The 276045-nt window shown below is 40.3% G+C and overlaps 6 protein-coding genes and 1 long non-coding RNA gene across 10 annotated transcripts; 5 read left to right on the top strand and 2 right to left on the bottom strand.

Annotated features, from left to right (window-relative positions):
- The first annotated feature begins 14118 nt into the window (after positions 1 to 14118).
- sgsm1b (small G protein signaling modulator 1b) lies at positions 14119 to 43003 on the top strand. Its single transcript, XM_063013679.1, has 24 exons — positions 14119 to 14184; positions 16655 to 16730; positions 21689 to 21851; positions 23201 to 23359; positions 23606 to 23673; positions 23761 to 23903; positions 24002 to 24133; positions 24240 to 24361; positions 29355 to 29422; positions 29514 to 29677; positions 29786 to 29912; positions 31402 to 31528; positions 31615 to 31679; positions 31770 to 31915; positions 32003 to 32131; positions 32208 to 32372; positions 35688 to 35762; positions 35852 to 37549; positions 37665 to 37789; positions 40315 to 40397; positions 40519 to 40628; positions 40716 to 40812; positions 41106 to 41273; positions 42734 to 43003. Exons 1-24 carry the CDS (start codon positions 14119 to 14121, stop codon positions 42820 to 42822), a joined length of 4365 nt encoding a protein of 1454 aa, XP_062869749.1. The 3' UTR covers positions 42823 to 43003.
- Positions 43004 to 53354: 10351 nt separating this feature from the next.
- On the top strand, positions 53355 to 58955 carry triap1 (TP53 regulated inhibitor of apoptosis 1). Its single transcript, XM_063014409.1, has 2 exons — positions 53355 to 53584; positions 58722 to 58955. The coding sequence occupies exons 1-2, from the start codon at positions 53438 to 53440 to the stop codon at positions 58797 to 58799; spliced, it is 225 nt and encodes a 74-aa protein (XP_062870479.1). The 5' UTR covers positions 53355 to 53437; the 3' UTR covers positions 58800 to 58955.
- Positions 58956 to 67075: 8120 nt separating this feature from the next.
- srsf9 (serine and arginine rich splicing factor 9) lies at positions 67076 to 72766 on the bottom strand. Its single transcript, XM_063014158.1, has 5 exons — positions 72681 to 72766; positions 70578 to 70939; positions 70293 to 70453; positions 70008 to 70180; positions 67076 to 67464 (listed from the first exon to the last, which is right to left on the bottom strand). The coding sequence occupies exons 2-5, from the start codon at positions 70733 to 70735 to the stop codon at positions 67243 to 67245; spliced, it is 714 nt and encodes a 237-aa protein (XP_062870228.1). The 5' UTR covers positions 70736 to 70939; positions 72681 to 72766; the 3' UTR covers positions 67076 to 67242.
- A 7673-nt stretch (positions 72767 to 80439) lies between these two features.
- Positions 80440 to 100825, top strand: gal3st1b (galactose-3-O-sulfotransferase 1b). The gene is made up of 3 exons (XM_063014439.1): positions 80440 to 80457; positions 98343 to 98495; positions 99670 to 100825. The coding sequence occupies exons 2-3, from the start codon at positions 98377 to 98379 to the stop codon at positions 100811 to 100813; spliced, it is 1263 nt and encodes a 420-aa protein (XP_062870509.1). The 5' UTR covers positions 80440 to 80457; positions 98343 to 98376; the 3' UTR covers positions 100814 to 100825.
- A 4866-nt stretch (positions 100826 to 105691) lies between these two features.
- Positions 105692 to 114000, top strand: LOC134332323 (uncharacterized). Its single transcript, XR_010015239.1, has 4 exons — positions 105692 to 105953; positions 107761 to 107811; positions 109233 to 109281; positions 109378 to 114000. It is a non-coding gene; the product is annotated as an uncharacterized LOC134332323 (long non-coding RNA).
- Positions 114001 to 127295: 13295 nt separating this feature from the next.
- Positions 127296 to 201732, bottom strand: epb41l4a (erythrocyte membrane protein band 4.1 like 4A). The gene is made up of 23 exons (XM_063013990.1): positions 201260 to 201732; positions 170923 to 171027; positions 162725 to 162776; positions 161881 to 161959; positions 161567 to 161664; positions 160206 to 160326; positions 151154 to 151241; positions 150963 to 151051; positions 149936 to 149999; positions 145325 to 145416; positions 140855 to 140932; positions 138470 to 138585; positions 136763 to 136853; positions 136584 to 136667; positions 136183 to 136293; positions 132095 to 132139; positions 130117 to 130194; positions 129887 to 130006; positions 129742 to 129789; positions 129581 to 129649; positions 128864 to 128974; positions 128692 to 128770; positions 127296 to 127539 (listed from the first exon to the last, which is right to left on the bottom strand). Exons 1-23 carry the CDS (start codon positions 201356 to 201358, stop codon positions 127429 to 127431), a joined length of 2028 nt encoding a protein of 675 aa, XP_062870060.1. The 5' UTR covers positions 201359 to 201732; the 3' UTR covers positions 127296 to 127428.
- Positions 201733 to 206740: 5008 nt separating this feature from the next.
- On the top strand, positions 206741 to 263170 carry apc (APC regulator of WNT signaling pathway). Of its 4 annotated transcripts, none has more exons than XM_063014837.1 (16): positions 206741 to 206822; positions 223049 to 223201; positions 237399 to 237483; positions 242688 to 242865; positions 243116 to 243224; positions 244207 to 244320; positions 245875 to 245958; positions 249693 to 249773; positions 251464 to 251565; positions 251656 to 252034; positions 254338 to 254433; positions 254974 to 255113; positions 255206 to 255283; positions 255372 to 255488; positions 255576 to 255790; positions 255881 to 263170. In XM_063014837.1, exons 2-16 carry the CDS (start codon positions 223067 to 223069, stop codon positions 262221 to 262223), a joined length of 8256 nt encoding a protein of 2751 aa, XP_062870907.1. In that variant the 5' UTR covers positions 206741 to 206822; positions 223049 to 223066; the 3' UTR covers positions 262224 to 263170. The 4 variants fall into 4 exon arrangements, with proteins under 4 accessions (XP_062870907.1, XP_062870908.1, XP_062870906.1 ...); XM_063014838.1 differs by lacking the exon at positions 206741 to 206822 and adding an exon at positions 215327 to 215619 and having other exon boundaries at positions 251467 to 251565; XM_063014836.1 differs by lacking the exon at positions 206741 to 206822 and adding an exon at positions 215327 to 215619.
- Positions 263171 to 276045: the final 12875 nt, after the last annotated feature.

Genomic DNA, 276045 nt, shown 5'->3' with positions numbered 1-276045 from the left:
TATCCTGTTCAGGGTCACGGTGGGTTTGGCTTCTCTAAAATCACTGGGTGCTATGTAGTAACCCACCCTGGACAGGACATCATTCCATCAAGGGTCCTTGACATCCCTTCCTCAGACACAGCCAGTCATGTTTGACTGGACTATAGCATCTCTGGGGATCGAAAACTGAAAAATATATAAAAATGCATATTTAATATTTAAATAAATATATTCATAAAATAAATCTATGGGTGTCTATGGAAATATAAGTGATTAAAGGTTGCTTTGTGATTAATTGGAGCCCTATCCATGTTGAACAACCATCTTATTCCCTTAGTTTTCAGGTGACACCAGTCCCACCGCGACCCTAACCAGAATTAAGTGTTTAACTGATTGATATAAATTCACAAAGCAAGGTTAAATTAGGCTCTGTCTGGCTCCCAGTCATGGATCACTATGGAAGTATTAGGACTCCGTTGTGCCACTTTGAAGAAGACTCACGGAGGTCTTTTATGTATTATTGATATTTTAGTAAAAGTTCAAATAAAACTAACATGATATATGATTTTTGTATATTTTCATGTGTAAAAAGAATGTAAAAAATTAAATATTAAAATTACTTGTCCACATGCATATTTTATATTTAACTAAATATTTTCATAAAATAAATGTATGGGTGTCTATGGAAATATTTATTTATTGTACAACATGGATAGGGCTCCAACTCATTACATAGCAACTTTTAATCACTTGTTTACATCTAGGAGCACAGGGTTTAAGTTGCTCCTAGATGTAAACAAGTGATTAAAAGTTGCTATGTAATGAATTGGAGCCCCATCCATGTTGAACACCCGTCTTATTCCCTTAGTTTTCAGGTGACACCAGTCCCACTGTGTGCTTATATCTATATCTCACTCACTCAGTCACTTTATTTACCGCTTATCCAATCAGGGTCGCGGGGGGCTGCTGGAGCCTATCCCAGCTTTTTAATGGGCGCAAGGCACACAGTAACACCCTGGACGTGGTGCCAGTCCATCGCAGGGCAGACAAACATACACACATATACACACACCCATTCACCTACAGGTGAATTCAGAGACAGGTGTCTCCAATTAACCTGACTGCATGTTTTTGAACTGTGGGAGGAAATGCACGCAGACACGGGGAGAACATGCAAACTCCGCACAGAAAGGACCTGGAGCGTCCCGCCTGGGGATCGAACCCATGACCTTCTTGCCGTTGCTACCCACCTATCTACCGCCCTGTATCTATATCTGTGCCGCCCTGTATCTATATCTATATCTATTTGTCACGTTTAAATGTTTTAAGTCTTCTAAATAATTATAAGACAAATATAACACCAGTAAACACAAAATGCAGATTCTAAATAATTACTCAATTTATTGAACATAAACATTACTAAAAACTCATATCACCCATAAAAAAGTATTTGCCTGTACATAATAACTGGTTGTGCAGTTATCTATGATGAGTCTTTTACATCAGTGTGGAGGAAATTGCAACATTGTTTTAATTCGGCCACTTTGGAGGGTTTTCATTGGGTTAACTCAGACCTGGGCATTGTACGGCCCGCGGGCCACATCCGGCCCGCGAGACATCCCCAACCGGCCCGCATGAGGTTCGTGGCAATTAAAAATGAGATGTAAATAAATGTACATCAAACATGCAATATAACAGGATTGATTTTGACGGGAGCTCTGTGTCTTTAAAAATCCGCAAGTTTCGATTTGCGTATGCGCGCGTGTGCGCGAGTGTATCAGCTTCACTGTAATGCGAACAGAACTGAGTGTGATTGACGGTGGAGTTTTTAACAAGACACGAACTTCTGAATTGTTTATTTACTAAAGTCAGATGTAACGCTGGTTAAGGATCAGAATTTAGGCTCTAAATCGCTGTTACGGTACTAAACAGAAATACAAGCATATGAACGATGTGGAGCGTCACACCTGAAGCTTCTCTAACTAAACTGCAAAAGCAATAAAGACTGTTTTATAAAGTTTAACACGTCCAGAACTGAAGCAGTCAGGACCAGCTCTGTGATAATATAATATTATTATATTATATATATTATAAAAATAATATTAAACAATAACAAAGGACTGAAAAACAAATGAGGTAATTAGACTGAAAACAAAATAGTGTAAAGTTTAAAAACCTGCACATTTTGTTCACATTTGTTTTTGCGTTTGTTTAAATAGTAAAATAATGTTGATGTTTTTACTCTGCATACTTCTAATTTTCTAAATGTAACATCAAAACATTAACAGCTTATTAGAACTGTACAATTCACTGCTTTTCATAAAGAGTGGACAGTTGTAGCCTAGTGGTTAAGGTACTGGACTAGTAATCAGAAGGCTGCTGGTTCAAGCCCCAACACTGCCAGGTTGCTGCTGTTGGGCCCTTGAGCAAGTCCCATAACCCTTAATTGCTCAGACTGTATACTGTAACTGTATTGTAAATCGCTTTGGATAAAAGCGTCTGATAAATGCTGAAAATGTAATGTAAATGTAAATAAAAAGATAAAATGAATATTGAGCAGAATTAAGTTCACCTTATTGGTCCGGCCCTCCACAACAGTCCGAGTTTCTTAAGTGGCCCCTTGGAAAATTTAATTGCCCACCCCTGGGTTAACTGAATGATTTAAAGGTGGCATTTTGTACTTTTTTTGTAAGCTTCTTTCTTAAGGCAGATGATCTGCCCTATTAGTTTGCTGTGGCTGTAAGTAGCATTGTGTGTCATGCGGTAATCCCTCAGTAACAGCACCCCTAGTCACTCATGGGTAAAATAGAAAGTGATTTATATTAATTTGTATAAACATTTAAATTTTAGCAGTTTTATAAAGATAATTTAATTTATTTAAATATTTGTGGCATAGTGGGAGTCAGACAGGGAATGAAAACTGAACAGACAGTTGGGCAACAATTCCTCTTTTAGATCGTTAATTCCTTGTTTTGTTGACATTACGTGTTCTTCTTTTTGTAAAGTTCAAAACCTTAAGTTCAAAACCTTCAGTCAAAAGTAAACACATGGGCATGTACAGTATGCCATGCCAGTTTTTAACCTTGTTAATTAAAATACATTATTATTATTATTATTATTATTATTATTATTATTATTATTATTATTATTATTATTATTATTATTATTATTATTATTATTATTATTATTATTATTATTATTATTATTATTATTATTATTATTATTATTATTATTATTATTATTATTATTATTATCCCTATGGAGTGGCAACCTGCCCAGGGCTTTTCCAAACCTTTTGCCCAGTGAATTGCACACACCGCAACCCTGATCATGATCAAGCGGTAGTAAAACAGACAATTAATTATTATTATGATTATTATTATTATGTGCTGGGTCAAAAAAAAAAAATATGCCTAATGAATACTCACAATTTGATTATTATATGAAGATTATATGAAAATTTGCAATTATGTCTACTTTATGTCCAATTATGTCTACGGAGAGCCAAACCCTGACACGTGTGCAGGAGTCGACTGCATCTTTTCACCTGCATGAGGTGAGTTCATATGCGGATCAGCCAAACCCTGATCCTCATTATCCCTCGACTTTGTGCAGCCAGCAGAGGTCGTAAATGCCTCAGTTATGAGGAGTCTCTATCCGGCTTCAATCATTGTTCATGTAGGCGCCCAGCCCTGCCTGATGGCAGAGCTGAGTTTCAAACAGACGAGTTTGAAATGTCAGCTCTGGTGTGCTAGCGTGTTTTACCGCTACACCACCAGAGTGCCTCCGTCTTTTTTAATAGTCTTTTCCAATTGCATATTACAATTCCTCTGCCTTTTGAACTACCCCCACAGGCTTAGGAAGGCTGCACACTAGCACCAGCCCCCTCAGACACCAGCTGCATCTTTACACCAGCCAGCAATACATTTCTACAGAGATCTGTACCTGGTATGCTTGATCACACTGTGCCCAATGTCTACCTCCACTGCAGAAACCACACCCATCACTCAATCACTTAGACATAAACAAATGTGCCTCTTGAGTGCCTTTCCAGGTCAGTAGCCCCTCTGACACACCAACATGGTAGCTTGAACTCTCTGGGGTGGTGGATTAGCCCATTACACTGCAGCACCAAAGTGTAAATATTCTTGATAGGGTTTAGGTCAGGCAATTCTAAAATAAAGCAATAAGCCACGAGAGGCCGTGCATTTACTGTGATTTTAGCATGGGGATGGCGTTTTTGGCACGACGCGAAGCGGAGTGCCTAAAACTTTGTTCCCCGTGCTAAAATCATAACAGTAATGCACGGTCTCGAGTGGCTTATTGCTTTTATAAAACGGCGGTCAACATAAAATACAATAAATACAACAATGTTTAATTCATAAATGTATTTATTGTGGATGAACTTACAATAAAGCATTCTTCCGCGATGGCAGGTAGTTCCGCGGCTCAGCCAATCAGATTTTAGGACCGGAACTATCCGTTTTATAAGCTTAATTATAAAACGGATAGTTCCGGTCCTAAAATCTGATTGGCTGAGCCGCGTTCGAAGCCGTTGTAAAATCCCCGATAAACGCACACCTATGACCACTTCACATCATTCCATATTAATACGCCACTGAAAAGAAAAAGTGAATGTTATGTTCGCCCTCATGTTGCCTAGCAACACTGTTAACGAACTACCTGGGGTCGCGGAAGAATGCTTTTTGTAAGTGGTTTTTTTTGTAAATAAAAACATTTATAAATTGAACATTGTTGTATTTTATTACATTTTATGTTGACCGCCGTTTTATAAAAGCATTTCAAACACCATTGTGTTTTCCAGCATAACCCAAAACCCAGATCTAAACTGGTTTAAAATAGCTAAATCAGGCTAAAGTAAAGCAATAAGCCACTCGAGTGCGTTACTGCTATGATTTTAAACCAGTTTAGATCTGGGTTTTGGGTTATGCTGGAAAACACAATGGTGTTTGAAATGCATTCCTTTCACCTTCTGCAATGCTAAAAAGGTACACAGTTGTTGGGTTTGAATGCTTTATTTTTGCCTGCACACATACAAAAAACTGTTTCATCCAACCATTAAACTCTTCTCCAAAAAGGAGAAGTCCATAATAGCAACACACAAGTGTTAAGTTGCCAATTCTTTCTTCAATAGCAGTCTCTAATTTCAATGTGATATATAGAGTGATAGTGTGATATACAGTGCCTTGCAAAAGTATTCAGCCCCCTTGAACTTTTCAACCTTTTGCCACATTTCAGGCTTCAAACATAAAGATATGAAATTGTAATTTTTTGTGAAGAATCAACAACAAGTTCGCGCGACACAATCGTGAAGTGGAACGAAATTTATTGGATATTTTAAACTTTTTTTAGAAATAAAAAACTGAAAAGTGGGGCGTGCAATATTATTCAGCCCCCTTGCGTTAATACTTTGTAGCGCCACCTTTTGCTGCGATTACAGCTGCAAGTCGCTTGGGGTATGTCTCTATTAGTTTTGCACATCGAGAGACAGACATTTTTGCCCATTCTTCCTTGCAAAACAGTTCGAGCTCAGTGAGGTTGGATGGAGAGCGTTTGTGAACAGCAGTTTTCAGCTCTTTCCACAGATTCTCGATGGGATTCAGGTCTGGACTTTGACTTGGCCATTTTAACACCTGGATACGTTTATTTGTGAACCATTCCATTGTAGATTTTGCTTTATGTTTTGGATCATTGTCTTGTTGGAAGATAAATCTCCATCCCAGTCTCAGGTCTTTTGCAGACTGCAACAGGTTTTCTTCCAGAATGGTCCTGTATTTGGCTCCATCCATCTTCCCATCAATTTTAACCATCTTCCCTGTCCCTGCTGAAGAAAAGCAGGCCCAAACCATGATGCTGCCACCACCATGTTTGACAGTGGGGATGGTGTGTTCAGGGTGATGAGCTGTGTTGCTTTTATGCCAAACATAACGTTTTGCGTTGTGGCCAAAAAGTTCGATTTTGGTTTCATCTGACCAGAGCACCTTCTTCCACATGTTTGGTGTGTCTCCCAGGTGACTTTTTATAGATATCTTTGAGAAATGGCTTTCTTCTTGCCACTCTTCCATAAAGGCCAGATTTGTGCAGTGTATGACTGATTGTTGTCCTATGGACAGATTCTCCCACCTCAGCTGTAGATCTCTGCAGTTCATTCAGAGTGATCATGGGCCTCTTGGCTGCATCTCTGATCAGTCTTCTCCTTGTTTGAGCTGAAAGTTTAGAGGGACGGCCGGGTCTTGGTAGATTTGCAGTGGTCTGATACTCCTTCCATTTCAATATGATCGCTTGCACAGTGCTCCTTGAGATGTTTAAAGCTTGGGAAATCTTTTTGTATCCAAATTCAGCTTTAAACTTCTCCACAACAGTATCTCGGACCTGCCTGGTGTGTTTCTTGGTCTTCATGATGCTCTCTGCGCTTTAAACAGAACTCTGAGACTATCACAGAGCAGGTGCATTTATACGGAGACTTGATTACACACAGGTGGATTCTATTTATCACCATCAGTCATTTAGGTCAACATTGGATCATTTAGAGATCCTCACTGAACTTCTGGAGTGAGTTTGCTGCACTGAAAGTAAAGGGGCTGAATAATATTGCACGCCCCACTTTTCAGGTTTTTATTTCTAAAAAAAGTTTAAAATATCCAATAAATTTCGTTCCACTTCACAATTGTGTCGCACTTGTTATTGATTCTTCTCAAAAAAATTACAATTTCATATCTTTATGTTTAAAGCCTGAAATGTGGCAAAAGGTTGAAAAGTTCAAGGGGGCTGAATACTTTTGCAAGGCACTGTATAAAGCCATCTTGACTGTGGACAGTGACATCTGTTTTCTAGCAGCTTTCAAATCATGGCAGACCTGTTTTTGGGGGTTTGTGATTGGTTTGTGACTGTCACTGTTATGATTGGGGAAGGAAGGACCCAAGGATGCAGAGGAAGTTGGATAAAGGGTTTTATTTACTAAATAATAAACACAATATACAAGAAAATAAACAGAATAACACAAATAACAAAAAGGGGAAGCGCGAGGCACGAACCCTGGTCGCTCACCTCTTGGCTGGGAGCTAACGCAGCCTGCCACAGCAGCGCTGAAAGCAAAACCGCTCCCAGCACTAAAGAGGTGAAGCGCCCGGGTTCGCGAGGTGGAAAACCTCGCGCTGTTGGCCGGAGAAGGGGGAAAAAACACGGGCTTTTTACAAGCCCGGGTGTTACGGTCGGCAGCAAGGATTGCTGGAACGCAACCGCGTCATTACGCTACAGAACACAGCGGCGCTGTCACCAGCCAAGTTGGCTGGGAAGTGGCCGCTGTAATAGCGCTCCAGACAGCGGAACGCGACGCTGTCACCAGCGGTTTACGCTGGGAGGGGATCGCGTTCCTCTGGGCGCGATAACAGGATCTCATGGTGGTGGCGGCACGGCGGCTCGACGGCTCGGCGGCAGCGGCCCGACGGCGACCTGAAGGCAGCGACCAGGCGGCGGCGGCGGCACGACAGCGGCGCCTCAAATGGCGGCAGCTTGGCGGCGGCGGCGGCCTGGTGGCGCCCCAATACCGGTGGCCCGGCGGCAAGCGGCACAGCGGCGGCGGCACAGTGCGGCGGCACAATCTAGAGATAAAACAAATAAAGAAACATAAAAGGGCACCGCAGTGCCAAACAAACTGAAAGAAAGAAAAAGGCCAACAAACGCAGAAGATGCGACGGCTGCAGCTCTGCGCCTATCCCTTAAATAGGGGAAGGCACAGGACACAGCTGCAGCGCATTCGCCCTAACGAGCTGGCCAGGTATTTCAGCCAGCTCGTTCACTGCTCTGTAAGGCCTGTGGCGTCAGGGAGAGCTGGCACATTCCCCTGACGCCACAGAACCTAACAGTACCCCCTTCTTAAAGAGACCTCTCCTGAGGTCTCTAGCCGGCGGTCCCGTCCCCTCCAGAGGCTGAGAGCCACTGGGGGAGTGCCCCCCCAAAAAAAATTTTGGGAGAGAACGGGGTCCTCTGCTGGGTCCAGGAATGGTCGCATCTTACTGTTATGATTGGGGAAGGAAGGACCCAAGGATGCAGAGGAAGTTGGATAAAGGGTTTTATTTACTAAATAATAAACACAATATACAAGAAAATAAACAGAATAACACAAATAACAAAAAGGGGAAGCGCGAGGCGCGAACCCTGGTCGCTCACCTCCTGGCTGGGAGCTAACGCAGCCTGCCACAGCAGCGCTGAAAGCAAAACCGCCACCTGGCCAGCTCGTTAGGGCGAAGTGGCTACACCTGTGCCTTCCCTTATTTAAGGGATAGGTGCAGAGCTGTAGCCGTCGCACCTTCTGCTCATGTTGGCTGTTTCTTTTTTTCTTTCTTTGAGTTTGTTTGACACTGCGGTGTCCTTTTATGTTTATTGTTTTTTTTATCTTTAGGTTGTGCCGCCGCACTGTGCCGCCGCCGCCGTGCCGCTGCCGCCGGGCCACCCCTCCGCATCCCTGGGTCCTTCCTCCCCACATCATAACAGCAAGGTGCGACCATTACTGGACCCAGCGGAGGACCCCGTCCTCTCCCAAAGATTTTTTTGGGGGGGCACTCCCCCAGTGGCTTTTAGCCACTGGTGGGGACGGGACCGCCGGCTGGAGACCTCAGGAGAGGTCTCCTTAAGAAGGGGGTACTGTTAGGCTCTGTGGCATCAGGGGAATGTACCATCTCTCCCTGATGCCACAGGCCTTACAGAGCAGAAACGAGCTGTGCCTTTTATTACCTGGCCAGCTCGTTAGGGCGAAGTGGCTACACCTGTGCCTTCCCTTATTTAAGGGATAGGTGCAGAGCTGTAGCCGTCGCACCTTCTGCTCATGTTGGCTGTTTCTTTTTTTCTTTCTTTGAGTTTGTTTGACACTGCGGTGTCCTTTTATGTTTATTGTTTTTTTTATCTTTAGGTTGTGCCGCCGCACTGTGCCGCCGCCGCCGTGCCGCTGCCGCCGGGCCACCGCTAGTGGGCGCCACCACGCCGCCGCCGCCGCCAAGCTGCCGCCATAGTGCCGCAGCTGTCGTGCCGCCGCCGCCGCCTGGTTGCCGCTCTCAGGTCGCCGTCGGGCCGCTGCCGCCGAGCCGTCGAGCCGCCGTGCCGCCGCCACCTAGAGACCCCACGACTGCGCCCAGAGGAACGTGACCCCCTCCCAGCTACCGCTGGTGACAGCGTCACGTTCCGCCCTCTGGAGCGCAGGTGCAAATGGCCACTTCCCAGCCACCCTGGCTGGTGACAGCGCCTTTGCCATTAACTTTTGAAACCCGCAAATCGATCACACCCGGTAGCTGGCATGGCTCTAGCCAGCATTGGTTGCTGGAAAGCGCCATGCCACGCAGCTATTGTCGGTGTTACCCCCCCTTCTTCGGCCAACAGCGCGAGGTGGTCCATCTCGCGAACCCACTCTTTGCGCCGCTGTGGCAGGCTGTTAAAGCTCCCGGTCGGAAGGCAAGAGTCCTGGGTTCGCGCCTCGCGCTTCCCCTTTTCTTTTGTATGCTTTTTTTTGTTCCTTTTCAGCCCCCGACGTCCGGCTGCCTTCGGGATTCCCCGAAGTGTTTTTTGTTATTGTTATTCCTTTTATTTTATGTATATTATGTTTATGATTTTGTAAATAAAACTCTTTTTTAGTTAAACCTCCGCATCCCTGGGTCCTTCCTCCCCACATCATAACAGTCACGACACATTTCTTCTGAGAATGAGGTGTTGTTTTAGGTTTTCTTTCCAACCCTGGCAAAGGCCTTAAAATTTCATAATAAAATTGCATCTACTTTATTTTCTGTCTAATTGAAAACACATAATCTGTAGTTTAAGTGTAAAATTTTACAATTACTTTAAATAGTTAATCAAATTTATTTGAAGGGCTACTGATAAAATAAATAATTAATGTTATTCCATAGACCTGTATTCAAAATTACAAATCCAAATTTCTTCTATTTTTGCTTGCTTGTCACATTTAATAAATGTTTTAAATAATTATAGAACAAAGACAAAACCAGTAAACACAGAATGCAGCTTCTGAATAATTATTTCATTTATTAAACATAAACATTATTTAAATCCTATATCACCCATAAAAAAGTAATTGCCTTTACTTAATAACTGCAACTGCAGTTACTTGTGATGAGTCTTTACATCAGTGTGGAGGAATTGCAGCATTGTTTTAATTCAGTCACTTTGAAGGGTTTTCATGCAATAACTGCTGGGTGTGGCTGGTGAAATTGAACCTAAATGTTAAATTAATTGGGTTAACTGATTGATTTAGTACCTAAGGTACTTTGTACTATTTTTACTACATTTTTACCACAACCATAAATCAAAAAAAGTTGGGACAGTGTGGAAAATGCAAATAAAAATGCAGCAAATAAAAAATGCAGCAAATAAAAAGTGCAGCAAATAAAAAAATGCAGCGTTATTTTGATTTATTTCATTGTAGGCAGTATGAACTCCAATCCCTCTGACAGCCGTGCATCAAGAACCGTTATTCATCAGTATCTGGTATAACTACATTAGCAAGGGATTACTTTGGCAAACTTTTGTCAAACACTACAATAGGGAGTTACATTTACAAATGCCACTTAAAACTTTACTGTGCAAAAAAAGGCAGCATGGAGTTTTTTAAGCTGGGAGGCATCTGGGATGGACAATCACAAACTGGAAACGTGTATTGTGGTCAGATGAATCAATAATACACATCTTTTTGAAAGAAATGGACACTGTGTGCTTTGGACCAAAGACAAAAAGGACCATCCAGACTGGGATTAGCAACAAGTACAAAAGCCAGGGTCTGTCATGGTATGGGGCTGTGTCAGTGCCCTTGGCAAAGTTCATTTACACTTCTGTGATGGCAGCATTAATGCAGAAAAGTACGATGAGACTTTAGAGCAACATATGCTGCCTTCAAGATGAAATTGTTCCAGGTATGTCCATGAAATGTCATGTCCAGGGATGACAATGCAAAACCACTTGCTGCACACATAACAAAGGCATGGCTGCGGTAGAGGAGGGTACAGGTACTGGACTGGCCTGCTTGTCTCCCCCAGTAGAAAATGTATGGGGAATTTTAAACCGGAAAACTGACAACCTTGTGTTGCGAGATGGAATGGTAACATTACAGTGGTAAATGCTTTACCATCCCTAGTTTTTTGGATGTATATTAACTAAGTGAAATGAAGTTTACCATACAAAACATTAAATATCTAGGGTTCATGCTGTCTATACAGTAAAACACTGCAGGTTTATTTCATTTGCATACTGTCCCAACTTTTTATGATTTGGGGTTGTATTTTTTCTGGTGAAGAAATGCCTAAGGGCACTAATTTTTGTTAAATGTTTGTTGCTTATTACGCTAGCCCACCACTGCTGAGATCCAGGTTTGAATCTCAGCAATGCTATCAGTCAGCCAGGCATCTACACAAACATGATTGTTTTGGTTTGGGGTGGTGGGGGTGGCTGAGGCCCCACAATGGATTGGCATCGTGTCTGTAGCACATTAGTGCGGTGCCCCCAGTGATTGTGGGAAAGCTGGACCCATTTGACCCTGACCAGGATAAAGCAGTGATTCAACTGAAAGTAGGATTTAGGATAATGACACAGAGCATACTGCTAGGAAATTCACTGAACTTTGCCGGACTTTGCATACAGTGCCAGACATCTGGTAGCTGTCCATGGTGCTGTACACAAATGCTACTCAGGTAAAATCTCACACCTGCAAACCTTGTGCTTTACGGTGTAAATAATAATCTGGCTGTAAAGACCTATGTGATACAAACACAAAGAATATCAAAAGATTTGTGGACCCCAAAACCATAGGCATTAATAAGAAGCCTTCAATAAATTTTGGAACATAACTGCAAGGAATTAATTCTCTAATTAAATCCATAATGGATAAGGCATCTGACTGTGGATCAGATGATTGCAGGTTCGAATACTGCAGGGGTCATGGCTTCAGGGGACATTGGTAGCCTAATGCGTAGGGCTTTGAGCAATCAACTAAAAGGCTGAGAGTTCAAATCCCAGCTCTGCCATACAGCCACTGTTGGGCTCTTGAGCAAGGCCCTTAACAATCTCTGCTTCAGGGGAGCTGTACAATGGCTGAGGATATGCGATATATGACAAATAAAGGCATTGTATATTCTCTATTCTATTCTATAATTCTGAGAACAGTGGTGAAATTGGGCATATTAAGGTCATATTAAGAGGGCAGTTGTAGCCTAGCGGTTAACACACTGGACTGGAAAGCATAAGGTTGCTGGTTCAAACCCCACCACTTCCAGGTTGCCGCTGTTGGACCCTTGAGCAAGGCCCTTAACTCTTGCTTAGACTGTACACTGTAAGTCACTTTGGATAAAACCGTCTGCTAAATGCCGAAAATGTAATGTCTGGTTTACAATCACTTATTGACCCCAATATGTTGTATAGGGTGGTGGTAAGGGCTCTAATGGGTCTAATTAACTAATTAACTAAGCAAAGCGTTTTTGGAGTTAATTTTGTGCATTATTTTATACTTCTGTCCTGATGAAACCCAAACTTGGAAGTGCTAGCTTGTAAAGTGGGATTTTGACTGCTCCAGAGTCTGATGGTTGTGCTTTACACCAATTTTGTAAATGTTTGGCATAGTGCGTGGAGATTTAGGGGCGGCACGGTGGCTTAGTGGGTAGCACTGATGCCTCACAGCAAGAAGGTCCTGGGTTCGAGCCCCAGGTGGGGCGGTCCGGGTCATTTCTGTGGGGAGTTTGCATGCTCTCCCCGTGTCCGCGTGGGTTTCCGGGTGCTCCGGTTTCCTCCCACAGTCCAAAAAACATGCCACCAGGCTAATTGGAAACACTGAATTGTCCTATAGATACCTAACCGCTAGATGCACAAACCAGTGCATTGTCGTGCCGGCCCCAAGCCCGGATGAATAGTGAGGGTTGTGTCAGGAAGGGCATCCGGCGTAAAAACTGTGCCAAATCCCGCCGGCGACCCCTGATGAGAAGAAGCCGGAAATACCGACCCCATAACCGAAAAACGGAACAAAGGCTGAGGAACAAGAAGAAGATTGTGCGTGGAGGTTTAGGATTGTGTTGCAGCCCAGTCTTCCAAATCTTGTGCTGATGTTCCTTCCTGAAGTGTTTGAATGCTTCAGTGCTTGATGGTTCCATTCTGTCAGCTTGTGGACAGTGGTAGCCTAGTGGGTAGAGCTTTGGACTATCAATTAAAAGGTTAAGAGTTAGAATCCCAGCTCTGACATGCAGCCACTGTTGGGCCCTTGAGCAAGGCCCTTAACCCTCTAAGCTCCAGGGGTGCCGTGCAATGGCTGACCCTGCGCTTTGACCCCAGCATTCCAAACAAGCTTGGATATGCGAAGAAAACATTTTGTTGTACTGTACACCTGTATATGTATATATGACAAATAAAGGCATTCTATATTCTATTCTGTGTGAGATTTGAGCTGTACTTGCTCTGAGTGGCTTGGATGCCGGTCAGGCTGGTTTTAGCTGATCAGGCTATTTGAACAAATTGGGCTGGTGTGGCTTGAGGAGTTTAGGCAGGTTTAGATGCTTGTCAGACAAACATCAGGCGTCCACATACTTTTGTTAATGTACTGTACCGTGATGTTCTCGGAAAAGGGCGGGACCAAAACGTGCGTCTGTCCCCACGGTTGGCTTTCAGGCAGCCAATAGGAAGGGTGTGCGTCTGTGTGCGTGTGCTGGACGCGAGCGCTATGCAGAGCTGCTGTAAACGTGATTCACCCGCAGTTTTGACACCGAGCTGCACTTTATCAGCATTTATCTATATTAATCAGAATGTGTTTAATGCAAAACCATCGCATTAAAGGATTCTTCAGGGCATCAGTGCCACACCCCGGGCACTGACTCACTCATTCACGCTGCTCGATTCACCCTGACTGAGTCACCCGATTCACCCTTTCCGAGCGGATCGTACGCACATCTCCGTCTATTTCCATTCGCTCTCTGAGCATCAAGTCTGCATCTGAAATCATTTTATTTCCATCATATAGACACCGAAAACAAAAATGGGAGGTAAGGAACGGCATGTAAGGACTGGTGCATGTTTTATGTGATGTGTCCGTTAATATGATACCGTGATGGGTGGTAAAAGGGCTTGTTTTTGTATCTAAATATGGGTTTTGTTTACCTTGCAGAGGCTGAGACGCGTCAGCGATTGCTGCGCAGCGTCAAGAAAGAGGTGAGTGTCCGACCTCCTGCTATACCATATACACCTTTCATTAATGCATTCTTTGTAGTGTATTGCATTTTACATCCTGTACAGGTGTATATATAAATTTTAATAAAAGACATACAGTACAGTACAGTCACCCGTTCCACCTATTTAAAAACATACAGACACACAACATATCATGTTACATAGGCCTATGCAACAGCAATGATGATAAACCATAATGTGTAAATATCTCATATGAAGTGATGACAGGTATTAGGGGACATCATGTACCATGTGTCTTTTACAGGCCCTGGATAATAAACCCATCCATTAATCAAATTCACCTTTAAATAACATTATTACCCAGTAATTAATTAAATGTACTCATTCCTCAATCCTTCCCCCTACATGAATCATTGTGCCTATATTGTATTTTGAGAACTTTATGTTTAAAATCAATCTCCACTTAAACAAAATCTCATTCATTTATTCATTTTCAGTAATTGACTCTATCTAATCAGACTTGCACATGAGACAAACTTACCATATCTAGTGTTTTGGCATATAGGATTTAGTTTTATGTCTGGTGTTTCTATTGACAAATTAATGCAGCAGTGCTGTTTGCAGAAAAACAGCCCTGTTTAATGATATGTCTATACTTTACTGTAGACATGATGTTCTGTAGATTGTGCATCCTTGTCCAAACATACAACCTGATTTTTTTTGCAGAAGAGTTCTATAGTTATATGGTTTGACCATTGACTTAATGCTTGTGTGCAGATGTTGAGCTTTTTTGTAGCATGGGAGTTTTGCATGGTCTGGAGAAACAGATTCGATGACTATGGTTCATTATTCACTGTTCAACTGTTGTTCCTGCTGCTTTTAAATCACCCTGGTAGGTACATAAATGGGCAAAGAATAGCTGCCAGTGGGCAGGAGTTATACCATGCATTTCGACCATGTACTTCCTTCTTTGTCTTGGAGATTAAAAAATTGTCTCTGCTATTTTAATCCAATATTTATGATTCCTTTCCATGCCAACTCTAATACTGGAACACATTTTTCCAGAGTTAAACTTTATCAGTCCACTGTAACTGAATGGCACTTCATGTTTAAATATAGCTCAGTGGTGGTGAAAATAATTCTTGAGAGATGGAACGTGGGTGAGCCTCACACTTCAAAAGGTGTGATGGCTTGACACTTTCAGACAGCAATAAAACCAAAAACAGTATCATGTAGCATGATCTTGACCTGCGTCTAAGAATAGAGTGGTAGAAAATGGTCAGTATTAGTAAGAAATGTATCGATTATGATAATGGTTGTGGGTGCTTAGCTGTGAAATGGTAAATTACGCCAATTCACTACGGCTGGGATTCAGGGCTCGAATCCCCAGCATCTACATAAAAACATGGTTGGCTATGTCTGAGGGGGGATGCCTGAGGACCTGTGATGGATTGGCATTCTGTCCAGGGTGTGTTACTGCAATGCACCCAGTGATTCTGGGGAAACTGGACCCATGAAAACATTGCCAGGATAAAGCGGTGTTAAAACATGAAAATGAAATGAAAAATTAAATAGTGGTTGTAAGTGGCAGCAGCAAGGATGTTGGCAGGTCCTGTTAATGATTTGAATTTCATCATTCTGGTTAGCTACTGTAGGTTCAATCCTTGCCTTTGGTTACTGTATGTGCTTTGATAATATCTATGTTAGTTTCCTCTGGGGGCGGCACGGTGGCTCGGTGGGTAGCACTGCCGCCTTACAGCAAGAAGGTCCTGGGTTCGATCCCCAGGCAAGGCAGTATGGGTCCTTTCTGTGCGGAGTTTGCATGTTCTCCCCGTATCTGCGTGGGTTTCCTCAGGGAGCTCTTGTTTTCTCCCACAGTCCAAAAACTCTGCAGTCAGGTTAATTGGAGACACTGAATTGCCCTATAGGTGAATGGGTGTGTGTATGTGTGCCTGCCCTGCGATGGACTAGCGCCCCGTCCAGGGTGTTACTGTGTGCCTTGCACCCATTGAAAAGCTGGGATAGGCTCCAGCACCCCCCTTCGACTCTAATTGGATAAGCGATTAAGTGAGTGCGTAAGTGAGTTTCCTCTGGGCACTCAGGTTTCCCCCCACCTGTCAAAACATGCCAGTAGTTGAGGTAGTCATAGAAAAAGAACAGTTGCTGATTTGTTAATTTCATTCATGTTTGAGATTATTCTGGTAAAGATATGAAAGCTAATGTTTACTTACTACTGTGAGGGCAAGATATTAAATACCATCCGCCAGGTCTTCATCGCATATGATTCACTGCCATCAACCGTGCTATAGTGCAAATCATGATGCACACACACGCCTACCTGTCCACCGTGTGCAGCTTCCTGCTTATTCTTCATGCTTGCAAGTGAGAACTTGTGATTAGAGCATCCTAAGCAATCCTTTCTCTTGTTGACTGGGAAACAAATCTTTAGTTGGTGAAATATTTGCTTTTTTTTAATCATGTGGCCTTGCAGGTGAAGCAGATTATGGAGGAGGCAGTCACTCGAAAGTTTGTACATGAGGACAGCAGCCACATTATTTCATTCTGTGGTAAAACAATCATTTCTTGACTTTTCATTGTGCATTTAATGAAGTGTTTTATAGTTTTCATCAACTGTTTAGACATTTTTGTGGAAAATGTGGTCTGGATCAGCTTTTTGCTTTGAAAAAACATCACAATAAGGAGCTATCACTTGCACAATTATTAACTATATGGTCAAAAGGATGTAGAAACTATACCAATTATTGAGTATTGCTGACAGGTGTTTAAATCAGTTCTATAAAATTCATTATATGGCTCTAACAATGTGGTAACAGATATGAGAAAGACCCTTCCCTGTACCGGTATGACTGTACCCTGGTGCACAAAGCAAGGTCTATAAAAACAAGGTCTGATATGTTTGGTTTAATTCCAGTGGCCTGCACAGAGCTCTGATATCCACCCTATTGAACATCTTTGGAATGGATTGGAATGTTAATTGTGAACCAGGCCTTCTTGTCCAAACAAAGTATACAGTGGTGTAAAAAGTAATTGCCCCCTTTTCCAGTCATATTTGTCATACTGAATAATTTAGGATAATTAAATGAATTATCCAAGTTAGAGTTTGGGATAAATTGGAATGCCATTTGTGAGCTAGGCATTGCATGCCAGACCTTCTTGTCCAGCACCAGTGTGGACATTATGTATTCTATAGAATACATTATGTGCTTCCAACATTGTGGTAACAGTTTAAGAAAGGCCTTTCCTGTACCGGCATGACTGTACCTTATTACACAAAAGAAACCTGAGTAATTAAGACATTTATAATACATTTATTTAAGAAATACAGTTTTTAAAACCTGATATTATCCTCTTTGTAACAATAAAAATGTTAAGCCAAAATAAGCCCCACCATCAAAATCAAGCAGTCACCTTAAAACATCTAGTACGTCATGCCACAACTAAAGGAAATTCCAGACGATGTGAAAAAAATTGAGATGTATCAGTCTAAAAAGGTTGGAATGCCATTTCTCAGGTTCCAGGACAGCACTAAGCCTTAACAAATGGGCACATATTTCCACAGACAGTAGAGCTTTAACATCAGAGCCTGTTATAGCTGCAAATCAGGGTCCAACTCAGTGCTAATGCTCTTTGTTTTAAAATTGGATGTGCTTATGGTCAGGTGTCCACTTACACCTGACCATAATGGTCAGGTGTCCACTTACTTTTGGCCATATTTTGGTTCATTACTTTATTATATTTGTCTTGAAGCTCTGATGATAAGAAATGAAAGCTGTAATCTTAATTGCTAGGCGTCCTTCCCTATTTCCAGATTATGTGATGAGGTGCAGTGGCAGCTTTACTTTGCTACTTGGTGTTTGGTAGCTAGCTGGCACAAATATTACTTGGTGCCATTTAATGGTGCCATGCTACTATTAAAATGCTTATTAAAACCCTGTGGTTTAAAGTGTGTATGTAAAAGGTGTTGAAGCAGGAATTCCATTAATGATGCTGGAAACTCTTTGAGATATGCCCAAATCACGTCCCTTTAAAAAACTATCATGCTATGGCACCACTGAGTGGCACTATTTACCTCATTGCCAGATTTTAGACTTCTGCCAGACACCAGGTGGTAAAGTAAAGATGTCAGCAAACACACCTCACTATAAATGTAGTTTTGTGATGTTAAATTGTAAGATCCTTCCTTACTGCATGAAACATGAGAGGCAAGCCATTTGCTCGCAATCTTATGACATCACTGTGTTCATTGTGTTCAATAATAGCCAAGCTAAACACTAGGGCACAGCCACCTCTGTTTCAGGTCAGCTTGAATCTACAAAAGTTTTTTTTTTTATTAAAAGAAGTCACTGGAACTGGCCACTGTTTTATGGCTCACATGGACCTGCTCACCTTAGACATTTACTAGAGGTTTTCATTGCCAAGTGAACCATACTGTCCCCAAGTACGCAAGTTTAGAAGACATTCGCATGTACCCTTGTGCAATTGGGACAGCACAGATAGTTCTGAATTTGGATCCGTACTGTAGGGTAGTGTGCAATCAAAAAGAAGCTTTAGTGTCAGGCCAGTTTTAATCCGAAAGTTTTACATTAAAAGCAGGTTCTATGGGAGCCCAGGTGGCGTAGCGGTAAAGCACGCTAGCACACCAGAGCTGACATCTTGAACTCAGTTAAATCTCAGCTCTGCTACCGGCAGGCTGAGCGCCTACACGAACAACGATAACTGATGCAATTATGACCTCTGCTGGCTGATTGATGGTGCAAACCTGATCCACGTATGAACCCGCCGTGTCGTGCGGGTGAAAAGATGTAGTCGGCTACTGCACACGTGTCGGAGGGGGTGTGTGTTAGTCACAGCTCTCCTCAGTCAGAGTGGAGGTCAACATCAGTAGAAGGGAAGCATTATGCAATCGGGTAATTGGATACGACTAAATTGGGAGGAAAATTGAGGGGAAACATGCAAAAAACAAAAGCAGGTCCTGTAAGTGGACTGTTTTTCGTCTCATGATGTCACTACATCATGTGTTAGGTTACTGAGAGAGAAAGTCTAGCAGTATTAGCATGAACTGAAGTGTCTCCAAAAACGGTAATCCTCAGACTGTAAAGTTGGCTGAATTGAGGTAAATACAGGGTGATTAGTGGGTGGGGAATACATCTCTGCGGGATTCTAATGGTGCGTAATGACCGTTGACATTCACTGTCTGATGGAAAAGATCATATCCGTGTGTGTCAACAATCTGAAATGTCAAGCTTTGCCACCTACACCTACCGATCTGCTCAACAGAGTATCAGGAAGAAAAGTCCATTCAGTGTCATCTGGTAAATAAAATCAACTATTACAGATACACAATATGGCCAAAAGTATGTGGACATCTGAACATGAGATACTTGGACATCCCATTTCATAACTATGTAGCTGTAACAGCCTTTACAATTCTGGGAGGACTTTCCACAATAGTTAGAATTTCTTTCTGTGGGAATTTGTGCCCATTCAGTCAAAAGAGATTTGTGAGGTCAGTCACTGCCGTTGGACTTGATGAATGGGCTAGCAATCATTGTTATAAGTCAACCCAATGGTGTTTGGTGGAATTAAGGTCAGAGCCATGTCCTGGCCACTGGAGTTCCTCCATACCTCCGTACAGTCATGCTTGAACAGGAAAGGGTCTTCCTCAAATTGCTGCTACAAAGTTTAAAACATGTAATTGATGTAACTGAATAGATTTTTATACACATTCCAGCAATTGGTGGGTCTGAAACATCCAAAATCAGTCATTAGGAGTGGTGTATATGTACTTTTGGCCAGATACTGAATAATTTAAGATCATTATGCAATATACAGTATATATACACCGATTAGCCATAACATTAAAACCACCTCCTTGTTTCTACACACACTGTCCATTTTATTGGCTCCACTTACCACCACAGAGCAGGTATTATTTGGGTGGTGGGTCATTCTCAGCACTGCAGTGACACTGACATGGTGGTGGTGTGTTAGTGTGTGTTGTGCTGGTATGAGTGGATAAGACACAGCATCGCTGATGGAGTTTTTAAACACCTCACTGTCACTGCTGGACTGAGAATAATCCACCAACCAAAAATATCCAGTCAACAGCACCCTGTGGGCAGCGTCCTGTGACCACGGATGAAGGTCTAGAAGATGACCAACTCAAACAGCAGAAATAGATGAACGATCGTCTCTGACTTTACATCTACAAGGTGAATCAACTTGGTAGGAGTGTCTAATAGTGAATAGTGAGTCACACACCACAACACACACTAAACCACCACCATGTCATTGTCACTGCAGTGCTGATAATGACCCACCACCTAAATAATACCTGCTCTTTGGTAGTCCTGTGGGGGTCCTGACCATTGAAGAACAGGGTGAAAGCAGGCTAAAAAATATGTAGAGAAACAGATGGACTACAATCAGTAATTGTAGAACTACAAAGTGCTTCTATATGGTAAGTGAAGCCGATAAAATGGACAGTGAGTATAGAAACAAGGAAGTGGTTTTAAAGTTATGGCTGATCAGTGTATATCTACTGTTTTGGGATATATGGAATATTTTAGTATCTGAGGCTCCAGGACGTCACCAAACCATAGTGAGAGCACTAATCTTCAAATGGAGAAACTCTGGAACACTGGTGATTCTAAACAGAACTGACCGGCCTGGTAATTATTTATTAATGACAGAACAGATCATAACTGGTTACACAAGATTCATCAGTTCAAGTATTTAATGTCCAATTCACATCACTTGCACGTCTTTGGACTGTGGGAGGAAACCGGAGCTTCCGTAGGAAACCCAAACAGTCACGGGCAGAACATGCAAACTCCACACAGAAAAGACCCGGACCACTCCACCTGGTAATCGAACCCAGGACCTTCTTGCTGTGAGGCGATCTTGCTGCCCGACCAGCCTGTTGAAATGACAACAAGTGCTTAGCGACAACTCATTCAGGAGATTACTCAAGACCCCAGAAAAGCATATAATGGACTGCAGATGTCTCTAATCACAGAGAAGGTCAATGCCTATGCCTAATACAAAAAAAAAAATAGAATTGATGAGAGATTTGCAAGATGGAAACCAAACATTTGAAAAAAAAACCAAAACTCCTGTACATTCCCTTATCGTTGATGTTCTGAGGCCAGAGAAATCAACTAATAGTTCTGAAGGCCAATCAATGTGTCTGGTTTAAAATATTACCAACAATAGGAGTGGGCTTAATTCTTTCACAGCACTTGGAACAAGCATTATGTCATTTAGACAAAATATTTAGTTGCAGTCATGATGATAAAGGGGGAGCAACCAGTTATTTAAAAAGCAATAGTTTATACAAGGATGATGTCGATGGTAGATTAATTTGTTCCTTAAATAAATGAAATGTAAGATATAAGATTAAAATGATATATGAAACTAATTTGTGCTCATGTCACACTGTGGGTTGATTTCATTTTGTTCCTGGCGTGCACTCTACCATCTATTGTATCTGATACTTTCCCAGGTGTGGTGGAAGCCTGTGTGTTGCACGGATTGAAGAGGCGTGCTGCAGGATTCCTGCGCAGTAACAAGCTGGCAGCACTTTTCCTGAAGGTGGGGAAGGTCTTCACACCTGCTGAGGATCTGTGCAAGAAGGTGCAGGAGCTGGAACAGATTATTGAGAACAAGTAAGGCCTGTACAGCAGCCATAACAGCCACAATGACATCTTTTCAACCTGTGCTTTTTTATTAATATCACCTATTCTGAGTGATCTGCATATATGACTGAATTACAGCCATTAAATAAAGTCACATGATCTTTGACTTTGGTGTTAAATTAAACCATTCAGTAGATTTTAGCTGCATACATTATTTATCCCCCCTTTTCTGCTTATTACTAATAATAACAAAATGAAGTTGTCAGAAAAAAACATTTTGTTCTTGCATTGTGGTTGTATGTAATATATAATAATAATAATAACAATAATAATAATAACAGGGACATTGAAGCGTAGTGGTTAAGGTACTGGACTAGTAATCAAGTCTCTGGTTCAAGCGTCACCACTGCCAGGTTGCTGCTGTTGGGCCCTTAAGCTAGGCCCTTAACCCTCAATTGCTCAGACTGTATACTGTCAGATGATAAAACCATCTCCTAAATGCTGAAAATATAAATATAACATAAATATAATAAATAAATAAAAATAATAATATTAATAATTGTTGCTGTATTTATAACAACAATTGTCATAAAATAACCTTTGCATTATTATTATTTTTGTTGTTGTATTTAATAATAATAATAATAATAACAATAATAATAATATTAAAAATAATTTTGGTGGTGTGTTTCATTATTTATTATTATTATTTATTACTATTATTATTTATTTATATAATGTATTTTTGCTATTATTATTTTATTGTCATAAAGTTTGAGTTTGGGATAAATTGGAATGCCATTTGCAAGTTAGGCATCGCATGCCAGACCTTTTTTTTCCTTTTTTCCCCAATTTTCCTCCCAATCTAGTCGTATCCAATTACCCGATTGCTTCCTCTCTACCGATGCTGATCCCCACTGCTGACTGAGGTGAGCGAGATTGTCACACGCCCCTCCGACACGTGTGCAGTACCCGACTGCATCTTTTTACTTGCATGAGTGAGTTCATATGTGGATCGGCTTTGTGTATGAAGAGCCACACCCTGTCCACATTATCCCTCGACTGTGCAGTTATAAGGTCCCTATCTGGCTTCCTGCCCTGTATGCACAACCAGCCACTCGTTGTTCATGTAGTCGCCCAGCCCAGCCGGATGGCAGAGCTGACTATTGAACCAATGAGTTCGAAATGTAAGCTCTGGTGTGCTAGCGTGTTTTACCACTGCGCCACCTGAGCGGCATGCCAGACCTTCTTGTCCAGTACCAGTGTCTGGCCTCACAAATGCTCTTTTAAATAAATGGGCACAAAGTAGAGGGGAGGTACAGTGTGTCTATATATGCTCTACTTCTATAATGCCTGACATTTGGTTTTCATGTGTCAAGTTCCAGACAGAGTCAGTCTCAGGCAAGCCAGGACAGTATTCGAAAGCAACCTCAGAGTGCCAACCTCTCCCCTCAAGCCATTAAACATCTGTGGATCCGGACAGCGCTTACAGAGAAAGTTCTGGACAAGATTGTTCTGTACTTGGTGGAGAACAGCAGGTGGAGTATATTTGGATAAATACAGTGAGGGCCAACATTTTGCTTTTTTCAACTGCAGTATGATCAGCCAAACAGTTTGAGTAAAAGTCATAGTATCACGTTTATACAAATAGATGCATGTTCACTGGTGGTCTCAGATGTTGTCCCCCACTCTAAATACATAAATACATATAAATACAACACCAAATGACCAATATTGGATTACTATGAAAAATGTATGACTTATGTGTTTTTGTCTGGTTGCAGTAAATTCTATGAGCGGGATGCTTTACTGAGGGACCCTGTCGATGGTCCCATCCTTGCATCTTTACTGGGTAATCAGCATTTGTTATTTTAAAAGCTTAGTATAATCCATAATGTAATTAGACTGTAATCAGAGGAACAAAATCCCTGTCCCGTAGTTGGTCCCTGTGCTCTGGAGTACACTAAGGCGAAGACAGCTAATCACTTCTGGACAGATCCTTCTGCTGATGAGCTGGTGCAGAGACACCGTATTCACAGTGGCCACTGCCGCCAAGACTCTCCTACCAAGCGTCCAGCTCTCGTTAGTACTGCAACATCCCAGCTTTACCAAGTGACCATTACATGCAGATTGTAAACTGCTCATGACTGCATTACCAAAAGTGTGTTGTGTTAATGTAGATTCAGAAAAGGCAGTCGAGTGGCAGCATGGATGACAGGCCGTCCCTGTGGGCTCGGGACTATGTTGAGTCTCTCCATCAGAACTCCAGGGCCACATTACTGTTTGGCAAGAACAATGTACTAGTCCAGCCGGTATGTAATCTTTTTACCGGTACTGCATAATTAATGACATTGGGTAATTGACCTTACCAAACTGGCAACAATTAACTGCTATGGTGGTACTTGTCTGTTTTTGTAGACAGATGACATGGAAGCAATCCCAGGATACCTCTCTCTGCATCAAACTGCAGAGCTCATGACATTAAAGTGGACACCAAACCAGCTGATGAATGGCAATGTGGAGTTTGATTATGAGAAAAGGTAGAAAAAAGGACACTACATGGCACAAAGTATGTGGACACAGTGGGTTTAGCTATTTACATTTAAATTTTCAGCATTTAGCAGACCCTCTTATCATGGCTGGATTACTGACTGGGCCAGTGGGGCCAGTGCCCAGGGGCCCTTGAGGTTAGGGGGCCCCGGGGGGGGGCCCTGGCCCAAAACATTTTGCGATGCCTATCAACATTTATGATATAATATATTTTTATTTCCGAGGGCCCTCCATTTTAAGGATCCTCTGACTATTAGGGACTTTGACCCCAGGGCCTCTTGGGGGCCCTAGCCATGCTTTTGGGCCCTAGCCATGCTTTTGGGGCCCCTAGCCATGCTTTTGGGGCCCCTTGCCATGCTTTTGGGCCCTAGCCATGCTTTTGGGGGCCCTAGCCATGCTTTTGGGCCCTAGCCATGCTTTTGGGCCCCTTATGAAAATGGATGAGGCGTTGTGGCACTGCTCTGACTTCGACTTCTGGCTATTAGGGGTCCTAGGAAAGAGGGGGGCATATTTTTAGAGGGCCCTGGTTATGAGAGCCCCTACCAGGGGGCCCTAGAGAAGAGCAGGGCATACCATTAGAGGGCCCTTGATCACGAGGGCCCCTGCTATGGGGCCCTTGACTTCCATAGAAGTCGTTTACCATGGCTCCTTAACTTTCTAGGGACCTACAAATTGCAAGGCAAGCTACCATATTTCATAACAGACGTTTTGTTGCAAATATGCGATTCAGGCCCTTACTTAATGTTTCTGAATTTGTATTGTTTCAAAATTATTATGTTCAATTTCTCTTAAGCGCAGAGACACAAATTAATTTAGCAATTTTGCAATGATTTAAATTTAAGACAAGCAATTTGTCTGATGAATGCTATCTTTGACACCGATTAAATTGAGTGAATTTGGCCAAGGGTGTGATTTAACTTATGTGAAAACAACAAGCCATTTGACTAGTTTCATGTTTCCCCTTTAATAAACAACAGTAAAGAGACCAGTGGTCATTCTAGCTCTAAACTCACTCGCTGCAGCATATCCTTCAGATCTGAACATGAGCCTGGCAGATGAATTGATACAATACAAATCATTCATAACAGAAAAAGAAAAATGTCCTAGTAAAATGCTCAAAACCATGATAAATTTGAATTTACAGTCAACCTTTCCAAATGTCTACATAGCACTTAGACTTTTTTTGACTGTGCCTATCACAAATTGTGAAGGGGAGCGTTCATTCTCCAAACTGGCTCGTATTAAGAATGAACTCAGGATTAGGATGCGCCAAAACCGCCTGAACTCACTGTCACTTCTGGCCATTGAATCAGATTTGGTCAGACAGCTTAATTTTGATGAATTAGTGGATGACTTTGCAAGAAAGAAGTGTAGAAAGAAACTTATATAAAATAGATTCTTGTGTTAGGGTTAGTTATTGACAGGTTGTTTAATGTATTAATTTATTTATGTTTTTGGGAAGGGGGGGGGGGGTTTGCCCAGGGGCCCAGACTATCCTTAATCCGTCCTTGGCTCTTATCTAGAAGAGTGACTTACAGAAGTGCTTCCATAGTAAACATTACCTTACTCTAGTTTAAGCAGACAACTGAAACCCTGTTAGAACCAAAGGGTTTTTTAATGAAATAAATAAATAAAAGAGCATGAACTGAAGTGTTTAGTTATGCTTAGAGATGGGTTTTCAATCGGCTTTTGAAGACAGCTAGAGACTCCGATGTTTGGACAGACAAGGGAAGCTCGTTCCACCACTTAGGTGCCAGTACAGAGAAGAGCCTTGATGCTTGTCTTCCTTGAGTTCTGGGCGGAGGATCAAATCGAGCGAGACTAGTGGCTCTGAGGTTGTGTGGTACAGAGCAGGGTTTTATTAGACCTCGAAGGTAACATGGGGCTGAGCCATTTTTGGCTTTGTAGCCAAGCATCAGTGTTTTAAACTTAATGCGGGTAGCTACAGGAAGCCAGTGAAGAGAATGCAGGAGAGGGGTGATGTGGCAGTGTTTACGTTGGATTAAAACCAAGCGAGCAGCTGCATTTTGGATGAGTTGCAGGGGCTTAATAGTGGACATAGGAGCACCTACCAAGAGGGAGTTGCAGTAGTCCAACTCATACACCTATTACTAACAGGAGAATAAAATTTAGCATCTAGACATTGTGGGCTACAACATTAAAACCACCTTTCTGTTTCTACACTCACTGTCCATTTTATCAGCTCCACTTACCATATAGAAGCACTTTGTAGTTATACAATTACTGACTGTAGTCCACCTGTTTCTTTACATATTTTTTTAGCCTGCTGTCACCCTGTTTATCAATGGTCAGAATCCCCACAGGACCACCACAGAGCAGATATTATTTAGGTGGTGGATCATTCTCAGCACCGCAGTGACAATGACATGGTGGTGGTGTGTTAGTGTGTGTTGTGCTGGTATGAGTGAATCAGACACAGCAGCGCTGCTGGAGTTTTTAAATACCATGTCCACTCACTGTCCACACTATTAGACACTCCTACCTAGTTGGTCCACCTTGTAGATGTAAAGTCAGAGACGATCTCTCATCTATTGCTGCTGTTTGAGTTGGTCATCTTCTAGACCTTCATCAGTGGTCACAGGACGCTGCCCACAGGGCGCTGTTGGCTGGATATTTTTGGTTGGTGGTATTTTTGGCTGCTCTGTAGTGGTCTTGGAAGAGTCCTGACCATTGAAGAACAGCATGAAAGGGGGCTAACAAAGCATGCAGAGAAACAGATGGACTACAGTCAGTAATTGTAGAACTACAAAGTGCTTCTATATGGTAAGTGGAGCTGATAAAATGGACAGTGAGTGTAGCAACAAGGAGGTGGTTTTAATATAATTGCTGATCAGTGTATGCTGTACTGAAAAACTGGTTGATTCAATAAGTTGCTTATGAGTCACATGTAGCTAGAGCTGTTCGAGACAAATCTCAGTGCTGTTATAGGTGTAGTAGGCCATTTTAGATAGGCCTCCAAATTTAAATTGCATTGTGTCCACCAGATTCATGGGTCGGGCCTCCTTGGCCAAGCAACAGATGGCGAGTTCTCAGTAATCAGTCATGATTTACCACCCAGTCTGTGTGATTAATCTGGGTTTGGCAGATGTCAGGAGAATGCTAGCTGAACCAGAGACTTGAAGTTGAGGTGGTGTTCTGTTGTTCTGGCAATGTAAATGTGTGACTGGTCAGTTTGTGACATGTAGTCATGAAATGAGCTGATTCACCTGAGATGACATGTGATGTTGCACTTAAATTGAAGGTATGTCACTTCCTTCTAAGCCTTTAGCTCTGCAGGTGGCCCAAAACAAGCAGAGCTTATCTTGAAGTTTACATACTCTCTACGACACGTGGCCCTTGCTAAGCCAGCGCAACATGTTGTGGTACAGCGCACACATTTCCCCTAGTAGAGCTCTGAAAAGGACGTTGCAAACTAGAACTTTCCCAAATTGAGTGTACAAGCCTTATTACGGTATCCATGGTGTCTTTCATTTTTCCAGTGGTTGCGACACAATACTGACTTATGAATGGTGCAATGGAATAGTGTTACCCAATCATGCCACTTCATTTAACACCCATTTGCCAGTCATGCGCCCAAGTATTTGCTGCAAACAAAGTAGCTCCTCCTAAATTTACATGAAATTTCCACACTTTAGCTCAGACAGCGAATTTCACTTCACTTGAAGAAAGACACTGATTGCATTTTCCTGTGCAGATGATCTGTTTAAAGTTAATATCTGCACACAAGTCTGCACATTTTACAATTAAACCATGGCTTTTTGAAAAGTGCCCTTGTAGCAGTAAACTATACCTCTCTTTTTAAGTTTTGGTAATTTTCACCCTGGCTGCCTATTGGTGAACTTTGCCATATTGGGTATCCAATTACCCAATTGAATTATGCTTCCTCTCTACTGATGTTGATCTCCACCCTGGTTGAGGAGAGCCAAGACTGACACACGCCCCCTCCTCGACTTAATATGCGGATCAGCTTTGTGTACGGAGAGTCACACCCTGATCAACGCATTATCCCTCGACTCTGTGCAGCCACCATCAATCAGCCAGCAGAGGTCGTAATTGCCTCAGTTATGAGGTCCCGTCCGGCTCCCACCCTGAGACTTTGGTGGGCTAAGATATTAGATTGCAGCACCACCCGAATTTCCTAATAAGTGATAAACTATCTTTAATCTGTTAGCTTCATATAGCTTTGATGCTATGCAGATACTACATCTGATACATTTATATTGCCACCAAAAATTACCATGTCAGAACCAGGTCAGTGTCAAAGATGTAGTCTGGTTTAGGAGAGCCAAGACTGACACACGTCCCCTCCGCGAGTTCATATGCGGATCAGCTTTGTGTACGGAGAGTCACAGCCTGATCAACGCATTATCCTTCGACTCTGTGCAGGCACCATCAATCAGCCAGCAGAGTTCGTAATTGCCTTAGTTATGAGGTCTCGTCCGGCTCCCACCCTTTATGAACAACAGCCAATCGTTTTTCATGTAGGTGCCCAGCCTGCCGGATAGCAGAGCAGAGATTCGAAACACGCCATATCTGCGAATCAGCCTTGTGTATGAAGAGACCGACCCTGATCCTCACTCTTTCCCCGCCATCAATCAGCCAGCAGAGGTCGTAGTGCATCAGTTACAAGGAGTCCCTATTCTTCTTAATACCCCACCCCTGTATGAACAACAGGTTAATCATGTGGCCGCTCAGCCTAGCCGGATGGCAGAGCTGAGATTCGATACGATGTATTCGAAATCCCAGCTCTGTGTTTTTACCACTGCACCACCTGAGCGGCCTAACAAAACTAAATCTTAACGCCCGAGGTTTTTGAATGACTTGTTTACCACGCAAATTTGAATGTGATGTTTAAATTCTCACAAACCTTTGGTCATATATTGTGTCTCGACTGCTTTTTAGTGATATTCACATGTTGTGGGGTTGTCTGTGTTAATGGAACTTGTCTATTTTCTGTAACAGTGTATACTGGGATTATGCCATGACCATTCGTTTAGAGGAAATTGTCTACCTGCATTGTCACCAACAAGGTAAAACCTCTACACCCTTGTTATATAAATGGCAATCTTAAATTTACATATGCATATCCACAACATGAATATATTTTATTACTCATTGCAGTGGACAGTGGTGGCACTGTGGTCTTGGTAAGCCAGGATGGCATCCAGAGACCACCATTTCGTTTCCCAAAAGGTGGCCATCTGCTTCAGTTCCTGACATGTCTGGAGACAGGACTTCTTCCACATGGCCAGCTTGACCCTCCTCTGTGGTCCCAAAGAGGAAAGGTGTGCATGATGAAAATGAACGAGTCATTTATCTAGGACTAGGACTGCATGGTTGTTGTTGGTGTAAGATGTATTTGCTTGTTAAATTAGGGTTGTTCTTTTTAACAGGGCAAGGTTTTCCCGAAACTACGGAAAAGAAGTCCACATGGGTCCTGTGAGTCCTTTTCTGACAAGGACGATGATGAGGCAACAGATTATGTGTTTCGGATAATATATCCAGGAAGTCAGGAGTTTGGTATGTGTCTCTAACTACTGTCCTGTAGAATTGTGGGTTAACACGGTTGAACATGGTTACTTGGTTTATGCACGCACATTAGTTCCTATTGTAAGCAATATCAATGTTATCATACTCACACAGCAAAATAAAACAATAAAGAACAATACAACTCCATCTTAACCTCCATGTTTGCTGAATTGCTATATTTTTGAGGCATGCTGAACTGTCATTGTCTTTTCTTTTTGTCATAGGCCATGTTTTTGTTTATGCGCTGTGGTGAAAAGGCAACCCAGAAACTACCGTCCTTACTTATTGTTATTATAGAAGCACTTTTTTGCATGTTTTCTTCAAATTTCCCCCCAATATAGTCGTATCCAGTTACCCAATTGCATTACACTTCCCCTCTACTAATGCTGACCTCCACTCTGACTAAGGAGAACCGTGACTAACACACGCCCCCTCCGACACGTGTGCAGTACATCTTTTCATCTGCACGAGGCTAGTTCATATGTGGATCAGCTTTACACAGCTTTACGGAGAGTCACAACCTGATCCCATTATTCACCAACTCTGTGCAGGCACCATCAATCAGCCAGCAGAGGTCGTAATTGCATCAATTTTGAGGAATCCCCTCCGGCACCCCCTGCAAACCAGCCAATCATTGTTCGTGTAGGCACCCAGCCTGCCGGTAGCAGAGCTGAGATTCGAACCAACAAGTTCTGGTGTGCTAGCATGTTTTACCGCTGCGCCACCTGAGCCCTTTATATAAGAGCACTTTTTATTTACACAATTACTGACTAGCTCATCTGTTGCTATGCACAATTTTCAGCCACCTTCTACCAGTCTGTCAGTAGAAACAGACCACATAATTTATTTAAAATCTAACTTATTAACATTTCTCTGGCCAGTAATTAGTGCATTTTGGTTACATTTCCCCCTTTTATTTTAATTTAGTAATTTACAATTCCCCATTACAATTTCTGCCACTTTCAGCACCCCTACACTGGTGAATCACAGACTAAACCCGTCTTCTCCAACACTATATGGTGACGCTCACACCATATAGATTACACCAGCCAGTGATGAATTTTCATAGAAAGTGGTGTCTTGTACTGAGGGTCATCTATGCCCTCTGTGTTTCTCTACCATGCCAGTGCCTTGACCAGACAGCAGAAATCCTTGTTTCCTCATAAGTGATAAACTATCTTTGATGCTATGCAGCTGCTACATATGATACATTTATATTGGCACCACAAACTACCATGTGAGTACCAGGCCAGTGTCAAAGCTGTAATAAGAATAGTCAACAATCCAATTAATATCTGGTCAGTGGTGGTCACATGGTTATCCCTTCCCATTTTTTAATGGACAGAAGTTGTCTAGCAACTTGTGTGTTGCAAAAATGAGTGGGCTATGAGCTACAATTAGCGGTAAACAAGTTCATTAAATTTGTTGTATCATTGGCTAATGGTTCTATTGACATTTTTAATGCTTTTATATGACGCAGTAGCGCCTGAGCTGATAGACCCGGCCATGAGCATGTGGCAGCCTGCTCCAAGGAAGTCTTCCTGTTCGTCTTGCTCTCAGAACGGCTCTACCGATGGTGGGCTTCTCAATGGGTGCAACCATGACAGGTCAGTGCTTCTTTAATCACCTACAGATACACAAATATAATAGAAACATTCTAATGTTGTACCTCTGTCTTCATGATATCACACAGGGCGCCATTGAAGTTACTTTGTGAGACCATGAAGTACCAGATAATTTCCCGTGCTTTTTATGGCTGTATGTAACACCTATAAAATGATCTTAATACGTTTAGAACTACAAATGTATATAAAGGTATGGAGTTCTTATTAAGTTTGTGTCCTTTAGGGTTGGCCTATTGCCGTCACTTGTCTACAGTTCGAACACACTTGTCAGCTCTGGTCAATTCCACCATCATTGAGCCTGACATTCCATACGATGCCAGAGAAGGGCTCTCTGAAAAAGTGTGGAAGACATTTCTACAGGATAGTTCTGTGAGCAGATGTCTTTGTCTTTGACTTTAATGCTTTATGTCCTAAATGGCAGCATGGTATCACACATTCTCTCTTTCTCTCTAACAGACTTATGAAGAGGCAGAGCTTCTCCGGCTTGTGTACTATGGTGGTGTAAATCCCAACCTACGTAAAGAGGTGTGGCCTTTCTTGCTAGGTCACTACCAATTTACAATGACACTCAGTAAGAGGAAGGAGGTATGGTAAAGGACTGACAGATTAAGACACGTTTTGGGGGTTATACAGCTATAGTAAGTATGTTTTGTTCCTGTAGGTTGATGAGCAGGTTCGGGCCAGTTATGAACAGACCATGAGTGAGTGGCTGGGCTGTGAGGCTATTGTAAGGCAGCGTGAAAAGGAGCAGCATGCTGCTGCACTTGCCAAGTGTGCTTCTGGAGCCAGTGTAGATCTACGGCAAGACTCTACTATCAGCACTGATGTAAGACTTGGATTTTCATAGAGAAAAAGTACAAAAAATGGGAGTGGGGAGGATAAATAAACAATCAAAATCCCCAAATTCTGAGAAAATTGTGAGGCAAAAAGCCAATTGAATGATTCAGAGAGGAAACCCAAAAGCTTTACTGTCATCCCTGTTCATTAACATAACCCCATGGATTATCTAAGATTATCTAGATTAAAATGTGGTAATATTGTTAGTTGAGTTTTCAAGGGTGTCACGATGTTAATGTTGGTTTTATCAACCAAGGTTGTTTTAAATGCTAAATAGGTAATGACTGTTCAAAGAGCACTATACACATGTTGCATCAATCAAATGTACACTAAGGTAAGGCACCCAGGTGGCGCAGTGGGATATTCCGCTAGCACACCAGTGCCGAGATTCTGAACTCCTGGGTTTGAAACTTGGCATTGCCACCGGTCAGCTGGGTGCCATCTAGCAAGCACAATTGGCGACATAGGGGTCTTCAAACGCTGTGTAAGGACCCTGATTGGCAGATAGAGAGGCACCTGTGCAGAGTGCATAGGTGAACAAGGCTTCCGCAAAGGGCTGCGCGTGGGTCGGAGGAGGCGTGAGCAGCAATATACCCACTTCAACTGCAAACAGGGATCCTTCAGCAGCGGAAGACAAAACTGACTATGCTAAATTGGGAGAAAATGCATAAATAAAATATATAGAAACAAATATATACTAAGGTTGGTCTTAATTGTGTGCACAAAATGAAAATGAAAATTAAAAAAAGACTTTTAAGCAAGGTGAAAATTATATGTATCAGCAAACAAAAACAACATCTGACAGTTAAGGATCCCCATATTTAACGTATTAATTTATATATACAGTGGGGAAAATAAGTATTTGATACACTGCCGATTTTGCAAGTTTTCCCACCTACAAAGAATGGAGAGGCCTGTAATTTTTATCGTAGGGCCACTTTGACTGTGAGAGACAGAATCTAAAAAAAAATCCAGATAATCACATTGTATGATTTTTAAATAATTAATTTGCATTTTATTGCATGAAATAAGTATTTGATCACCTACCAACCAGCAAGAATTCTGGCTCTCACAGACCTGTTAGTTTTTCTTTAAGAAGCCCTCCTATTCTGCACTCATTACCTGTATTAATTGCACCTGTTTGAACTCGTTACCTGTATAAAAGACACCTGTCCACACACTCAATCAATCACACTCCAACCTCGCCACCATGGCCAAGACCAAAGAGCTGTCTAAGGACACCAGGGACAAAATTGTAGACCTGCACAAGGCTGGGATGGGCTACAGGACAATAGGCAAGCAGCTTGGTGAGAAGGCAACTGTTGGCGCAATTATTAGAAAATGGAAGAAACACGAGATGACTGTCAATCTTCCTCGGTCTGGGGCTCCATGCAAGATCTCACCTCGTTGGGTAAGGATGATCCTGAGAAAGGTCAGGAATCAGCCCAGAACCACATGGGAGGACCTGGTCAATGACCTGAAGAGAGCTGGGACCACAGTCTCAAAGATTATCGTTAGTAACACACTACGCCACCATGGATTAAAATCCTGCAGGGCACGCAAGGTCCCCCTGCTCATGCCAGCACATGTCCAGGCCCGTTTGAAGTTCGCCAATGACCATCTGGATGATCCAGAGGAGGCATGGGAGAAGGTCATGTGGTCAGATGAGACCAAAATAGAGCTTTTTGGTATCAACTCCACTCGCCGTGTTTGGAGGAAGAAGAAGGATGAGTACAACCCCAAGAACACCGTCCCAACCGTGAAGCATGGGGGTGGAAACATCATACTTTGGGGGGTGCTTTTCTGCCAAGGGGACAGGACGACTGCACCGTATTGAAGGGAGGATGGATGGGGTCATGTATCGCGAGATTTTGGCCAACAACCTCCTTCCCTCAGTAAGAGCATTGAAGATGGGTTGTGGCTGGGTCTTCCAGCATGACAATGACCCAAAACACACAGCCAGGGCAACTAAAGAGTGGCTCCGTAAGAAACATTTCAAGGTCCTGGAGTGGCCTAGCCAGTCTCCAGACCTGAACCCAATAGAAAATCTTTGGAGGGAGATGAAACTCAATGTTGCCCAGCGACAGCCCTGAAAGATTTGGAGAAGATCTGTATGGAGGAGTGGGCCAAAATCTCTGCTGCAGTGTGTGCAAACTTGGTCAAGAACTACAGGAAACGTCTGACCTCTGTAATTGCAAATAAAGGTTTCTGTACCAAATATTAAGTTCTGATTTTCTATTGTATCAAATACTTATTTCATGCAATAAAATGCAAATTAATTATTTAAAAATCATACAATGTGATTTTCTGGATTTTTTTTTAGATTCTGTCTCTCAAATTCGAAGTGTCCCTACGATAAAAATTACAGGCCTCTCCATTCTTTGTAGGTGGGAAAACTTGCAAAATTGGCAGTGTATCAAATACTTATTTTCCCCACTGTATATTTTTTTAACATACCCCATTTTCAGAAAAAAATGACATTTTCTAAAAATGCATAAAAAAATAAAAACTGTCATTTGTGAAATTACTTGAAATTTAACTGATATTTTCAGTGTTTTCACTAACAAACCCACTCTATTTTATAAATTTAATATCCATAAAATGTGACAAATGCAACAAACTTAAAAAGAGTCAAAATGAGACTAAGGTTATCCAAGTTACTTCACAATTACCAGTTTAACTGGTGACAGCTGAAGTCAACAAGACTGAATATAAAAGGAGCATCCACCAAAGGCTTAGTCTCTGCAAGCAAGCATGGATCTTGGTTCACCAATTTGTGCCAAACATTGTGAGAGAATTGTCAGTCAGTTCAAAGAGTAATATTCAAGTACAAGATTGCAAAAAAAATTAGGTCTTTCACCATCTACAGTTCATAATATCATTAAGAGAAGCAGCTCAAGTATTTTACACAGCAATAAAACTGCAACAATTAGTATCTTTTAATTCCCAGACAATTAAAAAGTATAATTAAAAGAAATGTGGATGTGACCCGGTGGTAAACATGCCTCCAAGTTCGTTGTATTTTTTTTTTTCCATTTTTTTCTCCCAATCTAGTCGTATCCAATTACCTGATTGCATTATTATAATTGCTGTTAAATTTACACTTCATTAATTATGATCATTTTCTTATTTTATAATTAAGCATAAGCCTTGATAGTGCAACTGAACCTATGTGTTTTATGCTAGTAAGGGATGGGAAAACACAACAAAGATAGACCTAGGTATAAGTGTTGTTTAAAAATTAGGATAGCACATCTATTTAAAGTGACGGCTTACTTATTGATACATCCTTGTACTTTTTCAGTCATCCCAAAGCTGCAGCAGCTCAGAGAAACAGAGCAATGCCTGTTCCCAGAGTGACTCAAACTGTAGCACTCAGGTGTGCTTTCAATAGACTCACTTTAAGGTTTTCTACAACAAGATTCTTTAAACATTGGTCTCATAGCTGGTTGTCATGACTTTCTGCAGGTTTTTGGATCTGTTGATGAGGTTGACCCTATTGAATCTGAACCCAAACCAAAAGAGGAGAAGCCACAGCCAAAAATTCCAAATGGTGCCCTTCCAAACTGCACTAGTTCTCCAGACTCTGGACATCCGTCCTCTCGCAACTTTTCTGTAACATCAGGACTCTCAGATTGCTCACCAAGCACAGAGGAGGCTTCAACACAGGAGTCTGGAACCAAAAACACACCACCTGAGCCATTGGCAGTGACTTCTGATGAGCATCCAAAAATCTGTACCCTTGAAAACAATCTTAAAGAAGAACAAGCAGAACAGACCTTGCCAGCGCTAAATGCAGACAATCAGTTCACTAGTAAGGAAGATTTGGAACTAGGAAAGAAGGATCAGGATATTGCAAACAGGAATCAGGTGACTGTGAAGGGGGATACGGACACAGCAAAGAAAGATGTTGACTTGCAGAAGGACAATCTTTGCACAGCAAAGGAAGATAATGACAAAAGCAAGGAAGATCCAGAATCAGGCAACAAGGAGCTGGATACAGCAAAGGAGGATTCTGTCCCTGCAAAAGGACATGTTGGGAAGGAAGATGTAGACTCTAGCAAAAACTGTATACACAAATTACATACAGGAGATCTACCTGCAGAGGACGAGATAATCAAACCTCAGGAAAATCACAAGTACTCTGAGAACTCTGATTCCAAAGAAGTTAGCAGGACTGACATGGTCAAGTCCATAGACTCCTCAGAAAAGACACTCAATTCTAATGAAACATTTGTGCAGAATGTTATAGTAGCAAACACGCCCCTTAAAATACAGCAGTGCGAACAACCTGAAACAGAGGAAAAACAACCTATAAACAGCAAAGAAAAAAGTGCGGGTGAAAATGATTCATTAGAAGAAGGAATCAAAGACTTACTAATGTTGACTGAGACTCAGCAAAACATTCAGTCTGGTGTAGATAAAGTTGAGCTGGTCTCAAAGCAAGCTGCACATTTGGAAATGCAGCTAAATACAGAACCTACTGGCAAGGATGACCCTCCTAGAGCATTGACTAATGAAGAATGTATGGAAAAGGATAAAAACTCAGACACTTTAAAACCTGAAGATGAAAGAGAACTCTCTAAGTCAGAGATTACCAGTGAACCTCATATGGACCCTTCTAAAACAGAATCAAAGCTTGCTCAACCTTCTGTATTGCAAGGTTTGGAGTTAATCAACCCATCTGATGCTGACAAGTCATCTGTGCAATCCTTAATAAACTGGCCCTCTGATCCCAACAGAACCAATCCGTTTATCAAACAAATGACCGAACCAGTGTCTGAAAGCTGTATTTCAATGATGTGTTACTCGAAGCAATCTCCAGACACATCGGATGATTCACCATCTGCTCTAGAAATGGAGGAAATACCAGCTGCTTTGGTTTACATGCCCACCGAAAATATTTTAGCCAAGCCACCCATTACACTAGATCCCCCTCCTTTGGCTTTGTCAATCCCACCAGAGAGGGCTGCAATAGTTATGCCTGCTCCAGAACTGTCTGTGGAAGCAGGTCTAAATACCAGTCCTGAGGTTACTGAATCAGTCCTGTCTGAGGAAGAACCAGAGATGGATAGTCTGTTTCCTAAACCAGAGTCTCTAGCTGTTGGAGGAGAACATAAAAATGATGTAACATCTCCAGTTTCTTCAATTGGTACTACTTACTCTGTAAGTTGACTCATAGGCATTATCAACAGCAATTAAAATATTCTCTTATAATTTGTTAAAAAGTGAAAAATGAATTTTGTGGATGTTCTTTTATCTTTGTGGTTTGGCTTCATAGCAAGAACTGCTGGACTTGTACACTCTTAATCTACACCGTATTGACAAAGATGTCCAACGATGTGATAGAAACTACTGGTATTTTACCACTGCCAACTTGGAGAAATTGCGCAACATCATGTGCAGGTAAGTCTAAGTCAAGTCAAGTCAACTTTATTTATATAGTGCTTTTTACAATAGACATTGTCTCAAAGCAACTTTACAGAATCCAGGACCAACAGACCAAATCCTCTGTTGAGCAAGCCGAGGGTGACAGTGGCAAAGAAAAACTCCCTTAAAATTACAGGAAGAAACCTTGAGAGGAACCAGACTCAGCAGGGACCCTCATACTTCTTGGGTGGCCTGGAGAATAATTTGAATAATAAGGATTTACACAACATCATACACACATAATTGGAGTTATTATTCAGTCCAGTCTGTGATAAAGTCTGTAGTGAGTTCTTGACATTCTTGGTACAAACACGCCAGGTACCCGTCACATCTGGCAGTAGCAGCATTGTTGGCACGGCAGTCTCGACTTCATTCCTTAACCTCGGGTGGGTAAACAGGTTTCCATCAGAACCACCTCAGGGTAAAACAACAGAAAATGTAGTTAAAAATGTAAAATGTGAATTGAGTAAGATGTCAGTTTTGCAGAGAGTAGCTTTAGACTCCGGCAACCCCAATTATTACAGCATAACTAAAAGGGAGAGTGAGCTAAGTGTTAGCCTTATTGGTGGGTGGGTTAAAATGTCCAACAAATGCAATAATGTCCATGGGTGGTAGTCCATGAAACATTGTAGTTGTTCTGTGGATGGGATATATGACATTTCTTTGTTTTCTATTGATCAAAACAACACAAGACAATCTCTGGCATCTGCATAAATAATGCATAAATACAGCCCAAATCAGAAAAGGTTGGGACAGCATGGAAAATGCAAATAATAAAAAACACAGAGTTTCTTACATTTACTTTGACTTTTATTTGATTGCAGACAGGATGAACCTGAGATATTTCATGTTTTATCTGCTCAACTTCATTTCATTTATTAATAAACATCCATTCCTGCATTTCAGGCCTGCAACACATTCTAAAAAATGTTGGGACAGTAAAGCATTTACCACTTTGTAATGTTGCCATTCCTTTTCACCACACTTAAAAGACGTTTTAGCACAGAGGATACCAAGTGATTTAGTGTTTCAGCTTTTATTTTATCCCATTCTTCCTGCAAACACATCTTAAAATGTGCAACAGTACGGGGTTGTCGTCGCATTTTCTGTTTCAAAATTCTCCACACATTCTGTATTGGGGACAGGTCAGGACTGCAGGCAGGCCATGACAGACCCTGGCTTTTGGACTTGTTGCTGATAACAGTCTGGATGGTCCTTTTCGTCTTTGGCCCAGAGCACACGGTGTCCATTTTTTTTAAAAAAGACCTGGAATGCTGATTTGTCTGACCACAATACACTGTGTGATGGTCCATCCTAGATGCCTCAGAGCCCAGAGAAGTCGATGCCGCTTCTGGACATGGTTAACATAAGGCTTCTTTTTTGCACAGTAAAGTTTTAAGTGGCATTTGTACATGTAACTCTGTATTGTAGTGCTTGACAGGTTTGCCAAATTAATCCTTGCCCATGTGGTTATATCAGCTATTGTTGAGTGCCGGTTCTTGATACAGTGCCGTCTGAGGGATCGAAGATCATGGGCGTTCAGCTTAAGCTTGCGCCCTTGGCCTTTACACACTGAAATTCCTCCTGATTACTTGAATCGTTTAATGATATTATGCACTGTAGAGGGAGAAATATGCAAATCTTTCTCTGAGGTACATCATTTTTAAACATTTCAATCATTTTCTCACACATTTGTTGACAAATTGGAGATCCTTTAATCATCTTTGCCTTTGATCATCAAAGCCTTTACTGGATGCTGCTTTTGTACCAAACCATGATTACAATCACTTTTTGACATCACCTGTGTGGAATCACATCATTATTTAGTTTTTTCACCTCAATACTACCTCTAAATTGCCCCCGTCCCAACTTTTTTTGGAATGTGTTGCAGGCCTGAAATGCAGGAATGGATGTTTATTAATAAATGAAATGAAATTGAGCAGACGAAACATGAAATATCTCAGGTTCATCCTGTCTGCAAACAAATCAAAGTCAAAGTAAATGTAAGGAAAACTGCATTTTTATTTTATTTGCATTTTCCATACTGTCCCAACTTTTTCTGATTTGGGGTTGTAATTCAATCATCCTCCAGAATGGGGCTAATGGTAAATCAATTACCATATCTTTGAGAAATTGAAAGTTTGAACCTTAACAATGACATATTTTGCCAATAGAACATTATTAAGTGTCAAAGACACTAAATGGTCCTGAGTGACATTCCTCTCCCAATTATTGGTTAAAGCAACATAAGCCAAACCCAGTCTTGGGTGTCTAGCAGGGCTTGTTTAATGCGCAAGGCTTATCCCAAATAGAGGCAATGGCTGGCTGAAAGCTGTTGTGTAACTCAAGCGAAGACTCAGCTAGTTGATGGAAAATAGTGATGACAATAAAAAAAATTAGGTTAAAATAAAAAAATAATTCTATTATATCCTTTAGAATGCATTCACAATCCAATTAAATATATTTTTTAAAAGGGTTTTGGATTCTATTTGTGTTCTCAGCTATGTTTGGCAGCATCTGGATATCGGCTATGTGCAAGGAATGTGTGACTTGCTTGCACCTCTACTTGTTATTCTTGATGATGGTAAGTTCATAGCAAGCACCATATTGCCTATAAATAAAAATACTTGTTCATCCAACAATATTCTTGGGCTATTTAATCTGACTCACAGTTTTGATAAGCAGTCCCATTCTCTCTCCCTTAGAGGCCCTGGCTTTTAGCTGCTTTACAGAACTTATGAAAAGAATGAATCAGAACTTCCCTCACGGAGGAGCAATGGACACCCACTTTGCCAATATGCGCTCACTTATTCAAGTATGACTACCTAAAATCAATTCCAACAGCTTTCAGTGAGTTTATTATATTTGGCTATATTAGAGCATTTTTATGTTTTTTGTTTAGATTCTCGACTCTGAGCTTTATGAGCTGATGCAACAGAATGGAGACTACACCCACTTCTACTTCTGCTACCGATGGTTCCTCTTAGACTTTAAAAGAGGTAAGATTTTTTGTAAGAATAGATCTGTCAAAAAAGGTTAAACCCAACAATTAAAATGGACGTCCACTTTATTGTTGTGTACTTTTGTAAATTATGGCTACGCGGTTAAGGTACTGGATTAATAATTGGATGGCTGCTGGTTCAGGCCCCACCAGCACCAGGTTGCTCCTTGAGCAAGGTCCTTAACCTTGTTTGTATGGTGTTTGGTCACAATTGTATCTGAATAAAAAAATAAATTATAGTATAACATTATGTCAAAGCTACAGTGATGTTATTTTTGTACCTGTCCTTAGAAATGGTGTACGATGATGTGTTTTCTTTATGGGAGACCATCTGGGCTGCCCGTACAATCTCTTCTGGCCACTTTGTGCTCTTCATTGCGTTGGCATTAGTAGAGTTATACAGGGACATCATCCTGGAGAACAACATGGACTTCACTGACATTATTAAGTTCTTCAATGGTAAGTATTAGAAGTGGGTTGAAAAAAATACCCATTATACCCCATTTCCAGAAAAGTTGGTACATTCTGAAAAGCACAGTAGAGAATCTGTGATTTGTTAATTCTCTTGAATCTTTATTTTACTGATTAAAGCAGAAAGTTCTATTTTGTAATTATAAACACATTTAGAATTTGATGACAGCAACACATTCTAAATGAGTTGGGACAGAGGCATGTTTACCTCTGTGTTCCATGACCTTCCCTATCAATAAGACTTTTTAATGGTTTTGTTTTGCAAAAAACAAGTGAATTTTTGTCCATCCTTGCTTAATAAGAAACTTCAGCCGCTCAACAGTCTGTGGTTGCTGTCGTCTGATTCTCCTGTACATGGTTTTCAATAGAAAAGAGATCTGGACTGCAGGCAAGTCAATCAAGCACACACATTCTGTGTCTATGATTGTAGTGCATACAGGATGAGGCCTGGCATTGTCTTCCTATACAAAGACAACACTCTGATGGCAGCATGTGTCTCCCTAAAATCCCAATATACATTTTTGCAGATGTAACAGAGTTTCAGGTCGCATTAAAACCACCTCCTTGTTTCTACACTCACTGTCTATTTTATCAGCTCCACCTACCATATAGAAGCACTTTGAAGTTCTACAATTACTGACCGTAGTCCATCTATTTCTATACATACCTTTTTTGCCTGCTTTCACCCTGTTCTTCAATGGTCAGGACTCTCCCAGGACCACTACAGAGTAGGTATTATTTAGGTGGTCAGTCATTCTCAGCACTGCAGTGACACTGACATGGTGCTGGTGTGTGTTGTGCTGGTATGAGTGGATCAGACACAGCTGCGCTGCTGGAGTTTTTAAATACTGTGTCCACTCACTGTCCACTCTATTAGACACTCCTACCTAGTTGGTCCACCTTGAAGATGTAAAGTCCGAGACGATCGCTCATCTATTGCTGCTGTTTGAGTTGGTCATCTTCTAGACCTTCATCAGTGGTCACAGGACGCTGCCCATGGGGCGCTGTTGGCTGGATATTTTTGGTTGGTGGACTATTCTCAGTAGATGGAGAAAGTCTAAATTATTTGCAATCTTGCATTTGAGGTTGAACTGACTGGCAATTCTCTCCTGAAGTCTGGCACAATCCATCCTTTGGTGAATCCTCCTATTATACCCAATCATTGCCTCAACTGTTACAAATTTTCCTTATTGTGGAACAATGTAACTTGAATATTCTATAAACTTTTCACTCTTTTTTGCCTCTGTCCCAAAGTTTTTGGAGTGTGGTGCAGGCATCAAATTCTAAATGTGTTGCTGTTTACATGATACAGTGTTGTTGATCAGGGAAAGTAAAGATTAAGTTTAAGTAAAGATTCAAGAGAATTAATACATCGCAGATTCAAATGGGGTTTGTACTCCAAATTACACTGTCACATTACATTAAAGCATGACTTTGTCTTGTTTCAGAAATGGCTGAGAGGCATGATGTCCCAAAACTTCTGGTGATGGCTCGAGACTTGGTCCACAAGGTCCAGATCCTTATAGAGAATAAGTGATGTTATTCCCTTGCTTCCTATTGTCTAATGGAAAAAACTACTTGTGTTTAATTACTTGCATAATACACTCTGTGTTTTGCCCCAGATGTTAAATGGTACCTTCCTCCTAAGATCAAAGGGGCAGAAGTGATCGAAAATCTTTGTACAGTAGATTAACTTGCTTAAAAGCAATAACTCCCAATGACCAATTTACATTCTGAAAAGTAGGTTGTAAATGTTACTTACATTTCTTTAAGAAAGAAAACTTAGTTTTGTACTATATTATTAAATACCCTTGACTATAGTGTCTATTTTCAGGGATATTGCAGAAGTAAAGGTTCTGTACCAGTAAGAGAAAATAAATTCCAGGGCTACCAGATGGCCACAGTTGGGCACTTAAGCAGGAAGCACAACTGCTCTGGCATATGCATTAGGGATGGGCATATTACTAAGGTTTCATTAGTAATTAAACTCTAAAAATGACTAATCATTGTTTTATATTCTCACAATTTCAATATTTAATTCCCCATTGCAGTAAAATGCTTGACAGCCACGTTGGTCACAAGCTAGCATTTGTCAGCTAAGTGCTGCTTCTATTTTACTGGACAATCTCTGGAAATTAGCAAATTCAAATTGACAAAGGGACTAAAAATATTACTTTTGTTGCAAACTATAATATCATTTCTAGCAGCTCAGGTGTTGCAGTGGTAAAAAAACGCTAGCACACCAGAGCTGGGATTTCGAATACATCATATCAAATCTCAGCTCTGCCATCTGGCTGGGCTGGGTGGCTACATGAACAACGATTGGCTGTTGTTCACAGGGTTGGATAAGCCGGATATCCTGGTGCAATTACGACCTCTGCTGGCTGATTGATGGCGCCTGTGCAGGGTTGAGGAATAATGCTGATCAGGGTGTGGCTGTCCGTACACGAGGCTGATCCACATATGCACTCGCCTCGTGCAGGTGAAAAGATGTCTTGGAGGGGGCGTGTGTCAGTTGCGAAGCTCCTCGGTCAGCAGTGGAGGGTTGTGTCAGTAGAGGTGAAGTGTAACGCATTCAGGGTAATTGGATACGACTAGATTAGGGGAGAAAATTGGGGGGAAAATGGAGAAAAAGAAAAAGGTATCATTTTTAAATATTAATAAAATTAAATATTAATACAGCTGTTTTATCTGGACTCAAGACCAAGCTTGAATAAAAATTGCCTTAACACAGATGACCAAAGTTGACTTCAGCTTCACATAATTCAATTCGACCAATGTACTAGTCATTTTATGCCCATCCCTGATATATATGGACGTACCTGTGAAGCCCCAAGCATTCGGACTGGCTCTCACAATCTCACAATGAACTCAGTCAGAATCAAGCCTTGTCCATTTATTACAAAAAAAAAACACTCTTTGAACTAAATATATTTAATTTTGTTGCTTTTATTTATTTGCTTTGATGCTGTGATGATAAATGAAAGCTGGAGTCCAAATGCTGAGGCATCTTTGTTACTAAATAACCTGATAAGGTGCATTGACAGCTTTGGCTTGCTGGTTTGACACAGCTGGTACATGTTTGGGGAAATATGTATGTAAAGAGGGTTAAAGAATATATTTAATTCCTTATTCTGGTACAGATATGTATTACTTACATGCGTTTTATGACACCACTGAGTGGCACGAATTTACATTTCTTGCCAGCTACCTTGCCAGACACCAAATGGTTTTGAATGCACCTATCAAAAGTTGCAATGTGTGGTTGTGAACGCAAGCTCTTATGTGTAAAACTAATACAGTATAATAGTTCTACAGAGCTATAAAATTAAATTCTGCTGTTTTATTACTTTATTTTGGGGAATGATCATTTGTGTGAGGCAGGTAGTAGTACTACGAAGGTAGTAAGGCATGGCAGCATTGTCCTCTACCAACAGATTTCTATTTCAAAGCACAACAAATAATTATAGTTACGTTTGTTTTTGCAACTTAGAGACACATCTATCAGGAGGGGTGTTTGCTGGTAACAGTAACAACATTTTCCAGGTTTGTTGAGTATTGCTTGTTCCTCATGACCACGCCATGTTTGCACGGTCTGTATCAGCACACCCTTCTATTTTCAGGTATTATTAAATTTGTATTATAGACAAAAAAATAGTAATTTTTGTAATTATCAGTTTAGCGTCGTCACTTTGTGACATGTTGAGCTGCTAAATGATTCTGTACCTCATTCAGTGAACGGACGTTACTCGAAAACAATCTAAGATATGCTATAATTTCAGAGATGTATTAATTTTTAATCAGTCTTTTTGCCTTAAGTTCCTTCTTTTAGGGACATGTGCAGTGAGTTTCTGCTCAGTGATTAAATAGAGAAAAAGTCTATCATTACATCTATACATTAGAATGTGTTTAATTTGTTGGCATACTTAACATTTACCTGTGTGAGTGTATGTGTGTGTGTGTTCTGAACTACCAGCAACCAAACTTACATCACATACTTTTAGCAATGGATTCAGGGCTAGATGTACTATGCGATTCAATGTACACCGTTATGTCACCTTAATCCGGGCTCACGATCAATCTTCTGGTGTTAACAATCAATCTGGCATTAACATTGGGGCAGTTGTAGTACAAAGTACTGGACTAGTAATCAAGTAATTGATTCATGTTCCACCACTGCCAGTTTGTCACTGTTGGGCCCTTGAGCAAGGCCCTTAACCTTTAATTGCTTAGACAGTATACTGTCAGAGTACTGTAAGTCACTTTGGATAAAAGCGTCTGCTAAATGCCAAAAATGAAATGAACATTCAATTTACTAAAGCTGTAGATCATCATGCAAATTGCTTCTTAGACCAGGCAACATTTTTCCAATATTAAATGGTCCAGGTGAGTCTTATTGAGCCTGTGGCCCCTGCAGTTTTAGGTTCCTGTTATGTGGTCTTCTGCTGTTGTAGCTCTTTTGCCTCAAGGTTCTAAAATGCTTTACTGCGCACAGTGGTTGTAAAGAATGGTTATTTGCTACAATTCTGACCTCTGCTGGCTGTTGATGGCACCTGCACAGAGACGGGGGATAATGGAGATCGGTGCGTGACTCTCCATGCACGATACGGACCTCCATATGTGCTTGTCTCGTTCAGTTAAAAAAAGCGGCCAGCTACTGCACACATGTTGGAGGGAGTCAGTCAGGAGTGGAGGTCAGCAGCAGTAGAGGAGCGAGAAGCAAAATGCAATTGGGTAATTGGATATGGAAAAATTGGTGGGGAGGGGGGTATTTTTGGGGTTTTGTGCAGCCCCCCTATTTGTGCTCAATCCTCCATCTACATACACTGATCAGCCATAACATTAAAACCACCTCCTTGTTTTTACACTCACTGTCCATTTTATCAGCTCCACTTACCATATAGAAGCACTTTGTAGTTCTACAATTACTGACTGTAGTCCATCTGTTTCTTTGCATGCATTTTTAGCCTGCTTTTACCCTGTTCTTCAATGGTCAGGACCCCCACAGGACCACTACAGAGTAGGTATTACTTAGGTGGTGGATGATTCTCAGCACTGCAGTGACACTGACATGGTGGTGGTGTGTTGGTGTGTGTTGTGCTGGTATGAGTGGATCAGGCACAGCGGCGCTGCTGGAGTTTTTAAATATCGTGCCCACTCACTGTCCACTCTATTAGACACTCCTACCTAGTTGGTCCACCTTGTAGACCTTGTAAAGTCAGAGACGATCGCTCATTTATTGCTGCTGTTTGAGTTGGTCATCTTCTAGACCTTCATCAGTGGTCACAGGATGCTGTTGGCTGGATGTTTTTGGTTGGTCGACTATTCTCAGTCCAGAAGCGGTGCTGCGTCTTATTCACTCATACCAGCACAACACACATTAACACACCACCATAATGTCAGTGTCACTGCAGTGCTGAGAATGATCCACCATCTAAATAATACCTGCTCTGTGGTGGTCCTCTGGGGGTCCTGACCATTGAAGAACAGCATGAAAAGGGGGCTTACAAAGCATGCAGAGAAACAGATGGACTACAGTCAGTAATTGTAGAACTACAAAGTGCTTCTATATGGTAAGTGGAGCTGATAAAATCAACAGTGAGTGTAGAAACAAGGAGGTGGTTTTAATGTTATGGCTGATCAGTGTATTTAAAGAAGGTCACAATTTGTGTCTTGCCACTGACATAGCATGTATCTGTGCATATAGGTCTGTACACCAGCTTCATATGTAACACACAGTTACACAAATTTTGTCCAAATTTAAATTTTGTCCAAAATTGGTGCAAAAAGCTTAGTACATTTAGCTCTCAGCATAGCTGCAAGACTTTGCTTTCAGACAAGTTGTTTCAAGTGCCAGTGTTATCAACACTAACCTTCAACCACATACCATTTCCACCAATACATGTGTATTACCATGTCTTGATTGCTCTGTGTTAATAGGACTTCATAAACTGATAGATTACAGTATAAAAATACTCTATGAAAAACTGAACCGTCAATTGTATAAAAGTGCTGTATTTAACTCTTGAAAGTGATCATTTATTTGAGAGAAGAGAAAAAGAACTCCATGTTATAAAGACTATACTCAATATATTTTTATTGTAATCTGTGTGACTACATCGTATATTGTCCCAATGTTGTGGTGCTGTATTGTAAAATTGAATAAATGTGGTTTGTGGTGAGTGCTCATGCTTTGCTTATTTGCTTTCACTGCAGCTGTGTTGACAATCATGACTCGGGCCCTACCTAATTCACAGCCATTAAAACAGCATCAACATTTAAGGTTTGTGTTTAGCGATTTCAAAATTTTCATTCGCATAGCGTATGAAATATGAGGCGCAATATGCAATGTGAGGTGGTCCTAGCATTATACGCCATCATAATTACATTAGTGTAACAGACTTTTCTTTGGTGTAGAGTGCTGACAAAATTTGTTTACATATTGAGTGCATTTTGGGATTCCATAATCAATGAAAAAGTGTGCTTCTCTACACATGTGATCATCTCTCTGTGGCCTGTCCTCAAAAAACAAGGCAGCAAAGTATTATGCTCCGGATAGTTTGTCTATGTACAGTTTAATTCTTTATTTATAAACTCAGCAAACTCTAAAGACAAAACTAAGTTTGGAAAACTCCCAACCATTTATGTAGCTCCAGAGGGGGTGTGTCAAAACATATACAAGTTTCTGTATCCGTTAAGGTAGGCTTCCATTGATTCTGTCATTCAATTTATGAGTGTTATTTAATGACTGTGGTGATATGGCTTTCCTGGCTCAGACTGGGGGTTCTGTAATGGCAAGTTCCAGGTCGCTGTACAGTTCACACTACACAACTGGATCTCTTGTAATCGGGAGTCTTTCAAGTCGGTGTGTATTTCACACTACACGACTTATCGGCGATAGGGGGTTCACACTACACCATCTATCACCAACTGGAATCACAGGCGAGCGTCTCTGGTCTCCCAAACCAAGTTCTGTCACGAAAACAAACGCGAGAAGTGACGAGGGGTTTAGTGATACCACATCCAAAAACTCAGATTCAGATATTTAAAATCTCTCTTCAGTCTTCTCTTTAGTCTTCAGAGCACTTGGCGAGCGGCTCAGATCGAGTTGTTGAGTAGTTCACACATAGCGATTGATAGCCGAGTTTAAATCGCAGAGCGAACACCGAAATCTAGCACCGACCAGTCAGCAAGCAAACTAAGCTAACTGTGAACACTAACTGTGAACTAAGCATAAGCCGCAGCCTTGCTCAAGGGCCCAACAGTGGCCCAGTGACCAGTAGCCTTCTAATTATGAAGCTACTAACCGATAAATCGAGTTTTGGGTGACAAATGATCAACTAGCCAAGTTCTCAAGTCTAACAAAATTTATTTAGAAAAGGGTTTGGTTCTCCTCAGGCCTCACCAGCTGGTATCTGTACTTCTGCTTTCAGAGAATAATCAATGCAAGTCAGAGAGATACAGACCCCGAGCGCAGGGTTCAACGTGCTTTTATAATTTTGCCCACACCTTCTGAGTTCTTTGTTCTCATGGTCTGTTCAAACCAGTCCTAATTAATTCTTTCAGATGTTGCTTTCTCAGCGCCATTGACCTTGTCCGAGGCACCGAACCGACCTTATCGGTATAAGGTATTTAGGGAGTTCTTCTATGGAGCTGTGTACTACCAATTATCTGTTCACTCCCTACCTGTAGCTATTCACACCGACCTTGCACCAACTTAATTGGAACTCACTGTTTTACTTTGCTACATCCTTCACTTTGCTAATTGGTGGGGTGTCCAATTTTAATTATTCTAACACTACCAATACCACAATACAAATAACTCAGTTTTGCTTTATAAATGAGAAAAATTATTTCATTATATTTTAGTGGAGATGTATTTATTATTATACTCATGAAAAGGAAAGTGGCAGCGGAATGAGGAGTAAGGAGTTGTGTTGAGGTCATGAACATTTTGAGGTTAGTATAGCCCAGTATGAGCGTAAGCAAATTATAGTGGCTGGACAGAGGTTTTGATTTTCATTTTGGTTAGAAGTCTGCATGTTACTATGGTAAACAGTGACAAGTTGTATTACATTTCATACTTTCATTCTTCCACTGTAGTGACTACTTTTTAATTTGGCAATAATTCATCTCCATACACTAGTTCTAGTGTAGAATAAACATAAATAAACGGTCTTTTATTAAACATTTGTTGATTGGCCTTGAACAAATTGGGGAAATGTCTCACTAAAGTACAAAGCATTATTGCAAACTTTACTGCTTCCTCTGTTAGACTATCTGGTGTATGCAGGCGGTGAATTTGCATGTGATTTGGTTTAAACTTTCTACGATATTTTCAAAGCCTAGACGTTTATTTCTTATCAAATGTGATGTTCAGTATTTGAAATGCATATATTAGTAAATGTATTGTTTATTAACATCATTTGTCATTTAGGGTAGAAATGGTTACAAAAAAAATCCCTCTAAAGTAGAAAGTCTGAAATGTATCAGTTGTTTTATTGTTTTGTGTAGACAAAAGAAATTAAAAATAGTTAAAATTTTATTTTATAAAAATAATTCAAATGTTAAAGATAGTAGGTAAATATGTGTAAATATGTTTTGCTGTCCTGATGCTTTTTATTACTAAATCAGTTTCTTTTTTTCTTTCTTTTTAATGTAAAGCATGTAAACCTCATGGATGGCCTTCAAATGACAACCTAAACACTTATGTTTAGATGGAAGTTCCTTTACAGTGTTAGCACAAGTTTAGTGTACTTTTTTTTTACTTTTAAAATTTGATGTGCGGCACCCTGGTGGCGCAGTGGGATATTCCGCTAGCACACCAGCACCGAGATTCTAAACTCCTCGATTCTGAACTCCTCGATTCTGAACTCCTCGATTTGAAACTCGGCATTGCCACCGGTCAGCTGGGCACAATTGGCAGTGCCTGCAGCAGACAGAGTTCTGCTAGGGCGGGATGGCCGGACTATGTGGGTGGGGTCTTTAAAACGCTGACTGGTTGACCCTGATTGGCAGATAGAGAGGCACCTGTGCAGAGTGCATAGGTGAAAATTGGTTCCGCAAATGGCTGCGCGTGAGTCAAACCCACCTCTACAGCAATCAGGGATCCCCCAGCAGTGGAAGACAAATTGACTATGCTATAAAATGGGAGAAAATGCATAAATAAAATAGAAAAAAAAAGGAATTGGGAGAAATATCAGTGCGCAAAGGCCAAGGGCGCAAGCTTAAGCTGAACACCTGTGATCTTCGATCCCTCAGACGGCACTGTATCAAGAACCGCCACTCAACAATAGCTGATATAACCACATGGGCAAGGGATTAGTTTGGCAAACCTTTGTCAAGCACTACAGTACGGAGTTACATGCACAAATGCCACTTAAAACTTTACTGTGCAAAAAAGAAGCCTTATGTTAACCATGTCCAGAAGCGGCGTCAACTTCTCTGGGTTCAGAGGCATATAGGATGGACCATCACACAATGGAAACGTGTATTGTGATCAGATAAATTAGCATTCCAGGTCAATAAATTAGCATTTTTTTTTTTTTAATGGACGCTGTGCGCTCCGGACCAAAGATGAAAAGGACCATCCAGACTGTTCAAAGTCCAAAAGCCAGGGTCTGTCATGGTATGGGCTGTGTTAGTGCCCTTGGCAAAGGTCATTTACACTTCTGTGATTGTAGCATTGATGCAGAAAATTACATTGTGATCTTAGAGCAACATGTGCTGCCTTCAAGACGTCATCTTTTCCAGGGACGTCCATGCATTTTTTTTTTTAATGTGTTGCAGGCCTGAAATGCAGGAATGGATGTTTATTAATAAATTAAATGAAGTTGACCAGACAAAATATGAAGTATCTCAGGTTCATCCTGTATGCAATGAAATAAAAGTCAAAGTAAATGTAAGAAACTCAGCATGCATTTTCCATGCTGTCCCAGTGTTTCTTAGATTTATTTTGACTTTTATTTCATTGCAGACAGTATGAACCCAGAATATTTTATGTTTTGTATGGTCAATTTGATTTAATTTGTTATTATTATGCAGACATCCCAAGTTGCAAAAACTCATTTCAGGGAGGTACCCTCGGACCTCGACCCCAACCCCCCCAAGCCTAAAAAAGAAAAAGAAAAAAAAAAGCTAAAAAACCTCTCGCACACACAAACACATTAATGTGTACTACATAGTGCACTAGATAGTGTGAAAAATAATAGATTTATGTTCCCTACATAGTGCACTAGATTGTATATTAGAAAAGAATTTATGTTCCTTACTTAGTGCACTAGATAGTGTACTAGATAATAGACTTCTGTTTCTTACGTAATGCTTTAGGTATAGTACTAGTTAACAGATTTAGGTTCCCTACATATTGCACTAAATTGTATATCAGATAACTGATTTATGTTCCCTACATAGTGCACTAGGTAATATTTTAAATATGAATTTATGTTCCCTACGTAGTGCACTAGATAGTGAATTAGACAATTGGTTTATGTTTCCTACACAGTGCACTAGATTGTACATCAGATCACGGATTTATGTTCCCTACATAGTGCACTAGATAGTGTATTAGATAACGCATGCATGTTCACTACATAGTGCACTAGATAGTATTTAAGATATGAATTTATGTTCCCTACGTAGTGCACTAGATAGTGAATTAGACAATTGGTTTATGTTCCCTACACAGTGCACTAGATAGTGAATTAGACAATTGATTTATGTTCCCTACACAGTGCGCTAAATTGTATATCAGATAACGGATTTAATACGCATGCGCGTGTGTGTGAGACTTAGGGTTGCCAACTTTCAGAACTGGAAATAAGGAACACCCTGGGCTGGCGGGTTGGTGGAAGGCATAGGGTGGGGGGGTTATATGGCGGGTGTTTACCTGAGTGGGAGCGGGGGTAGGCGATTAGGGTTGCACCTATAAAAACATAACAGGTCTTACACCGTCATAGGAACATTATCAAAATGTTTTATTTAGGCTGTTTAACATTTATTATTTTCATTCTTTATAATAATAAATCAGAACCATATTTTAGGCAAAACAACATAAAGAACATCATGTAAAAAATTTTCTCAATAGCACAAACAACATTTTTACATAATCCATCTTCACACTGACATGCAGCCCCGGTTCTGGACTGCGTTGCTTAGGAGGGCAGTGAGAAAATCTGGGGCAGCAAAGCCCACCCCAGCGCCCCCATAGCACCGGCCCTTCTTGTGTTACTTTAGTTTCGCCCTAAGCTGGGTTTGAACCTAGGGCGGAAAAATATGCGTGCTGTGCTCTGCCCACTGCACTACTCAAACGGCAGAGTAGTAAACAGGTTGTTATGCTGATATGCACGCACGGCGTTACTAAGACTCCTTCTGCTTCATACATATCAGTTTGGGCAGTGACAGCTCAGTGGTTAAGGTACTGGTCTAGTAAACAAAAGGTTGCCGGTTCAAGCCCCGCCACCACCAAGTTGCCACTGTTGGGTCCCTGAGCAAAGCCCTTAACCCTCAATTGCTCATTGTGTAAGTCGTCTGCTAAAATGTAAAATGTAAATATCGGCCTGTGTCAGTCTAATCTGCAGCATTTCTCTCCCATTGATAAAAATACGGAACAAAACGCGTCCTGTATCAGTTCAATACGGAACACGACGTTTAGTTTCCAAATAAGGAACAATTCCGTATTTTACGGGACGGTTGGCAACCCTATGGGATGTCTGATTATGTGCTGTCAAGTTGATTTTAAATAGCAAATGACTTTACAAAGCAAAGTAGCCTACTGTATGTACTGCCTATTGTAAAAAATCATGTTTCGTTTTTTAAAATTTAAAATTTTACTGTTGTTGAAATAAAATATTGGGGACCCCCTTACAACACGTTAAGAACCCCTGGACTAGAGGTCCCCGGACTCTTTAAAAATCACTTTTTAGTTTAGGACGCGTCCACAAAAGCTGCAGTAGTAAACGCGCCCTCTGTAGGGAGCATCGCTTCGGAATGGACGGCAGCCTCCGCCTTCCTTTGATGTTACGTCATAAAGAGGCGCAGGGTTGTTAAGCACGTGGTACAAAGTCATCGGAAGAGACAGATCGGAGCTGGTGCTTATGTGATAGTTCCACTACATTTACACGTTAACGCAGTCGGAACTGGTGTAGCTGAAGATGAACAGTGTGGGTGAAGGCTGTACGGACTTAAAGCGGGATTATGATCAGTGTTTTAACCGCTGGTTCGCCGAGAAATTCCTTAAAGGGGACCGGAGTGAAGATCCATGTACTGAACTCTTCAAGAAATACCAGTTCTGTGTTCAGGTACATTTCTACACAAACACCATCGAGCCAGTGTTTACGTGCACGAATATGAGATCACAGCATCCCATAATAACCGTGTTAGATTATATTTATCCCAGGAACATCTGGTTCAGAATCATGTTGGTTGAAAGCCGGTTCTGCTTAACTGGTTCTTCCACACATCCCAAGTCTCCCGCATATACATAGCGGCTCCCTGATGTCCGCAAATCAGATAAAATCTCCCGGAATCTAGAACGAGCGGCCAAGAGCGCACACACACACACACGCAGGTGACACAGACGACACAGACTTTATTCCCCGATCGCGTATTAAATCCGTTATCTGATATACAATCCAGTGCACTGTGCAGGGAACATAAATCAATTGTCTAATACACTATCTAGTGCCCTATGTAAAGAACATAAATCCGTTATCTGATATATAATTTAGTGCACTATGTAGGGAACCTATATCCGTTATCTGATATACAATCCAGTGCACTGTGTAGGGAACATAAATCAATTGTCTAATATACTGTCTAGTGCACTATGTAGGGAACCTAAATCCGTTATCTGATATACAATCCAGTGCACTGTGTAGGGAACATAAATCAATTGTCTAATATACTGTCTAGTGCACTATGTAGGGAACATAAATCCGTTATCTGATATACAATTTAGGGCACTATGTAGGGAACCTAAATCCGTTATCTGATATACAATTTAGTGCACTATGTAGGGAACCTAAATCCGTTATCTGATATACAATTTAGTGCACTATGTAGGGAACCTAAATCCGTTATCTGATATACAATTTAGTGCACTATGTAGGGAACCTAAATCCATTATCTGATATACAATCCAGTGCACTGTGTAGGGAACATAAATCAATTGTCTAATATACTTTCTAGTGCACTATGTAGGGAACCTAAATCCGTTATCTGATATACAATTTAGTGCGCTGTGTAGGGAACATAAATCAATATTCTAATACACTATCTAGTGCCCTATGTAAAGAACATAAATCCGTTATCTGATATACAATTTAGTGCACTATGTAGGGAACCTAAATCCGTTATCTGATATACAATCCAGTGCACTGTGTAGGGAACATAAATCAATTGTCTAATATACTTTCTAGTGCACTATGTAGGGAACCTAAATCCGTTATCTGATATACAATTTAGTGCACTATGTAGGGAACCTAAATCCGTTCTGATATACAATTTAGTGCACTATGTAGGGAACCTATATCCGTTATCTGATATACAATCCAGTGCACTGTGTAGGGAACATAAATCAGTTGTCTAATACACTATCTAGTGCCCTATGTAAAGAACATAAATCCGTTATCTGATATACAATTTAGTGCACTATGTAGGGAACCTAAATCCGTTATCTGATATACAATCCAGTGCACTGTGTAGGGAACATAAATCAATTGTCTAATATACTTTCTAGTGCACTATGTAGGGAACCTAAATCCGTTATCTGATATACAATTTAGTGCACTATGTAGGGAACCTAAATCCGTTCTGATATACAATTTAGTGCACTATGTAGGGAACCTATATCCATTATCTGATATACAATCCAGTGCACTGTGTAGGGAACATAAATCAGTTGTCTAATACACTATCTAGTGCCCTATGTAAAGAACATAAATCCGTTATCTGATATACAATTTAGTGCACTATGTAGGGAACCTAAATCCGTTATCTGATATACAATCCAGTGCACTGTGTAGGGAACATAAATCAATTGTCTAATATACTGTCTAGTGCACTATGTAGGAAACATAAATCCGTTATCTGATATACAATTTAGTGCACTATGTAGGGAACCTAAATCCGTTATCTGATATACAATTAAGTGCACTATGTAGGGAACCTAAATCCGTTATCTGATATACAATTTAGTGCACTATGTAGGGAACATAAATCTGTTATCTGATATACAATTTAGTGCACTATGTAGGGAACATAAATCCGTTATCTGATATACAATTTAGTGCACTATGTAGGGAACATAAATCCGTTAACTAATACGCTACCTAAAGCATTATGTAAGAAACAGAAGTCTATTATCTAGTACACTATCTAGTGCACTAAGGAACATAAATTATTTTCTAATATACAATCTAGTGCACTATGTAGGGAACATTAATCTATTATCTTTCACACTACCTAGTGCACTATGTAGTACACATTAATGTGTTTGTGACGCGAACAGTTAGCTTAGTAGCTCAGTTAGCAGCTCTTAAAAGTTCTGTTATCACCCATATCCTTTGGTGTGTGCGAGGAGGGGGGGGGGCTTGGGGGGTTGGGGTCGAGGTACGGGTCCGGGGGTACCTCCCTGAAATGAGTTTTTGCAACTTGGGATGTCTGTTCTTCTATCTAGCTGCACTGCACACCTGAAAACATCCCACCTTAAACACATCAGATCCAGTTCACCAACCCAAAATGAGCCGATTTATTTATTAGAATTATAGCGTCATGTTTTACACTTTGGTTACATTCATGACAGGAACGGTAGTTACTCATTACACAAGATTCATCAGTTCACAAGTTCAATGTCAAACACAGTCATGGACAATTAAGTATCTGCAATTCACCTCACTTGTATGTCTTTGGACTGTGGGAGGAAACCGGAGCTCCTGGAGCAAACCCACACAGACACTGGAGAACATGCAAACTCCACACAGGAGGGACCTGGACCGCTCCACCTGGGAATCGAACCCAGGACCTTCTTGCTGTGAGGCGACAGTGCTACCCACTGAGCCACCGTGCCGCCCAAAATGAGCAGATGAACTGGGGAACTGCTGGACATTTAAATGTTTGAAATGGCATTTCAGTATTTTAGCTACTGCAGCAGTGCATTTCATACAGTCACAATGTTCCGTGCATTTTTTTTCTGATTTTGCACGTTTGACTGATCTTTCATCTAGCTGAAGGCATTTAACCTCTTTTGTGATTTCGTATTTTTCTTTATGCATTTTCTCCCTTTTTTTAGCGTGTCCAATTGCCCCGATTGCGTCATGCTTCCTCTCCACCGATGCCGATCCCCGCTCTGATTGAGGAGAACGAAGCTAACCCACACCCCCTCAGACACGTGGGCAGCATGCCTTATGCATTTTATCACCTGCACTTTGACGAGTGCAGTGCAGCTCAGCGTTGTGTACAGAGAGAGACATCCTGAGAGCGCTCTTTTCTCATCTCTGTGCAGGCGCAGCAGAGGTCGTAATTGCACCAGTCATTGGAGAGAGACCCCATCCGGCTTAGTCCCTCCCATATCTGAACAACAGGCCAATCGTTGTTCATGTGGCTGCTCAGTCTTAGCCGGTAGGCAGAGCTGAGATTCGATACGATTTATTCGAGATCCCAGCTCTGGTTCCAGTGTGTGTTTTTACCGCTGCGCCACCTGAGTGGCCTCTTTTGTGATTTTAATATACTTTTAGTGCATAACAACTTCACATTATGACTTGATGCTTATGTTTTTGCAGAAGTGTCTTATAAGATTTAGTTTTTTTTTGCAGCATTGTAGTTCAGTTTTCACTCATTTTTCTCAGCAGCTTATTCTAAATTGTTGATTTTCTAGCATATTAAAACTAATCTATGGATTGCATGCATTTCAGTTGCTGCGATTGTTTATTTAAAAAAAACAAAAAAACAAAACGTTTTTTAGCTTTTTGTGCTGGTGCATTGCTTATTCAGGTTTCCTTTAATGACATGCAATGCTTTTTACTGTTTGCATAGAGGCAGCCCCATATAATGATGCTCCTACCTCTATACTTAACTGATAGAATAGAATACAAAGACTTAATTTGTCATACATACATATACAGATGTACAGTACAACAAAATTCTTTTTCCATGTATCCCAGCTTGTTTGGGTCAGAGTGCAGGGTCAGCCATCAGACAGCATCCCTGGAGCAGAGAAGGTTAAGAGCCTTGCTCAAGGGCCCAACAGTGGCTGCATAGCAGAGCTGGGATTCAGGATCTTTCAGTTGATAGCCAAAGCTCTACCCACTAGGCTACCACTAGTAGTATGGTATATTATAGTATGGTGATTTTAAAGCCAAACACCCAACTGTTTTTATTTCAAACATAAAGGGCTAAATTACTGCTGAAGAATTTTATCTTTGTTTATTTTGACCATTTTGATTTATATTTGTATAAATTTGTACAAAAAAGTTGCAGTTTACTGCTTACTGTTCACTGCATAACTTGTTCCTACTAAAATGAATCGAAGTAAAATGCTGCAAAGTAACATGCATACTCAGATTAGCCGTAACATTAAAACCACCTCCTTGTTTCTACACTCACTGTCCATTTTATCAGCTCCACTTACCATATAGAAGCACTTTATAGTTCTACAATTACTGACTGTAGTCCATCTGTTTCTCTATATACCTTTTTAGCCTGCTTTCACCCTGATTTTCAATGGTCGAACCACCACAGGGTAGGTATTATTTGGGTGGTGGATCATTCTCAGCACTGCAGTGACACTGACATGGTGGTGGTGTGTTAGTGTGTGTTGTGCTGGTATGAGTGGTTAAATACCGTGTCCACTCACTGTCCATTCTATTAAGACACTCCTACCTAGTTGGTCCACCTTGTAGATGTAAAGTCAGAGACGATCGCTCATCTATTGCTGCTGTTTGAGTTGGTCATCTTTTAGACCTTCATCAGTGGTCACAGGACGCAGTTGGCTGAATATATTTTTGGTTGTGGGACTATTCTTAGTCCAGCAGTGACTGAGGTGTTTAAAACCTCCATCAGTGCTGCTGTGTCTGATCCACTCATACCAGCACAACACACACTAACACACCACCACCATGTCAGTGTCACTGCAGTGCTGAGAATGATCCACCACTCAAATAATACCTACTCTCTAGTGGTCCTGGGAGAGTCCTGACCATCGAAGAACAGCATGAAAGGGGACTAACAAATCATGCAGAGAAACAGATGGACTACAGTCAGTAGTTGTAGAACTACCCCCCCCCATGCTTCACTTATTTACTTGCTTGAAATGTTTGACTAACCAAAAGTTATCGGTTAAATGGTACTTATCATACTTTTCATCTTGTTATATGGCTTTTAAATGCCAAATTCCTTTAAAGTTAAGTCAATTTTGTCTGAAGTTATTTTGTTTTGCAGAAAGCTATTAAAGAAAAGGACATCCCTGTCGATGGTGTGGAATTTATGGGGCCGAACAAAGAGAAGCCTGGCAGTTGATGTGATCTGCGCTGTCGCTGTTCTGAATGTCATTGACTGCCTGATTGTGTCAGGAAAAAAAAACATTCCGGATTGCACTGGTGATGTCAGAATCTTGATGGCATGACATGACATGACATCATGATGTGATGTTGGACTTACTTATGAGAATGTTTTGGGGGGTGTGGGTGGGAAGGGGGGGTGCTGAAACAAACAGCTGGATAATGTGTACTGTTGTAGCGATTCAGATTGATGTTTTAAGCTTAGTCATGTCTGAATGAAGAAAACCAATGTGGTGCTCAAGTAGTCTTTTATTGTTGCTTATTGGTATGAATCCATAACTGAAGGATAATAATCCGCACTCCTGTAATAAAGCTATGCTCGACAATACACAGATGCTATTAACGTCCCTCTAAAATAAGTCTAATATGTGACGTTTCACATCAGTGATTCATTTCTCGCACATACAGTGGTGTTCAAAAAAAATAGCAGTGATTTTAAAAAAGCAAATAAAGCACAAAATCATTATAATAACTTTTATTTCCATAAATGCAAATGCACTGAAAATACTACACTTTTAATTCTAAATCAAAACATTAATACAATTTTGCCAGTTTGTGTTCATCCTTTACAGAAAATAAAAAAAAATGAATTTTAGGCTGTTCAAAAAAATAGCAGTGCCAGCATTTTTCTTTAAAAACTCAAAAAATGTATCTATGAACTGAAAATGTTTGAGGTTTCACTTTACTTTAAATTACTGAACTAATATTTAGTGGCATAACAATTGTTTCCGAGATCTGTGTTGTATGGCGTCGACCAACTTCTGGCACCTCTGAACAGGTATTCCAGTCCAGGATGATTAGACGACATTCCACATTTCTTCTGCAATTTTTGGGTTTTGCCTCAAAAAAGCAAGTTTCAGCTATCAGCCCACAAGTTCTCTCTGGGACTGAAGTCAGGGGATTGGGCTGGCCACTCTATTACCTCAATCTTGTTTGTCTGTAACCAAGATGTTTTGGGTCATTGTCATGTTGAAACACCCATTTTAAAGACATTTCTTCTTCAAAATAGGGCAACATGATCTCCTCAAGTATTCTGATATATTTAAACTGATCCATGATCCCTCGTATGTGATTAATAGGCGTAACACGATGGTATGAAAAACATCCCAATATTATCATTTTGTACCACCGTGCTTTACTGTCTTCACAGTGTACTGTGGCTTGAATTCAGTGCTCGAGGGTCGTCTGACATACTGTCTACGGCCACTAGACCCAAAAAGAACAATTTGCTTTCACCAGTCCACAAAATGTTGAGCTATTTCTCTTTGGACCAGTCAATGTGTTCCTCGGCAAATTTGAACCCATTCAGGACATGTCTGTTTCTTAACAACGGGACTTTGCAAGGAGTTCTTGCTGGTAAATTGGCTTCACTTAATCATCTTCTGTACTCACTGGTAACTTCAGATGTTCCTTGATCTTTCTGGTGGTGATCATTGGCTGAGCCTTTGCTATTTTGGCTATTCTTCAATCCATTTGAACAGTAGTTCCACACTTCCTTCCGCGTCTTTCAGGTTTTGGTTGTCACTTTAAGGCATTTGAGATCATTTTAGCTGAGCAGCCAATAATTTGCTGCACTTCTCTGTATGTTTTTTCCCTCTACAATCAACTTTTTAATCAAAGTATGCTGTTCATCAGAACAATGTGTGGAACAACCCATTTTACCCAGTATTTCAGAAGGAAATGCGCTATGACCAACCTGTGCAACATTTGCCACCCTACTACATTAAATAAGGGCCAAAATTGACACCCGTTCTTCTGCAGAATGAATGACTTCACCAATTGAACTCCTCACTGCTATTATTTTGAACAACTATTACTATTGAACAATTATTTTGAGCAGCATGCATGTCCTAATTGTTGGGTTTGTTTTGTTTTCATTACTCTACTACACTTTCAAGTGAATTTTTTGCAATGTAGAAATATATTTTCTACTAAAAACTGATTTATCAGGTTAATGGTGTTGGACTGCTATTTTTTTTGAACACCACTGTACACACAAAGTATTTAAAGATTATGGTCATAGGGTTATTTCAAAACCATGGACACTCAATAATTAGAAGTGGCGACCACGTTTTTGACCATATAGTGTATATATATAGAATTCGTCTAAAGAGTACTGACCATTTGGTCATGCACATGACATATTCAAGACAACATATCTACTTCGCAATCTGCACCTTGTCATACAACCCCAAATCAGAAAAAGTTGGGACAGCATGGAAAACACAAAGCTTCTTACATTTACTTTTATTTCATTGCAGACAGGATGAACCTGAGATATTTCATGTTTTGTCTGCTCAACTTCATTTAATTAAATAATAAACATCCATTCCTGCATTTCAGGCCTGTAACACATTTCAAAAAAGTTGAGAACGTAAAGCATTTACCACTTTGTAATGTTGCCATTCCTTTTCACTACACTTAAAAGACGTTTTGGCACAGAGAATACCAAGTAATTTAGTGTTTCAGCTTTTATTTTGTTCCATTCTTCCTGCAAACACGTCTTAAGATGTGCAACAGTACGGGGTCGTCGTTGTCGCATTTTTCCTTTCAAAATTCTCCACACATTCTCTGTTGGGGACAGATCAGGACTGCAGGCAGGCCAGTCCAGTACCCGTACCCTCTTCTTCCACAGCCATGCCTTTGTAATGTGTGCAGCATGTGGTTTTGCATTGTCTTGTTGTAAAATGCATGGACATCCCTGGAAAATTTAGCTCTAAGATCACAATGTACTTTTCTGCATTAATGCACAGAAATGTAAATGACCTTTGCCAAGGGCACTGGCACAGCCCCATACCATGAAAGACCCTGGATTTTGGACTTGTTGCGATGTCCATTTTGTCCAAAAAAAGACCTGGAATGCTGATTCATCTGAACACAATACACATTTTCACTGTGTGATGGTCCATCCTAGATGCCTCAGAGCCCAGAGAAGTTGACGCCACTGGGACATGGTTAACATAAGGCTTCTTTTTTGCACAGTAAAGTTTTAAGTGGCATTTGTGCATGTAACTCTGTATTGTAGTGCTTGACAAAGGTTTGCCAAAGTAATCCCTCACCCATGTGGTTATATCAGCTATTGTTGAGTGGAGGTTCTTGATGCAGTGCCGTCTGAGGGATCGAAGATCACAGGCGTTCAGCTTAAGCTTGCACCCCTGGCCTTAATGCACTGAAATTCCTCCCGATTCTTTGAATCGTTTAATGATATTATGCACTGTAGAGGGAGAACTATGCAAATCCCCTCCAATCTTTCTTTGAGGTTCATTGTTTTTAAACATTTTCTCACACATTTGTTGATAAACTGGAGATCCTCTGGTCGTCTTTGCTCATCAAAGACTCAGCCTTTCCTGGATGCTGCTTTTGTACCAAACCATGATTACAATCACCTGTTGACATCACCTGTTTGGAATCACGTCATTATTTAGTTTTTTCACCTTATTACTAGCCCTAAATTGCCCCCGTCCCAACTTTTTTTGGAATGTGTTGCAGGCCTGAAATGCAGGAATGAAATGAAATGAAGTTGAGCAGAAAAAACATGAAATATCTCAGGTTCAAACTGTCTGCAATCAAATAAAAGTCAAAGTAAATTTTTATTTTATTTGTGTTTTCCATACTGTGCCAGCTTGTTCTGATTTGGGGTTATATAAAATTTGTCCCACAGAAGGTGAAAAGGCCATGTTTATTATTGCTTAGTGGTCCAGGTTTGCTTCTTTTATGTGACCTTGTGAATTGGCAAATACAAATGGTTGGATTTATGACCATGTAGTAAATTCCAGCAATGTAAAACTAATGTTGTACAGCTCTATAGTGCTGAGTCTTAGAAATGCTTATGTAATTAATAACTTATTTAATATAACACACACATGTTCAGGTATAATGCTTATTAGACAGTTTTGTCACATTATTTCATTTATTGTGATGAATCCTGTATGATTCTCTCTGCAGATCAGCACATTCAATTAGCCACACAGCCTTGTTTTATCTGCATTTTAGTAACTACTGGAACTGGCTTCTCTGACTGAACAATAGATTTAACATTGGTGAAGATGAATGCATGAATAAAGGGTAACAACTTTGAGAACATTTTGTCGGTTCTAGGGTGGTTTTTTTTTTAACCCGTGACATAAAGGTTTAAATAGGTTGAGGAAATACCAAATTAAAGCTGTACAGTAGACCTTTGGGTTATGAACGGTTTACCATATGAACATTTTGGGTTACGAACGATCTTTTTCAACTTAACGTATGAACACATTTCGGATTGTGAACCAAAATTCGCAAACACGTGACGTCACGAACAAGTTGAGTCCGACCCCCTCTCTCTCTCTCTCTCTCTCTCTCTCTCTCTCTCTCTCTCTCTCTCTCTCTCTCTCTCTCTCTCTCTCTATATATATATATATACACAGTCGTGTTCAAAATAATAGCAGTGTTTAAAAAAGTAAATAAAGCTCAGAATTCTTATAATAGCTTTTATTTTCATACACACAAATGCATTGACAACACTGCACATTCTTTTCCAAATCAAAACATGAATTAAAATTGATCAAATTTGTTATTACTTTACAGAAAGTGAAGAAAAGGGAATATTAGGCTGTTCAAAAAAATAGCAGTGTCTGCATTTTTCTTTACAAACTCAAACATTTACTGTTTAAACTGAAAAAATGCTTCAATATTTAGCTTTCCTGTAAACCACTAAACTAATATTTAGTTGTATAAGCACTGTTTCTGAGAATTGCTTAACATATGTGTTTTATGGAGTCAACCAACTTCTGGCACCTGTGAACAGGTATTCCAGCCCAGGACGATTGGACCACATTCCACAATTCCTCTGCATTTCTTGGTTTTGCCTCAGAAACAGCATTTTTGTTGTCACCCCACAAGTTTTCTACTGGTTTAAGGTCTGGAGATTGGGCTGGCCAGTCCATAACATTAATCTTGTTGGTCTGGAACCAAGATGTTGCACGCTTACTGGTGTGTTTGGGGTCATTGTCTTGTTGCAACATCCATTTCAAGGGCATTTCCTCTTTGGCATGAGGCAACATGACCTCTTCAAGGATTTTGATGTATTCAAACTGATCCATGATCCCTGGTATGCGATAAATAGGCCCAACACCATAGTATGAGAAACATCCCCATCATGATGCTTGCGCCACCATGCTTCACTGTCTTCACAGTGTACTGTGGCTTGAATTCAGTGCTCGGGGGTCGTCTGACAAACTGGGGATCGTCTGCGGGCCCTAGACCCAAAACGAACAATCTTGCTTTCATCAGTCCACAAAATGTTGTGCCATTTCTCTTTAGGCCAGTCAATGTGTTTTTTGGCAAATTGTAACCTCTTCAGCACATGTCGTTTTTGCAACAATGGGACTTTGCGGGGGCTTCTTGCCGATAGCTTGGCTTCACACAGGCGTCTTCTAACTGTCACAGTACTCACAGGTAACTTTAGACCTTCTTTGATCAGCCTGGAGCTGATCATTGGCTGAGTTTTTGCCATTTTGGCTATTCTTTGATCCATTCGAATGGTAGTTTTACGTTTTCTTCCACATCTTTCTGGTTTTGGTTGCCATTTTAAAGCATTTGAAATCGTTTTAGCTGAGCAGCCTATAATTTTCTGCACTTCTTTATATGTTTTTATACTTTAATAAGGGCCACCTGTTTGACACCCATTTTTTCACATAATGAATGACCTCACTAATTGAACTTCACACTGCTATTATTTTGAACACGCCCCTTTTAGTTAATTATCCAATTACACAGAATCAGCAGCATGCATGTCATGATTGTTGGGTCTGTTGGTTTTTTATTACTCTACTACACCTAACAGTAATTTTTTTGCCATGTATAAATATAATTTCTACCAAAAACAGTGATTGATCTGGTTAGTGATGTTGGACTGCTATTATTTTGATCACAACTGTATATATATATATATATATATATATATATATATATATATATATATATATATATATATATTAGGGCTGTCACACGATTAAAATTTTTAATCGAGATTAATCACGATTAAAGAACAAAATGAATCGCGATTAATCTCGATTAAAATTTTTTATCGTGTGACAGCCCTAATATATATGTATTCATCTCAATTAATCGCAAACTAATAATTAAGCAAAATTTGAACAGTTATGCACATTGTTATTGCAAGAATGTATTTACCAATAAAACATTCATAAAATATGATAAAATTATTAAATCTAAATTCATTGTAGAAAGCACATTATCTGACAAAAGTGAGGATCTTTTCCTGTTCATGACCCTGACACTGAAAACATGTGCACCAACCATAATGTTTTGATCTAATATAAGGCATCAATAAAGCATCAAAACACAGATATGATTATTTCATAGATCTATTAAGAAAACCCTTTAATACTGTGTTTGTGCAGAAAGAATACTGGGAAATACTGTTCTAAATTACCATTTAAACACCTATAAATACCTGAAACAATCAAGTTAGCAGACATTATCTATAAGTAATTGACTGTAGCTATATAAAAAAAGTGTTAATTAAAACAGTCCATGTAAACGCTTAGTCCATATAAATATCAGATACGAATGTGTTTTTAGAAAACTACAAACATCACAAATATAAATCATGTTTATAACCATGTGATAGAATAACCTGAATAAACTGTAGAGATGAAACATCACACAGAGTTTCACTTTTTACCGGAGGGGGAGGAGGCGGAGCTACGCGGTTTTGATGGACAGCTCTAGCAGCCAATGGAAATACTCGTTACAAAGCTTGCGTGGTTTCATTCATCTTTTCGTAAAAAAAGTAAAACCGCTAAAAGTAGTTTTTCATCGGACAGTTCATGCGCTTTACATCCTAATTCATCTGAAATACAGTTAATTACCACAGAGACACACATGTATGTGGTACAAAGAGCCAAATAAAAATAGTTAGATTAAAAATGTTAATCTTGATTAATTTTTTTTATCGCGATTAAAATTTTAACGCGTTAATCGACAGCCCTAATATATATATATATATATATATATATATATATATACAGTGAGCGACAGTGGACGGTGTTTTTATATTTTGTAAAATTCAATATTAAAATGGCCATAAAGAAGGTGCAGAATATGCGTAGTGCTAAGAAAATTAATCTATTACATTTGTTGTTGTATAATCACTCCTGCCAGTAGCTGTCACTGTGTATCAGACAGAGTGGACAGCGAGTGAGTGAGAGAGAAGAAGGAAATCGCTGAGTAAAGTATTCTTTCTTTCGTGCAATTACACCTACAAAATACAACACTATTGAAATAAAGAAGGAAATAATAGAGAAATATTTGAGTTATTGTTGTTCCTGGTATAAACGTTTTATATAAAAAGAAGGAAATGTATTATGGTGTATGGTACAGCACACGCACTGTACTGAAATGTGATGTGTGTTTATGTACAGTACTACTGTGTATTGTTGTTCATTATTGTTTATTATAGGAATGTATATTCTATCATTTAAAATTTAAGGGAGAATATACTTGTATTTGTAACAAAAAAGACAATTTAAGACATTAGAAAGGTTAGGTAAGGAGGAGGTTTGGGGGGTCTGGCACGGATTAATTCTATTTACATGATTTCTTATGGGAAAAATAGGTTTAACTAACGAACATTTTGACTTAAGAACAGCCCTTCGGAACCAATTAAATTCGTAAGTCAAGGGTCTTCTGCACTTTCCTTCATTTCTAATCAAAGAATTATTCCATTTTTTATTCCGATGGAGCTTTTCTACATTCGCAATTATTCGCAATTCTGCTGCCATGACACTTAAGACCATTAAACTTTTTTTCCTCCCAGTGTCTGTTACTGATGTATCTGCAAATTGGTCACCTCTTATTCAGGCCCTATTGGAACGCTTGTGCTTCTTTTCCATGGCATATGAAAGTCACATTAAGCACAATCGATAGTCAGATCAGCAAAAATCCATTTCATTTTTACAGATGTGCAAGAATGATATCTCTATTTTTCAGGAAAACATGATTCAATGTTTTAATAGAAAAAGAAAACAAAAATCACACATTGCACACACTGATGTTAAGGGCACCCTTAAAAATGGCTTAGGTTGAGCTGTTTTAAAGAAGAAGTTTAGAAGATGGAACAGATTAGCATAATTCAGCATCTAACATCCAAAATAAAACAATACATTCAAAATATGTCCAAAATGACAAAAGATGAACGCACTTCATCAGTTATCTAGTTACTGTACACCAGAAGAGAATCAGTTATTTATTTTAAAATCATTCTTTAACTCAAGTAACTAACCCTTTCAGGGAAATGCAACTGTTGGAATGTTAATTACAAAATGTAAAAAAAAAAAAAAACATAAAAAATTAAAGATGTAGGAGGTGGGAAGGTCAAAATAACATCGCTTTTTGCTCGTTTATCGATAGTGGCGTGGTGGCGGGCTGTGGTGCTGAAGCGGTGCTCTTCGTAGGGGAGGGCTAAAGCGACCCAGGTGTCGTGGAGGGGAGCGGAAGCGAGGAGGAGGTGAGCCTCGGCTCTGATATGGGGGCGAGTATCTCCCACGTGACCTGGACCGGGAACGGGATCGACCCCAGCTTGTGCCTCGCTCTTCTATTACTCTGATGTAGGATGTCTCACCCTGTGCAAGGAAACACAGTTAACTCGTGTTCTGTTCATTTTTTTACAACATCTTTCATGTATACGCTGATCAAACATAACATTAAAACCACCTCCTTGTTTCTACACTCACTGTCCATTTTATCAGCTCCACTTACCATATAGGAGCACTTTGTAGTTCTACAATTACTGACTGTAGTCCATCTGTTTCTCTACATACTTTTTAGCCTGCTTTTATCCCGTTCTTTAATTATCAGGACCACTACAGAGTAGGTATTATTTAGGTGGTGGATCATTCTCAGCACTGCAGTGACACTGACATGGTGGTGGTGTGTTAGTGTGTGTTGTGCTGGTATAAGTGGATCAGACACAGCAGCACTGATAGAGTTTTTAAACACCTCACTGTCACTGCTGGACTGAGAATAGTCCACCAACCAAAAATATATCCAGCCAACAGCACCCTGTGGGCAGCGTCCTGTGACCACTGATGAAGGTCTAGAAGATGATCAACTCAAACAGCAGCAATAGATGAGCGATCGTCTCTGACTTAACATCTACAAGGTGGACCAACTAGGTAGGAGTGTCTAATAGAGTGGACAGTGAGTGGACACAACACACACTAACACACCACCACCATGTCAGTGTTACTGCAGTGCTGAGAATGATCCACCACCTAAATAATACCTGCTCTGTAGTGGTCCTGTGAGAGTCATGACCATTAAAGAACAGCATGAAAAGGGACTAACAAAGCATGCAGAGAAACATATGGACTACAGTCAGTAATTGTAGAACTACAAAGTGCTTCTATATGGTAAGTGGAGCTGATAAAATGGACAGTGAGTGTAGAAACAAGGAGGTGGTTTTAATGTTATGGCTGATCAGAGTACATTAGAAAAAAAAATTTCAGTTCATTTTTATCAACTGCTTTATCCTGGTCAGGGTCGGGGGGTATGGTTTAACTGAAAACACTGTGCACATGTACGTACTACCCTGAAAAAAGCTCCAAACAATCGCAAATGTATAATTACAGTGGATTCGAAAAGTATTCAAACCCACTGAGTTTTTGAGAACTTTTATAAGTACAAACCCCATTTCCAAAAACGGGACATTGTGAAAAAATAGTTTGTTTAATTCTTAACACCATGTCAGCTACTATGGCTATTATCGTGGCTGGATAGTAGATTCAGTCTTTAAACATCAAAGTAGAGGGTCGATTTGCTTTTTTCTGTGTATAGTGGTTAGAGTGTTCATGTGTCTATTAAGGTGTAGAATTTAATGAAAAAAATAGTAAAACCAATAATAGAAAGAACAGATTTCCAGTGTATTCACTAATTAACTTCATTGTATTTTGTAAATAGAAACAGATTTTGAATTTGATGCCTTCAACATACTCCAAAAAAGTTGGGGCAAAGCCAAAATAAGAGTGAAAGCTTTATAAAATATTTGAGGTTTTTAGAATCCACCACAATAAGCAGGTGAAAGGGTAACAGATGAGGGAATCATTATGGGGATAAAAGGAGGAGCCACTAAATAGTCTTTACAAGCAATGATGGGTCTTGTCTCAGCACTTTACCAAACTTTAGGAGAGAATTGCACATTGGTTCAAAAAGAACATTTATTAAAATTGCAAATAATTTAGTCTTTCACCATCTACTGTTCATGACATTGTGATTCAGGGAATCTGGAGACATCTCAGTCCATGTACAGCAAAGCCAGAAACCACTGTTAAATGTGTGTAACCTTTGAGTTCTTAGATGGCACTGCATGAAAAAACGTTAAGCTACTGTAATAAATATAGCCACATGGGCACCGGAGTACTTCAGAAAACCGTTGCCACTAAATACAGTCTACCTCCATTTAAAATGGTTATAAGGCTGGAAAGCAGTAGAAACACAATTCATCTTGTAATGATCTAGGAAGAATTTTAGCTTATCAACCACTTCTGGCTAGATTTACCATAATAGCTCTCGCCGTGTTTGGTGGCATCCTAAAACCTTAGACACAGCTTAGTAACTTTTTGTAGTTCAACTACTATTGGACCTGAATGTGGCATGGTATTCCAGCATAAACTTTAAAGTCACCACCAAACTGAGATGGTAAGGTGCAAGATTGTTTTGTTTGTTAGTTTGGATTTTAACACCATGTTTAACACATTTGTGTCATTTTACGGTATTATGTTTGAGTCTGCTTATTGTATCTTGTCTTAATATTGTGGGTCCATTTTATATTTTCATTTTTATGGCTACGAAGTAGGTTAAAACTGTTCTTGTATTGTGTTGTGTAAGAATTTCTTTTGTGGTTTTAGGCAAGTGTACTTGTTGTCTTTCCTTGGTGTATTTGGGGCATTCTATCAGGATGTGTTTTATTGTAACAGGTGTAAGGAGCAAGATAAGTTAATTCTACAGAGCTTTGTGAAATCAAACCTGGCTTGTGTTTAATTAGCTTAAATTTAAATTTAACTTTGGGAATGGGACAGTAAGGTTCCCAACAAGTCCTTACATTTTTCACAAAAAATGATATGCGTGTTGAATAACCCTGCTAATTCAGGGACAATTTTATGTTTACCTGGTGGGATCTGAACTCTGTGCCATCGAGCCTGCGCAGAGCATACTCCATATCTTCCCTTCTAAGAAATTCCACCACTCCCTCACCATCACGCTGCACATCAGCAAAGCACACGTCACCTGCTTCCCTCATGTGGTCTTTAAGGTCCTGCCAACTGCCAGTAGGAGGAAGACCTGCAGGTACAATAACAGGTCAGTGAAACAAATTCAAACAACAGTGACACATGAAATTACTTGCAGAAGCATTCAAAATCCTTTTCGAAGAACCTAAGACATTTTGACCTACCAGTGACAATGACTCGAAACTCAGATCTGCGTGACGGAGGTCCAAACCTTCCCCTCGGTCCACCAGCTGACCCGCTATATTTGGATCGAGGGTATTCCACACGCAGTTTAGTGTCTCCAATTTCATATCCGTTCCTTCCATAGACAGCATCCTCTGCATCCCTATGGGAAAAGAGTAAAGTGCTCCTAACTTTCTTTCTACTCAGAGACTTTTGAGAAATGGCTCCTCCATGTTCCCTGTCCTCAGTCAGTGAAGGTGATAATGACAATCAGCCCTGGAACTCACCGTGGGTCCTCAAAACGAACAAACGCAAACGGGATGGTCCCGCGGTTGTTTATCAGCTCGATATCTCGAATTTTTCCATATTTGAAGAAGAGATCCTCAACGTCCCTTTCCTGCACGTCCATGGGAAGGTTCCCCACATAGATCCTCCCGTCCGACATGCTTTATACAGGCCTTAATGCAAACTCAATGGACCTGCGGCCTTCAGGACGATGCAGGGTTCCACAAAAAGGTGATAATTGACAAGTCCGATTTTAGTCCATTCAACTAAACGTAAAACTTGAACACCTTGGCAGAGCAGCTGTAGTACATGTTGAGTGCAAGTAAAACACCATAGGATCTCTTCAAGACTTCAGTCTGAAATCCTAAAAACACAGGATATTAAGTGAGTGGTTATTTCTAGTCAAGAAAAGAAAATACACTGCATTTATATGGAAAGAACTTTTTTTTTTGCTAATTCTAGTACAAGACTTGTCTACTTATTTGTGTAAGGCCTCGGGTAAAACTATTTACATAACGTCCATGGAAATTTGCATCAATTTCGTGTACACTGATTTTCACTCAGTGTATTAGTTTTAACGTTCTTAATAGGGCAAATGGGACGCATGCTCCCTTATCCACTCTTTCACAGTTTGTGACCGTTGAATCTTGGCATTGGCATCTTGAAATTTGCACATGAAGAAAAAAAAATCCTTTGATGGCATAACTTGTTCTGCTGACTTCATTTTATCGGCAATCATAGAACCGCCTCCCAATACTTTTACAGCTGGCACGATGCACATGCACTTCCCTTCTTACTCTGGTATGCCCATCGCTCTGGAATAGGGTAAATCTGGACTCATCAGACCACATGACCTTTTTCTACTGCTCTAAAGTCCAATCTTTGTGCCGCCCCCTTGCAAATTTTCTAAATACCTTCACAAACAAGTGGTTACTTAAAGCCACCAAGCTGATCTGTCCCAATCATTTGAGTTCTTTTTTTAACTATTAAACAAGGCCGTAAGTTCTACAATATTTTTTTTTTTACTTTTCAAATTCACCAAGCGTTAAAGTTAACTCCAATTACAGTAATTCAGGATTTTCTTCTGACCACATCTCCACAGATTCGATAGGTTACCGCAATCCTTTAAGGTTTTAATAATGCACTGGGTAAGTTCCTAACCCAATTCCAGTACTCTCAACAATTTTCACTTATCTTTGCTTGATGCCAGCCAGAAATTTGACTTTTCTGAAAGAGTAACATCTTTCAACAACCACAGGATATGTCACCCAACATGGTTGTTTAGGAAATGAGAAGTTACTCACTGCATGAGTTAAAGGTAATAGAATTGTTGCCAGGTAAAACTTATTATTAGTCACTGCAGTGCTGTTTACTTCTGCTATGTAAGTAAATACTGAAGAATCAACATAAATACAGTAGGATTAAGGTTAACTATAAACTGGATTCCTGCTAACACGTCCAGTTTTTCAGGTGATGCATGTTGACAGTGATTGAGACAACTCGTCCAACTGCTGCACGCCTCACTCAACACAATGACATATCGTTAAAACTCACTGTTAGTGACATGTCATTCATTCTGAATTGCGATTGTAAATACTAGTGGTGTTATACCACAACTGAATAGAACTAACCAGTCACACGTATCAGTGTTATTAATATGGTAAATAAACAATCACCCATTTATTACATTTAGATGCTGTTTAACTGTAGCTAATTCTGTACCTTTACTGATAGTAGGAATGTACTGTAGTTGTCAGCTAGCGTCAGTTAGCATTGTCGATAAAAAGTAATATAGTTAAAACATTTTAATAATATCGTTTAAAAACTACATTTATTCATTTGAACGTGACGCTAGAGACTAAATGGCCTTTTAAGTAGATGTAAACCTACAGTCAGTCTTCGTCTGTCATTAACTACTATACCTACACAGCTAATCCACCGTCTTTCTTTGTTGGGACAATGCTGCTAACATGCTAACACCAAGTCCACTCAGTTATTCCAACAAACATAAGAATATGAGGAGATACAAACATGGAGACGATGCACTTCTGCACCCACAGGTATGAAAAGTGTTAAACTTGTAATAAAATAAACGTTTAACATACCTGCTGTAAACAGAAGCTTGAAATGACGAACAACCCAGCTGACGTTTCCTCTGGAGTAGGAAGCGTCTGAGGTAGCGATGTGTCGGTCATGAACGACTCGGTTCATTGAATCGGCTCGCTCTTTAACGTAAGTTTTGGGAGCCGATTTGCTATGAAGAGTCGTCTTAGACTGGTAAACTGCACTGAAGTTTTAGTTTCTCTTATCCAACCACTTTATAAAGCAAGCGAATTTCAAAAACTAATTAATACATGGCTAAATAAATGAATGTGGTGTATATATAAATTCATAATACATGTATACATTAAATTATTTTTAACGCATGTTGGTACAGATAAAATGTTGGCTATTATTGATTATACTGTAACTGCTATGGCGTCTTTTAATACACATTGTACATTGGTCGTTTTTATAAGAAACAATTATATTTTATTGATGCTCTTTTGTTAATTAGGAATTAAAATAATACGTTGTTAAAAATTTTATTTATACACAAAACTTATTATTGGTCATAAAAAAAATATTTTAAAAATTATTTTAAACGAATAATCGTTTGGACACGAAAAGAATCGACTCTCCTTCCTACTGAGTCAATTGATAATGACTCACCGTGGAACGCCAGAATGTCAGTCACTACTACTGTACACCGATAAGGCATAACATTATGACCACCTCTTTGTTTCTACACTCACTGTCCATTTTATCAGCTCCACTTACCATATAGAAGCACTTTGTAGTTCTACAATTACTGACTGTAGTCCATCTGTTTCTCTACATACTTTTTAGCCTGCTTTCACCCTGTTCTTCAATGGTCAGGACCCCCACAGGACCACTACAGAGTAGGTATTATTTGGGTGGTGGATCATTCTCAGCACTGCAGTGACACTGACATGGTGATTGTGTGTTAGTGTGTGTTGTGCTGGTATAAGTGGATCAGACACAGCAATGCTGAGTTTTTAAACACCTCACTGTCACTGCTGGACTGAGAATAGTCCACTAACCTAAAAAAATATTTCGCCAACAGATCTAGAAGATGACTAAGTCAAACAGCAGCAATAGATGAGCAATCGTCTCTGACTTTACATCTACAAGGTGGACCCACTAGGTAGGAGTGTCTAATAGAGTGGACAGTGAGTGGACACGGTATTTTAAATTCCTGATCAAGCCTCTTTCAGACCGTTGAAGAGTCAGCTCGGTATCCCGATAAAGCTGCAGATGCTGAGCCAGTTCATTGCCGGACTTCTTCCGGTCTCTCAAAGAAGAAACTCCTTTTATCATCACTTCTTGGCCTTTTAGTCTTTTTTTGTCCTTGACCTCTTCTGATTCCTCAAATTTCTTTATAACAGTTTGAATACCACGTCTTGGGTGGCCAGTTTGTTTGCTGATTTCTCTTTGCGAGAGGCCTTGCTCATGCAAAAATGTGGTTGGTATGTATAAGACCAACTTTCAACCACATAATTTCATTAACAAGCTTCCAATGAATTGTTTGTTGTTGTTTATTAGGATTTTAACATCATGTTTTACACTGTGGTTACATTCATGAAGGAACGGTAGTTACTCGTTACACACAAGGTTTATCAGTTCACAAGGTTATATTGAACACAGTCATAGACAATTTAGTGTCTCCAATTCACTTCACTTGCATGTCTTTGAACTGTGGGAGGAAACCAGAGCACCAGGAGTAGACCGTAGACACGGGGAGAACATCAAACTCCACACAGAAAGGACCCACCTGGGGATCTTGCTGTGAGGCGACAGTGCTACCCACTTAGCCACTGTGCCACCCCTTCCAATAAATTAAACTCATACAACATGTGTATGTAATTCTCAAACCTGTAAAAGACCCTTTTTCACAGCGGTCACTTTAAAATTAAATAATATGTTTAGCAATAACATTCATTAGGATTTCATTTTTATTTAGCTTTAAAAGATCCAGGATTATAATAGCCATACTTGACCTAATACCTGTCAATTTAGTCTGTATAAGTTTTTTAGTACGGCAGACAAATTTTCTGGTTGTATTCTAACCAAGAGACATAAAAATAGTTATTTAAACTCATTATACCATTGCTAAAACAACAAATCTAATGTTTGCTAGATGTTAATATAAGAAAGAATTAAGGAAGAATTGTATGCACCTACTCTACGGGTTGGATCACACGCCGCCATTGTTTGGTATGTTTTTTTCATTTTCAAAGGTTCCTCTTTTGTACTGAAATCCCTTAATAATTACATAATATAATTATATATATATATTTATATATACAGTATGTATATATATATATACAGTGCCTTGCAAAAGTATTCGGCCCCCTTGAACTTTTCAACCTTTTGCCACATTTCAGGCTTCAAACATAACGATATGAAATTGTAATTTTTTGTGAAGAATCAACAACAAGTGCGACACAATCGTGAAGTGGAACGAAATTTATTGGATATTTTAAACTTTTTTTAGAAATAAAAAACTGAAAAGTGGGGCGTGCAATATTATTCGGCCCCCTTGCGTTAATACTTTGTAGCGCCACCTTTTGCTGCGATTACAGCTGCAAGTCGCTTGGGGTATGTCTCTATCAGTTTTGCACATCGAGAGACAGAAATTTTTGCCCATTCTTCCTTGCAAAACAGCTCGAGCTTAGTGAGGTTGGATGGAGAGCGTTTGTGAACAGCAGTTTTCAGCTCTTTCCACAGATTCTCGATGGGATTCAGGTCTGGACTTTGACTTGGCCATTCTAACACCTGGATACGTTTATTTGTGAACCATTCCATTGTAGATTTAGCTTTATGTTTTGGTTCATTGTCTTGTTGGAAGATAAATCTCCGTCCCAGTCTCAGGTCTTTTGCAGACTGCAACAGGTTTTCTTCCAGAATGGTCCTGTATTTGGCTCCATCCATCTTCCCATCAATTTTAACCATCTTCCCTGTCCCTGCTGAAGAAAAGCAGGCCCAAACCATGATGCTGCCACCACCATGTTTGACAGTGGGGATGGTGTGTTCAGGGTGATGAGCTGTGTTGCTTTTACGCCAAACATAACGTTTTGCATTGTGGCCAAAAAGTTCGATTTTGGTTTCATCTGACCAGAGCACCTTCTTCCACATGTTTGGTGTGTCTCCCAGGTGACTTTTTATGGATATCTTTGAGAAATGACTTTCTTCTTGCCACTCTTCCATAAAGGCCAGATTTGTGCAGTGTACGACTGATTGTGTCCTATGGACAGATTCTCCCACCTCAGCTGTAGATCTCTGCAGTTCATTCAGAGTGATCACCTGAATGAACAGCCTCTTCGCTGCATCTCTGATCAGTCTTCTCCTTGTTTGAGCTGAAAGTTTAGAGGGACGGCCAGGTCTTGGTAGATTTGCAGTGGTCTGATACTCCTTCCAATTCAATATGATCGCTTGCACAGTGCTCCTTGAGATGTTTAAAGCTTGGGAAATCTTTTTGTATCCAAATCCGGCTTTAAACTTCTCCACAACAGTATCTCGGACCTGCCTGGTGTGTTCCTTGGTCTTCATGATGCTCTCTGCGCTTTAAACAGAACTCTGAGACTATCACAGAGCAGGTGCATTTATACGGAGACTTGATTACACACAGGTGGATTCTATTTATCACCATCAGTCATTTAGGTCAACATTGGATCATTCAGAGATCCTCACTGAACTTCTGGAGTGAGTTTGCTGCACTGAAAGTAAAGGGGCCGAATAATATTGCACGCCCCACTTTTTAGTTTTTTATTTCTAAAAAAAGTTTAAAATATCCAATAAATTTCGTTCCACTTCACGATTGTGTCCCACTTGTTGTTGATTCTTCACAAAAAATTACAATTTCATATCGTTATGTTTGAAGCCTGAAATGTGGCAAAAGGTTGAAAAGTTCAAGGGGGCCGAATACTTTTGCAAGGCACTGTATATATATATATGTGTGTGTGTGTGTGTGTGTGTGTGTGTGTGTGTATATATATACACTGGTGCTGGTCATAAAATTAGAATATCATGAAAAAGTTGATTTATTTCAGTAATTCCATTCAAAAAGTGAAACTTGTATATTATATTCATTCATTACACACAGACTGATATATTTCAAATGTTTATTTCTTTTAATGTTGATGATTGTAACTGACAACTAATGAAAACCCCAAATTCAGTATCTCAGAAAATTAAAATATTACTTAAGACCAATACAAAAAAAGGATTTTTAGAAATGTTGGTCAACTGAAAAGTATGAACATGAAAAGTATGAGCATGTACAGCACTCAATACTTAGTTGGGGCTCCTTTTGCCTGGATTACTGCAGCAATGCGGCGTGGCATGGAGTCCATCAGTCTGTGGCACTGCTCAGGTGTTATGAGAGCCCAGGTTGCTCTGATAGTGGCCTTCAGCTCTTCTGAATTGTTGGGTCTGGCGTATCGCATCTTCCTCTTCACAATACCCCATAGATTTTCTATGGGGTTAAGGTCAGGTGAGTTTGCTGGCCAATTAAGAACAGGGATACCATGGTCCTTAAACCAGGTACTGGTAGCTTTGGTGTGCAGGTGCCAAGTCCTGTTGGAAAATGAAATCTGCATCTCCATAAAGGTGGTCAGCAGCAGGAAGCATGAAGTGCTCTAAAACTTCCTGGTAGACGGCTGCGTTCACCTTGGACCTCAGAAAACACAGTGGACCAACACCAGCAGATGACATGGCACTCCAAACCATCACTGACTGTGGAAACTTTACACTGGACCTCAAGCAACATGGATTCTGGGCCTCTCCTCTCTTCCTCCAGACTCCGGGACCTTGATACAGAGAACATAACTTTGGACCACTCAGCAGTCCTTTTTGTCTTTAGCCCAGGCGAGACGCTTCTGACGCTGTCTCTTGTTCAAGAGTGGCTTGACACAAGGAATGCGACAGCTGAAACCCATGTCTTGCATACGTCTGTGCGTGGTGGTTCTTGAAGCACTGACTCCAGCTGCAGTCCACTCTTTGTGAATCTCCCCCACATCTCCAGGGTGCGGTTATCCCTATTGCTTGTACACTTTTTTCTACCACATCTTTTCCTTCCCTTCGCCTCTCTATTAATGTGCTTGGACACAGAGCTCTGTGAACAGCCAGCCTCTTTAGCAATGACCTTTTGTGTCTTGCCCTCCTTGTGCAAGGTGTCAATGGTCGTCTTTTGGACATCTGTCAAGTCATCAGTCTTCCCCATGATTGTGTAGCCTACAGAACTAGACTGAGAGACCATTTAAAGGCCTTTGCAGGTGTTTTGAGTTAATTAGCTGATTAGAGTGTGGCACCAGGTGTCTTCAATATTGTACCTTGTCACAATATTCAAATTTTCTGAGATACTGAATTTGGGGTTTTCATTAGTTGTCAGTTATAATCATCAACATTAAAAGAAATAAACATTTGAAATATATCAGTCTGTGTGTAATGAATGAATATAATATACAAGTTTCACTTTTTGAATGGAATTACTGAAATAAATCAACTTTTTCATGATATTCTAATTTTATGACCAGCACCAGTATATACAGTATATATGTATATATATTAGGGATGTCCCGATCACGTTTTTTTGATCCCGATCCGATACCGATTCTCAAACCGATACTTGTATTTTCTAGATATTGTCTAGATAAGAACTAGATAATACTGTTCACACAGTGCACACTTCAAGTACATTACAGTTATTCACATTAATCCAGTGTATATGTTTAACAACTAAATAGCTCTGCAGTGCTGAAGGGAAAATTGCTGCATCCAAACTATTGCTTAATGTTTTTGTATTTTTACAAAATCAATCAAATGAGTGAGAAAATTAGTTTTACTTTAAACTTTACATTCAAAGAAAAAAAATGTTTAATGCAGTGATACACTAAAAATGAACAGAAATCTGTGTAGCAGCTTAACTTGAATATAAGAAAAAAAGTTACTTAAAAGCATTACAGTAAAACCTGAATACCAAAATAAAATGGAAAGGCTCTTTTGTTATGAAGGAAAGCCAGTTCTTAAAGTGCTTGTATTGTGACAATGGTTTGATGGACGTTTGTACACGAAGTGAGTGTGTTTTGACCCTTTAGGCCTTCCATAGAACATGAAATAGCGTGCTTGACTCAACTGTCGGCTATTCGGTACCGTAACAGAAGAAGTTAATAAAGTGTTCTGCTCCCGACAATATGTGAATATACCGTGCATTTATTTCTTTATTAAACGAGTGCATCACTACGTTGTTTTGTAAACCGGTGTGATCCTTAACTCACACACACTCTCACACATGAACGCAGCTCTGCAACTACCGCCTCGTGAAACGCTCACACTGCAGACGTTACACTTCACTGTTGGACTTGTTTTACTTTTCAATTTAAACTATTTCCACACAGCGGACATGCTGACGTAACACAAAAGATCGGGATTAAGATCGGGTTTAGTAAAGCCGATTCCGATCAGTTAAAAAATGCCTTGATCGGCCCCGATCCCGATCTTTAAGATCGGATCGGGACATCCCTAATATATATATATATATATATATATATATATATACTGTATATATACAGTATATATATATATATATACTGTATATAACAGTATATATACTGTATATATACACACACACACACACACTGATCAGCCATAACATTAAAACCACCTACTTGTTTCTACACTCACTGTCCATTTTATCAGCTCCACTTACCATACAGAAGTACTTTGTAGTTCAACAATTACTGACTGTAGTCCATCTCTTTCTCTGCATGCTTTGTTAGCCCCCTTTCATGCTGTTCTTCAATGGTCAGGACCACCACAGAGTAGGTATTATTTGGGTGGTGGATCATTCTCAGCACTGCAGTGACACTGACAAGGTGGTGGTGTGTTAGTGTGTGTTGTGCTGGTATGAGTGGATCAGACACAGCAGCGCTGCTGGAGTTTTTAAACACCTCACTGTCACTGCTGGACTGAGAATAGTCCACGAACTAAAAATATCCAGCCAACAGCACCCCGTGGGCAGCGTCCTGTGACCACTGATGAAGGTCTAGAGAATGACCAACTCAAACAGCAGCAATAGATCATCTCTAACCAACTAGGTAGGAGTGTCTAATAGAGTGGACAGTGAGTGGACCCGGTATATAAAAACTCCATCAGCACTGCTGTGTCTTATCCACTCATACCAGCACAACACACACTAACACACCACCACCATGTCATTGTCACTGCAGTGCAGAGAATGATCCACCACCTAAGAGTTAACATACTTTGGCCATATACTGCATATACTGTTACCTTAACTGTATATTGTTTGGAGTTTAAGTTATTTTGTCCACATGCTGAATGTTTGATAGTTTTGTATTTAATATTGTAGCATTAGTTGGGGCTCACATAGACATTTATTAGATGTATCCTAAAAAAACCTGAATAGTACAATATAATCCATATTGACAATATGCTTGTTTCTGTGTTTGTAGTCATAAGCCTACTTGTAAGTGCTGTGATTTTAGTGGATTCTCAGGCACAGGCTCAGCCCATATTGGAGTAAAAACAAATGTAAGTTTAGACACACACTCACACTCATAGAGGCAGAACAATGGAAATTCAGACTCAGTAGAGCAGGTTTCCGTGGTGGCTCAGAGATTAAAAGCTACACTGGAAAACGCAGTCGCTCCAGCAGAATGTAAATGCATCATAGGTGGTCTCAAACCTAACCAGCATCCATGAAGATTTTGAAATGTTTCAGGTTCTTCAAGTTTTCTCAAAACACTGTCATTCCTGATTGAAGCAGGGATCATAACTAATCTGGAGAAATCACTTCAGGTAGGAGGCCTTGGAACACTTAATTTTTTATCTATTTAGTATCTGGTTGCTTGTAATAAATGGAAGATGTGCATGCTTAAGGTATATTAAATAAAAGTTGCTTTTGATGTCATCACAGGTATAGAGCAGTGTCAGACCAAGCAGACATGCCATCATTCAAAATATGTGGGATATGTTTATGACCATAAGTAATATTTTCAAAGCAGCAGGCTTTCATGTTCAGTTGCTTACGGATATGGCTTAGTCAGTGTCATATGAAGATGAATACAACCAAATATTGAAATTGTAAACCTGGAGGTAGGTGGGTGACAAACCCATAATCCTGACTACATAATCACAGAATACATAATTTTATATCATGGTAATGGTATATATCAAAATATATGAATGCTATGACAAAAGGGTGTATTAGGAACAGTCTGCTACCTTTTCACCAGTCTGTTCATGTTTAAAGTCATGTTTTAGCTTGTTGTAGGATTTCTATTGGACAAACCATATTGACACAACAGCTTTGGTATGCCTTAATACAATCCCCTTATTGTGTTCAGTTAAAGTCCTGTATGAATGAAATCTCTCCTTTAACCATGCTTACTCATCTCTTTAAAATCTGCCCAGCCTATCTGCTCCAACCAGAACTACGTTAGGTTAGTTTTCAGCACAACTCTAATTATTTATCTATACTGTGATACAAACAGCAGACACATTTGTATCACCAGACAGTAAATATGATCATAATGCCGAGACATCAATATGCTTGGACATTTTTACCATACAAACAGAATTAAGTTTAAGTGAAAGCCAGTGGAAACACCTCTGGAAGCTTTGCATGCACTGTAGTGTCAGATTTCTCATGAAACTTTCTGCTTTTACTATTGAGTTAAAGGTACACACTGGATATTCAAGCTTCTCTGCAGTAATCACAGAATCAGTGCTGTGAATATACTCGTCTTCTCAATTTTTTCATCCAATAGTCTTTTTTGTTAAGCACCAAATAGCTCACTCTACAGCTCTCTAACAACATACTGCAAACAACATGCAAACTTGCTTTACATGGGAAAATAAAAAGTTTATTATCAATTTTGTTAGCTGGGCTTTATGTCAGTGGAGTCAATTTTCATTCCTTAAATTCAGTTTTTACAAAGAAATTCCAGCAGGGGTGGCTCGTTGCGATCGGCCGGGGCACCACCACAGGGCGAAAGGGAAAAAACATTTATATCACAGCTGTGACAGTTCTGGACAGTCTGTCTTGCCTCTGAATATCATAGACCAATCAGCGTCGAGTTGTGTTCCGCACAGTACCGCCTCATATTAAGGCACTTTTTTTCGAACAGTGGGCACTGCAATACAATCTGAATGGGTTTCGGGAGGGCTCGCACCTACGTGCTTGCGTCACACGTAACCTGGTGTCGCGATCTCGTCACCATGACTACCATTACCTCAGTTCGGAGCAACTCTATCGTGTTATTAAGGAAAATGCCATTCAGTCGTCGTAGTAATCAGGATAAATGAGCAATTAAAGAATTAGGGCCACCCAGACCTAATTTAAACATCAAGTATCTACAAAGGGGGGGGGGATCATATAAGTTACAAGTAAATTACAAGTAGGTAATGTAATTTTTAAATAGTGAATTGTGATTGCACTTGTGATTGTACAGTATCTCCCCAATTGTTTAATTGTACTTCTTTATTCATTACACATCAGCCCTGTTGCCAATCTTTATTCTGGATCTGCTGCACCTAAAATAAAATAATATCTGATGAAGACTAAATTAAATTGTAAGTGTGAAGGAATTTTTCCATCCAATAGTCTTTTTTGTTAAGCAGCATTTAGCACCAAAAAGCTCACTCTACAGCTCTCATTCAACATACTGTATTTTGCATTTATCACGCATGCGTCAGGAAGAATGTGTCTTTGGTGTCAAATTGATGTGTTTCCCCACAGATATTTGGTGGGTCCCAAGTTTGTAATATTTTTATGATCTATTACACTAGCCTAACACCACTGAGATTCAGGTTAGAATCTTAGCAGTGTTATCTGTCAGGTCCTGGGTTAGAACCCCAGGTGGGGCGGTCCGGCGGTCTTTCTGTGTGCAGTTTGCATGTTCTCCCCGTGTCCATGTGGGTTTCTTCCCACAGTCCAAAGACATGCAAGTAAGGTCAATTGGAGACACTAAATCATCCATGACTGTGTTCGATATAACCTTGTAGGAACTGATGAATCTTGTGTAACGAGTAACTACCGTTTCCTGTCATGAATGTAACCAAAGTGTAAAACATGACGTTAAAATCCTAATAAACAAACAAACATCTGTCAGCTGCTCATCTACACAGACATGACTGGCTTTGTTTAGAGAGAAATGGTCTGCAAAAATCCCTGCAATCAATTGGTGCCATGTCTACAATACTCCTGCTTTGTGTTTCCATGTAGAACCAGACCCACCATGACCTTTAGCACGATGAAGAGGTTGATGAAAACTCCATTCACAAGTGTATGCAAACTTCTGATTTTTTTGAGTTCAGTGGTTTGCAGTGTCATTCAAAATACAGCCAGTGTTTTCTGAACACTTCATGACTTGAACACAAACGTAGGGGCTATTTCTGGAAAAACATGTTTTCCAAGCAAATAAAAGATGCAAACTTGCTTGGTTAGGAATATGGGGGGAAAGTGTTTTTGACCATGTTATTCATTCATTCATTCATTCATTCATTGTCTTTATTCCTTAAATTCAGCTTTTACAAAGAAATCCCAGACAAAGCATAAATGAAATCTGAGGGAAAACATAACAAGTAGCTAGAAAAGAGATTTATGGACATCAAGTATCATGTGTAGGGGCTGCTGCAGGGTTTTGAATAACATTTGAATTAGGATGAGGGCAGAGCAAGGTTAAAATGGGTCCAAATGCTGAAAAAGCTTTAAGAAATGTAATAATAAATAATGAGCTAAAAATTATTAGATAAAACGTAATTTGTAGACGGATTGCTCTAGGAGACTTTACTAAGAGAGAATGGCTGATGCCCAGCCCTCTATTTTCTAACTACAGTTTTATGCAAAACTTGCCCAACGGCCAAATTACACTTTACATTTGTAATTACAATTTAGTTGTTCTTTGAAGGTAACAGAAGGAAAACAACCAACAAACTAAATACAGATTACATGTGTCTGCAAGAAGTTTCACAGGTTTTCCTCCTGCCTGGATTTTCCCTGTTTACTCCAGTAAAAGGTGGAATAGCTGCTCTAATTCGTCCCTATGTATGTGAGAGAGAGTAAATGTGTATGTGTGGTAGTCTGCTAAGAGGAAATTGGCACATAATTACATTTAGCTGAGGCTTTTACTCAAAGCAATTGTGACAGTTTACACTACAAGCAATTGAAGGGTTAAGGGCCGTGCTCAAGGGACCAACAGTAGCAACCTGGCAGATGTACTGGGTCTAAACCAGCAATCCTCCAAATAATAGTCAGTACCCACAACAGACTTTGTGAAAATCATTTTTAGAAGAGTACAGGCTGTTATAGTTAAGAAGGTGGGGCAACTCTATGTTAATGCACATGATTTGGCAATAGGGTGTCCAGAAAGCTCCTGCTCAGGTGTTAAAACCACCTCCTTGTCTACACTGTCCATTTTATCAGCTCCACTTACCATATAGAAGTTCCACAATTACTGACTGTTATCCATCTGTTTTTCTACATACCTTATTAACCTGCTTTCACCCTGTTCTCCAGTGGTCAGGACCCCCAAAGGGCCACCACAGTGCAAGTATTATTTAGGTGGTGGATGATCTTAGCACTGCAGTGACAATGACATGGTGGTGGTGTGTTAGTGTGTGTTGAGTAAGAATGACCCACCACCCAAATAATACCGACTCTGTAGTGGTCCTGGAAGAGTCCTGACCATTGAAGAACAGCATGCAAGGGGACTAACAAAGCATGCAGAGAAACAGATGGACTACAGTCAGTAATTGTAGAACTACAGAGTGCTCCTATAAGGTAAGTGGAGCTGATAAAATGGACAGTGAGTGTAGAAACAAGGAGGTGGTTTCAATGTTATGGCTGATCAGTGTATATGTGTATAAATTATGATATTTAAATTAATTGTAGCAATGTTCTTAGGCCATAATAACAATAACAACAACACTACTACTACTATTACTACCACTACTACTACTAATAATAATAATTAAATATACCTCATGTTTTACCACATTTTTTTATGGTTTAATATGAACTGTACAGAAGTTCTTTGGTCTTCCAATGCCTCTCCCTGAGTCACAGACTGTGGGTGTAACAATGACTTTGATGACATAAAACATGCCTTATTACTCAGCATGTTTGTTTTGCAAACATGTTGCCCTCTCCCACATAATTATCCATGTGAAACCTGCTTTTTGGTTTCTTCTGACTGGTTTATATTCAAACGTCTTTATTTTATCAGACCATGTATGCAGTTTATGTACACATGTACAGTGGACCCTTGACTTACGAATTAATCCGTGCAAGACCTCCCAAACCACCCCCTTACCTAACCCTTCTAATGTCTTAAATTGTATTTTCCCTTAATCTTAAATTAAAGAATAGACATTCCTGTACATAAAAAAACACACATCACATTTCAGTACAATACGTATGCTGTACCGTACACCACAATAAATTTCCTTCTCTTTTTTTAAAAAGGTATCTACCAGAAACACCAATAACTCTCATATTTCTCTATTATTTCCTTCTTTATTTCAATAGTGTTGTATTTTGTAGGTGTAATTACACGAAAGAATGAATACTTTACCCAGCGACTTCCTTCTTCTCTCTCACTCAAAAACACCGAAAAAAACATTGTCCGCTGTCCAAATGTTCGCTCACTGTATATATATATACAGTATATATATATATATATATATATATAGAGAGAGAGAGAGAGAGAGAGAGACGGTCATAGTCAACTTGTTCGTGACGTCACATGTTTCGCGAATTTCGGTTCGTAATCCGAAATTTGTTCGTATGTTAAGTTAAAAAAGATCATTCCTAAACCAAAATGATCGTATGGTAAACCGTTCGTAACTCAAGGGTCTACTGTACATGTTACTAAGTATTTAGAACCATGGGAGTTTGTTTGCAAACTGTTCCTATGCTGAAAGGAAATTTGTACAGATAGTCATGTGTTTCAAAAACCACCAATTAATAAAAAAGCTGCTAGATCTGGTTAAAACTGACCATAGGCAAGCATAGATCTAATGGCTGACTAAGAAATAAGACCCTGTTTAAAAATCTATATTTGACTTTTAGGTAACACTTTACAATACGGGTACATAACTAAGCATATACTAACACTTAACTACCAGTTTATTAACAATGAGTTAATACATCAACTAATAATTAGTGCATCATTAATTAATGATGAATTAATGATATGTATACATTAACAAATTAATGAGTGACATATGAATAGCCATTAATAAAGCCATCTGTTAACTATTAACATATTATTAAGTAATGCTGTTAACTAATTAATTACTTACTGTATTAATTAACATTCTTTCAGTAATGCACAATAAATTGTATATGCAGAGACTATTTAAATTAGACACTGTTTATATATCATCTTTATATATACATGTATATAGGTCAAATTATATACCTGTAGTTATCAGGTCTTGAACAACAGTTGTAGTTGGTGTTTTTGAGAAGGTAAATGGAATCCGTATTCCATAGTTTTCTTGTCCTATATGTTTCACACACAACACTGAATAAAGCTGGGAAATGCATGGGAAAAAAATTGACATTTCTATTATACATAACCCATCACTGACCAACTATTTTTTGGATGGTAGACCATTCTGAACACACCTGTGGCCTATCCTGGTAGTGACATGTTAATGTATGTTGCAACGACATGAATGTTTCTGGCAAAACAGCATTGCTGAGATGTTGTAGTGTACACTTACCTGCCATTTTATTAGCCATATCTACCTTGCAGCTGCACCTTGCTGTTGTGCTATAGTTAGAGACTATAGCCCATCCATTGTTGACTGGATATTTTGGTTTGGTGCACTGTTTCATGATTCAAATTTCAATTTTTAAATTAACTATCCACTTATTAATTAATTACATATTTACACATCATTAGTTAATGTATCTATGCATCACGAAATTTGTCTACATTCAGCATGAATTCATGATGATGTGCCCCACTAAGTAAAGTCATGACATACATATACATTTACTAGTCATATGTATATATTAATAAATCATTAATTAAGTATGAGTAACTTAAAAATTTGTGAAATGCCTGCTAATAAGTTGCATATCTTTTTAAGTCCATCTACTAAAATGCACAACTTCCAAATGTTTCTTGCTACATAAAATATGAGATCATAAGAAACAAACTAAGCAAATCAGCATGACAGACTATGTTTTACTTTATTGTCTTTAGCATATACTTATACTTATAACATATACAATTATACAAAAACATCTTTACACTGTAAAATGTGATAAGTTGATCTTACTTAAAGAAATCCAGGAAACCGGTTGCACTGAAAAAGTTAAATAAATAAACACTTATTTTCAAGTCATGGTTACTTAATGTCTACCATTAAAGTCTACTTAAGACAGTCTTATTTACTCAATTTAATTCAGTAGTTCCTACTTTAAACAGAATATACATGTAACATGTAAATAACATTAAAGAGTTATTATTAATTACACAAATAAAACATCCACATTTAAGACAATCAAAATATTACTTAATTTGGCACAGTTTAACAAGCACAAATGTTCGATCATGTTTAATGTATCTGTCCACAAGTCAAGCAAATAGCTTGAGTGTGACTTGCAATGCCATCCATAATGATATTACATTCCAGTATGATACCAGTGCTGGATGGCTCAAGGTGCAGGGTATTTGGACCTGGTTGCTGGCTGTCTTCAGGTATAACAGTTATTATCCCAACAGGAGTCTGCAAGAAATCTGTAACAGCATCTGAATCCTGCAGACAAAAATACTGTAAAGGATCTGGATAATCTAGGGCAGATGGAATGATTTAGTCATTTATACATATGCATGTTTACAGTACAGTGAAATTATTTATTCGCATTATTGTGTCTCTGATGTTTGTAGACTTGTTGCAGTATGTGCATAGAGTAAAATTTGAAGTATATTTAGCTGACTTAAAATGTTGCCGACCTGGCAACCAGTAAATATAACCATAATCACAAAGCACAGCCAGCCGTTCTCTTATTGTGTATAGCGAGTCTGTCAGACTAAAGCAACACATAAATAAAATCAGAATTGTAGCAGTGCAGAGATTAGTGATTAGTAATGAATCACATTTCATGAACTAATTCATACTATCGTCTGACTAGGGAAACAGTAACTACACTAACTACATTTTAAATAAACACATCAAATTATCACCTCAAATCAATAAAAATGAGCCAGGTCAACAATTTTGTCAAAAATGTCTTGTTCTGTTGAGGCTGTGTGACATGTCAGCTAGCAAGCTAGCTGCGCTAATTGTTTAATGTTCGAATTTTAATTACTGGCAGTTATTGCTTTAGACAAAATAAATTGGCATATGAAACGCAGTTGCGAAACAACTAAGAAATGTTACTAAGTTAAATTACTTACCTACTCAGAAAAAGTTACGCTTCTAATGAGTGAGTCCTCCGTCTGGAAAGTTCTGCTGCTTTGCTTCTTTGCACATGCGCACTGAAACGCGTGTACTTTACTTAAACATTTCTAGTTTTAAAAGTTTTTCATACAAAATTATTACATTACTTAAATTACATGTGTATGTGTGTATATATATATATATATATATATATATATATATATACATTAACATGTCACTACCAGGATAGGCCACAGGTGTGTTCAGAATGGTCTACCATCCAAAAAATAGTTGGTCAGTGATGGGTTATGTATAATAGAAATGTCAATTTTTTTTCCATGCATTTCCCAGCTTTATTCAGTGTTGTGTGTGAAACATATAGGACAAGAAAACTGTGGAATACGGATTCCATTTACCTTCTCAAAAACACCAACTACAACGGTTCAAGACCTGATAACTACAGGTATATAATTTGACCTATATACATGTATATATAAAGATGATATATAAACAGTGTCTAATTTAAATAGTCTCTGCATATACAATTTATTGTGCATTACTGAAAGAATGTTAATTAATACAGTAAGTAATTAATTAGTTAACAGCATTACTTAATAATATGTTAATAGTTAACAGATGGCTTTATTAATGGCTATTCATATGTCACTCATTAATTTGTTAATGTATACATATCATTAATTCATCATTAATTAATGATGCACTAATTATTAGTTGATGTATCAACTCATTGTTAATAAACTGGTAGTTAAGTGTTAGTATATGCTTAGTTATGTACCCGTATTGTAAAGTGTTACCCTTTCAACATACCTGGACTGCAGGTTGCTTTGTATACACACTCTCTGTATACAAAGTCACATTTCCACTGTCTTTTCACATGAGCTCAGGCCCACAGACCTCAGACTTTTTTGCATAGAACTGATGGCTTTCTCTTTGTGTAAAATAGTTTTAGGTTGCACTTTTTCATGACTTTGTGTAAAGTGACTATGGTTTTCTGAAGTACTTCTGAAACCATGTGTCTATGTTACAGTAGCATGATGGTTTCTCATGCAATGCTGTCTGAAAGCTCAAGGGTCACGCACATTCAACAGTGTATTTAAGCTTCGCCTTTCATGGATTGAGGTGGTGAAAGACTAAATTATTTGCAATCTTGCATTGAACTGATCAGCATTTTTTTTTTTTTTATAGAACACATTTGAAATTCAGTATTTGCTGATCTTAAACCTCCAAGATTTCGACATTTATTCTGAAAAACAATGTACTAACAAAAATCTGTACACTTATTAATTCATCTGTAAATTTAATAAGATTGACACTTTTTTGTTTTGAAGTAATCTCAAGAAGCTCCATGTGCCTTTCGTGAACAAATAGTAACATAACAAAGTTGCCCTTCTGGTAGCATTTGGTGCATAGGCCATTACTAAAAAAATGAACCAAAGTTACTGATTGATAGTGGGTTTTCACATGATCTAGCAAAAAGGATAAGTGTCCATATATCAGGTGGACCACTATCTTTTGATGCTGAGAGGAGGCACAAATACTACTCCTCCCACTTAAAAGATTCCAGTAAGTGGAGTCACCTGCTGCTGAGAGGATACAAAGTGATTTGCCAACCTATCTGAAGTAACACTCTTGAGATTTTATGGTTTTTGAGCTCACACTGTTGGATGTATTGTGTTTTATTGTTGAAGTGATGCCTTGTGAAAACTCTTCAGTCCTATGTCCCAGAGAACCCGCGATCTCCTTTTTCATAGTCATTCGAACATTCTTCCTCCCTTCCCCCAGTTCACTTGTTCACTGAACAAATCTCACTAGAGCATCACAGTTGTACACTGGTAGACATTGCTTCTTTATTGTGCATACATGCATTCTTTGCCTGCAGGGTCATGGCATATTAAGTTTGCAGTGATTTCCAGGCGTCCCAAGCAGTTAAAGTGTATGAAGCTTCTGCACAAGGAATTACAAGTTTCATGACCTTTACAGAGACAGGATATGGATGGGTGGACAACCCAGAAAGGACAGCTCACTTGATGGATTTTCAAGAAGCAATTTGCAATGACGAATTTGTACTTTTTCATTTAGAAACCCTTTCTGCAATTTTGCTTTTTCACTTGTGATGGTTCTTATGACATCACCTCTTAAAAAGAATTCCTGTACCTGCTTTTGAAACTTGCTTTGTGTTGATTGATATTCTTCTCTTTGAAAACACAGTTAATTTTGTGTCCTCTTGCCAAACCGCTTTTTTCTTTTTCTTTTTTTTTTATTATCTATTTTTTCTCACCTTTTCCCCCCAACTTTTATCCTCATTCTAATCGTGTCCAATTACCCTGAATGCGTCCTCTATACTGATTCGACCCCTTTTTGCTGCTGACTGAGGACGCCACTCAACTGACTTGCGCCCCCTCCGGCACGCAATCAGTACAGCCTGCATTTTTCACCTGCACGAGCCGAGTTCATACACCGAGAGACACTGTGCACGGAGGGTCACACCCCCCTCAATGTTATTCCTCAGCCCTGTGCAGGCACCGTCAGTCAACCAGTAGGGGCCGCAGTTGTACCAGTTATGAGGACCTATGCTCCGACTCTACCCCTAAGCCCATGAACAACAGCCAAACGTTGTTCATACTGCCGCCCAACCCAGTCGGAAAGGTAGAGCTGAGTTTCGATATGATGCATCTAGAAACCCAACTCTGGTGAGCTAGCGTACTTTACAGCTGCGCCACCTGAGCGGCTATGCCAAACCGCTTTCTTGAAAAACCAATTGAGGACTGTTTTTTTCTGTAGTTTGTAATTTTCAATCCTTCCTGATGCACTTCTGGGTTCTGGGCTTAATTCCCGGTCCGCATGTTCTCCCTGTGTCTGCGTGGGTTCCCTCCGGGAGCTTCGGTTTTCTCCCACAGTCCAAAGACATGCAGTCAGGTTAACTGGAGATACTAAGTCCCTCTAGGTATGAATGTGTGTATCTTTGTTTGCCCAGTGATAGACTGGCTACCTGTCAGGGGTGTTTTCTGCCTTTCGCCTAGCTAACTGTATCCACTGTGACCCTGAAAAGGATAAACTGGTGGTAAAACAAACAATAAATGAATGAATTCCTGACACAATTCCTGATATCATCTGACGCACTCTCTCTTTGTTAGTGTCATAGTACTTTTGTCTGATTTCTTAGCAGCACATTATGAAAAAAGAGAGTTCTTGGAACCTATATAGAGACTTTATGTCTTCTTTTTCAGCAATATCTTCATTTTTTTAATTTCTTTGTATGAATTGTTGTTCTCCCTTTTTATTTTTTAGTCCTAACGTTTGTCTGCAAGAAAAAAAAAACTGTTCCCTATTTTAATTTAAATATTTTTCAACTATTTGAAATATAGACGGTTAACTTAGAGGCACACTTATTCTTAACATGATTTATTTTTCAAAAAACGTATTAGTAGGTGCTCCATGCAAAAAGTAATTTAACATCTTGTTGCATACTATTATGTTGACAAATTTGGAAAAAGAGCTACCTTGTTTTTAATGTACCAATGACTTGGTTAAGGTTACTTTACTTTAAAATAATAATAATTCATGGACTTACGCACTCATCTAACCTAGATATTTGTGGTTCAGTGTCTGGTGCCTTTTTGCTTTGCACCTCTGCTTTTACCTTTGCTCTTTTTCACCCAGAGCAGACCTGCATTTCTTCTTTTGTGCCACCTATATGTCTTTTTACAAACTTTCTGCCCTCTTTATAGAGCTGGCATCTCGCCATATCCTGCATTGCTGTTCTGCATCTACCAATCTACCAAAAAACTAAAATGTTTCCTTAACCTGGAACGATATACCACAAATATTATTAATACACCAAAATAGTGAATCAATAATAAATGTAAAACAATGCAAAATTCTTAAATGTAATCGGGAACATTTTAAGCTGATACACATCATTAACTCTGTTATTACTGAATTGTTAAAACCAATAACAGAGTTGACTGTAACAGAGTTGACATTTCCCACCATTTTGGGTGGCACGGCAGCTCAGTGCCTCACAGCAAGAAGGTCCTGGGTTCGATTCCCAGGTGTGGAGTTTGCGTGTTCTCCCCGTGTCTGCCTGGGGTTACTTCGGGAGCTCTGGTTTTCTCCCACAGTCCAAAGACATGCAAGTGAGGTTAATTGGAGATATGAAATTGTCCATGACTGTGTTTGACATTAAAAAATTGAACTTGTGTAACGAGTCACAGGTCACATGATTTTTAGTCGAACAACTTCAGTAGTTGACCAGAACATTGAGACAGGCACGTCATGTATAGAATGGAAATCATTTACTTAATAATTTACGTATAGACTGTGTCTAAAATATACAACAAACATTAGTATTAGTAAAGGTTTAATATAATTAATATTATTATTCAAACTGATTCAATATTTTTGGGTGGAAAACAACAAAAGGTTTATCTGAGAGATGGGTAATGCACTACCAATTCTAGATTCTCACACAGTCACAGCCCCAGCCACACACACACACATTAGGATTACAGTGCTAGGATAGGGCGCATTCCAGACAGACATATACAAAGCAAGGCTCTCAATGTGACAGCATTATGTGATTATATTTACATTTATCCAAAGTGAGTTAGGGTGAGGTAAAATCCAGAGCAGCCATGAAGCTAGTTAGCACACATTCTAGAAGTGTTTGTGTTTAAGGGCAAAAATATGTCCTATTTTAAGGAATGACTACCATACAGGGGTCATTACACTGTGATACTTGTAAACTTTAATAAAGAAAAGTTTATTTAACTGTTTAACAATGTTGGCAGTTGGGTTGTGATGATTGTGGGGATTAAGAACTCTTGTGTTAGCATAGAGTTAATACTACTGCTGATTGCGGGCACATGATAAATAGTCAAAACACATGCAGGATAGTTTTAGAAAAAGCTGAGAATGCCACAACCACACACACAAACACACACACACACACTCACTCTCTCACACACACACACACCACATACAAACTTATTAAACTTATCTCATTTGTCTTACTAATTTTGGTTATTTTTATAAAACCTGTGGATTAAAAACCCACCTCATTTTGTAGTCTGTCAGGTACACACTGCACAAAGCAAATCAAAATTACAGATATACCTTGTAACTCAACGTCCCCTAAACTCAAAATCTTTGAAACTCAGTGCCCTTCACTGAGAAATGTGTACCCTTAAACTCAACATTTCCCTTAATCTCAATGTGTTCACCTTTTTCAATGCATTTTCTTCCCCTTTAGCACGTCCAATTGCCCGATTGCATCACGCTTCCTCCCCGCCTATGCCGATCCCTGCTCTGATCGAGGAGATCGAAGCTAACCCACGCCCCCTCCGACACGTGGGCAGCAAGCTGTATGCATCTTATCACCCACACATTGACAAGTGTTGTGACACCTAGCGTTGTGTATGGAGAGACACACTCTAAGAGCACTCTTTCCTCATCTCTGTGTAGGCGCCTCTAATCAACCAGCAGAGGTCGTAATTGCACCAGTCTGACAGAGAGAGACCCATATCTGGCTTAGTCCCGCCCATCTGAACTACAGGCCAATCATTGTTCATGTGGGTGCTCAGTCTCAATGTATTCGAGATCCCAGCTCTGGTTGCAGTGTGTGTTTTTACCGCTGCGCCACCTGAGCAGCTCCAATGTGTTCACCTTTTTAAAAAACTTATTTATTTAATTTCAGATTAGCAGTGAACAGCCGTTTTGTTCAGCGCTTCACTTGAGCGGTGCAGTAAGACGTCATCAAAGTGTGAATATAAGACGAATCTGCATTCAAGTGAAATAACTGTCAAATCCACTCTGAAAGCTCCATATGTATCTGTGTTTATCTGGATTTTTTTCTGTTTCACTGTAAAACTTGTGTTATAGCTCGGGGTTCTTAGTAATTGTAAGAATCAGCTTATTTGGAGAGAGTCTAAAATGCTTATCGTTAAAAAAAAATCTGGGCGCCCAGGTGGCACAGCTGAATATTCTGCTGATGCACCAGCACCGAGTTTTTGAACTCCCGGGTTCAAGGCTCGGTGTTGCCACCGGTTGGCTGGGCGCCATCTGGCGGGCATAATTGCCAGTGCCTGCAGCAGATACTAATTGGCCACCGTATCTGCAGGGTGAGGACCGGGACTATATGTGTGGCTGGGTCTTCATGCGCTGCATTTACACGTGTAAAGGAGCCGTGGGCAGCGGCGTGCTCTCCTTGGATTCAAATCTGGAGTCTGTCAGCAGTGGAAGATAAATTGGATGCGCTAAATTTAGAGGAAAAATGGGGAGAAAATGCATAAAAATAATTTTTAAAAAATCTTAATGTGACTTAATGTATTAAAATTATGACAAAGAAACACTAAACCTCTCTTAACTATTACTTCTTATAAGCTCTCTCCACAAATGAAATTCCTTGCCTGTTTTAGTACAGTAAATCATGTTAAGCTTTGTGCAACAGTTATTTATTTTTAACTGTTTTCAGTGTTTTTATATTATATTTGTGTTATTTTCAGTGTATAAGTGTCAAAAACAATCCCATTATTTTACATTAGCCTAAAATATATGCAGTTCCACAGCACCATGGAATGAATTAGCAGGTTTCCCATACATCCTTATGGAAGAAAATACCTTAAAACTCGTTGAGTTGAGTTTTAAGGTACCACTGTAATTCAAAGAACCCAATGATATAGAACCACAAATCTGGAGGAGAATACAAGACAGTCACAATGACACAAAACAAACCTTATAGTGAGAAAATGTGAAACTACAGCCACACAGTGGCAGCTCATGGCCATTTCAGCTAACCAGTTATTTTAGAGGAGCCAGCCATGTTAGACTCTTGTTTTTCAAGTGTTAACCTGTTTTACTCACTGTTTTGTTAGCATTAGGAGGCAAGAAGTGTTTAAAAAAAGTGTAATTTAACAAAATAATCAGTACAACATTATTGTCAAGGCTTTAAGATAACATTCCATAATGGCTCATTAAAAATACCACTCATAATGATTAAAATGATTACATTTTAAGTTCCTAAAGCCCATACAAATTAAATGAGATGAAGTCCTTAAAGGAAATGAGGCTTTTAGCTTTCAACAAAATAAGCAACTAGAACTTACAACAGAAAAAGGTCATTAAGCTTGAATGACCAGTACTACCCTAAAAATGTTTTCTAAGTAAAAATGTCTCCTCATTACTGATCTGTTACAAGTAATAGCAACAACAGAGTTTACATTGTGTTTTAATTTCAAGGACTCAGTTCGTAAAGGCAGTAGGAGCCATTGTTGGTCCGTTGATAAAAAAGTTTCTTTTGTTTTAGTCATTTCATTTACTTTGATTTTTATTTCATTGCAGACAGGATGAACCTGATATATTTGTTTTGTCTCCTCAACTTTTTATTTCATTTTATTTATTAATAAACATCCATTCCTGCATTTCAGGCCTGCAACACATTCCAAAAAAAGTTGGGACAGTAAAGCATTTACCACCTTGTAATATTGCCATTCCTTTTCACCACACTTAAAAGACTGGAATGCTGATTCATCTGACCACAATACACGTTTCACCTGTGAGATGGTCCAACCTAGATGCTCCAGAGCCCAGAGAAGTCGACGCCGCTCCTGGACATGGTTACCATAAGGCTTCTTTTTTGCACAGTAAAGTTTTAAGTGGCATTTGTGCATGTAACTCTGTATTGTAGTGCTTGACAAAGGTTTATCAAAGTAATCCCTCACCCATGTGGTTATATCAGCTATTGTTAAATGGCGGTTCTAGATGCAGTGCCGTCTGAGGGATCGAAGATCACGGGTGTTCAGCTTAAGCTTGCGCCCTTGGCCTTTACTCACTGAAATTCCTCCCAATTCCTTGAATGGTTTAATGATATTATGCTTTGTAGAGGGAGAAATATGCAAATCCCTTCCAATCTTTCTTTGAGGTACATTGTTTTTAAACATTTTAATAATTTTCACACACATTTGTTGACTGGAGATCCTCTGATCATATTTGCTCATCAAAGACTCAGCCTTTCCTGGATGCTGCTTTTGTACCAAACTATAATTACAATCACCTGTTGACATCACCTGTTTGGAATCACATCATTATTTAGTTGTTTTTTTACCTCATTACTAACCCTAAACAGCCCCATCTCAACTTTTTTGGAATGTGTTGCAGGCCTGAAATGCAGGAATGGAGGTATATTAACAAATGAAATGAAGCTGAGCAGAAAAAACATGAAATATTTTGGGTTCAAACTGTCTGCAATCAAATAAAAGTCAAAGTAAATGTAAGGAACATGCTGTCCCAACTTTTTCTGATCTGGGGTTGTAAGTAGCTTTAGATAGAAGTGTCCACTGTATGGCCAAAATTAAAAAGAAAATGAACTTTTATTAACTTTTTAACAAACTTTTCTCTTAACTGTTACATTGTACACCAAGTATGGCTTATGTAGTCGGTAGCACTGTTTATAAGTTACACAAGCGAATATAGTTATGTGCAAAAGTTTGGGTACCCTTTGGTCAGATTATGTATTTTATTTTAAAAATTAAAGAAATAAACACAAAAATGAAAAGGTCAACTACAGTGGGGCCAAAAAGTATTTAGTCAGCCACTGATTGTGCAAGTTCTCCTACTTAGAAAGATGAGAGAGGTCTGTAATTTTCATCATAGGTACACTTCAACTATGAGAGACAAAATGAGAAAAAAAAAATACAGGAAATCACATTGTAGGATTTTTAAAGAATTTATTTGTAAATTATGGTGGAAAATAAGTATTTGGTCAATAACAAAAGTTCAACTCAATACTTTGTAACATAACCTTTGTTGGCAATGACAGAGGTCAAACGTTTCCTGTAAGTCTTCACCAGGTTTGCACACACTGTAGCTGGTATTTTGGCCCATTCCTCCATGCAGATCTCCTCTAGAGCAGTGATGTTTTGGGGCTGTCGCTGGGCAACACGGACTTTCAACTCCCTCCACAAATTTTCTATGGGGTTGAGGTCTGGAGACTGGCTAGGCCACTCCAGGACCTTGAAATGCTCTTTGCGGAGCCACTCCTTCGTTGCCCGAGCGGTGTGTTTGGGATCATTGTCATGCTGGAAGACCCAGCCACGTTTCATCTTCAATGCTCTCACTGATGGAAGGAGGTTTTGGCTTAAAATCTCACGATACATGGCCCCGTTCATTCTTCCCTTAACACGGATTAGTCGTCCTGTCCCCTTTGCGGAAAAACAGCCCCAAAGCATGATGTTTCCACTCCCATGCTTCACAGTAGGTATGGTGTTCTTGGGATGCAACTCAGCATTCTTCTTCCTCCAAACACGACGAGTTGAGTTTTTACCAAAATGTTCCATTTTGGTTTCATCTGACCACATGATATTCTCCCAATCCTCTTCTGGATCATCCATATGCTCTCTGGCAAACATCAGACGGGCCTGGACATGTACTGGCTTAAGCAGGGGGACACGCCTGGCACTGCAGGATTTAAGTTCTTCTCGGCGTAGTGTGTTACTGATGGTAGCCTTTGTTACTTTGGTCCCAGCTCTCTGCAGGTCATTCATCAGGTCCCTCCGTGTAGTTCTGGGATTTTTGCTCACCGTTCTCATGATCATTTTGACCCCACGGGATGAGATCTTGCGTGGGGCCCCAGATCGAGGGAGATTATCAATGGTCTTGTATGTCTTCCATTTTCTTACAATTGCTCCCACAGTTTATTTATTCACACCAACCTGCTTGCCTATTGTAGATTCACTCTTCCCAGCCTGGTGCAGGTTTCTTCCTGGTGTCCTTCGACAGCTCTTTGGTCTTGGCCATGGTTGAGTTTTGAGTCTGACTGTTTGAGGCTGTGGACAGGTGTCTTTTATACAGATAACGAGGTCAAACAGGTGCCATTAATACAGGTAACGAGTGGAGAACAGAAGAGCTTCTTAAAGAAGTTGTTACAGGTCTGTGAGAGCCAGAAATCTTGCTTGTTTGTGTTTGACCAAATACTTATTTTCCACCATAATTTACAAATAAATTCTTTAAAAATCCTACAATGTGATTTCCTGAATTTTTTTTTCTCATTTTGTCTCTCATAGTTGAAGTGTACCTATGATGAAAATTACAGACCTCTCTCATCTTTCTAAGTAGGAGAACTTGCACAATCAGTGGCTGACTAAATACTTTTTGGGCCCACTGTTTGTGAAATCATAATTTTCTACAAATGTTTATGAAGCTAATATATTTTTTCATTCCGTGTTCCTGGACTAACTTATTATTTATATTTTATTTTTCATTAACAGGCTTTCAGAAATCAGACCAGAGACTGTACAAAACATGTCTCATCACCGGTCCAGACTGGGTGCACAAAAGCTCATAGTGGGGATGCTTTTGACCTGTATCACTATGATGTTTTATGGCTTTTCCACACCCACACTCCAAGACAACACACAGAGGTTAGTACTTCATGCATGTTAAGAAAGTTGCCTGAAATCAAATGACAACTAATACTTGAATGGTATGAAAACTTAAATATAGGGTTATTAATGGCACAGATGTATCATGTTTGCCCTGTTGCTTGTACAACAGGAGTTTGATATCTGAAAATGCCATATGCATCCATGGCTGTCAGACTAAAAGAGCATAATTGGCCCGCAGTGGCACTCAATTATTAATTTGTTTATTTAATCAGCTAACCACTCAGTTAACACTGCAGTGATAAACACATTCTTTATATATCTGAATGCCATTATTAGTTCAGATTTCTTAATCCCAGATAGGTTAGGACACAATGTGAAATGCAAATAAATTGTTAAACCCATTTTATCTACATTAAATTCAATAGTACTATACAAACATATTTTATGTTTACATTTTTTATTTTACCAGTGGTTTCTCCTGGTCAGAGTCACAGTGGGATCACATTACAGACTTCTTCTAAGGATACTTTTTTTCTAAAATACTTAAAAAAGCATTGTGTTTTTATACTTTTCACATTTAGCATTTTATGTACTATGTATTTTATGTCCCAACTTTTTTGGAATTCAGTTTTGTATTTTTATCACAAATATTATTCATTTACAGCATTAAGCAGAGCGTTTTATCTAAAGTGAATTATAATTACAAGCAATTGAGGGTTAAGGGCCTTATTTATGGGCCCCTTAAATTAGCAACCTTTAGGTCACTAGTTCAGAATTTCATACCAACTGGGCACAATCCATGCCTGTTTAAACTCGTTTAATCAGTTGGTCTTTAAACAAGTAATAAGTTGTATCAGGTGTAGCTCCTGCCTGTTTGTTATAAAGCCCTGCTGGCACTTTGTAAATATGATGGATTAATATATGATATCATGACTAATAAAGCGTCTCAGAACAAGAAAGCAATGAACAAAAGGATTGCAAGAATAACCAGGGCATTAAGCAGAGTTATTTTCAGATGTCGGGGCACTTCATCATGTGTTATCTTGATCACACTATTATTAAAACTGTGGCCGCTGGTTAGCACCTGCAAGCTTATCGCAACTGAGTCTTTTCTATGGCTGTGTAATAAGTCATAAGCTGTTTAATATACTATATAAACATAACCAGTAATCCTAAAATCCTGTGATTTTTTTCTCTTATGTGTCATCAGACTTCTCATGCCAGATCCATGTACAAACCAAACCCTTACAGTGCAAGAGAAGGAAGCCTCTTTGAGCACAGGTTTAACAAAGCATTGTATCCCAAAAGTAAACCTCATGTTCTTGAAGACACACAAGGCAGCAAGCAGCACTATCCTAAATATTCTCCTGCGTTTCGGGGAGAAGAACGGCCTGAAATTTGCCCTCCCCCACGGTCGCAATGATTTCTCTTACCCATCTCCATTTCTTCGCACGCATGTGAAGGACTACAGGCCTGGTGCATGCTACAACATCATTTGCAACCACATGAGGTTCAATGCACATGAGGTTGAAGCGCTTCTTCCAGAGGATGCCTTCTTCTTCACTATCCTTAGAGACCCTGCTATGGTTTTCCAGTCTTCATTCCATTACTATAATAGGGTTGTGCCCTTGACATGGGGAATCCATGGTGAGGATAAACTGACAGCCTTTTTAAATTCTCCCAAGCGCTACTTCACCCCAAATGGATTTAACTCCTTTTATTTAAAGAACTTACAGTTTTTTGACCTAGGCTATGATAACACATTGGAGCCAGAAGAACCTGAGGTGGAAAGTGCCATCTCGGACATATCAAAACGCTTTCATCTCATTCTGATCACTGAACATTTTGAGGAATCCCTAATCCTGCTTAAGGAGGCTCTCTGCTGGAAAATGGATGACCTGCTATTCTTCAATATGAATGCCCGGAGACCTGCCAGCATATCCCAGCTCACGCCTGACCTCAGGGCCAAGGCACGCATGTGGAACGGAGCCGACTGGAAGCTGTACCGCCACTTCAATGCCACACTGTGGGCCAAGGTGGATGCCTACGGCCGGAAGCGGATGGAGAGGGACGTGAAAGAGCTGCACAGATGGAACAGAAAGATGGCAGCTATCTGCATCAGTGGTGGGATGGCCGTGGAGGAGGGGGACATAAGGGATGAAAGCATGAAGCCATGGCAGCCTGTAGGGGAGAGCTCTATTTTAGGATACAATCTGAAGAGCAACATTGAGGAGATATACAGGGAACTCTGCCAAAAGATGCTCACGCCTGAGATTCAGTATCTGTCCGACCTTGGAGCCAATCTGTGGCTCACCAGAATTTGGGGAAGACTCAAAGCAGTTTTAGCATTATAACAAAAATACGGTGTCCAACTTTTTTAATAAAAAAACTTTGAAATTTGGCCTGATGTTTTTTTTGTTGTTGTTGTTTTTATTCAATAGAATAATTTGTAACAAATTTCATGACAAGACTGTGACAAAAATATTGCTTTCTGATTTTTTGAATTCAAAATACTCAGAAATATATAATATATAAAAAATATTCAGAATGCACGACAACGCACAAGTTTTACTGTGTGACTGTGTTTGTATGTGTGACTGTGTGTGTGTAGGAGGAAATATTACTCATTGTTATTTTTGCCAGAGTTTGCCAGATCTTTCGCAATAGTGTGTATAGTTAGTGACCATGTCATTGGCATGTTAGTATAATTCCAGAGCTTATTCAGTTAATAAATAGGGTACAGGGAGTGACAGTGTACAGAACAACAGATGGGCTACAGTCAGTGACTGTATACCCACATAGTTAATCTGTATGGTAGGCGTAGCTTATAAACTAATCAATGAATGTACATACCAGATACACCGATCAAACATAACATTAAAACCACCTCCTTGTTTCTACACTCCATTTTATCAGTTCCACTTACCATATAGAAGCACTTTATAGTTCTACTGTACAATTACTGACTGTAGTCCATCTGTTTCTCTACATACTTTCACCCTGTTCTTCAATGGTCAAGACTACCACAGGACCACCAGAGAGCAGGTATTATTTGGGTGTTGGATCATTCTCAGCACTGCAGTGACACTGACATGGTGGTGGTGTGTTAGTGTGTGTTGTGCTGGTATGAGTGGATCAGACACAGTAGCGCTGCTGGAGTTTTTAAATACCATGTTCACTCACTGTCCACTCTATTAGACACTCCTACCTAGTTGGTCCACCTTGTAGATGTGAAGTCAGAGACGATCGCTCATCTATTGCTGCTGTTTGAGTTGGTCATCTTTGAGATCTTCATCAGTGGTCACAGAGCGCTGTTGGCTGGATATATTGTAGTTGGTGGACTATTCTCAGTCAAGCAGTGACAGTGAGGTGTTTAAAAACTCCAGCAGCGCTGCTGTGTCTTATCCACTCATACCAGCACAACACACACTAACACACCACCACCATGTCAGTGTCACTGCAGTGCTGAGAATGACCCACCACCCAAATAATACCTGCTCTGTGGTGGTCCTGTAGGGGTTCTGACCATTGAAGAACATGCAGGCTAAAAAAAAAAGTATGCAGAGAAACCGATGGATTACAGTCAGTAATTGTAGAAGAACAAAGTGCTTCTATATGGTACGTATATATATATATATACTATATATATATATATATATATATATATATATATACACATGTACAGTACAATGAAATTCTTTCTTCGCATATCCCAGCTTGTTTGGCAGTTGGGGTCAGAGAACAGGGTCAGCCATCATACAGCGCCCCTGGAGCAGACAGGGTTAAGGGCCTTGCTCAAGGACCCAACAGTGACTGCATGTTTGATCATGACTTGGTTTAACTTGTTTAATTTAAATGACATAAGATACTTTAAAAAAATTTACTTGAGTAACTTTTTTCATGGGTTCATTTAAATGTACTTTGGGCCATTTTTGAAAATAAAGTATTTTACTTTTAACCAAGTATGAGTAATGGAGACCAACCTACACTCAGAAATCGTGACCGTAGATTTGCATCGCTGACAAATCACTGAACTGTTTTGTAGCATTGACCAAATACTTTGGTATGAATGGGGGAACCTTTTCCATAAACAACCACTCAAATCATTTTTGTATTAAAAACTAGAGCATGTTGCAGCATCGTGTGTAGGCTTGTGTGCAATACCAGATGGAAACTGGGGGAGGCACTTTGGAGGTGGACGGCTTGTATTACATCACTGCCTCTCCAGCTAAGCAATACAGATTATTAGGCTTTAGTGGGTGTGTTTGCTAAAAATAAATAACTAACTAAATAAACTACCATAAAAGGGTAATGTTCTTGCCATACTTATGGCGCATAAGGGCATAGGTACCAAGGAGCACACACCCACACATATGCAAACACACTAGGCCTCCAAAATGTATCATTGCATTTCTATTTTAAATAATTTAAATGCTCAGTGGGATGTTGAGCTTTTGAACATCCCTCTAATCGATGGTCATGAAGTTTGTATTCAGTTACAGTCTTCTCTCTTTTCACATTTCTGTACATACTGCTAGTGGCTTTATGTGGAAATGTGCTCATTTAATCCTGCCCTATGCTTAAAATAAAGATTAAGATTAGTATATGTGCAAATATATTCTATTGTTTTTAATACAGCAGGGGTGTCAGAACTCTGCCAACATGAAGGGCTTAGGATCCATAGTTCATATTTAACAAATACACTACCCTGTGCTTTGTTTTAAATGTCCTGCGTTAAGCCTCCACATAAGAGAAAACATAATATGTGATTGCAAAACACATATAGTATTCTGTATAGGTCATGTATAGGGTGTGCAGCCTCCCACAAAGAACCTGCATGTCTTTAGATTGTTATTGCAACCAGGTAGGGACTACCTGTGCTGCAGCCTATCTCAGCTTTTCAATGGGCGCAAGGCACACAGTAACACCCTGGACGGGGCGCCAGTCCATCACAGGGCAGACACACATTCACACACCCATTCTCCTATAGGGCATTTCAGTGTCTCCAATTAACCTGACTGCACGTTTTTGGACTGTGGGAGGAAACCGGAGCTCCCAGAGGAAACCCACGCAAACACGGGGAGAACATGCAAACTCCGCACAGAAAGGACCCAGACCGCCCCGCCTGGGGATCGAACCCAGGACCTTCTTGCTGTGAGGCGACAGTGCTACCCACCGAGCCACCGCGCAGCCTGGAACTACAACTAATACATCTTTAATCAAGTGGTCTTCTTTCAAAATATGTACAAGATGCATTAATTTCTACTTGGATAGAAGGATCACCCTCAGCCACTCAAAGTAAGCATCTTCACTTGGGTGTTAAGGGGAATATTGGTGGCAGGTGTACCTGCAACACACATAATTCCCAGTTGTATTCACATGTTATACATGACTGTCATACAGATTTTATCAATTCGTTTTTTAAAACACTTGGTCAGGATTGTGGTGGGTCTAGACCTTAGAATTATTAAGCACAAATCAAAAACAGCCTAGAAAAGATGCAAGTCTATAACTGGGCATCACAAACTCAGGGCAGTTGCAACTTAGTAATCCAGAGGTCACTGGTTCAAGCCCCAGATCTGTCAGGTTGCCACTGTTGGGCCCTTAAGCAAGGCCCTCAACTGCTTAGACAATATACTGTCACAGTACTGTAAGCGTCTGCAAAATGCTGAGAATGAATGAATGAATTTACTCATACTCACTTACATTCAGTAACACTGAGGGACAAGTCTGGGTACAGTTAAAGTCAGCTTAGATGCAACTGTTTTTTATGTAAGTGAATAACATACTTCTTTATATAAAATGTTTAACTGTTATAAGGTGAAAGGTGGTGGTGAAAGGACACCCACTAAAAATAAAGAACATGAAAAACGTCTCACACACAGTAACTAAAGATGAGGCTCAAACCCAGGTGTTCAGAATATACACTGATCAGCCATAATATTAAAACCACCTCCTTGTTTCTACACTCACTGTCCATTTTATCAGCTCCACTTACCATATAGGAGCACTTTGTAGTTCTACAATTACTGACTGTAGTCCATCTGTTTCTCTACATACTTTTTTTTTAGCCTGCTTTCACCCTGTTCTTCAATGGCCAGGACCCCCACAGAGCAGGTATTATTTGGGTGCTGGATCATTCTTAGCACTGCAGTGACACTGACATGGTGGTGGTGTGTTAGTGTGTGTTGTGCTGGTATAAGTGGATCAGGCACAGCAGCACTGCTGGAGTTTTTAAATACCATGTCCACTCACTGTCCACTCTATTAGACACTCCTACCTAGTTGGTCCACCTTGTAGATGTAAAGTCAGAGACAATCGCTCATCTATTGCTGCTGTTTGAGTTTGTCATCTTCTAGAACTTCATCAGTAGTCACAAAACGCTGCCCACGGGGTGCTGTTGGCTGAATATTTTTGGTTGGTGGACTATTCTCAGTCAAGCAGTGACAGTGAGGTGTTTAAAAACTCCATCAGCACTGCTGTGTCTTATCCACTCATACCAGCACAACACACACTAACACACCACCATCATGTCAGTGTCACTGCAGTGCTGAGAATGACCCACCACCCAAATAATACCTACTTTAAAGTGGTCCTGTGGGGGTCCTGACCATTGAAGAACAGCATGAAAGGGGGCTAACAAAGCATGCAGAGAAACAGATGGACTACAGTTAGTAATTGTAGAACTACAAAGTGCTTCTATATGGTAAGTGGAGCTGATAAAATGGACAATGTGTGTAGAAACAAGGAGGTGGTTTTATTGTTATGGCTGATCGGTGTATGTTCCTGTGCAGCACCCACTCTACAATTTACATTGACACTGCAAGTTCTGCAAGCACTGTATGTTCGGTTGTCTACATACTTTTGTCCATGTATTATCCTCTTATTCAGTAGGCTTGTAGGCACGACTTTAAAAAAAACATGGTTCTCGTTATAACGAACGGTTTATCTTTTAACCAATAAAAATTAGGACCGTTGGGTTCATCGCATTCGTATTGGATATCTGAAAAGAAACAACTGTCCAATCAACATCGTCCTTTCGCCCGGAACCCCAAACTGTAGGCTGTGAGCCGCTGCTTGGTTGAATCCTAAAACTGCCCCGTAGTCCCTATATAGGTTCACTATATAGGGTATGCAGAACTGTATTTTAAACCCTACATAGTGCCCTGTATATATAACAAGCGCAGTTTAGAACACATAATTTATTTGGTCAGACATAGGGGACCTGGTGAATCCTGCCTGCTGCCGAGTAAGCAGTCTAGCTGAGGCTCAGGCTGCAGTGCAGCCCAAATGGGGCTGTTTGGCCCCGAGCCATCAGTATTGGTCCAAATTAGCTCACAGCTGAATATAGTGGGTCAGCGTTGAGTTGCTGACTGCTTTTTGTGAGGCTTTTTTTGTCGTGGTCTTTTATACAGGGCTGAATTTACATCTGGAGAGCGATTTCTTAAAACCCATCGGTGGTGGAAACTTCGGACAACAACAAAGGGTTGAAGTGTAAGTCCGGCTGCATATCTAAAACCGTATATTGTTGCAGCACATTCAAACTAATTATACTGGGAAATGTGTTTTGATGTTTTTTTCCAAAATTGGCTCTGTTTATTTTAGCTAGCTAACTATGCAGTTCTGTATTTCCCTTTTTAAATGATGATATATTTCACAAGAGTCGAGGAGATGCATTTATTCACACTGTAAAAGTTACTCTATTTACTTGTAAGGTATGTTTTTCAAATCTGGTTTGAATGTTGTTGACTTAATAGAATAGTAGTTTGTATTTAGACCATCTTATAAATCTGAACAGGTTATTAAAAAAAGCCAAAAGTACCAAAAACTAGGTACATGTCTGTCCTTACAGTAGGACTGTCCGAATCTAGATTTTGTGGAGTCGACTCCGATTCGAGTATTAATTCAAGGCTTGAGAGTTGATGAGTCGATTCTGAGAGTTAGACACCTTCTCCAATGCAGCAGCCGGACAAACACCATATTATTAATGATTACATTAAATAAATATATTTATATATATTTTTTTAATTTATGTTTTACTTTTGGACTAGGTCCTTAAATTGTAAACTGTTTAAAAGCTTGTTTAGTTTACTGTACTGTTAAGTTGTTTCATTTCGACTTATTAGTCTTCTAGTGTTCATAAATCTTATCTGTATTATTACTTTTTATTTTTACATTATTTTAAAGTAGTTTAATTAATAAGTATTTTATTAATAGTTATTGCTACCTGGTAAAAGGAAGATAAACTATTTAAAACGTCAAACATCACAGTACAATTCGTTGTTTTTTCGTTGATTACACTCATTCACAATTCAGTATAGCCAGTCCACCTCCTGCATACTTTAGGAGGTGGTAATCTGCTCTCACCTCCTTCGCACGTTTGTGTCAAACCAGTTTACTGTATAGAATCGACTCGGCCAACGACTTTTGATTCACCATCTCTTAAATCAAGAATCGACTCTGAATCTTTGGAGTCGAATCTTTTGTTTGATGAATTGAAACCAAAGAGTCGACACTTTTTGGGATCGACTACTTGCAGTTAGCCTTGCTAGCTAACTCGGTTTGATAATGGTAGCCGGTTAGCCTAGGCAGCTAGCAGCTTCTTTGTTCCCGAAACCTCGGTTCATACCGTGGTATAAAGTCCGTTTCTTTGAACCGTTTGAACCGAAACCGCAGGAGTCGTGACACCAAACCGAAACATTCGAGGTAATGTATAGAATTTATAGGCTAAAATTTTTCCCATAAATTTTGCTAAATGCATGTTACAGACTGTCCTTCTTTTTTTTGGTCTAAAAATATGGAAAATGAGCTATTTTAGAGTCTAGTGTGCCAGACAGGCTGTTCTAACGGCAGCCGGGTAGCTTGGCACACAGAGGCTGGTGTTGAAGGCGAATCCCTGATAACATGACGGTACATACCGTCGATCATGTCAAAGGAAAATATATGATGTTAACATATTTGGATCAAATTTGGAAAGACTCATGCACCACACAGTCAGGGCACTGGGTTTGTCTCAGCTGTTTTGCCTGGCTCCAGCAGATGCATTGATTACACAGTCCTACATTTAGCCAGCTGCAAGGGGCGATGAGGTCATGCAGGCGGGCTGCGACATGCCAGCCCATGTGTCTCCCATTTTAAAATGCTATATACACACACACACACACACACACACACACACACACACACACACACACACACACACACACACACACACACACACACACACAGAGGGCAGTACACAATGTGCTTCAGTAAAACTGCATCCATTTTCACCAGACACCCTCTCTCTTCTGTCTCGCAGTGATCCTTCCTTCAGTCTGCTGCAGTGCCAGGGCTAACCATGCCAATCATGGTAAGTTTCCAGATTCAAAAGTTGTATAGACAAAGTATTGTTAATTACATGGATGACATTTCACTTGCTTTTCATCAGTCTCCCTAGTAATGCTTATTCTTCTAATTGATTCAGATCTTCTGCATGCTTTTCTTTCTACATTTAATCGTTAGACATGACAGGAGGAAATTCTAATTCTGCAGCAGTTCCAGCCAGTGCTGTGCATGATTCCCTGTGTTCTATGCACAGCTGGAGGCTCCCAAATATCTGTGTGCGTGCTGCTGCAGGACTGTGGGTTCAATGGGTTCGGAGAGGCTGGTTGATATGCGAAGGGAGGGGGAGAGGAAAAAAATGTGACCTCCTTTGACTAGGCTTGGAGGCGCTCCAGAGCTGCAGTCGGGGAAGCAGAATAGAAGGGATTTGTGCAGGTGCCGGGTACTGCTAGTGCTTATAGATGACTGCAGTGTTTTGTTTTGTTTTTTTTCGTTTTAGGGTTTAGTCTGCACAACTCGCTCCTAAATCTTAACTGTATTTGAGGATGACTTCTGTATTCATTATTAAAATTTCTATAAATATGTTAATAATAAATGTGATATAAAGCATTCTACTCAGTGTCTGATATGAAACATTAAAATAGGACTTTTATTTCTTTTCATTTCATGCATACAGCATGCTTACTAGACTGACTTACCAAATTAAAGACTTGGGTCACAGTGTAGGACTAATAAAGAGAGCTGTAACCATCAAATAGCTAGTTCAGATAGGATTTGTGCCAATCCATGTCCCTGAATGCATTGGTTTTGGTTAAATTAAGGTAAAACTACAACAGTGGGGCAAAGGCAAGCATGATGTATGTGATGTCATTAGTGTTGTCTTTATTTTTGAATGAAATATTACAACAATTAAAATCCCATTTCTGCAGTGTTCAGAATTGGATTAAATGATTACTGTCCTATAGTGCTTGGGTGGCGCAGTGGTAAATTATACTAACCCAGTACCGCTGGGATCCAAGGTTAGAATCCCCAGCGGTGCTATCAGCCAGACGGGCGTCTACATACAGACACGGTTGGCTGTGTCTGGGAAGGTAGATGGCTGAGGCTCTGCGATAGATTGGCGTCCTGTCCAGGGTGCGTTACTGCATAGTGCCCGGGGATTCTGAGGAAACCAGACCCACCATGACATTGACCAGGATAAAACAGTTGAAAAACACAAAATGATCGAGGGCAATATGACTACTGGCTACTTGTATACCCTGTTAAACTCATTTGGTCAGCTTGCTTTGATAGCATATAGTGTAAAATATCAAAGAAAATGTATGGAGTCTGTAATGTATGGAATGGGTAAGAAAAGGTGAAAACTGGAGTGCAGCCAGGATGTACAAACAATTAAGTATTATATAGCATCAGGGTGGAATCTGAATATTCCCTCATTTTCTTTTTTAGGTTCCTGCTTCAGAATCAGACTAACAAGAGTAATGGAGGATCCCCAGAGGTATGTTCTACTATTCTGGGTGCCTGAACATGAAAATTGTTATTAGGCTGCATGCGTTGACTCATGACATATTTCCTCTGTGTCTATTTCTATCAGGGTTAACACCCGGGTCCCAGCACAGGCCGTGGTAATGGCGAGTCACAGAGAGTTAACATTCCTTCCTCCTGATGTAGGATAAAACTGGTTTTCTTATTCTTATGGGGTCCAAACTCCCCCTCTTGTGTATATTTTAGTTTTTTTTTTAGTCTCTTCATTTTTATGGTATGTGGTAAAGATGACTCTGGGGCTGATGTGCGCCGTGTGATTTTAATACTATGGTAGAAAAGCTTGGGACTCTAAGCCTTGATGATAAGTTTCATGTTCTTGGGAGGATCTGGAGTAATGCCAAACACCATGAAGCGCCTCAGACAGACCTGACAGATCGGAGCTGTACTGACCCACACGTCTGCGTCGTTTACAACCAACAGGTTGTTTACAATTTACCAGGCTGAGAAGACCTGCAGCAGCATGTCATCCACTTGCTCACTTCCAACACATGCAAGATCATGCTTTTCAGTGTTCCCACAAATGTGTTTCTCCACTGACCCTTTCAGGACAATTTTAGATAGTTACAGTAACATGTTTAGGGTAAAATACTTTAGGAAGGGAGTGTCTCCTAAGTATCTATTTACATGCTCATATACAACTTGACTCCACAGTCTCTTTGATGTGAAATTGACTAATCAATTGACTAGGTCTGTTTTTGTGTTTTCATTTTCACATGCAACACTAGTCTACAGCAACTGATCTGTCAATATACACTAAACTACCAAACCACACTTTACAGTATTTACTAAGGCTAAGAGTCCCCAATTTCCATAGTTACTTAAAGCTTTTGTAGTACACAGTATTTCTTTTATTATTTGATCCTTGCTTTGTTTAATTTTTAGCTTCTGTTTTGGCTCTTTTGCTTTGCCAGTATATTAAAGTGTAATCATGTTCGTTGTGATATAGAAGTAGCTGTAGAAACCGCATTTTTTCCTTGTGGTAAGTGATTGATATGCTGCCACGGATTTGAGACACTGATGAATGGTGCTATTTTGGACTTAAATCTGCTCCTTGGTAAGGTAGCCGAAATGGTTTTTATTTCATATCTTCATGTTCTGAAGAAGGTGTTTGGTTCTTTGTTGTATGGTTGTCGTATCTTGGTCTGGATGGACTTTTTTTTCCCTCTTCCTCCTCTTTTCCCCCAATGAGTATGTTTTTATGCACATTACTAATCCAATCCTGGAAAGATTTCTGCAATTCTCTGATTTTTAATTGGCCATGTGAACATTATACTTGGATAATTGAAATTGGACTATGGCTGTTGACTGATTTTGAGAAATTTAATTAGTGTGTTTAACCTCCATTATTGTATTTCTACAGCTGCACATGTGGGGAGACGTCACTTGGGTCTGCACCTAGTCTAACAAAGTTCTTGGACAGTATGTAGGCAAGTAACTTGTGTATAATAAGTTCATGGTGCACTTAGACATTATTTAGAACGCTGTTGTTTGCTACACTGCTGCAGTCAAATTAGAGACAGCTTGAAGGTGCCTTACTTATTAATTTATCATTAATCACTTTTTTTATATACACAGTAAAGTGTTTCTCACTGTGACAGTCATCAATTACTTGAGACTCATGAATTAAAAAATACTAATGTTACCACATTATATGAATTTTAGTATAAAATAAGACTATGTAAAGATAACTAAGTAAATCGTGTAGACCCATAATTTTAATTACTAGAAGTGCAGCTATTCTACATAATACACATTAAGATCATGAAGTAAAGGCGCTTGGGTGGTGCAGCAATCTAATGTGCTCGCCCACCCTGGAGACCAAAGTTAAGAATCTCAGCAAATTAGCTGCTCAGAAGGCGCAGCGGTAAAGTACGCTAGCACACCAGAGTTGGGGTTTCGAATACATCGTATCGAATCTCAGCTCTGCCTTTCTGACTGGGCTGGGCGGCAGCAGGAACAACGATTGGCTGCTGTTCAGGTTTAGAGGGTAAGAAAGTCGGATCATAGGTCCTCATAACTGGTGCGACTGCGGCCCCTGCTGGCTGACTGATGGCGCCTGCACAGGGCTGAGGAATACCGATGGGGGTGTGGCCCTCCATACACAGTGCCTGTCAAGTGTATGACTCGTGCAGGTGAAAAATGCAGTCTGTACTGACTGTATGTGCCAGAGGGGGCGTGTGAGGTTGAAAGGTGTCCTCAGTCAGCGGTGAAGGGTCGAGGACGCATTCAGGGTAATTGGACACGACTAGATTATTGGGGGAAAATGGGGGGGGGTAATCTCAGCAAATCCAGTTGGCTGTGTCTAAAGAAGTGAAATCCAGATAGGAATTCACCCTTTTTCTGCTCCACAGCATTTTCTACTGTCTGGTTGAGGCGCTTGTTCTAGTAATGAAGCAATGCCGAGAGCATTGCATGATTCTCCATGTGTGTTAAGACTCTTTGTAGGACTCGGGCGCCGATTTGTGTAAATATGTGGTCAGCGGCTCCAGCGTGGGTGTGGTAAATGCAGTAAAGGCTTGTAATAGGCAGTTGGAATGACTTAATTAGTAGAAAAAGAAGAAAACTAAGAGACTGAAATAGATTCTCATTGGCTGGGATTTTAATTGTAGACATGTCTCAACCTCTCTACTGAAAGGTAAACAGCTTGAGCTCATGTTACTCTCATGATGACTCTGAAAAATCTGAATACCCACTGGTTAATGTAACCCAGGTTTATTATCATCAGGTTATTGCCAAAATCTAATTTCTAACAGTTGGATTGTGTGACTATTATTCTGTGCATGTGAACTCGCTCTCTGTCGTTTCTGTGCGGCTTTCTCTTTGGATTTAAAGGATGCACACCAACCAAGACCACGAGGAACAGTTATTTAAAAAAAATTTAAAAAAGACAATCTTGATAGCAAAAAAAGCGGGAGCAATCACAAAACTCCAATTATTCTTGATTTCCCCTTTGGGCTAAGAGTTAATAAGATGCATTAGCTGCACCTCATCGCTTTAGATATTTTGGATATGATAAGTACCAAACCATCTGTTCTCTTCATCCTTGACCGCAATGTGTTTGGCATCTAAAGGAAGAAGGGTGCATATATATATATATATACACATACACACACTGATCAGTCATAACTTTAAAACACCTCCTTGTTTCTACACTCACTGTCGATTTTATCAGCTCCACTTACCATATAGAAGCACTTTGTAGTTCTACAATTACTGACTGTAGTCCATCTGTTTCTCTACATACTTTTTTTAACCTGCTTTCACCCTGATTTTCAATGGTCAGGACCCCCACAAGTCCACCACAGAGTAGGTATTATTTAGGTGGTGGATCATTCTCAGCACTGCAGTGACATGGTGGTGGTGTGTTAGTGTGTGTTGTGCTGGTATGAGTGGATCAGACACAGCAGCGCTGGTGGAGTTTTTAAAAACCATGTCCACTCACTATCCACTTTATAAGACTCTCCCACCTAGTTGATCCACCTTGTAGATGTAAAGTCAGAGACGATCGCTCATCTATTGCTGCTGTTTGAGTTGGTCATCTTCTAGACCTTCATCCGTGGTCACAGGACACTGCCCATGGGGCGCTGTTGGCTGGATATTTTTGGTTGGTGGACTATTCTCAGTCCAGCAGTGACAGTGAGGTGTTTAAAAACTCCAGCAGCGCTGCTGTGTCTGATCCACTCATACCAGCACAACACCTAAATAATACCTGCTCTGTAGTGGTCCTGTGAGGGTCCTGACCATTGAAGAACAGCATGAAAGGGGGCTAACAAAGCATGCAGAGAAACAGATGGACTACAGTCAGTAATTGTAGAACTACAAACCATATGGCAAGTGGAGCTGATAAAATCGACTGAGTGTAGAAACAAGGAGGTGGTTTTAATGTTATGGCTGATGGGTGTGTATATATATATATATTCTAACTCAATTTTTTTTTTTTTGTTGCTTAAGTATAAATATTTCCCATTCACAATGGCAAATGGCACATAGTTATTCCTAATGACTCTCTGGAAACATTGTTCGATCTGGTTCCGAGTTGCCAGCCTGCTACATACTCCCCACCAGCAGGTAACAGGATTCAACCAACACCCACATCATTCATGATCTGATTCTGCTCTTTCTTAAGGTCAAATTGTAGCACAAATGAACAACAGGCTCGACAATATCTTTACAGAACGACTTTGTGAATGAGTTGTACATTTAATTTCGAGGCTAGAAACAAAAGCTTTCATTTATTTCGAGTAGTCTGTAACAGTGTCGTCCCTGAGTATTTGCAGTTTTGTCCTTGCTTCCAGTTTACATATACTCTGAACAATCCTAATTCAGCGACCAACTTGAAAGCCCACATTAGTTTTTATGGTCTTCCATTGTTCCACTGTAGTGGAAATCTTCCTAGCTTGCTCTAGATCTTCCCTAGTGCATTGAAGGCATGCTTTCCGCTGTGTTTCGTTCTCATCTTCTTCCTGAATAACTGTTTGCACTTTCTTATAGGCTAGGTAAGCTAGCTGTTGTAAATAGTGTATAGATAGGGTCTGTTGTACTGTGTTGAAATATTATGATATAAATATTGGTGTTAAAAACATTCAGCTTGTGATCTATAATGATGCATTCTGTATTGTTCAAGTAATGTTTTCAATTTAAGCAGTAGTTCAATAAATATTCAAGCTCTCAAGATTATGTGTGGGTTTTTTTAAGCTTACTGGTGAAGAATTCACCAGTATTCAAAAAAGTCTTTTTTCATAACCAAAATCAATATAGTAAGATACTTTAAATCTTTAATTCCCTAATGCAGATATTTCCATCCTTACAAGATCAGAAGGTAATCTAAATATAAAATGGTATCTATTCTGTTCTTTGGCTCAAACAGCACAAACCATATTTGAGGTTTCAGGTACTAAAATATTTTACTTTACCCAAAAACAGGGGCTTGTACAGGGGGGTGCTGCAGTGCATCATGCTAGCCCACTACCACTGATATCTAGGGTTGGAATCTTCAGCGGTGCTGGTATGGTCAGGCATCTACACATCGACATGATTGGCTATGTGTTTGGGTCACGGCCTGCTACGCATTGGTGTCCTGTCTGGGTTGTAACCCTGATCAGGACAAAGTAGAGGTAAAATATTAAAATGAAATGAGAAGTTCTTCAAAGTGTTTAGACTGTAGGCCATACATGGCAAATATGTAAACAAAGTCAATTTAGATCACTCTCCAGAATGTAAAGCTGAGCCATGTTTGGTTTTACTATGCTTTTACGATTCAAACATTGATCAATCTCTAGTAGTACCTAAATGTACAACCCCAAATCAGAAAAAGTAGGAAAAATGCTAATAAAATAAAGATGCAGTGTTCTTTACATTTACTTTGACTTTTATTTGATTGCAGACAGTTTGAACCCAAGATATTTCATGTTTTGTCTGCTCAACTTTATTTCATTTGTTAATATACCTCCATTGCTGCATTTCAGGCCTGTAACACATTCCAAAAAAGTGAATACGGGGCAATTTAGGGCTAGAAATGAGGTGAAAAAACTAAATAATGATGTGACTCAAAACAGGTGATGTCAACAGGTGATTGTAATCATGGTTTGGTACAAAAGCAGCACCCAGGAAAGGCTGAGTCTTTGATGAGCAAAGATGATCAGAGGATCTCCAGTTTGTCAACAAATGTGTGAGAAAATGATTGAAATGTTTAAAAACAATGTGCCTCAAAGAAAGATTGGAAGGGATTTGCATATTTCTCCCTCTACAGTGCATAATATCATTAAACCATTCAAGGAATCGGGAGGAATTTCAGTGTGTAAAGGCCAAGGGCGCAAGCTTAAGGTGGCACTGCATCAAGAACCGCCACTCAACAATAGCTGATATAACCACATGGGCAAGGGATTAATTTGGTAAACCTTTGTCAAGCACTACAATACAGAGTTACATGCACAAATGCCACTTTGGTAAAGGTAATTTACACTTCTGTGATTGAGATTTTAGAGTAACATATGGGACGTCCATATGAGGGCTGCGAAAGAAGAGGGTACGGGCACTGGACTGGCCTGCCTGCAGTCCTGACCTGTCCCCAACAGAGAATGTGTGGAGAATTTTGAAATGCGGAATGTGATGACGAACCCTGTCAGAATGTGTACTGTCAAAATAAAAGCTGAAACACTAAATCACTTGGTATCCTCGGTGCCAAAACATATTTTAAGTGTGGTGAAAAGGAATGGCAACATTACAAAGTGGTAAATGCTTTACAGTCTAATTTTTTTTGGAATGTGTTGCAGGCCTGAAATACAGGAATGGATGTTTATTAACAAATCAAAAAAGTTGACCTGACAAAACATGAAATATCTTGGGTTCATCCTGTCTGCAATGAAATAAAAGTCAAAGTAAATGTCATTACATGAATCTTTTATTTGCATTTTACATACTGTCCCAACTTGTTCTGATTTGGGGTTGTATGTAGGAAAAAGCAGTGATGAATCAGACAGTTAATACATGAATAATCTATGTTGAATCATCACATTTGTGTGTGTGGTGCTAGGGAGGGAGTAATGTAAATGTAAAAAATGTTAAAAAAAGAAAAAAAAAAAAACTTTTCAGCTTAAAGCAAAAAGACTAACACTGTACTCCTAACTTTAGCTTTGTCATATCACAGACTTGCTGTGCCAAACGGAAAATGAATGCCTCAATTATCAGTTCGGTTAAGAAAAACCCTCTTTGTGCTGGGAAAGTAACGTCTCTGGTTTAATCACATGGAAACAGCTGAAAAGAAACCAGAGTTGGGCATTGCCTTGCTGCCCTTGAACCAGTCAGAGCTGGAAATTTAACAGCTCCTCACAAACGAACCCTAGTCCTGAAGTTTCCATGCTCGTTTTGGCTGTTTGGAAAATTCCAGTATTCATGAATGTCATTTAGGCTTGTCCTCGTGATGTGCATCATTTATTCAAGTTTTAAACAGAGCAGAGATGAGGTTTTAATTCTAGGTCCTGGGATAAAATCTATACTTTATTTTCTTAATTTACCCCCCCAACACTGGTTCCTAACAAACAAGGCTTTTCATTTACAATGTATTAGCAGTAGTGTGTGTTACATGCTCACATAACACTGATGCTTTTAACCAAGTTCAGGAGGAATTAATAGGGTGTTCTTTCTCAGTTAATGGGCTCATGTGTTGGGGCAAAGGCCTCTGTAAATAAAGCCTCTGAAATAAGGATCTCATAAAAGTAGGTTTTCCATGTTTCAGGAATCAGATCGACAAGCCATTTTGAAAAATGCTGGTGTATACTGGACTCAATTGCTGTATTTTTGGTTTTCTCTACTTAGACCAACCATGCTCTGTATTAAATCTATGTTCGACTATGTTTGCAAGCTCCGGTAAATACTTTGGTAATTATGGCGAAGAGGCAAAGTGATTTATGAAATTAGTTTGGGAGAAAAGGACCCTGGTGAACTCCTAATTGACTACTTCTTATATAGTTACCCATCGTTGCCTTCTCGCCTCCTTGATAAATCCTTGCACCCACCTCCTCCTCATATCTTCCACAGCTCCTTATATTTTTGAGTGGGGTTTGGCTGCCCAGCACAAAAAGGAAGCCCCCTTAAACTCCTGCCCAATTTCCCCCTCCCTATCCTTATAGTCTCACAATCACTCATTATTCGCCTACATTTGTAAAATGCCTTTAAACTCACCACCCATCTCACTATCCATTAACAACTGGCTATTCATGATGTTGAAAACAGTGGGCTGGAGATTCAACTCACAACTGTTATGTGATGTACAGGTTTGGGACACTTAAGAAGTCTAAGATGGCTTTCTGATTCCTATATGATGCAAAACTGGTTCACCACTTTGACATACTGATTGTCTGACGGTGAAGACAAGTAGTAGAGCAGCAATTACAGATTCTGAACACCCCGGTTTGACTCGGGCTCTGCTACCGGTCAGCTGGGCGCCATCTAGCGGGCATAACTGACAGTGCCTGCAGCAGACAAAATTGGCTACCAGATCTGCTGGTTGGGAAAAGACCGGAAGTGGGTGGGATCTTCAAACGCTGTGCAAGGACCCGGTTAGCAGACAGAGGCACCTGTGCAGAAATGGATGATTCCACCGAAGCACTGGCAAAACAGAAGGGGTTGAGGGATTGCGCAGGTTGAGGGATTTACGGGTGTAGAGCAGTCAAATATACCCTCCTCGAATGCAGTCGGGATCCCCAGCAGCGAAAGACTAACTGGCTGCGCTAAATCAGGAGAAAAGGGGAGAAAATGCATAAATAAATAGAAAAAAAAGGTTTGCAATCAGCATTCCAATTCATTCAAATATGTTCACTATGGATTAAGGTCAAGGCTTTATGCAAATCATGGAAGTTCCTTTACATCCAGTTTTTTAAAAAGACTTTTAAAAAGTCTTTGTGGACTTTGCTTTATGTCTTGCTGGACCAGGAAACTGCTTTCCCGAACTGTTGTTCCCTCTAAAGACACAATTTCGGAAATTCATCAGTCACTCAATTGCTTTGATTCCTTTCATATTAATGTAATACTGTACTATTGTAATTTTGTGATACTGGCCGGACTTGCACCACATCCCTGATGATAACTGTCAATGCCTGCAAACCAATTTGAGCCCGTTATGCCAGTAGAATAATTCGATTTGACCTGGCTCACATCACAAAATATCAAGAACTCTTCACTGTACTTTTGTCCTGATGTCTTCTGGCTGCCTGAACATCATTTTTTTCTGATTTAATAGAAATGCAATCTTTTTACTTAAAAGCTGCCCCTAGGATAGCTGTTATGTAAGTCACTCTAAAAAGAACTAAATAAATGGACTAAAGTAACCGGTCTTCAACTGGTCCCAGACTACGCCTTCGGGTGAATAGACAGCACTGTGTTAAGTTATTGGATGCCAGGTCCTAAAGCCACATACACCGATCAGCCATAACATAAAACCACCTCCTTGTTTCTATACTTACTGTCCATTTTATCAGCTCCACTTACCATATAGGAGCACTTAGTAGTTCTACAATTACTGACTGTAGTCCATCTGTTTCTCTGCATGCTTTGTTAGCCCCCTTTCATGCTGTTCCCCAATGGTCAGGACTCTCCCAGGACCACTACAGAGCAGGTATTATTTAGGTGGTGGATCATTCTCAGCACTGCAGTGACACTGACATGGTGGTGGTGTTAGTGTATGTTGTGCTGGTATAAGTGGATCAGACACAGCAGCGCTGCTGGAGTTTTTAAATACCGTGTCCACTCACTGTCCACTCTATTAGACACTCCTACCTAGGTGGTCCACCCTGTAGATGTAAAGTCAGAGACCATCGCTCAACTATTTCCGCTGTTTGGGTCGGTCATCTTTGAGATCTTCATCAGTGGTCACAGGATGCTGCCCACAGGGCGCTGTTGGCTGGATATTTTTGTTTGGTGGACTATTCTCAGTCCAGCAGTGACAGTGAGGTGTTTAAAAACTCCAGCAGCGCTGCTGTGTCTGATCCACTCATACCAGCACAACACACACAAACACACCACCACCATGTCAGTGTCACTGCAGTGCTGAGAATGATCCACCACCTAAATAATACCTGCTCTGTGGTGGTCCTGACAATTGAAGAACAGGGTGAAAGCAGGCTTAAAAAATATGCAGAGAAACAGATGGACTACAGTCAGTAATTGGTTGCGCACTCATCTTCACAAACTGCGTAGGTTACAAAAGGAAAAATGCAAAAATGGTGCAAACTGGCTACTGATAAATAAAAACTTTCTAGATTAGCAGTGCTTTAGAAGGGCTGAGGCATAGGTATGGTAACAAACCGCAAATTAAAGAAACAGTGGCCACATTAGGCGCGACCTACCAGCATGGACTGTGCAATCGACTGGTCGATCACGATCAATGTATTGGGCACCCCAGGCCTAGGCGGTCAGGTGGTCAGGTGGTCTTATACCACTTTGTTCCTTCTAGTTTCAGACAACACCACTGAGTGCGTAAACTTCACCCTGGACTACACTTTCATGTGACTTTGTTTTAGGTCTTTATATTGTGTTCTGAACTACACCATTGAATGTGTGGCTTACAACTTTCAGGGTTGGTTTCCCAGACAGGGATTAAGGCTGGTCCAGGACTACATTTTGCTTTAAATGGAGAATCTCCATTCAAAATGCTGTGTAGTCTAGGACTAGACTTAATCCCTGTCTGGGAAACCAACCCTCAGTGTCTTAAAGCCATAGTACTTGACTACTGTTGGGTACCAGGACTACATCATCTGGGTGCCTTGGCCTTAATGTTTTCTTATTTCAGGTGTATCCTTTTGTCTCACATGTCGTCACACTGTATAGTCCCTGCCATTCTTTCTCTAAATACAGACAAAGAAGGGTTAATGTTTTAGGAAATCCCCAAGTTTAGTGTTTTTCTTTGTTGTACACACATCATGCAGCTCTGAAAGGGGTTGATAAGCTAATAATATAAGGCATTTTAACCAGAGAAACCAAAATTATGCAGTGCAAGGAGTTGCAGGACTAGACCTGGGGAACTCTGCACTAACTTGCAAAACCACATCTGTGGTAACACAACGGTGTTTAAATCCACACAGCATTCAGTTTTATATTTAACGTTTATGTTTCTCAAACGGCATTTAAATCTCCAAAACAGATGACTATAATGTTAACCAGCTCTTTGCTAGCTAGCTATGTTAAGAAGACTATTGTTTATCTCTTGGCTGTTAGTTATCTAGTTGCACATTTGAGATAAATATACACTGATCAGCCATAACATTAAAACCACCTCTTTGTTTCTACACTCATATAGGAGCACTTAGTAGTTCTACAATTACTGACTGTAGTCCATCTGTTTCTCTGCATGCTTTGTTAGCCCCCTTTCATGCTGTTCTTCAATGGTCAGGAATCTCCCAGGACCACCACAGAGCAGGTATTATTTAGGTGGTGGATCATTCTCAGTACTGCAGTGACACTGACATGGTGGTGGTGTGTTAGTGTGTGTTGTGCTGGTATGCGTCGATAAGACACAGCAGCGCTGCTGTAGTTTTTAAACACCTCACTGTCACTGCTGGACTGAGAATAGTCCACCACCCAAAAATATCCAGCCACCAGCGCCCTGTGGGCAGTTTCCTGTGACCGCTGATGAAGGTCTACAAGATGACCAACTCAAACAGCAGCAATAGATAAGCGATCGTCTCTGACTTTACATCTACAAGGTGGACCAACTAGATACAGTAGGTGTGTCTAATAGAGTGGACAGTGAGTGGACACAGTATTTAAAAACTCCAGCAGCACTGCTGTGTCTTATCCACTCATACCAGCACAACGCACACTAACACACCAGCACCATCACCGTCAGTGTCACTGCAGTGCTGAGAATGATCCACCACCTAAATAATACCTGCTCTGTAGTGGTCCTGTGGGGGTCCTGACCATTGAAGAACAGGATGAAAGGGAGCTAACAAAGCATGCAGAGAAATAGATGGACTACAGTCAGTAATTGTAGAACTACAAAGTGCATCTATATGGAAAGTGGAGCTGATAAAATGGACAGCGAGTGTAGAAACAAGATGGTGGTTTTAATGTTATGGCTGATCAGTGTATATATCTCAGTGGAAGACACTGTAAGGAAACACAATAAGGACTGCAGCCTATTTTATTAACCTTGTCAAGGTATCGTTTTCCCCTTCCAAAGTAAGGCGACTCATTTTAGCCATTTCCACCTCTAGTTACCTTTGTGTAGTGCAGCAAAGCCAGAAATTAAGTCCCGATTATGAAACAGAACAGAAAAATCACATGAAGTCACTAAACCCTAAGATGTTTGTATTTATGGACTAAATCATTGGTGGCCAATTATTATTTCTTTTCTTCTAGTATTCCATATAAAGTGCTTTGAAACTAATTTCTTACTTCTAGTACTACTAGTACAGTAGCAGACCAAAAAGCAATCCCCTGCTCTGATTTATTTCATAAAGGTTTTCCAATTAGTTGATGAGTTTATCAGGTGATTCATAGAAGAACCTTTTTAGACAATAAGAGCAACAGACGTTTGGTCTGTTCATCTGATAAAAGGTCTCAGAGGAAGGAACATATCCTGTTTACATCAGTGAGGTCCTGTGCTAAAGTCCTCATGAGTCCACAGGATGCTTTCAGGTTGCCAGATGTAAATAAAATGTTATTACTCCTGCATGAACTGATCAACAGTAATCTTGCTCTGGAAAACAGGGTTAAACTGATCCAGCATGCTGAGGCCATCTGGAAACTGTTATTTTCAAGATTTATATCCCATCCTTATGAAAAATAAAGTATCAGTGGCAGTTGATATCTAACAAAAAGGTTTGCAAAGAGAAAAGACAAAGCTTTCTACAGTTTTCTTTTTCATTGAGCCTAGAAAACAGAGCCTGGAAGCCCTGATGTGCTTTTGATCAGTCATTCAGCATTAAAAAGCTCTCTGTGAGCCTTCCCCACACACAAAGCGAAGTCAGGATCTCAACCATGCTGCCAACCCCTCCCTTTCACTTTCTCGAAATCATTTGAGGTGAATGAGTGCATCTGGCATATATTTGATGGCATCATGCCACGATATAGAGAACTCTGATCCTTTCTGTTGCTTCTTTGCAGATTTAGAGGAAGAACTTAGAGGGAATAACCGAACACACACTGCAAAGCATTATTTCAAGCTGCAATTTAGATGACACACCTAAAGCAAAACATCTTTAAGGTTTGCTTTGCCAGACCAAACATGTTTCTTCTGTAGACTAAACATTAGCATTCTGAGTTTGTGCTAGATTCAGTGAAGATATGGTTCTAAGAAACAACCTTTGCTGCCTTACAGCAATAAGACAGCAATCATGGTGTGATATACACCCATCAGCCATAACATTAAAACCACCTCCTTGCTTCTACATTCACTGTCCATTTTATCAACAAAACAATTACTGACTGTAGTCCATCTGTTTCTCTACATATCTTTTTAGTCTGCTTTCACCCTGTTCTTCAATGGTCAGGACCCCCACAGAGCAGGTATTATTTAGATGGTGGATCATTCTCAGCACTGCACTGACATGGTGGTGGTGTGTTAGTGTGTGTTGTGCTGGTATGAGTGGATCAGACACAGCAGCGCTGCTGTAGTTTTTAAATACCGTGTCCACTCACTGTCCACTCTTTTAGACACTCCTACCTAGTTGGTCCTCCTTGTAGATGTAAAGTCAGAGACGATCGCTCATCTATTGCTGTTGTTTGAGTTGGTCATCTTCTAGACCTTCATCAGTGGTCACAGGACGCTGCCTACGGGGTGCTGTTGGCTGGATATTTTTGGTTGGTGGACTATTCTCAGTCCAGCAGTGACAGTGAGGTGTTTAAAAACTCCAGCAGCGCTGCTGTGTCTGATCCACTCATACCAGCACAACACACACTAACACACCACCACCATGTCAGTGTCACTGCAGTGCTGAGAATGACCCACCACCCAAATAATACCTACTCTGTAGTGGTCCTGGGAGAGTCCTGACCACTGAAAAACAGCATGAAAGGGGGCTAAAAAGGTATGTAAAGAAATAGATGGACTACAGTCAGTAATTGTAGAACTACAAAGTGCTTCTATATGGTAAGTGGAGCTGATAAAATGGACAGTGAGTGTAGAAACAAGGAGGTGGTCATAATGCTATTCCTGATCAGTGTAAATGTTACTAGACAGTATGTGGACACGTGACTGTGAGCTTGGACAACCCATTTAAAAACCATGGGCATTAATATTAAGATGCCCCCACATACCCCCTTGTAGCTATAATTAGCTCCACTCCTCTGGGACTGGCTTTCACAAGATTTTTGAGTGTTTGTGGGAATTTATGCAGGCTGGGTGTAGAGAAAGAACATGGCTGGCCATTGGAATTCTTCAGCACTAGATTAATCAACCAATCAACCCCAATTTTCTCCCCCAATCTAGTCGTATCCAATTACCCTAATTACATTATGCTTTACCTCTACCGATACAACCCTCCACTGCTGACTGAGGAGCTTCGCAACTGACATGCCCCCCTCTGACACGTGCGCAGTACCGACTGCATCTTTTTACCTGCGCGAGGCAAGTTCATATGCGGATCAGCCTTGTGCAGAGACAGCCACACCCTTATCAGCATTATTCCCCATGCGCAGACGCCATCAATCAGCCAGCAGAGGTCATAATTGCACCAGTTATGAGGAACCCAGGTCCAGCTCATTCCACCCTGAACAACAGCCAATCGTTGTTCATGTGGCCACCCAGCCCAACCGGATGGCAGAGCTGAGATTCGATACAATGTGTTCGAAATCCCAGCTCTGGTGTGCTACCATGTTTTTACCGCTGCGCCACCTGAGCAGCATCAACCATGTATTTATGAACTTTACTTCGAGCACAGTTGTACAGTCATGCTGGAAAATTACAGGGTCTTACCCAACCTGTTGCCACAAAGCTGGAAGCATATAATTTATATACATGATTTTACACCCGTTATCAATGCAAGCGGCTGAAACACCTTTCATTTAGTACCTGTAGTGTAAGCAAAAGTTTGGAAACCATTCCAGTTGCACCATAAGCTCCTTCAAGCAGCTGACCAAGGATATAAATAATAAACATAATGAACATCATATTATTAATATTAAATGACAGTGCTTTAAGGGGTAGGATATGTAAATCTGCTTTGTAGTCTGCACTTTAGAATTAAATATAAGGTTTAATTCATTAAAACCATAAAAGTTTAATACATTTGAAGCTGTTTACTGGGAAGACTGTAAATGAGATTTTAACTTGATCCTGGTGTTTAAAAACCACTCTCGAATTTTTTGCATTGTGTATATTGTTCTTAACAGTGTAAATTAAGGACGCATCACAAAAAGAGGATTTGCATAATAGAAGGCTCCTGTCCTTGTACAATTTCTGCATATTTTTAGCATGGCAGTTGTTGGACATTTGGTTTCCATGATTTTCCTAACTCAGAAGACATTTTGGGTTAGACATTCTCTGTCCAAACATACACCGATCAGCCATAACATTAAAACCACCTCCTTGTTTCTACACTCACTGTCCATTTTATCAGCTCCACTTACCATATAGAAGCACTTTGTAGTTCTACAAATACTGACTGTAGTCCATCTGTTTCTCTGCATGCTTTTTTTAACCTGCTTTCACCCTGTTCTTCAATGGTCAGGACCCCCACAGGACCACCACAGAGCAGGTATTATTTGGGTGGTGGATCATTCTCAGCACTGCAGTGACACTGACATGGTGGTGGTGTGTTAGTGTGTGTTGTGCTGGTATGAGTGGATCAGACACAGCAGCGTTGCTGGAGTTTTTAAATACTGTGTCCACTCACTGTCCACTCTATTAGACACTCCTACCTAGTTGGTACACCTTGTAGATGTAAAGTCAGAGACGATCGCTCATCTATTGCTGCTGTTTGAGTTGGTCATCTTCTAGACCTTCATCAGTGGTCACAGGATGCTGCCCATGTGGCACTGTTGGCTGGATATTTTTGGTTGGTGGACTATTCTCAGTCCAGCAGTGACAGTGAGGTGTTTAAAAACTCTTATCCACTCATACCAGCACAACACACACTAACACACCACCAGCATGTCAGTGTCACTGCAGTGCTGAGAATGATCCACCATCCAAATAATACCTGCTCTGCGGTGGTCCTGTGGGGGTCCTGACCACTGAAGAACAGCATGAAAAAGGGGTAACAAAGCATGCAGAGAAACAGATGCACTACAGTCAGTAATTGTAGAACTACAAAGTGCTTCTATATGGTAAGTGAAGCTGATAAAATGGACAGTGAGTGTAGAAACAAGGAGGTGGTTTTAATGTTATGGTTGAATATTTACTAATCATTTAGCTTTTTCCATTAGTAGGGGTTAAAACTTTGGTCTCCTAAATGCGTTTTTTGTATATTGGCTTTTGATACAACAGTTTCTAAAAGGCAGGGATGCCAAGAATTTAGACTCTGTAAAGCTCAAACTGTACAGTTTGCTGGCACTGGGTCATAGAGGTGCTTATTCAGTTGTTTGTTTTTGGGTCAGTGATTTTTCACTTTGACCTCACTGTTTCTTTTTGCTGATGGTAGTTGTAATAGGCTTAACAGGACTTACCCTTGCAGTTCAAGTATTTTGTTTCGAATGTAGTGGTCCTTTTTAACTGATTTACTCAGGTGTGTTACTGTTTTATATCCTGTCAGTGAAGACATGAAAAATCATTAAATATATGATGATACAATTTCCAAAACAGCAAAGATCAAAAAGTGTCAGTATACCAAATAAACGCTTCTATGTGTTAGTCTTCTCTTAAAACCATGAAGTCAGTGGTTCCTCAAGGGGGCTGCGGTTGCTTGAGAGGCGTAGAATAACCCGTGATCACTGACTCCCTCTGCTGGTTCTAAATTACAATTAACATTGAAAAGCTGGTCTGAAATAAAAGACTCATATACTGTAAGGATCTTCTGCCATTTTTGTTCATAAAGTGTCTTATTAAGGTCCCAGACCACACGGTAAGCCAGCAAAACATCTTCAACAGACAAAATTCTGTAACAGAAGAATGAAATATTAATCCTATCAAAGACATTTCATCTATTGGTGCTTTGATAGTAGTACAAAGCGCTGTATAGCATCTGTCCAAATTGCCCCATGGGTGTTGAATCAGGCTGAGATCTTATGAGCGTGAAGGCCCTAGCATATGATTTACACTATTGTTCTACTCGGTTCTTCAGTGACCTGGTGTGCACTGTGGATATTGCATTGTTATACTTCAGTCAGAACAGAACATTTTCACCATAATGCTGAGGTACTCAGACAGAGGAACTTTGATTAAGTGATTGATTTGTAGTAACCCTTCCCTCTAAGGGGACAAGTGGACCTAAACATGTCAGCAAAATGTTCCTCCTTAAAATCATATACAGTATACACACAACATATATATTATACACTGATCAGTCAGAACATTAAAATAGAAGCACTTTGTAGTCTACAATTACTGACTGTAGTCCATCTGTTTCTCTGCATGCTTTGTTAGCCCCCTTTCATGCCCACAGGACCACTACAGAGCAGGTATTATTTAGATGGTGGATCATTCTAAGCACTGCAGTGACACTGACATGGTGGTGGTGTGTTAGTGTGTGTTGTGCTGGCATGAGTGGATCAAACACAGCAGCGCTGATGGAGTTTTTAAACACCTCACTGTGACTGCTGGACTGAGAATAGTCCACCAAACAAAAATATATCCAGCAAACAGTGCCCCGTCTCGAATATGACCAACTCAAACAGCAGCAATAGATGAGCGATCGTCTCTGACTTTACATCTACAAGGTGGACCAACTAGGTAGGAGTGTCTAATAGAGTGGACAGTGAATGGACACGACATTTTAAAACTCCAGCAGCGCTGCTGTGTCTGATCCGCTCATACCAGCACAACACACACAAACACACCACACCCCATGGTGCAGTGATCTATTACTCCAGCCCATCACTCCTGAGACGCAGGCTCTAACCCCAGCAGTGCTATCGGCCAGCCAGGGTATATATGCAGACATGATTCGGTATGTCTGAGTGGGGGTGGATGGCCGAAGCCCTGTCCAGGGTGTTCATGCCTTGCGTCCAGTGTTTCTTTGTAGAACCGGGCCAGCATAAAGCAATTGATGAAAATAAAATTATTTATTGATTGATTATTAACATTCCTTATATTAAATACAGCAAAAATCAGTAATAATCACATAAAAGTGCTATAACACTGGAAGTAAGTCAGCATGATAACCTGATGTCTGACATTTATATCAGTTTTATGATGCAGGGTCCAAGAAAACTGTTCCTAAAATGTTAAAATCTGCATTTCAGTGAAGAAAATTTAATACTTGAAGACTGTGTAGTGTTTGCTTTATGGATGATCCATTGTCCTTCATTGGATTGCTAGATATGGTTTCGGCAAAATGATAAAATGTGATTCTGAACTCCTCAGACAGGCTATTCACATGAGCACATCTATCTTTATTTAGTGCACCAACTTTGAACACATCTGGAATGCTTTCGGCTCTTAGTATATTTCAATAACATACAACACTTTCTGTCCATTTCTCTCCTAACCTCGTGGTGAAAATAGTCATGTTTCAGTTATTGTCCGAGCACAGTGGGAAGTTTTTGCAGCCTTGATGGTGCTTTTTGTCTCCTGTCCAGGGCTCTCGGACAGATTGTCTTTGGATCCAGTCTTCTTCTGCAGAAAGAAAACAATGATTTTTGAATAAGATTGTGTACATCCTTGTAAACAAGAATAGGAAGATATACTTTATTTGTTATATATACAAATACAGGTGTACAGGTGCCCCTGAAACAGATAGGGTTAAGGGCCTTGCTCAAGGACCCAACAGTGGTTGCATAGCAGAGCCTGGATTTGAACCGCCAATCTTCCGGTTGATAGCCCAAAGCTCTACCCACTAGGCTACCACTGTCAATGTAGTCAGCATTTAAAATCCCTGAGCAACCGGTCATTTGCGCAAATCTACTGTTCAGAACAAAAAAGTGCTTTTGCAGTCTGTAAATAATGAAATATTGTATTGGGACACCCTTCAAATTTTTAATGCATGTGTTTCAGCCATAACAATTGCTATCATGTATAATAAATCAATTATATAAACTTTGCAACAACAGTTGAGTAAAGGTCCTTTTCTGTTCTGGAATTTCTGTGTCCCGTGTACAAAGCAAGGTCTATAAAGACACGAGGACCAGCTTGGTTCTAAGAAACTCCATTGTCCTGCACAGAGTCCTGACCTCAACTCCACTGAACAGTTTTGGAATGAACTGAAACATTGATTGAGGGCACAAATTCCCACAGACATACTTCAAAGTCATGTGAAAAGCCTTCTTAGAAGAGTGGCTTTTGTTGTGGTTGAAAAGATCACACAGTGGTCACTCTATTTTAATACCATTTGTTTTTTAAATGGGATGTCCAACAAGCACATGGTCAGGTGTCCCAATACTTTGGGTATTTAGTGTAGAATAGAATACCTTTATTTTATCATATATACATATACATGTGTACAGTACAACGAAATTCTTTTAATGAGTATTCCAGCTTATTTGAAAGCTGGGGTCATAGCGCAGGGTCAGCCATTGTATGGTGCCCTTGGAGCTGACTGGGTTAAGGGCTTTTCTCAAGGACCCAACAGTGGCTGCATGGCAGAGCTGGGATTCAAATTCTTAACCTTTTGATTGATAGCCCAAAGCTCTACCCACTAGGCTACCACTGTCCCAATACTGTAGTTACACCATTTATGTGTACAATTACAGACTTTAGCCCATTTGTTGGTTTCAGCCTATCTCTACCTTGATTACTGGAAAGTGAAAGCACCGGGTCGGTGTAACTTACCTGTGGGGTGGCAGTACTAGATCCAGTTAAGTCTGCAGTGCGTGTAACAGGAAGTGGAGGCACCAAGTCAGTCCGAGCACTAGAGAGAGGTAAAGGGAGTTACAAATAGAAATTATGTAAGTGGGAATAAGTCGGACTCCCGACACTACAGTTCCACTATATATGGACTTACTTGACCTCTGAGAGGACAGATCTCTCTCCATCAGAGCAGTGTGACCGCCGATACTGTCGGTAACTACGTGGAGAATGAGAGTGCCGGATACGGATGGGGTCACCCTGAGTTCTAAAATAAAACATTTTTACTAATTAAATGCAATTCTCAGGTGATATCTTAATCAACAATTTCTTTTTATTATACACTTTAGCAACCAAATGTCTCATTTAAATAACAATGAACTCAGACCTTTGACATACTGCACACTATTGTACTGTGGATTTGTTTCTGAATGGATGGAATTGCGATTTTAAGCCATCAGTCTATACTTAATAGCCCGTAATGAATAAGTGACATCCTTAAGAGTTGCTATTTGCTTTAATCTTGTCCTAATTTGCTTACATTGCCTTGAGCTGGAAAATAAAATGCTGTGATGCTTCTGTAAAAACAACTTTACTTTCAGATGTCCAGACAGTGTGTCTGTATGTATTTATTTTTTTGTTTTAGGTAAAAAGCAACTGAACATAATACAATGAATAATTCCTCCTTCCATTGTAAATAAACAAACATTACTGGCTATTACCTTAAATGTATAATTTCCATTTATAACTTACTACTAATGTATTTAGCAAATGTTATTTTAGTCTTTTATAGTTTCTTATATTGTGGTATTCTTTCAATCTAACCTGAAACTGGTAATTTAGCACAAGAATAGCTTGGCTAAGGTTTGCTTACTCTACTTTCTTGTATGGAATCTCCTTCAGCTGGTCTTCTGTAAGGCCAGAGGGATCCACCAGATCCTTCCTGCACACACACACACATCTCTGTCATCATCTCTCTCATCAATGTACAAAATGTTTCCATTGGTGTTAAACAGGGTACCTAGGAAGGCTTACTGAATATGCTTCCATAATTGCTCCTTAGCTTGCACATCTGGACTTCTTCTACAAAAAACAATGTCAACACATATCAGTAAGCTCAAAGAAGGTCTGACAACTCTGCAGAACTACAGAAGTGAGAAAAGTAACCACTGATACTAACGATCGAGAGCGATGCCGAGACCGGCGATGGTTGGGGTCGTTAGGGTTTTTCTCCTTTTGCCTGCGTTGCACAGCCTCCCACTGTGGGCCAGAATCTACCATCTCATTCTCCTGTCGAGACCTACAGCAAGCATGCATACAGAGAGCATTGTCTACAGGTTACGCCAGTTCCTATAGCAAGACCACCAAGAGTGATTGCTGTTCTGACATGTGAGTGGTGAGACTCCTTACCGGTTTCTCTTTTTACGATGCTCTCTATTGGAGTTCTCGGATTCACTGCCACTGCTGGTGTTGCCACGGGAACGTGACCTATGGGCGCAAACGAGAGGGGTGAAAAGAGGAGAGGGATTGCAGAAAATTCTAGATTATTTCACTCATTTCATATGAGTGCTTAATAATGATCAGGATTGAGGTGGGTATAGTATTTCATTTCATTGTTTTATTTTCATCAACCACTTTATTCTGGACAGGGCAGCAGGTCTGGTTAGACAGTGGTAGTCTAATACAGTGTTTCTCAACCTTTTTTCAGTCACGGCACCCTTTAAATGTATTCAAAATCTCAAGTCACCCCAGTCTAAAATGTATTAAAAAACTTACATTCTGCCTCCCTCAGACTGCTAACACACAAAAACACTACAGGGATGAGACGTACTGTGGTTGCATTGCATTAAGTTTCAGAAAGATCCTCTCTTGTGCAGAGATGTGCCTGTGTTTGTTTCTGCTTTAAAACATACGCGCCATGAACCAATCAGATGTAACATCATTAAACAAGTTTATAGTTGATTTCTCAATTATTTGTCATTATACCACTAGCACTGCTCATTGTCTGCATGTTCTCTCTGTAGCTCGGTTACGGCTCTCAAACTTAAAATCAAAAGAAGCTTTACTGGCATGACAAATAAGGACATTCGTGTTGCCAAAGCAAGTTAGAGAGAAATAATAAAAATAACAATAAAAAAGAACAAATATATACAAAACAGTTACATGTGCAAAAATATAAAATAGAATAAAATATTAATAAAACAGTGCAAAATAATAACAATAAAAATGACAATATTTACATTAATGAGGTAATGAGCTCTCTCTCTCTCTCTCTCTGCATGTGTGTGTGTGTGTGTGTGTGTGTGTGTGTGTGTGTGTGTGTGTGTGTGTGTGTGTGTCGCTTGCTCTCTCCGCGATACTGAAAGTGATTTGAATTTCGACAATAAACAGCTCTTATTATGACTGATTAATTCCCTCTACTGATGGAAGCGGAATGGTTGAATTACAGCCGATAAGAACTGCACAGAAATATAAATATATATTATAACGGCTCCCAGAGACGCGACTCGGTTCCTTTTGTTCATTTTAAAGAGCCGTTCAATGGAATCGGATCGTTCACGAACGACTCATCACTATAGGCAACGCACGCAACCCGTGTTGACGTTGTAGCATGGGGAAAGGGGCGTGTGAGACAAATTTTGATGTTTGAGGCGGCTAATGGTCTACATTTTCATGATAAGTTGACTTTTTTGTATTTTAAATTTATTTCATTTTCATTATCAGTAACGTCAGAATATTTTTGACGGCACCCCTGACGAGTGCCGCGGCACCCCGGTTGAGAAAGGCTGGTCTAGAAGGTAGAGCTTTGGGCTATTTACTGAAAGGTTGGGAGTTCGAATCCCAGCTCTGCCATGCAGCCACCACTGAGCCATTGAACAGCCATACAATGGCTGGCCATGCACTCTGACCCCAGCTTCCAAATGAGCTGGGACACCCGGAAAAAGAATGTCATTGTGCTGTACATGTGCACATTTAGTAGACAACCTACAATTGTAAATGAATACAATTTAAGCATTGAAGGTTAAGGGCCTTGCTTAGGGGCCCAACATTGTGGCAACTTGGTGGTGGTGGAGCTTGAACTGGCAATCATCTAATTACAACTCCAGTGCTATACCCAATGCGCTTCTACTGCCCTAGGGTGCCAAGCCATCTCAGAGCTTTGACCATCCCCCCTCAGACATAGCCAATCATGTCTGTGTGGATGGCCGTCCTATAGCACTGCTAAGATTCGAACCCTGCTTTCAGAGGTGGTGAGCTAGAGTAATGGTATATTCCACACTTCTAAATAAGCATTTGCAATAAAGCTTGTCGTAAATGTAAATCAAACCCCTTCAATTCAGGATAAAAACCTGTTATTTGAAACTTTACACAGATCTTAGTTGCCTACCTCCTGTGCTGCTTGCTGGATGGATCCTCAATGTCCCGGCCTTTCCTGTGGAAGCAGATAATCAGAGCAGGATACAATTAATCAGGCTGCGTTAACACTAATTTAATTCTGTAAATGTTCCCATCAGTATCTTCCCACATTGGTGTTACAGTGTATCACAAAAGTGAGTACACCCCTCACATTTCTGCAAATATTTCATTATATCTTTTCATGGGACAACACTATAGACATGAAACTTGGATATAACTTAGAGTAGTCAGTGTACAGCTTGTATAGCAGTGTAGATTTACTGTCTTCTGAAAATAACTCAACACACAGCCATTAATGTCTAAATAGCTGGCAACATAAGTGAGTACACCCCACAGTGAACATGTCCAAATTGTGCCCAAATGTGTCGTTGTCCCTCCCTGGTGTCATGTGTCAAGGTCCCAGGTGTAAATGAGGAGCAGGGCTGTTAAATTTGGTGTTTTGGGTACAATTCTCTCATACTGGCCACTGGATATTCAACATGGCACCTCATGGCAAAGAACTCTCTGAGGATGTGAGAAATAGAATTGTTGCTCTCCACAAAGATGGCCTGGGCTATAAGAAGATTGCTAACACCTTGAAACTGAGCTACAGCATGGTGGCCAAGGTCATACAGCGGTTTACCAGGACAGGTTCCACTCGGAACAGGCTTCGCCAGGGTCGACCAAAGAAGTTGAGTCCACGTGTTCGGCGTCATATCCAGAGGTTGGCTTTAAAAAATAGACACATGAGTGCTGCCAGCATTGCTGCAGAGGTTAAAGACGTGGGAGGTCAGCCTGTCAGTGCTCAGACCATACGCCGCTCACTGCATCAACTCGGTCTGCATGGTCGTCATCCCAGAAGGAAGCTGACGCACAAGAAAGCCCGCAAACAGTTTGCTGAAGACAAGCAGTCCAAGAACATGGATTACTGGAATGCCCTGTGGTCTGACGAGACCAAGATAAACTTGTTTGGCTCAGATGGTGTCCAGCATGTGTGGCGGCGCCCTGGTGAGAAGTACCAAGACAACTGTATCTTGCCTACAGTCAAGCATGGTGGTGGTAGCATCATGGTCTTGGGCTGCATGAGTGTTGCTGGCACTGGGGAGCTGCAGTTCATTGAGGGAAACATGAATTCCAACATGTACTGTGACATTCTGAAACAGAGCATGATCCCCTCCCTTCGAAAACTGGGCCTCATGGCAGTTTTCCAACAGGATAACGACCCCAAACACAACCTCCAAGATGACAACTGCCTCGCTGAGGAAGCTGAAGGTAAAGGTGATGGACCAAACCCAATTGAGCACCTGTGGCAAATCCTCAAGTGGAAGGTGGAGGAGTTCAAGGTGTCTAACATCCACCAGCTCCGTGATGTCATCATGGAGGAGTGGAAGAGGATTCCAGTAGCAACCTGTGCAGCTCTGGTGAATTCCATGCCCAGGAGGGTTAAGGCAGTGCTGGATAATAATGGTGGTCACACAAAATATTGACACTTTGGGCACAATTTGGACATGTTCACTGTGGGGTGTACTCACTTATGTTGCCAGCTATTTAGATATTAATGGCTGTGTGTTGAGTTATTTTCAGAAGACAGTAAATCTACACTGCTATACAAGTTGTACACTGACTACTCTAAGTTATATCCAAGTTTCATGTCTATAGTGTTGTCCCATGAAAAGATATAATAAAATATTTGCAGAAATGTGAGGGGTGTACTCACTTTTGTGATACACTGTAGGGACACATCAGCTCCCTACTCACTATTTATTTATTCTGAAAGGTTCTTTCATCAGCACCTTACCCCAGGCTAAATCTTTTCAGCTCTTTGCTCAGAGGCACAAAGCTCTAGGAAGCTCATTACTAGAATCCCTTCTTTTCTCTGCAGACTTACAGGCTAAGAAGGTATAAAGTGTTAAAACAGTTTACCTTTACACCGTAACACTCACACACAGAAGGTGGGGTCAGATCAAATCATTTACCTTTAGTAGCGACACTTTTATACCTTTATGAAAGCTCTGTAACACAGTTTTTTCGCTAGAGGGAGTCAAAGTACAACTAGTTATTCCTACACATGAAGTATAGCAATGGACTTTAGTTACAGTCGATTAAGACCTTCTGTATATTTAACTGTCTTTCCTGTTTTGACACACCCAGGCCTAAAAACTAGCTAATTATAGCCCAGTCTAGTACACTATATTATACTAGCCTGCCACCGCTGAGATCTGGGTTCGAATCTCAGCTGTGGTATCAGCAGGCCGGGCATTGGTTTTTAAAACTATGTGATGGATTGGCACCTGTACAGGGTATTCCTGCCTTGTACCTAGTGTTTATAACGCTGACCAGGATTAGGCGGTTAATGGAAATTAATAGTAATGTTGAACATCATGGACATTCAATGCTTACACATTTTGAGAAAAAAAAAACCTTTTAGTTGTTTTTTGTTTTTTGTGTAGTTTTAAATTTACATCACATTGTAAGAGAGATTTCCAAGTGATGGATAAGTGAATTACTACAGTTCTGTCCTCAGCATGATCAGCTGACAACTCAATATTTCTTTTGGTTGTCTAATCAGCTGATTGTGTGCTCCTCCAGTCCACTCTGCAAATTATTTAAACCACTCTCTTCATCACATGTTTTTTTGGTAATGTATCAGCTTTTGTTCCTATGTGAGCTCCCCTGGTACTTTTTTTCTGCAATCTGATTTTGGTGTCTCACACAAAAATATATTAGGGTAAATTGAATAGTAACATGACTTACTGAATGAAGGGATGTAAACCCAGCAAAGAGTTCAACCCTGGATCTTTGTTTTTCAGGTTATGGTTTCTCAGGTACATTTATTAATGGCTTCTTTGATCATGAGTTGTTTTTCTATTATTATTTTATTTTCTTTATGCATTTTCTCCCCTTTAGTGCATCCAATTGCCCGATTGCGTCACGCTTCCTCTCCACCAATGCTGATCCCTGCTCTGATTAAGGAGAACGAAGCTAACCCACGCCCCTTCCGACACGTGGGCAGCATGCCGTATGCATCTTATCACCTACACCTTGATGAGTGCAGTGCAGCTCAGCGTTGTGTATGGAGAGACACACCCTGAGAGCACTCTTTTCTCATCTCTGTGCAGGTGCCATCAATCAGCCAGCAGAGGTCGTAATTGCACCAGTCATGAGAGAGGGAGAACAGGCCAATCGTTGTTCATGTGGCCGCTCAGCCTAGCCGGCAGGCAGAGCTTAGATTCGATACAATGTATTCGAGATCCCAGCTCTGGTTCCAGCGTGTATTTTTACCGCTGCGCCACCTGAGCGGCTTGAGTTTTTTTTTAACAAATCAATTTCATATGCAGATCTTATGCAGATTCTTTTATTTTCTAATGGTATAAATGATTAAATATTGACCAGTACACCTTCTAACCTTCACCCAGTCAATCAGCACTAAATTCCTAAGTAAAAGTGAATGTGTAAACAGGGCATATTGTTAATGTGGGTGTGTCTTAGTTTAAAGATTCTTCAGGTACCAAAGGAGTTAACACTTCCGTATGAAATCGAAACTATATTTTTAAAATATGCATTGGCACTGATTGCAGGGGTGCCCTTAATTTAGGGGTTTAGAGGTCACTACAACGGATTCCCTTAAAACATAAAATGATTTAATGCACACATAAATTAATAAAAAGTTATAAACATTTGATATTAAACTCAGGTACTGCAGGGGTAAACTGCACTACCCCACTTCCGCTGGGATTCAGGGTTCAATTCCCCAGTGGTGCTATCAGCTAGTTGTATGTCCACATATAGACAAGATTGTCTGAGGGGAGGATGGCTGAAGCCCTGTGATTGATTGCAGTTTTGGGTTTGGCCTATTTTTTAGCCTGGAGTGTGCAGCAGAGGTAAAACCCAGTGATGCATAGCTGTATATTTTACACACGCTCTACCAGCCAACATCTTGTTAATGCCATTTTCAGTTTAGTTTATGTGTTATGTGGCTGACAAGCTATTGGATGTTAAGCTGATTTTAAGGATACAATTGAAATTAAGGACCAACTTAACTCGACCCTTGTATTAATCACATGTTCACACACCCATTACCTGTGCTTGGAGTTCAAAGGGTCATTCTCGCTTCCTCCTGAGGGCGAGCGCCTGCGTGTGTTTGGGAATTTGGGCGATTTGTTTCTCTCGCTGGCTGAGTTGTACAGTCCGCTAATGAAATACAAAAAGACATAAACAGCAGTGTAACTTTAAATGAAACTGAAAGTGCTAAATCTAAAGCTGCTGGCATTTCTTTATAGCTGATCATGTTGGATTGTGTAACTTATCCTTAGGAAGAGTGGTTTGTCTTATAGCTGTTATTAAAAAGGTTAAAGGAGACAATCTATTTAAACCAATACTTTATCGTGATGGGTCATAGCTTGTGTATGTAGTTGTGAATGTTAATGTACATTTATGCATGATTAGAAATATCATTTAAAAAGAAACTACTGTAATTATACCTCTGTGGTGCATTTTCGTCCCATGGTGCTGTGTTCTTGCTTGGCTGGTCCTCTGAAATGCTCTCGGTCTTGTTAACTTTTGGGCTTTGACAAAGAAAAAGTGCAATAGGCTGATCATGGGTTTTGTTGCAGTTATCAAACGTACAAGGAATATAGGGTCAGTGATTTGAGGTCAGTACCTCTTGGCTGGTGTGTGCGTGCTGGCTTTAGTCTGGCCTTCACCCAGGGAACTTCCTGCCTTTGTGACTGATCTGCTTCCATTGTTTAAACCTAGGAGACACGTCAAAGTACAACAAGTCCTATTTTACAGATTCACAGAGTAGTGTGGTCAGTTTTACCAGAACTTCTGGTTCTAGAAAAATTAAATTGTGCCATTGGTCTAATACAAATAGTTCTAGTTTATCAGAGCCAAACCTAAAGGGGGTACCTGAGATACTGGAACAGTGCTAGACTAGCAGCTTTGTTAAGTTAGTTTTAGTGCTTTTATTAGAGGTATTCAATGTTATTATCCATTTCATATTCATGTTTTGCCACAGCTTTAATCTATCGTGAGGCCTCGGCCACCCATTTTGGTACCAAGTGGTAGCCTAGTGGGTAGAGCTTTGGGTTCAAATCCAGGCTCTGCTATGCAGCCACTGTTGGGTCCTTGAGCAAGGCCCTTAACCCTGTCTGCTCCAGGGGCTCCGTACGATGGCCGACCCTGCGCTCTGACCCCAGCTTCCGAACAAGCTGGGATATGCGAAGATAGAATTTCATTGTACTGTACACCTGTATATGTATATATGACAAATAAAGTACATCTTCGTCTTCTTCATCACCCATTACCCTCAGACATAGCCAGTAATGTCTGTTTGTAGATGCCCGACAGGCCGATAGAGCTGCTGTGGATTCAGACCCTGCATAATTTACTGCTACCTTGCCATCAAAGTCAAGTAGTCATCTTAAAGATAGTACAGGAACACCATGCCCCACTTAAAAAAACTGTTGAAACATGTCAGTCTTATAAGAGTTACATAAATATTATACGCTGTAGAACTTTATAGAATCACAGTAAAAGACTTGAAATAGTGCTGAATCTACCCAGCAGTGGCTGGCCTGCTAAAACTTTCTTAAGAGCTCAGCAACAAATGAAAAAAGATATAAAGTATAATATAAAAAAATATTTTAACATGTGGGTATATATATAGACTTGAGTTTGTGGCTTAGTGAAAGCTGGGCTCACAAATATAGAAGGCAAGTGCCATTACATGAATCTAGCCATTGGAGGGACACGTACTGTAGTGGACCACATACTTTTTAACAGCTGTCTAGTTTTACAGGATCTACAGAATTACTATGTTAAATAAGAGATTTGTGTTACTAGCTTTCTTACTTACAATGTGGCCTGCAAGTTACTATAGTGAATTCAATCTCACAATCAATACAAGTAAGTTTGTTTGTTTGTTTATTAGGATTTTAACATCATGTTTTACACTTTGGTTACATTCATGACAGGAACTCGTTACTTATCACACAAGGTTCATCAGTTCACAAGGTTATATTAAACACAGTCATGGACGATTTAGTATCTCCAATTCACCTCACTTGCATGTTTTTGGACTGTGGGAGGAAACCGGAGCACCCGGAGAAAACCCACGGGGAGAACATGCAAACTCCACACAGAAAGGACCCAGACCCCCCCACCTGGGGATCGAACCCAGGACCTTCTTGCTGTGAGGTGACAGTGCTACCCACTTAGCCACCGTGCCGCCCATACAAGTAAGTAAATGTACACAGATATTCAAGAACAGCTTCGTCTGAGTTCGTATATAAAGACAATAATGTAAATTAGGAATGACAGCAATGTAATGTTGAGTAGGCAGCATATTTATGGCAGGTGTGCTAACCTGTTGGTTGAGTGCTTCTTTTTGGATAAGTCTTACTGCGGGTGCGCACCACCTCCAGATTCTCTCTGGGTAAACCGACACACTGATCTTTTCCCATCTGCATGGCCGTTCTCCCACTAGTTCAAATGGAAAAGAATACAAGAAAATGTACTCATTATGTGGTTTCTATGTAATTATAACTCTATAAACAATACACACTGTTAAAAGACCTGAAAAGAAAATACCACAAGTAAAACAATATGGAGGTACATGCAGCTCAGTTTGCATGAACATGATGCTTCAGACTTTTAGTTCTTTTTCTAAACCCCGGAAATCTTTCTTTAGACAATACTATAAATTATAGAGTAGTTTAAGGACTGCACTGGAGTGTAGCTAAATAATTGATTAGCAACAATAGCTAAACCATAGTACTACAACAGCATGTTCCATCCATGCTTCTCCTAAAAGCTATAAAATAATTAAACAAGATGTGTTATTAAGCTGCCCTGCTTTTAATTTAATGCTCTAATACAGTGTTTCTCAACCTTTTTTCAGTCACGGCACCCTTTAAAAGTATTCAAAATCTCAAGTCACCCCAGTCTAAAATGTATTAAAAAACTTACATTCTGCCTCACTCAGACTGCTAACACACAAAAACACTACAGGGATGAGACGTACTGTGGTTGCATTACATTAGGTTTTAGAACAATCCTCTTATTTCTCAATTATTTGTCATTATACCACTAGCACTGCTCATTGTCTGCATGGTTTTTCTGTAGCTCGGTTACGGCTCTCAAACTTAAACTCAGAAGAAGCTTTACTGGCATGACAAATAAGGACATTCGTACTGCCAAAGCTCAGTTACAGAGAAATAATAAAAATAACAATAAAAAAGAACAAATATATACAAAACAGTTACATGTGCAAAAATATAAAATTGAATAAAATATTAATAAAACAGTGCAAAATAATAACAATAAAAAATACAATATTTACATTAATGAGGTAATGAGCTCTCTCTCTCTCTCTCTCTCTCTCTCTCTCTCTGCATGTGTGTGTGTGTGTGTGTGTGTGTCGCTTGCTCTCTCCGCGATACTGAAAGTGATTTGAATTTCGACAATAAACAGCTCTTATTATGACTGATTAATTCCCTCTACTGATGGAAGCGGAATGGTTGAATTACAGCCGATAAGAACTGCACAGAAATATAAATATATATTATAACGGCTCCCAGAGGCGCGACTCGGTTCCTTTTGTTCATTTTAAAGAGCCGTTCAATAGAATCGGATCGTTCGCGAACGACTCATCACTATAGGCAGCGCACGCAACCCGTGTTGACGTTGTAGCATGGGGAAAGGGGCGTGTGAGACAAATTTTGATGTTTGACGCGGCTAATGGTCTACATTTAAGTTAAGTTGCCTTTTTGTATTTTACATTTATTTCATAATATCAGTTACGTCAGAATAGTTTTGATGGCACCCCTGACGAAGCCAGACGGCACCCCAGGGTGCCGCGGCACCCCGGTTGAGAAAGGCTGCTCTAATATGTACAATGTTTCGTTTATTTAATTTTTATGTTTTACCACTGCTTTATCCTGGTCAGGGTTGCACCATCTGAGTGCCCTGGACAATAACCTGCAATAATAAAATATTTAACATATGAAGTAGCTGCTGGTCCGTCTTCATTGTACTTTTTCACTTTGTTTTTAAGTTATTATAGTTCAAATGCACTATGCGTAAGGCCCTACCTCATTCACAGCCGTGAAAAAAAAAAAGAGACGTTTCCAGTGTAATATGCAATTTCTTGTGAAATTCTAAATTGAACGTTTGTGTTTAGCGATTTAACGTTTTTCATTCGCGGAGCGTATGAAATATGAGGCGCAATATACGGCAATCAAGTTAGTGTAACAGACTTTTCTGTGGTGTAGTGTGCTGACAATGTTTGATGTATGTGTTTATGTACTAAGTGCATTTTTACCTCTTTGAAAATTCCATAACCAATGGAAAAGTGTGCTTCTCTACACGTGATCATCTCTCTGTAGTGTGTGCTTCGCCTTAAATGAACAAGCAAGTTTTATGCTCCTCATAATTTGTCTATATACAGTTTATTTTTTACTTTATAAACTCTAAAGATGCTCGGTTATATTAGCAATTGGTTAGACAAAATGTCCAAGATGTTGAAGTCTAAAGCAGCTAAAAACACTACTCGGGTAACTGAGTTTGAAAAACTACCAACTAATTATGTGGACGCAGGAAGGGGGGTGTCAAAACACGCACATTATTCAATTTGTGTGTGTTATTTAATGACTGCTGTGGTATGTGGCACTTCTCTTTAAAAAATCTGTAATATCCCGTGAATTTAGTAGGGTGCTAATTATACGTGTCAGAATACCAATCTGTTTCTCACCTGTAACGATGTCTGGAACCCAGAGAGCTGAATTTGGAAAGCTTGCTTGTCAGTGTGTTGGAGTCATTCTCTGGCATCCTGTAAACACATTTAATATTTTAATAAAACAACAGCACATACATGTATTTTATTTTCATTTTCATCAATAGCTTTATTCTGGTTAGGGTCATGGTGGGTCAACTGGAAGCAAGGCAGGAATGTCATGGACAGGGAGTCAATCCTTCTCAGGGCTTCAGCCATCCAATCACCCCCAAGCCTATCATGTCAGTGTAGACACTTGGCTGGTTGTGGATTATATTAAACATCATGAAGATTCAAACGTAGTGAATTTTGGCTATGTCTGAAGGGGGAATGACTGAAGCCCTGCAATAGATTGATGCCTTGTGCAGGGTATTCATGCCTTCTGGTGGAGTATTTCCAGTAAAACTGGACCCGCCCTGACCCTGAAAATAATATTTTAAATAAAGATAAATACTATTGTTAGCAAATACTTTTCTACTGACTGACCATGACTAACTAAAATCTGAATGCTATTGCAGCATTGTAGATACACTAAAATAAAGTAAAGTCTACAGGGATGGTTTCAAAAATGTTCATTATTATTACTAAAACACAGAGCAGGTTTTTACTGCGCAGCTAATTTTGTGCTGACATTTTCATTATGTGTAGGCTTTTAACTTGTCCGCTGCAGTGTTAAGCCATGCTCGTTTTACAGAGGTGCACTTTAATGCTTTGAATATTAATAAGGGAAAAGCACGGTAGAGTTTTCAACATTTAATTCACCTAATTAAACTTTACTTATGAACAGCTGGCCTCTGTCTTACAAGTTATGGGGAAAAAGACAAAAATAAAGGAACTGTGTTTTATGTTTTATATTTCTAGGGATTTCAGAAATGAGGTTGTGTATAATAATCTCTTAGTTTATTTATTTTACAAGCAAACAATGATTTTTTTTATTCTTTTAATGCCAAATGTATGTTAAATTACTAGTAATTCTGCTATAAATGTTTTAATTTAATTTCACAGTGGATTGTGCTTGAGTTAAGTATAAATAAACGACTCTTCGTGTTGCCACACTGATTCTTAATTGTACAATTTATGCAGCACAATCAGGATAATAATAGAAATTTATTCTAAAATAATAGATTTTGTTCTATTATTTACTAGCAGAAGCTTGCAATTTCAGGTTTTTCATTAAGTACAATACATTGTGAAGAAGGGTTTATTGCCCTCATTGCCCTGCACACATTGCAATACCAGCCTACTGTACAATAATATATAAAACTGTTACCTGGGTAAAAACACCTGGACTAGTGGATTTGGCTAACTCTGGATTCTGGAAAGCCTTCTGTGGTCGTGGTTTTTCTAACCTTGGTGGTAGAATGGGTAAAAGTGAAAGATGTAGTGGCTTTCAGCATGACAATTATACTGTATAATGTTGCTGTTCACACAAACCAATTGCTCTAATGTCCTACTTCCAATTTCTCAGCTATAAGTGCTGTTATTGGGAGTATTTTTTTAGAAACAACAGCTCAGCTGTAAAACAAAAACTCGAAAAGCAGTTGCCACTGGTCGGCTGGGCGCCATCTGGTGGGCATAATTGGCAGTGCCTGCAGCAGATACTAATTGGCCACCGTATCTGCAGGGTGGGTCTTCATACGCTGTGTAAGGACCCTGATTGGCGGAATGCAGAATGCAGGGGCGAGAAGAGGAGGGCTGTACACGTGTCGAAAGAGGCGTGTACAGCGACGTGCTCTCCTTGGATGGAATCTGGTATCTCTCAGCAGCGAAAGACAAAGTTGAGTGCGCTAAATCGGGAGGAAATGGGAAGAAAATGCATAAAAAAAAAAAAACTTGGAAAAGCTAAAAGAATAACATTTCAGAGGGCACAATTGTGTAGCACCTAAAATGTCTGTCCTTGGTAGCAACACTCCAAGCAAGTATGATGTTCCAAATTGCCAAAAGAAGCAATATCATCACAAGAACTGTTATTCAGTGGGATTCATATATCAGGTTTTTTAAAGTATCTGTACACAAGGATAAGATCGCCATGTGGAATACCAAGCATTGGCTGGAGTGGTGAAAAGCACAACATCAATGTATTCTAAAGCTGTAGCAGTAATTCTCTGCAGTGATAAATTTCATTAGAACTTGACCATCTGAGAAAGAAACTCTGGATTTGGTGGATAGTTGGCTACCACAGTGGCATGTAGAGTTCATGACGGAGGAGCACTGGCCTGGAGCTGTTTTTGATGGTTTGAATTGGGTTCTGTAGTGCAGTAATGAGAAATCGTAATGCTTGAGTGTACAATGACATTTAAAAAAATTGTGAGTTCTTACCATTATAGCAGCAGTTAAGGGAAGACCCTTGACTGTTTCAACATGACAATGGCTCTGTACACAAAGCAAAGTCTATAGTTCACAGAGTATGGTTTAGAACAGGGTTTTTCAAACCCTGGGTCGTGACCCTTGGATGGGCCACAAGCCAAAAAAATGGGTTACAGAAAATGTAAAATTGTCAAAGTAAAATGATTTCAACAGGTACATAACAAAAAAATTAACTTGTACATGAACGCCATTTTGTTGAGGCTTTATGTTATATCTTGTAAACCCCAGTGGGACCAGATTGCCACCATTTTCATTAATTAAGTATATATTGTTTTGTGTGTTTTTTTGCATTTTTTCGCAACCCCCCCCCCCCCCCCCCAATCTAGTCGTATCCAATTACCAGATTGCATTACGCTTCCTCTCTACTGATGCTGATCCCCACTTCTGATTGAGGGAGACTGTCACACGCCCCCTCCGACATGTGTACAGTAGCCTACTGCATCTTTTCACCTGCAACAGGCGAGTTCCTATGTGGATCAGCTTTGTGTACAGAGAGCCACACTCTGTGCAGGCGCCATCAATCAGCCAGCAGAGGTCGTAATTGCTTCAGTTATGAGGTCCCTCTCCGGCTTATCCCACCCTGTATGAACAACAAGCCAATCGTTGTTCATATAGCCGCCCAGCCGGATGGCCGTTGCGCCACCTGAGCGGCTATGTTTTGTTTTGATGCATTGTTTGTGTTGCCTGGGTCAAGGTTTAAATCATGGACAAAATGTGGGTCACTTTTTGTTTGAAAAAACACTGGTGTTGGAGAACCTTGCTGGCCTGCACAAAGATCTGACCTCAACTTTTGAATGGCATTTAAAATCTCATCACCTAATATGAGGGACCTCACAAATGCTCTTGTGCCTAAAACTAAGACAATCTTCTCAATCATGTTTTAAAGTCTAACAATAAGCGAGCCATAGCAGCAGCAAAGGGGGGATCAACTGCATATTAATACCCAAAGTTTTAAATTTACATTAAGGCTTTTGGTAGATGCTTTTATCCAAAGCACAGAATAACTGACACTGATACAATCCCAACAATTTGGACTTGCTCAGTGGCCAAATGGCAGTGGCAGTAACAGTGGCAGGTTTGCATTGGTAGGGATTAAACTATTGAAACTGTTTAATTGATACTCCAGTACGGTTCCTACTAAGCCACTGTAGCACTTTACCATGCACCAAGCGTTTTACCATGGTATCTCCTCAGACTAAGTCCTGCTTTAGAAAGTAATCTGATTCCAGTCTCTGTTTCCTGACACATCTGCTTTTATCTTTCCGAGCCAGCACAGTTTCACACAGGGATTACCAGTATGTGAAGAAAAAGACTGCATTAAGTACTCCCCACCAGCTAGCTTTTTTATTCTCCTAAGAACTCAACAGGATTTTTTCAAAATCAAAGTCAAATATCGATATGTCGATAGCATTAATATAGCTGTGGAAATTAAAGAATGTGTTGTTTTACAATTTGACAAATGCAAACCAAATTAGTTTTTATGTGTTTTGGTGATTTTGCTATTTATTCATCTTCATTTACTCCTTTATTCTGATTATAATTTAGAGATACACTCTGGATAAGGCAACAGTACAGCACAGGGCAACATAAATTATTAATATAATGTATATTAATGCACAATCTAAATCTAAGCAATCACTACAATCTGACGCAACAAAATGCATCCTCAATTTCTCATTATTTAGTATTTATTTAAAATTCCTTATTATTTACTAAAGTGAATCTAATCTCACAATCAATACAATTAAGTAAATGTACACAGATATTTAAAAATAGCTTCGTTAGAGTTTTTTGTATAAAGACAATAATGTCCCCTAAAAAGGAAAGGTGGTTCCCCAGGAGCTGTTCCAATGTTCTTAATCATATTGTAACACCTGGAATTCAACTTTCCTTTAGGACTGACCTAAGACTGACCCAGAACTAGTGCAGTTTACAGAAAATAAACAAGCTAACATGGTGGGTAAATTCTGGTTTTATTGCTGTTTTAGAGCCTTTGTGGCAGAAAACCCAAAACTGTCCTCCCTCTCACCATGGCTCTCTAATTTGTTTGCTAAGAGGTCAGAGTTCATAGTGCTTTCTGACCTGAAGAAGGTGTGGTGTTCCACACAGCACTTCCACAGATTCTTACACGCCGTCTTGCTTGGAGCTTCAAAAAAGAAGGACGTTTCATTGCACTGCAAAAAAAAAAACATGAAATGAATGAAATTAGAACATGGAAATTGCTCTGTTGCCACTAGAGGTCTTTTAAAAGACAAGGGAAATCATGATTAGCATGTTCTTACTAGATTGGATGTGTTCTTCAGGGAACCACCACTTTGTTTACAAAATAAATTGATGCTTAGAAGTTTGAGTGTGTGGGAATTTAGTAAAAGCTCATTTGATGCCTGATGGTTCTTTGAGTCCCAGTCCAATAATGATTTTTCTCATCAGTCCACCACACGAGGTCACACAGTTTCTCAGCTTTACAGGCTGTCATATTCCAATTTAAGGTTTCCCTTTCTCTCAGCACACATAATCATCTAACAAATATTTACATGTTAAATTATGGGATGACAAAGCCAGATTTTCTACTAATTTGTTAGGCTTTTATAAAACAACAATGATAACCTGTTATTAAATCCTGTGATAGAGGTGGGTGCACACTTATCACCGCTGTCTATGACGCTCTCTATGACGCTGTGTATGTAGAGAGCTCACTAGTTTTTGAGACGGACTCTAGTTATTAACAAGTCAGAAATGTGTTGAGCAACAAGATGTGTCCTGACATTCACATGGGCTGCACTGTAATTAGTATCCACTTTATTTAATATTTGGGTCATTCCTGGGATTGGGTGCCTTTTGGACCTTAACAATTTTTGAAAATGAAACACTGTTTTAATTTGTTTTTCATGTTTTGTTATAAAAAGGACGTGTTATACTTTTCCAAACCAATATTGGTCAAGCGAAATTAAACATGCACCTCATTTACACTGTTGCGTCCACCCTGTTACGTATTAGGTTGTAACAGGGTGGACCATAACAGGGTGGACATTCTGACATAAAATTAGCCATTAGCTAGCGAGTGAGCAAAACCATGCTAGAATAAAAGTGAATTCAGACAAAGAATTCTCTTCTTTTTAGTGTGATCATTTTTAAAATTATCAAATCGTGTTGCTTTTTCTCATATATCCCATAACAGGGTGGACATGTTATGGTTGACCATATAAGACTAAATGAAGATAAAGGATAAAATGTGGAAAAAATAACATTAAAATGAGGAGTTAGCCACTCATCTTCCACAGTTGTTTTCCCTCTAAAAAAGATTATGTGAGCTCCAGGAAATGATGTCAGTATGCAAAACAGTTCTTTTTTAAGAGACTGCAGTAAGAGTTAACATGAGAAAACCTCTGGTATCTAAGAGATAAAAACAGTATGTATATAGTCTTTTTTTTTGGGGGGGGGGGTAGAAAACATTAAGTTTAGTGTTAATTATTTCAGTTAGATGTTTAGAAATTGTATTGTTTAAAATTTTATTTAATAAATACAATGATCAGTACTGGGGACTCAAGGCCCGGGTTAACAACGACCGCCGCTGGTGCTGTTGACAAACAGGGTGCCGGTGGAAATTGTGCTACTGTTAGTCGAAGACCGCGAGGAGGGAAACGTGTCAGGAGACAGAAAGAGAGGAGGAAAGTCAAGAGTGTAGGACTGAGGATGGCAACTCTAAATGTGAGGACAATGGCAGGCAAAGGTAGAGAGCTGGCTGACATGATGCAGAGAAGGAAGGTAGATGTTTTATGTGTTCAAGAGACCAAGTGGAAGGGCAGCAAGGCTTACAGTATTGGAGCAGGGTTTAAACTGTTTTACCATGGTGTGGATAGAAAGAGAAATGGAGTAGGGGTGGTCTTGAAAGAGGAGTTAGCAAAGAACGTAGTAGAGGTGAAAAGAGTGTCAGATAGGGTGATGGGTCTGAAGGTAGAGGTAGAAAAAGAGAAGTTCTGGAAGGATCTAGATGAAGTGATAGAGAGTATTCCCAGGGAGGAGAGAGTGGTGATAGGAGCAGACCTAAATGGACATGTTGGTGAAGGAAACAGAGGAGATGAGGAAGTGATGGGTAGGTTTGGTGTCAAGGAAAGGAACCAGGAAGGACAGATGGTGGTGGATTTTGCCAAGAGGATGGAAATGGCTGTAGTCAACACTTATTTCCAAAAACGGGAGGAACATAGGGTGACCTATAAGAGTGGAGGAAGGAGTTCACAAGTAGACTACATTCTGTGTAGAAGAGGAAACCTGACGGAGATTGGGGACTGTAAGGTTGTGGCAGGGGAGAGCGTGGCCAGACAGCATCGGATGGTGGTGTGTAGAATGACTGTTGTTGTGAAGAAGAGAAAAAGTGTCAAATCAGAGAAGAAGACCAAATGGTGGAAGCTGGGGAAGGAGGAATGTGGTGAAGAGTTCAGAGAGGAGCTGTTAAAGGCTCTGGGTGGTAAGAAAGAGCTTCCAGATGACTGGGCTACTACAGCAACAGTGATTAGAGAGACAGGTAGGAAGGTACTTGGTGTGGCATCTGTACAGAGAAAAGATGATAAGGAAACCTGGTGGTGGAATAGTGAAGTGCAGGAACCGATTCAAAGGAAGAGGTTAGCCAAGAAGAAATGGGACATTGACAGGACTGACGAAAGTAGACAGGAATATAAGGAGATGAAACGTAAGGCAAAAAGAGAGGTAGCAAAGGCAAAGCAGAAGGCGTATGAGGAGTTGTATGAGAGGTTGGACACTAAGGAAGGAGAGAAGGACTTGTATAGATTGGCCAGACAGAGGAATCAGGCTGGAAAGGATGTGCAGCAGGTTAGACTTGTCAAAGATAAGAATGGTAATGTTCTAACAAGTGAGGAGAGTGTGATGGGAAGATGGAAAGAGTACTTTGAGGAGCTAATGAATGAAGAGAATGAAAGGGAAAGAAGAGTAGAGGTCATAGGAACGGTGGATCAGGAAGTAGAAAAGATCAATGAGAATGAAGTTTGGAAAGCTTTGAAGAGGATGAAGAAAGAGAAGGCAGTTGGACCTGATAACATACCAGTGGAAGTATGGAAATGTCTAGGTGAGATGGCAGTGAGGTTTCTGACTCAATTATTCAATGGCATTGTTGAGAGTGAGAAAATGCCAGAGGAATGGAGGAGAAGTGTGCTGGTGCCCATTTTTAAGAACAAGGGTGATGTACAGAGTTGTAACAACTACAGGGGAATTAAGTTGATGAGTCACACAATGAAGATCTGGGAGAGAGTTGTGGAAGCTAGACTTAGACAAGAGGTAACTATTTGTGAGCAGCAGTATGGTTTCATGCCAAGAAAGAGTACCACAGATGCCATCTTTGCTTTGAGGATGCTGATGGAGAAGTACAGAGAGGGTCAGAAAGAACTTCATTGTGTCTTTGTTGATTTAGAAAAAGCGTATGACAGAGTGCCAAGGGAGGAGCTGTGGTGTTGTATGAGGAAATCTGGAGTGGTGGAGAAGTATGTCAGACTGGTACAGGACATGTATGAGGACAGCAGGACAGTGGTGAGATGTGCTGTAGGAGTGACAGATAGCTTCAAGGTGGAGGTGGGACTACATCAAGGATCGTCTCTGAGCCCCTTCTTGTTTGCTTTGGTGATGGACCGACTAACAGATGAGGTCAGGCAGGAATCCCCATGGACTATGATGTTTGCAGATGATATTGTGATCTGTGGTGAGAACAGGGAACAGGTGGAAGATAACTTGGAGAGGTGGAGATATGCACTTGAAAGAAGAGGAATGAAAGTCAGCCGTAGCAAGACAGAGTACATGTGTGTGAATGGGAGAGAGACAGGTGGAACAGTGAGGCTACAAGGAGCAGAAGTCACAAAGGTGAAGGACTTAAAGTACTTAGGGTCGACTGTTCAGGAAAATGGGGAGTGTGGTAAAGAGGTCAAGAAGAGAGTCCAGGCAGGATGGAGTGGATGGAGAAAAGTTTCAGGAGTGATTTGTGACAAAAGGGTGACAGCAGGGGTCAAGGGAAGAGTTTACAAGACAGTGGTGAGACCAGCTATGTTGTATGGTTCGGAGACAGAGGCATTGACAAAAAGACAGGAGAAAGAACTGGAAGTGGTAGAAATGAAGATGTTGAGGTTCTCCTTGGGAGTGACAAGGATGGATAAGGTTAGGAATGAGATAATCAGAGGTACAGCACAGGTTAAACAACTAGGAGATAAAGTTAGAGAGGCCAGACTGAGATGGTTTGGACATGTCCAGAGGAGGGACAGTGGGTATATTGGTAGAATGATGTTAGATATGCAGCTGCCAGGAAAAAGACAAAGAGGAAGACCAAAGAGGAGGTATATGGATGCAGTTAGAGAGGACATGGAAGTAGTTGGGGTGAGGAAAGAGGACGCAGTGGACAGAGTGAGATGGAGGAGGATGACTCGCTGTGGCAACCCCTGAAAAGGGAAAAGCCGAAAGAAGAAGAAGAAGAAGTAGTTAATTTAGGACCACAACAGCTCTCACTGGTTCTTCCTGCTCTGCTTAATTCTTGCTTGCAAGCTCGTCTGACTTCGCCCTAAATCACTGACTTGAAATGAATAATTTATTTATGCTAATTTATTGCCAACATTTTGCTTTATAAAAATGCTAATTAACATTAATAAATGATTAATTTGAACAATAATAATAATAATAATGATTAGAGGTAAAACTCACATCTTTTCCTAGAACACGCAGCTCAAACTGTGTTTCTTTAAAAAACACCTTTGTAATTCTTGGCCTGAAACGAAAAAAGAAGATATTAAAATTTGGTAATAAAAAAGGAACTTAATATGTTATTTTGTAGGTTCTGAAAAGTACAGTTGAATGCACTAAGCACCGATCAGGCATACCATTATGACCACCTCCTTGTTTCTACACTCACTGTCCATTTTATCAGCTCCACTTACCATATAGAAGCACTTTGTAGTTCTACAATTACTGACTGTAGTCCATCTGTTTCTCTGCATGCTTTATTAGCCCCCTTTCATGCTGTTCTTCAATGGTCAGGACCCCCACAGGACCACCGCAGAGCAGGTATTATTTAGGTGGTGGATCATTCTCAGCACTGCAGTGACACTGACATGGTGGTGGTGTGTTAGTGTGTGTTGTGCTGGTATTAGTGGATAAGACACAGCAGCGCTGATGGGGTTTTCAAACACCTCACTGTCACTGCTGGACTGAGAATAGTCCACCAACCAAAAATATCCAGCCAACAGCACCCCGTGGGCAGCGTCCTGTGACCACTGATGAAAGTCTAGAAGATGACCAACTCAAACAGCAGCAATAGATGAGAGATCGTCTCTGACTTTACATCTACAAGGTGAACCGACTAGGTAGGAGTGTCTAATAGAGTGGACAGTGAGTGGACACGGTATTTAAAAACTCGAGCAGCACTGCTGTGTCTGATCCACTCATACCAGCACAACACACACTAACACACCACCACCATCACGTCATTGTCACTGCAGTGCTGAGAATGATCCACCACCTAAATAATACCTGCTCTGTAGTGGTCCTGACCATTGAAGAACAGGGTGAAAGCAGGCTAAAGAGGTATGTAGAGAAACAGATGGACTACAGTCAATGGTATGGTAAGTGGAGCTGATAAAATAGACAGTGAGTGGAGGTGGGTTTAATGTTATGGCTGATCAAGTAAAGTAACATAATGCTGTACAGTATAATTCTTGGTAACTTTACCAACCAGAAATACTTTCCAACTTGAGTTTTATTTTTGTACACTACAACTCCAATTGGTGTTAGTCCCAGAAAATATTCAGACTGTTTCTCTCCCTGAAAAGAAAAAAGTTACTTTATTTCTGCTCAATCAATGTAAATATTATAATAGCAATACAATTTTTATTCAAAAGAGTAGAGAACATAAATTCTGCTTACAAACACAGGGTGAAGATCTACTCCATACATCTCCAGTGTTTTGGCGATATTTAAATAATTCATTTCAGCTTCAGAGGGAGTCTGACCCCTGCACAGAACAAAACATAATAAACCTTCTAAAATAACACTGATCATGTGATCTGTTACTTGCCCTGTTCAGGAATCGGATACTAAAGCTGCCCTGCATATTTTCAAAAATACCACAGGCAATTTAATTCTTATAAAAAGAAGTGTGTTATTTAGTCATTCACAGAACAGTTGCAGAAATCAAAATAAATCCCAAGATTGCCATGACGTACATGTGCCTTAGGTGTATGCAAGATGCCATGGCAGCTTAGTAAAAACAAAAAGGTGCTACCATTTACCAACTGAATTCCCCATAAGGAAAGCTGGGGGTAGAATAATGAGTGGACTCAGCCATGAGCTAAAGCTCAGATAAGCTCATAAAACATTGCCCCAGCTGTAGTGAGTAACTCTTAATGAGGTGAAGGGAACACACTGATGTGTAGATTTTTTCCGATTTATAAATGTTTCCCTTTTTCTCCTAATCTAGTTGTACTAATTACTAGGGCTGGCACTGATCCGATATTGGCCCAAATCACTGGATCGGATATCGGAAGAAAAAAAACATGTAATCCGATCTGATACTGTTGCTTAATGTAAATAACACTTAATGTAAATAACACTTAATATAAATAAAACTTAATGTAAATAAGGCCATTCAGAAGTTAAAACACACTGATCTACTTAAACTTTTAGCATTTTAGCACAACAAAAAAAAACTGTTTAACGGCATGTCGTATAAAGTGTCTACAATTGAAAGATGTGGATGTCAGTCAAACGCGATATACCAATTAGAATTGACTGAGAGTTTGGTTGAGATTTTCCGTTAAAGTTCTGTCATGTTTTTAGATTATTTTATTAAAATCCAAAGTGCGGTTATTAAAAAACCCTGCTGGATTTTGAAGAGGACGTCTGTGGCTAAACGGGAAACAGTGTAGTTTGTTTTATTAAATAACACTAATGGATTAAATTCTGTTGAGGATGTGAGAGATCTCCAAGCCGGGACAAGATAAATACATTTGTTTATTACGTTTGTTTCATTTTTATTGTTTATAAATAATATTTTGTATTATTTATTTTAGAATATTTTCACTGCCTCTTCAAGGTGTAGACTTGAGAGTTGACAGATCTAGAATTTTAAATTGAAATTATAATTTATTTGTTAAATACAGATAAAGTTGCACTTTAAATTTGATTTTAAATGTTTGTACGGTGCTGTTAAACAAGCCAAAAATGTTGCTAAATGTTCTGTGTGTAAAAGTGAAAATAAAAACAGCAGTTTTGTGTAAGTGTGATGTTGTAGGTTCTGTATTTATTCCTGTAGAATATTTGTTTCACAGTCTGAGCATTGTTATTTAGATAGCTAGTTTAACCATGGTGCATTGAGACATGTATTATTAGGAGAAATGACGGTATCGGATTGGTATCGGTATCGGCAAATACTCAATTTGCAGTGTCGGTATCTGTATCGGACATAAAAAAGTGGTATCAAGTCAGCCCTACTAATTACACTTTTAAATCTATTTTCCACTGCTGCAAGCCCGTACACTGAGTACCAAATGCATGCCCTATCTGTTCTTTTCATTTGCATGAGGCAGGTTTACACAGGGATCAGTATCTCATATGGAGAGTCATGCACTACTCCCCTTTATCCCCCGTCTCTGTGCAATTGCCATTGACCAGCTAGCAGAGGCCATAACTGCAGCAGTAAGAAAGCAGAGAAATCCCTTCGGCCCTCCCACCCAGCAGCATTAGTCAATCATTAAACTAAATATATTTAAAAAGAAAAATAGACATGCATATAGTACAACATTATGATCATTCACACCTCGTGTATATTATAACAAAGGTTGTATTAATAGGTTTTGTTTGTGCCTATACACCTGGAACCTTTTCTAATCAAGCCAACTAACAATAAAGTACTTAAAGGAATTTTTTTTTAAATTTAACTTTAAAACAAACTGGGACTACACAGTAAACACACAAGTAAACAGCCAGTCGACAAAACAATCAAAACACATAGCACAATGTATCTGGACTGTTTTATGATCCCCTGGAGTATCTTTATGAAATATTATGGAATATTTGGGTATAAATATAAAACTCATCACATTAGGCTGCACAAGGAGCAGAGGAGAGACGATGCTTCAGCCAGCAAGCTGGTGATCTTAATCACCATGCTTAAAATGTTTTATGCTTAAAATGTTGTTAGAAATGGTTAATGCTAGAAAGATAATATTCACTGTCTGATGCACGAATCATGTTTTTAATAGAATTATTTTGCTTTCTCATTGGTAAGATCTTACTACTATTGGAAAGTGGACAGCAAGAATTTTAAACACACCAATTTTAAATTGAGCAGTGCACACTTGAGTGCCTGTCACGGACATGATAACACTGAGATTAGATGCTGAAAGAGAGGTAAACCGGAACAGGAAAAACGAGCTACAGAGCAGACATAAAGGTACGCTAAATGCTCTGTTATAAAGTGTTTTATTTATGCTGTATCAAAGAATGCAGTGTGAATTTCCCTTCTGTCAGCAGCCTGCTGGAGGCAATGAGAGACTGGGTGGAGTAAGAGATGATTGCAGATGCCCTGTCATAAATGCCCTGTTATTTACTGCAGGGAAACTGCTGTTTGTGCCCCTTTCATTTAACTATAAAAAAAAGATTGGGATTTGTTCTCTGTTGGAAAAAATAATAAATGCACAGCCTGACTCTCAGCTATCTACTGACTTGAAATGAAATAGAGGAGACCAGGGTGTGAGGCTGGGACATGATTCCTAGGCTCATTCTTGCATATAATGGTTTTTATCCCTTTCTTTTATTAATTTGAACCCTGACATTCTCATTTCTTTGCATGGTCTTCATTGCCCTAACCATGACTTCTTTAGCTCTTTGTTTTTCCTTCGCATTCTTTGTTCTAACAGACCTCAGCCAGAGCTTATAGAGTATCACTTAGTCCATCACTGAGACACAGAGCGAACAAAAATCAATCCCCTCTGACCGATTTCTCATCTTCCTCAGCAGATTAACTCCTAACAGCAGCTCAAGAGCTAGAAACACACTGGTAATGAATCGAAACTGAAGGCAATTTAGAGAGCTGAAGAGGAAGCTTAAGTACCTACTGCGCAACAGATGTGACAGCCATAAATCACAAACACACACACACACACACACACAAACACACACACAGTGACTCTCAGAAGAACTAAAGACTGAAATCATCTGGTCTAAAAAATGTCTCACCAAGTTGCTACCTGTATGCATTACTGACAGAGCGCGTAATAGGAAGGTACAAGTTAAGACTCCCAACACTTTATGCCAAATGTGTACATGTGTTTTACAATACCTTGATGTACCTGTCATGCATGTTCTCGAATCCCCATTTGACATTTTGTGAAACATACCCACTTATTTAAAGAGCAAAGTTATCTAATGTAATAACAGCCAGTTATTTCACCCCTGTAGAATATAAATCCATCTCACATACCATTAATTTCTGTCACCTTAACATTTTACAGGGAAACTTGTACCATAATCTAGGATAATTCCTGAACAACTGCAAAACAATTGTTAAAATAGATCAATCTGCAAGCCGCTCAGGTGGCGCAGCGGTAAAAAGACACGCTGCAACCAGAGCTGGATTCTGAGTACATCGTTTCGAATCCAGCTCTGCCTCCCTGGTTCGAGGCTGGGCGGCTGTATGAGCAACGATTGGCCGGTTGCTCAGTTGGGGGGTGGGACAAAGAACCGGATGTGGGTCTCTCTCTGTCAGAATGCGATTACGACCTCTTCCGGCTGATTAGAGGCGCCTGCACAAGAGATGAGGAAGAGTGCCCTTAGGGTGTGTCTCTCCGCATGCAACGCTAGGTGGAGCCGAACTCATCAATGTGTGGGTGGCAAAAATGCAACCGGCTGCTGCTCATGTTTCGGAGGGGATATGGGTTAGCTTCGATCTCCTCGGTCAGGGCAGGGTTCGGCATAGACAGAGAGGAAGCACGAATTGGATGCGCTAAAGGGGGAGAAAAAGGAAAAAAAAAAAAGATTAATCTGCAAAAAGTTCAATCCAATTCTGATGTTCCAATTCTGATGTTCTAAGGTTCCACTGACCCACAGAAAGAGCCATTATCTTTAAATGAAACCCCCCCCCCAAAACATTTGGTACATTTTGGAAATACAGACATACACCGATCAGGCATAACATTATGACCACATTCCTAACTGACTGGTCTGCGGCTATGCACCCCATACACAACAAACTGTGATGCACTGAGTATTCTGACAACTTTCTATCAGAACCAGCATTAACTTCTTCAGTAATTTGAGCTACAGTAGCTCGTCTGTTGGATCGGACCACACGGGCCAGCCTTCTCTCCACACGTGCATCAATGAGACATGGCCGCCAATGACCCTGTCACCGGTTTACCACTGTTCCTTCCTTGGATCACTTCTGATAGATACTGACCACTGCAGGAACACCCCACAAGAGCTGCAGATTTGGAGATGCTCTGACCCAGTTGTCTAGCCATCACAATTTGGCCCTTGTCAAACTCACTCAAATCCTTACGCTCTTGCTTCTAACACATCAACTTTGAGGATAAAATGTTCACTTGCTGCCTAATATATCCCACCCACTAACAGGTGCCGTGCCTGGTCGGTGTATTTAGCCAATGTCAGCATTTGGAACTTCACAATGTGAAAGGAACTGTACGAAAATTGAATCATGGGATCACAGATAGGATTGCTTCTAAACAAGACCAAAAATCAGTTTGACATTTGCAAACAAAAAACATCTGGATGATTCCCAACATTTCTATGTTCATCAACAGACAGCACTGTCATTAGGGACAATGGTAGCCTAGTGGGTAGAGCTTTGGACTGTCAATTGAAAGGTTTAGAGTTGAAATCCCAGCTCTGCCATGCAGTCACTGTTGGGCCCTTGAGCAAGGCCCTTAACGCTCTCGGCTCCAGGGGTGCCGTACAATGTCTGACCCTGCGCTCTGACCCCGGCTTCTAAACAAGCTGGGATGTGCTAAGAAAGAATTTCATTGTACTGTACACCTGTATATGTATATATGACAGATAAAGGCATTCTATAATGTGTATTATACAACAGGTAGTTCCGACCTTACAATCTGATTGGTTGAGAAGCGTTCTAACTGTGCTGATATTCGTGACAACAGCACGGTCTTTTCACACCACAATGGTATTACTCCGCTGACGCGTTGCCAGTAACGACAAGCTTCATGCACACAAACGCGCACGCAGGCAACACAGCCTTTTTTTTCCGGTCGCGTTTTAAATCCGTTATCTGATATACAATCTAGCGCACTGTGTAGGGAACATAACCAATTGTCTAATTCACTATCTAGTGCACTATGTAGGGAACATATATCCATGATCTGATACACAATCTAGTGCACTATTTAGGGAACATTAATGTGTTTGTAACGCGAACAGTTAGTTAAGCCAGTTAGCAGCTCCTAGTAGTTCTGTTTTCATCCATAGCCTTTGGTGTGTGCGAGAGGTTTTTTTATTTCTTTTTTTCCCTTCGGAGGTTCTTGCTTTCTTCTTCTTCTTGTTCTTACCTCCCTGAAATGAGTTTTTGCAACTTGGGATGTCTGCTTTGAAGTGTTAAACTTTATATTCGTTGTGGAACTACTTTTTGGCGGATGGTATTGTCAATATTAAAGCATATTTAATATGAAATTCAGGGCTTCTTTGATTTATTTTCTTTCTTTATTTTGTAAAAACTGTTGTATAAAAGCAATAGAACACTCGAGGTCGTGTGTTATCGCGAATAACATCACGGCTGTGATTTGGTCGCAGGCACGAACCGAAGGTGACCTCTCGTGTTCTATTGCTTAAGTTTATATCAACAGTTAAACATGTGAGTGGTGGTGCTTTGCTTTATTAATTGCTCAATTGCTCAAATTGTATTCATTCGTAATTGTAAGTCACATTGGATAAAAAAATATCTGCTGAGTGTAAATGTACATATTAAGACCAGGACTACTTGACATTCTTGACATAACGCTGAATTCAGCTTACTATCAAAAGACAATTAAGAAGAATGTAATACTGTCTGCTTATCAGCTGAAATGTAATTGTGTTATACAGCAGGTCAGTGATCCCAAAAATGAAACAGAATTAAAGTCCTGACCCAGTAGATTGCAGTCAGACCTGAAACAAGAAGCTGTGTGATATCACCAGAAATTAGATTTGAAGCAGTTCTGCAAAGACGAGTGGGCTGCACTTTCTCGGTAGCAATATAGAAGACAAGTATTAAATCACAGAACATGTTTTGCTGTGGATTCAAGTGGTGCAATCAGTTACCTAAAAATAAGTTGAGTTTAAGGGCATGTGCCTCTCACAAAGGTATTATGGGTGTTGTAAACTTTGCCCTATAAATAAATTAAGTTGTTTTACAGGATGTGTTGTTAAGTCACTCCCAAGTGTGTTTCTTCTTACAGCTACTGCTGTAGGTTAAGAAACATGGCATCAGAAGAAATACTTGATATCTTAATCTATAAGAAAAGATTTCCAGTTACTGACATTTCTGTTTTTCTCACCCTCTCTCTCTCTTCCTCTCTCTCACACACACGTGTGTAAAAGCTGTTATTAGAATCTAATCAATCTATATTCTTAACACCAAAGCTGTGCAGAGCAAAATCCCATTATGCACACTGCTCACAGAAATGTAACTACCTCTGAGTTCCCTAAAGTGCATTCCCTACTCAGAAATGCCTGATTGAAATGAGCCGTCAATGAGCAGGTTCAGCAGGTGTGTTCCTTCCATGACAGGAGTTGGAAAGCCCATAAAAAGGTCAAACCTCCAAAGTATTCATGCACCAACACTATAAATCATTTGTGTAAGAAAATTCCACCCAGCTTTAACCCTCATGCTTGGTGTAATACTGTATAATTAATGTATTTTATGACTTTATAGAAATAGAGTTGTAAAATGTATTTATTTATCTTCATTAACATTCCATTACGGTTTAAGACTATGTTAAACTGTCATTTTAAAATTTAAGAAGAAGAATACCCATTTTGTGCTTTTTAAATATATTGTTTGTTTGTTTATTTGGTTACATTCATGACAGGAAACGGTGCTCATTACACAAGGTTCATCAGTTCACGAGGTTATATCGAACACAGTCATGGACAATTTAGTATCTCCAATTCACCTCACTTGCATGTCTTTGGACTGTGGGAGGAAACCAGAGCACCCGGAGGAAACCCACACGGACACGGGGAGAACATGCAAACTCCACACAGAAAGGACCCGGACCGCCCCCCCTGGGGATCGAACCCAGGACCTTCTTGCTGTGAGGCGACAGTGCTACCCACTTAGCCACCGTGCCGCCCCTTTTACATATATAAAAGTATTCAGCGCTTTGGTGGTGCAGTGGTCTGTTACAGGTGCCGTTTTACGGGGGGGTTTGTGGATGGGGGTAGAAGGTATTTCTACTCTGCGCCCAGTGTGTCCTGGTGGAACTGGACCCACCATGACTTTGGCCAAGATAAATGGGTTAATGAATCTAATCATGTCTGTGTAAATGCCCGACAGCACTGATGAGATTCGAACCTGGATCTCAGCGGTGGTGGGCTAGCACAGGAGGCTGCACCTCCTGAGTGTGATTATTTCAGTTCTGTCATTTATTATTCAAGCTTCTGATCAGGGTTGCCAGATATGTGACATAACCTCCATAGAATAAGCAGCTCAATAGATAAGCAATTTTAATACCACATTAATTTCTGAATCGTTTCAGAAACTCTGCACTGACTGATTATAAGGGACATGACGATAATGTTGACATTGTGTTGTGTTTATCTGTTGGTAAGCAGCGAGTAAGTGCATGTCACTGCCTGAGGCTCGCATTATTGTGGCTCAGTACAAAATAAAGATGTCAGGATTTAGAAATATGAATTATAAATTTTCCTGTGTACTTAGGTGACCCGTGCTGACTGTACAACACCCTTGGGGGCCTAGAAAGACTCCAGGCTAGCATACACCTTCTCCAACATGTCTGAAGCCATTAGGCTTCTTATTACAGAGAGCCTTGGCACATATGAAGGAACATGCTACCTCCTCCATATTCTTCCACGAACAACTGACGACACCTCGATCAGACAAGAGTCACAATGGCAAGTAAGTCATTCGGCCCTTCCTTCTACAGACATGACCAATGAATATATATTTTACTTCATTCTGTACTGCCGTAGTGTATGTGCATCAGTAATCTAAGGCCATATTAAAATATATATATGCTGCTATTAAATAAAAACTACTTTTCACTTAGATGTGAGGAAGTAATATAATAATAACAATAATATTAATAATAATTTATATAGCATAGGCACTAGTGTGGCACAACAGTCTATTATACTAGCCACCATGCTCTCAGCTCGTCGGGCATCCATATAGTCATGACTGGCTATGTCTGGAGGGGGATGGCTAAAGCCCTGTGTCCTGTCAAGGGTATTCCTGTCCTGCACCCATGATAATGAAGCTGAACGACACTTTACAACAGTTACAACATTAAAAAATTGTATTTGTATTTGTAAAGAGTATTTGTATAATTAGTATATACCTTTATAGAATGCCTTTATTTGTCATATGTACATTAACAGGTGTACAGTACAACAAAATTCTTTCTTTGCCTATCCCAGCTTGTTTGGAAGCTGGGGTCAGGGCGCAGGGTCAAGAGCAGAGAGGGTTAAGGGCTTCGCTCAAGAGCCCAACTGTGGCTGCATGGCAGAGCTGGGATTCAAACTCTCAACTTTGTATCGGTATCTGCATCGACAGATATGCACATAAGAAATTTTGGATGTTGGCATCAGCCCAGAATTCCCATAATCGCAGAATCAATAGATTTTATCAAAGCGCTTATCACAAAAAAAGCAATTATTAGAATCTTTCTCCTTTACAGAATATATTCTGTTAGGAAAAAGATTAACCTGACTTCATGTGTTGTCTTACATAAGAGTTTTGTGAATCTGCTCAATAGCCTCCTCCAGGTCTTCTTTCTGGTCTGGAACAAATCGATACTCTGACACATAGCCTGGCACATGCTTGTAGGGGTCGTAATCACCAAGCTCAGCTGGAAAAGGAAAAAAGTGAATGTAAATGACTGAGAGAAATCAGTTACATGGTCAAAAATGACACACATTTAGCATAAGCATGTCAACAGCAACTCCAAAGAACAGTTTTCATAAAAAAACTGAAGCTTTCTCTGTTTCCGGTGTGAACAATTTTTGATCCGGTTTGATTTGGTCATACCAAACACACCCCCTACCAACACATGTAGTATTGTGTATAGAGTATTGTGTATAGAGAGTGATGCACTGATCACTATTATTCTCTCTGCAAGCACTTTCAACCAGTCGGCAGAGGCTGCAATTGCAGCAGTAATGAGGAATCCCTTCAGCCCTCCCACCCAAAGACACAGCCAATCGTGTCTATGTAGGTGCCCTGCCAGCTGATAGCAGAGCTGAGATTTAAACTCGAGAGCTCGGAATCTCAGTGGTGGTGGGCTGGTGCATTAGGCCGCTGAGCCACCCGAGTGCCCATCTAGGTTGTATTTTTGCTTAGTTTTCCCAGGTTGGACTTTGGACACACTGCAGCCTAAAATGAGAATAAACCAGATGCTTGTTCAATAAAATTTTGTCCTTTCAATTTACACTATACATATGCTTATATGCTATTTGAATTTGAACTTACAATATCCCTGTTACCTTTGTGCCATTTGGGATCTTCTTTTTGTGTTTTTGGGCATGTAGAAATTATATACACACCTACTGCTCTAAGATACGCCTGAGGAAAAGATCTGAACTTTACATGACCTGGAGGCTGTTATTATGCTTTGAACTGTGCATGCCACTGAAGAATATGTTTATCAGGGAATTATGTAAACACTGCTTTACACTATATGGATAAAAGTGTGTCAACATCTGACCAAGCATTCCAAGCCATTCAGTCAAAAGAGAATTTGAAATGTCAGGAACTCATGGCGGGTTAGCAGGCCAGGCTCACAACTGACTTTTTGAGTATCCCAGAGGTGTTCAGTGGGTTAATGTCCAAACTAGTCAAACTAGTTTATGCTGGAACAGAACAGGGCCTTTCCCATACTGTTGCCATAAAGTTGAAAGCATATAATTTATATTAAGTTTATACACCCAATAGCAATAGGCTCAAACTACTGATCTAAGTAATTAGGAGTGTCCAAATACTTTTGGCAATATAGTGCATATACAGATTTTAAAAAATGACCCCTGTTAGCTCATTATTCCTTGAATGTTAAACTTTGCAGAAGGCAAAAAGTGTTTAGTATTCATACTCACATTGAATAGCCAGAGCTGCCATCTGTGTACTGACATTCAAGGGACATGGAAGTCGTCCCTGCAGCACATCCTGCTTCACCTGGAGAAAGAACTGGTACCTGACACAAGACAATCACACCATATATGACTGACAACATACTTAAAAACATTATAAAACCTATACAGCATGTTAATAAGCCACTGCATTTGATTAATAAACACAATTAGCCATAAAACGTGGACCATACACATTACATTCAAATGGATCATATAGTAAATTATTTTATTTTACACTTTAGGCTACTGTAGCATCACAAATTACTTAAAAAAAGCACCTTGTAATTTCTTCTTTTAGTTTACAAGGATCCACAGCATAAAATTTAACGCCGAAATAAAGGGTGTATGGTGAACCAGCTGCAAAGAGAACAGAAAAAAAACACAGGCAATTTTGGAAACATCAGTGGTGTGCATAACAAATCCAGTGCAGTATTAATAAAGATTAAGAGGGCACTGTAAACAATGGCCTCTCTTTTTTATTTTATTAACAGCTTTATCCTCGTCAGGGTTGTGGAAGGCCACCTGGACACAAGGCAGGAATACCCTTCACAGGGTATTAATCCATCGCAGGGCTTTGGCCGAATTCCCCCCCAGACATAGCTACTCAGCTCTGTGTAGAACCCGGACCTCAGCGGTGGTGAGCTAGCGGAACAGATTGTGTTCATGTTCATCCTAAATGTGTTTTCCCATCATTAGACCTAAAAGCTGCAATATGTTTCCTTGGAAGGACATTTTATAACAGCTCAGAATGCTTAAAGCTTTCAATGGTGAACAGAGCACCAGTAGTTTCTAAGCTACCTATCAAACAATAGGTCACGTAGTTAACATGCAGTAGTAATATACTTAAAAGTATAGTGTGGATTAATGTGCCAAAGTCGCAAGACATTAATGGCCTACCATGTTTCTATTAAACTTCATGACCATAACTACTTCATAAGTGCAAAAAACTATGTTTTATTCCCCCAAAATAAGCTTATTATAGAATGAAAGTTAATCCGACACACTGTAGTTATTATTAAGCTTATATTATTACGTTGACAGTAGTTATCCATGAAATACTGGTTTAATCTGGATGCAAAACTGGATCATTTGTGCTCTCTTTTGTACGATGTTTATACTTACTTGTAATTAGATCTTTATGTTCAGCAAGGGTTTTTGTTGAATCCAACCAGTACTGCAAAAAGATAATATGTATTCAAATGAATCCATACTGATTTTAAAACACAACATAGTAACAGAACAGATTGAGCCTCGTTACTGAGTCACCAGGTGTAGCCCCGCATCTGCAAGAATTGAAAATCAATCCAAATTGCCAGATGCTTAGCCAAAGTAAAATCAAAGTAAAAAAAAAAAAAGTAGCGGCCAAAACATCCACCGGCTGCAACGGAGAAACCAGACAGAAAAAGGGATAGCATATAAATGAAAGCCGGATGTTACAATATAGCAAACTGCCAACCAAGTTCTTGAAAAAAGAGTAAAGAAAGAAAACCCAGAATAAGCTGGGTACAACAATGAATGAGAGGCACCCTACTAACTAGTGTAGCCAGTGCACAGTGTAGGTCCAAATGTGGGGCCAGCTTTGAAAAAGGGCCGTCCTGCCACCTCTGGGGCAGCTTGCTCCACCAGACACCCGAAAACACTGCAACACCGGCTTAGTTCCCAGAAAGAGATATAAGTGTACTGGCCTTTAATACCAGCAGAAAGCATCACAGTTTCAGAAAAAGAGCAGATTGCCAACAAAGGAGCTGGCATATCTGGAGTGAATTAACACTCAAAAAGCCACAGGTAAGTGTCAGTTAAGAGGAACGGACAAATCAATCATCTGATCCTCCTTGCCCCCTCTACTTGCAATATTTGGGAAGGTAGATGGACATGATTTCATAACTCTGCCATGGCACTGATTAGAACATTAACTAACACTGACGTAAGGATGCTTTTTCTTTCTTTATTTCCCCACTTTTTTGTATTTCAACCTTTTCTCCAAATGATTCATTTCTAGTCCACAATTCCACTGTCCCATGTGACAAACCCACACCATTCAGAAAAGCCTTGGCTTGTAGCAAAATGTAGCATTTTAAAATCCCTATCACCCTGTTGAAGTGAATGTTTTTTTCATTGTAACTACTGGTAAATAAGAGCTGGGGTAAGTGTTCCAAACATTATTTATCAATAATGTTTAGTTCTGCTACAATTTTAACAAAAATCAGACTTGCAAATACAGTGCAAATATGCCATTGTAATAACATTGTAAATTTACTCATAGAGGTTTATGAAACACTGATGCTGACTTTGAGTCACTGATAGATGTTCAGTCACGCAAGCAGATGCCTAATATAAGGTCTTGTATAACTGGGACTGTATTACATCTCATTAAAAATTCTGTGTAAAAGTCATTACTGCCTCCATCAATAAAACATGAGCATGAGCAGCTTATGGCATGTGGCTTAGAAATTACAACTCCTGATGTGTTTAAATCTACAGTATATTAGATTTGCTTAACATGACACATTTCACTGATGCTACTTTACTTAACGTGTCAGATTAAATGTATTTAATCAGTGAATTTCATCATTTTAGCAGCAGTTGTAAAAACAATGTGACTAAATGACTAAACAATGTAACAGTAAATGTTTTCCTCTTGAAGGATTTTTTTTCAGTAAGCACAGGGTCAGCCAAGACAACATGGTGTGATTAGTGTAAGCTGATTCCTAGGATTTTAGCTATGGCGTAATTGCGATTTCAGAATTAATTCCAGTTTTGGCTGCTTTATAAAGGCTGTCACCAATCCACGGCAGAGCCTAAGCCACCCCTTGCTCCAGACACAGCCAATCATGTCTGTTCGTAGACAGCTGGGAATTTAAATCATGAATTCAAACAGTAATAGGCAAGGTAACGTACCACTGCGCCATCCAAGTGCCCAGTTATATTTCTACATTGTTATGAAATGCCTGAGAATTAGCCAATAAAAGATATTACACATCCAGTTTTTTTTTTTATACAGGTTGCCTGAATAAGCTTTTTATTTTAATGCATTTTCTCCCCATTTTCCTCCCAATTTAGCACGTCACTATACACGCCCCTTTAGACACGTGCACACTGCTCAGCCTTCCTCTTATCGCCATGCATTCCGCACAGGCGTCTCTTCCGCCAATCAGGGTCCTTACACAGTGTATGAAGTCCCACCCACCCACACATAGTCCGGCCCCCACCCTGCAGATACGGTGGCCAATTAGTATCTGCTGCAGGCACTGCCAATTATGCCCGCTAGATGGCGCCCAGCCGACCGGTGGCAACACAGAGTTTCGAACCGGGGAGTTTAGAAACTTGGTGCTGGTGTGCAAGCGGAATATCCCGCAGCACCACCTGGGTAAATAAGTTTTTTTATCTTTGCTGCAGGCTCTTTTTTTTGTGTTAGTGGACGAATGCATAGCACATTCATTTATTCTTTTAGAACAAAGTATTAGAGAATTAAAATGCTTCAAATTGGGTAATTAATAATCAAAAACAAGTATGTAGTTATAAATAGGGATGTAACGTGTGCTCATGCCTAGTGGCACCTAAATCACTGCAACAAGATAAAGCAATTAGTAGGGATGTAATGATACCAGTTGCCAGTTGGGGGGGCAGGGGGTGCAGGTGCACTGGGGCCCATGGCAGGGGGGGCCCCTCCACGACTTGAACTCAACCACCCACCTCACTGCCCCCCCATTGGCTGCACGTATTATGCATGTATTATGGCAAGCCAAACAGGAAATATATAGCAAATACTGATATATATGGAATAAAACTGATATATATATATATATATATATATATATATATATATATATATATATATATATATATGAAATTTGTTTAGGGGGCCAAAAAATTTTTTTGCACTGGGGCCCATGAGCTTCTAGTTATGCCACTGAATGATACACAATACCCACAATGCGATGCGATTCACCATACTGGGTTCACGATACGATTTTTTCATGATTTTTTAAACAAAATGAAATTGAAGACAAATTATTATTATATTATTATGTTTCCTTTTATTATTATTATAAGTACTGTATTTGTGCTTATCTTTTATTTATCTAAATAAGTCAAAGTCAAAGTCAAGTCAAAATTGCTTTATTGTCAAAAACTGCAATATGTACAGGACATACAGAGGATTGAAATTTCGTTACTCTCTGACCCATGGTGCAACATTACACATTAATTAACAATAAACCTATAATAAAAGAATAAAAATTGAATAAGAATAAACATATGAATAAACACACTCTGAAGCGCAAAATATATACACTGACAAATATGAAACTATAGAGGTAAAAATGACCACCTGAAGAATTATAAAGAATTATAAAAAAAAAAAAAAAAAAAAAAATTGAAGTTCCATAAATAAAAAGGCATTTAAAGTGGCAGTGCAGATTATGAAGTCTTTGTTAGAAAACAGTTTAATTACGACGGCAGTTCAAAAACGATTTTGTTATACAGTGTATCACAAAAGTGAGTACACCCCTCACATTTCTGCAGATATTTCAGTATATCTTTTCATGGGACAACACTGACAAAATGACACTTTGACACAATGAAAAGTAGTCTGTGTGCAGCTTATATAACAGTGTAAATTTATTCTTCCCTCAAAATAACTCAATATACAGCCATTAATGTCTAAACCACCGGCAACAAAAGTGAGTACACCCCTTAGTGAAAGTTCCTGAAGTGTCAATATTTTGTGTGGCCACCATTATTTCCCAGAACTGCCTTAACTCTTCTGGGCATGGAGTTTACCCGAGCTTCACAGGTTGCCACTGGAATGCTTTTCCACTCCTCCATGACGACATCACGGAGCTGGCGGATATTCGAGACTTTGCGCTCCTCCACCTTCCGCTTGAGGATGCCCCAAAGATGTTCTATTGGGTTTAGGTCTGGAGACATGCTTGGCCAGTCCATCACCTTTACCCTCAGCCTCTTCAATAAAGCAGTGGTCGTCTTAGAGGTGTGTTTGGGGTCATTATCATGCTGGAACACTGCCCTGCGACCCAGTTTCTGGAGGAAGGGGATCATGCTCTGCTTCAGTATTTCACAGTACATATTGGAGTTCATGCGTCCCTCAATGAAATGTAACTCCCCAACACCTGCTGCACTCATGCAGCCCCAGACCATGGCATTCCCACCACCATGCTTGACTGTAGGCATGACACACTTATCTTTGTACTCCTCACCTGATTGCCGCCACACATGCTTGAGAACATCTGAACCAAACAAATTAATCTTGGTCTCATCAGACCATAGGACATGGTTCCAGTAATCCATGTCCTTTGTTGACATGTCTTCAGCAAACTGTTTGCGGGCTTTCTTGTGTAGAGACTTCAGAAGAGGCTTCCTTCTGGGGTGACAGCCATGCAGACCAATTTGATGTAGTGTGCGGCGTATGGTCTGAGCACTGACAGGCTGACCCCCCACCTTTTCAATCTCTGCAGCAATGCTGACAGCACTCCTGCGCCTATCTTTCAAAGACAGCAGTTGAATGTGACGCTGAGCACGTGCACTCAGCTTCTTTGGACGACCAACGCGAGGTCTGTTCTGAGTGGACCCTGCTCTTTTAAAACGCTGGATGATCTTGGCCACTGTGCTGCAGCTCAGTTTCAGGGTGTTGGCAATCTTCTTGTAGCCTTGGCCATCTTCATGTAGCGCAACAATTCGTCTTTTAAGATCCTCAGAGAGTTCTTTGCCATGAGGTGCCATGTGGGAACTTTCAGTGACCAGTATGAGAGAGTGTGAGAGCTGTACTACTAAATTGAACACACCTGCTCCCTATGCACACCTGAGACCTAGTAACACTAACAAATCACATAACATTTTGGAGGGAAAATGACAAGCAGTGCTCAGTTTGGACATTTAGGGGTGTAGTCTCTTAGTGGTGTACTGACTTTTGTTGCCGGTGGTTTAGACATTAATGGCTGTATATTGAGTTATTTTGAGGGAAGAATAAATTTACACTGTTATATAAGCTGCACACAGACTACTTTTCATTGTGTCAAAGTGTCATTTTGTCAGTGTTGTCCCATGAAAAGATATACTTAAATATCTGCAGAAATGTGAGGGGTGTACTCACTTTTGTGATACACTGTATTATAGATTACGTTTAAAGTGATATATGCGTTGGGAAGATAAAAGGATGTAAGTTTTGGTATTGATGGGGGGGGGGTTAGGTTCGTGAGAGGGGGGGCAGAACAGGAAGCGAGTTGAGGATCCTGACCGCCTGGTGGATGGTGCTGTCCCTCAGTCGACTGGTCTTGGCCCGGAGACTCCGCAGTCTCCTTCCTGATGGCAGCAGACTGAAGAAGCTGTGTAGTGGGTGGGTGGAATCACCTGCCATGCAGAAGGCTTTTCGGGTGAGGCGGGTGTTGTGAAGTTCGTGGAGGGTGGGAAGAGAGGTGCCAATGATCTTCTCAGCTGCTCTCACTATGCGTTGGAGGGTCTTGCGACAGGACGCGGTGCAGGCGCCGTACCACACAGTAATGCAGCTGGTCAGGACACTCTCGATGGTACCTCTGTAAAAGGTACACATGATGGGGGCTGGAGCTCTGGCTCTTCTCAGCTTACGGAGGAAGTAGAGACGTTGATGAGCCCTCCTGGCTAGAGATGTTGTGTATGAATAATACATAATGAATGCTCTTTTATTTTTGAGGTAGGTACAAACTATGCAAAACAATGCTGCACATTTCCCTTTTAGTGTAAAAGAAAAACTGAAATCCCACATTAAATACATAAATAAATAATACAAATAAAGAAAGTATGGTTGCCAAATTCGGGGTTTTTCAGCCAAATTGGGCTTAATTCAAAATTGTTTTGCATAGTTTGTACCTACCTCAGAAATAAAAGGGCATTCATTATTTAGATAAATAAAAGATAATCACAAATACAGGATTTTATTTTATTTTTTAAGAGAAATAATAAAAGGAAACTTTGTCATAATTTGTCTTCAATAAAAAAAAAATCGGGAAAAAATTGTATCGTGAACCCAGTATTGTGAATCGCATCGTATCATGGGTAGAGTGTATCGTTACATCCATAGTTATAAACCATCGGTTTAGAGGAGAGATGTTAAGTTTTGCAAGCAATAAATAAATTAATTTCTGTCAGCATTCAGTGGGCTTCTGTTAAAACAGAGACACTAAGCCACATAAAAACATCTGCATATCCAGGAAGGTCAGTTACCGCTGGCTCTGATGAAATTAGAATAAGTTAATTAAACTGGCTGATCTTATCTAATAATCACACTACTACAGCTGGTGGGTCCCAATGCTCACTGATTTATGTAAATGACAGCCTGTGGGACAAAATCTGGCAGCAATGCCATTCATGAAGGGAAAAAAAGAACTGCTGTAGTTCACTGCTGTTCAAATGAAACCTTCATTCAGCTTGTATGAAGATAATGACTGTTTGATTAGACAATTAAAAAATAATTACAGCCATTCTGGCAGCTTTTCTTTCAGTCATCTCTTTCATTACTCCCAAAGATGTTAAGTGGTGATAGACTGCACAAACCTGACAGAATGGGGTGGAAATCTGTCTCACCACTACAAATCAGAATTGATCAACACATTCAGTTCAAACATAATATAAATCTAATTCTTTTGTTTCGCTAATTATAACTACCTGTAATTGTTCAAAATATTTTTTGTGTATGTATGGTTTGTTTTAATTTAATTTATTCAAATTATTCTCCAGGCCACCCAAGGAGGAAGGCTCCCTGCTGAATGTGGTTTCTCTCGAGGTCTTTTCCTGTAATTTGAAGGGAGTTTTTCCTTGCCACTGACGCCCTCGGCTTGTTCAACAAAAGCTTTTGGTTTGTCGGTCCTGAATGCTGTAAAGTTGCTTTGAGACAATGTCTACGGTAAAAAACACTTTCCCAGTGGTCTCCAACCTCACCGGTTTCATATAAGATATCATTTAACAGGCCGGCGGGGATGGGAGGATTTAAAATTAAATTATACAACAAGCATAATAAAAAAAAACATGCATAACAATATTACTAACCAATGATGGAAAATCAGTGGGAACCCTAAACTTTGTTTTTTGCTCATTATAGCTAGCTTGTGGGCTTAATGTTTTGGTATCATGTGACTGAAATACACTATATTGCCAAAAGTATTCGCTCATCTGCCTTCACATGCATATAAACTTGAGTGACATCCCATTCTTAATCCATAGGGTTTAATATGATGTCGGCCCATCCTTTGCAGCTATAACAGCTTCAACTCTTCTAGGAAGGCTTTCCACAATGTTTAGGAGTGTGTTTATGGGAATTTATGACCATTGCTGTCGTTCCCAATCTCTTCCACTTTGTTATAATACCACTGACAGTTGACTGTGGAATATTTAGTAGTGAGGAAATTCCACGACTGGACTTGTTGCACAGGTGGCATCCTATCACGGTACCATGCTGGAATTCACTGAGCTCCTCAGAGCGACCCATTCGCTCACAAATGTGTAGAAGTGTGTGTAATTGTAGAAGCAGTATACATGCCTAGGTGCTTGGTTTTATACACCTGTGGCCACGGAAATGATCGGAACACCTGAATTCAATGATTTGGATGGGTGAGTGAATACTTTTGGTAATATAGTGTAGGTATGTTCCAAACGTGTCAAGAGGAACAGACGGATGTTATTAAAAGAGAATCCGGTTTTTTTTTTCAGAATAAAACTAAAATCTTTCAGTGTGTGATTGTCAATAAAACAGAAAAAATACATTATTATTTAATAAATTATTTAATCTTTCTGTGTGGCCTAGTAATAAATGGTCCACTGGTTGGGGACCACTGTGCTATGCAAATAAATTTGACTTGACTTGATAACAGAAGAGCTGAGAATTGTTGTACGATTTCTTGTTTCATATGAGCTGTAGAGAATGCTAAAGAGCATAACTGTACTTACACAATTACAATAATTGTAAATACAGTTTTAGCAGCAGATGCATTTGCACTGTCAGCAATAACTCCAATAAGTGTGAAGAGATGAGAAATCTAAGGTTGAAGTGCAAACCCTTAAAGGCAGCGCACAAAACCACAAAGCATGTCTGAATGTCAGAGGAGGTTATGGAAAAATTACTGCTGTGTTTTGTTTTCTTTTCTTTTTACGATCTCCTAGCCTGGCATTCAACCCCTCTGGGCAAGCACAATCATTCTTCACCTTCTGAAACATCTTCTGTGGTGTGCGCGGTTTGTGCAGGCCCTTCCAACCATCTGTCCTTGAGGACGCATTAAACTGAACATAAACCTTGATTTTCGCTACTGCTCGAGGAGAATTATGTGGTTACTCACAGTTTGATGACTGTGGTCACAGTAGCGCAAGCCGAAGTAGTCGCTCTCCAGCAGGTTCACATGACTGAACACGTAATCCAGTACCACAGAGCCCTTGGTGGATTTCTGTTAAGAAAGAGGGTGAAAATGATACGTTAATTTATGTCCCTAGATGTGAGTGAATGTGTATATGTTTGCTGCCCTGCAAGGTGTCCAGTTCAGGTTGTGCTCCTGTCTAGTGGCACCTAAACAACAAGATAAAGCAATTACTAAAAATAAGAAAATGCATTTTCTTTCCTGGCAACAATAAACATACACTGATCAGCCATAACATTAAAACCACCTCCTTGTTTCCACACTCACTGTCCATTTTATCAGCTCCACTTACCATATAGAAGCAATTTGTAGTTCTACAATTACTGAATGTAGTCCATCTGTTTCTCTGCATACCCTTTTAACCTGCTTTCACCCTGTTCTTCAATGGTCAGGACCCCCACAGGACCACTACAGAGCAGGTATTATTTAGGTGGTGCATCATTCTCAGCACTGCAGTGACAATGACATGGTGCTGGTGTGTTAGTGTGTGTTGTGCTGGTATGAGTGGATCAGACACAGCAGCGCTGCTGGAGTTTTTAAATACTGTGTCCACTCACTGTCCACTCTATTAGACACTCCTACCTAGTTGGTCCACCTTGTAGATGTAAAGTCAGAGACGATCGCTCATCTATTGCTGCTGTTTGAGTTGGTCATCTTCTAGACCTTCATCAGTGGTCACAGGACGCTGCCCACAGGGCGCTGTTGGCTGGATATATTTTTGGTTGGTGGACTATTCTCAGTCCAGCAGTGACAGTGAGGTGTTTAAAAACTCCATCAGCACTGCTGTGTCTTATCCACTCATACCAGCACAACACACACTAACACACCACCACCATGTCATTGTCACTGCAGTGCTGAGAATGATGCACCACCCAAATAATACCTACTCTGTAGTGGTCCTGTGGGGGTCCTGACCATTGAAGAACAGTATGAAAGGGGGCTAACAAAGCATGCAGAGAAACAGATGGACTACATTTAGTAATTGTAGAACTACAAAGTGCTTCTATATGGTAAGTTGAGCTGATAAAATCGACAATGTGTGTAGAAACAAGGAGGTGGTTTTAATGTTATGGCTGATCGGTGTACATATTTTACAAATATTTAACTTGTGTGTTCTTGAAATTCAAATCTACTGCTTCACAAATACGCATATTTGGTGGTGCAGTTTTATAAAGGCATTTTATTTTGTCCATATAAATAATAGGGGTCGCCACATTGGATCGGCCTCTTGCTGGTGATTGTGACAGTTACCATATGCTATGAGAAAATCTGTCCTGATGGTCAGATCTATACAAAAAACCACCAAAACAGTGACAAGAACAGGGAATTGCAAATAATAAGATTAAAATTAAATTGAGGAAAAAAAGAAATCTGATAATGCTGTATGCAAGCACTGAATAATCTGATTTCTTTTATAAAAGAATGTAGTTTACATAATCACTTGATTATAATGTAATAACTGCAGAAATGTGTTAATGTACAGATCATTAGTGTGCATGTAAAGTCATTTCCATAAAAGCATAAAATGCATTAGTGGATCAGCTTGGCAGGGACCAGAACAAATGTCACAATTTGAAATGCTGTATTTGTTTCATCTGGCACATTATGCTCTTTTGTGATCTGTCAGGTATTCATTAGTGTTCTCTCAAGCTAAAACAAAGCAACCAATTATTAAAGTGCTCCGGTTGGGTTAATGTTGTTGTTGTCAGCAAGCTGCAATTACTGTATCATTAATTACATGCTATTATCTCATGTCACTTCTCTTTGACATCTGACAGTGGGAGAAGCTTTGTGATTTCTTTTGCAGCTTTGACAGAAGCTTGACCACAGATACAATTATAATAATCGTGCAGCAATTAAGCCTGCTATTTATCAAATGCAAAAATGAGTGCGAGTCCAAGAAAATAAAAGTGCAAATACAGTGAGTAACAAGTATTCCAAGTCTTTATTTAATATACTTTTAGTATATACACTCAGCGGGCACTTTATTAGGTACACCTATCTGCTTCTGTATTTGTTGATTAGTTATTTCATTCAGATTAATTTTGTGGGTACACAATTAATACCTGTAGCTGATTAGTTAACTCTGTACCCTGGAGGGAACCTCAATAGAATCCTCACTGACCAGATGGTGTATGCGTGGTGGACAATTCTCACCGATCCAATGACACAAATACAGTAATGACATGGTGTGTGTTGTTCTGGGATGAATGTAGCAGGTGCAGCCATGCAATTTATTCAATTACTGTTTAAACCTACTGGCCTTTTTTATCAGGAATGCATACCCTGTTAGCGCTGGTTGTGGGTGTATAGTACACAATGTGTGTTAATCTTCCTCTAGTCTTTTATCAGTGAACACGTTCTGATCACAAGATGCTGTTGACTTAATATGCTCCTCCCAAGCATTGACAATGTAGTGTTTAAAAATCCCAAGAACACTCATACCAGTACAACAGTACAACACTACCATGTTATTGCTATGTCCATAACACATCTGGTGTTAATGGTCCTATGGTGGTCTATTTCGATTGATAAATAGGGTACAGGGGTGACAAAATATACGGAGCAATAAAAGGGCTACAGACACTAAATGTAAATGCCCACGAAGTACAGGGGTTGGACAAAATAACTGAAACACCTGGTTTTAGACCACAATAATTTATTAGTATGGTGTAGGGCCTCCTTTTGCGGCCAATACAGCGTCAATTCGTCTTGGAAATGACATATACAAGTCCTGCACAGTGGTCAGAGGGATTTTAAGCCATTCTTCTTGCAGGATAGTGGCCAGGTCACTACGTGATGCTGGTGGAGGAACACGTTTCCTGACTCGCTTCTCCAAAACACCCCAAAGTGGCTCAATAATATTTAGATCTGGTGACTGTGCAGGCCATGGGAGATGTTCAACTTCACTTTCATGTTCATCAAACCAATCTTTCACCAGTCTTGCTGTGTGTATTGGTGCATTGTCATCCTGATACACGGCACCGCCATTGGATGCACATGGTCCTCCAGAATGGTTCGGTAGTCCTTGGCAGTGACGCACCCATCTAGCACAAGTATTGGGTAAAGGGAATGCCATGATATGGCAGCCCAAACCATCACTGATCCACCCCCATGCTTCACTCTGGGCATGCAACAGTCTGGGTGGTACGCTTCTTTGGGGCTTCTCCACACCGTAACTCTCCCGGATGTGGGGAAAACAGTAAAGGTGGACTCATCAGAGAACAATACATGTTTCACATTGTCCACAGCCCAAGATTTGCGCTCCTTGCACCATTGAAACCGACGTTTGGCATTGGCACGAGTGACCAAAGGTTTGGCTATAGCAGCCCGGCCGTGTATATTGACCCTGTGGAGCTCCCGACGGACAGTTCTGGTGGAAACAGGAGAGTTGAGGTGCACATTTAATTCTGCCGTGATTTGGGCAGCCGTGGTTTTATGTTTTTTGGATACAATCCGGGTTAGCACCCGAACATCCCTTTCAGACAGCTTCCTCTTGCGTCCACAGTTAATCCTGTTGGATGTGGTTTGTCCTTCTTGGTGGTATGCTGACATTACCCTGGATACCGTGGCTCTTGATACATCACAAAGACTTGCTGTCTTGGTCACAGATGCGCCAGCAAGACGTGCACCAACAATTTGTCCTCTTTTGAACTCTGGTATGTCACCCATAATGTTGTGTGCATTGCAATATTTTGAGCAAAACTGTGCTCTTACCCTGCTAATTGAACCTTCACACTCTGCTCTTACTGGTGCAATGTGCAATTAATGAAGATTGGCCACCAGACTGGTCCAATTTAGCCATGAAACCTCCCACACTAAAATGACAGGTGTTTCAGTTATTTTGTCCAACCCCTGTATGTACCAGACAGGTGTACCTAATAAACTGCTTAGTGAGTGGATATTAACTCCAGATTAATACATATAATAATATGTTTTGACTTTGTACCAATAAATATGAGCAAAAAATGTATGTATTTCTTACCATTAACAAAAAAAAGAAAAACTTGATTGACCATAGTTTTCAGTTACAATGTGTATTTGAAAAGTTTACTTTTCATATATATCACGCTTTGAATATTGATGCTGAAATATTCACTTAAAAAGAGTTAGAAGATGAACTAAAATAATAATTATATATTTCCTATTTGTCTTTCCGTTTCATTTTATCAACCAATTTATCCTGGCCAGGGTCACAGTGGGCATGGTTCAGCCGGTAAACACTGGGCGCAAGGGAGGAATAATTTGGACTGGGCACCAATCCATTGCATTCCAGGCGCCCAGGTATTCTGCTAGCACACCAGCATCGGGTTTCTGAACTCCTCGGTTCGAAACTCGGTGTTGCCACTGGTCAGCTGGGTGCTATCTGGCGGGCATAATTGGCAGTGCCTGCAGCAGATACTAATTGGCCAACCGTATCTGCAGGGTGGGGACCGTACTATGTGTGGGTGGGTGGGTCTTCATACGCTGTGTGAGGACCCTGATTGGCAGAAGAGACGCCTGTGCTGAATGCAGGGACGAGAAGAGGAGGGCTGTACACGTGTCGGAAGAGGCGTGTACAGCGACGTGCTCTCCTTGGATGGAATCTGGTATCTCTCAGCAGTGAAAGACAAAATTGAGTGTGCTAAATCGGGAGGAAAATAGGGAGAAAATGCATACATATGCCAATCATGTCTGTGTAGACACCAAGTGGTGGTGAAAGTTTTATACTTTGGTTTCTATACTTTTAATATTTTAGCATTTTAGTTTTATTAACAAATACATGTTAACACATAACATACACTTCAGTGATGTCATCGGTAATAGATGTTTTGATGTGACACCTCATGCTGTTTTGTTGAATAGCTCACACTTATGACACATGTTTCTCGAATAACACTGTCCCTGTAATAGTACTAAGAGAAATTTGACCTGTGAGGCTGGTATCTGTCCCTCAGGCTGAGCTTATTCTGTAACACTAATACATTCAAACACACACACACACACACACACACACATACACACACACAAACAGACAAAAGAAAATCAAGTCAAGATCAAGTTAAGAAAAAGTCCAAATAATAGCAAGACACAGTCAAGTCTATTTATTAACTAATGTACACGTTACACCTTCCTTACAGATGAACTTTGTAGGTATGCAATTACTGACTGTAGCCCATCTGTTGCACTGATTCACTCTACGTACCCCATTTAGCAGCTGAAAGGGGATCCCATAAGACATCTAGTGCCCAGATGTTATTTTGGTTGGTGAACCCTTCTCAGCACTGCAACAACAATAGCATGGTAATGTCATGGTGTAAGGATATTGTGTGTTGTTGTGGTATGAGTGCATCAGGTGCAGCAGTGTTGTTAGGATTTTTAAATTTGCTGTACACCTTATTAGAAACACATGCCCAATTCCCCTTGTGTAGGTTTTCAGTTATATATGCAAGTGTTATAAATGTTTCTAATTATCATTATCATTAAGGCTGCAGCTACTGTATAAAGCATTTATTTATACATTTATCTGCTTTGACCAGTGTGTTTAAAGCCAGATCCATGGTGGTTAAGAGATAAGCACAAATGTAATGATCATAAAGTAACTGTAAGACATTTAACTTAAAATATTATTTGACCATTTGTAATAGGTCTTCAGACAAACAAACAATGTCAGAACATGATGAGTCAGAGGAAAAATACTGATTAGTCCAAGACAAAACAGAAAAAACAGACTTATGTCTAACACACACACACACACACACACACACACACACAGTGTAACTTTTAACTATGACTTTAGAATGCGTCACTCTGGTTCACATTACTTACTTAGTAAATCTCAGAGCACATTATAAGTATCAGTGTGAATCAGGCAGGATTTCACTTAGTACACCCCATATTAGCTTAAATTTCAGGATAGCATTACCTAAAGTGGTGTGACAGCATAGCATAGCATTTTGGCACTACCAGGTATTAGAAAGAAAATCTCATACTGCTTTAGATAGTGTATAGCCATGCTTCTCAACTTGCACTGCACTGGCTATTTAGCCTGAAGCCTGCACTTCTAGATTTTATCATCACTCTACATGAATGCATGTTTTTGGTTTGCCCTTGGATTCTTCTGAGGCCCAGTGTTAAAACACTAACAGAAAAGTAAAAGCAGCATTTGACTCTGTTTAACTGGAATTAGTGCTGAGGGCAAGTCAGGCTGTATAAGTTAAGGTGAGATATTATAATTCATTTAAACTTTTATATTTGCTATATAAACCAAACCTTCCTTTTGCTGCCAAAACAGCTCAGACCCGTTGTTGTGCTCCTCAAACCATTCCTGAACCATTTTTGCTTTGCTTTATTCTGCTGCAAGAGACCACAGCCATCAGGGAATACCGTTTCCATGAAAGGGTGTACATGATCTGCAACAATGCTCAGGTAGGTGGTACGTGTCAATGTAACATCCACATGGATGGCAGGACCAAGGTTTTCCAGCAGAACATTGCCCAAAGCATCACATTGCCTTCGCCGGCTTGCCTTCTTCCCATAGTGCATCCTGGTGTCACGTGTTCCCCAGGTAAGTGATGCACACACACCCGGCCATCCACGTGATGTAAAAGAAGACGTGATTCATTAGACCAGGCCGGCCACCTTCTTCCATTGCTCCGTGGTCCAGTTCCGATGCTCACAAGCTTGCCCATTTTTCATCAACTTTGAGGATAAATGTTCACTTCCGGCCAAATATATCCCACCCACTAACTGGTGCAGTGATGAATAGATAATCAGTGTTATTCACTTCACCTGTCATAATGTTATGCCTGGTCGGTGTATACGTATATTTATGTTTACAGAATTTATCAGACACTTTTATCCAAAGTGACTTACAATTATGACTGAATACAGTTTAAGCGAGGGTCTTGAATTGAGGGTGAATGATCTTGCTCAGGACACCAGCAGTGGCATTTTGGCGGTGGTGAAGCTTAAACCAACAACCATCTGTTCACTAGTCTAGCACCTTAACCACTGAGCTACCATTAACCATATGCATGCATTTCAGACCTCTCTCACAGGATTGTTCACTGTATAGAAGAAAAAGCTACATTTGCCATGTGGGCAAAATTCAGGGAATGCTGAAGTCATGATCCAAATAGCCCAGATCCAGGACTTCAGAGGCCTCTGAATTATAGTACTACAGGCAACCTTCAAGTTACAAATGCTTCAAACCTTATTTAATTTAAGGCCTTGTAACTTAAAACCACAATCCAGAGGACATTGGCTTTTAAAACAAGCACTGGTGTGTCAGTCTGATCTAGTATGAAACTGGAGGGAGGGCTTTCCAGTATGCACCCTACATTCCTGCAATATCTCACTACCTGATAAGACAATGCAGATGGTCAGAATGGGGTGGGGCTGCTAAAATAACACTGGAGCTGAAAAAATGGAAAGGAAACATATTTCCGTGTATTTTGCCATGTTGTTTTCTCTCTCCTGTTTTTGGCTACATGGATTATGTGTAGGTGTAAAAGATCACTTCAAAAAACGGATCGTTTTTGACATATCATGCTATATGGCTCTCTCATTCCTTAGGGAGATTTTAAATGCTATATAAAATAGTAGTGGCAGTGCTAATAGGGATAACAAATATGCCTTTCGACGTACTATTTATTATTAGTTACAGATAACCAACAAGCAATCGATCATGGGACTACCTAAATAGTCAAACCTAAAACAAAATGACAGATTCTGATGCTGCTTGTTTATAAAAGCTATTCCTAAATCCCAGCACAAAATCTACATACATCCCATGATAAGTGTTGACCTGTCTCTACACTGGGCTTGGGCTTTTCTTAGGAAATACCAACATATGCAAATAAATTCATCTATCTAGCAAGCTGAAAACCAGATTGTATGTACTATCTGCTGCTATTCTGTGTTTGTTATATATGCCACATTGCTATGGTTCACCACAAAACAGCCGCACATGCACCTTCTTGCCATTTACAACTGTCACCTAAGCTCTTCAAAAAACCAGATTTCACAAGTGATAACATTAATTTGTTGGGTTGAGTAAACTCTTGGAATGTTTTTCAAGGAAGTACTGCTGAACTCAGAAACACAACCCCAAACTTAAGGATTAGTATCTCAGCGAGACTCAATACTCAAATTATTAGGATGAAGTGGATACATATGCACCAAATAGTGTTACAATTAAAGTGCATTAATCTGACAGTATTAGGTTATAGAGTCTATGTTGGATAAAAATGTGTGATCATAGTGCAGAATTAATCATTTATATTTAACACAAACATTTACAAGGTGTTTTTTAAGTTTAACAGATTAAACCCAAAGTCACAGTAAGTATATCACAGTATTTTTTGCACTTTACTTTAGCTGCCGTATTCCATTCTTTTTGAAGGTCACTTTATGTCATTGAATGTTTGTTAAGTGCCTTTGTCTGCTGCTTAACCTTGGTGTTATGAACCACTGTCTTTGAAATGTTACGTTTTTTAGCAACCTGAAGCTCACTGTATCCCTCTGCCAGTAAAGCCGGAATTTAACCCTAATCTTCCTTCCTCAAAACTTTTCTTTTTAACTATTTTGACATGGTCAACATGAATTTTTTGATTCCAGTAACTTTTGAGGTACTACTAGCACTACTGTTGCCATTGCAATAGCTGGTCCTATTACAAGAGGTTAGTGATGAATACAATAGGATCACAGCAGAGGGTTTTATACCTTTCCACTTTCCAAATACAATTTGGTTTTAGTGATCATTTAGTCAGTATTTAATCACTTAATCGGTAAATGACTAAATGCATGTTTTTGAATGAAATGTTTGCCCTTTATGTAGAGATGCTGATTTAAGAAACATTTGTAGTGGTTGCTCTATCTCTCTCTCACACACACATACAGTGTATCACAAAAGTGAGTACACCCCTCACATTTCTGCAGATATTTAAGTATATCTTTTCATGGGACAACACTGACAAAATGACACTTTGACACAATGAAAAGTAGTCTGTGTGCAGCTTATATAACAGTGTAAATTTATTCTTCCCTCAAAATAACTCAATATACAGCCATTAATGTCTAAACCACCGGCAACAAAAGTGAGTACACCTCACTGAAGTTCCTGAAGTGTCAATATTTTGTGTGGCCACCATTATTTCCCAGAACTGCCTTAACTCTCCTGGGCATGGAGTTTACCAGAGCTTCACAGGTTGCCACTGGAATGCTTTTCCACTCCTCCATGACGACATCACGGAGCTGGCGGATATTCGAGACTTTGCGCTCCTCCACCTTCCGCTTGAGGATGCCCCAAAGATGTTCTATTGGGTTTAGGTCTGGAGACATGCTTGGCCAGTCCATCACCTTTACCCTCAGCCTCTTCAATAAAGCAGTGGTCGTCTAAGAGGTGTGTTTGGGGTCATTATCATGCTGGAACACTGCCCTGCGACCCAGTTTCCGGAGGGAGGGGATCATGCTCTGCTTCAGTATTTCACAGTACATATTGGAGTTCATGTGTCCCTCAATGAAATGTAACTCCCCAACACCTGCTGCACTCATGCAGCCCCAGACCATGGCATTCCCACCACCATGCTTGACTGTAGGCATGACACACTTATCTTTGTACTCCTCACCTGATTGCCGCCACACATGCTTGAGACCATCTGAACCAAACAAATTAATCTTGGTCTCATCAGACCATAGGACATGGTTCCAGTAATCCATGTCCTTTGTTGACATGTCTTCAGCAAACTGTTTGCAGGCTTTCTTGTGTAGAGACTTCAGAAGAGGCTTCCTTCTGGGGTGACAGCCATGCAGACCAATTTGATGTAGTGTGCGGCGTATGGTCTGAGCACTGACAGGCTGACCCCCCACCTTTTCAATCTCTGCAGCAATGCTGACAGCACTCCTGCGCCTATCTTTCAAAGACAGCAGTTGGATGTGACGCTGAGCACGTGCACTCAGCTTCTTTGGACGACCAACGAGAGGTCTGTTCTGAGTGGACCCTGCTCTTTTAAAACGCTGGATGATCTTGGCCACTGTGCTGCAGCTCAGTTTCAGGGTGTTGGCAATCTTCTTGTAGCCTTGGCCATCTTCATGTAGCGCAACAATTCGTCTTTTAAGATCCTCAGAGAGTTCTTTGCCATGAGGTGCCATGTTGGGACTTTCAGTGACCAGTATGAGAGAGTGTGAGAGCTGTACTACTAAATTGAACACACCTGCTCCCTATGCACACCTGAGACCTAGTAACACTAACGAGTCACATGACATTTTGGAGGGAAAATGACAAGCAGTGCTCAATTTGGACATTTAGGGGTGTAGTCTCTTAGGGGTGTACTCACTTTTGTTGCCGGTGGTTTAGACATTAATGGCTGTATATTGAGTTATTTTGAGGGAAGAATAAATTTACACTGTTATATAAGCTTCACACAGACTACTTTTCATTGTGTCAAAGTGTCATTTTGTCAGTGTTGTCCCATGAAAAGATATACTTAAATATCTGCAGAAATGTGAGGGGTGTACTCACTTTTGTGATACACTGTATGTGTGGACAGATATGGGTTCGTGGTTGAACAGCAGATTTTAACAGTTTATCAATTTTAATAAAGTCCCAGGTCAGAGGTGGAGGATAGGGGAGGATTGTTCATTTAATCCAGAAACAGGAAACAACAAACAAACAGTCTAATCTTGCTGCATAATTACTAGGGATGCATCAATACAATTTTCCAACCGAGTACAAGTATAAGTACATGTATTTTTGTACTTGCCGATACCAATACCAATACCTATTGGATCAGATATCTGACATGCTAGAAAACTCGATCCGGTCGCCGAGCACTCGGCGAGCCGGTCGGATCGAGTTGTTGGATAGTTCACACTTAGCGATCGAGAGCCGAGTTTTGATCGCAGAGCGAACGCCGAGTTGCTCCCGAGCCGGCAACTCTAGCGCCGACCAGTCGCCGAGCGAAAATCAGGGCAAAAATTGTGTAGTGTGAACTAGGCATAACGCAGCAACCTGCACTAGGCACACGGTATCGGATGTTTAGTATCGGAGCCTCGTTTGCGAGTACGAGTACAAGTTAATGAGCGTGGTATCGGGCAAATACCCGATACCAGTATCGGTACTCATGCATCTCTAATAATTACACAGGACATTTATCGGTCTAATTACACAAGCTCAATTAAGCCATGAGATGTTAAAATCCAATTAATCACTAATTATTTCTACCATCACAGACAGTGACAAACAGAGGAAGAAAGATTATTAGACGCTAATAGCCTTTACAGTAATTTCTCAAAATAAACAGAAAGAGAATTAGTTAATTACCCAATCCATTTTCAGTGATTTCTACATGTAGCCAGGCTGAAGAGAGGCAAACAGCATTATGTGGCAGGATATTCTCCAGAGATACACATAATATAATTCCAGCTCTGTTGTTGTCAGTTTTATTTACCTGTGCCCTGCAATAAATTAAATAATCTAAGCAGCATCTGCATGTTTTAATTTCCTTTTCTACAATACGCTTAAATAGTTCTTTTGTAAAGCTGTATTTGTAAACTTTTTTGTTATATTTCATTACATATATAAAATATTATATTGACATTATATTTTAGCAAGTGTTCTCAAACGCATCCGGTTTTGTCCAGTATCTAATTGCTTCTCACATCTGTTTTGCTGTTACAACATTAAAATGGACAAAAATACTTTAAAACAGTATTTGTATGTAAAAGTGACATGCCATTTAATTTAACAGCATTTAATTGCTAAGGCCCCATGATGGATTGCTCTCCAATCTGGGGTGTTTGCTGCATTGTACCCAATGATTCCAGGGAAACCAGACCCATCACAACCTTGACCAGGATAACATGGTGGTAAAACATGTAAAAGAAATGAAAAAAAATATTTATCCTTTTTTTTTTAAACATTATTCAATTAAACAAAGAAGCAGAGTCAAACTTTCATACTGGGGCATCACGCAAAGCATCTAAATGATGACATATAATCACATCCACACCATATGTGTAGATGTGCAGCATGCTTTTCTAACAGAGGAAGCACCTGACAGCAGACGTGTGTAATTTAGCACGACACCTTAGCTGGGAAGTGCATGCTTAGCAATGATACCAGGGTGTCTACTCAGTCAAATTTCAACAAGGCTCCAGATTTTCCCACAAGTGGTACAGAGGTGTTTGATAGATCTATTTTGTCTCATGTGTCAATATAAGAGAGAACTTAAATGACCTTGTTATGTTAAATAAAGGTATGGGGAGGAGCTTTGAGATACTGGCTGGATTGGTATTAGACGAGTACATCTATCTGTAATTAACCGATTGCTTCCTTTTGTTTAAATTACAGCAAGCAGTCTGTTCGGATGTCTCCACCAGCTCTGCATACTAAGACTGTAGAATATTTGCATATTTTTTCTAGTCAGAGATCAGTGAAATGTCATGGTGAGCATAATTCACAGATTATATGAATTTAGGCCACTCAAGAACACTTATCTTTCTGTTTTTAAGCCAATGTGGTGCTTTTTGGGTCATTGTCGATCTAAGTGATAAACCTGACCATCTTCAAGTCTCCAAAACTGTCGTTTTGATTCCTCAAGAATTTGGGTCTATTAGGCAGCATCCACCTGTCAGGTTCACTTTCACAATAAAACATTGCCACCACTGAGCTTTACAGTAGGTATGAGGTATTTTGGAAGAAATCGAATGTTTGGTTTTTGACAAACATTCTGATGTAATCGAAACCACTTTAACTGGTGTCAGATGAGAGCCTATTATTCTGGCATGTGATCTGATTGGTGAGTGATTGTACCTCAAAAGAGCAGATCACCTACAAGGTTACAATGCATAAAATAAAGATGAAGAAAGTTAGATTTAATTTAATATTCACAATGTGATGGAACAGACAGGACATAATGACTTTAATAACTAGTTGTACTAGCATGCAAATTTTGCTTAATTCTTTTAACTGATAACCAACTGTCACTAGTCGCAGGATAATTATTAACTGTAGTAATAAGCAGTTGTAGCCTAGCGGTTAAGGTGCTGGATTAGTAATCAAAGGTCACTGGTTCAAGCCCCACCACTGCCCCACACTGTAAGCTCTAAATCTGTGTTGATATGATGTGATGTGATGTGTTAAATATTTTGCTGGCTATAAGCTTCTCAGTTACATTTACATTTTCAGCACATAGCAGACGCCTTTTTCCAAAGCGACTTATAGCACAGTACAAATTCTGAGCAACTGAGGGTTAAGGGCCTTGCTCAAGGGCCCAACAGGAGCAACCTGGCAGTAGTAGGGCTTGAACCAGTGACCTTTTGATTACTAATCCAGCACATTAACCTCTATGCTACAATTGTCCTACTACAGTGAATAATTATCCTGCGACTAATGACAGTTGGTTATCAGTTAAACGAATTAAGCAAAATTTGTTAAAATGTTCTGAATTGTAAATCTGATCCTGTGTACCAAATAATGGGCTACCTGTACTGCCCTTACTCTAAAAATATCAGAAGTCTTGATTTGATTTAAATGACTTTTTTTTAAGTACTGTACTTGAACTTAAATTTTAAATTAACCACACCCAGATCTAATGCTTTCTGGGTTCAGATTCTGTACGAAAGGCAAACCTTGGCTGAGCAGCAGGAGAAGATGTTATTTTAACACACTGAGCTTAAAGGCTAGTCAGTGTTTGTAATTTACATTAATTGGAGAGTTATTCCCAGACTGTGTGTGTGGTCAGGAGGTGGGAGATTGAATGAAAATGTTCTTTAAAACATTTTACTTCCCATGACATGCCCCTCTGTCCCCATGGTAACACAGGGTCATTACAGCATAGGACCTGACCATCTGCTTTAGCCGGCTGTATGGGTGTGGTGATGTGTGTGTGTGTGTGTGTGTATGTGTGTGTGATAAAGGGATTCTTGTCAGCAGATGTTTCACACAAAGCCGCCAGCTATTAGAGTTACATCATCTGCTCTGCCAGCCTAATATTCAGAAACAAAGACTAGCAAATTATTCCATATGATTTGTTTTCTTTGACTTGTCTTACAAGATGTTTCACCTTTTTACATATGCATTATGTGATTTGTTTGTTATTAACGGTTTACAAGATAAATAGATTAGTCATTTAGCAGTTAATTAATAAGATTGACTGTTCAGAACAGCTACAGCAATTCGATTTAGCTAAATTATTGTAAAAGAGCATCTGTGAGGTCAGTCACTGATGTTAAATAGAAAATTCCTGGCTCTTATTCAATGTTCCAATTCATCTCTCATTTATCTTGCTTTATAAACAAGGGCACAGTCCTGCTGGAACAGGAAAAGGCCTTTCTGCAAATCATTGACACAAAGTTGGCAGACTGCTGGGCAAGCGTAACAGACTGTTGTGCCACCTGAATGCTCGTTACTATTATTATTACTGTTCCTATATTAGTAATATTAATAATAAATAAAACATACCAGATGGATAATTGCTATTGGATGCTTATATTATTATTAGAAGTAGTAGCAGTAATAATACACTGATAAGGCATAACATTATGACCACCATCTTGTTTCTGCACTCACTGTCCATTTTATCAGCTCCACTTACCATATAGAAGCACTTTGTTCTTCTACAATTACTGACTGTAGTCCATCTGTTTCTCTACATACTTTTTTTAGCCTGCTTTTACCCTGTTCTTTAATGGTTAGGACCCCCACAGGACCACTCAGAGCAGGTATTATTTAGGTGGTGGATTATTCTCAGCACTGCAGTGACACTGACATGGTGGTGGTGTGTTAGTGTGTGTTGTGCTGGTATGAGTGGATAAGTCACAGCAGTGCTGATGGAGTTTTTGAACACCTCACTGTCACTACTGGACTGAGAATATTTTACCAACCAAAATTATATCCAGCCAACAGTGCCCCGTGGGCAGCGTCCCGTGTTCACTGATGAAGGTCTAGAAGATGACCAACTCAAACAGCAGCAATAGATGAGCGATCGTCTCTGACTTTACATCTACAAGGTGGACCAACTAGGTAGGAGTGTCTAATAGAGTGGACAGTGAATGGACACGGTATTTAAAAACTCCAGCAGCACTGCTGTGTCTGGTACACTCATACCAGCACAACACACACTAACACACCACCACCATCACGTCATTGTCACTGCAGTGCTGAGAATGATCCACCACCTAAATAACACCTCCTCTGTGGTGGTCCTGTGGGGGTCCTGACCATTGAAGAACAGGGTGAAAGCAGGTTAAAAAGTATGTAGAGAAACAGATGGACTACAGTCAGTAATTGTAGAACTACAAAGTGCTTCTATATGGTAAGTGGAGCTGATAAAATGGACAGTGAGTGTAGAAACCAGGTGGTGGCTGATTGGTGTATTAGTAGTAATAAAAATAGTAGTAGTAGTAATAATTGTAGTGGTGGTAGCAGTAGTAGTACAGTAGTAATAGTAGCAGTAGTAGTAATAGTAGTGGTGGTGGTATGTATTTCACCTCAGACCTGAGAGATTATCACACACATTAGACCAAATATGTTTCAGTTGATCTCATCTCCCGTTTCCTTGTCATCTGGTTACTAGTAAACTATTAAGAGACCTGAACCATCCAGACAATGCCATCCAGTCTCCATAGTTACCAAATACTGCATACAAAAATGCTGTAAAAATGACAGTTCAGAATATAAGAAAGAAAAGGTTTATTAAGGTTTATTTGTTTGTATAAAATAAACATAAAAACATGATATATTTAAATTAAAATGGTGATGCATTTCAAACACTGAGGCAAGAACAGACAAAAGATGTGGAGCTCTGAGTGATAAAAGCAGAGCAGGAATCAAGATTAAACACAGCCAAGTGAGGACAAAAGGCTGTACCCTGTATGCATGTAATTGCTTAGTGGACTGACACATGCACACTGACCTAATCAAAAGCCTGACAAAGCAGAAGAAATAAACTCCCTATTGCGTAGGAGTACACAAAGCCTTCAAGAGAAACAAGGGCAGATTTAAAGGTAAACATGGGCTGTAAAAATGAAGATTGGCTTATTAAAACAATGCTTACATATATATACTATATGACCAAAAGCATGTGGATACCTGACCATGACCTTGTTTGTTTGTTTGTTTATTAGGATTTTAACGTCATGTTTTACACTTTGGTTACATTCATGACAAGAAACGGTAGTTACCCATTACACAAGATTATATCGAAACACAGTCATGGAAAATCTTGTATCTCCAATTCACCTTATATGCACGTCTTTGGACTGTGGGAGGAAACCGGAGCACCCGGAGTAAACCCACGCAGACACGGGGAGGAACATGCAAACTCCACACAGAAAGGACCCGGACCGCCCCACCTGGGGATCGAACCCAGGACCTTCTTGCTGTGAGGCGACAGTGCTACCCACTTAGCCACCGTGCCGACCCCATGACCTTATAAAATTCATTTAAAGCCTTTTCACAAGATTTTGGAGTCTGTTCGTGGAGATTAGTGCCCACTTTTGTGAGGTTGTGCGGGGTGGCCTGGTATGCAATCCATGTTTCAATTTATCCTAGACACATAAACATAATGAGGCCCTTATGTTAATGAAGTCAAGCTCAGAGATCTGTTCCGAAACACGAAACTCATCATGTTATGTCCTATGGACCTCACTTTTTGCACAAGGTCACTATAACACTACGAAATAGGGCCTTTGCCAAACTGCTGCCGCAAACATAAGAGTCAAATAATATTGTTCATAAAATTAATTGTATACAATTAATTTGTATAATTGGGGGGGGGGGGGGGGGGGGGTGTTCAACCTGTGGGGCGCGAGTGCCTGACCAGGGGGTGTGGCGGCATTGCGTTATTTCTAAAACTAAAGCAATTTATTTTTCACCCACTGGAGACATATCTCATTAGTCTAACTGACCACGCACACACGCAGGTTAGCTGTTATACAGTTCAGTCTGAAAAAACCTTAAAAATAGGACGAACAGTGAAGATAAACCGGTGACAGAAGCATTGACGTGTGTGTGCCTTTAAGAGAGACGCTCTGTTCACAGTATCGATATGAGTGATTCATGAGTCGATTCATTTTATGCAAAGCGTAAGTTTCTTTTCTCAGTTATCTCTCCGTGTTTACTGTTATTAATTAATGTTGTGGTTTTAAATAAACACCAGCTACTACAGAACATTTTGTGACTCTCTTACATTAAAAAGCTTCATTAAACTGCTATTTCCACAGATCTGTAACCGAGTCAGACTCGTTCCGTCTGTGGAGCTAAAAGTTTTCTGTCAGTCAGAGCAGATGATCCTGAACTATGTATGATGCACAACGTTAATGATGTTATTTTAGGTCGTGAAGAGCTTTCACGATGGTTTCTGTACGATGGTTGATGAATGGTGATGTGATGGTTGATGCTTTGTAGCTCGAAGTCTGGATCAATCCACTGAGCTGTTAAGCTTAACATGGAGGTGATCTTTATATATCACACGATCGGATCGACTACATTTGGGAAATATCGCCGATAGCATATTTTGATTAAAAATCGGCCGATATCGATTTATAGCCGATCGATCGTTCCATCTCTAGTTATGGCTATTGTTCACTGACTTTTGGCCATTTATTGTACATAGACACTAGCAAATGGTGGTGGTTCCAGGAAGCAGTAATAAAAGACTGCAAGTACTGCAAGAAACAGCAGTAAGAAAGATTGTTTTAGGAGGATGGGGTCCCCAGGGTACTGATATTATTAAGTTTCCTTTTTAAAAAACTGGTTCAGTGTTATTTACTGCTTTAAGCTTTATAGCAATACCTGTGTGATTGATGATATCTATCCAACTGAGCATAGTGTGTACAATTCTGAGTGGCAATTCTGTCACTTTTCTAACTAGTGTGTGCATACACTGATGAGCCAAAATATTACGACCACCCACCTAAAATGTTGTCAAAACAGCTAAGACCTGCACAGACATGGACTCCATTTGAAGGAGTCCTGTGTTACCTGGTGCCAGGAAATCACCATCAGGTCCTACAGCTTCTGTATGTTGCAAAGTGGATCGTCCTACATTCTCTTCCAAATGATGCACATGTGCCTGGCTATTTAAATAATGTTGAAGAAAACCTGTCGACCTGTCATTGCTCACATGTCCAGTTCTGATGTCTGCCTACCACTGTGAGTGTGTTCAACGAAGGGAAGACTTAGCATGGTTTGTGACTATGCAGCCCCACACAGAAATTGACGATGCACTGTGCTGTGACACATTCACCTTACTACCAGTATTAAACACACCTGCAAACTGAGCCACAGTCGCTCTTCTGTTGGTTTGTACAAGACACCATAGCCTACATGTTCTCTGGCCTCAATAAGCCTTGACCACACAGCAATCTGTCCCTCTTCAGACTAATGTCAATGGGTACTCACTACTGCTACAACTGGCTGTGATCACTCCCTGCTGTTTTGGAGACTAGTTAACCCTTAAGAGATCCTTTAATATTCTAACGCATTTGTCCCTAAGGACAAAAAATGGCCACTTCTCAAAAACTGCTGTAAAAATATCATACATTAATATTTTTTTCCACTTTAAATGAGTCAGACTTTTAAAACTACTTCTGCCTGAAATATACATACCAAATATTACTTGTATTTTTGGAATTTTTAACCCTTTACGAAAAAAAAAAAACTAAAATAATTTCCATAAAATACATTTCAAGGAGCATTTGATTATTATTATTATTAGGTCCTAAGGTGGGTCAATGATTGGCAGCAACACTGATTTTTAGATGCATGAGTACCGATACTGGTATCGGGTATTTGCGCATATACCGCGCTCATTAACTTGTACTCGTACTCGCAAACGAGGCTCCGATACTAAACATCCGATACCGTGTGCCTAGTGCACGTTGCTGCGTTATGCCTGGTTCACGCTACATGACTTTTGCCCTGATTTTCGCTCGGGAGCAACTCGGCGTTCGCTCGGCGATCAAAACTCGGCTCTCGATCGCTAAGTGTGAACTATCCAACAACTCGATCCGACCGGCTCGCCGAGCGCTCGAGTTTTCTAGCACGTCAGATATCTGATCTCAGATGTGCGACTGGGAATGAGTGACATGTCGAACAGCCAATGAGAACGCAGGATACGGTGTGAGGGGAAACGCAGGAGAGGAGTGTAAACAGGTGGGACAGGGGGATAATATAGTTTATATCAGAATACACCGACACACACACACGTTTTACAGTATTTCTGACCTGATCGTTCTCTACAAAACATAACAACAAAACACCAACATTGCAAAAATATTTATTAACCTCCAACTCACTACAGAACAATCCATGCTATTCGTGTTGCCAAATCCACTCAGATTCATTTATTTTTCCTCCTTGATTTCATCACGTCAGCGCACAAACACTTTGATCACTGGACGTGGTATCATTAAACTTCTCGTCACTTCTCACGTGTGTTTTTGTTTAAAAAAAAAACCGGTATTCTAAATAGGTATTGGTATCGGTATCGGTAAGTACAAAAATACATGTACTTGTACTTGTACATGGTTGGGAAAAAATGGTATTGATGCATTGATGCATTTTTATTTTAAATGAGTCAACCAAAAAGGGGGAGAGGGCAAAAGAAAGATAGAACAAGTGAGAGAGAGGGTGAGAGACAGTGAGGGTGAAAGAGAGAGACAGACAGAGAGAGAGTATGTGTCTGAGTGTGAGAGTCCAGCTCAGGTGGCGCCGAGGCTGCAAATGGACAGAATGTAGTCCTTGCATGTGAATCTTCCACATTTACAGCAGGTGCTTCCAACTCTTCTCTTTCTGTCTGTGCAAAAGTGGAACTGCTTCCTGCCCTTATATTTACGAATGAGAGAGGGGCCTGCAGCAGCACCCTTCATATCTGCACCTATTCCTGCAGCAGCTGATGAGTGGGGAAGATGCCCCCTCTTTTTGATGTGTGGGGCATTTCTCCCACCTCTTGCGGTGTTTCGTGCTTAGGAGCAGCACATTCTTGCCTCGTCAAGGGATGTAAGAGACCAGTGTGTGGGTCTTCGTAAAAGCAAAGGTGGAGGAGAAGACCGCTCTCGCTCTTGCCTGGAGCAATTGAGGGGAAGCTCAGGCTTGTTTCGGTGAATTGTGCCAACCAGGGCCAGTTTCCTTCTGAGCAGCTCCTCTGCCAGTGCGAAGGAGGTGAGAAAATTGTCACAGGTAATGATGTGTCCCTGAAGCCCCTCTGTCATCTCCAGGACCACCCTCATCCCCTGGTTGACTTCAGTTGGATTGCCAGAGGCTAAGGGTGGATTTATTTTTTGACCTGTGAACACCGGCCGAAATGAGCAGCCCTACACAAGCCTACAGTTCCTCTGTGTCCACATCTCACCAGTCTGTGATTAAACGTCTCCCATGAAGGTGTGTCATGGCCACAATATGCTGCAGGATTTCATCCGTCAGCAGCAGTAAAAAGCTGGACGTCAAGTCACTGATCCGGACAGCGGCATAGTGTGTGGGTCCCAGGATCAAACCTGGCTTCTGGGATGTAATGGAGCGCCTCAGTGTTTGAGGGAGACCAAAATATTTTGCCATTTTTTGAAGTACATTCCACCACTGCTTCGTCCATGTCCTCTCTGCTGTCATCTTCAGATAGTTGGAGTTGGACTCCAGCTGGTCATTTTCTACCTCTGAGGCCTCCTCCCCATCCGACTCAGAGTCCTCGGAGGAGGTTGAGGAGCCATTCTCGCACTCCGAGTGCATGATCAATCCCAGCGCCTCCTGGGTGCTGTAATGACTTGCCATCTCCAAAATGACCACTCCTGCACTACTGCTTATACTTATACCCATGGCTGCAGTACACCTACATAAACAACCTGAGCGAGAGCCCAAACAAAGTCCTATTTTGTTTTGGTTCTCTCTACTCATCGGTTTTATTATTGAATTAGTTTATAATGCAGAGTGTGGTCTTCAAAGAGAAAAGATTTATGAAGTTGGACACACACACACACACACACACACACCGTTATCCAACATCAATAGTGATACACACTTTTTAAGACACTTATTTTATTTTTTTTACACACACACACACCATTATCCAACATCAGTAGCGACACACACCTATCAAGGCACCCTTTTAAAAGACAGTAAAGATTGTGAAATTTTGCTACATGCTTTAAAAGGGAAAAAGTAGTGCCAACTGTTAGAAAAATATATAAATGAAAATTTGAAAGCTAGTAGTTCAAAATGAAATCTTAACCTAAATGAAAGCATTTGTTTATGTTCAGATAAAGGTGGGTTAAAAAATAGCATTTTCAATGGGACATTTTTTGTCCTTAGGAACAAATGTGTCAGTTTTTGTGTAGCTTAGCCATTTTAGGCTAATTTAAGGATTTGACATAACAATTCTAAAATTTGTTAAAAATGAATATCCTCTGGCAAATATGAGGTGTATTTATTCAACACAGCCAAAATGGTTTGAAAATTAAAAAAAACAAATGGCACGAAATGTCCCTAGGATCTCTTAAGGGTTAACCTAATTGTCTAGCTATAACAATTTATTCCTTATTAAAGTGTCTGCTGGCACACTATTAAAACTGGGTTAACTGAAAGCATTTTAACAAAACAAAAACAACATAACACCAAACATTCTCTTATAATGAGAGAGTGATATATATATGAAGTAAGGAATATAAGAGCACTCAAATCTCTAAAATACCATTGGTTCTTTTCTGTCCATCATTTTAAACAGTAACATTTGCAGCCAACACACATTCTCTTTGTCCAGCTAGTGAAGAAGTGAGGGAGTCCCCAACCATAGGCTTTGTCTCAAATCACTACATTATTTATTTATTAGGAATTTACACACTTTGGTTACATTCATGACAGAAACAGTAGTTACTCATTACACAAGATTCATCAGTTCACAAGTTTTAATGTCAAACACAGTCATAGACAATTTTGTATCTCCAATTCAACTCACTTGCATGTCTTTGGACTGTGGGAGGAAACCGGAGCTCCCGGAGGAAACCCACGCAGACACGGGGAGAACATGCAATTTCCACACAGAAAGGACCCGGACCGCCCCACCTGGGGATCGAACACAGGATTTTCTTGCTCTTCAGACTAATCTCAATGGGTACTCACCACGGCTACAGCTGGCTGTGATCACTCCCTGCTGTTTTGGAGATTCGTTAACCTAATTGTCTTGCCATAACAATTTATTCCTTATTAAAGTGTCTGCTGTTAAATTCAGCTCCAGAATTGTTGGCACACTATTTAAAATGGGATAAGTGAAAGCATTTCAACAAAACAAAAACAACATAACACCAAACATTCTCTTATAATGAGAGAGTGATATATGTAGTAAGGAATATAAGAGCACTCAAATCTCGGATAAAACGGATAGTTCCGGTCCTAAAATCTGATTGGCTGAGCCGTGTTCGAAGCCATTGTAAAATCCCCGATATACGCGCACCTATGACCACTTCACATCATTCCATATTAATACGCCACTGAAAAGAAAAAGTACAAACTTGGTTGAACACTATTTTAAGTCATGTACTATACATGGAAATGTCCAGGTTAATATAAACAGTAATCCTAATCATTAGTCCAAGAAATAGTGTAATAGTGTTTGTGGAGGAATGTTTATTGCGAATGTTATGTTCGCCCTCATGTTGCCTAGCAACACTGTTAACGGACTACCTGATTTCGCGAAAGAATGATTTTGTGTTTTTGTAAATAAAAACATTTATAAATTGAACGTTGTTGTATTTTATTAGATTTTATGTTGACCGCCGTTTTATAAAAGCAATAAAATGGGTTAACTGAAAGCGTTTTAAACAATCAAAAACAACATAACACCAAACTCTCTCCTATAATGAGAGAGTGATATAAGAAGAAGAAATTTAAGAGCACTTAAAAGTCTAATACAAGTCTAAGTCTTGTATTTAATGTCTGGTTTAAATGCTTTATGTCAACTTGCAATGCATCATTTGAGAAGAAAAAACTATTCTCATACTGCAAAGTTGTCCAACAATAAATAGAAAGACAGGTAGATATTTAAGCAATAGAACACGAGAGGGAGTGTGTTATCGCGAATAACATCACGGCTGTGATTTGGTCGCAGGAACGAGTCGAAGGCGATGCAGCGGTAAAAATTCCCTACCCTGCCTTAACACAGTAGGCTAAAAAAGGCATATAGTTTAACACTACAAAGTAATGCTAGTTTGGAATAAAAATAATAAGCGAATATGAATAAGCGAAGATGAAAGGAAAAGGAGAAAAAGCTAAAAATAAAATTCATTAAGAATTAAAAGATAGAACTTAGTTATTTATTAGAGTTATTGTGTTATTTGTATATGTTAATCTGCACACTTCCGTATCAATTTCTGGATGTGTATGAGCACAAATAGGCCTACAAAACAACCGGTGGCTTGTGTGCATGAAGCTTGTCGTTACTGGCAACGAGTTAGTGGAGTAATACAGTTGTGGTGTGAAAAGGCTGTGCTGTTATTACAAATATCAGCACGGTTAAAACGATTCTCAACCAATCAGATTGTAAGGTCGGAACTAACTGTTGTATAAACTTCAGCATTATTACTTTTGTTGTTGTTGTTGTTGCTGCTGTGTTCTGTTTGTCACTGTCTAGGTTGCATATGCTCGTTGAGCATTTTTACCTTTGATGTGTATAGTGGTGTGTATCTTTGCTGAAAGTAGAGCATGTTGTGTGGGAAGGACGTATTTCCTGGCACTGGCAAAAAAAAAAAAAAAAAACATCACGTCTTTCCAAGTGCAGGCCTGTAGAATGCCTGTACCTGTCTCTGACTGGGCCATAAAACCAGGCACTAAATCACACTACACGCTATAACACAAATCTACTTTATATCTTAGGAAATATTTGTGTTTTGTTTGAAGCCTTGTCTTATGAAACGCAGAAAGGAAAGCCAGCACTAATAACCTTTTTAACATCAGTGATGATAGGTTTATTGTGCGACAGTCAGTAACAAGGGATTAATAAACGTTAAACAGTGTTTGTATGCCACAGGTCAGCTAAGCCTCATAGCCAGTCAGGTGCATCCCTTTAGGCCAAACTGTCACAGGAATGCCACAAGAGGTCTTGTGAACATACGCTAATAATTAGTCAAGCTATTCAACAGGCACAATGCTGTGATTTAAAATATTGCAAACTATTGTCAATTCTTAGCATGTCATTTGGAAAGGGTGACAGCCGATATGCACACCATTTTCAGTAGAAGGGCCAGGTATGCTTACCCAGGGTTTTGTTTTAAGTAGACAGCAACAGCATATTTATCATTTATAAGTAAAAGTAACATGTATTTGAAACAATAAGAAAATAATTTAAATCCATACAGCAACATCTGCACTAGGACTAGGTATATACAATAGTTTTTAAATATTATAATAAAAGTTTCAACATAAGTCATAAACACTAGTTCCAGGAGTCTCCCACATATACATAGCGGCTCCCTGATGCCCGCAAGTCAGATAAAATCTCCCGGAATCTAGAACGAGTGGCCAAGAGCACACACACACACACACAGGCGACACAGACTTTATTCCCGATCGCGTATTAAATCCGTTATCTGATATACAATCTAGCGCACTGTGTAGGTAACATAAATCCGTTATCTGATATACAATTTAGTGCACTATGTAGGGAACGTAAATCTGTTAACTAATACGCTCCTAAAGCATTATGTAAGAAACATAAGTCTATTATCTAGTACACTATCTAGTGCACTAGCAAGTAAGGAACATAAATTATTTTCTAATATACAATCTAGTGCACTATGTAGTACACATTAATGTGTTTGTGACGCGAACAGTTAGCTTAGTAGTTCAGTTAGCAGCTCCTAAAAGTTCTGTTATCACCCATATCCTTTGGTGTGTGCGAGAGGTTTTTTAGCTTTTTTTTTTTTTTTTTGGGCTTGGGGGGTCGGGGTCGAGGTCCGGGTCCGGGGGTACCTCCCTGAAATGAGTTTTTGCAACTTGGGATGTCTGTACTGCACTACTAGCATTACAATGCCCACAGTCCAGCTCTAGATGCAATTTCACAGTTGTGACCAGAGAGGAAACCAGCAATTGAGAATAAAGATCCATGACCAGCCAGCTCAACACAACACAGCATTAAAAACAGCAGGGCCAAAACCAGGAATCAGCTGGTCTGTCCGGGTGAACAAGTTGTTATGAGATATATTAAAAGTGCAGCTAACAGTGCATCCAGTGTTTTGACTCACTAGCCACTAATTACCATATTGGCTGCAGATTTAGAGCATACTGGTAACTGATTAAAACACACGATGACTTGTCCTAATAAAAATCCCATTAAACATGTGTCTATGGTCCCCAAACCACAACACTAGGACCGTCCACATGTCCAGTCAAAGCAAATCTGTTCTCTCTCATCAAACCTAAACAATAAAGGGATTCCTCCGCCTTTGTGCTGAGACAGCACCAGGGTGTGTTGGGCACCAGGCCCACTCCCAAATCTAATATTGGCACCCTCCCCAACCTTACTCCCTTACCAACTGGTCAATGGGTGTGGTGTGACTGGATGAGTGATTTAGATTCATTGCAATATTCATTAAGTCATAAAACATATATGGTAAGTAAGATTCATATACCATATATGGTAATAAGATGTGCTGAGCCCACAACAACAATGCAGTGCATTACATACATAGTCAAAAGATGCTTTAAAGCTGGGATATCTTCCTTAATAAATGTGAGCTCTCAGCTTTCAGTGTTCGTCAGAACCATTGGTTCTTTGCAGCCAACACACATTCTCTTTGTCCAGCTAGTGAAGAAGTGAGGGAGTCCCCAACCATAGGCTTTGTCTCAAATCACTACATTATTTATTCATTTATTAGGAATTTAACCTCATGTTTTACACACTTTGGTTACATTCATGACAGAAACAGTAGTTATTCATTACAGAAGATTCATCAGTTCACAAGTTTTAATGTCAAACACAGTCATAGACAATTTTGTATCTCCAATTCACCTCACTTGCATGTCTTTGGACTGTGGGAGGAAACCGGAGCTCCCAGAGGAAACCCATGCAGACACGGGGAGAACATGCAAACTCCACACAGAAAGGACCCGGACCGCCCCACCTGGGGATCGAACCCAGGACTTTCTTGCTGTGAGGCGACAGTGCTACCCACTGAGCCACTGTGCCGCCCAATCACTTGACCTAGTATTCTAATATAGTGACACTATTAAATACTAATATGCCACTATTTTTTGCATTTAAAACAGTATTAACAGTTTGGGACATTGTATCTGCTTCCAATGTGCTCTTGCACAGACCGACCTTGTCAGCTGAGCTGCTCAGTTAAAAGCTCCGAGCACACCTAGTCACACATCTTTACTAACCAATCATTGTGGATGAGGGTGGGGATTTAATTGGGCCTGCTCAGCATGTGTATACTTGCCAAAGCATGGTAGAATTTTAATTTCCTAATTGTGTCGTGCAGCACACTGTCTGGAAGCATGTTTGATTTATATAGATATTTCCTTTAATTTGAGACCCACCTGTATATAAAGGTCAATAAATTAAGTGATTGGTACTAACATTTTGATATTGACAATGTAAGTGTAAAAGAAACAAAATACTACTACTGGTTTTTAAAGGTTAGCTTCTGACTTGTCTACAGGTTACTTAGTATACAGAACACACATTTCCTGGGGCATAAAATGCAGGGAAATATTTTTGCCTGTCCAAAGGTCACTGTGTTAGAAAAAAAACAGAGAATAAATGTTTCAAGTAGCAGCAGGGAGTTACCTTTACCCTGAGTCAAAAATGAGTCAAAAATAATTTGGTTTTGTTAAAAATTACCAAATGTCAACAGGGTAGTGTCCAGAAAAAACAAAGCTAACTTTCTGGTCTTTCTGTTGTGGCAGAAGAAGCATGTTAACTGTTCTGTTCCATACACTAAATCCCACACACCCTGTGGGCAAACTCAATAGATTCTTTGTGTAGTGTGCACGTGTAGTGTGTGAGTGTTGGTGAATGAGTGAGTGTCTAGATGGATAACAAAAAAAGACACAAAGACAAGCTTTTATTGGTCCAGGGTCTGCAAAGGGCTGGTGAAAGTGAGTAATATACTGTTCATTTGTGTGTTATTAATAAATTATGTATATGGATTAGGCAACCACCCCCTGTAACACAATAGATGTCTAAATACCTAATTGCTTGGAGTAAGGATTTGAGTATGCACTACTTCTTAATTAATGGTAAAAAAAATCTTAGATGCATCTTATTTTTTACTAGTAATCCATCAATCTGGGATTATGCTTATATTAAATTTTTCTTATGATACTGATAAATAAACAAATAAAAATAACAATTCTTTTTCCCCAATTTTCCTCCCAATCTAGTCATATCCAATTACCCAATTGCATTACGCTGTCTCTCTACTGATGCTGATCTCCACTACTCATTGAGGAGAGCGAGACTGACACACGCCCCCTCCGACAAGTGTGCAGTAGCCGACTTTTCACCTGCAAAAGGCGAGTTCATATGTGGATCAGCTTTGTGTACGGACAGCCACACCCTGATCAAGGCATTATTCCCCCACTCTGTTTAGGTGCCATCAATCAGCCAGCAGAGGTAGTAATTGCATTAGTTTTGAGGTCCCTATCCGGCTTCCCACCCTGTATGAACAACAAGCCCGATGGCAGAGCTAGGGCTGCACGATATTTCGTTTCAGCATCGTCATCGCGATGTGTGCATGCGCGATAGTCACATCGCAGGACGTGCGATGTTTCTTAATGCAAATTATATCAAATATGTCATGCTACAACTTTTTTGCTGCTTGACACAAAACGAAAATTCACACGTTCCCATTTTCAATGACGGCTCACTCGCCTTGTGTACTGAGCAGCAGCCAGTCAGAGGACTCATAGGATCCGGGTTCATTGAGATTTTGGACTCGTGATTCCCGATTCAGTACAAAGATTCGAATCATTAACCCGGTTGATTCAGGAACCGCCCAGCTCTAATCTGCAGCATTTCTCTTCCATTGATAAAAATACGGAACAAAGACATTTAGTTTTCAAATACGGAACAATTCCGTATTTTACGGGACGGTTGGCAACCCTAGTCACAGCGCTAACATGTCAATATAACATCTCGATTCGTGTACAGAAAACGGTTACATTTGCTGACAAGCCCAAACTTGCTAATAAAAACACTCGTTAAAAATCAATAATTATTTATTTACGTCTGAAAATAACTTTGTCCGCACCGTCAGCCATGTTTATTTTTCTGTGAGAGAAGAGATATTGAAGCTTTCTTAGTTTAATGCTCAGTTTCAACCGAGTACAAAGATGTAGCTTGTCATAATCTTTTGTATCCCTTGTAGGCACCACCCTTTTTCACAGATGAGCCCCTTATTTAGAGTAAGATACATAAATTATTAATATTATTAATAATGTGGTGAAAATTCCTGCATTTTTTTAATATCGCAATATATATCGCAGGGGGGGAAAAAATCGCAATGTCAGTTTTTTCCAATATCGTGCAGCCCTAGGCAGAGCTGAGTTTCAAACCGACGAGTTCAAAATGTCAGCTCTGGTGTGCTAGCGTTTTTTACCGCTGCGCCACCTGAGTCAAATTAAAACAGTGAACCACGCAAAGTGACTATTTAGATTTTGTTTTGTATTTCATGTTTATGCAATTTCCACCCCATTTTCCCCTTAATCTAGTCGTATCCAATTACCCAATCGGATTTCGCCTCTACTGCTGCAGAATGACCAAGAAGGGCTGACATATGTTCGGTATCTACCGCTTCTTTTGACCCGCACAAGACGAATTCATTTGGGATCTGTTCTTGGGAACAGATTTGGGATGTGTTCCTGACTTGTGCCCAATGTTTTCAAGTGGCACCTGGAAAACCCACCACAGCCTGAATCGGAATAAAGTGATTATTAAAAATAAATAAATAAATAACTGGGATTAACTAACAATCAGTTTAACTGCAGACTTTATGCACATCATTTAAATTTAGATGAGGTGTTTATCAGACATGAAACAAAACTGCAGACAAACGGATTTAGACTCATTGAACACAAGATTTAATCAATAACCTTTAGAATCAAAACGTTGCCTTTCTTTCCTTCATAGTCATTACTAATGACATAAGTACTATGGTCATATTTATGTACTTTTATTTTATTTTAACTTTATTATTTGTACTTGTTGTTATTATTATTACTGTTATTATTATTATATTGTTATTATTGTACTACTACTAATAATTAAAAAAAATAACTCACTACTACTAGTAGTAGTAGTCGTTGTTGTAGTGATAGTAATATTATATTATTATATAATTTTTTTTTTCTGACTCTTCGGCTTACAATGTATATCCTTTTGTTTGCCAAGAACTGCACACATGTAAGAAAAGTATTTAAAATGTAAATAATATTTTATATATATTTTGTATTTATATGTATGTATAATATTTTAATATTATGGAATTAAAAAGAGAATAAAATAAGAATTAAAGTGAATACAAACTACAGCCTTTGTTACTGAAATTAATGGTTTTATACTGTGATAAGCTAGAACTGTGATATTGTACATCTATCATAACATCCTTTTTAATATGGCACGTTCAAGTGAGTGAGCTGCAAAACAGCTTACATGGTCAGCTCACATTAACAATTTAAGGTGAGTAACCAGTATACCTTGATGGTGTGTGTAAGTGAGAAAGCGCATCTGGTAATGATCTACTAAAACTACAGAAAAACATAAGAGGTTTCTGGTGGATAGCAGTAATAAAAGTCCTGCTTTCTCACAGACACAAAATTAATACATTCACCTTTCATACTGCAACTGATCACCATTAAAATTTCCTATCAGTGACACTACAGGCTATGCACCTCCAAGTGTTATGGTACAAATCTAACTGTTCATTTCATTAATTTATGAGTAAAACTGTTCATTGATTCATTTATGGTCAGGATTGATAATCAGGCTAGGTGAGTCCCATGATTATTACCTGTTGAAGAATTTAGTGACATTTAACTGGCTATTGTCAAATTGAATGAAACATCACTATTGGACTCTGGAGTCGTGGTGGACTCTGGAGCATCCTTTAGAATTAATAATTTAATAATTTAATTTTGCCATCTGACAACTGATCATTTAATTATTATTTAAGATTATGATAAACAGTAGAACTGTATTATTACAATTAAGGTCACCAGGCTACAAATAGCGAGCATGCGCAGTAGCTTTTGCATACATGCCACTATTATAAACCAAACACGTCTTACCTTAATGCCCTGTTGATGGGTGGTTAAGATGAGCTTTGTCTCGTCCAAAAGCAGCACCTCGCAGTAAAACTCCTCTTGCGTGGCGCAGAAACAGCTCATATTTACTACTCAACACGTTTTGTTGACTTTTCAATGCTTTAAATGTCCATAAAAAATAATGTGTCCTGGCATTACTTTCCGCTGGCAGGAGAATTTGGTCTCATAACATAACGTTGGTGGTAGCAGGCGAGCAGTACTTTGCTCTTTTAACTTTTTCTGTGGTTACTAAATGAAAAACTATATATTTTTTAATATTTGTAGAAAAGCTGTGTAGTTTTATTCCTCCGTCATGACAACAATGTTAACATTTAGCATCGTCTCGGCATCTTTCCTTGACGGCTCGAGCGAAACACTTTCACAGACGCCTGACGAGCCCGACGAGACCTGTACATAACCAGTAAGCAGGTGAATATTCGCTAAATATTAATTTGCTAATATTTCCAAAAGTCTTCTTGCTTTTCTCCTGCCTTGTTTTTCTATTTTTTATTATTTGAAACCGTTATTTTTCGTTGTCATATACATAAATATTTTACCTCAGAAATGTTTCACGCCGCACTGCAACTAAAGGCTCCGTAAATTCACTCCTCGAGCGCTCCGTTGCTAGGGAGCGCCATAGCTCAGGCTCAATTCCAAATCATCGCTTCTAACTAGACAAGCTCACTATCTAGGGCATAACAATAACCACATTTGCTCCCTACTTAGTGTACACTGATGTACGCTGTGAATCAATTTTAGAGTCAGCCCATATCCCAAGACAATTGTTCTGGGACTCCGCCCTCACTCCCTTTGCAATAGTATTAGGACACAGCTGGTTTAAAAAGCACAACTGTAATGCCATCTATCGGAGAAACAAGTGCGTCATGTGCACTATTTATTTTAACTTGTTATTTAAAATATCATATTTACGGCATTTAGCAGACGTCTTTATCCAAAGCGACTTACAGTACTGTGACAGTATGTTGTCTAAGCAATTGAGGGTTAAGGGCCTTTGCTCAAAGGCCCAACATCAGCAACATAGCCATGGGGGGCCTCGAACCAGTGACCTTTTGATTACTAGTCCAGTACCTTAACCGCTAGGCTACAACTGCCCTTATATTGCACACATAACAACTCAACCAAAATATTATTTTCATTATTTTAAAAAAATCACTCGGAAAGCAAAATGTAAATAGAATCAGAATAAACAGAATCAAAATCAGAAATACTTTATTGATCCCAGAGGGAAATTGCAGTTCTTACAGTAGTACCCATTTATGTAGTAGAATAAACACTCTAATAATTTAAAACAAGAAAAAAGAAGAAGAAGAATTTGCAAATAGAAAGTTAAAAAGTTATTTTACACATAATTAAAATACTTACATTATTATTATTATTATTATTATTGCACATATGAATAACAAATATTGCACAGATGATCCATAGTGTCACACATTAAGGGAGGAATTATAGAGTTTGATGGCCACAGGTAGAAAAGACTTCCTGTGGCGCTCTGTGGTGCATTTTGGTAGAATGAGTCTTGCACTCATGCTCCTGTGTCTCATCACTGTGTCATAGAGTGGGTGGGAGCCATTATTCATAATGACCTGCAGCTTAGACAGCATCCCCTTCTCCGACACTGCCGTCAGAGAGTCCAGCTCCACACCCACAAAATCACCGGCCTTGCGGATCAATTTGTTGAGTCTGTTGGCATCTGCCACCCTCAGCCTCTATTGTGCTGAGGTTCGAATTTCAGCAGGCGGGCGTCCACACAGTCACAGGCTATGTCTGAAGAGGCATGGGGTGGCCAAAGCCCTGCGATTGGCACTCTGTCCAGGGTATTTCTGTCTTGCGCCCGGTGTTTTTAGAGTGGAACCTGGTCTGCTGCGAGCCTGACCAGTATTAATTGGCTCAGAAAATAAAATAAATGAATTAGTATTAAAATTAGAACGTAGATTGTTTTGCAATCCAGTTGTTTTGTTGATTTTTCCAAGTGAAAGGAAATAAAGACAATTACTGCAGCAAATTAGTTTAAACTGCATTTTCTACAAGTGTTAATAAACAGTTTATTAGATTTGACAAGCATTGAAACTAGTGAATATTTTTTTTCTTATTTGTGGGCAGTGGTGGCACAGCAATTAATGTGCTGCTTTATTAATTCTGATCCTGTCCCTTGATCATGGCCTTAGTCCTCACTTGGCATTGTATATGATCACAATGGTAAGTTGCTTTGAATAAAGGTATCTGCTAAATGCTGTAAACGTAAAGGGGTAAAAACCCCACTGTCACTGCTTCCTTTGGCAGATATCACAGCTTGTAAAGCTTTTTGTAGCCAGCAAGAAGTCTTTCTATTCTTGTTCTGGGAATTTTCACCCACTCTTCCTTTCTGAATCCTCTCAGTTCTAAGATGTTCCTTGTTATTGTGGACAGAGTAAAATTTTTACCTCATCGTTCCTCAGCACTCGTTTCCAAAATGCCTCTCTTCTCAATATGTAGTTTTGCATTTCTCAAACAGTGACTTTTGTGACAAGGTCTCCACAAAAGTGGAGAACATGCAGAACATTTTTTTTTCTCAAGCAATGCTGCAGAAGAAGGGGTACCCCCACTCATGTGTCGGTTTAACTTTCATCTACCACCACTCCTGTGTCAGTTTAACTTTCATCTATGTCTTTAACACCCTCTACACGGCAGACACCTACAATACAGCAACCTGCCACCTACAGAAGTTCTCCGATGACTCTGCTGTTGTTGGCTACATTCTGGATGGAGACGACAGAGAGTATAGGGAACTCACCAGGAACTTTGTGGAATGGTGTGGACAGAATTACCTCGAGATCAACACTAGTAAGACAAAAGAGCTGGTGGTGGACTTTCGCAGGACTAAGACACATCTACTGAAACCGGTGGGCATCCAGGGACGGAATATTGAGGTCGTCAACACCTATAGGTACCTGGGTGTTCACCTTAACAATAAACTGGACTGGTCGGATAATACACAGGCCTTGTACAAGAAAGGCCAGAGCAGACTCCATTTGTTGAGGAGGCTCCGGTCTTTTGGAATACAGGGGCCCTTCTCAGCTCTTTCTATGAGTGGTGGCATTAGTCATTTTCCATGGAGCAGCAGCATTACAATAGCAGACAGGAAGAAACTGGACAAACTGTTTAGAAAGGCGAGTTCTGTCCTGGGCTGCACCATGGACCCAGTGCAGGTAGTTGGGGAGAGAAGGATGATGGCCAAGCTTTCATCTTTAATGGAGAACACCGCTCACTCACTGCATGAGACTGTGGCAGCACTGGGCAGCTCCTTTTACAACAGGCTTCTTCACCCGTGTTGCTCAAAGGAGAGATACCGCAGTTCCTTTCCTCCTTCTGCTGTCAGGTGATATAACCAGCACCGCCCCAAACGCAGACAATCATCTCCATCACAATAATTCATATGGTTTTAATCTGCTTTCAAGTGCAATAACTTTTTTAAATATGTGCAATACCTGCTGCACTTTGTACTTTGTGCAATACTAATAACTGTGCAATATTTGCTTAACTTTTTTTAAAAGTAATATTTTTGTCATTTTTACATATTCTTACTTTTCTACTTTTTAATATATGTGTACATATGTGTAAACACTTTGTATTTTTATATTTTTGAAAGCTGCTGTAGCACATTATCCCCGTGGGATAATAAAAGGCTATCTTAACTTATCTTATCTTATGCTTGCATTTTAATTTATTGCTTGTTCAAATTGCTTGATTAAACAATATAAGAAGTCAAATATTTCAAACGTGAGTATTGTGTCCTCTGCCATTCTTCTTGAAGGACTTTGCTGACAGGAGAAGTGACAGTGTAGGATTTTAGATCTCTAAGATTCTAACACTGCCAGAACTATCACTGGCTGTCTTTGGTCACAGCAGAACTAAACTGACTCCAAGTGAGCATGTTACATTGTGCATTCCAAGACCAACACCCTCACAACCAAAGAAAATATTTTATGATAAGCAATTTTGGCTGCAACAGCAAAAGCTGCCCTATTATAGCACAGTGTAACACTGTCTTAAGATTGCTCTGCCTTTCATATTATTTCTTAATGATATTTTGCAAGTTGGAAGCTTTAATGTCTTATCCTGTTGAAAGATATTAAAAGGGTGATGTTGTCAGATGAGTCCACATTTCAACTTATTTTTGGAAAAATGGACGTCGAGTTCTTCATGCCAAAGACAGAAAGGACCATTCAGACTGTTTTCAAATAAAGGTGCAATGTATGTATCTATACACCGATAAAGCATAACATTATGACCACTTTATGCTGCCAAAACAGACCTGACCCGTCGAGGCATGGACTCCACTAGAACCCTGAAGGTGGGCTGTGGTATCTGGCACCAAGATGTTAGCAGCAGATCCTTTAACTCCTGTAAATTGCGAGGTGGGGCCTCCATGGATCAGACTTCTTTGTCCAGCACATCCCACAGATGGATTGAGATCTGGGGAATTTGGAGGCCAAGTCAACACCTCAAACTGGTTGTTGTGCTCCTCAAACCATTCCTGAACCACTTTTTGCTTTGTGGCAGGGCGCATTATCCTGCTGGAAGAGGCCACAGCCATCAGGAAATACTGTTTCCATGAAAGGGTGTACATGGTCTGCAACAATGCATAGGTAGGTGGTACGTGTCAAAGTAGCAGGACCCAAGGGTTTCCCAGCAGAACATTGCCCAAAGCATCACACTGCCTCCGCCGGCTTGCCTTTATTTACATAGTGCATCCTGGTGCCATGTGTTCCCCAGGTGAGCGACGCACACGCACCCGGCCATCCATGTGATGTAAAAGAAAACGTGATTCATCAGACCAGGCCACCTTCTTCCGCTGCTCCGTGGTCCATTTCCGATGCTCACGTGCCCATTGTTGGCGCTTTCGGCGGTGGACAGGGGTCAGCATGGGCACCCTGACTGGTGTGCGGCTATGCAGCCCCATACGCAACAAACTGTGATGCACTGTGTATTCTGACACCTTTCTATCAGATGCCCCCATGTCCAATTTTCTCCTACGTCCTCAAACCCAAGTAATTACACCATGTGCAAGAATGACCTCAGTCTTCCCATAAACAGCTGTTATCAGTTTTCAACATTTCTGTCTGATGGTGTCTGAAGACTCTTTCACCTTATTTAAAATACTAATAAAATACTGGCTAATTTATCTTCAGTGTAAAAGAGGTAAACCCACCCACATAACCACTAGAGCCAAACTTCGAACCTTCACCGTGAACGCTGTAGTACTTCTATTTATTCACCACTAGTTGGCAGTGTTTAGCGCATAGCCCGAGTGCGCATGCGCAGGAAGTCTGTTGTCGTACAATATGGCGCTAGCGGTGGATTAAACGCTCTTATAGAATTCAGACACAAAAGAAAAAAGTTTGTTTGGGGACGCGCGGAGGTGTTTTTACTGTTTAATTAACGAGGGCTTGATTTTAAAAGGGTAACATAATGGTTTTACTGGATAATTTCAGCACGGAACGTTAAAGTCGCACAGTTTGACGAAAGTGGACGAATGTTTGTACAGGTAAGATTTTAATGTTACGGTGTGCTAACATTGTAAACAACACATTGTCAATTATAATTTACTTTTAATTCTGTACTGTGTTCGTAATGGTGTTTAAGCTAAATTACAATGATTTTTATCCTTTAGTATTTGTATTTAGGTAAAGTTGCATTCCTTTATATTCTTTGAAACTGTTTCCCCGAACTTATTTGTTTACCAGGGCTGTATCCCAAACCACGTAATTAATGCGATATAACTGTACTATATAGGATGTAGGTTAATAGATATAGCTGATCTACATTGGATTGGATTGCAGCCACTTTATTAGAAACACCTTGCCAGTTTTGGTTTGACTCAGTCCTAGAACAGCCTCAATCATCTCAGCCTCAATTGGGTTCCATATAATATTAAATTAACTTTCTTTTAGCATTATGTATGATTCGATCTTGTCATAATTGTTCCATCTGTTATTGCCAAATATACCAGCTGCACAGCCATGCTTCAGATCCCCTGTTCTCCACATCCCAAAGTGCTCTGTTGTGTATAAACTTGGTGAATAGGGAGGTCAGTACACTAAACTTATCATCATGTTCAGGGAAACTTGTGCTTTGGAATATGGTGCATTATTATTCTGGAAAAAGCCATTATAATGTGGATAACAGGGATGCACATGGTCAGCGACAATATGCCAGCATCAAACAAGGCTTGCATAATATTAAGGGGACTCATTTGTACCAAAAATTTACTCACAGTGCACCAGCAGCAGCTGACAAGGCAGGGTTCATAAATGTATGCTTTGCATTCCTGATTTTGACCCTGTTATTTGCAATTTGCTGCAGAAATCAAGATTAAATTAGATACTGTTTTATTCCAATCTTTAACTGTCAAGTTTGTGTGAGCCTGTACCCACTGTAGCATTCAATTTCTGTCAGCGGCTGACTAGAGTAAAACCAGATGTGGTCTGCTGCCCATCCACCATAAGGTTTGGAGTTGTGTTTTCACATCTATTGAGGTTCTATTCTGCTTTCCACAGTTGCAAAGAGTGTTTTTTGTTCCATCGTGTTTAACTTTTCTGGATAGTCGTTTTAGAACTCATTTTATCCATATTTTAATGGTTAATTTGAACATTAGCTGAAACTCTTGACTCCTGTCTGTATGATTTTATGCATTGCACAAGTTTCACTGTTAAAGCTGACTGTATAATTAGGCTACACGAGTAATTCTAGGTGTTCCAGGCATTCGAATCCTGCACTGGGTACATAAATACTAAAGGTGCAAGACATTGTGTGAACGTAGACATGGTGGGGCACGCAACAGTGCATCCTCAGTGCTGGTCCCAAACCCACATAAATAAGAAGATTGCATCAGGAAGGGTATCTGTTCTAAAAAAAAAACTATGCCTGGCGCCCAGGTGGCGCAGCGGGAAATTCCGCTAGCACACCAGCGCAGAGATTCTGAACTCCTCGGGTTCGAAACTCGGCATTGCCACTGGTCGGCTGGGCCCATCTAGCGGGCATAATTGGCAGTGCCTGCAGGGAGGGATGACCGGAATATGTGGGCGCGGGGCGCGGTCTTCAAACGCTGTGTAAGGATCCTGATTGGCGGATAGAGACGCCTGTGCAGAATGCATAGGTGGAAAAGGGTTCCGTTAAGGGCTGTGTGCAGGTCGGAGGAGACGTGAGCAGCAATATACCCTCCTCAACTGCAAAAAATCGGGGATCCCCAGCAGCGGAAGACAAAATTGAGTACGCTAAATTGGGGGAAAATGGGAGAAAAACGCATATATATATATATAAAACTATGCCAAATGAAATATGCAGATGAATGATCCACTGTGGCGACCCCTAAAAATACAGGGAGAAGTCAAAATGTTTCATTGTTTCATTCACAAAAGCCAACAGCTTTTAGTTTTCCAGCTTTTAATGGATAATTTAAGTGTAGAATGCTTTAACTTTTTGCCAAATATAACAGGACCATAATAACAGGACCCTTTTTTTCTTGAAAGGTCCATTTTGACTTCATTTATAAAACACTTTCCTGAAAGGCTTGGGGTCACCTCGTTGTTTTTTGGCAAATATAGCACAAGCCTGTATGTGTTTTGGTTAGCAGTGGTTTTGCACTTGGTCTCCCATGAATACCAGTTTCACCCAGTCTAATTCTAATGGAGGGGTTATAAAAGTTAACATCATATGATGTATTTGAAACATGCAGTACTTTCAATGCTAATCAGGATTATTTTGTGACTTTACGGATGAGCCTGTGATGCACTTAGGTGAGCCATGTCGGGGGACATTTATCACTGTCTCACAAGTTATTTCTTGTTTGGAGATATAGGCTCTCATTGTTGTTTGCTGGAGTACATTTCAGAATGATGATTGTATTACTTTTAGCTGCTGCATAGTGTGGTTCTTTGTGAGAATTCTTAGCTTGTTATACGTTGCTGGAAAGTTTAATTAAAGTAATGTTTAAAACTCACTCTTGGCTCTTATAGTGTTAAATTCTTATGCAGTTGAGTGTGTTGGCTGCTTTGTCACACCAGTGGTCTGGAGGCCGATATTTCACCTGTTTCTTCATCTTTTATCACAGTATGCTTGTATTGAAACAGGAACACAATAAAAATGTACTTGATAAAAGCCTAAGACTTAATCCATAACTGACTCATGAGCTATCACCTTACACCTTAGGCTTTCAATGGACCAGCACCAGAGGAAATTACAGATCAACTTTCAGTCTATTCTAAGTCGTGTTTTTAGATCCTCACATGCCAGCCTAGTTTATATTCCAAAGGTTTTACATAACACCTCTGCACATGCAATCTTCTGGTTCTAACAGAATGAAAATCCCACTGACACTGTTCAGAAGTGGAACTTTTCACCTGCTGCATTGCTGACTGGTAATTTAATGAAGCTTGATCGCCAATGCTATGTTTGTGTCCTTTGCTTTTAGTCAGGTATGTTCTGTGTGTTTTGTTGAATGAGTTGTCATGCCTTCTATTCAAGGACTGTGTGTCTAATTATGGTGTTTTTCTAACACCTTATTGTTAGATGCAGCAAAGATTCTGACTGATGTATCATTATTTTACATATTTCATATATTATTTACTGTTTGATGGGAGCTTGTTTGAAGGACCACTTTATCTTATACATTATATATTACCCTTATACAGTTAATGCACATATGCACCTTACCTACTTGTGAATCTCTATTGCACAAAATTGTATCGCTTTGCCTGATGTTGTACTGTTCATACTGCTGCTATATTGTTTGTTTATTATACATTTAAATTAGTGCTGGACAATAATTCGATATCGATATATATCGCTATAGAAAATGTTTCAATAACGGTGATATGATTTTTAAACAAATTCGATCGATATGCATTACGTCAGTGCGTGATGACGTACGCCACAGGCACGAAGCCAGAGTTACCGCTCTGATTACACCACGCTACAACACGGTGGATATTAGCGGCTAAATGAGTTCAACAGCTGTGAGTAAACAAGCATCCACAGTCAGGGGCGGAGCCGGGGGGTGGCCGCTTTGCCGGTGTTACTTTTTTGCGGAAGCATTTCTGCTCGCAGGTGTTCCCACAGGGACGCAGTATTCAACAGCGCACCTCAAGCATGTAGTTCTCCACCAAAACAGTGCAGTAATACACTCAACATAAATGTCAACCACCAACACAATTACAGAAGAAGTACTACTACTGAGTTCTAATACCAGTTATTAATATTACTTCTTATTAGTTGTGGCGCGCTACGAATAAAGGCACCAACGGGATATTCGCGTTCCACTGTTGCCAGATTGGGCTGTTTTCCTCCTAATTGGGCGCGGGTTTTTTTCAGTTTAATTAACAATTTAATAGCATTTAAATAACACTTCTATTGAAAAGAAAATATTCAGTTTTAAGAAGCCCCAACATTGTAGAAGGCTGTTAAAGGTAAAGTCAAATTTCAGTGCTGATTTGGCTTAATAGTGTTGGTCAGAATGTATCATATTCTTAAAAGAAAATTAAAATTTGTTTTCCATGCATTCACACTAGCATGTTCTGGGGTTCAAATGAGTCTCATCAGTACACACAAGTTTGCAATCAAATGATCAAGTATTGCAAAGGAATATCTTTGAAATTATATTAAGGTTATAGGCTATATTTTAGTTTTGTATATTTTTATATAAAAAGCTTATTATGCTAGGCTTGATGTAATTCTACATGGTACTCACTGCCTGTATAGGTAAACGAGTGAGTGACCAAAATATTACTGGATCAACAGCCACTAGCCACATAAAAAAATAAGGTATCAGACAGTTTCTGTGCCACCCCTGTGTGAGCAATGGTCTCAGTCTGCCCACCCCTATGAAAATTGTCTGGCTTTGCCACTGTCCACAGTTAAAAAAGAAGCAGATGAAATAGCTGATAAGAGAGGAAGGACTAATTCAGTCGTGTATTCAGCTTGTATTTCTTGCCAGAAAAGAGGTTTGCAGGTACAGCCATCCAATTTTGGTGTTTTTGGCAGTTTTTCTGACATTTGTGTTATACATATCGATATCGGAATTATATCGTATCGACCGAAATTAGGAGTTATATCGTGATATAAATTTTAGCCATATCGTCCAGCCTTAATTTAAATATACTGTCCCTTTTTATTATTTAACTTTTTATGTATGTTGACACCTGCACCAAAAGAAATTCCTTGTACATCTGGTACTTGGTGAATAATAAAGATTCTGATTCTGATCACTGCAGTATGGTTTTCACATAGACACAGTCCTTCCAAACTCTGGCTTAATTGCATAACTCTAATGCCATGCCTAACGTGCAGTGATTTTTATTTTATTTTTTGCAAAATCGCCAAAATAATGAGCAAACGAGCATAGAACACTTAATTTTCAACCAACCTGTCTTTAACAGCATTTTACAAATGCACTAATGCTTTGTAAATTGTTCACCACAGACCATTTTCCCACACTTCAGCTCTTTGTCGAGAATCTAAGAGAGGACTTGAGTAAGAGTCTTTGCCAATGTTCATTTTCAAGTCTTTCAGATCCTTAGACCTAATTAACATGAAAAGGAAAATGCCCAGTACAGCCTCTTCCTTCCAGGCTTTCCTTTCACATCCTTAGTTTTAAATATCCGTACGGTTTATTGTGCATTATTTAATAGTGACAAAGACTTATTCAGAATGTCTAATTCTGCTATAGTAAAATAAGTGTTGCATGGTACAAACATTTTGCAGACTTTAAATAGGTTGGTATTTACACACATCTACAAAAGAAAATGAGCTAATACTTTTTATAATAGTTTTTAACTGTGCATGGAATATTTAGGGGTCTGAACTACTAATATCAGCACAGCACACACTAACACACCACCACCATGTCATTGTAACTGCAGGGCTGATAATGATCCACCACCCAAATAATACCTGCTCTGTGGTGGTCCTGTGGGGGTCCTGACCATTGAAGAACAGGGTGAAAGCAGGCTAAAAAGATATGTAGAGAAACAGATGGACTACAGTCAGTAATTGTAGAACTACAGAGTGCTTCTATACAGTAAGTGGAGCTGATAAAATGGACAGTGAGTGTAGAATCAAGGAGGTGGTTTTAATGTTAAGGCTGATCAGTGTATTTAGATTTGACATAACTGGGTTAACGCTGCTAAGTTCTAGGGTTCAAATCTCTGGTACTATATTGGTACCATTGGCTGGTCAAGTGTCTGCACAGACATGATGGGCTAGTGTCTAATGTGGATGGCCAAAACAGGCTACCCATTGGATGGTGTATTTGTCAGTGCGATTTCTGTGCCAGTTCCAAGCCTGAATAAAAATAGGAGGGTCGGAATAAAAATAGGAGGGTCGGTATAAAAAGTGTTCCAAGTCATGTATACGTCCCGGAATGATCCGCTGTGATGACCCCTAATATGGAAGCTTCCGAAAGAAGAAACACTGAGTAACTTAAGATCATTAATCAGAATTAAATTACTCAAAGAAAACCAGGGTAAGACAACATATTGTATAAAATAGTTTCATTTATTTAATAACAAAGGTTTTATGTAAAATTATTACTTTTTTAACTTAACTGATTACACCAGCGTTAGCAACAATGACTGCAACGCAGTAAACATGTCTATAAATTGGAGATGTTTTCTTTGAAATATAAGTTTAGTTGCACTTTCACCTGCATCAAAGCCAATGCCTAAACAGGCCCTTTGTTTATTGGTAAATATAAAAAAGTTTGTGTGTTTTGACTAAGTGATTTGTTTATATTAATATGGTTATTAAAAACGTACTTAAGCAATAATGTTACAATAATGTTACATGAATCAAATACAAAAAAAAAAAAAAAAAAGTTTGCACCATCCGGCAGGCTGAGCACAATGATTGGCTGTTGTTTAAGGGGGGTGCTGGGCGGGACCTCATAACTGATGCAATTAGGACCTCTGCTGGCTGATTGATGGCACCTGCACAGGGATGAAGGATAATGCGTTGATCAGGTGAAAAGATGCAGGGGTATGTGTTAGTCACGACTCTCCTCAATCAGGATGGAGATCAACATCAGTAGAGAGGAAGCATAATGCAATCGTGTAATTGGATGCAACTAGATTGGGAGGAAAATTGGAAAAAATGAAAAACAACTGACTTTCTGGATACTGAACTGGTTCTGCTTTAGGTTTTCCAATTTATCTTACTGTTCTTCATTTCTCCCACATTCATTGTTACACTGTGTTGTATTTAATAAAGCAAAAAAACCTGCTGATATGAAACTTGGTTACCAGCCATCATTAGGTGACAGTTAACCGATAACCGGCAAGCTTATAGCAACCCATTACAATGTACAACAATTTGAGTTACAAACGAGTAACCTAAAGGTTCATGCTTTATTGATTACAATACAGCATCACAGAGAATGTAGTGGTAATGTAGAACAGCAAGATTAACATAAACACTATGAGCTGAACCAGTTCAGCATCCAGAATGTAGATTTAAGTAGAGTCAGTAACGACCAGTTCATTACAAGCACTAACTAAACATGCTAATCATAATTAATAAACATGCAGAAGGTATGTTACTGCTTTTCCTGCTGCATTAGCGTGGTTATTATAAGACAATAAGCAGTGTTTTACCTGAGAGTTCAACATGCATTGAGACTCCATAGTGACATAAAAAAGGTTCTGTTTGTAATGTTGTGGTGTTACAGTTCAGTTGTTTAATATTTAAATGCTTAAAAAACTAGAACTCAAAATGCAGCTATACACAGTTGGTGCATGCACACTAAGGGTCGGTAAGAGTGTGGTTCAAATGGGCACTTTGTACTAGGGTTGGGTATCGTTTGTATTTTTGCAATTCTGATTATGATTTTTGTTCTTTTCGAATTCCTTGTTTTGATTCCAAAGTATTAAAAAAATGTCAAATATTTAGATACCAAAAATATCTTTACTCTTTTAGTGTTAACTAAACATTAAAGTAAATAAACTTTTGATTTAAACTTTTATAACAATAAATAGAGCCCCACTAAATTCTTGGGAAATTGTGCTTAATTTCATGGACTGTGTTTTGACACGGCCCTCAGAACTGGTTGGGAGTTTTCCAAACTCAGTTACCCAAGTAGTTTTTTTTTGCTGCTTAAGACTTCTTGAACATCTTGAACATTTTGACTAACCGATTGCTAACTGAATTGCCGTAGGATTGCGAGGACCTCCTCCTAGTGCAAATTAACCAGTTAACATACTAGTCATCTCTAAGAAAACTAAAAGTGTATACAGCACACAGCTGTCTGGAACCAAGCAAAATCAATACATAAAACAGAGAGTATGTTAAAGATGTATTAAACTCAACAGTTGAATACATCTTTTTTGACATCAGCCTTGTTGTCATTTTGTTACACTTTTGACCGCTCTCCATGGTTCATATTGCACTAAAGTTAGCAATGTATGCTAGTTCGGGCACACTGTCGTGTTGATGCCTGACATAGTGACATAGACAGTCCTGGCACACATGTATGAATGTCCTTGAAGATAGGCATCCTGTGTTTACACTAATAAAGGGTTATCACATTTAGGAATTGATAAGCAGAGCTGAAATTTAGTTTGTACCCGGTACTGTAGCCAGTACTACACACTCTCAACAGACTGTAGCTTTGCTCCTAGTTGGAATCAAGCGTCAACGGATGGAATTGAATTTAAGACATTTGTATCAACAGCACTAATTGAACATCAACTTTTTCTGTTTACTGTTTAATTAAAGCCATCCATAGTTATATTGTAATGGGATGCTGTAAGTATGTCGGATATCGGTTTGATGAATTTGGCAAAATTTGCACCCTTTATTAAAAACAAGACTGGAACATCCCTGCTCCATTGCTAAGGTTACGTGTTTTGACAGCAGAATAATGCTAAAAGTGCTTCGCACCACAGGGTTTCAGGGCGGGAGCTGAGCCCTTGCTTTTAGTGTTGATTTGTCCCGCTCTGTAATATGATCATAATTTGACTTTGCCTTATTGATCTTCCTGCTTCATGCTGCGACCTTTAGGCACTATGCCCTTTCGACCCCCCTCACAAACTGCAACCCGCTTCACACTCCACTCCCCATCCCTTAAGAGCTCTAATTGAGACGGGGGACGCAGCTGCAATTCGGAAACGAGCCAGTCGCCGTCGACCACTGCAGCGCCGGGCATGGGCCGCCGAGCCGTTCGATTGGCTCCCTCGACGCCCACGTGACCAGGCTTGCTGGATGCTGCCGTGCAAAAAAAAAAAAAAAAAAAAAAAAAAGCAGGCAGCTTGAAGGGTAGATGGGATGGAGGCTGTCACTGCTATCGCAATGGGGTAGGTTTCTGCTTTTCCATCTGTACCGAACGTGCCGTTGCTTTGTGCTTTCGGGTTTTCATCGGGATTTGAAGCAGCTGCTCGAGAGGAGAAGCAGCCTGTGGGTGTGTGAATACTGAGGCGGTTTCTGTAAGCTCTTTTGTTTTGATGCTTGTTGAGAGGCAGACTAGATGGGTGTGGGGGATGTGCGATGGGTACTCAGATTCTTGCTTAATTATCCAAAGAGTGCAAAAAGGAAGAGGCTGAAGTAAAATTTGATGTAGAATGGATCACCTTTTAGATGGCAGAAGAGAAATATGTCAGCTTTAGGAGGCAAGATGGTGCTTGCGGGTGGGCTGATGGTTCAACCCTGGTGCTCAAACAAAGCAGAGGTGTTACAGTGGTGGTGCATTTTCATGATTTTTTTGTTGTTGCAAGGATTATATGAATTTCCTGATCAATTGTGAAGATTCTGGCTTATGGTGTGTGCCAAAGGGTGTCGGTAGCAGCTCTGCTGTGTCTTTGTGGATCAAGGGGAAGAAGGGCATTTACATACTTGCAGCTTGACTGCAGAATTTTTAGGGATCCTGCTTGTTATGAGGGGGTAATTACACACAGCGTTGCACCTGAAATGAATGCAGAAATGCAGCCAGAATCTGGTTTGTGAGCAGAAGATGTATTATAGTCAACATATGAGAAATAAATATTATTGTCTTGTTATTGCAGCTATGTTAGCAATGCCCTTCAAGTCTTTTGTTGTAATATTTTGTTTTTTATTGGGATTTTTTTGGGAATACAAGGCAGAAAATTATGACACTTCACATGATAGCACAGAAAACAAAATTATAATAAAATAACCAAATTGTTTACCTAAATGTTTGGATTTAGACACATTTTGATCCATTTTTTCGTCTTCCATGGACAATTGTTCACTAATTCTATGTCAGTCGATTTTTATGGCAGTTGGCTGCTTCCCCCATGATCAGAGCAATTAGTGTTGTACAGATTACCATGTAGTCCACATTTCTCATTGGATTAAGGTAATAACAGGATACCTGTATGTTAATGACATTCATTTAATGAAGTTATATCTAAAGTAATGTAGTTATTTTATGGAGAAGCCATTTTATTCATGCAACCATCACACTAAAGCGCAGGATGCCGTTTCTTATTAGAGTAAGATCAACATGGATGCCAAACTAGATGTTTTATTACAGATGCCATTCTCTATTGTTCTTATCTCTACTGTAAAATAAGATATATCTTCATTGTCACTGTACAAGTACAGTGAGATGTTGTTTGAAGCAAGCCTGTAGATGCTTAAATAGGTAAATTATATAAAGGTATTACATTACATTAAAAATACAATAATGCGTCCATTAGAATAATCGTGTGTGATGCCAGGATCAATGTAAGAATGTTGCACAGAACGGTTATTTAACAGTCTTTAAATGTATGTGTGTACACTGATCAGCCATAACATTAAAACCACCTCCTTGTTTCTACACTCACTGTCCATTTTATCAGCTCCACTTACCATATAGAAGCACTTTGTAGTTCTACAATTACTGACTGTAGTCCATCTGTTTCTCTGCATGCTTCGTTAGCCCCCTTTCATGCTGTTCTTCAATGATCAGGACCCCCACAGAGCAGGTATTATTTAGGTGGTGGATCATTCTCAGCACTGCAGTGACAATGACATGGTGGTGGTGTGTTAGTGTGTGTTGTGCTTGTATGAGTGGATCAGACACAGCAGCGCTGCTGGAGTTTTTAAATACCGTGTCCACTCACTGTCCACTCTATCAGACACGCCTACCTAGTTGGTCCACCTTGCAGATGTAAAGTCAGAGATGATCGCTCATCTATTGCTGCTGTTTGAGTTGGTCATCTAGACCTTCATCAGTGGTCACAGGACACTGCCCATGCGGCCCTGTTGGCTGGATATTTTTGGTTGGTGGACTATCCTCAGTCCAGCAGTGACAGTGTGGTGTTTAAAAACTCCACCAGCACAACACACACTAACACACCACCACCATGTCAGTGTCACTGCAGTGCTGAGAATAATACCCAAATAATACCTACTCTGTAGTGGTCCTGTGGGGGTCTTGACCATTGAGGAACAGCATGAAAGGGGGCTAACAAAGCATGCAGAGAAAGAGATGGACTACAGTCAGTAATTGTAGAACTACAACATGCTCCTATATGGTAAGTGGAGCTGATATAATGGACAGTGAGTGTAGAAACAAGGAGGTGGTTTTAATGTTATGGCTGATCAGTGTATATGTGTATGTATACCAGTATACATGTGTGCGTTATAAACAGTGTATGTATACACATACATACAGCATGTGACTACACGTGTGTATGTGTATATATGTACAGTATATACCATGTGACTAGATGTGTGTATGTATGTACATATCATGTGAGTATAAATGTGTATACATACATTTCGTAGCTGTAGAAATGTAGAATTGCTCATGTAAAACTGGTATCAGACCTGTATCATGGCAGATTTACTCTTCCTTTTATTGGCAAATTCTGACTTTCATTTGACACTTTGTATAACAAGGCTCAGGATTTCATAAGGAGAGGAATTTTGCTCAGAATGCTCAGATTTTGTGATCAGGTTAATTTATTTGGCTTCGATGATTAGAATAAGTTCTTTAAACCCAACAACACTGTACCTACTATTGCACAGGGTGGTGTAAAGGTAATGCTCGGAGTGTTTTTTTGCCAGTGGAACTAATGCACTGCGGTGGGATCAAAGAATAATGAAAGAAAGAGGATAACCCTAGAATTCAAAACAACATGGTAGAATATTGGTAGCTGTTGAGTCTGCTTTTAAAAGGTGTAAAGCCCTGTGATGAATTGGTGGCATTGCGGCCAGTGATTCCAGGAAAACTGGACCCACCACGACCCTGATCAGGATGAGAGTGGTGGTAAAACATGAAAATTATTTATTTATGCATTTTTCTCCCATTTTCTCCCGATTTAGTGTAGTCAATCTGTCTTCCGCTGCATTCGAGGAGGGTATGTTGCTGCTCACGCCTCCTCCGACACGTGCGCGGTCCTAGCAGACCCCTTGTTTTCACCCATGCACTCTCTATCTGGGTCCTTTACACAGCGTTTAAAGACCCCACCCACATAGTCTGGTCATCCCACCCCCTATCAGACACAGTGGCCAATCAGTGTCTGCTTCAGGCACTGCCAATTATGCCTGCTAGATGGTGCCCACAGGGCTCTAGACTAACTTTTTAAACTGGTTGCACTGGTGCGCCTAACTTTTTTTCTTAGGTGCACCAGCACAAAAGTTAGGTGCACCCAAATTTTCGACCGCAGCACATTTAACTCCTCAGTTTTACAGGTTCACTTTTTTTATAATCGCTGTCCATATAGGCAATATTGACTTGTAAATGATTAACTAACAATCTGGTCAACATAAAGTTCTTTATTTGAAGCACAATTCTACAAGAAAGGTAACTTACTGAAAAAGTGTTGGTGTTTAAAGTGCTTCACTGAACTGAAATTTAAACTCAAGATAAATGAAATAAAAAGAAAATCTAAATTAAAAGTGCAAGTGTTTTAAGGGCTTCAAACTGAACATCTCATTTAATGATAAAAATATTACATATGGTTAATGCAGTAACGAGACGCATATTATTGACATAGGCTACATGACATGAAATTATTACATTTTGAGTCAGTTTGCCGCTGATATTTTTAAAGTGCCTTAAAAAAAGATGAACTGTGTGATATGAGGTGGTAAAAGTGACCCGGACAGAACGAACAACGTTTAACGTGAAATATAAACACCACACGTGAAGTAAATCCAGCTAAACACAGATACATGTGGAGCTGTTAGACTGGATTTGATGGTTATTTCACACAGATGGATGTTTGTGTTGTGGAACTTTAATGATGTTTTATCTCTCGAGTCGAGCGCTGAGCAAATCGGTTATTTACGTCGAGAGTAAGCGAAGCGCAAAACTCTTCTCACGTCAATGAACTAAAGAAAACAACAACTGAGACAAACATGTCACGTCTTCTTATCACCGATATTTGATTGATGTTTTTACATAAAAACCAACATCTGTAACAGCAGCACAAATGCTCGCACATATTCTACACACTCCGCCATGATATTACTACTCTTAACTTTCGCTGTGTAATGCCCACCGTTGATGACGCTGGTCCCGCCCTTCACTATCTCTTATTGGTATAGACATATAGATATGATTAGATTATGGGCCTAATGTGTGTGTGTTGTTGCACCGGAGACTTTCAGAGTCACAGACACTTCTTTTTTCCCCTCGAACGGCTGGTCGCACCGGTGCAACCTCAGATTTTTTTCAGTCGCACCATTGAGAAATTAGGTCGCATGTGCGACCAAATTGGTCGCACTCTAGAGCCCTGGCCCAGCCGACCGGTGGCAGCGCCGAGTTTCGAACCGAGGAGTTCAGAATCTCGACGCTGGTGTGCAAGCTAAATATCCCCCTTGTCATTTTTTTTTTAAATTTATCACATTTTCTGTCACGTGCTACACCCATGCGGGCCAAGAAGGACCGCATGCTAGCACACGCCACACCTGACATGTAAAACTGCCATTCACAGCTTATGTACCAGCCAGGATTCCTGGAGCTTTAACCTTTATGAATGTATTCCTCCACTGCTAATGCTGGTGTTCAACCAGACAGTATAAAATGCTGTTGCAACATTACATGCAGTTATTTCTCCCTCAGAGGGCTTACCATGTCTCTTGAGTGCCCGCTACTGAAAAATCAAACCCAGGTGGTTGCTAAGGTGGGCTTATGCATTAGACAACTGCACCACTTGAGCATCCCTGGTTTATTTTTATTCTAAAATACATCTTCATGTTCATGTATGGATTAGCACATTACATTAATTACAAGCATTAGTTTAGATATCACTGTTTGAATAACTCAAAGTGCCTGGCTTTATTCTAAACTACCTCACAAGGTTTATTAAAGGGCACTGAGGGAAGGACTCAGGATGAGTAAACTTGGCTTGATGGCATCACAGACTCCCTGCCAGGGAGGCCACAGTGCGACTCTGTTCTCTTGAATTACGTCTCTTTCGATTGTCACTGGGCTGTGAGCTTGGTATTGTTAGTAGAGCATAGTGTGTGACAGGCTGGAGAAAACTCTGCGACACACACACACACACACACACACACACACACACACACACACACTGGGTATTAATTCTGCTGTTGAACTGAATTCTGCTTCATGGATTTGTCATTGTGACTACTTTACTCTGCCTCTTGAATTTAAAGTAAGAAAACGCTTCGGAAACTTTATTTAATCAGTCATGAAACAGAAATAAAGAAGTCTGGTAAGTTAAAGCTATTAAATTTACTTAATGTTTATTAATTAACGTTAAATCTTGATCGGATGAATTATATTCATCACAGTCACACCACTTTTATTCAAAGTAGCGCGTTTACATTGGAATGCAATTAGCACCCTTATTTGATTCATCTATTGTTAACAGTTTCATCAATTGCTTTATCCTGGTCAGTGTTGCAGGGGGTCTGGAACAGACAAACACTCTGGACAGGGCACCAATCCACCACAGGGCTTTAGTCATCCATCAATTCAAGTCAAAGCAAATTTATTTATATAGTGCTTTTCACAATGGATATTGTCTAAAAGCAACTTTACCGAATCCTGGACCAACAGACCAAAAACCCCTGTCGAGCAAGCCGAGGGCGACATCTTACCAACATTGCCAATCATGTCTGTGTAAAAATCCTGTTGGCGCATAGCACAGAGTGGATCTTAATCAGGATCTCCGTGGTGGTGGGATAGTGTTATGCACCACTGCGCTACTCGGGCATATGGTATCATAGGTGTCTGTAAAACTGGATTTAAAACATTATAGTGAATTCTGCCTCCGTATATCTTCTGCGCTTATTCGCTGTAATAGTGCCAGTTACTGCCTTCTCCCCAAATCATGAACAGCGAGGCTGTCAGCTGACCTTCACAGCAATTAATGTTTGAGGTTAAGTTTTGTGCTGCCAGTTTGTTCATGTTGTTGCTATTGCTGTGTTGGACTCGCAAAGGTGGGTCATTCACATGTTTTTGTTTTTCCAAATGTGAGCAAGTGGGTTATTTTAGGAAACTTATTAGTAAAACATATCAGTCAGTTAAAAGCATGGATATGGAAGATCTAATATAAGCTCTCTGGTATGGTGGGAGTGTAGCCCTGGTTGTTGATATTGTTTTGTATTAAGTTAAATTGCTATTCAGGCTTTTAAAAATCTGAGTATGAACTGGCTTGAGATTTCAAACTGGCTGGTTTTGAAATTGCTAATTCTGCTTAAGGATCAGTATTTGAAATGGTTTTTCCAGTGGTCTAAACCCAACTAGGAATATGTGGATTGCACTGAAAATTTAAGTCAGTTTTGTTTGAATTCTGCCATTTTTGCCAAGTGTTCAAAGGTCCAGCCAGAGTTGTGCCAAGTCTCTAATAAAGGAAAAAAAAAATTATATATATATATATATATATATATATATATATATATATATATAAAACCTTGCGTTAGGTGCTCTGTATGTATGTATATTTTTTACCCATTTGGATCTTTTTAATCTCATGTATCCTGGTCAGGGTTGTGGTGAGTCTGGTTTCCTCATAAGCATTGGGCTCAGTACAGTAACACGGGCGTCACGGTGGCTAAGTGGGTTCGATCCCCAGGTGGGGCGGTCCGGGTCCTTTCTGTGTGGAGTTTGCATGTTCTCCCCGTGTCTGCGTGGGTTTCCTCCGGGAGCTCCGGTTTCCTCCCACAGTCCAAAGACATGCAAGTGAGGTAAACTGGAGATACTAAATTGTCCATGACTGTGTTTGATATGCGAATGAATGAATCTTGTGTAATGAGTGTAAAACATGATGTTAAAATCCTAATAAACAAACAGTACAGTAACACACAGTGCAGTAACACCACGAGACATAGCCCGACCGTCCGATAGCACTGCTGGGGATTCAAACCCTGGACCCCTATGGTAGTGGGCTAGCGTAACATGCCAAAACTCATTCAGATATTGAAAGAATACTTGAAGAAACCATTCAAATCCTGTATGTAAACTTTTGACATAAACTGTGTTTTTTTTTTTTTTTTTTTTTTTTTTTTTTTTTTTATATAGTTGATTTGTGGCTTTTTTGATGCTCTGCTTGCTGCTTTAATGCAACAACAACAAAAACATTGACTAGATAAATGTTGCGGCTTATAATGTTGGATGTTCCTCTATAGGAGAATATGGTTTTTACACCAGAATATATTCAAATTTTTGTGGCTCTAGGTACTAGCCAGGGATGCTTACCCAGCTCTGGCCTGCCTCCTTATATTAAACCTGTTCATTCTAATAATAAAAATGTCTAACCTGCTGTAGATCTCCTTGTTAAGAGTCTTTTATCTCTGTTGTAGGTCAAGAGGTAGTCCAAGATGGCTGCAGCATCATATGATCAGCTGCTAAAGCAAGTGGAGGCCCTGAAAATGGAGAACTCCAACTTGAGACAAGAGCTGGAGGACAACTCGAACCATCTCACCAAGCTGGAGACGGAGGCCTCTAATATGAAGGTACATTTTACGACACATACAAAATGCAGTCAGTTATTGCATAGCTACAGAGCAGTTATTAATGATGAGGATGGATTGAGTGGATGGATTGACAGGATGGATTTATCTCCTCTGTCTGATCACTAGTAAATTGTAGACATCTAAGTCCATTTATACTGAACATGGCAGTGTTTTTTGGAGACTGTAAAATGGCAGTGGCTTTATGTAACTCTAAGGAATCACCTTATATATGATCTTGTATGGCTTTAAGGTAAGAACCATGCTGTGCATTGAGTTTGAGGGTTTGAATCCCAGGCTGGGCTTAGAAATACAGAAAATGCGTTACGTGAACCTAGCCATCAGGGGACACATATTGGTATACGCAAACCCAGATAAATAAGAGGGTTGCATCAGGAAGGGCATTCAGCATAAAAACTGTGGCAAATCTAATATGCGAATCAAAGATCCTAACGGGAGTGGCCAAAAGGAATCGTTCATTTGTCATTCAAAAGAATCACCAATGTCATGATCCAGATGTACTTTATTATTAATGTGAAGACCATGGTCATACAAAAATAGCAGAACTGCTTGGGTTTGTTGACCTCTGAGGGGCCACTTCTTCAGATTCTTCTGTGGATGTTGCTGATAACTGGATAAATACACTTAACTGAGCAAATGTCTTTTATGTTTGTGCTTTATATTTTAATTGGTCTAGGTGTGCTTATAATGCTAACAATTACATTGGCAGATTGTCTGGAAATAACTAATATATTATATTTTGTATATTGTATTATAATATATTCTATTTAATCAACAAATAATTATTAGTGATTTAAAATACATTAAAAAGATGTAAAAAAAAATTTGTTCAAACATACAATACTATGAAAAATTATAATCAGGTGGCTGCAAAAATTCAGTTTTTGTTAAGAACATGCAAAAAATACCTAGTGTGTAATAGACTGGATTTAGCTGTAGGCTATGTCCAGGGTTCTACTCATTTTTACTGCCTATATTTAGAAATAATTACAATATTTGCAATGTTAAATAGCATTTATGATTAACGTTGAGATTATAGATGGCCTTTATAAAGGAACCTTTCATTCTAAATGGCATCAGAATACATGTCATTTTCCCTGGGTGATGGTCTGAGTCCTTCTCCTTGAAGCTGAGCATCACATTTGTTTTATCATTTCTACCCCAGTGCGCTTAAATTTGCTCGACTGTGGTGAGGGTTTAGCTCATGGTAAGCTTCTGATGCAAAAGAACTAGCTAGGTGAGAGATGTTTCATTTGGATGCAACCTGACAGCCTTCAGCCTCAGAAAAGTGTGAGAATGACAGGGAATATATTTGTGTATACACTCAGTTTCTTCTGAGTGGTACACAGGTATCTAAAAATTAGTGGTCGGCACCGTCTCCTCACAGCAAGAAGGTCCTGGGTTTGATTCCAAGGTGGTGCGGACCGGGTCCTTTCTGCGTGGAGTTTGCATGTTCTCCTTGTGTCTGCGTGGTTTTCCATGGGAGCTCCGGTTTTCTCCCACAGTCCAAAGACATGCAAGTGAGGTGAATTGGAGATACAGAATTGTCCATGACTGTGTTTATGATGTTAAAATCCTGATAAACAAATAATATTTCTGGAGACATTTCAACCTGACCACTATTTTATGAAAATTGACATTTAACATTTAAAATTCCCTCATTATCTCCCAATCTATTCTCTTCCGATTGACAATTGGGAATTTGCTGCTACTTGCACAAACCCCAATTTGATCAAGGGTCACCACACCCGCTCTTCCCATCACAAGCCCAAACTGTGGCTGCATCTTATCACTTGCAAGTGTTGGGTTTCCACACAGTATATGGAGAGCCATGCTTAGTGACACCTGCTTAGTCCCAAAGATCACATATTGTAGCAGAAAGAGACCCTGCCCGACCTACCCTCCCTCAAACACAGCTACTTGTGTCGTTGTGGACACCCGGCCAGGTCAGCAGCTCTGCTTAAAATTCGAACTTGCGAGTTCCAACACTCTGCAGGGGTGTGCTAGCATGTTAAACTATTGCCAAAAGCCCCTAAAGACAAATTTTATGTTAACAAACATGCAAGTTATTTAATTATTCTTTGGGTTTTTCAGAGCAGTAAGTTATTAGCCACTTTCTTTTAGTGTGTTTTTGGATTTCTTCATACGAGTTGCTTTATTATTTTGTTGCTACAGTGTTTCACTAGAATTCTCTTAATGTGAGAGAAAGGCAGTAAAATCACTGAGTCACTCTGCTGTTGCCAGGAGCAGTTTGTGCACTCTTCATTCTCTCCTGCTCTTTGGCCCCATTGCCTGCTAATAAAGAGAGAAAGCACAGAAATACTAATGTCTAAGCTCAGTCGTTTAATGTCTTAAGGGCCCACTGTGAAGAGAATTCAAGGCTAGATTATGTAAAAAGTATTGGATAGTAAAATGTCCAACACATTTGGGAAATACACCGACAAGGCATAACATTATGACCATTGACAGGTGAACTGAATAACACTAATTATCTCTTCATCACTGCACCTGTTAGTGGGTGGGATATATACACAGCAAGTGAACATTTTATCCTCAAAGTTGATGTGTTAGAAGCAGGAAAAATGGGCGAGCGTAAGAATTTGAGCGAGTTTGACAAGGGCCAAATTGTGATGGCTAGACTATTGGGTCAGAGCATCTCCAAAACTGCAGCTTTTGTGGTGTGTTCCCAGTCTGCAGTGGTCAGTATCTATCAAAAGTGATCCAAGGAAGGAACATTGGTAAACCGGCGACAGGGTCATGGCTCATTGATGCACGTGTGGAGCGAAGGCTGGTTCGTGTGGTCCGATCCAACAGACAAGCTACTGTAGCTCAGATTGCTTTAGTTAATGCTGGTTCTGATAGAAAGGTGTCAGAATACACAGTGCATCACAGTGCTGCAGACCAGTCAGGGTGCCCATGCTGACCCCTCTCCACCACCGAAAGCGCCAACAATGGGCACGTGAACATCAGAACTGGACCACAGAGCAATGGAAGAAGGTGGCCTGGTCTGATGAATCATGTTTTCTTTTACATCACGTGGATGGCCGGGTGTGTGTGCATCACTTACCTGGGGAACACATGGCACCAGGATGCACTATGGGAAGAAGGCAAGCCGGCGGAGGCAGTGTGATGCTTTGGGCAATGTTCTGCTGGAAAACCTTGAGTCCTGCCATCCATGTGGATGTTACTTTGACACGTACCACCTACCTGAGCATTGTTGCAGACCATGTACACCCTCTCATGGAAACGGTATTCCCTGATGGCTGTGGCCTCTTTCAGTAGGATAAAGTGCCCTGCCACAAAGCAAAAATGGTTCAGGAATGGTTTGAGGAGCACAACAACGAGTTTGAGGTGTTGACTTTGCTTCCAAATTCCCCAGATCTCAATCCAATCAAGCATCTGTGGGATGTGCTGGACAAACAAGTCCGATCCATGGAGGCCCCACCTTGCAACTTAGAGAAGTTAAAGGATCTGCTGCTAACATCTTGGTGCCAGATACCACAGCACACATTCAGGGGTCTAGTGAAGTCCATGTCTCGACATGGCAGCAAAAAGGGGACCAACACGATATTAGGAAGGTGGTCATAATGTTATTAATGTTATGTTAATAAAATTAGGCTAGTCTAGTTTTTTGTTCTTGATTAGTCTTGATTTTCTAACACATTCTTTCTTCATAAAACAACATAAGATTTAATTTGCCGAATCATTTTCTTCAATTGCTTCAAACTCGCTAGGGTTGTGGCAGGTCCGGTTTCAATGGGGAACACAGGACGCAAGACAGGAATACTCTTATTTGGAATTGTTTATTTTTTTCATTCTTCCTAACAGTCAACCTTGTCACAGATTTGTTTTTATTTATTTATTTAATTTTGAGCAAATCGTGTAGTAAGACTGGTGATAGCCATCATCGTCCCTCACCTCTATATTACCTTCATTGACCCTCCCTTCCTGGCTTTGTTTCCTTAATGAATGCGGATGTTTCCGTCCTCTGGACATTTCCTGTTTCCTCAGTTTGCCAGAGACAAACAACTGCCGCCAGACAGTAAACATTCTCATTCATTAATATCTCAACTTCCTCACCCGGTGCTGACAGATTGTAAATCCAGAGCGCAGCACTTTGTTCCTACAATGAGGTTAAGTTAGTTGGCCTATCTGAAACTGCTCGTTAGTTTTGCAGTCAGATTATTAGGGCTGCCACTAACGACTATTTTTCTATCGATTAATCTATAGACTATTTTATCGATTAATCTAACGAATAATTTTTCTTCAAAAATGTAATTCAGAATCTCATTTAAGCTTCTTTTATTTTAACTGTATGGCATAATAATATGGCACAAAACTAAATGTAAACAGGGGTTATGTCCACATATTAAACAAAGTGCAACATGTGTTTATGGCATTCTGTACACAAAGCAAAGTGCTTAAACTTATAGCAGAAATAAAATAGAGGTGGGTACGTCATATTTTTCTATCGATTAATTAATCCATCGTACAGTAATGACAGAATGAGCCCTGATTCTAACCTACACATTCACTCAAAAATTACTTCAAATTCTAAGCGATGTAAACATAGTGGTAAGTGTTTCACATGAGAAGCTTTTTGTGCTTTGATCGCCGTGGCAACCACAAAAATAGCAAGCCCAACGTAGCAAGTGCGAGGCGCGTGTGATGCACCCTAACTTAACTCGCTATGAAATACGGTGTTCCAAGATCTCTGTGATTATGAAGCTTAATGAAACGATATAGAAGTAAAAAATGCGCCTTTAGTGAACTTACTAAGGAATACGGTATTCTAGGATCGCCACGATTAAGAAGCAAATGCACCCTAACTGAACTCGCTGTGAAATACAGTGTTTCAAGATTTCCACGATTAGGAAGCTTAATGAAACAATATAGAAGTAAAAATGCACCATAACTGAACTCGCTAAGGAATACGGTATTCTAGGATCTCCGTGATTAAGAAGTTGAAACAACATAAGACGTGCAACATCGCGCTAGTGCTGCTGTGGTACCATCAAAGCTTTGCACAGTGTACAAACCACATTTTTGTTTTGTGCCAGTTTTAAGTATTCCCAAACTTTTGATGATTTGGGTCTTGGAAATCTTTGAGCTTTTCTTTGAAAGCTACAATCGGCCTCAGATGACATTTTTTAAGACTGCACTTAATGCTGGCAACCAGCGACTGGACCAAATACGACTTACGTCATGCACGCAGCAAGTACAGTAGACCCATGTGTTATGAACGGTTTACCATACAAACATTTCGGGTTACGAACGATCTTTTTCAACTTAACGTACGAACAAATTTCGGACTACGAATTGAAATTCGCGAAACACGTGACGTCACGAACAAGTTGACTCCGACTGTCTCTCTCTCTCTCTCTCTCTCTTTCTCTCTCTCTCTCTCTCTCTCTCTCTCTCTATATATATATATATATATATATATATATATATATATATATACATTAGGTTAGGTAAGGAGGTGATTTGGGAGGTCTGGCATGGATTAATTCTATTTACATTATTTCTTATGGGAAAAATAGGTTTAACTAATGAACATTTTGACTTAAGAACAGCCCTTCAGAACCAATTAAATTCGTAAGTCAAGGGTCTACTGTAGTAGGATGAACGGTTATATGAATGGAAACATTGTAGAAATTAATAAGGATTATTTATAAGCATAGTTTTAAAAACGATGCATCAACTTAAAATATTGACGTCATCGACTAGGTCGACCAATCGCGGCAGCCCTACAGATTCTAATGCTTTTGTAAAGTTGAAGTGCTGGTAAGAGAAGCGTTCTCTTTGTCTGCACATAGTTATGGACACTGCACTAATGAATTTAAGAGGTTTCTGTCATTATAACCGGCACCAGTGGTTGCAGTTGTTTTACATTTTTAATGAGCATCGTTGCTGACTGCTGTCCTTGAGCCAAGTGGAATCTCATTTACTTTCTAGTCTAGCAGCTTTCTGCTTGCACTGTTGACTCAAACTGTCATAACCATGTGATCTCATTGCGTAAAACAAAGACACTTCAGTGTCTCATTTGGTGGTGGATTGAGTCAAAGCCAGCTTACTCATGAAACTAAAATAAGTTGGGCTAAATTACAGGGCTTGACTCTTGGATAAGGTTTTGGATGGCTAAGTGGTAAATTATTGATTCTCTGTAGTGCTTTATGATGTAGTGCATGTAAAGCTTAAGTGCATAATGCTGCTATATCAAAATAAAGACACTGAAGAACCAACTCATTTTAGATTTACAAATATGGGTGAAACAAGCGACTATACTAAAAATGTGTTTTATACACCGTCAAAGCCAAAAAAGGGACCTCTGTAGCTTGGGCCATAACTTTTTTTACTTATTTTATTTAAAATATGGATTACCATGACAACCATTTGTGTTTCCACTCAACAACAGATGACAATATTGTAACTAGGGCTGGCTCGATACCACTTTTTTATGTCTGATACCGATACCGCAAATTGAGTATCTGCCGATGCCAATCCGATACCGTCATTTCTCCTCTCAAACAACTAAGCAGTAATAATACACGTCTCAATGCACCATGGTTAAACTAGCTATCTAAATAACAATGCTCAGACTGTGAAACAAATATTCTAAAGGAATAAATACAGAACCTACATCATCACACTTATGCAAAACTGCTGTTTTTATTTTAACTTTTACACACAGAACATTTAGCAGCATTTTTGGCTTGTTTAACAAATGTGTCTACAATTGGAAGATGTGGATGTCAATCAAACACGATGGACCAATTAGAATAAATGCAGAGTTGAGATTTGTCACGTTTTTAGATTATTAAAAACCAAAGCACGCTTATTAAAAAACCCTGCTGGATTTTGTAGAGGACATCTGTGGCTAAACGGGAAACGGTGTAGTTTGTTTTATTTCATAACACTAATGGATTAATTGTTGAGGATGCGAGATATCTCCAAGCCAGGACAAGATTATTTTTTAGATTGTTTATTTTATCTCAGGTGAGCGATTTATCATTTATGAAGTGATTTTTATTGTGTTTAAACAGTGTTTTTAGTTGTGGCAGTAGTAGATGATTTTTATTGTGTTTAAACAGTGTATTTAGTTGTGGCAGTAGTAGATGATTTTTATTGTGTTTAAACAGTGTTTTTAGATGTGGCAGTAGTAGATGATTTTTTAAATGCTAAAAGTTTAAGTAGATGAGTGTGTTAATTTCTGAACGGCTGTTGCAGATGAGTTGTAGATCAGTGGCACATGTTAATGATGTCATCAAGAGTGAGCTGGCAATAAACGGCACTCTGTTGGAACACAGCTTCGTGTGTTGTTTGCTTTACGCACAAACAATGGCCTTATTTACATTAAGTGTTATTTACATTAAGTAACAGTATCGAGTCGGATTACATGTTTTTTTCCTTACGATATCCGATCCAGTGATTTGGGCCAATATCGGACCGATACAGAGTATTGGATCGGTGCCAGCCCTAATTGTAACACAAGATTGTTTTTTACGTAAGCAAAGCAGCCCACCAAAAATTGTGCATATTCGAAAACTGATGCTCGGCCAAGAGGACAAACCTCAGATACATCAGTCAAATTTCAAGCGCTCAGGTGGCACAGCGGTAAAACACAGCACCTGCACAGAGTCTAGGGATAATGAGGATCAGGGTGTGTCTCTCCGTACACAAAGCTGAACCACAGATGAACTCGCCTTGTGAAGGTGGAAAGAAGCTGTCGGCTACTGCACGCGTGTCGGAGGGGGTGTGTGTCAGTCTCAGCTCTCCTCAACCAGGGTGGAGATCAACATCAGTAGAGAGGAAGTGTAATGCAATTGGGTGACTGGATACGACTATATTGGGGGGGGGGGAATAAAACAGAACAAATTTCTATGGGAAAGCCAATCATCAGTCTAAATTATTTATCATGATTAGGTGCTGCAACAGTAAAAGAATTTAGAAAATTTATCAACATTTGCCAAAGTTATGAGCAAAGGTACAGAGGTCTCCTTTTTGACTGTACATTAAGGATGTAACGATACACTCTACCCACGATGCAATACGATTCACAATACTGGGTTCACAATAAGATTTTTCCGGATTTTTTTTTTTTAAACAAAATGAAATTGAAGACAAATTATGACAAAGTTTCCTTTTATTATTTCTCTTAAAAAAGTAAAATAAAAACCTGTATTTGTGCTTATCTTTTATTTATCTAAATAATAAATGCCCTTTTATTTCTGAGGTAGGTACAAATTTCCCAAATAATGCTCATTGTGTAAAAAAACTGAAATGAAATTTTAAAACAAATCCAACATTATATAAATAAATGAATAATACAAATAAAGTATCCTCACATAAATAAATTTGGCTGGAAAATCCCCCTACCTGGCAACTTTATGAAGTGCCGTCAACCAGACGAGGTGAATAGCGCCAGTGCCCTCTGCTGTTTAAAGTGAATATCAATTCATCTTAAATGAATAACCGATTCGAATCGTGGCACATGTGCACCGATTTTTAACTGTCTTGTGGTGCATCGTTACATCCCTACTATACATAGGAAATGTAACCGTAAAAAAATATACAACGCTGGTTTTACTATGTAAAGGTATGTTTTTAAGTAAACTGAACATTTTGGCGGCGTTCGGGTGGTGCAGCGTTATATTACATTAGCCCACCGCCACTACTTGTTGCACAGATGGCGAGTCTTTCCTAAATCTCCCACCCTAATTGGTCACCCCCCACAAAATATTCCTAGTGAAAGAACCTGATATCCCCAGCATTCCTGGCTCCTTTCCTGAGAATGGCTACCACATTGATTTCCATTTCCAGGAGGATTGGATAACATTTTTAAAAGTATTTGTGTTTCTGCATGGCTGCTTCCTTTTCAAGGGCATCTGCCGTCCCTTCTGGATCTCTGCAAGCTGAATCCTTGCCCGACATTGAACCATGAAAACAAACACCAAATTACACTCATGGACCACAAGTTGTCAGACTAAGGAACTCCTATTGTGGATCTGACCGCTTGAACACTGTAATCAACTGTTCTCAGGGTTATTTTCGGTCTTCAGCTTATGACCCAAGACGAAGTAAAACCTAATCCAGCAAAGAGAACGAGTGTTGTTGTTTTCATCATCTTTTCCGATAATGCTCTGAGTAAGAGCATAGTAACAGCTCGATCACATGTCTCCCACCCCTCAATAATGAGTCTGTTGTTCTCATTTCGCTCACTGAAGGCTCATTTTATTGGAAAGAAAACCTCACCCGTGTGGCTCTGGGTCATTTTATTTAGGCAGAAAAGAAGGAAGACAAACAACTTGCTCCCGAATGACCTTTCCATTTTGGCCGTTTCTGAAAAGGCTTGGCAATGCGTGTCCGGGGGTCAGAGGCCTGCAGCCATGTATCAGAATGGGAAGCAGCTGTATTCTTCTTGAGCGCGGAGAAGTCGGGAGGAAAGAGCTGCTTCCTGAGAGGCAGGTCCATCGCTGGGGGATTTTTTTTTATGCCTGCTGTCTGGGTTAGCTGTAAAATTCTGTATTCTGTGTGTAAGAATGCATCAGCTAACATTTTCGTTCTGGAGCTTTTATGGTGATCACTTTATGAAATGGTCGATGCTGGTGAAGTGGAGTGCAGTGAGTTTGACTTGTCTATAAGGATGTAGTGGAGTAACAGCACTTGAAAGCTTTGCACTTTGGTAAGTAGGCACCCATTTCCCCTTAGTGTAACAGAAAATACTCAGTATTAGTTATTAATTGTTGATAGTTTAATGATGTTAATTTGACAGGTTCTTTCTAGTAGTCTTTTTTAGGCTCATGTTATCATAACTCATGTTAATATGCTAATACGTTTATGATCCTTTGCTTCTGGCATAGGGCTGGACGATATGGCTAAAATTTATATCACGATATAACTCCTAATTTCGGTCGATACGATATAATTCCGATATCGATATGAATAACACAAATGTCAGAAAAACTGCCAAAAACACCAAAATTGGATGGCTGTACCTGCAAACCTCTTTTCTGGTTTCTGGCAAGAAATACAAGCTGAATACACGACTGAATTAGTCCTTCCTCTCTTATCAGCTATTTCATCTGCTTCTTTTTCTACTGTGGACAGTGGCGGAGCCAGACAATTTCCATAGGGGTGGCCAGACTGAGACCATTGCTCACACAGGGGTGGCACAGAAACTATCTGATACCTTATTTTTTTTATGTGACTAGTAGCTGTTGATCCAGTAGTGTTTTGGTCACTCACTCGTTTACCTATACAGGCAGTGAGTACCATGTAGAATTACATCAAGCCTAGCATAATACGCTTTTTATTTTTTCTCATTTTCCCTGTGAAAAACTAAAATATAGCTTATAACCTTAACAGAATTTCAAAGATATTCCTTTGCAATACTTGATCATTTGATTGCAAACTTGTGTGTACTGATGAGACTCATATGAACCCCAGAACATGCCAGTGTGAATGCATGGAAAACAAATTTTAATTTTCTTTTAAGAATATGATACATTCTGACCAACACTATTATGCTAAATCAGCACTGAAATTTGACTTTACTTTTAACAGCCTTCTACAATGTTGGGGCTTCTTAAAACTGAATATTTTCTTTTCAATAGAAGTGTTATTTAAATGCTATTAAATTGTTTTTAAAATAAAAAAAAGCCCAATTAGGAGGAAAACAGCCCAATCTGGCAACAGTGGAACGCGAATATCCCGTTGGTGCCTTTATTCGTAGCGCGCCACAACTAATAAGAAGTAATATTAATAACTGGTATTAGAACTCAGTAGTAGTACTTCTTCTGTAATATTGTTGGTGGTTGACATTTATGTTGAGTGTATTACTGCACTGTTTTGATGGAGAACTACATGCTTGAGGTGCGCTGTTGAATTGCGTCCCTGTGGGAACACCTGCGAGCAGAAATGCTTCCGCAAAAAAGTAACACGGGCAAAGCGCACTGATGTAATGCATATCGATCGAATTTGTTTAAAAATCATATCACCGTTATTGAAACATTTTCTATCGCGATATATATATACGATAGCGAATTATTGTCCAGCACTATTCTGGCATAAACTAATTAGTTTGTTCCATTCCTTTGAGGGCACTTTTCTCATAATTAGCAGTGTAACCGGAAAGGAACTATGGCAGGCACCTCAAAATGAGTTCTTTTTCGATGTCATTTATTACCTAGTGCTGTTAGGCTGTGTTCACATTGACGCTTTTGCCATCCATTTAACAATGCACTGCTGCCATTGATTTTAATAAGAATGACACGTTTTACTGACACATAATAAATAACGTAAATAAATAAACTTTAACATGGTTCTGCACTATATTTCAAATTAGTGGTGGTTGTGGATTTTACCCATCTTTGCAAATTTGACCTAAATAAGGTCAGCTGACTTTAAACTACAGGTACATTTTCAGCATTTAGCATACGCTTTTATCCAAAGCGACTTACAGCACTGTGACAGTATATATTGTCTTAGCAATTGAGGCTTAAGGGCCTTGCTCAGGGGCCCAACAGTGGCAACCTGGCAGTGGTTGGGCTTGAACCGGCAACCTTTAGATTACTAGTTCAGTATCCTAACCACTAGGCTACAACTGCCCTATTGGAAAAGTAGTTTTCTGTTCTGCTCCAAATGCTGTCTACCTAGGTTGCTGCCTTCTGATTTGAATGCACAGTTTATATATGTTAAAATTACCTGGTGTCTTATGCTGGCCTGGTTTGAATCTCAACAGCACAGTCTTCCAGCTGGGCATTTACCTGGACATGGTTGGCTTTCATGGGTGGTTTGGGTGAGGGTTGAACCTCATTGAACCTAATGTGCCTTGTCGATAGGAAATTCTATTCACACTACACAACTTTCCAAGTCATCAGGTCACTGTGCAGTTCACACTACACAACTGGATCTCTTGTAATCGGGAGTCTTTCAAGTCGGTGTGGCTTTCAAACAACATGAGTGATCGGCGATAGGGGGTTTCACACTACACGATTTATCACCAACTGGAATCGCAGGTGAGCTTCTCTGGTCACCCAAACTACATTTTGTCACAAAACAAACGCGAGAATTGACGAGGGGTTAAATGATACCACGTCCTAAAATGCACGTCAACAAGTAGCGAGTGATCAAAGTTTGTGCGCTGATGTGCAGCGTAAAAACAAGTAGGAAAATAGGAACAGCATGGATTGTTCTATAGTGAGTTGGAGGTTAATAAATATTTTTTTGCAATGCAACATTGGTGTTATGTTTTGTAGAGAATGATAAGGTCAGAAATACTGTAAAGCTTGTGTGTGTGCCGACGTATTCTGATACAAACTATATTATGCCCCTGTCCCACCTTTTTACAACTCCTCCCCTGCGTTTCCCCTCAGCCCGTATCTTGCGTTCTCATTGGCTGTTCGACATAGCACTCATTGCCAGTTGGGCAACTCAGATCCAGATATTTGACATACTAGATATCTCTCTTTGGTCGCCGAGCGAACGCCGAGTTGCTCCCGAGCTGGCAAATCTAGCGCCAACCAGTCGGCGAGCGAAAATCAAGGCAAAAATCGTGTAGTGTGAACCAGGCATACAGAAAAAAAAGCTCCTACAGGCTGATGAGTTTTTTTCAGTTCACTGCTAATGCGAAATCGCAAAGAATTAAGATTCTCCTCTAGAGCATTCAAATTCTGCTTCAAATTGCTGTCTACCCAGGTTGCTGCATTCTAATTTGAATTTATCTGGTGTCTTAAGCTGGCCGGGTTCAAAGTGCTGTCATCCCGCCGGGCACTTGCTATTTCAGGGCTGGTGGGGGTGGTTTGGGGGGAGAGTTAAAGCTCTGTGATGGTTTTGACGCCCTGTCCAGGTTAGTCCAGCCTTGCATTCACTGTTTTCTGGTAAAACCAGACCTGCCATGAGCCTAACCAGGATAAAGTGGTTGATGGAAATAGAATTTAGAATTGGCTCAAATATATGGCTTGACATAGGCGCATCGGTGAAGGTGGCGCAGCAGTAAAAACACGCGCTGCAACCGGAGCTGGATCTCGAGTACGTCGTATCGAATCCAGCTCTGCCTTACCGACCGAGGCCGAGCGGCAATATGAACAACGATTGGCCTGTTGTTCAGTTGGGTGGGACTAAGGTCGCAAGTGGGTCTCTCTCTCAGAATGGTGCAGTTACGACCTCTTAGAGGCGCCTACTCGGAGATGAGGAAGAAGTGCTCTTAGGGTGTGTCTCTCCGGACGCAACGCTAGGTGGCGCAACACTCGTTAATGTGTGGGTGGCAAGATGCACACGGCTTGCTGCTCACTTGTCGGAGGGGATGTGGGTTAGCTTTGATCTCCTCGGACAGGGCAGGGATCGACAATGGCGGAGAGGAGGCGTGATGCAAATTGGGCAATTGGACGCGCTAAAAGGGGAGAAAAAGGGAGAAAATGCATTTTTTTTTAAATGGCAAAACAACAGTTCAAAGTTTTCTATGCATTATTTATATGAGATTCATAGAAGTTGGCTTGTAATGGCTTTTTCTATAATATCACTAGGCTTCGAACCCAGATCTCAGCAGTGGTGAGTTAGCGTAATAGACCGCTGCACCACCTGAGTATTGAAATGGCTGTTAAAGGCATTAAGATAAGTTCAGATAATGTGTTAAATTGCCTCCAGTGCTGATTCAGGAGCTGAGGCCAGTATCTACCACTTTATCAATACTCAGCTTTGCATCATAGTGTCTTTAGAGTTTGGGGATCATTAGGGGAATGAAAACTTGTACTTTCTAAACCACTAAATGCCTGATTGAACCTAATGCACCTTGCTGATAGGAAATTCTATTTAAAGCCCTACTGAAGTAAAAGGCTTCTACAGGCTGATCAGTTTTTCTCAGTTCACGACTAATGCAAAATCACAAAGAATTAAGATTAAATCTATAAGACTTCAAAGCAGTTCTGAGCTTCTAACAGAAGCTGTTTGATGGGACTTCAAAGCACTTTGATGCATGTTTATCTTTGCTTTCTTTTTAACTCAACCACTTTAGTCTACAGGAAAAACAAGAGAGAATAAAATATTTTTCTTCTTTTAGTCTGCTAGTTTGCCAGATCTCCAGGATCTAAAGATAACTTCTGACATGTTCAAGTGTTTTTATGTTTGTATAATATCAGCGAAGATAAAGATGGTGGATTTTTTTCTCTGTCTGGTGCAGGAGGTGCTGAAGCAGCTACAAGGAGGTATCGAAGACGACACTAAAGATTCCCAAGGCCAGACTGACTTTTTGGAGAGACTGAAAGGTATGAGAATTGATTCATTGGTTTGTAATGACTAATGTAGTTCATATTCATTTATTTGGCTGACTTTTTTACTGGGTCTCAAGTTGCCACATCATTTGGCTGTTAAGATCCAAATATGATACACTGTATACACTGTATGTACATTTTACTATATACCGATCAGCCATAACATTAAAACCACCTCCTTGTTTCTGTGCTCACTGTCCATTTTATCAGCTCCACTTACTATATAGAAGCACTTTGTAGTTCTACATTTACTGAATGTAGTCCATCTGTTTCTCTACATACTTTTTTAGCCTGCTTACATGCTGTTCTTCAATGGTCAGGACCCCCACAGCACCACCACAGAGCAGGTATTATTTATGTGGTGGATCATTCTCAGCACTGCAGTGACAATGACATGGTGGTGGTGTGTTAGTGGGTGTTGTGCCGGTATGAGTGGATCAGACACAGCAGCGCTGCTGGAGTTTTTAAATACAGTTACTGTCCACTGTATTAGACGCTCCTACCTAGTTGGTCCACCTTGTAGATGTAAAGTCAGAGACGATTGTTTATCTATTGCTGCTGTTTGAGTTGGTCATCCTCTAGACCAGGGGTATTCAACTAAAATTTGAAGAGGTCCAGTTAGAGAAAATTTCTTGAAACAAAGGTCCGGAATGTTTAACTATATATACAGTATATATATATATACAGTGTATCACAAAAGTGAGTACACCCCTCACATTTCTGCAAATATTTTATTATATCTTTTCATGGGACAACACTATAGAAATAAAACTTGGATATAACTTAGAGTAGTCAGTGTACAACTTGTATAGCAGTGTAGATTTACTGTCTTCTGAAAATAACTCAACACACAGCCATTAATGTCTAAATGGCTGGCAACATAAGTGAGTACACCCCACAGTGAACATGTCGAAATTGTGCCCAAAGTGTCAATATTTTGTGTGACCACCATTATTATCCAGCACTGCCTTAACCCTCCTGGGCATGGAATTCACCAGAGCTGCACAGGTTGCTACTGGAATCCTCTTCCACTCCTCCATGATGACATCACGGAGCTGGTGGATGTTAGACACCTTGAACTCCTCCACCTTCCACTTGAGGATGCGCCACAGGTGCTCAATTGGGTTTAGTCCATCACCTTTACCTTCAGCTTCCTCGGCAAGGCAGTTGTCATCTTGGAGGTTGTGTTTGGGGTCGTTATCCTGTTGGAAAACTGCCATGAGGCCCAGTTTTCGAAGGGAGGGGATCATGCTCTGTTTCAGAGTGTCACAGTACATGTTGGAATTCATGTTTCCCTCAATGAACCGCAGCTCCCCAGTGCCAGCAACACTCATGCAGCCCAAGACCATGATGCTACCACCACCATGCTTGACTGTAGGCAAGATACAGTTGTCTTGGTACTTCTCACCAGGGCGCCGCCACACATGGTGGACACCATCTGAGCCAAACAAGTTTATCTTGGTCTCGTCAGACCACAGGGCATTCCAGTAATCCATGTTCTTGGACTGCTTGTTTTCAGCAAACTGTTTGCGGGCTTTCTTGTGCGTCAGCTTCCTTCTGGGATGACGACCATGCAGACCGAGTTGATGCAGTGTGCGGCGTATGGTCTGAGCACTGACAGGCTGACCTCCCACGTTTTCAACCTCTGCAGCAATGCTGGCAGCACTCATGTGTCTATTTTTTAAAGCCAACCTCTGGATATGACGCCGAACACGTGGACTCAACTTCTTTGGTCGACCCTGGCGAAGCCTGTTCCGAGTGGAACCTGTCCTGGAAAACCGCTGTATGACCTTGGCCACCATGCTGTAGCTCAGTTTCAGGGTGTTAGCAATCTTCTTATAGCCCAGGCCATCTTTGTGGAGAGCAACAATTCTATTTCTCACATCCTCAGAGAGTTCTTTGCCATGAGGTGCCATGTTGAATATCCAGTGGCCAGTATGAGAGAATTGTACCCAAAACACCAAATTTAACAGCCCTGCTCCCCATTTACACCTGGGACCTTGACACATGACACCAGGGAGGGACAACGACACATTTGGGCACAATTTGGACATGTTCACTGTGGGGTGTACTCACTTATGTTGCCAGCTATTTAGACATTAATGGCTGTGTGTTGAGTTATTTTCAGAAGACAGTAAATCTACACTGCTATACAAGCTTAACACTGACTATTCTAAGTTATATCCAAGTTTCATGTCTATAGTGTTGTCCCATGAAAAGATATAATGAAATATTTGCAGAAATGTGAGGGGTGTACTCACTTTTGTGATACACTGTATATATAGAGCATTTAGCGGACACTTTTATCCAAAGCGACTTGCACAATGAGCAACTGAGGGTTAAGGGCCTTACTCAGGGACCCAACAGTGGCAACTTGGTGGTGGTGGGGCTTGAACCTTCTGTTTATTAGTCCAGTACCTTAACCACTGAGCTATCATTGCATAATATATAATATATATATATTGATATATATTACATATAAGTAGCCTAGTAGTTGTATCAACATCTGCATGTAATCAATAACTGACTGTCAAATCAAATGTCTGTTTGTTTATTAGGATTATAACGTCATGTTTTACACTTTGGTTACATTCATGACAGGAAAGGTAGTTACTCATTACACAAGACTCATCAGTTCACAAGTTTATATCCAACACAGTCATGGACAATTCAGTGTCTCCAAGTCACCTCACTTGCACGTCTTTGTACTGTGGGAGGAAACCGGAGCACCGAAGGAAACCCATGCAGACACGGGGAGAACATGCAAACTCCACACAGAGAGGACCCGGACCGCCCCACCTTATCAAACCTTTCTCTTATCAAATTAGGAGAAAATAAAAATAAGTTGTGCTCCAGTGGGAAGTAAGAACAGAGATGAGTCTCTCCATCACGGATTAAATGCTGTATTTTCGCTGTACACGTTTCTTTTTTGGAGAGCGTCATTTGTCTCCTGTCTCACTCGTCTTTTCTCAACTTTCTCCGGCACGGTCGTCTGTATCTCTCCCTTCGTTTGTTCTACGTTCGCTATCTTTCTTTTTCTTTCCACCGTCTTTCCACATGTAACTCGCCTCTAACCCTCTCATCTGTAGAGTTGCAGTGTTTACCGACTGGAATGCACAGACTTGATTGGCTGAGTGGTGTCACGTGATCTCTGGTGTCTGTGCGTTTTCTCATCCACTAAACCGCTACCGTAAATGGTACAGAAGCTGCGCCGGTTAAAATAGAAGCGCTCCGTCAGGTTTCAAATCATAACTTTCTGTTTTGGCTGTAGGTCCGGGTCCGTATGGGACAGCTTCTGGGTCCGGACCCGGACCGCGGTCCGCCTGTTAGTGACCTCTGCTCTAGACCTTCATCAGTGATCACAGGACGCTGCCCACGGGCCGCTGTTGGCTGGATATTTTTAGTTGGTGGACTATTCTCAGTCCAGCAGTGACAGTGAGGTGTTTGAAAACTCCATCAGCACTGCTGTGTCTTATCCACTCGTACCAGCACAACACACACTAACACACCACCACCATGTCAGTGTCACTGCAGTGCCGAGAATGATCCACCACCCAAATAATACCTGCTCTGTAGGGGTCCTGACCATTGAAGAACAGGGTAAAAGCAGGCTAAAAAAGTATGTAGAGAAACAGATGGACTACAGTCAGTAATTGTAGAAGTACAAAGTGCTTCTATATGGTAAGTGGAGCCGATGAAATGGACAGTGAGTGTAGAAACAAGGAGGTGGTCATAATGTTATGCCTGATCGGTGTATGTTTTAAGTATGTAGACACCTGACCATGGGTATGTGGGACACAAGCACTGATGTTTGGTGAAAAGGCCTGGCTCACAATCGTTTCAGTTCATCCCAAAGGTGTTATTTGGGCTTAAGGTCAGGGCTCTGTGCAATTTCTTTACACCAAATTTAATTTGTGCTGTCATACCGTCATGCTAGAACAGAACTGGACCTTCCCCATTTGTAAAAATGTAAAGCATATCAGTTCATAATTTAATCCATTTTAAGCACCTGTTAGCAATGGGTGTGGCTAAATACTTCTGGCTATATAATGTATACCTCCAAACCTTCTGATGATTTTCACTCAACATTACTGAGAACTTTTAAATGTCAATCACAAAGTCCTAGACTAACATTCGACTAGAATAGAATGCCTTTATTTGTCATATATACATATACAGATGTACAGTGCAATGAAATTCTTTCTTTACATATCCCAGCTTGTTTTTGGAGGCTGCAGTCAGAGCGCAGGGTCAGCCATTGTATGGCGCCTCTGGAGAAGACAGGGCTAGGGGTCTTGCTCAAGGGTCCAACAGTGGCTGCATGGCAGCTTGGATTCGAACTCTCAACCTATTAATTGATAGACTATAGCTCTACCCACAAGGCTACCACTGCTCCCTGTTTGGCTGCAAAGTGGGTAGTGAAAAGCTGGGTGACTTTGAAATTGGCACCAACATTGGTCACCATCTTAATTTTTGTCCTGCTAGAGCCACCCTGGTCTACTATAAGTTCTGTTATTGTGAAGTGGAACTGTATAGGGGCAGCCTGGTCATGAAGCTGAAGGATACCCAAGCAATCAGCCAGGGCTAAAACACAGAGCGCATTTGAAAAACAAAAAAATATAATAAAAAAGCACTTACTACCAGACAGCCTCAGAAAGTAAAAACTGATTTTCTAACTGGTGTTTACAATGCTAAGTCATGTCTGTAAACACTGGTATTAGATGAGTAGTGGTGAAAACGCTCACATTTTATCGTACGGCAGTTTAATGGCTTATTTTATTTTCTGCGTAATGCCAGGAAAACGCTGCTGTTGGCTACTGTATTGCAAATGTACGTTTTTTTTTAGCTCTGTACATCTAACTTGATGGTAACTGTTTTGGAAAATGCAGGAAAGGAAGGTTCTTAACTAAATGTTTCACTTTTTAAGTTTGGTGGAAAAAAGAACTGTCCTGCAGACTGTCCTGCACAACGCTCTGGCCTTAACCCCTTTTAGCCTTTTCAGGATAAATTGGAAGGCAGACTGTGAGCCAGCTTTTATTGACCATGTATGGTTGTCATACATGGATGTGATGTTTGGGTGTCCACATACTTATAACCATGTTGCTCTGTGTATGCACACAGAAATGTTGCCCCCAAAAGAATGCTGAGTATTTACAGTAACAACAAGCATCATCATCTTGTCTTTTCAATTTCTTCAGAGATGACTCTGGAGTCAAACAGTTTTTCGGGGGTGAAGCTGAGAGCGAAGCCGCCCATGCCGGGGTCAAACCTGGGGTGCTCCGCTGACAGCAGCCCCATGGGATCCTTTTCCAGAAAGGGAATGACCAATGGTGGTCGAGACAGTGCCGGATACCTTGAGGAGTTAGAAAAAGAAAGGTAAGATGCTTGTATTTTATTTCTTTTATCTGCAGTGTGTTATTAATCTTGTTTTTTACAGTATGGCATTCTGGCATCAACAAGACGTTCCATGCAAAATTGAATCTGGATTTGAGCTTTGATTATATTTACACTGGGGCTGTGTTACTGTTGCTATTCAGCTAGTTTTAAATAGCACTTCTTTTGGATGCACTGCAGCAACTTATTCCAGTCCTGTGCAGTATTAATACTGTTTTTAACGTTTGTGCAGGTCCTTGCTGATGGCCGAGCTGGAGAAAGAAGAAAAAGAAAAGGACTGGTACTATGCACAATTACAAAATCTTACGAAAAGGATCGACAGCCTGCCACTCACTGAAAATGTACGTTTATCATTTTATAATAACACTATTAATACATTGGTAGATTTTGTGCATTCTAAATCACTTACACAATAACCCTAGTCCCATAGTTGGAGTCTTAGTGTAACACTGTCACCAACTGTTTGGGTGTCTTCTTGCTGTTGCCAGACTGTGATTGGTGCCCATATGAGCAACTGAGAAATAAGGAGGCATAGTGTAACCCTCAATACTGGAGGCTCTTCGGGAGTCCACTGCTGGTCAGTGAAAAGATTTACATGTCTCAGAGGAGGCATGTGCTAACTTGCCAGCAGTGTCCTGCATGCAGCAGTGGTCACAGAAGCAGTGAGGAATTGGGAAGTGACTAAATTGTGAGAAAAGGCAGGAGAAGATGTTGCTGTATTAATGTATAAACATACACCGACCAGGCATAACATTATGACAGGTGAAGTGAATAACACTGATTGTGTCGTCATCACGGCATCTGTTAGTGGGTGGGATATACTAAGCAGCAAGTGAACATTTTATCCTCAAAGTTGATGTGTTAGAAGCAAGAGCGTAAGGATTTGAGTGAGTTTGACAGCTGCCAAATTGTGATGGCTAGATGACTAGGTCAGAGCATCTCCAAATCTGCAGCTCTTGTGGGGTGTTCCCAGTCTGCAGTGGTCAGTATCTATCAGAAGTGGTCCAAGGAAGGAACAGTGGTAAACCGGTGACAGGGTGATGGGCGGCCAAGACTCATTGATGCACGTGGGGAGCGAAGGCTGGCCCGTGTGGTCCGATCCAACAGACGAGCTACTGTAGCTCAAATTGCTGAAGAAGTTAATGCTGGTTCTGATAGGAAGGTGTCAGAATACACAGTGCAGCACAGTGCAGCAAAAGGGGGACCAAGGTGGTCATAATTTTATGCCTGATTGATGTATGTGTTGCTTTATACATTGTTAATGTTGTAAGTCATTTGTAACTTTTTTGTTTCATCTGCTGATGTCATTTTTTCTCTATTTAGTTCTCTTTACAGGCCGACATGACTCGTAGGCAGCTGGAATACGAGGCTCGCCAGATCCGGGCAGCAATGGAGGAGCAGCTGGGCACATGCCAGGACATGGAGAAGAGGGCACAGGTAGGAGGTGTACTTCAGTCCAAAAAATATACAGTTTTTTATTTTGTCTAAATGCCATCAGTGTAGACACTTCAAGTGCTACAATGTTAGTGTTGTTAATACGTATGATAGAAACAGGTCAAGTTAATGGCTACCAGTTGAAGCAGTTTAAGTGCAAACAATGAAAAGTCTAAATAAATACACACACAATATTTACACGACTCTGCCTGTTTTGTAACTATTGTGCATGTCGTGGTCAGGGCTGGTGGTAATCGTAGTTTATGTTTTGAATGCAGCAGATATGGAGCAAAATGTGTATCAGATTTAATACTGCAGGTTTTATTATGTTTGTTTCATAAAAGAACATTTTAGAATAATTGATTATAAAATACACGATCAACCATAACATTAAAACCACCTCCTTGTTTCTACACTCACTGTCCATTTTATCAGCTCCACTTACCATATAGAAGCACATTGTAGTTCTACAATTACTGACTGTAGTCCATCTGTTTCTCTGCATGCTTTGTTGGTCATCTTCTAGACCTTCATCATCGTAGTGGTTGGTGGACTATTCTCAGTCCAGCAGTGACAGTGATGTGTTGAAAAACTCCATCAGCATTGCTGTGTCTGATCCACTCATACCAGCACAACACACAATAACACACCACCACCATGTCAGTGTCACTGCAGTGCTGAGAATGATCCACCACCTAAATAATACCTGCTCTGTAGTGGTCCTGGGAGAGTCCTGACCATTGAAGAACAGCATAAAAGGGGGCTAACAAAGCTTGTAGTGAAACAGATGGACTACAGTCAGAAATTGTAGAACTACACAGTGCATCTATATGGTAAGTGGAGCTGATAAAATGGACAGTGAGTGTAGAAACAAGGAGGTGGTTTTAATGTTATGGTTGATCGGTGTAAGCATATATAACCACATTTTCATGATTACCACTGCTTTATCCTAGTCTAGGTCAAGGTGAGTCCAGTTTTCCCAGAATCACTGCACCACAGCACGCCCCACATCTCAGACATAGCCGATCTTATCTGTATGTAGACGCCTGACTGGCCGATTCAAACCCTGGATCCCAGCTGTAAAATGTAACAAAAAATAACTAGCAAAATAAATAAGATTAATACATTGAACATTTAACACTTAATGTATATTCTACTAATCACTAAACAGTAATGACAAACAGAATACAGAATATTGGGGTAAAAGATTGTAATTTTTTTTTTTTACATGAGGAGGAAGGAGTCAGTATGCTAAAAGACCCGTGGGACAAAAGTAATACATTTTATACAAGGCAATTATACCCACATTTACATGGCATTTATCAGATGCTTTTATCCAAACTGACAGTTGTGACTAATACAGTGCACAGTGCAAGCAACTAAGACTTAAGGTCCTTGCTCAGGGGTTCAACAGTGGCAACTAGCTGGTGGTGGGGTTTGAGTCAGTGACCTTCTGATCACTAGTCCAGTGCCTTTAACAGCCTTGTTAAGAATCTTTAAAGGCCTGACTGCTGAGTTACCACTAAAACTAATATTATAAATCTTTTCTCTTCCCAGGTGCGTTTGGTGCGAATCCAGCAGATAGAAAAGGACATGCTGAGGTTGAGACAGCACTTACAGCCCCAGCCTGTAGAACCTGAGGTTAGCATGCACAACCAACATCTGTAGCAGTGATAACCTTCTTTAATTACTACATGGCGACCCCAGCATGACTGGTGCTTTTAATGCCGATACATATCAAACTATGCAGCAGTAAATCATGCTAACCCACTACCACTGAGATCCAAGTGTTGACACTGACATGATTGGCTACTTGTTAGGAGGTTGTCTGAACAACCTTGAGCCACTGTGAGGTACACTTGTTAGTGTGCTCTTAGTGTCAGTCCAAAGCCTGGATGAAATAAGGAGGGTTCGTCAGGATAAACAGACGGTGTAAAAAACTGTGCCGGTTCAGGTATGCAGACCAAAATGATTGCTTTGGTGACCCTCAATTATATGGAAACAGCCAAAAATATATATACAGCAATAAACAGTGCTTCATTTCTGCTGCCAGGTTCATTCCTGTTAGCGCCAAACCTTCGTTTTGTGCTTTTTGGTTTTTTTGAGGTCTTAATACAACATCTGGTGTCTTTGTGCCAGCTTCATTTTATGAATTCAGTCTAATCCAGCTAGACACCGATCAGCCATAACATTAAACCACCTCCATGTTTCTACACTCACTGTCCATTTTATCAGCTCCACTTACCACATAGAAGCACATTGTAGTTCTACAATTACTGACTGTAGTCCATCTGTTTCTCTACATACTGTTTTAACCTGCTTTCACCCTGTTCTTCAATGGTCAGGACCCCCACAGGACCACTACAGAGTAGGTATTATTTAGGTGGTGGATCATTCTCAGCACTGCAGTGACACTGACATGGTGGTTCTGTGTTAGTGTGTGTTGTGCTTGTATGAGTGGATTAGACACAGCAGCGCTGCTGGAGTTTTTAAACACGTGTCCACTCACTGTCCACTGTATTAGACACTCCTACCTAGTTGGTCCACCTTGTAGATGTAAAGTCAGAGACGATCGCTCATCTATTGCTGCTGTTTGTGTTGGTCATCTTCTAGACCCTCATCAGTGGTCACAGGACGCTGCCCACGGGGCGCTGTTGGCTGGATTTTTTTGGTTGGTGGACTATTCTCAGTCCAGCAGTGACAGTGACGTGCTTGGATAAGACACAGCAGCGCTGCTGGAGTTTTCACTCATACCAACACAACACACACTAACACACCACCACCATGTCACTGTAACTGCATTGCTGATAGTGATCCACCACCCAAATAATACCTACTCTGTAGTGGTCCTGGGAGAGTCCTGACCATTAAAGAACAGCATGACAGAAGGCTAACAAAGTATGCAGAAAAACAGATGGACAGATGGAGAAACAGTAATTGTAGAAGTAATTGTAGAAGTAATTGTAGAAGTACAAAGTGCTTCTTTGTGGTAAGTGGAGCTGATAAAATGGACAGTGAGTGTAGACACAAGGTGGTCATAATATTATGCCTAATCGGTGTAGTTTCCACAAGTTTCTTTTATACTTTTGCGTGTTGGCCGATATTACTTAGATTATGTTTCTATTTTGTATACAACAAATCCATGAACGAGCTTTTATTTTGTTGAAATAATCTTTGTGGGACTTTTTGGGTGACTGAGCATGAACAGATGTGACTGTATACTAGCTTTTATACATCCAGATTAGAATCACTGAGGCTTGATGTGTTTGGTAATGGTTTAGTATGCGTTAAGTACAGGATTATTTGGGTCTTTTATAATAAGGATTGTAAAATACATACAGCATCAGGGTTATTCCATCGCCCCAGCTTGTGTCTGTTTTTAGGCTTGTGGTGGGGAGGGGGGTTGGGGTGTTTTCGTGGTAAACATTAGAAACTGTCATACCCAACAATACAACCTATCTGAGTATGCTGGTGATCATTTTTGTCCTTTTATTGGCAGAGTAATAACGGCTGCTTCGAGCACAGGTTCTATTAAACTGGTTTTATAAACAAGATAAAGTGGTAGGACGGGAGATTTACTGCAGTTATGTGAAGTAGTTTTCAACATGTTCCTCCCAGTAGTAGTATGATTAGTTCATACAATGGCCATTAGTGGTTTATATATATATAATCTGGCTGATTGTTCATTATTTCCCTCCTGGCTGTTTTAAATAAAAGGCTTCGGCTCCACATATTACAGTACCTTTATTTTATAACAGTGGCGTGTAGTCAACTAAAAGTTCAAATAAATCATTATTTGTGTAACGATTAGCACTTACAGAATTTTGATCTAGACAGGCTTGTGTTAAGTGTTCAGTATTGAATCAAGCTTAATTAATGTATACAGTGACAATGAGGTCAAATTTGTTATAGTGCAGAAATGGCATTAGTAAGCCTTCATATAAAGCTGCCCCCCACTTTGGCTATAACAGCCTTGGCTGAAAATTTATTTTTTAATTTATGCTACAGGTGTCTAATGAGGTTAAGATCACCACTCAAATACAACAAGCCATGTCTCTGTGGAACTCTGTCCCCAAACTGTTGGCCCATTATTAGACGCCAGTGGTTATTTTAAGTGAATTGATTTTATACACCCTTTAACAGTGTGGCTGATGCGTCTAAGTTCATTAATAGCAGTGATGTCCACATACTTTTGGCCATATAGTGTGGATGTGGATGGGTGAAAATCACAACTGCTGATTGCAGTTATTTATAATCAGCTGACTGCTCAGCTGGAAAAGCTAAATAGCTGATTGCATGCTGCGTGCAACAGTAAATCAGTTTTTATTACACCTATGGGTAGTGCACTAATTTAACTTAATATTTAGTACAATAGCATGGGGTTTGGGACAGAGCCAAAGTGGTGTATGATGTCACTTCAAGCACTCTGGCTGCTTGATGGTTTTTTTTTTGTTTGTTTGTTTGTTTGTTTGTTTGTTTGTTTGTTTGTTTGTTTGTTTTCATTTTCCTTCCAATCTAGTCATGTCCAATTATCCGATTGCATTACGCTTCCTCTCTACTAATGCTGACCTCCACTCCTGACCGAGGAGAGCCGAGTCTGCAGTAGCCAACTGCATCTTTTCACCTGCACAAGCGAGTTCATATGTGGAACAGCTTTGTGTACGGAGAGCCACACCCTGATCAACGCATTATCCCTCGACTCTGTGCAGGCGCCATCAATTGCATCAGTTATGAGGTCCCGTCTGGCTCCCACCCTGTATGAACAGCAGCCAATCGTTGTTCATGTAGGAGCCCAGCCCAGTCGGATGGCAGAGCTGAGTTTCGGTGTGCTAGTGTGTGTTCTACCGCTGTGCCACCTGAGCGCCCAGCTTAATGGTTTCAGATGGCGAGAGGACATGGGAGGGTGGGGGTGGGTTCCAATATATGTTTTTGTATTTTAAAGAGCATTGTGGTGTAGAGAGGTTTGTCAACCTTTATTATTGTTGTCCTTACATCAAATAATGATGTTAAACACGACCAGTTTAGGGAGAAACAATCATGTTTAATGTGCGCTAGTGTTGGTGGGCTTGGGGAGGAAGTCCTGTTTGTCCACATTCGTGTTTCCTTCCTCTCTACTGCTTTTAATCCTGCAGGCTGAACAAGTGGCTTATGTAGGTCAGTGAGAGAGTTCCTGGTGGTACTACAGCTGCTTAACCTAGTGACTGCTGAACCTCTCTGTGTGTGACTAGTAGTAATTACACCTGAATTAGTCCTTAGTGCTTTTACCTGCAGTTTCCTCTGGAATTTGATTTTTTAGGCTCTTCTTACATCATTCTTTTTGCGGGTTGGTCATGTGTTTTTCTATAATAATTGTATTCATACTTTTTCATCCTTAGGTCAAACATGATGTTGTAGCCCAGCCTGAGGTGGCACAGGCATCGGGAGACACTGGCATTGGGAGTGGAGCTTGCTCTCAGGTAAGGAAAAAACCAACACGCAAGTTAATAGACTGCTTATGTGTGGTTCATTTCAGAAAGAAAAAAAATAATAATCCTTTAACATGCATTTCTAGTCCAGCCAGTTCTTTGAATGCTAAATGTATTAATGTGTCTCTTTCATCAAAGTGGATTTTTGAGGTGGTTGTTAATTTTAATTAAATACTTTTTCCCTGGCTTAGTGCACTTTAGCTTCAGTAGCATGTGCCGACAGATGACAGCCACATAGATCAAAAGTAATTTATGAACTTCAGTCATTTTACTGTGTACGCTGTTTTTCTTGGCCTTTGTACAACGCATTGTCAAAAGTATGTAGACGCCTCTGCTAATTATTGAATTGTTAGGTCTTGTTACCTTAAAGGTTGGTATATTAGCCACACAAACCACTGATTAAAAATATTGGTTATTATAATACATTTTCACAAAACTAACATTGATTAAGCAAAAAGATCACTTCCCATTGTCTTCCGCCACAAAGCTGTAACTTTATCACAGACAAGAAAGTGTGACAGGTCTTTATCTAACAGCACACAATCATAGTGGTCACTACCTTGTGGTTTAAAATTTATATATACATTTATACCCTATATCAGTGGTCCCCAACCACCGGGCGGTCGGTGGGTCATTTATTTCTCGAATTTCCCCCATGGGGATCGATAAAGGAATCTTATCTTATCTTATTACCGGGCCGCACAGAAAGAATAAATAATTAGAGATTGCTACATCAGCAATGATAACACTACTTTTTTACGGGTGTTATTGTTATTGGAGCAGTGTCTTGTTGCAGCAAAAAAAGCTCATTTGTGAGTAGTACATTTATGCTATACCAAATCCTCCTGCCCCTGCCGGTCCATGAAATTATATCTTATATGAAACCGGTCCGTGGTGCAAAAAAGATTCGGGACCACTGGTCTATATAGTGCACTATACCATAGAAAGGGTGCTATTTTAGACAGTCCACACTAACTGAACAACTGATGTTACTGATCCTTTGATAAGTGAAATGAATGAGCACGCTGAGTACACAACACCAAGAAGCTTGGTGGCGCTGCTGTAAACTTACACTAGCCCACCATCGCTGTGATCTGGGGTTTGACTCCTTAGCGGTGCTATCGGCCCGCCGGGCATCTATATACAGATCTGATTGTCTGGGTTAGAGGTGGGTCCAAATTCATTGGAGCCCAAAACATAATCATTTACTCAAACCTAGGGGTAATTAGGGTCGACAGGGTAGGAGAAACTTGAACCTAGTTCCATATGACTGTGCAGCACCAACTCTACCATTTACTGCAGTGCTGCCCCATGAATAACTGATGTCACTGATTCTTTCATAACTGAAATGAATTAGCAAACTGAGTACACAACACAAGAAAAGGAGCCTGGTGGCGCTGCTGTAAGATTACGCTAGCCCGCCATTGCTAGGATCTGGGGTTTCAATCCTTAGTGGTGCTATCGGCCCAGCGGGCGTCTACATACAGATATGATTGTAGTGTTTCGAGCTCTAATGAGGTTTGACACACCCCTAACCCAGACAATCATTTATGCATTCAAATTTAGAAATGGCAGGGTAGGGGAGACTTTAACTTAGTTCCATATGATTCATGGTGCTGTGCAGCACCAACTCTACCATTTGCTGCAGTGCTGCCCCATAAAAAACTTACTCTTTGTTTAGCAGGGTTTAAGCTCTACTCGGGATCCAGACACAGTCAGTGAGATGAGTAGTGGGGGAAGCTACTCGGTCCCACGCAGACTCACCAGTCATCTAGGCACCAAGGTGAGTCAGTCTTAACCCCTGCTGGCATTTTGATGTTTGTCTAGATTAAATTGGTGATCAGTAAAGTTCTGCATTGTCCTGTTTGCTCAGGTGGAAATGGTGTACTCCCTGCTCTCCATGCTGGGCACCCATGACAAGGACGACATGTCCCGTACTCTCCTGGCCATGTCCAGCTCTCAGGACAGCTGCATAGCTATGCGTCAGTCTGGCTGCTTGCCGCTGCTCATCCAGCTTCTGCACGGCAATGACAAGGACTCGGTGCTGCTGGGCAATTCCAGGGGCAGCAAGGAGGCCAGAGCCAGGGCCAGCGCCGCCCTGCATAACATCATCCACTCGCAACCAGAGGACAAGCGTGGTCGGAGGGAGATCCGGGTGCTCCACTTGCTGGAGCAGATCAGGGCTTATTGTGAGACCTGTTGGGAGTGGCAGGAGAGTCATGAGCGTGGAGTAGACCAAGACAAAAACCCGAGTAAGGACACTGACCTTTTATTACATTGTAGATACACCGACCAGGCATAACATTATGACCATTGACAGGTAAAGTGAATAACACTAATTGTCTCTTCATCATGGCACCTGTTAGTGGGTGGGATATATTAGGCAGCAAGTTTTATCCTCAAAGTTGATGTGTTAGAAGCAGTAAAAATGGGCGAGCGTAAGGATTTAAGCGAGTTTGACAAGGGCCAAATTGTGATGGCTAGACGACTGGGTCGGAGCATCTCCAAAACTGCATCTCTTGTGGGGTGTTCCCAGTCTGCAGTGGTCAGTATCTATTAAAAGTGGTCCAAGGAAGGAACAGTGGTACACTGGCAGCGAAGTCTGGCCCATGTGGTCTGATCCAACAGATGAGCTACTGTAGCTCAAATCGCTGAAGAAGTTAATGCTGGTTCTGATAGAAAGGTGTCAGAATACACAGTGCAGTTTGTTGCGTATTGGGCTGCATAGTTGCAGACCAGTCAGGGTGCCCATGCTGACCCCTGTTCACAGCCGAAAGCGCCAACAATGGGCACGTGAGCATCAGAACTGGACCACGGAACAATGGTAGAAAGTGGCCTGGTCTGATGAATCACGTTGTCTTTTACATCACGTGGATGGTCAGGTGTGTGTGCGTCGCTTACCTGGAGAACACATGGCACCAGGATGCACTATGGGAAGAAGGCAAGCCGCAACTTACTGGAGTTAAAGGATCTGCTGCTAACATCTTGGTGCCAGAAACCACAGCACATCTTCAGGGGTCTAGCGGAGTCCAACACAATATTAGGAAGGTGGTCATAATGTTATGCCTAATCGGTGTATTTTATAATAGTATTAGCTGCTATAAAAACTAGACATGCCATGTAGTAATATGATAGTTTTGATATTTAGATCTACAGTATGACAATAGCAACTTATTGATTAATGTATAACTGGACTAGTGATCAGAAAGTTGTCAGTTTAGGCCCCATCAAAGACAAGTTGTCACTGTTGAGCCTTTGAGCAAGGCCCTTAACCCTCAATTGCTTGAATTGTGTTTGGTTCACTTCAGATAAAATACCATAAACATTTCTGGAATTTTTACCCTGTAAGCACACCACCAGATTTCACATCACGTTGTCAAAATCCGAATATGCTACGAGGGTTTTTCAAAAAGTTTCTGCACTTTTTTCAAACTGTATTTATGAAGAATTTCAAAAACAAATTACATCACTTTTCTACATAGTCACCTTCTGATGCATTTTTCCCAGCGTCGTACCAACTTTTTAATGCCAACATCAAATAATGTTTTTGGTTGAACATGTAGCCACTGATGCATCGCTGATTTCACATCATCACCACATGAAAATCTTCTTCCCCTTAAAGCTTCTTTGAGTGGTCCAAAAAGGTGGAAATCAGATGGTGCTAAATCCACACTATAACCTTTCTCTGTCTCTCAGAGACGACCAATTACTACTCCACCCACCCTCACCGTTTCCAATAAAAATATAAAAGTGCGGAAACTTTTTGAAGATCCCTTGTATATGTTGTTGTTATTTTCTTCCAGCTTCCTCCATGGTTCCAATAGGACATGAATACTTGAATCTTTGGGTGGTGTTTATGTAAAATATCATAACGGAAGCAAATTATTGGTGGTTATTGGGTTCCCAATGGTTGTAGTTGTAGCCTAGCGGTAGTTGTAGCCTAAGGTACTGGACTAGTAATCAAAAGATCGCTGGTTCAAGCCCCACCACTGCCAGGCTGCTACTGTTGGGCCCTTGAGCAAGGTCCTTAACCTTCAATTGCTTCAACAACATACTGTCACAGTACTGTAAGTTGCTTTGGATAAAAGCGTCTGCTAAATGCCAAAAATGTAAATGGTTAAATTATGTTGCATCCCAACTTCAGCTTATACAGGCTAGTGATAGGCTTTAAAATCAGCAGTATTTTGTAGGGGTTGAATAATTGTCACATGACAGTATTAACAAAAGCTGTATCATTTAACTAAAAACATTATTATTTTAAGCAAATTCAAGTCATAAATGCTTCTTATTTTTACTGTGCAGTGTGGAACATTTCAGATTGTGACTGTACATATGTTAATTTGGTAAACAAACAAATTGTTCATTTTTTTATGATATATACATATTGAATACACAATAAACTTGCACATTTCTTACAAATGTAGCTGCTGTTTGTATATGTATTTTTTAAGATTAAGAAATTAATTCTGAAATCAATTTTATACATTAAGTTTTGTTCGAAATCTGCTAAATGTGTCCATTTTTTTTAGTAAAATTAAACATTTTTTCTTTGTAGTGCCTTCACCTATGGAGCATCAGATCTGCCCGGCAGTGTGTGTTCTTATGAAGCTTTCCTTTGATGAGGAGCATAGACATGCTATGAATGAACTGGGTAAGTTAATTTTCTTCTAGACAAGTTTTGTTCTTTACGTTGTAAAACAGTCGATCCATAATTGCCAAAGCGCTGACTAGAGCAGCTTACTATCAGATCGATTTTATTCTATCTATGATGCTGTGTCATGATGGTTTACATTTTTTAATTTTTTGAGCGGCATGGGGGCTTGTTGGGTAGCACTGTCACCTCACAGCAAGAAGGTCCTGGGTTCGATTTCCAGGTGCAGCGATCCAGGTCCTTTCTGTGTGGAGTTTGTATGTTCTCTCAGAGTCTGTATGGGCTTTCTTCAGGAGCTCCGATTTCCTCCCACAGTCCAAAGACACATAAGTGAGGTGAATTGGAGATACAAAATTGTCCATGATGCCATCTGACCTTAAACCTGAACTGATGAATCTTGTGTAACCGGCCAAAATATAAAAAAATGTAATAAATGAATACAATTTTCTTTATGAATTCCTAATCTTAACTTGCTAGTTATTGTTAAACCCCATGCTTGTATTAAAAGACTTCTGATCTGACTGTGGAATCTGTGTGTAGGTGGACTGCAGGCGATAGGGGAACTATTGCAGGTGGACTGTGAAATTTATGGTCTTACCAGTGACCACTACAGTGTTACACTAAGAAGATATGCTGGCATGGCTCTCACCAACTTAACATTTGGAGATGTAGCCAACAAGGTAGTTTATTCTGTTTATCTGTTTACCTAAATACTAACAAATTATTCATTACAAATAACTAATAAGCTTGACTATTAAATACTTTTTTTTAGGCCACACTTTGCTCTATGAAGGGATGTATGAGGGCCATGGTAGCCCAACTGAAATCTGAGAGTGAGGATTTGCAGCAGGTAGAATGATTCAAACTGTAGAGATGCAGTTTTAGATGGCCATATTTTTAGAATATGGAAGTAGAATAATGCAATAATGTTTGTTTAGGTAATCGCAAGCGTGTTGAGGAACCTGTCTTGGCGTGCTGATGTGAACAGTAAAAAAACACTGCGTGAGGTGGGCAGTGTTAGGGCTCTCATGGAATGTGCCCTAGATGTTCAGAAGGTAAGGACTCTTGTATTCTAAAATAGAATTACAACACTCAATTCCTTGTTACGTGCTTATGTTGTGGTACTTTTCTATCTTTTTTAGGAATCGACGTTAAAAAGCGTCCTTAGTGCCCTTTGGAACTTATCTGCCCATTGTACCGAAAACAAAGCTGACATCTGCTCTGTTACTGGAGCTTTAGCCTTTTTAGTAAGCACTCTTACCTACAGAAGCCAAACCAACACCCTTGCCATTATAGAAAGTGGAGGAGGCATCCTAAGGAATGTATCAAGCCTCATAGCTACAAACGAGGAGCACAGGTGAAGTATATTCTGGTACATATCTTGTCATCAGCTAGTGGTTGCCATTTCATGTCACTAATTGCTATTTTATTTGCAATGTTTCTATAGGCAAATCCTGAGGGAAAATAGCTGTCTGCAGACCCTTCTTCAACATCTTAAATCTCACAGTTTAACCATAGTGAGCAATGCTTGTGGAACTCTTTGGAACCTCTCTGCTCGAAATTCCAAAGACCAGGAGGCACTATGGGAAATGAATGCAGTTAGTATGCTGAAAAACCTAATTCACTCCAAGCACAAAATGATTGCAATGGGCAGTGCTGCAGCTCTGAGAAACCTCATGGCCAATCGACCTGCCAAGTACAAGGACGCCAACATTATGTCTCCTGGATCTAGCCTGCCTTCACTACACGTACGAAAACAGAAAGCATTAATTGAGGAACTAGACGCACAGCAACTTTCTGAAACATTTGATAACCTAGACAATTTGAGTCCTAAAGCCTCTCACAGGAATAAGCCTCGGCACAAGCACAACGTTTATGGCGATTATGATGGGGTATGCCGGACAGATGGCTATAACGCTAGCGGTGTTGGCGTTCGCTCCCCTTACATTAATACACCAGTTCTCTCCAGTCCATCGCCCCGGGAAAATAGAGGAAATCCGGAAAGTGTCAGGACTGAGAGGGACAAGAGTCTGGATAGGGAGCGAAGAGGTCTGCATCCAGATCCTGACTCTGGGAAAAGAATGGGAATGCAGATGTCTACCACTGCAGCACAAATAGCAATGGTAATGGAGGAAGTACAGAGCATGCACTTAGGCCTAGATGACAGAAATACAGGATCTACTTCTGACCCTCACGCTGTGCCGGACGACATGATCAGACGTCAGACTGGTGTTCACAGCCACCAAAATATGTACAGCTTTGGTAAACCAGACACATCAGGCAGACCCTGCCCAATGCCCAAGCTAGAGTATAGAGCATCCAGTGACAGTCTAAATAGCGTCAATAGCGCCGATGGTTATGGCAAAAGAGGTCAGATGAAACCTGTAGACTCTTATTCTGAAGATGATGAAAGCAAATGTTGTATATACAGAAAATATCCAGCTGATCTTGCCCATAAAATACACAGTGCAAATCATATGGAGGATGACGATGGAGATCTGGACACGCCAATTAACTACAGCTTAAAGTATTCCGATGAGCAGCTCAACTCTGGCCGACAAAGCCCCAACCAGAGTGAGAGGTGGGCAAGGCCCAAAATCTTAGATGACGAGCTTAAACGCTCAGATCACAAACCACAAAGGTCACAAAGCCCTGGATACCCAATGTACCCAGAGGGAAATGGGGAAGGTGAAGATAAACTTAAAAAATATCAGCCCATGTATGTTAAACAGGATATCCCAGGAGGATTCAGATCAAGAGGATCCAATGAGCAAAACACCAGTGTGTCCAATCACAGTATGAACAAGAAAATTAACCAAACAATTTGCACTGTGGATGATTTTGCTGACGACAAACCAACCAACTACAGCGAGAGATACTCAGAGGAAGAACAACTTGATGAACAGCCCACCAATTATAGCATTAAATACAACGAAGACCACCACATCGAACAACCTATTGATTACAGTCTAAAGTATTCTGATAGTTCCTCCAAAAAATCAGTGTTCAGTCATTCAAAGACATCTTCTCAGAGCTCTGTCAAGGACCAGTTAAACCAGGACAGTTCATCTTCTGTTTTGTCACTGAAGACTCAAAGCAGGCAAAAGCAGCTCCCACCATCTTCGGCTCAAAATCGACCAGGGCCTGGCAGAGCTATTCAGAAGACGGCTTGCAAGACTCCTACAGTCAATCAAGAAACACTACAGACCTATTGTGTGGAAGACACGCCTATATGTTTCTCTAGAGGAAGCTCCCTGTCATCCTTGTCTTCTGAAGATGAAATGGATAGCTGTAAGCGGACTGTTAACGTAGCAAACAATTATTCAGCGGTGTCTGTTTCTGAGAAGCCGTCCAATAATGTTTCAGATCAGCGCACAACAGATAGTCAATCATCTGGGCATTTTGTTAGAATGAAGCCTGCAAGACACCAAGGGCATGCTGCGCATGGTGATGGTCCCAGACATCACAAAGCAGTAGAATTTTCATCTGGTGCAAAATCCCCATCTAAAAGTGGTGCTCAAACCCCCAAAAGTCCACCTGAGCATTACATACAAGAGACCCCGCTTGTGTTTAGTAGATGTACTTCAGTCAGCTCTCTTGACAGCTTTGAGAGTCACTCCATTGCAAGCTCTGTACAGAGCGAGCCATGCAGCGGAATGGTCAGCGGAATAATTAGTCCTAGTGATCTTCCCGATAGTCCGGGTCAAACGATGCCTCCCAGCCGAAACAAGACTCCACCACCACCACCTCCACGTTCAACGTCTATAAAGCCGAAAGTCACTGTTCTACCCCATGCTGAGAAAAGGGATTTTGCCCCAAGGCACGCAGCTGTCAGTGCTGCCGTTCAGAAGGTGCACGTGCTTCCAGATAATGACACATTTTTACACTTTGCTACAGAGAGTACCCCGGAGGGATTTTCATGTGCCTCCAGCCTTAGTGCATTAAGCCTGGATGAACCATTTATTCAAAAGGATGGCGAGTTGAAGATAATGCCTCCCGTTCATGAGGATGACCACGTGAACCTAACAGAACCAGAAAAAGAGGAGACTGAAGAGTTCAAGAGACAAGAGAAGCCTTCGGGATCTACTGAGCCCGAGAAAGACATACTGGACGACTCTGATGACGACGATGACAGCGATATCCTGGTAGCATGTATAAATTCAGCCATGCCCACAAAATCTTCAAGAAAACCCAAGAAACAAACACCCCAAGCTGCCTCAAGAATACCACCACCAGTGACCCGTAAAACAAGTCAACTCCCAGTTTACAAGCTACTTCCTTCACAAAGCAGAGTACAGCAACAGAAACATATGGCACTAAGTCATGGAGAGGATATGCCACGGGTATATTGTGTTGAAGGTACTCCTACCAACTTTTCCACAGCGACTTCTCTTAGTGACCTTACTATTGATTCACCACCGAATGAGTTAGCTACCATTGACATCTCAGCATCCCAAGCAGAGGCATCCAATCTCAGACGAGACACCGTCCCAGAAGGAAAAAGTGCAGAAACGCAGAATATTGGGGTTTCTTTTAATGCACAGTGTGCATCTAACGAGAACGAAGGGGATGACATTCTTGCCGAGTGTATTAATTCCGCAATGCCAAAAGGTAAAATACACAAGCCTTTTAGAGTGCAGAAAATGTCTGATCAACCTCACCATCCTCCTACCGCTACTGGCAGTCTAGTTCAGCAAGGGATTGAAAAGAAGAAGCCAACTTCCCCAGTAAAACCTATGCCACAGAGCAGTGAGTATAGAGCAAAAATGATAAAGCGACCAGAAGCCCCCAGTAACTTATCAGAAGCAGCATCATATCCTGATGAAAACACTGAAACAAAAAGAACAGACTGTAAAATAGGTCCCAGAGGGTTCGCAGACAAGACTGCCAATCCTGAAGAAAGAACACGTCCAGGTTTTGCCTTTGATTCTCCGCATCATTACACTCCAATTGAAGGCACCCCTTATTGTTTTTCACGAAACGATTCACTAAGTTCACTTGACTTTGAAGATGACGATCTCGATCTTTCTAAAGAAAAGGCTGAGCTTCGAAAAAACAAGGAACACAGAAAAGCACCGCCTTCAAAAAGCCACCAAGAGCGTTCTGAAAATGCCAACAGAGTGACTTCTTTTCAGAGTTCCTCAGCCAAGCCTCTTCAAAAAACAAATTACCCAATGGCATCCAAAGAAAACACAGGACCAGTGCCTGATGAAAAGCAGAACTTTGCAATTGAAGACACTCCTGTGTGTTTTTCAAGAAATTCCTCTCTGAGTTCACTAAGTGACATTGATCAAGAAAACAACAACAAAGACTGTTCACACAAAGACGACCCACCTCAAGTGGAAATGCCCAGGCCTCAAGTGTCTGGCTATGCTCCGAAAGCCTTTCATGTTGAGGACACTCCTGTTTGTTTCTCTCGAAATAGTTCTCTCAGCTCACTTAGTATTGATTCTGAAGATGACCTTCTACAAGAGTGTATCAGTTCTGCAATGCCAAAGAAAAAGAAGCAGCCACCAAGAAGTAAGAGTGATGAGCAAGGGGTTAAAGAGGAGAAAAGCCTGATGGCTGATGGCATTTTAGCAGAAGAACCAGACCTCATTCTCGATCTCACGGATACCCACAGCCCTATTTCAGAGCAAGGCTTATCACCAGACTCCGAATCATTTGACTGGAAAGCCATTCAAGAAGGTGCCAATTCAATCGTTAGCAGTTTACACCAGGCTGCTGCCAGTCTGTCTAGGCAAGGCTCGTCTGATTCAGACTCTATTCTTTCTCTGAAATCTGGTATATCTATTGGGTCCCCTTTCCACCTGCCTGCAAATCAAGATGATAATAAGACTGCTTCTCAAAAAGGACCAAGAATTTTAAAACCTGGTGAGAAAGGCACTTTGGAGAACAAAAAGAAAGATGAAGAAGCTGCAAAAAGCTTAAAAGGTGGCAAGAAAGTGTATAAAAGTCTTATCACTGGAAAACCACGACCAAGTCTTGAGAGCATAGCCTCTCAACAGAGACAACCTCAAGTTCCTGTGGTTCCAAGAGGAAGAACAATGGTTCATGTGCCCGGAGTGAGAAGCAGTTCTCCCAGTACCAGCCCCATCCCAAAAAAGCCTCCTACACGTGGCCAGATTGCAAAACCCCCAGTCCAGGGACCAAATTCAGGAAACTCACCAAGAACCATGAAGACGCCATCAAAGTCAGATCCTAGCCCAGCCAGAGAGACGCCTGTGCCTCAAGGAGGGTCAAGCAAAACCCCTTCACGATCAGGATCCAGAGATTCCACACCATCAAGACCACCTCAACAGTCTCTTGCTAGACCCATGCAGTCTCCTGGTCGCAACTCTATCTCACCAGGCAGGAATAGCCTAACTCCTAACAAATTTTCCCAGATTCCTCGGACCGTTTCCCCTAGTGCTGCATCGAAACCCCCAGGCTCTGGCCGAATGTCTTATGCTTCTTCAGGAAGACAGTTGGGTCAGCAAACTCCTCCAAAACAAACTGGGCTGCCAAGAAGTGCCAGTGGTATACCAAGGAGCGAATCTGCCTCCAAAAGTCTAAATCAGACTGGATCCACGGGCCCTTCAAAAAAGGCAGAGTTGTCTCGGATGTCCTCCACAAAATCAAGTGGGAGTGAGTCTGACCGATCAGAGAAGCCTGGACTTGTTCGCCAGTCCACGTTTATCAAAGAGGCACCTAGTCCAACACTTAAAAGGAAATTAGAAGAATCTGCTTCCTTCGAGTCCTTGTCTCCTTCTTCTCCTAGCCAGTCACAAACACCAGTATCAAGCCCATCTTTACCAGACATGTCTCTTAGTTTGCCCTATCAAGCAGGCAACTGGAGAAAGTCCCCTCAAAGCCAAAACTCATCTGAAAATGGAGATGGGAAGGCATCTAAACGTCAGGATGCCTCCCGGTCTCATTCGGAGAGCCCCTCAAGGCTCCCAGTTAACAGAACAGGGACATGGAAACGGGAGCACAGCAAACATTCATCTTCTCTTCCAAGGGTTGGAACTTGGAAAAGAACGGGCAGTAGCTCCTCCATACTGTCTGCGTCATCCGAGTCCAGTGATAAAGGCAGAAGTGAGGATGAACGTCAGCCATCGAATCCGCCTCAGAGATCTGGACAAAACAAGGAGGGTGGACTAGAAAGGAAAGGAACATGGAAGAAGGTGAAAGACTGTGAAACTGGACCACCCATGACTCTAGACCTACCAGATTTAACAAGTGATTCAGCCAGTGCCCAATCCAAGAATGAGGATGTCTGGGTGAGAATAGAAGATTGCCCTATTAATAGCCCTAGGTCTGGCAAGTCACCGACCGGAAACACACCTCCAGTAATCGATGGTTTTTCTGGAAAACTACACCCCAGTGATTGGGACTTGACTGAAATGCAGCATAAGCAGCCAACAATCAACGAGCATCCAGCCGGTCGGCGTCCTGGATCGGAAACTAATCTGAACTTGATCAGAAGTTGTGAGAGCCTTGAGAAAAAGGTGACTGACATCAAGCCTGTCTTAAGCAATCCCAATATTGCCACAGAAGTCCATGAGCTCACCATTGCTGAGCGCACGCCTTTCAGCTCTACCAATTCCAGCAAACACAGCTCCCCTAGTGGGGCTGTCGCTGCTAGAGTTAGTCCTTTTAATTACACGCCAAGCCCTAGAAAGAGCAGCGTTGAAGGTCTAATGCCGAGACCATCTCAAATCCCTACTCCAGTTAACAGTAGTGTCAAGAAGAGAGACTCCAAATCTGACACAACCGAGAGTGGGTCCTATATTGTCACGTCTGTGTAAAAACTTTGTGTATTGGACAGAATAATACTTAACCTAACTTGGTATCATTTTAGTTTTATTTTGGGACGGGGCGTATTGTAGTTAAATGAGATGTATGACTGTACTTTTGCTGGTAGAATTGTAACAGGTGCACTTGGTTAATGAGAGATGAGAGAGTAGGACTGCAAAGGGTATTATTTGTACAGATTTAATTATGTATATATTTAATTTAAACTTACGGCAAGATGTATCTTGCTTAACCTGACCTAGATAATGCCATATTCGGGGTGTTAAAATACCTTTGGTGGACCTCATCACTAATGAATTTAATTTTTAAGCAAAACTGTACATCTCGATTAATTCCATTCAACTTATTTTTATTGCCACCTATTGTATGTTATGACTTCTGTTCCTTGCATGATCTGATCCGATGTTCTGCTGTTTCTTGAAGGTGGACACATGCTGTACTGTTAGCTGTAGCGTAATATTTTACACTTTCGTCTGTGCTTTTCTGACTTTGGAAAAAAGGCTGATATTTACAGTGGACATAGATGATATAAAAGATAGATAGATTCATTGCTCTGATGTTCGTGTATACTGTTTGCAGGTCAGCTAAATATCTTCAAAATGACAGTTTGGTCTTGGAAAAACTGAAGTTATTTCTCATTTAAATTATTACTGTAGGGTTTGGTGTTTGTACCCTTTTTTAAAAACCTGTTTACACTTACACTTTATTTAAAGTAATTGTGAAAGCACATGATCAGATATACTCCTGACAAAAAAACTTGAATAATCTCTTTTATCTTCCGTGTAATAAATTAGGCTGACGTTTGACATGCATTTCAAATTAAATAGCAAATCAGCATAATAAACCTAATTATTTGGTGCGTGTTGATTCATGTGTGTAATGAACCCGAATGTTTACATACCTTATGATATTTTTTTGGTTTTCATTGCCTCTCAATAAAGTGTAATGACTAAAATGACTTTTTTTTCCTTTGTAGTTCATCTAATTAGTGTTTTTTTTTCTATGTAATCAAAAGTGTGTGGACACCCAGACCCAGCTTTACAAATTACATTTACATTTTCAGCATTTAGCAGACGCCTTTATCCAAAGCGACTTACAGTTGAGAGTGTACATTGCAAGCAATTGAGGGTTAAGGGCCTTGCTTAAGGGTCCAACAGTGGCAACCTGGCAGATGTGGGGCTTGAACCAGTGACCTTCTGATTACAAGTCCTGTACCCTAACAGCTGAGCTACTCCTACAAACAGCTGAGCTACTTTACAAATTATTTTAAAAAAAATAACCAAGTAAATAAGTTCCTTTTCTGAAAGGATAGGACCATAAAGACATGGTTTGAAGTTTTGTGTGGAGGAACTCCACTGGCCTGCAAAGAGCCTTTACCTCAGTCCTGACCCTTGGAATGAATTGAATTGTCACTTGCCAGCCAGTCCTACTTGTTTAACGTCAGTGCCTGATCTTACAAATCCTCTTTTAACTAAATAAGCCAAAATCCCTTTCCTTAACAGTGGAGACATTGGGACAACTTTATATTTATGACCATGGTTTTGGAATAGAAATGATGAGGTCTCATGATCAGGTATCCATATACTTTTGGTTATACACCGATCAGCCATAACATTAAAACCACCTCCTTATTTCTACACTCACTGTCCATTTTATCAGCTCCACTTACCATATAGGAGCACTTTGTAGTTCTACAGTTACTGAATGTAGTCCATCTGTTTCTCTACATACTCTACACAGGACCACCACAGAGTAGGTATAATTTAGGTGGTGGATCATTCTCAGCACTGCAGTGACACACACTGGTGGTGTGTTGTGGTGGTATAAGTGGATCAGACACAGCAGCGCTGCTGGAGTTTTTAAATACCGTGTCCACTCACTGTCCACTCTGTATATGACACTCCTACCTAGTTGGTCCACCTTGTAGATGTAAAGTCAGAGACGATCGCTCATCTATTGCTGCTGTTTGAGTTGGTCATCTTCTAGACCTTCTTCAGTGGTCACAGGACGCTGCCTACCGGGTGCTGCTGGCTGGATATATTTTTGGTTGGTGGACTATTCTCAGTCCAGCAGTGACAGTGAGGTGTTTAAAAGCTCCATCAGCACTGCTGTGTCTCATCCACTCATACCAGCACAACACACACTAACACACCACCACCATGACAGTGTCACTGCAGTGCTAAGAATGATCCACCACCCAAATAATACCTACTCTGTGGTGGTCCTGATCATTGAAGAACAGCATGAAAGGGGGCTAACAAAGCATGCAGAGAAATAGATGGACTACAGTCAGTAATTGTAGAACTTCAAAGTGCTCCTACATGGTAAGTGGAGCTGATAAAATGGACAATGTGTGTAGAAACAAGGAGGTGGTTTTAATGTTATGGCTGATCGGTGTATAATGTACTAAAGGTATGGGGCTTTTATTCTAATCTAAAAATATTGGGATTTTTCTATACAAATGTCTTCTAAGATGCTGGAGTGAAGATTTGAAAACCAATCCAGCAGAAATGTGTTTTTGTGAGCAATTCACAGAAAAACTGGTCTGAACACAAGTTGTGCTGTTCCCTCACCAGACGAGAATCATTTATTCAGACCGTTACAATGGAAGAATAAATACAGATGTGCTGTTCCCATTCACACGCATTAATTATCACATTGTTCACATGCATTAATTAGCATTAATTATAAATAACAATGCTCTGTAGTATGTGATTAAAACTAGAGCATGCTTGGCTCTAGTCATACAATGGAACACAAAATGTATTGCTTTTTTAATTTGGCTTACAAACAATACAAACTTACAATACAAATTTTTTCTGTTATAACAGTTTGAGGATTTTTAACACCAGTGTTCTTATATGAGCACAGAGAGGTCACCATTTGTAGTCAGTTGTAATCAGGGCGGCACGGTGGCTAAGTGGGTCGCACTGTCGCCTCACAGCAAGAAGGTCCTGGGTTCGATCCCCAGGTGGGGCGGTCTGGGTCCTTTCTGTGTGGAGTTTGCATGTTCATCCCGTGTCAGGGTGGGTTTCCTCCGGGTGCTCCAGTTTCCTCCCACAGTCAAAAGACATGAAAGTGAGGTGAATTGGAGACACTAAATTATCCAAGACTGTGTTCAATATGATCAATGATTGTGTAATGAGTAACTACCGTTCCTGTCATGAATGTAGCCAAAGTGTAAAACATGACATTAAAATCCTAATAAACAAACAAACCAACAATTATAATCACTAACAAGGAATTAAAACTTTCTACACCACAAAGCTGCTCTATTTTTTGTTTAACCAGCAGATTTAAAAATAGACTAAGAACTGTCTTTCAACGAGTCTGTCAGCAGAACAACATATGCTAATATATCTGAAAAACAAACAAATTCTGCTATGAAACTTCATTAATAAGTGTATTAAACGTTCAACCTCTACTTACTGCCGCTCAGGTGGCGCAGCGGTAAAAACACGCGCTGTTCACCAGAGCTGAGATCTCGAATACATCGTATCGATCACGGCTCTGCCTGCCGGCTGAGGCTGAGCGGCCACATGAACAACAATTGGCCTGTTGTTCAGATAGGGGCGGGATTAAGCCGGATGGGGACTCTCTCTCAGACTAGTGCGATTACGACCTCTGCTGGCTGGTTGGTGGCACCTGCACGGAGATGGAAAAGGAGTGCGTAGAGCGTGTGGCACTCCGTACACAGCGCTGTACTGCACTGCACTCGTCAAGTGTATAGGTGATGAGATGTTCGATTGCTGTGCACGTGTCGGAGGGGGCGTGGAGCAGCCTCGTCCTCCCCAATCAGGAGCAGGGACCAGCATTAGTGAGAGGATGATTGACGGGCAGAAATTGGATGTGCTAAAGTGGGAGAAAAAGGGGAAGAAAAACAAACAAACAAAAAAACACTCTACTTACTCAACTTTTATCAATTTATAAAGTTAAGTAGAGGTTGACAACGTTCATCCTCACTTTTGCAGGGACCCAAGAAGGACGATGGGTCCCTGCTGAGTCTGGTTCCTCTCAAGGTTTCTGTCTGTAATTTGAAGGGAGTTTTTCCTTGCCACCATCGCCCTCGGCTTGCTCAGGGGGGTTTTTGGTCTGTTGGTCCTGGATTTTGTAAAGTTGCTTTGAGACAATGTCCATTGTAAAAAGCGCTATATAAATAAAGTTGACTTATACTCCTTACGGAGAAAATTATCACTGACTCCTCACACCCTGGACATTACTTCATTCAACCCCTCCCCTCCGACAGGCGCTATAGATCCATCCACATTAAACCACCAGATTCAAAAGCAGTTTCTTCCCACAGGCCATCTCCCTCCTAAATAAATAAATGACTGATAATACAGACCTAAGCGTAACAATATTCATCTGCTGCCAATTTACTACACTGTAGTACTCATCCTACATGTTGTGCACTTTACTGTTTTTGTAAATATTTCAGATGCTGCTAAATTACATATCTGTATATTGCGTGTATATAATCTTATAGTTTGTATAATTTTGTGTTTTTGTGTTTAATGTTTAATGTATACATTGCTTGTACACTGTATTATTACTAGAGAGATACCATCAGCCGGAAACAAATACCTTGTGTGTATCCACATACTTGGCCAATAAATCTGATTCTGATTCTGATTACAATCTTGCTAAAACATTAATTACTACATTGCACATGCCAATGTGGTTATTACTTTACAAAATACAGGCTAAACCCTGTTAAACACAATTTGTGTGAAAATGCCTGCTGTGAATCACTGATTACAAATGGCGGGCACACAGGGGCATTGGCCCCAGTGGAAATATAATTGGCTGCTTAAGTGCAGGTTCATCAGTTCACAAGGTTATATCAAACGTAGTCCTGGACAATTTTGTATCTCCAATTCATCTCACTTGCATGTCTTTGGACTGTGGGAGGAAACCCACGCAGACACGGGGAGAACATGCAAACTCCACACAGAAAGGACCCGGACCGCCCCACCTGGGGATCGAACCCAGGACCTTCTTGCTGTGAGGCGACAGTGCTACCCACTTAGCCACGTGGCACGTCTTAACCACAGTTATTAACCCTTCCAGTTCCAGCATGACTGTGCCTCTGTGCACAAAGCAAAGTCTATAAAGACCTGAAGAAAAGCTTGGTTCAAAGGAGCCCTGACCTCAGTCCAACTGAACAACTTTGGAATGAACTAGAACATCAATTGAGACTTTGTTGACCAACATCAGCGCCCATATAAATGCTCTTTTGGCTGAATGGGCACAGATTTTTTATAAAAAATACATGTGAGAAGCACTATTTATTTTTGAAATGGGATGTCCAACAAGCTCAAAGTCAGGTGTTCAAATACTCTTCTCTTGTTCCTCAGCCCGTTTTTCAGTTACAGGGTCATCATTTCCGGCTTCTTCCCATTAGGGGTTGCCGGCGGGATTAGGCACAGTTTTACGCTGGATGCTCTTCCTGACACAACCCTTCCTATTAATCCGGGCTTGGGAACGGCACTACAATGCACTAATCTGTGCATCCCAGCGGCTAAGTAACTATGGGACGATTCAGTGTCTAGGACTGTGGGAGGAAACTGGAGCACCAGGAAGAAACACACGCAGACACGGGGACTCCGCACAGGACTTGGACCGCCCCACCTGGGGATCGAACCCAGGAGCTTCTCGCTGTGAGGCGACAGTGCTACCCACTTAGCCACCGTGCCGCCACAGGTGTTCAAATACTATTTGGTCATATAGTGTATCTTTGGTCCCTCTGTGCTGCGAATGGCCCATCTGTGGCCCCTGATTTTGAAAAATCTTAGAGTGGCATATGATTATGAGGCATCAAATATTTACTCACACACCGGAGTCTAACTTGTTAGACACATCCTCTAACAAAAAAATCTTATGTAGTTTATAGTTCCTAATGTGTCCACTAGCTGGCAGCAGCTGCTTATAACATGAGTAACTACTGTATGTACCATGTCATGGGAATTTCTTCCTGCCTGAGACACGTAAGTACAAGTAGATGTAAGGGTCATCTAGCTTTAGCACACATGGTAACGTCAAGATGTCTTCATACACCGATTAGGCGTAACATTAAAACCACCTCCTTGTTTCTACACTCACTGCCCATTTTATCAGCTCCTCTTACCATGTAGAAGCACTTTGTAGTTCTATAATTACTGACTGTAGTCCATCTGTTTCATCTGTTACATACTGTTTTAACCTGCTTTCACCCTGTTCTTCAATGGTCAGGACCCTCACAGCACCACTACAGAGCAGGTATTATTTGGGTGGTGGATCATTCTCAGCACTGCAGTGACACTGACATGGTGGTGGTGTGTTGCTGTGTGTTGTGCTGGTATAAGTGGTTGGAGTTTTTAAACACCTCACTGTCACTGCTGGACTGAGAATAGTCCACCAACCAAAAATATCCAGCCATTAGCACCCCGTAGGCAGCGTCCTGTGACCACTGATGAAGATCTCAAAGATGACCAACTCAAACAGCAGCAATAGATGAGCGATCGTCTCTGACTTTACATCTACAAGGTGGACCAACTAGGTAAGAGTGTCTAACAGAGTGGACAGTAAGTGGTCATGGTATTTAAAAACTTCAGCAGCACTGCTGTGTCTGATCCACTCATACCAGCACAACACACACTAACACACCACCACCATGTCATTGTCACTGCAGTACTGAGAATGACCCACCACCTAAATAATACCTACTCTGTGGGGGTCCTGACCATTGAAGAACAGGGTGAAAGCAGGTTAAAACAGTATGTAGAGAAACAGATGGACTACAGTCAGTAATTGTAGAACTACAAAGTGCTTCTATACAGTAAGTGGAGCTGATAAAATGCACATTTAGTGTAGAAACAAGGAGGTGGTTTTAATGTTATGGCTGATCAGTGTATATGCGATTGCAATCAGAAATGTTTAATCCCTTTCACCTAAAAAAATATATGGTGAATGAAAACATAAAACAAGTCCTAACTGCTGCAACTGAAACTATTACGTAACCACAACAGTATTCTGTGGAACATATTTTGCCTTAATCACCTCTGCTAAGCTATTTCGAAGTGCTAACAAGTTCTGGCACCTCTGCAACTGCTCATTTTAAACTCTCACAAAAGGTTTTGTATGATATTTAAATCTGGAACATGAAAAGGCCATTCCAGAATATTCCATGACTGATTCCTTAACAAAGCTTTAATTGAATTGGCGGTGTGCTTGGGATCATTGGTTTGCAGAAAAGTTCAATTATCATAATTTTTCAGTTTCACCACAGAGGGCATTACATTCTTCTTCAAAATGCCTGGATAGTTCAGTGAATCACACAGTCAAGATAGCCAGTTCCTCCAGCATCACCACTGACCCACCTCCATGCTTGAACATAGGAAGAGGGTGTTCTTAAATCTTGCCTTTTTTTTGTGCCAGACAAACCGCTGACCCTTATGGCCAAACAGTTCCAGTTTTGCCACTGCACAGAACTGTGTACCAGAACTCTGAAGGTCTATCCAAATTCCTCCTGGTGTATTACACTTGACTCGTTCTGTGCTTCCTGGTCAAGAGTGGTGCATGTCATGGAGTTCTTTTTGGTTAAGTGATCTTCTTATATTTGCCACTGACCAGCCTTTATCAGGTTATCCTTTTAGTCTTTTGCAGTAACCCAGGTTTGGCCCCATGTTGGCCTGATGAGATTTCTAAGGCTTCTGGATGAAATTTCGGGCTTTCTTTCATGGTCAGGCAGGTTTGCTGCATCCCTATAAAGACAATACTCCCAGTGCTGTCTCTAGGAATGTTCAGGGTCTTGGAAATAATTTTATACCCATTGCCCTTTTGATGTAATATACAGTAATTATCTACTCTGTTAGCTTTTTTGTTTTCACTATGGTTACAATGCACCAGGACTTAAATGTCAATGTTCTAAAAGGATTTCGGAGGGAAATGATGACCCTGCTCCTTATATCCCCCTATTTTTTTATTTTTTGTTTAAACAAACCTTGAATATCTAGGTTGGAAATCAGCCCTGAAGCAATCTTTCTTTAGACTTAAATTGAAGAACGACAATGGTTATTTACAGTCACTGATTATATTGCATAATCAAGAGGGAAGGAAGTGACTTTTTTAGGCTTAGATGTTGGGTGCTTCTGCAGTTACAGTGTTTTGAATCCAGTAGCAGAATATCTGCACAACAGAGAAAGCAGCACAAAATAAGACAACTGTAGCAAATGTAATTATTAACACTATTAAAAAACTAATAGTGTTTCCACTTGGTGACTTGGTGATGAAATTGTCAGGAAAAAATGCACATTTGCCTCCTCCAAACTATTGCCTCAAAGTTAGAAGCATAACATGTACTTTATATTATTGATTTCATAGCTGTTAGCAATGGTTGTGGTTGAAACACAAAAGCCACACCCAAAAGCTTCCAAGAATCATCTCATAGAGCTCTTAACTTAGCTTTAAAAACTTCTAGCTAGGAGTTTTAACTTTAAAAGTGATTTAGGCCGCTCAGGTGGCACAGTGGTAAAACACATGCTAGCACACCAGAGCTGACATTTCAAACTCATCGGTTCGTAACTCAGCTCTGCCATCCAGCTGGGCTGGGCGGCTACAACGATTGGCTTGTTATTCATACAGGGTGGGAACTGGTGCAATCACGACCTCTGCTGGCTGGTTGGTGACGCCTGCACAGAGTCAAGGAAAAATGCTTTGACTAGGGCGTGGCTCTCAGTACACAAAGCTGATCCGCATATGAACTCGCCTCGTGCAGGTGAAAAAGATGCAAAAAATCCACACACAAAAGTGCTTTTAATCATGATATATTATTATAAGTCCATTTTATCCTAATCACACATATATATTTATTTGCTTTATTTTATTTACAGTTTGTTAATTTTTGATTATTATTCTACTTAGTTGATATTAATCAGAAAAAAATGGCTCAGCTCTTTCCAATTACTATAATTGCTGTAAGGTGTGAATGTCCATTTCATGGGCGGCTTGTTCCTTAGAGCGATCGGGCGACGCACCACCAAAGGGCGAAAGGGAAGAAATTTTTCTATCACATTCAACCAGTGTTAAACTAGCTGTGACTGTTCTGGAGTCTGTCTTGCCTCTGAATATCGTAGTCCAATCAGCGTCGAGTTGTGTACAGTACCGCCCCTTTTGGTGCGATTTCAGTCTGATTAAAAATCGCCCGGATTGCTTTGAAAGACTCTCATATTAAGGCACTTTTTTTCGAACTGTAGGCACTGCAATACAATCTGTATGGGTTCCGGGAGGGCACGCACTTACGTGCTTGCGTCACACGTAACCTGGTGTAGCTATAATTGGAGCAGCTAGCGATCTCGTCAACATGACAACCATTACCTTGTACCAGCGACCCTAACCGTTAGGCTACAACTGTATTTTCAGTGAAATGAACTAAGACGTAATATGAGGCTCTGAAAGTGTTGTAATTGTTTGTGTGATCACTCTGTTAATGGAAAGTTGGAATAACCAAGTCATCACTGCTGCATTGTTGCATTTTCTCATTTGCCAAATATGTAATGACTTTGATTCCTGGCAATAAGGCGCTGGCTATGATTTTTGCACTGGGTAGGAGATGTGAGCTTGTTGAGTCTACAGCTAACATTTTATTCTCTCACTTGTATTAAATCCTCAGTCTATTTTGTAATGTCAAGGCCATTGATCCTCACACCTTTTCTGCTCTTTTCCTCTCTCCTCTATTTATCAGCTCTCTTGTACTAATGACATTCTGTCTGTGTAATTGCACCGTTTCTGATATATTTGTCCAGCTGGCCCCTCTGAGGACTAGACTTGTTCCCTCTGGTCATTCCTCTTCATGCTCTACCCCAGATTTCTGTGCATTAAAAACGACAGGCACTACTCCTTGAACAATTGACCAATGTGAAGTCTTTCATAGATTTTTCACAGACAACATTAATAAAATCTAGCAACATTTCTCCCCAACCTCTTAACTCGGCTGTCAAACTTCTGTTTTTTATCCTATTGAACCTGTTCTTATTTCTGGGTTGCCAAATGTAATGTATCTACCTGTCAGCCTGATCCTCACTTCTCACTTCTTCACTTTTTCAAGAGTCCCTTAGTTATTTCTGACCCTATCTATCATTTCATTAACTCATCTCTGGATTCAGGTTATGTCTACACCGCTCTTAAAACTTCTGCTTTTACTTTTCTATATGATCATTTCCTTTCTACTGATTAAATATCAGTATTCTACTATTTTCAGATCTAAGTGCTGCATTTGACACCATTAATAAAACATATTTATCTCCCGCCTTTCAGCTGTTGGCATTACTAACACTGTCCTGGTCTGGTTTGTTGCTCTTGGTAAGCATAATCCTTCTATTAGTACTGTTACACAAGGTGTTCCTCAGGGATCAGTCCTTGGCCCTCTACTCTTCTTTCTACTATTTATTAAATGTTACCCCTCTGTAAGATTATCCACCATCCTGGACATTTTTACTGTTATGCTGATGATAGTCAGATCTATGTCATCACCAAAACTACCACTAAACCTCCACATCCTGCTCTTATATCTTGCATTCAAGACAATGCCTTCAATACCTCAGACAATGGATGAAGAATAACTAAACACTGATAAAACTCATTGACCCATGCCAGTTATTGCAAATTCTGCCTACTTCACACTTAGCTTTGAGGGTGGGACTGTGAAAATGTTAACTGTATTCTGTAACTTGAGTGTATTTACTGATCCTGGTCCTTCTTTTGAACCATGTATTATTGCTCTTTACAAAACAGGATTTTTCCATCTCTGTGATATTGCTTGTCTTAGACCCATGCTCTCCATGAAAGATACTGAAACTCTGGTTTTCATATCGTCTTATTTGGACTTCTGTAACTCACTTCTTCTTTTATGGAATACAATACCCCAATCTCTTTGTGTCACTTACTATCTGCCTTCAATGCTCAAGTTAAAACATAATTCTTGCCATATTTTAATTCTTCTACTCACTAAAAGGTTTAATAAATTTAATAAACTTTGCCTCTGTGAAGCGAGCTTGGTTGGGAGAAAGGTGCTATATACACCGATCAGCCATAACATTAAAACTACCTCCTTGTACCATATAGAAGCACTTTATAGTTCTACAATTACTGACTGTAGTCCATCTGTTTCTCTGCATGCTTTTTAACCTGCTTTCATCCTGTTCTTCAATGATCAGGACCACCACAGAGCAGGTATTATTTAGGTGGTGGATGATTCTCAGCACTGCAGTGACAATGACATGGTGGTGGTGTGTTAGTGTGTGTTGTGCTGGTATGAGTGGATCAGACACAGCAGCGCTGCTGGAGTTTTTAAATACAGTGTCCACTCACTGTCCACTCTAGTAGACACTCCTACCTAGTTGGTCCACCTTGTAGATGTAAAGTCAGACACGATCGATCATCTATTGCTGCAGTTTGAGTTGGTCATCTTCTAGACCTTGATCAGTGGCCACAGGACGCTGCCCACGGGGCGCTGTTGGCTGGATATTTTTGGGTGGTGGACTATTCTCAGTCCAGCAGTGACAGTGAGGTGTTTAAAAACTCCATCAGCATTGCTGTGTCTGATCCACTCATACCAGCACAACACACACTAACACACCACCACCATGTCAGTGTCACTGCAGTACTGAGAATGATCCACCACCCAAATAATATCTGCTCATGCAGAGAAACAGATGGACTACAGTCAGTAATTGTAGAACTACAAAGTGCTGATCAGTGCACATGGCTGCATCTTTATATTTAAGCAAACTTAAGCAAATTTTTCTCGGGACTGCTAACAGATTTCGTGACTTCCTCTGTAAAATACCAGACTTTTAAACAGCTGATAAGATGACTGGGTGGATTGCGTAGAGTGTCAGCAGCTGCCGAAAGTTTTCTTCTAAACACTTTTTTTTCTATTTCCTTTCCAACTTGGAGCTAGAATGGTGTTAAGTGCTTGTTCTTTTTAAGCAGGGTAAGTCCACTCTTGCACTCTGTTCAAATAGTTAAAAATAATAGTAAATAAACAAATGAATTGTAAAGAATTATTTGAAGAGGATTTTATGTTAGCTTGTTCTGAAATAATTGCACTTTTGTTACATCATGCTACAATCTGTTTTCAGTTCCAGAGTGTATTTGTCATTAATGTTCTCTTACTTGTTAGATTTTATATATTAAAATAAATACACTGCATCACTGCACTGTATTTTCCTGTGATAAGTCTTACACATAAAATGATAATCTTTATCAATGTTATAATAATAGATACTTTTAATGCCTACATTTTGATACCTAGGCTGGAAACAAGTATGTAAATCATGTAGTTAATAATTGGTAGAACTTTTGTGCATTTTGGTGGGCTCTGCCTTTTTCACAATGCCCATGCTGAGTGAGATAGGCTGCAGGCTAGCCCATATCAACTTTGACGTGTGTAAATCTGCACCTGCATCTTAACATCGGCCAGTGGTGCAATACCTGAAAGCCCCTAGTTCATTTCTAGTTTCATTCCTGTTGTCCAAATTCTCTTGAGCTGAATAGAAATGCAACATTTCTGTGACATTCTGCTGTGAACTTACCAAATATATTTGTTATATTGCAAGATATCCAGCAAAGTAGTGCCAAAACATGTTGTGTGTGCAGTGCCTTTTTTTTCCCTCTAATCTTAAAGTACTGCCAGGCACCCATGTGGCACAACAGACTATTACTCTAGCCCACTATTACTGAGATCTGGGTTTGAAACTGTGGTGCTATATGCTTGCCGGGTATCTACACAGACATGATTGTCAGTGTTTGAGGGTGATGGATGGCCGAAGACCTGTGATGGATTGGCACCCTGTCCAGGGTGTGCCTTGAACCCAGTGATCCATGATCCCACTCACTCACTCACTTTATTTACTTTTTTAAAAATATTTTCTTTATGCATTTTCTCCCCCTTTTTTTCTCCCTTTTTAGCAAGTCTAATTGCCCGATTGCATCATGCTTCCTCTCCACCAATGCCGATCTCTGCTCTGATTGAGGAGAACGAAGCTAACCCACGCCCCCTCCGACACGTGGGCAGCATGCCGTATGCATCTTATCACCTACACTTTGACGAGTACAGCGCAGCTTAGCGTTGTGTACGGAGAGACACACCCTAAGAGCACTCTTTTCTCATCTCTGTGCAGGCGCCACCAATCAGCCAGCAGAGGTCGTAATTGCACCAGTCATGAGAGAGAGACCCATATCTGGCTTATTCCTGCCCATCTGAACAACAGGCCAATCGTTGTTCATGTGGCTGCTCAGCCTCAGATGACAGGCAGAGCTGAGATTCGATACGATGTATTCAAGATCCCAGCTCTGGTTCCAGCGTGTGTTTTACCGCTGCGCCACCTGAGTGACCCACTCATTTTCTTAACCGCTTATCCAATTAGGGTCGCGGGGGGATGCTGGAGCCTATCCCAGCTTTTCAATGGACGCAAGGCACACAATAACACCCTGCCAGCCCATCACAGGGCACATACACATACACACACCCATTCACCTATAGGCCAATTCAGTGTCTCCAATTCACCTGACCATGATTTTGGACTGTGGGAGGAAACTGGAGCTCCCGTAGGAAACCCACGCAGACATGGGGAGAACATGCAAACTCCGCACAGAAAGGACCCTGACCGCCCCTCCTGGGGATCGAACACAGAACTTTCTTGCTGTGAGGCAAGAGTGCTACCCACCAAGCCACCTGGTCCATGATCCAGTTGATGAAAATAAAATAAAATGAGCTACTGTCAAATACTCATCTCTTTGGAACATACTGTGATTCAACAAGCATTGTGAATCATC

This window comes from Trichomycterus rosablanca, chromosome 18 (assembly GCF_030014385.1).
Source record: "Trichomycterus rosablanca isolate fTriRos1 chromosome 18, fTriRos1.hap1, whole genome shotgun sequence".
Taxonomy (NCBI): domain Eukaryota; kingdom Metazoa; phylum Chordata; class Actinopteri; order Siluriformes; family Trichomycteridae; genus Trichomycterus; species Trichomycterus rosablanca.
The sequence above is the reverse complement of the archived record's forward strand: the minus strand, read 5'-3'. Positions and strand labels throughout refer to the sequence as shown.

Bases quoted from the DNA above. Each gene is read 5' to 3' on its own strand.
- sgsm1b (XM_063013679.1), top strand. From the start codon at position 14,119: ATGGGTTTTGTTTACCTTGCAGAGGCTGAGACGCGTCAGCGATTGCTG. The intron at 40,398-40,518 runs GTAAGTTCATAG...TCTCTCCCTTAG, and splicing joins ACTTGTTATTCTTGATGATG to AGGCCCTGGCTTTTAGCTGC. The intron at 40,629-40,715 runs GTATGACTACCT...TTTTTTGTTTAG, and splicing joins ATATGCGCTCACTTATTCAA to ATTCTCGACTCTGAGCTTTA.
- triap1 (XM_063014409.1), top strand. From the start codon at position 53,438: ATGAACAGTGTGGGTGAAGGCTGTACGGACTTAAAGCGGGATTATGAT. The intron at 53,585-58,721 runs GTACATTTCTAC...TTTGTTTTGCAG, and splicing joins AATACCAGTTCTGTGTTCAG to AAAGCTATTAAAGAAAAGGA.
- srsf9 (XM_063014158.1), bottom strand. From the start codon at position 70,735: ATGTCGGACGGGAGGATCTATGTGGGGAACCTTCCCATGGACGTGCAG. The intron at 70,454-70,577 runs GTGAGTTCCAGG...CTTTTCCCATAG, and splicing joins GTTCGTTTTGAGGACCCACG to GGATGCAGAGGATGCTGTCT. The intron at 67,465-70,007 runs GTAAACATAAAA...TTCCTTGCACAG, and splicing joins CAGAGTTCAGATCCCACCAG to GGTGAGACATCCTACATCAG.
- gal3st1b (XM_063014439.1), top strand. From the start codon at position 98,377: ATGTCTCATCACCGGTCCAGACTGGGTGCACAAAAGCTCATAGTGGGG. The intron at 98,496-99,669 runs GTTAGTACTTCA...ATGTGTCATCAG, and splicing joins CTCCAAGACAACACACAGAG to ACTTCTCATGCCAGATCCAT.
- epb41l4a (XM_063013990.1), bottom strand. From the start codon at position 201,358: ATGAGCTGTTTCTGCGCCACGCAAGAGGAGTTTTACTGCGAGGTGCTG. The intron at 151,242-160,205 runs GTAAGACAACAC...TGTTCTGTGCAG, and splicing joins CAGATTCACAAAACTCTTAT to GGGTCAGACTCCCTCTGAAG. The intron at 140,933-145,324 runs GTCAGAAAGCAC...ATGTGTTTACAG, and splicing joins GAACACCACACCTTCTTCAG to GATGCCAGAGAATGACTCCA.
- apc (XM_063014837.1), top strand. From the start codon at position 223,067: ATGGCTGCAGCATCATATGATCAGCTGCTAAAGCAAGTGGAGGCCCTG. The intron at 237,484-242,687 runs GTATGAGAATTG...CAATTTCTTCAG, and splicing joins CTTTTTGGAGAGACTGAAAG to AGATGACTCTGGAGTCAAAC. The intron at 252,035-254,337 runs GTAAGGACACTG...TTTTCTTTGTAG, and splicing joins AGACCAAGACAAAAACCCGA to TGCCTTCACCTATGGAGCAT.